We start from the raw sequence: 227,540 nt of genomic DNA, 5'->3' as shown, positions 1-227,540 counted from the left end.
TTGGGTTTAGGAGTTCCCCAGTGTACTCCTTTCAACATCAGGCCATACAATCAGTCAAGTTCAGAGATGTACAATATTTGCCAAGCCCCTTGAACAATGCCCCCCCCCCTTTTCCCCCGAACTGTCGAAATGTTTTCCAGAATCTCTTTGAAACTGCACACAAGTCATCTTTCATGGCCTCTCCAAACTCCTCCCACACTCTGGGTTTTGCTTATGCCACTGCCACAGCTGACTCACAAAACTCCAGATTATTTTTTTCATTCATTCATTCATTCATTCATTGTCTGTAACCGCTTATCCAGTTCTGGGTCAAGGTGTGTCTGGGGCCTACCCGGGAACACATCTTGGAGGGGGCACCCCTCCTTCACAGGGCAACACACACACACACATTCACTCACACCTAAGGGCACTTTTTAAAGTCACCAATCCACCTAACAACGCATGTTTTTGGACTGTGGAAGGAAACCAGAGCACCTGGTGGGTACAAACTCCAGGTCTGTGTGACTGTGACATTACCTGATTCAGCAGATGAAAATAACAATAATAAAAATAAAAAATAAATAAAAATTCCAAATATTTGAATGAAGAAGCCAATCAGAACAGAATACATTTTTGTAAAAATCTTGAAGATTTTAGATTATTAGTAACGGTCATTTAAAAACAACATAAATGTTTTTAAAAAAACAACAAATCACACAAATTTTATAACTGGATGTCACTCAATCAAGCAGACCAATTCATAACAAATTAGGACAGTGTCAAAATAAAAGTTTTTGAATGGTCAAAATTTATTTGATTGTTTTGAACAGATTAAAGGTTACAGTTACATTCTCTGTGATTTTTATATTGTCAGAAACAGAGAAATATTTGTACCACTGTGATATAATTTTCAGTAACATCATTCATCAGTAACTGAAAGTTTTTTTTTTTTACTATTTTACTTTATGCTGAACAAAACCAGGACTGAAAAATATGGGAATAAATTCCACAATGTACCAACAATACAATATGTTGTTATATTAAACATATATGTGTTAAATGGTATTATTTCCATTACGCTGCTTAAAAAAATGTGCTTGGTCACTGATTTGCATATTAAAGCCAATATTAGTATCAGCCAGTCAGTAATTTGATCATTAGCATTCAGTATATCATGCAGACACACTCTGAAGATAATAAACATTTAAAACAACCAATCTAACCTAACATATGCCAAATATGTCCAGTTTCAGTCTTTGTAAATTTGGATGTTGATTTCACCAATCTATTTCTCCAGGTCTTTTTAAATTTGTAATGAATTGTATTAACAATAGTAAAAACTTAATTAAAAAGCTGAACTCATCAGCAAGAATATCTCTGCTTCTTCCAAAACATTATGCCAGCCACTACTTGTTTTCAAAATGCTGCTAAAATATTGGCAATGCACAGTTCACAGTTGTCCTACTCACCCAGAAATGGTGAGGCCTGTTGTGCTCTCTCACAGCCTCAAATAGATGAGGCATAATTGGCAATTGAACCATTTGAATCTCCAAATGACAGGGTCAACCTTTGTGCCACTCAGGAGCCCTCTGTATATTTGAATGCAAAATTACTGTTGAGTAATTAAAAAAGTGGCACGTGTATCTAGCTTTACTTAATATGTTAAACAGAAACTGCTAAAACAGTCTATGTATTTAGAATATTCCATAACGTATATTAACAAAAGTAATTTGAAAATTAACAATTTTTTGACAGTTTGTAAAATGTAAAAAAAAAAAAAAAAAAAACACCCCACAGTGTGTTAATAAAAGGATTTTAGTGTTCATAATAGTACCAAACTGATTAATATAAAGTTAAAATAAGAAGCCCAGGCTTTATTTACACATCCAAATGAATTAACCCTACAACATTACGGTGTTTTTTGTCCAGTTATGAGTGGATTGTGGATTATAAGTGCAGTCACTCCAGCAGAAGTTAAAAAAGTTTTTTTTTTCCTTTTCATTTATTCCTCTATATTCTGTTGATTCAAAAGCTCATTTAACACTGTTTATATACTGCCACTGGAGTACTGGGCTGGGACGGCTGTGCAGGATGCTCAGTTTTGCCAAAGACCAGCTTTGGCATTAAATAATAAAATTAATGTTAATAAAAATTTGAACTTGTTTCACCTTCAAAGCCAACACTGTGGTGCAGAATGAACAGAAGAAATCTGATAAAAAGTAAAAAAGGCACTAAATTACAAATGGCACTTCAAAATTAAGAGATTTAAAAAACGTTATTGTGCAAATGTTCCTAAGAAAAAACCTTGGTCTTGTTTGTAAAAACAAAAATCTACATGAAATGATTACTGTAATAGTCAATATACTCTGTGTTACCAGTTTATTAGGTGCATTCATATTTTCAAACTATGTACTATACGTATAAAGACGTCTAGTAGATGTGTGAAATCAGTTAATGCAAGCTGCACCCATTGTACTCATAATGTGTAAACTATATACAGAAAAATATTAAATGAAATGGGACACTCTGGATCCACTGCACAAAAGCCTAATGTCAAATGCAATAAGTGTGACCTAGAAGAGTATAAAGCCCACCAGCGTTAGCCTGTGGAGCAGTGTTCTCTGGAGTGATGGAACTCTGTTTGGGATGAGTTCAGAGTTGTTTTCTGGGATCATTCATCACCCAGAATTGTTTCAAAACTTGGCATAAAGTTTTCCCCAGGAGAGTACCCTTCATTTTGGGAATGTTGGAAAAACAGCTTTGGCCATATGGTGTATTATTTGGCTGTTGTAGTATTCTCTGAACAGCAGAGACACTGATACAGTGAATGAATCTGATAAACTGGCAATTTTGTGTATACTAATGCACATAAAATAAAATGGTTATAATGACGAACCTCAGTCTTCAGCTCCATTGGAAAAAATAAAATAAAATAAAATAAAATAAAAGATCTCACACTTTCTGTCTTTTGGAGAGATCGTCTCTGTCCCAGAGTAAAATAAAGGCAAAGAGGTGGAGCACCTATGTGTAAAAAGTTCAGAAAATAACTTGAAGCACCTCCACAAGGACATTTTGGAAATCCATTACAAAAAGATCTTTTAATCGATCTGATCTGAATAAAAGGACCATGATCCTGAAAAGGACTAAGCGAGAAAGATTAATGAATGAATGAAAAGAGCACTGGGCACTGATGTACATTAAGTGACAGGGTGTTTTTGTGTGAAATCACTGACGGCAAAAAATGTTTTCTCCATTTCTACAAATCAAGATTTTCTTGGAATAATGATTATTGTAAAGTATGGAAGTATATTTTTGACAAAATTGCATTTGATTTCCGTGGCCAAAATAAGTAACAAATTTTCTACAGAGTACATTTTAATACACAATATCTATTAATATTTGCTGAGTTTAACATATTAGGGAAGGGGCATAACTTTGGCACATTAATATGTTAAATTCAGCAAAATAAACATTAAAATGTGAAGAATGGTGTTTACTGTTAGAAAAATATGTTTACCCATTTTGTATTAGAAATTTAACCACAGATGCCCAAAGCAGCTGTATCCTGAGTGATTCTCATGGCACTAATGAGAACTCTTCTAAAGACACCTGTAAAAGTAATAGTCTAGTGTTAAAAATGAATTCAAAATAATAAAAGGATGAGACTGATAGTAGGAATCCTGCTTCTAAAGAGACCTGAAGACACCTGACACCTGCTCTTTAAGCTGTATTCAATTTAACTGTTTTTTTTTTAAAGCAGATGGAGACCAAAATGTCCCTGTGAAAGTTTCCTAATGTCAGTCCTCTCTGAGTCTCACTGACTCTGAAGCCACTCCACTCTGAGCTCAGCAACTTCTTTGCCATAGCAGTGGTGCAGTTTGAGAAAGCAGCTGGTCCTGGGGGTTTCAGAGGCTTCAAGGGTCTCAAGGCTGGGTAGAGACCCTGTTGGGGGTTTTCTTCTTGGGGGCACAGGGGGAGGTCTCACAGAATCCCCCCGTCCCTCAGCCTCCCAGGAAATGCCAGGCACACACCCCTCACTCAGGCCATTACACACTCCAGCTGGTTTATTCCAAGAAACTCCGCTCTCCCTTCCAGGAACAAGGGACAGAAACCCCTCTTCTGAAGACCCCCCTGGCTCAGGTCCCGGAGCTCCAGAAGATCCCAAGGATCCTGAAACACCAGCTTTGGAACGTCCACCACTCCCTCCCTGCAGTAAAGATACATTATGTTACTCTTTAACTTCTTTTGTACACAAGCGTCAAACTGATGCAGTAGATTTGACCAATGTAAACATGTCTAACCTGTGCTTTTCTGGTCTTGATTTTGTTCTGCTGTGAGAGCCGGGCATCCTCCAGTTGCCTCTCAAGCTCGCAGACAAGGAGCCTCATATAGTCAAAGGTGGCGCGCGATAGGGCCTTCACCCAGGACTCCATGGCGGCGTGGCTATCAGCTGCAAGCTTGTAGACACGAGCACGAGAGCAGTCAAAGCGCAATGCAAAGGCAAACTCCTCTGACTCGCAGTCACACAACTCCACGGTGCAGCCCTCCAGCACTACAGCACCCAGGGGCTCGCGGCTCTCGCGCTCCTCAAAGTAGAACAGCAGGTTCCCTTTCAGAACACACCAGCGCCGCTGATAGGCCGGGTTCCTCTCACCCTTCTTCCACAGGAACCCTGTCTTATCCGGAGGAGAGCTGCATGTGGCGTAGTGAGCCACACTGCGCTCGTTTAGCTTCATTGTTCACTGAGCAATGAAGAGACCAGCTGAGGAAATCAAGAGGGACTGCTGAAAAGAGAGATAATTCACTCATTAAACTTCTGTGAACGAGAGCCAAACAGACAAATAAAGGCTTTAGTCAAAAACTTTAGTTTTCATTAACTTAATACTAATTAAATTATTGAGTATTAATACTACGTTTTCATTACTTGTGTAAAAATATATAAGCAAACTTCAGACACAGAATATCTCTCAGCTGATTGGCTACAGTTGGTGTGAAACGTGGTGATTATGTTAATCATGTATATTTTGCCAAACAATTGCTTTCACAGTGAATAATCTAAGGTTTTACTGTTTTATAGAAAACATTCACAACACCTTTACTTAAAAGGGGGCTTTAAATGAACAAAGTTCCTGTGGGGGTTAATAAAATATATGTGACATGCTTTGAAATACCACAGGTATCAAACACAGCACACTTCTCCAGCACCTGTTCTTTTAAAGGGGAATAAACCATAGCTCAGATCAGCGCGAGAGCCCAGGAGTAATGAATGAGGAGCAGAAGCTCTAAAGTTCTGGCCATTGTGTTCTAGCAATTTTTGCTTTCACTATATTTCATCAATACTCTTATTTCTCTGCACTCATTGTTGGTTCCACCCAAATACATGGGGCCAGCACTGTGATTTAAAAAACACAGTGTTATTATCATTCATTGTTAATTTACTGTTTTTAAAAAACAAAATTTATAACCAAAAATTTGACAAGAAACATTTGGGAGAATGTTAGGGTAATGTGTTGTACTGTACCTAGTCTCAGCCACAAACGCTCTGCACACAACATGTTGAAGGAGAGTCTGACAGTTTTAGTGTTATAAGTCGACATTCTGATTGGTTTTCGGCCTCATTCTACACATCATGCCAATATAGCAGACTGTGATATTCAAATTCCTTTTTCTGTAACAGTAGGTGGTTCTTGGCCACATTAAGTGGTAAAAGGTACTAGAGTGTCTGTCAATGTGAGACTATACGGTACCCAGCTCACACCTACAGGAGTCTGTCAGGTCCTTTGACATGATACATGATTAACTGTGCTCTGTGACTTACAGAGCTCTGATCTGTTATGAGAAGTGTGTGTGTGTGTGTGTTTGTGTGTGTGCTTTCTTGCAGTTTGGTGTTGATTCCTGCATTACCTTGTGCAGCACTTTCTTTTCACATCACCTGCTCACAGACAGCCTCGCCATCACAGATCCCTCCTGAGGTTATCACTAAAGAACACACAGACACATACACAGAAAATAAGGCACATACAAATATCTTCTCTGTACCGATATATGACTGAAGATACATGTGATGAATTTATAATGAGATTATAATGTGATTTTTATATTTTTAATGAAAGTTAACTGAATAAACAAATGTGATTCAGATAAAAGGCTGGGTAATATATCAAAAATATCACAATGCTTTATACAATAAATAAAAATGTTACTGTAAAATTATTCTTGGCCTCTTCCCCATTCTTTGAGACTATGAGTAAAAACCACAATGGACAAACTTAGAAGGGAAAAAAAGAGAGGGGTACAGAAGCTAAAGATTAATCTTTTCCAAAGACTTAAGTTTTCCCAAACATCACATGGCCCACACTGTACAGATTAGACTAAAAGAGGAAATGAACTGAGTACAGATATGAACAAAGTAGTTGAGAACAGGGTTTGGTTTTGTATGAAACGCTCTGTTCTAGACAAACTTGTGAAGTCAGAACTGATGACAGTGTTAGTGAATGAAATCAGACTTCCTTCTCTTAAAATTACTCACAGAAATCTATTACATGAAATGCCTGTGATCACACTGGTGATATCTAAGACTATATTTGGGCCTTAAGATATATTTTTAACGAGTTGCCCAAATATATTTTTCCCATTATATTAATTTTCATCATCACTCAATATAAAACTCAAGAAGGGTGGGGTTCATTATTGGATGTGTAGAGCAAAAAAAAATGCTGGCTTTTAATTCAATATTACTGTTAAGAAATCTATGCCTACATGATTCATAATGAAACATTAAAGCAAATAATCTATAAAAGATAACAAACAATTACCATTTTTCCCACCCTAACCCTCTAAACCAATTTGTTTACATCCCAAGCACACAATTATGAAGGATTTTAAAAATACTTTGTAATTCCCTTCCAAGTCGTTGGACCATATGACAACAGTAGAGAACTGGGCAAGGCAGTGATAAGTGTTATGATCCTTTTAAAGCTGTTTATCAGACAAGTTATCACATTATACAATTAGTGGACGTTAATCTGTGACAAATGACCTAGAATAAACATTTCTAGCAATTTTTTGTATAAATAACCGTTAAACCTCCCTACGCTGAAATCAGAGAAATGAACACATTGAGACATAACTCCAGTCTTGGCGTTTTAATCAAGTAACGTTAAATATGTTTATGAAACACTTATGAAACGATAAATTTTTAAAGTTTGCTCCAGATTAAGTTGATCGAGTTGTCTTGTTTAAAAACAGCCAAACGTTTCAAAACTAGTTGCAGAAAAATTCGAAAAAAAAGTCGCTTATTTTTGGAATTATCCGTTCCACCTTAATGAGCACCGCGCTTACACTGCAGTCTGAAGCTACTGCGGCAACTTCTACACCATTTAAGGAGGAACGGACAGTTACCAAAATAATGTGCCATAAACCATATCTGAAAACAAAGATACAATGATTCCTTGTAACATAATAAGAAATTATGAAATAAAATGAGCCATTTTTAAACAAAACAACACAAAGATTAAAAACAGACACATGAAAAGCTATTCTCGAAAAACGATGCAACAAGATGGGCATTAAAATGTTTAACGCGTACTTAACGTGAATATGAACAGCAGCTATTATCCAATATGTGTTCAAAGTACAACTTTTAAATCTTAAATGTGTATTTTTGTCTCACCGTCAGTAAATGGTCCCCAATCCTCCTCCACCGTTTGTGGGGCTTTTGCTTTGCTTTGTCTCGTCACGTGACGCCGACGACATCGTCAACGGTCTGCACTGTTGATCGCCTTTGCTCGGATTAATCGTGATCGTCTCGATTAAACGGTTAAAATGGTAGTGTAAACGTTCGAGACATCAGTGTCAGAAAAGTCTGTTATTTATTCCCCAAATGTCCTTTTTCACTTCATTAAATCAGTATGTTATTAATTGTGACTTCACCGTGGATCCAGCTCATGGAATTTATTATATGAAATATGTCGTAAAAATGTATTTCACCTAGTGAAATATAAATGCTAAGAAATACATTTATTCAGGTGTGACCGACTCAACATCACTGGCATGAAATTTATTCTGCACTTTTTATTCTATTTCATTAACTTTTTTTTGAAAAGTTTTTAACTATTTTATAATTCATTCACATTTTTCCTCACATTAATTACGTTATTTTTTAATGAGTTTTATGGTAAAATGACTTCTGTGACATTAAGGTGTTTATATAAATATAAATAAATAAATAAATAAATATATATATATATATATATGTGTGTGTGTGTGTGTGTGTTTTAGAAAGCAGGGATTCTTTACCACAGTTCAATTTGATTGCATTTAATGTGAGAAAATTCAAAAGCTGTGAAAAAAGCGCTATGATGGAAGAAGTCATTCATCTCCAATATATTACACACATCAACTCTGCACTTGCTATGTACACAACCACAGCCAAATACACACTGCAATTCGAAAAGCATATTAATAGAAATGAGATTACAAATAATAATTTCATTTAGTCCACCTGAACTATCCATAGAAAACACATACAGGCATTCTATATACTCACACACTTCCTTCTGTTTCATGACTTTAAGCTAATAGTTTGAAGCATAAAGTCCATTTTCCACACATTTCCCCTCAAGCCAAGCATAGCTGATCAGCCAAAACATATGTTTATTCATACATGTACAAAGTCTTTTATCTAGCCAAAACAATAAATCTCAACCCTAATTTATAGAAAATCAAATTTTAAATGACACACAAGATCTGAAATTTATTAAATGCTATATTTCTTCAAACTTTTCTACATTAGACTCTATAGTTTCAGAACATGTCTAGGCTAATCGACTACATTTGGAGCAAAGGAGGTATTTTTTTTTTTTTGGCCAAACTCCTAAATAACCCAAAATGAACAGATTCTTACTTAGTGGTAAGAAAAAAATACCACAGGCTCACTGAAGCAAATACTTTTGGGAGGCAGAGTTAAGGCAAATGGGATTTAACAAATGTCTGAAACTTGTGGTTTTCCTGCCTTTCTCTCAGTCTGGATGCCAGTGCTAAACAGAGACACACCTTAAAATCACCCTCCCCCTACAAAATAATTTCTGAGAGTTCCTGCAGCCAGACAGTAAAAGAAAAGGGTTATTGTCAATCAAGGAAAAACAGAAAATCTAGAAAAACAACTAGTAGAGTGAAAATGACCTCAAGTAGCTTCTTCCATTAACTGTTAGGTACATCGGCATGTTTACTAATCGCAGCTAACATGAATTTTAGCTACATATTGTCACCCATATTAGCATGTTTGGTAATTCAATTAAAACCATCATACTGAGAATACTGAGAAAAAGCTAATACGGCTGCACAATTCATAACCATTATTACAATATTGGACATTGGACAATGTAGAGATTACAGATTATTAATATCACATGTAAATGATCTAAATAACCAAATCACAGTTCCAGATTTGTTAGTGTTAGGGAGAAGGAAGAAAAATAATTCACAAATGTAAACAGTTTTCATCAAAATATTGTAGTCAAATTCTTACCTATACTGATATTTATTTATTAGTCATGCGCCCTTCTGAAGAGATCAGCACTTGGTTATTACACATGACTAGATTCCTAAAGAGAAACCTCACTGGGCCACTAGTCCTAATTTATGTGTTTCCCTAGTTTTCCAAATGTTGCTAATGAAAAAGTCATGGTTTTCACAATGGTTCACTCACACTGAATCTCCTGAAGGGCCCTGGGACTTTCAACTACTAGTTTTGCAGAATATACAATAGCATCACTTCAATGTTGTTCTCGATATGTTCACACAGGAATCTGTGTAATCACATCTAGTTTACCCAAATAATCATACATTTCTCTATAATCAATCTTAACTCTAAAATTCTGAGCCCTTGAAATGTGTGGCAATTGAGATGAAGGGATGTTCAAATGAATCCAAAAACACTGAAACTATGAAGCTAATATAGCTAATAAAGGTTATTATTATTTTAACAATTAGGAACAATTGGAGAGAATATCACTAAGCTGCACTATATTATCCTCGTAGCATCAGTGCTGAACCTAATTAAACCGAAACGTTTGATGAAATGGGGGAAAACATTCTATGCTTTCATTTATGTGACTAAGTGAAAAATTCTGCACTGTGAAACATCACCCAGGGCAGCAAGCCTTCAGGAGCCAGTCTCAAGGTAATTTTCCTACTGGCTCAGTAAAGGGGCTAGGGACTGCATATGTATGTTCTGCTGCAGTAGAAAGAAGGTCTGGTTTTAAAACCTGGGAGAAAATAAAACAGATACAGTGCACTCAGCTCTATGTGTCAGTCCATTTGTGGCTTTACAGAATCTCTTGGGGAAAAGCTCAATGCACTTAAAGGAATATACCACCATTTTTCCAAACAAAACTCCATCTGTTGCATCTGTAACATGAGACCGATTACCACAGAGAAAACATGTGCCAACTTTCCCTTAATTTAGAAATTTAGAAAACAACATAATATTTGACTCTAAATTCCTTTATAATAGAAGTCAATGGGATAATTTGCAGAATTATCTGGCATTGGTTTCATTTGGTTTATTTAGCATTTGTACATTGGAAACATTTATTATGATGTGGTAACCAAAATATAGCCCACCTGTGCCACATGAAAAAATACTGGCAAATAGTAAATCAAAATTAATGTGAACGTTTCCCATAATTTCAAATGTCTCATAATAAATAGTATTCCTTTATTTTGGGTGATCACGAGTCATAATGATCAGTTGCAGTCATAATTATATGATCTTTTAATCACGAGAAATCTTTCTCATAATTTGAATGTACAGAATGTGGCAGAAACATGTATCTATTTGCTGCAGATGCAACACATAGAAATGACTAAAATATTCCTTTAAAATATGACAGTAGTTCTGCTTTTAGGCCTCTCCACTCTGACCTCATCCCAATGAACATGTAGAACATTCATATTCAGAAAACTGAAAAATAATAATAATAATAATAATTAAAAATAACAAAAACGACAATTAAAATCTAACTATCCACATTATACTCAGGAAAATAAAAGTCTTAATATCTCCAGTGTGGGGTGGGGAGTAAATAAGGAACAACAAACACATAAAAAAGACAAAAAAATAACAGAACATTAAAGAGACAGTAGTGCTGTAGGACCACAGGACTTGGGGAAGAACACACTCCTCCGACTAGTTCTTTAAAGCCTTGAGCAAACTCAGGCTAAAAACAATAAAATAAAATAAAATAAATCACAGGAAAAAAAATCCATGTAAAGAAAGTAAAAAGAAATGTCAAAGAACAGGTTCTCAAACAAACAGACAAAAAATAATATATATATAAAAAAAAAATAATAAAATTTTAAAAATATATTAAAAAACCTCAAGTGTCGTTGGAATGGAGCAACGTCTCTGTACAGTCTCTCTATATACCAGAGAGAACCTTCCAGACTGCACAGTGTAGTTTTAATGCTGCTCTAAGACACCTGGAGTCTCAAAAATACTAATTATTTATTAAAAAAATTAACGAATTGTTGCTGAATAGTGTCTCCCTGTGTCCACATGGATTTCCTCCGTGTGCTACGGTTTCTTCCCACGGTCCAAATACACACGTTTGTATGTGGATTGGAGACTCAAAAGTGTCCGTAGGTGTGTGTAGGTGTGAATGTGTGAGTGCGTTGCCCTTTGAAAGACTGGCGCCCCCTCCAGGGTGTGTTCCTGCCTTGCACCCAATGATTCCAGGTAGGGTTCGGACCCACCGCAACCCTGAACTGGATAAGCGGATACAGATAGTGAATGAATGAATGAATGAATGAATAGTTTGGAATGTCCACTGGAAACATTTTTACATAAAATTCACATTTTATAAATCTCTCAACATTATCACTGTTGAACCTTTTATGGTCAAATCTGCATTGGAAAAAATTAAAACTAGAAATTTAGTAAAATAATATATATTATTTTACCAAGGAACTTGGTAAATTCAGCCAACGAACTTTGGTGTCACATCTTTGTGTCTTTTGTTTTGTTTAGACAGAAGGTTTTAAAGTAGCTCCTAAAGTGTTTACCATGATCTATTTTCAAAGCCACAAACAAATCAGTCTGAGATCACTTTACAAAAACCTTGCAATAATTTTAAATTTCACCATTTTTAATGGAGACACCTTTGGGGTTTAATCTAATAAATCTTCCTCCCCACTCACTCCAGGAATCTGTGCTATCTGTTATTTTGATAGTAAATATAGTAAGTATACTGATAATCTCTTTTATTTTTCCTAGTATCATTTTCACCATTAGTTTGTAGCTCCAGTGTAAAACCCAAGAAGCAAACTTCTGATATCAAGCATTATGGTTTTGGTGAAAACTGGTGTAATTCAATTTTCTGGCAATCCATTTACTTACGTGTTGGGCTTTGTGTGTTGAAGCAGTGAAAACACTAAACTGTGCAGTTGTTGGGGTTTTCTAGAGCTGTAACTTAAAACGAACTGTCTGGAGATGAAAATCTGAGACGTGTTAGGCTCCTTATTCCTCTCTTGTCCATTGCTACTTCACAGCCATCAGGTTCCTCCCTACTCTGTAAAGAAAGAGCAAGACCACAAACAACCTCTACAATTGTCCTCAGAGCTGGCTGGCTGCACTGAGCTCATGTTTTGAGCTGATTGGTTTTAGAGAGAGTCAGTCACGAGTGGTGGGCATGGAGTCTCAAGGCCTGGTGCAGACGATTGAAGGATGGCCTGTCTCTGATATCACGACTCCAGCATCGCATCATCAGCTCAAACAGAGACGGAGGGCAAAGTGGAGGGGGGGAGAGGTAGATCTGAGAGAGAGAGAGAGAGAGAGAGAGAGAGAGAATGAAAATGAAAAGGAAAAATACACAAATCTTTCTGTATAAAGTTTTAGACAGTCAAAATTTTACGATACCACGTTAGAATAAGACTACACTCATAAAGATTTCTAAACTGTTTAAAATGAATGATTATTAGTGTATTGTTAATGCTGTTTGCCAAATAGTGAACCCACATCCATCTACAATAATAAACCTCAGATCTTGCCATATATTGACCTTATTTTGTTTCTCTTGTCAGTTGACATTAAGCCAGTCAGTTTTATCACATATTTGTTAATAAGTCTAACAATTTAACAACCAGGTTCAATAAATTAACCATCAGTAGTTAATGATAATGTGGTGTGTACATTAACATGCCATCCACACAGGTCCCTGGAGCTGTGTGACTGCGACACTACCTGCTGCACCACCGTGCCGCCACATTAACATGTGAAATGACTGCATTAACATGTGAAATTAATACTTTCAGTATTAGACAAAAAAAAAAAAGAGTTCACTGTTGCCTTTTCTATCTCTGTGTTACAAATGATAATTAATGATTTTAAATGTGTTACCAACTTTATCAATGACCATGTAATAAACAGGTTTTTAAAGCCCTTTATAAATGTCGTCATTTTACTTAAATCTTCATGCTAAAGATGACCCAGAGCTCAGTGAAAATATGTCTGTGAGGTGCTTTACTTCTAAAAACACAAAAAGATATTTTTGTCATATCTACGTAATTAAAATGAAAATCCAAAAGGGATAGCAGGAAATAACATCACTTTAAAATATACCTATCTGTTGATGCACAAAGCAAGATGGGTGTGTGTGTGAGTGTGTGTGTGTGTGTGTGTGTTGGTGTGTGTGTACCTGTCTCCCCTGGTTCCTGAAGAACTCTCCACTGTTCTCAATGACTTGCTCATCTGTCAGTAGACTGTAAGGCTGCTCTGTACATAGAGTGAAAATCTCCCACAGAGTCACACCAAATGCCCACACATCACTGGCCGTGGTGAACTTTCCCTGAAAATAAGTTTTTCATAATGTCTTTGTAAATCTAAAAGAGGAAAGTCACACCTAAATAGCTGAGAAATATCATAAACACAAATGGTGAATTCAATCAGGTTTTTTCAGTTTAACCATGTCACAACATAAAACATTGCAACATTGTTTGACAAAATTGAAATGTAGCATAATTTTAAAAAATATATCATAAATCACTTTGTTTAACATCCCTAAAAAATGGGTAAACAATGTTAAAAATGGGCTAATCTTTACTATGTCCAATTATCTATGGCTCTGACCCTTGAGTAACCATAGAAGATTAGTTTAAACAAACTGGTTAAAATTAAATGAGAACTGACTCATTTAAGAAAAAAGTTGGTGTACTGCATCACTAGTTCATGGAAATGTGCATTAAATAAAACAGCTTTATTGGATGTTAAATTATGTTTTACCATTACTGTTACTGAGGTAACACAGGCTTAAGGCAGAGGGAGAAAAAATGCAAATACACACCACACACACACACGTGCGCGCACGCACACGCACACACACACACAATATTCTCACCAGCAGAATACTCTCCCAGGCCATCCAGCGAATAGGCAGCACAGCACGGCCCTGTATGCGGTAGTAGTCGCTGCTGTACAGATTCCTGCTCATCCCAAAGTCTGAGATCTTTATTGTAAGCTGTCTGTCCAAGAGGCAATTCCTCGTTGCAAGGTCACGATGGACAAAGTTCAGAGATGCTAAGTACTTCATCCCTGATGCAATCTGAACCGCCATGTGCAGCAGATCAGCCATACTACAGAAAGAAAGAGCAAGTGAGCAAGACAGAAGAGGGTCCAATAAGAAAGTACTTTATTCCTCTTTTACTCTATATTACTCTTCGTTTTTCTGTACATCTTCTGTATATCTTATTATCATCTTCTCCTACATTTCTCTTTAGATAAACACAAAGGTGAGGTTCCCCCGGCTTAAATTAGATACACCTATGGGGTGGATTCCTGGACAGGGTTTAAGCCTAGTCCTGGACTATATCCTTCTTTCAATGGAAAATTCCAAATCAAAATGCTGTGCAGTCCAGGACAAGGCTTAATTTTAAAGGCTTATTTTTATTTATTTAATTTATTTTTATTTATTATATTGGTATACCTTCACTTTCTGTACTCCAATATTTTAATCTATTAATAATAATACAAAAAAATCAAAGCCATAGACACTTACAGCCTTAAATTTAATATTGATACTCAAAAATATATTAGGTTCATTGTTGTTTCACTGAAGTAAATATTGCTTTAGACTTAAAATGATATTAATTAGCATAAATGGTTCATAATATTTGATAAAATAATGAAAGCTTAAAATATTAATAATTGCTGTGTCATTGTGTGCATTTGATTTTATAAAGGCTTGGATAAGTTTAGCTGTTCACTCACATCAAACAGCAGCATTTATGAGAGTTAGTAAACATAATATATGCATAAATCACACTCACACTGAGCTCAGATCTAGTCTTTTTCAAGGCCAACAAGAGATAACAACCCAAAATAATACATCATTCATTCATTGTCTGTAACCACTTTTCCAATTGCGGAGCCTACCAAGAATCAATGGGCACAAGGCAGGAACACACCCTGGAGGGGGTGCCACTCCTTCACAGGGCGACACACACTCTCACATTCACTCACACACTCACACCTACGGACACATTTGAGTCACCAATCCACCTAACAATGTGTATTTTTAGACCTCCTCACAGACAGGCACCTGGAGCGGGACTTGAACCCACAACCTCCAGGTCCCTGGATCTGTGTGACTTCGACACTACCTGCTGCACCACCGTGCCGCCCCACAACCCAAAATAATACGTAAAAAGTTTTTTAAATTAAAGTTAATTTTCTGGTCAGACAAGAAGGAGATAAATTAAAGGGGGGATGATGAACAAAGGAGAATGGGAAGGAGCTGAATTATAGGATGATGATGAACACAGGACAAACCTGACAGATGGAATGTTGTTGGCATGTGTGAGGGTGCTCTCTATCTCTCTTTGAGAGAGGAACATGTTTAAGTCTCCGTTCTCCATGTACTCTGTCACCATACACAGGGGGTCAGACTGCACACATACACACAGCAGCTGGATGATGTTCGGGTCATTCAGACGAGACATGATCTTTATCTCCTTCAGGAAGTCATTCCTAAGCAGAGAACCAGGCACAAAAATGGCCATGTTAGCAATGTTTACAGAAATGATTTCAAGATCTGTGCTTGTTTAAATTGCTCAAATGTAAGATGATCAAACAGAGAAATGAAGCTTGGTTTAGTTTACATGTGTATCCCATTGTGAGAAGAGATGTTTAGTAACAAAATAGTGTTACATACTTATTCATGAGACTTGATCTAATTAAAACAGATATATGCTTCTCAGTTTTATATCCTCAAAATAAATATGATTTTGCAGCTATTAATTTAATTTCTCTCATTATAAGTTATTTTTGTTTACACTGTCCATGTTAAAATCAAGAATCATAACGATAGTAACAGCATCCAACATTATGAGGAGAACAAAGAGAAAATAAATCCAATTCATAAAATTCATCAAGACCAGATCATCCTGAACATTAATCAAATGTCCAGTAAAGGATATAAAACTTTAGGAAATAATGATGCCATTAAATTGAACTTCGAAAATACAGTCAGTACTTGATGCTGTGTCTGGCGAACAATGTCTGGACATGGATAAACATATTTTATAATAAAAGTTATTTTATTTTTTATGTGCATTGTATACACGTATTTTATGTAGAATCTCACTCTACAGTGCTTTATACTTACAAGTAGGAGAGTATAAAGCACCACAGGGAGAATTCAACAACAATTCCAGGCTCCTCCTTACCACTTGAACACAAAGAGCACGTTCACAGAAAAACATATCCCCAAAAAATGGCAGAATTACTTTAGATTACTATACAGTTACTACACAACCCTATTATTACAAGAGCAATTAAAGTGTTGTAACCCAGAGATCAGATAAAGAACACAGTGCTATTTTTGAACTTTAAAATGTTGTATGCAAAGCTTATAATATCATAGTGTAGAAGTGTGGGGAACCAAGGCCTAATGGGCTTAGGGGGAAGAGTACTTAGGACAGAAATGTCGTTGGTTAGATTCCCACGACCAGCAGGAATATTGGGAGTGATGGGAGTGAAGGGACAGCACTGTCCTTCTCCCTCAATCCATGCCTTATGTGCCCTGGAGCAAGGCACCAAACTCACAACTGCTCCCCGGGCACCAGGGATGGCTGCCTGCTGCTCTGGGTGTGTTCACAACCCCTAGTGCACTAGTGTGTGTGTGTGTGTTCACTGCTACAGATTGATTAAATAAGGAAGACACACTTTGGTGTATGTTGTACACTGACAAATAATTGCACATTACATTACAAGTAGTTTAAAGCCGCAGTTTAGAGCTTCAGTTTAGAGCAACAGAACAGCTGACATGAATCTGTACTATTCCAAATAGCTGAAGAGAATAATATACTGATAAAAAGCTGCTGTGTAAAAACCAGAGAGTTTTTAAGTAATGTTCAAGTTTGTGTCACAGTACAATAGTGTAGTACAGAGCTATAGCACAGAACTGACACACAAATCTGTACAAAATCCTACACTGCTGTAGTGGGATACTGCTGTACTAGTCATCTATAAAAGATGCAGGTTGACCATTTGTAGTCAAGTGGTCATATTTTTATATAGATCTGCAGTGTAAAACAGTACTTCTGACCTGGCATTACTGGTGGCGTCTGCTCTCAGTTGTTTTACAGCAACCAGCACCGCCCTCCCGTCCTGTTCCGGTAATGGGGTGCCCTCTCCCAAAAACTCTGCCAAACCTTCAGCCTCACACAGGTGAACCTACACAAAGCACATGCCTGTTCAACTTTTTCCAAAGGGCTAAGCACAATAAGTAGAAATAAGCAGTTTCCTATTCTCAAAACAAAATAAAAATAATAATATTTTCTATATATTTATTTTGACATCAACAAATTACATAATGTCACCAAGGGTGTGAAAATATTTGCAATATACTGTATACAACACTGGCAAGGACACACACATTCATCATTTGCAACCCAAACCCTGGGCTGCATTTCTTGTATGTAAAATCACAGAAAGAGCTGTCAAGGTATGAATACAGCTGAGAAATGCTGAGGAGCTGAGGTTGCTCCTGAAATATCCCTTACCTTGAACACAAAATATATTTTCTTACAAAATATTTTACATGCATAATATATACTTACTGAAGTATCCAGAGGCTACAGAGAAATGCACTACTGAGGATCTTTCCATCAAAGGCTGCAGTTGATGCCCTGCAAGTGTGCTGACCATTTCCAATGTGTTGTCCCCTGCCAGTTTTGACCTTGAGTGTTTCTGATTACAAAATAATGCTCCTCTCTACATGTATCTGGACACCTGACTCCTGCATTCCATTTCATTCTCACCTCACCAAACTGGCCCTCGCCGAGTTTCTCCCGGAAGACAAGACGATGACGTGGAAACTCAGCGGCAGAGATGTCCTTTCGGGTGAGTGAGTCAACAGTTAATGCTGGAACGGAGTACATGTTGCTCCCGGTGACACCTTGCAGGTTCACAATGTCTGTCTCTGCATAGTGTGGCACACTGCTCTGGAAACCCTGGTGAGGGGTACACTGGGTAATATCTGGCTCAGCATAACCTCCACCACATTCTAAAAAGAGAGGAAGTAAGAGAGTTTAAGTTGAAATATCTATTGTTGCATGACTAATTAATTACTCATAAATACACAACTTCTGTTTCCACCAGTTGGGAAGACGTGGACACATGAAGCTTATAGTTGAATATACATTGTTTTATAATATGACATAAAACACTATGTGAGTTTAGAACCCATGACCTACATGTATTTATGATCTACAGTGTTCTGATTTTGAATCATCAAATTCAGAATATCATAAGTTTTTTAAAATACTATGTTTTCAAAACACAAAAAGAAGCTTTGTTAAAAATCACATTCTTTAACTATGCCATTAAATATGAATGTATATATAATTCAAAATTCAAAATTCTGATTCAAACACTAGGCTTTCTTTAGACTGTATGATGAAAATGCTAATATGGCTTTTCCTGCTTATGATAAATAGCTTTTTTAAATTCTTTAAAACTCTCTTCATCACAGAGATAGGAGCTGTGTAAGAGATGAACATATTATTTTTTCACATCACTTTACTTTCGTGATGCACTGTGAAAAAGATCTCTCTGTCCTCATAATGATGGCTGCAGCAAAATAAATCATGTGACTGAAACGTAAAGATAACTTGCTACTTCCAAACATTTGCATATATAGTTGCATAATCTGTATATACATAGGAATATTTTCAATTTCTTCTAAAATTCCAGTGTGATAATTGTGCAACTTTTAATATGCAATCTGTTTTAAAGCTTAACTGTTTTTCCCAAATTCTAAATAATTTTCTAATATTTGCTGAGTAACTTTTTCAACAAAAACCACTGCATTATTATTTTCATTGATTAAGATTATTAATTAAATTATTGGTTCTATATAATTTTTTCATTCAAATCAAACTAAAAAGACAGTGTGTTTAAGTAAGTGATGATTATTCAAAGATTTTAAGTATAAACCCTAAATTTCAAATCTTACCCTCCCAGGATTCACCACCATGGTAACCAGAAATCAGGCGTAGTTCAAATACACGAAAGACGAGTGCAAAAGTTAAAGGGCAGAAGAAGTAGGAATAATACTGAAAGAAAAAAGCAAAAGAGAGAAAGAGAGAGCGAGAGAAAAACTGAAAATCATGCTAAGAGGTTTTCCAAGCAGTTCAGATAAGTGAAGAGGCAAGTTAAACAAAACATATTTTTAAAAATCAGCTCATCAAATGTTTACCTCTTCCTTGGATTCAGGAACAGTTTTTGCCTAAATAATAATTCGATTATTGGGTAGTGGGGTGTAGATATATATGCTATATATATATAACATGCTTTGATATATATACTTTTAGGTTTTAACTCAGAAATCTCAATTTCTTAGATTTGCATTGAGACAGTAAAAAGCAAATTGTATTATGACTGAGAATTTCACCATATAATAATGATAAATGCAGAAATCTTCACTTTCTATGTACTGAGAGTGTTCTATTAATTACAACATATTGTACTTTTGATTCAGTATGAATTCAACAATTGGTACAAAACCCATTTCCAAAAATGTTGCAACATGTTTTTAAAAAGTTGGGATGGGGAAACAAAAGACTGGCAAAGTTGTGTAATGACCTGGAAACAAGTCAATTACATGACTGGGTTTAAAAGAGAATCTCAAAGTCCTCAAAGCCCAAAACCAATATTGGATGGCTGTGATCTTTAAGCCCTCAGATTACAATGTAGTAAAAACCGGCATGATTCTATAGTGGAAATTACTGCACAGGCTCAGAAATACGTCCAAAACCCCTACCTGTAAACACAGTTTGTCACTACATTCAAGCTAAGCTTTTCATGCAAAGAAATAAGCAGGATCCATCTTCTCTGGGCTTGAGATACTTTAAAATGGACTGTTTCTAAATGAATACTTTAGAATGGACTGTTTTTACTAAAGTAATGTAATACAGGGTGTATTCCCACCTTGCGCCCAATGATTCCATTGCATGATTCTGGATCCACCATGACCCTGAACTGGATAAGCGGTTACAGATAATGAATGAATGAATGAATGCTGCCAACCAAATCTTGTTTTCTGAGGGTAGGTCTTGCTTATATTTTGCAAAAAAAAAGCCAACTTACATTCTGCTTAGACAGCAGCAAATTCACTGCCAGAGATTTCCTCAGACAGGGTTAGGACGTCACAAATAAAAAGTTTAACAAAGGAAAAATATGTCCAATTTAAAAAAAAATGGTGTGTTCTCTCTGTGTCTTCGTCATTTTCCTCTGGGTGCTCCAGTTTCCTCCCACAGTTATTCACAATGAATGAATGGAATGAAATGAAAAATACTTCAGTAGAGACACAAAGTGGTGAGTAGCTAAAATCCTAGCTGCTCAACAAACAAGCATGTGAAAACATAACACTGGTCTCCTCAGTTCCAAAACATAAACTGAGTATTGTTACAATAGAGGACATGCCACACAGGCAAATGTGCACCTGTTCTATTTTTTTTTTAAATGAGTTGCTAGCATCAAATTAAAATGGGCATATATATAGTATTAAAAAATAAACAATAAAATTGTCATTGACATATATTGTAATATTTTGAATAAATATCAACTATTTTATTCATCATTGCGTTTGGTTTTTTTACATTTTGCACAGTGTCCCAACATTTCTGGGAACAGGGATTGTACTCTGGAGTTGGTGTACATACTAAAGAGAAATGTAAAGATTTTAATACTGGTATATTATGTACTGTGTTGCTGAAGTGAGTCCTTCAGTAAGTCTAATACTGAGTATTACTGAGCAGCTTGTCAGTACTTTAGCGGTCTGCTCTTCAGCCTAGACCAAAATGAATGACAAATGCCCCCAGGGCAACACCAGGCATTTTTTCACCTACATGGCCATGCAAGGATGCTGTTTTAGCCCAAATCAACTCTTCACCTGCTTTAACTCTCCTACAGAAGCACTGACCACTGCTTTTTCATATATCTTCATAATTAATATTTTACCTTCACATTACACATAATTATCTCAGTTCACTTTTACTTTTTCCTTGCTACTATTGCCCTTTTCTTGCTCATAGGAGGCTTGGACTGCTTTGTGACAGAATTCTGTTGTTAAAGCCGCTATATACATAAAATGTGATTGACTTATTGATCAGTAGTTTTTGGACATTTTCTTAGGTGTGGATGAGACATGAGATAGGTTGATGGAGTTAGAATGCAAGGCGTACTCCACTCTCTCTCCTTGCTAATTATCAGTCACACTACTGTATCCTTATGTGTGTTATCGACAGCCTGTGCTTACCTGAGGCCTCTGCACTCTGACTGAGCTCTGGGAGTTTAACTCTGAGAGCTGCAGGGTCCTGGTACTGAGGATCGAGCAGAAACACTCGCTCATAAGGAGCATCCAGAGACATACGAGGGGGCACTGGTGGGGTCTGCAGTACTACAGTGTCACTGCAAGATGACAGACGCACAGTTACCTCCTCCTCCAGGATGCGTCTTGGAGCCTAGAGAAAAAGAGCAAGACAGTTTAAAAGAATAAGCTCAGCTTTAAAGAATCTATCAATTATTTTTACCTCCAAAAAGTAACATATAATGTTATTGTTTTTTAAATTATTTATTGAATTTTACATTTTGCTGTAAGGCACAACTCCCTAAAGTTCACTAGGTGTCAGAATAACTGCCAACTGTCCCACTGATGTTGTATGTGGACATTTAGCCCTTGTCTCCCATCTAAAAACTAAAGAACAGAGTACCATCTAGTGTAGAGAAGTAGGAACTGTTCAAAGTTCTACTGATCAAAAGAAGCCTTTAGTCTTACTGTAAATATTTTAATACAAAATACCATAAGTATGATAAATTATGACACAAGGTATTCATTAATTTATAACGAACTTACCCATTTGACATTACAAATACAATACAAAACAGAGAGGACAACATAGACTTATAAGTGTCTCTTACAAACACAAATACACACCTTCTCTAGCACTTTGCACACATACTGGCACCAGAGAATGAGGAAGATGATCACCACCAACAGAAGAATAATGGTGACAAGACAACCAATCAAAACAGAGGTACCACCTTCTTCAGGGAGTGAGGTTTTGGACAGAACTGTAGTGAGGTCTGCAGAACACAAAGAGAAGCAACAACATTTACTCCCAGTCCAGTTTTCAGCTTTCATTCACACAGGGACCTCCACACTTTATCACAGAAAACATCTTCTTTCTCTTATTGTGACTGTCTGGAAAATGTGTTAAAGCTCCAAACTTTACAAGATGGGGAAAACATTTATTAACTTACAATTAAAGGTAATGGACAACTACTTTTTGCTAGTAACTTTGAACTATTTGTGTTAGTGAGTTGGTCATGAGATTTAATCACAATGCAATGAGCAGCTGGTGTTTCAAAAAAAGAAAAAAAACGGAAAAAACAACAAAAACACAGATGCAAAGTTTTATCCCAAAAGCATTTTTATGCTTGGTGAGACAGGGTTGTAATTCTGCACAGATAAAATTTCCTTATTATTTCTGTCATATCTGTTTATTTTCTGATTATTATTTATTATTCTTTACCGAGCTCATACCTGTTTTTACTGAGGTCAGTGACTGACTCTCAGTTTCAGATGTTGCTGATGTCATAACTGGGGTATGTGGAGTGGGCACAGGATTTGTCACTGTGAAACAGAATAAAACCCAGATCAAAAGAAGGCAGGCTATTAAATTCTTTTGAACCAGTGATGGAAATAAATAGCTGCTCTGATAAAAATTTCTCATCGAATGAAATAATTTAAAATCTAGTCAATTTATGGAAAATCTCAGAATCTCTGATAAGGCCAGGGTAAGAACATTACTTCCTTTTTTTGCTTGTTTTAAGTGACTTATATAAACAGAAATTATCACAATATACTGGGAGACAATATATTGGTTCATGAGTGTTGTGATTCTGTACCAGACTGGAAAGAGATCTCGCTGAACATCATCCATGTGTCTGCGAAGAAGAACCGGCAGCGAATCGCTGTTCCAGAGTGCCGTCCTAACGGTACTGTGACATAGCGAGCGCTAGGGTTCCGGTCATCTAGTACCGTGGAGAACTCCACTGCATGAGACTCCCACTCCGAGATCAAGTGAGGCTTAAAGACACAGGACACGGACGAAAAAACCTTCACACCGCGAGAGAACATGTTGTTACAGTGCACCTGCAGGAGAAATAATAAAATCCAGTGTTCTTTTTTATATCAGACTGGAACGTAAATGAAAAATAAGTACATTTCCCCAAAAAATTACCTTCATATTATGACTCAACCGTTTTATTAAAACTTATATTAAATTATGGCCACTTCCATGCACTCTACTCCATTCAGATACTTCAATGTGATTCGTTGTGAGTTCAAATTTACACAATAAAAGTAAAAATGATCATTTCTATAAATATGATTTACTTTTAACTTTTTGTAAAAACACCTGATGCCTCTTGTAAAATTTACTCAAATGCAATTTAGGACTCCTAGGAAAGATGTCCATAAATAGATCTGTGCTTCTCATGTTTCTACATTAAATACAATTCAATAAAGAGAATCGAATGGAACTGACCAGACTTCAGCACACTAAGAAATGCTTACAAAGAATAAATTATAAACTAGACACAAAGTGATCACACACTGTATTACATGTCTGAAAACCTCACTCCTGAGCACATATTTCAAACACATATTCTAACCACCACTAAAGATTTATCGTTTACACATAGCTTATAACAATCAGCTAGTTTCAGCAGGATAAACATAGGACTGGGCAATACAACAGTAATGCTAATCACCAAAATCCATGCATTCTTTTTTTTTAATATAATTTTTTGTTTATAAATGGGAGTATTCTTTCCCTTCAGAGATAGAGATAAACTGAACCATTCCTAGCAAAAGCAGGCATTATCAGTAATGTCGTAATTTTACCTAGTTATTTATATTCATATTACTATTTTGTAGTGTGGTATGCATGACAAACTTGTTAGAGGAAACAAGCCTTTTCACTTTATTACATTATTTCATTAGTTTTCAATAGTTTTTATGATATTTTAATTAGAACCTCTCAATTTGTTGAGTAAATGTTTCAGGGAGATAGTTAACATCAGACACAATGAAGGCTGCACAGAAGCTTTAAGCTCAGACAATAAACATCTTCATTTCTCCAGGAAAAAAACCCTGTCACTAGGGTTAAAATGAGTGAATGAAAAAAGGAAGTTGTGACTAAATTTAGTAAAATAATTCATTAGCATTAAAAAAATAAATAAATATAATAAAAAACCCCTGTGTGGTAATGTTTGCAGTGGTAGCTGGTGTGCTAGTTTCTAACCATTGCACATAGTTGGTGGAGATTTTATGACTGTTAGGTGTAGATATTTTACTTACTTACGAGAATTCACCACTGCGTTTATATTCCACCTGGAGCTAATACTAAGTAGGTGCCCTATGAACTGTATGGGGTGATTAGTGAACTGCAAAACACACACCCTGGCAGACTTTTTTCTCGGGAGATTTCTTTCCCTAAATTTCACCAAAATGTGAAATTTGCAATAAGAGGGGCCAAACCGCTGGACCATGTTTACACAAATATTTCTAGCACATACCAGAGAGTGACACTCCTCCACCTTGAATACTCAGATCACATCTCTGTTGTGCTATTACCAGCACACACACTTTATGTCAGAATTCTCAAACCAGGGAGTAATGCACCTGCTCACCATGTCCTAGCTTGTCCCTCTGTAGAAAGTGGTCAAGAAGGAAGGTGGGAAATGTGACTTCCCCAGCCTTTGCAGAAAGAAGACATGTTGCTCAGCTTTCTTGGTCATGTTGTGTTAAGGGACTAGGTGAAATTCTCAGGCAGGTGGACACTACACACATTGTTCAGCGGAGAGGGATCATGGCTTGTTCTTATAAAGTGAATAAACATATCTTTAATTTTGTCCCTGTTAAGAGACAGGTTGTTGATTCTAACCGGCATGTTAGCCATTGTACATATTTTTTTGTATGTTTACTATCTGCATGTATGTCATTTTAGTTGATGAGCCCCACCACGGTTGTAACATCTGCGAACATGACGATTTGATTTGAACTCTCAACTGCTGCAGAGTCGTGTGTCAGCAGAGTTATCAGCACTGGACTTAACACACTGTCCTGGAGGGCCCAGTACTCAGCGGTGTGATGCTGGAGATTTTACTCTGAAAGCAGACTTCGATAGCAACCCCTACACTTACCGGATTTTGAGTCAGTCAAACTGTTTTTGTGTGCAAAATCAGTTTTAATAGCTATTTTCCCCTCACATTTTATAAAAATGCTGAAATACAGTACTTTCCCCACACTCCTGAGCTCTGTACCTTCATGGAGGTGAAGTTCCTCTGTCTGTCAAATTGAAACTCCATCTCCATGAATCCAGGGCCAAGACTATCGTTCTTCCAGCCGAGGTAATCATATCCCGGCCATAGCTGATACTGCCGAGTCTGAAAAAAATCATCCTGACCAATCACTCCATCTGTCAGCTGACCAAGACCTCCCAACAGCCTCCTTCAGAGAGAAAACCAGAGGGACATGTGGAGAAAGAGAGAATTGATTAGTTGAATAGAATTGAAGCATTGGCTGCATGGCAGAAACACACATTCAACAAGGTGCCAGTCCATTTCCGGGCACCACATACTCACATATTCACTCACACATAAAGACAACATTGAGTAGCCAATCCACCTATCAAGATGTGTTTTTTGGACTGTGAGAGGAAACCACAGCATCCAGAGAAGGCTCAAAACCTGAACTCCTTGAGCTGTGTGATAGCGACACTACCTGTTGTATCATTTGTTACTGTGCCACTAAAAAGAGAGAGAGTGTGTGAAAAAAGAGAGAGGGTTTATTCCATAGCAAGGAAGGTACAGAAAATGTGAGGCATAAATGAGGAGATGGAAGAAGCAAAAAAAAAAAAAAAAAAAAAAAAACAATGAGAAAGGCATGGAGAGGAAAGGCTTGAGAGGTGGAAAAGAAAGAGAAAGGAAACACTTAGCTACAGGGCTGAAAGATTAGCATCTTGAACCCCACTAAAAAAACCCACTAAATTGTTTTACAGAAGAATAACCTTTAAAGGTCATCTTCAGCTCAGGAAATGTGCTTTATAGGTGCTTTGTTTCTTGCTTTACTAATATTCATCAAAACTCCTAGCATATACCAACTGTGCATTGGTCAATACATATGTTGTAGAAACCCTGGCAGTGTTCTTTGACAGCAGACAGTCTAGCATTGTTTTGTGACATTCAACAAAAAAAAGTGGCCACATAAGACCTAGCTGTGTTTGACAGCTTTAAAAAATCATACAGGGTGTTGAGGGTCCAGCATCCCCCCACACCCCCAAACACACACACACACACACACATAGGAACAGCGTTCTTGCCTTCGCTCCAAAAGACCATCGTATATGGAGTCATTGAGGGGAGTGACAGGATATCCTGGAGCCATCATGGTCTGTCCCTCTGGGGCAGTGTAAGCAGTCAATCCATCTATGAGATGACCAAGGAAAAAAGAGAGAAAATGAAAGACTATTCAGTTTGCTTTGCTTAGTTTATTTTGGCATCCAGTCTTAAAAAAAACATGGGATTTTTGAGGCCAGATTAGATTTGTGGGGTGTTATCAGAACTCTAGCTTTAAAAACTGTGTAAAACATTTTTATAACACTGTAAAAGTGTAAAAGAATTTTATACCTCTGTAAACATTTGAATTGTTTCCACAAAAACCCACTGATGCAAAACACAACAAAATCCCCTTTTGAAGCATTCCCTAAATGTGCATATGTGTGTGAGAATGAATGATTGATTTACAGAGCTAATTCCACAGGGTGCTTCACATCTAAAAATGAAACTGTACAGAAGTTGAGGCACAGAAAACAACAAGCATTCTTCCTTTATGATCCTATGAAACAATAGAAGTCATATCACCCCTACACCGGTAGGGTATTACAATTAGTCAGAATCATAGTGTAGATCAGATGATGTGTTAGATATTATAATCGTACAGCATATGGGTACTTTTACAGTTTTTCTCATTTGCTTTGGAACATTTCTGGAATCATCATTTATATTTGCACAACATTATGTGCATTTCACAAAAAATTTCGTACAAACAGCACGGCACAGTGGATTACTGAATATATTGATGAAGGTGAAAATGCAGGGGCCCGCAGTTTTATTGTGAGGTGTATGTAAAAAGTACAAAGTTAGATATTATATTAGATTAGATTGATTGAAAAAGACTGGACAAGATTCATATTCATGCTGTGTACTGTTTGTACTGTAGATCAATGTCAGACCATGTCATTATGATACAGAAATGAAAGACAAACTGTTTAGCACAAAGGGATAAAATCTGACAAATAAGGAATATAAATATGAGAAACACCCTTCAGACAGAGGTGTATATATAGGGCTACCTGGGGAATTACACTGAAGTCTTTCTAGACCTCCTATGCTATTTTCTGGTGGCAAAATTACTTTAGGTAGGTAGATCTTGTACAATTCACAGCAGGTGTGCATGCTGAAATTTGTGTGTGTGTGTGTACCCTGCCAAGGGCAGCCGAACACTTCCACACGCATACACACTGTCTGCACAACATCAGTGACTGGGATGAGGCGTAGGAAGCGTGTGATTATAGGAGGATGAAGATCTTTCACCACTGATGCATAGGTGTTCACATTCCCCATGATAACCTGCAGGAAACAAAATACAGAAAACACATAAACACACACATATTACCAATGTGACCTATATAAAACACAAGCTGAATTTACAAACTTTTACAAATAATTGTGAAAGCAAATCATGGTAAGGAGCTTAGGCAACACAAAGTAACAGCCACAATGTAAGGTAGAATGCAAAATTCTAATAAGAGTCTCAGGCACCAGAATGTAATTGCTGTACCATATGAGGTAGAAAAGAAGGTTCTATTAAGCAGTTCATTTCAGCATAATTATTATATGGAGTTTATTGCCTTTGAGGACCTTCGTCACGTTTATTTATAGTGGGTTTTTTTTTCGTTTTTTAGTCAAACTCTGTCCTGAAACATCCCTTGAAGCAATAAAATAGAAAGATAATAAAAGTAATAGAAGCAAATTTTAAAAAAGCTTGATATAGATATCCTCAGTGGGAGAATCTCTCAATTTCATTCCTTTTCTTGTCCATACCTCGTTACCCAAGCGGTTTCTCCAGGAGATCCAGCGGTGGCCGTCGCGGCTGTAGTCCAATCGATATTTTCTGGCAAATTCATTTCCAGAGCTCCGAGCGTATCGGCCCTGTGTTGCCACAACCGTGACAAAGGTCAGCTGCCTGAGGTCCAGCTGCAGAAACTGAACATCAGACGGCTGCAACTGACCAGCAGGACACCAGGCTCCATCTCCCTCCTCTCTGTTCAACCTGTGTGTGTGTGTGTTGAGAGAGAGAGAGAAAGAGAGAGAGAGAGACAGAGAGAGAGACTTGCATATATAAATATTTTGGATATTTTAAATACATAACACTTCATAATGTCACTTATGTCATGAACAAATATATTTATATTACTTATTGTATTTAATTTTACATTATTTGATTCTTTTTCTTTCTCTCTTGTTAGTCATTTCCTATATTGCTGCAGCAGTAGTTAATTGCGATTCACGTCAGAAAAGCCATTGGACATTTTTACATTTGAGAGAGAGATAGAGAGTAAAATCAAAGTTTAATTTAAAATTTAAATAAGGATAATGTGGATTGTGCTTCTGAATAAAAGAAATATGGTATTTTAATATTGCTGTAAAAATGTCATAAACTTTTTGTTTACCTTCCATATTGTGGACCGGTGGTATCATACCATTGACTGGAGGCTGTAATGTCATCATTTTTGATCCTGCCATCCTCCATGCCAAGAGGGTAGCGGCAGAGCCCTGGAAACATGACATAGTTTAAGATAATTAAATTACATCACAAAAAGTGTCAATCACGTAACATAAACATTTTACACTGAATCTCGTTTTTAACCTAATTCCTACTCTTCACACACATCCTTGAAAGCAGGTATAATTTAGCTGATCACTCAGTGCTGCAGTGACACTGAGGTGGTATTACTATGTGTTGTGATGGTACAAGTGGATCAGACACAGCAGTACTGCTGAAGATTGTAAAGCCCTCAGTGTCTGTGCTGGACTGAGAACCAAAAACATCCAGCCAACAGCATCCTGTGTCCACTGATAAAGGACTAGAAGACGACCAACACAAATTGTGCAGCAACAGATTTGTATAAAGTCAGAGAGACCCTATCTCTGACTTTATACATCTATAAGGTAGATGAACGAGGTAGGTGTGTCTAACAGAGTGGACAGTGAGTGGACACAATGACTGAAAACTCCAGCAGCAGTACCTAATTCACTGGTATCAAGGCAACACACATACACAGGACCACCACATCAGCATCACTGCAGAGCTGAGAACGAACCACCATTCAAATTATTCCTGCTCTGTGGTGCTCTTGACCATTATAAAGTTGGCCAAACAAAGTATGCAGAGCAACAGTTGGACAACAATCTGTAATTGTGTGGTCAGTGGAGCTGAAAGAATGCACAGTGAGTGTAGAAAGATTGAGGTGGTCATATAATTCTGATATGACTGTATTACTGCTGTCACACTAAATGATCTCCATTTCTGTCAGTTATTTACATCAACTGAATAGTGCAGTTGCCCTTTGAATAGTGATTTTTCAAATATATATGGAAGAATATAAAAAATCCAGAACAGACAATAAATCCAGTTACATTAACTTTCTTTTAATTTATTATGTTTTTGATCTTTCTCTGTTTAGTTGATCTTTAAGAAGCTCATGTGTTCCCATGCGTGTGTGTGTGTTTGTGTGTACCTGGGTCTATCTGAGCATTGGTTTTTGAGTGCAGGACCAGCAGCAGGAAGATAAACATGGTGAGGCATCAGATTCATTCACTTCATGACACACACTACATCTCTACACAAAACACACAGACAGGGAGAGAGAGAGAGAGAGAGAGCCTGTTTAAATAAAATCAGGTGAATAATACAGCCTAACTGACCTGATTCTTAAATAACAGCCTCTTTTTACAAAATAATTATTTATTCCCTTCTTTGCTGTAATGTGTGTAAGGTATTTGTTTCCATTTTTTAGCTCCCAAAAGTCAAATGAATGCAGAAATATTTTTTCCAGAATGTCTTTTTGTCAAAATATTACATCAATTATTACTGTTTATTACAGTCTAAATTCTCCAAGTGCAGCACAGAAGGTCAGCCTCATCACCCCAAAGAGATCACTCTGGAATTATTTCATCACACATTGTGCAACACACATACACACACAACACATTTGTAAAATATTAATGTGTCAGGTTAATCTGTTTATATTCGTCAGATTAAACAGACTCAGCTCTGAAACACAGGACAAAACAAGGACAATGAACCTCAGATTAAACACAACAAGAATATATGTGCAAGTTTTATATCTGTTTTCCATTTAAACACATCATGAACAAAAAAAGAAAATAGAAAAAATCTTTAAACCTTTTAAATTGTCATTTAATCTAAATGCAACACTGGAATGTATTTCAACAGCATCATCAGGATATTAAATCATTTGTAGATTGTATTAATTAAATTAATACATAAAAGGGTTATAATGCCAAAATCCTAGAAGGAAATGGAAGTAGACACTGGATATGAACAATGAATTCATCACATTAGAACAAATATGAGAATCCTATCGGCCATCAATCGAACTTGAAGTCAAAGTAGGTCATAGCCAATGTAGAAATTGTGTGACAAAGTGAGCAAACGATAGGACAGAATGACAGGAAAGAGCGAGAGAAAGAGGAGGGATTGATGCAGCAGTTTATGTAATGTTTGGCTCCAGTTGAGGCCTGTGTTAGGATTCCAGCTTCATTGCTCATGTTTCTGAAGGTCCCACATGGCTAACCAGCTAACACAGTGCAGAAACAAAAGCCACATTAACAACCCCACAAACAATACTGATGCTAACAATCTTCCACATAACAATACCCAATGCTACCTAGAGGCCAATAAATTATGATGCTAACAATCTCTCAAACAATGCTGATACTAACAACCTTACAAAAGATATTACCCAATGCTAACAATACTATTATTGTTTCATAATAACGTAGAACAGCACAGAAATTAACGTTTAAAAATTTTCACATATTGGAATGTTCAGATAATTTGAATATTAGTTTATTTATTCATTATCTGTAACCGCTTATCCAAACAAACACAAAAACCAAATACACTGGTAACTTTGCTGATAATGCATTCTGTGATATATTCCAAGTACACATGTCACACTGGATCGAGGAATGTTAAATGCCTGCACAAATTCGGACATGCATGTCTCATCCATCTTGCATGCACTGTCTCGCCTTGTTCCAAATCACGATAATTCACGTCACCTTGCCATGAGCACATTGCAGTGTTTAAACTCACTCAAACCTCACAACGACAGCTGTGGGCATTCCCAAGCCATACCCTAAGGTAACACCAATATACATACTGCTATCCAATTATGGTGTCAAATCAATCAATGTCAAAAATGGGAAGCATAAAAACATCACGTAGAAAATATTAACCTGCAAGTTTTAACATTTTGCGAGTGTAAATATCCCTTTTGCGAGTGCACATGTGAAACTCATGAGCACCAAGAGAGGAACTGCAGCAACACTGATCATAATCTCATTCTTAAACTGTCGTTATTCCATTCTCAAATGTTTTTAACCATCTCAATTTTAAAGTTTGCCTTGCACGCCATGCTATTTTTTTCTAGGGCTATTTTTGTGATTGAGAGGATTTTCCGTGCTCTGAACAGTCTTTTGACAGTTTGGGGGCAAGGTTAGGGCCGTTTCTCCCAGTGAATGCTATTGGCTGATGTTTCCTGGTTCTGCCCGACTCAAACACTACGTATGGCCCACCTACTGGGAGAAGCCATCTACAGTACAACAACATGGAGGCCAAGTATCATGGTCATTTGAGTTTTATTTTGAAATGGAGAAACATGGAAAGTAAGAAACAATAATATTGAGGGTGGGGCAGCCCGGTGGTGCAGCAAGTAGTGTCACAGCCACACAGCTCCAGGGACCTGGAGGTTGTGGGTTTTGTGTCCTGCTCCGGGTGACTGTGTGAGGAGTGTTCTCCCCGTGTCCGTGTGGGTTTCCTCCGGGTGCTCCGGTTTCCTCCCACGGTCCAAAAACACACACGTTGGTAGGTGAATTGGTGACTCAAAAATTTCTGTAGGTGTGAGTGTTTGAGTGAATGTGTAAGTGTGTGTGTTGCCCTGTGAAGGACTGGCGCCCCCTCCAGGGTGTGTTCCTGCCTTGCGTCCAGTGATTCCGGATAGGCTCCGGACCCACCATGACCCTGAATTGGATAAGTGGTTTCAGACAATGAATGAATGAATGAATGAATGAATATTGAGAGTATGGTCCATGCAGCATCTCTGTTCAGTGACAGCAGGCAGAATACAAAGTAAAGCTAGTGAAAAAGAGTTGACTCCTGAACGAAACGATTGAGCATCTGGAAGTACGGATCAACTCTTAGCAAATGATTCAGAGTCAAACCTCAGAGTCAACTCAGTATCAGTATTTTGCAGCTAACATTATTTCCACACGTATATCACATATGATTATCTGAACCTGTGTAAACAGTGGATTATTACCCTATGCCGACTCTGTTTATCCATAACTGGGGAACAGCAACTCTGTGAACCCCAAAGGCTTCTCCTAGTAGGCAGGCCATATACAGTCTTTGAGGTGGGCAGTCACAGTACAAGAAGACATCAGACAATAGCATTTACTGAAAGAAACGGCCCTGATCCCACCCCCAAACTGTCAAAAACCCTATGCCAACGCAGAACTTTAAAATTGAGAGGGTAAAAAACATTCGAGAATAAAATAAAGACAGTTTCAGAGCAAGATTATTATCAGTGTGTGCACAATTCCTCTCTCTGTGTTTGTGAGTTTCACATTTACACTTGTGTGAGATATTTACACACATGAAACTTGTGTGCTGATTAATATTTTCCACATGATGTTTTTGACTTTGGTGTGAAGCCATATCCCATGACTTTTGGCATGTCATGGTTTTTATTTAAACCAGCAGTAAATGTGTTTTACTGCATATGGGGCAGTCATTGTGGTGATACAGTTAACCATAACGGAGCAGAGGCCTATAATACTGTCTAAATGCGATTCCTTTTTCATATTAATAACTGTATCCATTTAACCCAACAAATACAGCACAGAAAACTAACACCCTCCAGCAGAATGCTTCCTTGGAGCAAAGCACGAAAGAGCCAAATTCCAGCCAGCAGGGAATCTTATAACATGCAAGAACTTGTCACACACACACACACACACACACACAGAAATGTAACCAGAACAAATGTAAGCAGAGCCCAGAGGAGTGTTACTACAAAACAGATTGTTATTATGCAACACAGTCAACAAACACTAATTCACTGAGAAAGAGATAAAGAGACACTGAAAAAGAGCAGAAGACAGAGGTAGTGAGATATAAAGCATGAGACAGTGAGAGACACTGAGAAAGAGACAGAAAGAGAGACACTGAGAATTTAGAGAATACACACTGAGATCAAGTGAAAGACAATAAGGAAAGAGCAGAGAGCATGAGGCTGAGAGACACCAAACAAGTAGAAGAGACACTAAGAAAGAGCATGAAAGTGACACATTTGAAATTCAAATTCATTCTGAAATACATGCAAATACTTTCAGTTTTCATATTAGTTATTAACAATGACCACAAATTGGACCCAAACAAACTTCCCAGAAGAGCTACAACTGTTATATCTAATGTATATATTAAAATATTGAAAACAAACACATTTTCAACTTAATCGTCAAAATTCTAGATTGTCACTTTTAGCACACATTTTCAAGTTATGCAGATTGGATACTATGGAAATTAGGATTTGGCCAAGTTTTAACAGCATCAGTTTTAATTCAGTAACATCAGGTTAATGTCAACAGCATCAGTTTAAATTCAACATCACATTTAACTCAAAAGTTAAACAGTTGTTCCTCTCTTGTTTTTTGAGCACCGTTTGTATTTGGTGTGATTGTGCTTTGGTCACTGAAACTGTTTTGTCTCATCGTTTACTTATTTTTGTTTGGTGTCGTCTTAGTAGCTTGGTTGTCCTTTGCATTTGGGTTGCTTCCATGTGGCAGAATCACGTGACTAAAGCTTGGTAGCCTGGTTTTAAAGGGGCAGTACATGAATAAACTTTGGGGACATAACAGAATAAAAATAATAGATATAATCAATATAGACAAGACTATGTCAATTATAAGTTTTGAACGTCAGTTTAGATTAATTTTTGATTAACTGCCCGGCCCTAGGCATACTGATTTTGGGAATTTTTGGGAAGAAAACAGAATGGAGAAGAAAAGGAATAAAGCAAAAAAATGACTAAAAGCTAGGGTTTTCTTCTCCTTGCGCTTGTATGTACTCCTGGGCTCCTTGTATGTAAAAATAAACAGAGGCTTGTCGTCTACTTGTTGGTTTAGGTTTGTTGCCCTAAACTGGTCATCCAGAAATGGCTTTTTAGAAAAAGTAAGAAATGTGTTGATTTTAAGTTAAGATTTCAAGTGACAACACGACTCAGTGAGCAGAGCCATGTGGAGCAGCAGGGCAGCCTTAATTTTAAAGCGGGCGCTGAGCGTGAATTTTCTGAAGAATAGGGCTATCCCCAAGTATTCGGGTATTCAGATTTTTGTTTGATGAATAGAGTCATATAAAACAGCCTAACGTGCTAAAACAACACATCTACAATGAAACGAGGTGATGCCACAGTTCATTTTGTAAGCTTTGTGTCTGAAATTAGAGCACATCCACTCAAACTGGTTATACTCTATGCCCTTAGTTAGCGAGCTAGTTAGCAGGTTAGCGAGACACAGTGCAGCCTGGAGAGAGGGATATTAAAGCAGGGGTCAGAAGCCGTTTTTGTTAATGACAACAATACACACCACCCCACTCCCCAAATATCCCGACCGAAGCTCCAAAGCCCTAAAAATGGCATTCGGGACAGCCCTACTTTATTGTAACAGCAATATTTTTAACTTCTCAAGAAAATACAGCATGAGTTGTTAATCAACAACAGCACTTCTAACTAGCCAAGAGCTAGAATGTAACTGATGAAGCATATAAGATAAACAGGAAGTATAGGTGCCAGAAAATAACTACTGCACAAGAGAAGGTGAACCTTCTAATAATTAGTGGTAGGTTTTTTGTGTTGTTTGGCCAGATTTTGCCTTGCATTCCATTCTGTTTTGGCCATTTATATTTACTCCATTGCAACGGTGATGATTAAATACATTTTACACCATTTAAAAAATAGAATAATATAGCATTCTAGTTAAGACTGAATAATGTAAATATACTTAAAATTGTATCCTCATCACAACAATTAGCAAAAGAATGCAGAGAAAAGCAATGGCGTGAAAATACAGCTTCTGCAACAGATTAAAGGATGGTTCTTACTGTGAAAATAATCACCTTCAGCAGTTCTCCTCAACACCTGCACACATGCTTTTGAGCTGAGAACATTTCAAACAGTTTTGCATGACCGCTGACCCAGTTTTGACCCAGGTCAAAGAAGACATACATTACTGACCAAAACATCTGCTCAGAAAACAATCTTGACCAAGCTTAAATCTCTATGTGTTTATGTAATAAACCTATGAGCATGTATCAACCAATAGTATAAATTAGGTCATGATATTACCTTATATATATTTGTGTGTGTGTGTATGTGTTTATACACTCTAAAATGCATTACCTTTCATTTTATTTCAATGTATTTCAATAATACTATATATTTAGTATTTGTGTAGTATATGCAGTGCTCTACAGAGTATTTCCTGAGTTATTACAAAGCTTTCACAATGTAACTAATACACTGAAGTGTAACAGTAACACAATGTACTAATACATTGTGTAACAAAGATACTACACATTATTTTTGTGTTTAATTTAAAGGTATGTTGTTGCAGTGCTGATTTGTGATTGGGCTGCACCATTGACTTTTAGATTTAGATTTTTATGCAATACAAAATGCATCCAAATAGAGAAGAATAATTTGGTGCAATCCTCAGCTCCTTTGTTGAGAGACAGATGGAGGATGTTCTGAATCGTCTGACCCAAAATACAAACATTCAGGACTTGAAGAGGTTAAAAAGTTATACTTCTAAACTGAACTCAATTGTTTTTGGGTGGAGTTATTAATATATCACGTTTTTGTTTAGAGTACGGATTTTACACTACATAAATATAACAATAATCACGGTTTGCAGTTTCTTTTTGGATCAGGTTTTATTTTATCTCTCTCTGTTTTAAAGCACAACCTCAATACGTGTTGAATTGTGGACTGATTATAAACTTTATTCTGTGTTTTGGCTATCTAACACGACGCTTTTTCTGTTCTTTATCTGATACATCACTAATGAACGGGCAACCCTATGGAACAGTCTTGTCCCATGTGTTATTAGCTAGAACTATCTGTGAATTTTTACATTTAAAAGCAAATAAATGCAATAAGGAATGCTGGTTCAGACTATAACATTTCTGAACATTGTCATACGCTCCTGAAAAAAATAATAAGCGGTGTAAACTCTCTAGTAATTTCAAGATGATAATCATGCACGGCTATCGCGATAACGGTAGCGCTAATTAATTTCGACCGTTAGGCCACACTGCCCTCAATAACGTTCACAAAGAGGTTGAAAACTGTAAAACTTCAGCACCGCTGCACAACAAACGAAAACGATTAGCTTAGCCATGTTCTGCCTCTTTTGTTCCCGTATATACAAACACTATGAAAAAAAGACCGTTTTATTAATCGTTTGTCTTTTTTAACTTTAACTTAAATTAAATCGGGCGAAAACTTTTAAATATATCATTCGACAAAGCGATCAGGCGCGGCACAATATTTTCTCATATACTAGCTTCAACAAAACGGCCCAAAAACTGCTACTTTTGTCTCTTCAAAAAAATCTTTGTCTTATTTGCGCGGTGTTTACCTGCTTTCACAGTCTTTTCTCTGATGCAGAGCCCTTTATCTTCACTTTACCTTAAAAACAAACAGATTTGTTTCGCTTATTGATCCACAGGCATTGTCTTGAAAAGTTTAAACTCTCCTCTCCGTGTTACAACATCGTTAAGAGCTGGAAATCAGGAGGAAAAAAGAGAAAAGTTCAATGTGATTTTTACATCACATCCCTCTTCCTGCCGCGGGAGGAGGGAACTCAATCCTCAAGAAAACTCCACTGGAAAACTCCAGCCTTCAGAATGGGTGCGCCTCAAACAGACACAGTGCTCCCTAGTGAACTAGGCCACAATTAGGGTACTTCACTCCCACATGAAATAAACACACAATGTCAGTTGCTCTTTTAATTTATTCTTCTCCCACCAGTTATTTAATGTAATATATAACAGCTCTCAGACTGATGGCACCTCAGATAAAAATCCTTGCAGCTTCCTGCCAACTGACATTTCCTCTTTTTTGAAATAACCCTTCCATCAGTTTACTCATTTACTCATGGTACTTAGTGTAGTTATGGGTAAAGTAAATTCATTCATTCATTCGGCCTGTAAATATCTCAAAATACTTAACAAATGCGTAAATGTTAATCCACAAATAAAACACAAGTCACAAATATGCTTCACTGTTCACAAATGAATGAATCCCAATCGGTGTCTCACGGTCTGCAATTTGTACAAATACAGTTACATTTATAAATAAATACGTATTTTTGGTTTGATTTTCATATATTACAATTTTATGCGAATAAAACACGTTTGTTTAAATTTACATTGCAAATATTTGTAAAGTTGAAGTCTCGAATTTAAAATGTAATTTGCGTTTGTGGATCAAGGCACTCACGTGTTTTCTGTGACGTGCATTTGTTCATTTCCTCTCGCGGGTTTTTGAATTTTGAGACTTTCCTCTCGCATTTCATTCATTCATTCATTCATTATCTGTAACCGGTGGGTCCAGAGCCTACCTGGAATCACTGGGTGCAAGGCGGGAATACACCCTGGATGGGGCACCAGTCCTTCACAGGGCAACACACACACACACACACCGCCGCCTCTCGCATTTCACCCGATCCAAATACAAATGCAGCCTGATCCACAAACGTGGCCAGCAGGCGAACAAGCCACCGCTAGGTGGCTCTGTTGTTTCCCCCAGTGTCTTAGGACTGACCTGTTGCTCTCAGGTCCGCAGCTAAAGAACCCCCTGTAGGCGAGACTATGACTCCATTGGCTGCCGCAGTAAATGATAGACAGCTAACTCTGGCTGCTGATTGGCTAAATTAAAGTGATGACCAATGAGAAGCGCATATTCTGTATCGGAGCCGTGGGGTATCTGCCCCTCCCTGCGGCTGAGGGAGAGAATCTGTCTGAAACAAATCACCCGTTTTAACAATCCAATCTCAAAATTACGAAACATATCAGTCCAATAAGCAAATACGGGATGATTTTAACGTATTTTATTTGACAATCCTAGTCTGCAGCGAAATTAGGGAAGTTCCGCTGGATTATAACGTCGTTAAAATTAGGGCACCTTTAAAAGCATTCCACAGTGATCCCCCTCCTAACTGTCTGTGATATGAAGCTGAATTCAGCGGCTTGATTTTTTGTTCGAACTTCCACATTAAATGTTTCGCAAATGCGTGTCCATGTAAGTTGGCCCCCACGTCCTAAAACAACAGTGCCACCTAGCGGCATAAAATTATGATATATCTATGAAAACCAAAAACATGAATTTATAAATTTAACTGTATTTGTACAAATTGCAGACCGTGAGACACAGGGATGTATTCATTTGTGAATAGTGAAGCATATTTGTGACTTGTGTTTAATTTGTGGATTAAAATTTACGCATTTAAAAAAGTATTTTGAGACTAATCTCTCTTCGTAGAGGAAACCCACGTGGACACGGGGAGAACACCCCAAACTCCTCACACACTGTCACCAAGAGCAGGACTTGAGCCAACACCCTCCAGGTCCCTGGAGCTGTCTGACTGTGACACTACCTGATTAGTATATATTATATCATGTTGTTGATCCTTTTGTAGTGAAAATTCAATTCATTTTAAGTTATATTTTCAGTAAAAATGACTATATTTACTAAACTATATATATTTATTTCTCTTGCTTAATACATACAACACAACATAGAACATCAACACAACATCAAATAGAGTATTATTTTTCAGTTTGTTTTATTCTTGAACATATTTTGTAAATGTTACATGAGTGTTTAGCTTTACAGCCATCAAAATGGCCAAATTTCATGCACATTGCCTTCCCTGTAGTAAACAAGTGCACACTTATTTCACAGACTTCTGCTAGCAGTCCTATATTTTTAACAGGCCTCATGTCCAAAAGGGTACCTGTGTCCCCTACGTAGTGAATTATGGCACACTCCTGATTACTTAATTTCCACATCAGAAAAGTATTATTCTTTTCTCTATATTATTAGTAATATTAGATTGCATTTTCTCTTTGTTATTTGTAATATTATAAATGTAGAAACTTGTATTTATGACTCAATTCAAATAAGTTCTTCAGAAGATTGCGTCACAGTCAAATCCCAGTTATCGTATTTAGTGAGATAAGGTACATGATTCATTACCATTACCATATCAACACATTTTTTGTTCAGGTTTCTCAGTTCCTGGAGTAGTTGTGTGTATATGCTTTATTTACTTAATTCATTAATAAAATTATTTATATTTAGTGCAACATGGGTGGCTAGGTGGCACAACAGGTAGTTTCACTGTCACACTTCTCCAGGGCCCTGGGGTTGTGGGTTCCATGTGAGGAGTGTGTTCTCTCATGTCTGCCTGGGTTTCCTCCCACAGTCCAAAACACAGGTTAGAAGATTGATTGGCTATTCAATATTGTCCATATATGTAAAAGTGTGAGTGAATATGCAAGTGTGTGGTGCCCTGTAATGGTCTGATGCCCCATCCTGGATGTGCTCCTGCCTTATGCCCAGTGATTCCATGTAGACTCCAGACCCACTAAAACCCTTAACTGGTTAATGACTTATAGATAATGAATTAATTTATGAATCTGTTAGTTAATGGTTAAATACTGAATGTTATAGTCCTCAAATGGGTGTGTCTCAAACATCCAATTTTGCTCTATGTAGTGAAAAAGGGCGAAATGCTAGGTCATTTATTTCAGCATTAACAAAATCTCACATTTAATTGTATTCACTTTCTGCAGTAACTTGAACATATAAAATAATCTATTAAAGAATTAATACATTATTTAGATTAAGTAAAAAATAGTGCCCCCAATAATCTTTGTTTTTTAGTACCTCAACCCCCACACTTTTCATCATTCCCACTCCATTTTATTCCTCAGAGGACATGTGTAGGTTTACTAGTGTGGATAGTTAGTAAAATGACCATATGTGTTGTAGACACTGTGCATTCAGGATTTTTTTTTTAATATATTGGATTTAACATTCTTCCCTTTCCTCAATTATTCTTCTCTTGAAAGTATCAGATATTGTACCAAGCCTGGATCTTTCAAAGAATAGAATTAATTTAATCTTGTGGAATGAATTTTATAAAAACAAAGTTTAAATAACTTTAATCTCCTTCTTAAACCGTTGTTTACCCCTTTTTGGCTACATTATATACTACAGTGGAACCTCTACCTACAAACTTGATCCGTTCCGTGACCCGGTTCGTAAGTGGGAAAGTTCATTTCTTGAGTTAATTTTCCCCATTTAAAATAATGGAAAAGCAATTAATGCGTTCCAGCCCCCACCCCGAAAGTCACCCTTTTTGCACTGATATATGTTTACAACACTCTCAAATAAGTAAAAAAAAAACACATGTAGCATTACTACAAATAAAAAAAGAAATACAGTGGTAACAGTAATAAACGACTGTCTGGAGGAGTAACACAGGCACTGGCTGTATGACGGGAGGTGGGTGGAATAACAGAGAGTAGGTGGGTGAATGTGGGGAGATGAAACGTAGATACGGCTTAACTTAGCACGAATTTCGATGTCTGCTACTAAAGCTAAATTGCTAAAACTACAATTTGCTAAATTTAAAAGCTCACTCAAGTCTGGGTGCGCTGAGAGACTCGCCTATTGGGGTCAGTGGCCATTTCCAACCGTCGGTTCGGCGGAGGCTTGGGTTCGTTTGTAGAATCATGGTTCGTTGGTGGAGGCAAAAACCCATTTCACCCATTTCAAATTGTAAAGAAAACACTGGGAGCCACAAAACCCTTTTGAAATTTTACATGAAATAACAATGCGCATAACAGGGTTTTTTGCCTTTGTGCTGTGTATAAACAAACAATACTGTGTTACATTTATGAAATCAATGAACGACCGCAGAGAAAATGGAATAACATTTCTGCATTCAACAAAACATTTTTAACTCCGAAAAAAAGACGTCGGGTTGAAGGTTAAGTAAAATACTCAATGTCTATTTGAGTCCTTGTAGTAATGGAAAAAAACGTCGAATTTAAATTATCCACCGGCAGCAAACAAAAATGCTGTCCTCTCTCTGCGTGCCGTCATCATTTTACTGGCACTGTGCAGTCAGCTGTCAAAAAGTTCAAGAGACTACACATTGGCAGGTGTTGCACATTGGAAGAGCGACAAAAATATTTTAAATATTAAATATTAAAATATTTTAGATGTTACAAGTCCCCCATAATCTTCATAGAATTTTGAAAATGAACGAACCAAAAATAAAACAACATTTTAATTAAATACTCATTAATTATTTTCAAAAGCTGAGCCGCATCAGAGGGATCAAAGAACCGCATGCGGCTCTGGAGCCGCGGGTTGCCAACCCCTGGTATAGGCGTTCGTAAGTAGAGGTTCCCCTGTACATAAAACTCTATGTTCACATGCAGTGTCCAAAGTTGGCCAGCAGAGGCCAGCAAACTCTAAAAATACGGCATTTCACACAGATTTTCTATAAATTGTCTTAAATGCTTTGATGCCACCAGGAGGCTGGAGATTATTGGGTAAGACAAGGTCAGTGACGCAATACTCAACTTTCTTCCTTTTGTCACAACAAGGCCCAGGGCTCTGAAACTCAGGAAAGAGGAAGAGGATGGAGTGGGAAAATACCAAGATAAAAGCAACTCAGTGCAATATCCGGCTGACTTCACAGAGTTTATTATTGTTCTGTATACTGGTGAAGTACAGACATTAGGTTTTAAGTCTCAGAAGGTTGCAAAACATTACATGGAATCCAGTTTTCAAGGAAGAGATGTAGTTAATGACTGAACTTCCTTTTGCTAATTTTCAGCAATTTATAATATTACATTTCTCTTCTTGTCCACTATTGTTAATTTAAAGAAAGCCTTAGTAAAGTTTGTTTCTTTATTTTGAGCCAAGGTTATTTTTTTATTGAATTAACATGGTATAATTCTTGATAGATGCAATATGCATGACACAAGGAATGCCATTCTTTAAGCTGTTAAAGGTGATGTTCATTATTTTAATGAAAGACACTTCTATAAAATTCTGAGTATGTTTCCTTACCATTTGCTAGCTCTCCAGTCTATTTACATGCTCGAAACTGGTCTTAATGGTTTTAAGAACTCCAAATGTTGAAAAGCACAAAACAAGACATTGCTCTATTCCTCCATCATAAGTGCATATTCACTTGTTTTTGCTTCTACAGATTACTTAAGGTGGAAATTTCTCCAAATACATGAGACAGCTCATACAGAATACAATATTAAACAACACAAGTTGCAGATGAGCTTCTGTGGTAATTCAAACAGACAAGTTAATCTTCAGCTACATAGAAACAACAGAGTTTTTTCTCAAACACACCGGTCCACCTTAAAATATGTGGAGCTTCTGAACGTAAATAAACTAGAGGGTACAACAATGTCCCCTTTAAGCTATTAAGTCATTACATTTTTTCCAGTAATTGCGTAGTTACAGTAAATATTATTAATGAATTAAGTAAATTCTTAAAATATAAAAAATACTTTTGACATAAGAAATAAGATGGATGTGCCTCAACAAACAATCTGTTCCCCGTGTAATGAACTAGGGCACACTTCTGTATGTTATTCTAGGGCTCGACCATAATTCAATATCAATATATATCACAACATAAAATGTTTCAATAACAATGATATGATTTTTAAACACATTTTCAGTAATTCAGTCAACATTATTTATAACATCTGCTGCTGACTGACGTTCATTACGGATCACCGTCATCCAGTTCATTGCACTCAATTTAAAATTAAGTTTAAAAATATTAATACTGACAAAGCCAATAGGTTTATGTTTGATGGTGATGTCATGTTTCTTGTTTGTTCAGTCAATTTAAGTGGATTTTATACTATTCATATCGATATCGGAATTATGTCGTATCAACCAAAAATGAAGAAATATATCGTGATATAAATTTTGTCCATATCATCCAGCTCTATGTTATTCCTTTATCAACACCACACTGTAATGAGATATTGCATTTTAAAGAAATAGTACTCATACCCTAATACCAGGTGTATAAAATAACTTTTGCGTTGCCTGGCTAGCTCATTGACACACCAAGGTCCACCTTAGGTTTGAGCTTAGGGCAAAGGCATTTCTCTTTAATACTCAAAGAATTTTGAAGGTGTGAGACATTTTTCGAGTGGTGAGTCAAGGTTGGCAAGGGCATGTTAAAAAAGAATTGAGACATGACATTGCGACCTAGGGTAATATCATCGGATGAGAAAGTGGAAAGGCGAAAGAAGGAGTGTAGTGTTTAGTCTGTGAGAGATAAGCCATATCTGAAATCCTCAAATCCACGTCAAACATCAAACCTGATCATAACGATGGCGAATATCAGTGGAAATGCTTTTTTTATTTTCTTCCACAAACAATAAAGAAACCATCAGGACCCTGTTAAGAAAACTGTGGTATTTTTGATAATAACAAGTGGAAAGATCAATGGAAAAGATGTATTTCAGTTTTTATAAAGATTGGACATGTCCTGGTTTAACAGACTCATACTATCTTAGTTAATCAAGACAAGTTTTTTTTCTTCAAATGGATTAATCTGAAAAAAAAAAAGATGAGGATGAGAGAACAGGAATAATTTGCTCGGTTTCACCCTTAGCCTATATATGTCTTAAATCAGCAAAATCATCTCATTCAACTGTTCCTTTCATAACCAAACAGCTAAGCAGAGGAACTCTAACAGAATTATCAATTAGTTTTGCCCTCCATGCGTGTTGATCTGATGTAATAGAATTAGCAATTGGCATTCCTCTCCAAGTGTGTTCAACTGAAACAAACAGCTAAATCTGTCTCTAATCTTCAACCAAAAATGTCTCAATATACTCAGTGTTTTCTCCACTAATCAGTGGTTAGTGGATTGGTTCATTTCAGAATCACAGAGCTGACTCCACTCCTTCAGAGCAAGAGGAAATTACTAGACACTTTCTGAGCTGTGCACTGTGTGGATGATAAAATTCCACACTTTACACAGACATGCAAGCTTTTGAGTAAGTGAAGGTCAATAATTCAGCATGAATCAGCACTCTCTCTCTCTCTCTCTCTCTCTCTCTCTCTCTGTGAGTAGGTGTGGAGTATGTAGTGAACTGCTGGATGGAAGGCTATTCTGTGGTGAAAAAAAGTCCACTACAGAGCAAAAGCTGTAATTTCACTGAGGCACTACCTGAATAAAAATATGTGTTCTTTTGTGTAGTATACTTTTGTGTAGTTATTTTATTTATACATCGAATGTACCTGAATTAACATTCTTGACCTAAGCTCTGTTCTAAGAACTGCTGAGGGACTCATAGGCAGTGTCGGAAACGGAAAACAGCAATATGTCAAAACATTAGCAAGATGCTAATAGCCTGAAATAATTACATTTTACGAAGTCTACATCTAAAACACACCTCAAAATAAACTAAGAATGAGTCTTTATAATATCAACAGGAATTTTAATGGGTTTAAACTGAGCTTTTCTAAACTGAGAAATTCTATCGATCGATGGCCATAATGCTGATTTGCATTAGTTACAATGTTAAATATCAGCATATCCACACTCTCGCTTTGGGAGGCTAGAATGGTCCTTCCTTTCTTGCATCAATCAAAAAGGTGGTAGCCCATGGCAGTGTTTTCTTTCAATGGGGTTGAGCTGATTTAGGGATATGTCCTCCAAGCTTGCTAAAGAGATATAACAGTATTAACAGATGTTTTTCTCCCCCTAGTATGTTGCATTTCAGTGGTGCTGAGTTACCTGAATCAAATCAAATCAAATCAAATCAAATCAAATCAAATGTATTTGTATAGCGCTTTTTTATAGTGCTTTTTTACCACTGATGTTGTCACAAAGCAGCTTCACAGAATTCTGGTAAGACAAGTTTTGACATGAAATGTAAAAATTTAAAAATCCCCAGGTGAGCAAGCCTGGGATTGACCCATCTTCCTCTGGTCAATCTACTGGTAATAATAGTGAAGTTATTGGCAATATTAAAATTGGGGATATTAGGTAAGAACCCCAAAATTTAATAATAATATTAATTAATATTAATTAATAATTCAGTCAGCAAGTGGAAACACATGAAATGGGGGAGAATGTAGTCTGTTTTTGCTATCAGTTTGATTCACAACTAACCTAAATTCACAAAAACATCAGGAAAGAAAAAGATTACCTTAGTCATTCAGTTGAGGAAATTAATTTATGGGTTTCATATAACACCAATCAGCAATGAAAATGGGGTCGGTTTTCAGCTGTCTCTAACAAGTGTAAATTGCTGTGTAATATAAGCTTCTTGCCTTTTTTCTGCTTTCTCATCTTTGGTTCCTTGTTGCCTGATTTTCATTTTTTGCTCAGCATAATAGTATGAAATGGGAAAACGCCTCATGAACATATTTGGCTTGTTTAAATGTTTAACTCCCTCTCATGGGTTAGGTAAACATGACCAGTTTTTCACATCCCATTCAGTCGTAAAATTTCCCACACAAGACATTAATTACATTTTATAGGGCTCACTTCTGCGTGGCTTTGTAAACTAGTCGGTCACAGCATTCCTCAGGTTTTGTGACTAATTTATTTATTTATGTATGTGTTTATATGAGGGGCCACAGGGTGACAGCAGGTAGTGTCGTAGTCACACAGCTCCAAGGACCTGGAGGTTGTGGGTCCACGTCCTGCTCCGGGTGCCTGTCTGTGAAAAGTTTGGTGTGTTCTCCCTCTGTTTGCGTGGGTTTCCTCCGGGTGCTCTGGTTTCCTCCCACAGTCCAAAAACACACGTTGGTAGGTGGATCAACGACTCAGAAATACCCATAGATGTGAGTGTGTGTCACCCTGTGAAGGACTGGCGCCCTCTCCAGGGTGTGTTCCCACCTTGTGCCCAGTGATTCCAGGTAACCCACTGCGAACCTGAATTGGATAAGTAGTTTCAGACAATGAACGAATGAATAGATGAATGAATGTGTTTATATGACTGCAGCTTGTATAATTTCTATATAAAAGCTAAAACCAAAATGGGATGCTCTGGAGCAGCTGTACAATAGAATACGTTCATCAAGCCCAATGCCACAATTTTGTCAGAGGAGTTTAAATTTCCTGGATGTGGGGCAATAGAACTGTGTTCTCTGGGGCGAAAACTCCAGCCAATACTTCTAGGAACAAGTTGAATTGGTGTTTATGATACTGTACTAATCATCTAACAATGCATTCCTGAACTGATTAGTGTGTATGTGGATTGCATTGAAATAGTGACTGTAATACTTCTGTGGAAATGAGCTGTTCTGTGGAAAAAAATTTCCCACTTCCCATCCTTATTACCTTCTACAGAGGGACCAATGAGAGCATCCTGAGCAGCTGCGTCACTGCCTGGTTTGGGAAAGGTACTGCATCAAACTCACAAGTCCCTGCAGAGGAAAGATTGGAAAGCTGAGAACATCATTAGCGTCTCTCTCCCCTCCATCAATGACTTTTACACAACACACGACATCTGCAAAGTAACCAGCATTGTGGATGATCTCACTCATTCTTCACAATCCTTCAGTCTGGGAAAAGGTATCAATATCAAGTATACAGGCATCCAGACTTTGCAACAGCTTCTTCCAACAATCCCAACAATACAACAGACATCTCAATAACCAGGGATTGAAATTAACAAAACGCACGCACACACGCACACACACACACACACACACACACACACACTCCTGTGGGACATTGGTTATGCACGTGACATAACAGCTAGGGGGAGTCACTGATGTTATGCACACTTCATGAATGTAATACATTTTAAAAGTCAAATTCTGATATTCCATGAATGAATAACCTCTTTTCAAAACTTTAAAATTAAGCTCAATCTGGAAGTCAGAACGTTCAAAAAACAGACAAAAATAATTCTAAGACTATTCTAACATTGGGTCCTAAGATTATTGGGCCTTGGCCACTGTCTCTTGTCCACACCTCTGGGTAACTTTCCACACCTGAGATGGTACTGTTCATGTGTACCTGTGTATGTGTGTGAAAGTATACTTTATGAAGGCACCCTGGGAATGGCCTATTCATTCATACAATCCCACACCTGTGTTAAGAGATAAAATGGGTTCAGTAGCTTGCGACACACACCCGAAACTCAGGGTGTGTCTGTGGGTTGGGAGAGGGGGAGGGGATTGCAATATCTGTGGTTTAGAATAGACAAAAAGAATGGCATTAGATGAAAGAGCTTTGAAACAACCCCCTAACCTGCACAAGAACACAGACGATGACTGAGTTCTTAAAACTCTTTCTAGACTTTCTCAGGAATTAAAGAAAGTATGTGTTCCTTCAAACACGTATTTCTAGAAATAAATCATCATCTCACTCTCAGGGAAAACTGTGCAATGGCATTACAGCTTACTTTCAGCTTGCGACACTATCATTACATTACATTACAGTACAGTGCATTAATCTTCAGTACAGTGCACTATATTACACTACAGTACAATCCATTACTTTACAACACAGTACCTTACCATGGAGTATATTACACTACATCACAGGCAATATCAGAACAAGGTAAAGACTGTATAAGTTCCATTCTCTTTATTTTAGCTTATGAAAATTAACAAGTTTAAAGTTTAAATTTTAAAATAAATAAAAATCAGCTGAACAGGAAATAGTAAATAAAAAAATAATAATTTCAATAAACTCCCAGTCAATGTGTACAGTGCAGAAATGCCACTGTTCTGTGCTGTTATTGAGTAAACAAACAAAACCTTTGGTCATCAGACTTAACTTTAAAACAACATTGTCCTTGCTAGCAGCAAAGTTAAACCGGTATGAGTTGGTTGCAGTCATATAACTCTGTGAATCCCCAGCCTTCACTACTACCTATATAAACCCCTTTAAAGACTCAGTTAAAGTCTCAGAGTTGAAGCTTTTCTGAATATTTCACGCTCGTATTTTTTATTTTCTATAACGTGAAGTGGATATGTACCTGGAGGCAAAAACAGCATTTTACTTCACTACGATACTGGTTTATCGACGCTGTTCATCCAGGAGCTGTTTTGATGGCCCAGCTCTGAATACCGTAAGATTTTGGACTGAAACAGGGTCTTGCAGAGGAATTCATCAGGAATCACCTTCTTCTGAAATTTTATTGTATAATAATCTTTATTATTATTATTATTATTAATATATGAATTACTATTAATATAAGAATTACTCTTGATCAATAGTTTGGGTATTGATTTAATATTAATCTTATTACCCAGTTATAGTGTAGTTCTGTTGCGTACAGTTATCATAGAGACTACAAACTAACAAAATATAAAAACAAACTGGTGTGTGTCCTCTGTGCAGCATGCCTTTATGATCATGCCACAGCAAGCCTAACACACCTTGACTATACACATTCTTTCTCTCTCTCTCTCTTTCTCTCTCTCTCTCGCTCTCTCACACACACACACACACACACACTCACTCTTTGTATCTGTTGATGACAGAGGCATGTTAAAAAGTTTGTATGTGTGTGTATGTGTGTGTGTTTGTAAGCTCATATCTTTTGTCTTGTGTTTTCCTTTGTTTTTATTCTTTTCCTTTTTTTTTTGCTTTGATTTGTTAAATGAAGGAAGTGCTCTAACATGATATTACATGAAATAAACGGGGTGTAAATATCAAACCCTCTCTCTCTCATTCCAGCCTTCTCTCTGGTACAATTTCCTTAAAGGACTACCCTCTCCCTCCCTCCTCCCACTCTCCTTTCTCAAGCTGTGTTGAGCTTATCCAGTCAAATCAGGAGCACACTGGAGTTGATTAGTCATTACTCAGGAATGAGAGAGAAAGAGAGAGAGAGAGAGAGAGAGAGAGAGAGAGAGAGAGACAGAGGGCTTTTTCCATGCACAGTAGAATGGAATAGAAAGTGTGTGTGCGTGTGTGTGTATGTATTAGCGTGAGTGAGTGAGTGATAGTGTGGTCTGGGAGATTCCAGTTTAAGTGTGATTTTTTTGCGCAGGACATGGATCACAACTTCCGACCAGACACACTTACAAAACATTCAGTAGGCGCACACACACACAAACACATGAAAAAAAGTTCACACTCATGGTAATTACACAGAGAAGGAAACATCCTGGAGGAAGTACTTAGGCAATACCCACATACAAACACATACGCATACACACACATACACACACACACACTCACACACACAGTAGTTTCACACTGCTTTAATCAGTGAATGCCACATCAAATGTAAGATCTACAAACTTAGGCAATAGACTACTACAATTTTTGAATACCACCTAAAATGGATGACTTAATCTAGGCTACCTTAAACTGCATCCATTGTGGACTTTATACAGCTGTATATTTTCCATTGTGGAGCTGTATACACACACACAAATTGGAGAGCCAAAGCTAAAGCTAATCCTCTAACATCAATACCTAAACTCAGTAAGGTTTATGAGGTTGAATGCCATGAAAAATGTATTTCTTTGCAGAAATGTTCTAAGAAGAGGGAATTCTGTTACTGCAGCAGTACTCTTCATTTTAAAACATTATCTTTGAAATCCATATTCATTGATTTTTAATGTAAACAGCATGAAAGGAAGGACAATACAAACATGATACACTGATAAACAAATGTCCCAGTGACAGGGTAGACTGTGAATTGTAGGGGAAGAGATACCTATAAGATTACAATCAGGCAGTGAATATATTAACATGCTGTCAGATATAATAACATTATACATTACTTTTTTCATCATGAGGTCCTTCAGTCCTTCACAGGGCAACACAGACACACACACATTCACTCACACCTATGGACACTTTTGAGTCGCCAATCCACCTACCAACGTCTGTTTTTGGACTGTGGGAGGAAACCGGAGCACCCGGCGGAAACCCACGTGGACACAGGGAGAACACACCAACTCCTCACAGACAGTCACCCGGAGCAGGAATCGAACCCACAACCTCCAGGCCCCTGGAGCTGTGTGACTGCGACACTACCTGCTGCGCCAACGTGCCGCCCACTTATTTATTTATTTATTTTTAATTGACTAGATTTGATTGTGTAAGATTTCGGTAAGTTCTGCCATGTGTTTATTTATATATTGCTTTGTTTTGTACCAAAAATGAAGTCATAATACACTATCAACATATAGCATATCAAGCCCAGATTTCTGGTACACCAATAGAAATGCCATGAAATTGGATTTTTATTGTGCTCTAGAATGCAGCACAATTAAAATCCTTAAATCCCATAAAAACGTATAAAACATTTCAACTGCCACTATCTCTATATAAACATTCACGCAGATGCATGGCCTCATTTTTTCCGTTTGGAAATGACCAAATATGAGACCATTTTATATTGTTTTATTCAAAAAACATACTTATAACATACCATGATTTTGACATTTTTAAACTGAGACTAAGTACATCCCTTTATACATTGTACAATTTGATAGGACATTTTAATATCATTTAGTGACAATGTTTGGTAGTTATATACTCATAACATAGAATTGTATGCACTTGCCGCACAGCTCAGAGCTAGAATAGAGTTCACATAGGAAGCTAAATTGCTTATGGTAGATTTCATCATCCAAAGTAATCTCTGCTGAACGTGTCCAGACATCCTAAGTGGAAGAAGCTCTAAATTTTTCAGTGTAAACATGAAGAGATTGATATCCAGAAGTGTTTAAGAGCTGAGCTCTCAGACCTGTTTTGGTCAGGTGTCTGTACAGGATCACAGACCTTTACATACAGTTATGTGTCTGAATACCAGCTCCATAATTGGCTGCGTTGAAGTGTTTCTAAAAAACAAAACATGAACCATCAGTTAGTGTCTAGCCAACGGAACTATACACAGTGTTTTAGTTCCACATGAGCCCAGTAATCCACTCCATAGAGCAAACTTTAGTTATATACACCACCATAACTGCGATCCACATTCATAGTCGATAAGCAGCAATGAGGGATGCTTCGGCTGCTTTTATAGTTTAATCTTTTTATATGTAAATGTTTTTCAAGATATCTTTTGAGTGCTTTTGGAATGATTATGGTGAAACAAAGTTTTGGGATGGTTAAATAAGAATTCTAAATATTTGTCAGTCATGCATGATCACTTTAATTTCATATTTAAAAATATTAAACCAATATTTGAAAGAAAATCAATAGTTGTATATAAATGTAGTGAGTTATACTTAATATTATTAATATGGATAATTTATATCCATAACATATTCTAGTTGATAATATAGTATTTGATCAAAAAACTTAAAACTTCTCTTCCAAGAATCCTTTGAGGTGAATAAACCTTCTAGCTATCATATAAATAGTTTGTAAAGAATAAATCAACACCAGGATATAACATGGCAAGTTATTCTCATGTTTGTGCTTGTCATTACTGACAATCAAGCTGAAGAAAAGCGCAAAAAGGAGCAGATTTATTTCAAATATTTATTTCAAATAAATAAGACACATTCACATTAACATATTAAATAAATAGCATTAAATAAATAGCTAAAATACACAATGTACAACTACACTTCTTGGCTCAACTTAAAGAGCAAAATTAGTGTAAAGTGTATAAAGTTCAAGTAGTGTTCAGTGAATCAGGTTCCTCAAGATGGCTGCCATCCAGCAGGATTTTGTTGTTTCAAATTGTGACAGGATTAGTGTAGTGAATTTAAAAAAATAAAAACAATAACAACACAACATTTAACTTCAAGTTAACTACAAGACCCATCCAAGGCTCATCCCAGAGTTTGTTTCAAGTTTTTAAGTCCTTCAGAAATGTAAGAAGACTGAAGCTAGCGAAGCTAACTTCATCAGAAAGTTCCTGTCAGATTTGGGCGCCATCTCGTCATCGTTTCACATCAAAACACAGGTCAGAGAAACGTTGCTTTTTTCTCTTTTCTCTGACTCTCGTGTGTTTTCATTCTCTCTCTGTCAGGCGGGCACCAGTTCCCCTAACCGTCATGTCAGTGCAGAGAAATCACTCGTTTTCTCTCCGTTTTTCTCTTTCGCTTTTCCGCAGAGAAGCAGGAGTTTCCCCCACATTTCTCTCGTTCAGTGTCCCACAGTTTCTCTGTCTTTCTCTTGTTTTCACGCTTGGGTGCATAAGTGCGGGAGTTCTTTCCCTTTCCAGGTCTCCATCCCCGCTCACTGCTCGCTGCCCAGTTTGTGGTAGACCGGGTACAGCAGAGCCACCACATACCCTCCGTTCGGCGCGCTCTGCTCGCGGATGGCTCGCACCTCTAGCAAACTCGCGCTCTGGCTTGAGCTCGTCTTCGTCAGCCTGGCTCTGGTTGGGCATGTCTTGTTCAGCCACCACGAGCTCCAGACACTGGGGCGCATGCTGCTCTTCTCTTCGTCTTGCTGCTCGTGCCGGTCTGTCAAGCGCCGCGCTTGCTCCTCGGCCGAAGCGAAGGGCAGCACGTTGTAGCCCACGTCGAATGCGCCTTCGTCAGCGGTGCTAACGTCACCGACAGCCTCTGCGCTGACGTCGTCCTCGGAGTAGATTTGCAGCAGCACCACGACGCAGAGCGCGAGAAGCCACCTCTTGGCGGGGCTGCGCTCGGCGCGCGGCAAGTACCGTCGGCTGCTGCTGGGGTACAGCACGCGCGCCGGGCGTCGACGGCGAGGTCGCGTGCACTGCATTATATGTGGCGCAGGCACGGCGGGAATCAGGTCGAACGTGAAGACCTCGGGTTCCGTGTTTCTGCGCGTGGGCAGAGATACGCTGTAGATGTCTGATCTGCACATGCTGACTGGCTGATTTAGACTCTGTCTTGTTTCCTCTTCCTTTCTTAAAGTTGGACCCGAGTTCAGAATGTCCTACAGTGGTGAAATTGTGGGTTTATATACAGTCAGTTTTACAGTGACACGCCCACTGTCTAAAAGACACGCCCACTAGTTACTCAACACCTAAAACTCCCAGAATTGTACACTAAACAGATCTGATGATTTAATGTCGAAGCCGCTAAGAATAAAGTCAGATTCTAAACTTATTAACAATACCAATAACAATAATAATAATGAGAAAAACATGGAACAAAGTAAATTTGACTTTGCAGCATGATCAATACTTATTTATCTTACAATATATTCACTTATAAAGTGAAAATAACTCTATTTTATTATTAAATAGTTTTATTATTTTGTTTATTAACTACTAATGATATTAATATATCTTTAATAATAATACATTTATAAAGTAAAAATATGCATAGTACATACATTATTAATGTTATTTTATGTCCAACAAAGAATTAGGAAAAATATAATTGTCATTATTAGCAACAAATGCCAATTAAAGAAGTATTTATTTATTTATTCATTTATTTATTTTTTAGACAGCTACTATATGTCAATCTTACTTTTTAATAATTAGATCACTGTAGCAATCTGAAATGTAACTGGGCTGAAAGAAAAGGCTCAGTGACCCAAAAAGGAGAGAGGCCCAATGCTGTTGGCATTTACTCTTTATTTCTGTACTGTATATGAATCAGAGCCACATTAGTTCCTGTGTCCACTCAGACTGACAGAATGACCTCATGTCATGCTACAGTAAACCGTAAAAGGCCAGGAAACAATGATGAGTCAAGACCTCCATTCTTGACTGCTTCAAAGCTTTTTTTACATTGCTTTCTCTGTAGGCACTACGTAATTAGGCCCAAGGATGCAATAAGCCTGGGACTTTAAAGGGCTACTTGAAAAGGCTCAGCAGTCTGAGGTTCTTGTTGTCTTCTTCTCATCTTCATGCTGCTGCATAGGAGACAGATCTGGACTGCAGGCAGCTCAAGAATACACACTCTTTGTCTAAAATGCCACACTGTTGTAGCATACATAGAATGAAACCATTGGTTTGCTGAATTAACTATGGACTTCCCAAAGACAGAGGTCAACTTGATGACAGCATATTTCATTGTAAAGCCCCGGCAGTGGACAGTGTCACATGAAAACAGTGGACTGGGGTTTCTCCAGGTTCCCTTGAATTTTTCATAGTGTTATGTGCAATAAAACGTTATTGCAATACTGTGCTGAGATATGTTCTTTTTGAGCTGTTTGGCAATTCACTCATGTTTGACACAGAATAGTGGTTGATACTTGATTTTATATCTTGTATATCTTCCTACTTATTGTGGAATGTTTTGATACAGGGATAATTAATTATTCTAAAATGTCAGAAAAACTTTCACTGCGGTGGTACCCTCAAGTGTACACACTTTTTACATTTAATTAGGGAACATAAGTGTAACATATTCTATTACAATTGTAGATTTTAACATTGTGTTGATTTGATACGCTCCATTTCATCTCCAGGACTTCAATTATGTTTTTCATTTTTCACCTTTAGGGAACACAATAGGACTCTAAAACCACTGTTGTACCTTTAAAGGTGCAAATACACTATGTGTACATTTAGTGACCAATTATGTACCACTACAGTACCTTTTTTTCAGAGAGTATATAGTCATTTAATTGCTATTTTTCCTATGCAAACATATTGTTTGTTTTAATGTTTTGCAGAGCCATCAGTTTATAAATGTGTTTATATCAGGGAAATCCAGGAAAAATGTGAGATCTTTTTATTGTGCTTCTTCCAGTTATATTAAAGTTTTAGAAAATTAACAAATCACAGATTCTTTCTGTCTTTCACAACAAAAACTCATCTTTTCGGAAACAGTGTGTGCAAATGAGTTTAGAACTCTACTGCAGTGCACTGTATCCACTGCTTGTGCTTATTTATATTTTCTTTGGCCTGTAGTTCTGACTGAACAGCGTCTATGTGAACGTGCACTACAGAACGTGCACTAGAAACCATCTAAAACACTTTTTCAACAATACTTTTCCTGGAACGTCTGGTGCAAAACATTGTCAGAGAAACATTGTTACTATCTGGTTACAATGTGATTGTCTTCTTCATGGTTAATTCTTGTCCTGGGGCATGACTGACTAGACTCTGCCTCAGGTGAGGTCCTTATAAGGAGGTAAGACTGAGTGATAAAGGATGATGAAGTGTTTGCTCATCTTTTCTAAAGGTGTTCATGTACTTGAGTTTGAATGAATTTTAATTATAAGTTGACAGAATAAAAGATACAGTTTTTTGTTCTATTCTTATTATGAAAAGTTTAATAAACACAAATTTATTGAGACATATTGTTGGCAGTGCAGGTTGTCTTATTCCAGGACAGCATTGATTTATATAACGTAGGGAAAAAGATGTGTCTTGTGTGTATATTTTTAGTAGAGATTTATACTGTACAAAATGTTTTCATCTAGGACTAGGGTGTGGCTTACGATGCAGAGCCTGTCTCAAAGTCTGGTACCTGGCAGGTGTAAATTTTAAGTTGCAGAAACATGATTTGTGTGCTGTTTTTTTTTTTAAACTTAATATTATTATTATTTATGTTTATACAATTCTAACAATTATTTCCCCAATTTCAACACTGTTATTTACTTCTCACCTAATCACATAATACTACAAAACTGTGTTTTCTTTTTTCAAACTGCTGCCCTCTCAACATCATTGAAGCTCAACACAATTGGAGGACAATAATAAATGCCTTGTTTTGCTATGTGAACTTACAGACTTTGGATTTAAGAATAAATTGTGAATTATGCATATCAGGTAATATATTATTATTGGCTTTATGAAGTTTTGTGAAGTTGTATAAAGTGGCTTGGTGATCTCAAATTCCTAATATAGCTTAAATATTTTACTTAAAATATCTCTCACAGTTCTTGTGCCATCCCATGCCCTTCCTGATGATTACAGAGGACGGAATGCCACTGATGCCTAACGAAACTTCATGCCACAGAGGCCTGGCATATTTAGTTTGGCAATGGTTCAGATTTTTAAGGTGTGTGTCACCTTTTTAAGATTAACTCATAAAGTGTTTAAAGTGGTTTGTAGCTGACACACTGCTAGGTGTGTACTGTGTGCTGAGTGGCTCAGGATTACCTCAGCAACTGTCGCTGTAATCGTGTGGGATCTTCTTTTTTTTTTTTTTCTGAGCCTAATGTTACAAACTGTTTCTATGATTTCTACCAGTGCTTTCAAATATGTTATACCCTTATTGTGGATTTCAGTTTCAGAGTTACAGGTTTCACAGAGTTACAGGTTTCACACAGGTCTCACGGCACATACTGGCCTTACATGAGTGGAACTAATTGACTCTATGAGGATGTTCACATATTTATACCTTTATTGTATTCTTTCAGTAAGAAAACATGAAAAATAAACAGGAAACCATGCAATGTGAATGACTGACTGCAGGAATGTTGTGGGAATGCAGCCTATAGATCTTCCATGACGAAAATATTTAGGCGGCACATGCCGAGCCAGACTCATGCACATTGTCATTCGTCAGTCTATGGCAGTCTTCTCATTGTGTTCATACCCTCAAGCAATAATCCATTGCTGTAATGGAGCAGATGTACAGACTTTGAAGAATGCAAGCGATGCTTGATACAGTTAAACTGGCCCCCAACGTTTCAAGGCCTCTGGCACTGGTCCAGAAATCTAGACCTATCTTTGAGCTTGAACATGGCCACCACATTTAGGGAAACAAAGTAATTAATTATAGTTTGAATGCAAATACAATAAATACTCATATTCATTAATATTATTTGCTCTTTTTTGGAAATAAAACGAATGGTTCTTTGAGTTGCCCACCTCTGCTTCTCATGGCATTGACTCAGCTAATGTGGTTGTGGCAGCAAACAGATACAGTTTGACAGGCAGAAGAGTTAGAAGAGTGAGTACAGCATAGTTAGAGAGATGTGGGTCATTGTTGGAAGACAGAAGCATCTCTTTGTCTTATGCTCTGGCATGATGCCATCAGAGAGAGTACGTGCAAATGATCATGACAGAGAAATAACGTAATCAATGTGCAGTACCTCAGTCTGCAGAAAGAGGGCAATGTGGAAAAAAAATCACTCTTAGTTACAATATATTGTATTTTCTCTCAGCACAGGGAGCCATTTTTGGGAAAGTAAAGATAAACTGAAATCTCAGGCCAGGCTTGACTTTGGTTATGGCACGTGTTCTGTGGGCCAGGCGTGGGCCAAATTTCAACATCTTTCAACAATCATGGAGTTTTGGCTGAGTTGAGGTAGCCCGGCTCACCCTGAGACAACACAATCACTCCAGGGCAAATGTGGGCCATAAAACAACTGCAGATATGCAACATTGGGCCACATTTAGGCCAAATATATGGTCTGGTTTTCTATATGGTATATGGTTCTGAAATGACATGGATCTGTCAAGAGGACTAAATAAAGAGACAGAAAAGAAGATACACTAGAAAATAACTTGACATCTAAAATTATTCAGATTATAAGCTGTTGAGCCTAAATTTGTGATTGACGGGCTGTAGTCTGAGGAGCACGGTGGTGCAGCAGGTAGTGTCGCAGTCACACAGCTCCAGGAGGTTGTGGGTTTGATTTCTGCTCTGGGTGACAGTGAGCAGTTTGGTGTGTTCTCCCCATGTCCGTGTGGGTTTCCTCCGGGTGCTCCTGTTTCCTCCCACAGTCCCACGTTGGTAGGTGGATTGGCGATTCAAAAGTGTCCGTATGTTTGAGTGTGTTTGTTACTCTGTGAAGGAGTGGCGCCCCCTCCAGGGTTTATTCCTGCCTTGTATCCAATGATTCCAGGTAGGCTCTGGACCCACCGTGACTACTGGGCTGTAGTCTGTAGTACCATACATGCTGTCTCTATTGTAAGCAAACATTAAATGAGTGCTGGAACTATAAATACATTCTGCAGACAGTAAGTTACTGTAAATATACAGCTTATTCTTTTACGTCTTTAAATCTAAAGTTTAGAATATTTTAAACTGGAGTAAAGTTGATGAATGTGGAAAGTGCTTAGTGTGTCGCACTGTACAGACAACTGACATGCCGCTGTACCCTGCAAGAGCTCTATAGGGCTTTCTATTTAAAGTCCAGCGGTGTTAATAAAGGTGGATTATCTAAAATGTCTTTTGTAAGTACAACAAAGCCTGACCTTTTGCAAAGTGATAAAATTGTTAGGATGGGTGTAACGAGAGGATGATGAGTGACAGCTCCAACGTCACGGTAGATAAATGCTAATACGTTTGTTATTGTCCATTCTGAAGAGCCTCAAGACTCATATTTCCTTTGTTTAATGTGTTTGTTAAGGTTAGAGCATTAGTATGTCCTCCTACACGTAAACACACACGTGTACAAACACACCCACATAAAACACTAATGCCTGATTATCATCTCCTTGGTGAGCCACAAAGCCAGATGTCTCCACAGTGCTAAAAATAGAATATTAACAATAGCAGAATCTTCCAGAAACGACATCGAACGCATGTATTTATGTATTTATGTCCTAAACATTTTAAATATATCCACTCAGATTTTCTGCAAGGTTTTGAAGAATCCATATAGCATTAAGTATGTTAAATGAGGTTTATTAAAATGCATTGGATTTTAAGATATATAAAGGATTTATGAGAATCCAGAGGAATTTTTAGGATAGGCACTGGGGTTTTAAAGATATCAATTTAAGCTTTAAAGATATCCTAGAGGATTTTCAAAATATCAGTTTGGTGTTTACAGATATCTAATAGTATTACAAAGATGCTGAATGGAGCTTTGTAGCTGTCCAGGAGCTTAGATTTTGTGCACGTTGACCACAGTGTTTATTACTGGTTCTTAAGGTAGAGTCATTCTCGCTTCAGTTCTGCATTGTGTAGGGCGGCTGTCATCAGACTGGTTCTCATTGACCCCCAGATTCTCACATATTTACTTTATTCCTGTGGTGAAAATAATATTGGGGCATGTGGATTGTCATTTGACAGCTACTGGTTTTGGCGACTCCTTTATGCTGCATCTGTGTCTACGGTTGAGTGACACCTGCAAACCAGACACACGGCATCACCTTCATAGCTTTTCAAAACTGAAGGCAGCCACCTGTTGCTAACACATGAGTAAACTATAAAAATACTCATCAGAGGTGTTAATCATCGTGTTAACGTAAGCTGTTTAGCAAAATTTAAGTTTCGCTGACACACTTTTTAAGACTCAACAATAATATTCTCCTTAAGCCTTCCACATCAGCAGTGTTAAAATCCAGACATTGTTTTCACTCATTCATTGTCTCTAACCGCTTGTCCAGTTCAGGGTCGTGGTGGGTCCGGACCCTACCCAGAATCAATGGACGCAAGGCAGGTCGCCAATCCACCTACCAACGTGTGTTTTTGGACCGTGGGAGGAAACCCACTTAGACACGAAGAGAACCCACCAAACTCCTCACAGATAGTCACCCAGAGCAGGACTTGAACCCACAACCTACAAGTTCCTGGAGCTGTGTGACTGTGACACTACCTGCTGCACCACCGTGTCGCCCCAGGTATTGTTTAGATTTTTCTTAATGTTTGGCAAAGTAATTCACTGCAAAGAAACAAAAAATGTGTGTATTACTTTGCTGTAATTACTCCATTTACTAGAAATTTGACTAGATCATGAGTTCTGTCCGCAGTAATGCCACAGCCATCCATTACCCAGGGGTCCCAGAGCACTCAACTAGGCACTGCCACCTAAAAATGTTTCAAACATTTCATTATTATAAGTTGTTTCCAGTTTCGACTCTAGAGATGGTGACAGAAGAGGATACATTTATATCAGCATTCCAGCTAGCCTGCCAACATGTATTTGAGCCGGTTCTTATAATACACAGAATAATGATATTGTTCTAGTTCTGGCACATTACAATGTCTTCCCACCTACATACTCCCCTATAGCTACCATGTTACCTGCATACCAATACGCATGGATCCAGAATATTATTGTGTAATAACAATCATTTCACAACTATGGTCCTGGGGTTGGGGGTTACTATAAGGTTGCTATGAGAGATGGCAAACAAACATCCAGAATGAATGTAATAAACATGATGATGATGTTAAAGCATGTCCTTGTTCCCACAATGACAACAAACAGACGAGAGAGGGTGTGTGTGTGTGTGTGTGTGTGTGAGAGAGAGAGAGAGAGAGAGAGAGAGAGAGAGAGAGAGAGATAGAGAGACACTCAGACAGACACCTGTTCTCCCATCTGTCATTAACTACCAGGAGGTTTTCTGAAGTTGACTGAGGTGCCATAAGTCACACAGGTGTTCCCCACCCAGCATATGTGTGTGTTTGATTGTTTTGATTATGATGTAAGGCTGATTTCAGGCAGTGTGTCAGAGTGCGTCAGCTATAGAAGCTTATCTCATGGATCATTTCCACATAAACTCACATTAGAAGTCTGTAATAACCATATGTCTAAAATGTGTAGGTCTATTCCCAGTATTGCCATAGCAATCCCCTTTCTCTGGGTGGGACAGATGCCCACTTACACCAAACAGCACAATGTTAGTAAATTAGGTAAACTGAACTGGATAGTTGGTGTTCTTCCCTAAGAGTGGTGAAATCTGGAGCTCTTGTTTTCCAGCTCTTGTTTACGTAGATTTGGCACTTCTGCATTTTTCTTCTGCAAATAAGGTCCTATAAGGTCTGTCTGTGCGAGTGGTTCTCAAACTGGGGGTGTGTAACCTAAAATATAATTATTGTAATATACACATATGTCTGGATCTGCAATATTTTATAGGAACTGTCCACTCATTTAAACTTAACTTATAAAACACTTATGCAATATTTGTAATCATGTGGATTATACAGAACCTACACAATCAGCTACACACATTTTAGAGAACAATGGACATTTACTCTTTAAATAACAACATTACAGAGTGGTTAAAAGGAAAACATGGTTACAGACTAATGCAGGTGGCTAAATGTTAGGAATTGTGCTAATAGTGTAAGTATTTTATAACCGTAATAAACTGAGCTGGAGATCAGTAAAAATGATGTCATCATTAACCCTAAGACTATATATTGATGTGGCATTTTTATAACCATAAATGTCACAACAAAAAATGACAGGAGATGAGCCGGATGGATATTGAATAGCAAATTTATTTCACAATAGCTGATATAATGAAAACCTACAGTACTGTGCAAAGGTTTTAGGCACCAGACGTTATTAGATTTAAAAAGCTTTTTATTGAGCAAAAAACAAACAATCAAACAACAAATAATGTCCAACATTAGAATAAAACCAAGTAACATTATTCCAGTGAGTGTGATATTATCTCTGTGTGAATGTGTTGGTTTAACCTTTTCCAAATCTCTCCTCGTGGAAGTCCGTATTATTTAAAGTTATCATCCAATACCTAGATTTACTGGTTAATAAATAATGATTTTATATAGTGTGTGCTGTTGATTTAACAAATTCATGCAGTCAAGGAGAATCTAAACAAAACATTGTTCTTCAAACTCACTCACGCCCACTACTTTATAGAAAATATAATCTTATCTTATATTTCTTATGTTCACTGTGATTTTATATATATATACAACTTTATACAAGCACCACAATTACTGAGAAGACATTAATTTAAATATATAATTATCTTAGGTGCCTAAGACTTCTGCACAGTACTGTATATACAGGTAATATTACAGTTATATACAGAGTATATACTCATAATTATTCTCATAGAGAAAAGTGATTAATGAAGCTGTGTCCAGACACGTTTACAGTAGTGATTCACTTAGAGAGAGAGAGAGAGAGAGAGAGATCCCCAACACACACTGACTAAATCTTCTAAAGGAGTCCTATCACACTTTCCCTTTTTGCCCTAAACAGAGACACACACGAAATGAAGACGTGTTCATACGCACGCATTCTCAGACGCATAGATATACACACACAGGCTGAGACACCAGCTCTGAGGGGTTGGAGAGTGTGAGTTTGAGGAGGAGTGTGATTCACGGAAGCACTTTCTCTCTTTGTGTGACGTCGGTGTGAGTGTGTGTGTGGAGTGTGTATTTTGTATGAGTGTGTATGGGGCATGTATCAGGTTACACTCACTCTCAAGCTCTCTTTTTTTTCTGCTGCTGTGTGTCGGGAATTCCAGCTCAGCGCTGGACTTTCTCAACCATCTCCGTGTTGTTTTGGGTCGCTGGCTTTTCCGTGTGTGTGCGCACGCGAGTGTGTGTCTGGGAAAGTTGCCTCAGCAAATTGACCCTTACACATTTATGCGCAAAGCAGGGAAGCCCGAAAAAATGTGTTTTATGAAACACAGTCATCCATGACATGTCAGTCCCCACACACTCTTAAAGACAATGGATGAATTAAAGGTATAAACAGTTTTTTAAATGATGCTCATTAAGGCTGTGGGTCCTGACTGATATATCATCTGTCGATATATCAATCAATATTACAAGGGATCATGGTTAAATCAAGGTATAAAGTTTGCAAAGTATAAATAATGCAAATATAAATATTTAAATAAACAGTAAATATATTAAATGTTCATGATGGGAAATAGTGCTGATAAAGTTTACTTTCGGCCCATTCTGAAGAAGACGCTGTTCAGAAGCATAATGCTCCAATTTATTGCTCTAGGTGGAGCTAATGTCTCATTGTGTGAAAACATGGCCTTGACTAACCATCACATGAATGTATAGAGCAGCTCTGTTTTGTTTAAAGAAACACATTTCAAACATTTCATTCAAACAATAAACAGCAAACAATTCAGTTAAAACTAAATTCAAACAATAAACAGCAAAATTCTGTTTAGTATCATGAAATGATATCACCCTTGAATATTGCTAAGTAGGCTTCTTTAAAACTGACATAGATGACAGAATATTCATAATGGAGGTTATATTTTAGCAAAGGAATTTTTTTTAAGTTTCAGAACCTTTGCACTAGGGTTTCCATAGTTTAACCAAGAATTAAATTGCATTCATTCGAAGAATTGTTGTGCACAGTTCTATATAGAGCCACTGGCTTTACTAATGAAAATTTTCTTTAGGCTGCAGCAATAAAACAATGTGTGGTGAGAATGTGTCATTCTTGAGAGGGTACCATGCTCTCTGTTGCTCTGAGAATGAGTTTTCTAAATTGTCCAGAAATGCACAAAACCATCAGCCAGTCCTCTCTCACCTCACAATACACTGTGCCTGTGCAGCTGGATATTTGTTCAGTCCTAAACACACCACCCTATTTGCTGTCTCTGTGGACACCCAAGGTTTTTCACGGACACTCTCCGTTAGCTGAGCTGCTCCTTCTTGGGCTTCCCAGTGTCCATCCTCTGCATAGATCTGGAGGAACAGCACAGTGGACAAAAAGATGAGCCAGCGCCTCACTGGGTCTGCATCTTCTCTTGGCCGGATCTTCCTCACCCTTGGAGGGTAAAGGACCCTCCGGGGACGTGGTCTCAAGACCTTTAAGGGGCAGGATGCTGAAGAAAGGGATTCAGAGGAAGAGGAACACATTCTGGATGGGAAAAATAAAAATACCATTACTATTATTATTATTAGTAGTAGTAGTATTAATATTACTGTTTATAAAGGTTAGATCCTTCTGATATTTTTAAACCATATCACTGAAATTAATAAACTCTGGAGTTAAGTTAACATAACTCCAGTGTGTATAAATTTCAGTGATATGGTTTAAAAATATGTGTTTTAATGTGTCATATTTTATTTAACAAAAATACATATAAACATTTAATAAAAATGCAGATATGCAAGTATGTATATCAGATATAAGTTCAATTTATCACTCACCTGTTCAGTGTCACTGCAGGCTAGCAATTATCTGATGTAGCAAAGAAATCAGCAGACACTTTTGTTTCTTTCTGGTTCTTTTTCTCTCTTTCTGAACAATCAATGCAATTTTATTGTTGATTTCACATTTGGAGGAAACTTAAATTTTTCTCTATTTGTTCCCTCATTTCACTGATGGTTATGCAAAGTTTCTCCTGAATGGATTCCCCTTGTTGGACTCTCCTCCTCCTTTAAATACACCTGAAGTGGGCTTGGCCTGCACACCTGAGGGTCCAGGCCATGCCCAATTTGCGGTTGTTTGGTTGTTAAATGTATTTTTAGCAGTGAGGTTTTGCTTTCGTAGCCTGGAGGGTTACCTGGCTTTCACCTTTTCAGGCCATTCATTCCAAACATACTGCAAACACATTTCTCAGCGTTTATGTCACAGAACACTGCGAAAAACAACTCACTGCTCTGTAACCTCAACTGAAGCTGGTTTTATTCAATGGAAAAAAATAATCTTTTTAAAAATAAAATCATCTTAAATCTAGCCAATATAACTACTAATTGTTATTATATAATTAATTTGCTAAATTAATAAATTCAATCTTTATTTAACTGACAAATGTACATATAAATGATGGTAAAATTTTCTAACATCTGGTATTATCAAGCAAAGTCATGGCAACTGCTGAATATACCTGAACGTCAGACAATATTCCATGTAATGACCGCACTGCATGTAATTCTATGTAATGCTGCTTTGATTAAAAATATATATATATATATATATATAATAAAAAAACTATATATAAACTATATTGGCTCGGGAGTACTTCAGTAATATATTGTTGGTTCAACAAAATTTGCATCCTGAAACTCTATTACACAATGCATCAGTTCAGTTCTCTTATGACAAAGGCCATCCAGACTTTTATCAGCACCTGTGAAAAAGCCACCATTTGTTTCCAGGCAGGGGAGACTTCTGTGTATATCTGTGAAGGTTCCATTGATATGTTTGTGTGTTTGGATTTTACAGAGATATTCTGAGTAACTGACCTGCTGGTATCTCAGGGTTTAAAATGTAAAACTCCTGTTTAAACAAGTACAAGAAAAAAAAAACCTGGCAAGCCTAATTTTGCCGGACTGCCATTAACCATATAGCCATTGTCACAGAGGTCTTTCTGGCATCAAAACAGGAAACCCCAAACTATATACCCTTTTCATTGGAAAGTCTGGAGAAACTTAGGTGCTTCATATGAATGTCTTTGTTTACATTTGGTTTTTATTATGTGATTATGTTGTACAGAAAATATGGAGGGGAGGACTAATAAATGCAGAAAAAAGGAGCACACAGTTTTGTTCATAATATATAACACTGGCATCAGTGTTTTTCTTGTTCATTTTATTTAAAAATAAATACTGGCCAATGGGCAGATCATCCTCTAGATCTTCATTGGGGAATTAAGGCATTCCCAACTGAGCCAGGAGATATAATCTCTCCAATGAACCCTGGATGTACCCCAGGCCTCCTCTCCCAGTTGACTTTACCTGGTATAATTCCATTGGGACGTGTTCAGCGAGCATTCTTATCATCTTTAACTGGCTCCTCTTATTGCAAAAGTGCAGCGGTTCTACTCTGAGCTCCTCCTGGTTTGCAAAGCTCCTCTCCCAATAATGGCAAAATTTTTCAGCCATTTGAAAACTGTTCATTTGCAAATCCAATTACATCCTACTGCTTGGGTTAATCTTAAGCAGGCCATTCTCCCAAAACACCCATTTGAACAATTCTCTCCAGCTTTCGTAGTCTTTGACAACAAGGAGCCAACAAATCCCCTAATGGAGTCCCTGCATGAAACTATCACTCACTATCACCAAGAAGGCTGAATATTTGGAACTGTTGTTAGGTGCATAGGCGCAACCAGAGTTTTCTTGTCTGCCATCTGAAGCTGCATCAAGACCACCCTTTGTTTTACCGGGACAAACTGAGCAGCTGCCAGCTGGAGACTTGGAGCCAGTGGAATATCCCCACCCTTTCACCCTGTTAGCCCTTTTCCACCAAACAAACTCTGTTTCTTGAACCGATTCCGTTCCGTTCAAACCTTGCTGCTATCCAGTGATCCGGCTTATGAACAGTGAGAACAGCAGAGAAAATTTGCTAACGCACCTCGTGACACTGACCACAGGACTTTTGGTTCCAACTGAGAACAACATTTTTTGGTTTGGGAAACTATTTATGTTGGTGGAAATACACCTTATTGTTCACATGCAAAAAGTGAACTGGATCCACAATGGTGGAACAGAGCTATGTGCAACTCCCACAGCCATATGATGTATTGATCTAAGTCCAAATATATCTAGCTGGTAACTCTCAACGTTCTGCACCAGCTCCAGCTTCTTCCCCCAATAAAAATATACTGCATGCAGCAAGAGCCAGTTTCCACTGCCTAGATCCATGCCGCTAAGGGTTTATTAATATATTTACCCCAATACCATAGTGAGAAATATTATAGTTTTTGACCAGTTTTCAAATGATTTTACACAACAATATATTTTTTTCCCAATATAAAAAAAATAAAAATTGGGTTGCTTTGTGTTTAAACTAAGCCCAATCAAATCATATATTTCTCTTAGGTTCCTGTCTCTTAATAAATATGTGAGAGAACAAAGATATGTAGGAATATTTTGTGAAATGAAGAAAAGTTTGAATAGGCAAATTTCAAGTGGTTTTTGTGGCCTGAGTTTCAGCAATTTCTCAGAAACTGTTGGAGAAACAAAGACACTATTGTTGGCATTCACATGTCAGACTGGTCCCCCCAGTATAGCCATACGGAAAGGATGTCAAGCATTTCAGTACAAAAAGTTTATTCTTCTACAACAAGTGGCTTCAAATTAGTAAATTTCTGCTGTTTTGCTAATCATAGAACCAGAGATGAGTCATGAATTTTCAAAAGGATGCAATAATAAGTTGAGCCAATGCTATGTTTGCTGGGTTTTGGTAACTGAGTGTCCAAACCTTTTCATAAAATATGTGCAGAACAGCTAAGAAGGAGCATTTGTCTTCGTGTGAGTCCAGAATTTTACAATGGCTGACTGGGTGGACATTGGTGCAGTTTGGGTGTGCCTAGGCCCACACAGTCCCACCCGTGACTACACCCCTGCATCAGTTTTGCACAGTACAGAGTACACCTTTGCACATATGTAGAGTCTCAAAAAATTATACAAACAATCAGTTTTCATTGAATATAAAGGGTAAACACCATTTAGAGAATTTATAATGTTTGGTTTACTTATTGTATTTAGTTTGAGTCTGTCTGATTGTATTTGAATAGGTTTGATTCAGTAGTTTTCTCTCCTGCCTAGCAACAGCCACAGCCAGTGTGGCTGGGCTGAAAGGAAAATGAGGTGAACTCACGCATCAAACACAGCTATTACCCTTAATAACTCTTTCATTAGACATTACTTCTCCCTGTAGAGGAGTCTCAACCTGAACACAGGGAAAAAGAGCCGAGGGCAGAACGTGATTCACCTCAAAAAAATTCTGCTCTTTCACTCTGTCTGAAAAATTTATTTGGGTGTAGATCTAAGATTAGTTTACACACTTTGTCCAATTTGATCTATTGTCAAATTCCTTCAAAGCAAATGATCTTGCTGATTGAGCCAGGCCTATGCCAAAATACAGCTGAAATATTTAAATATTAAATATATATTTTGTATTAAACATTCATATTATACCTTAGAAAACATTTGTTTTTATCTAAAGTAGTTCATAGACTATACCTCACTCTCTCACATTTAGCAGCCTGATGATTATCCACAAGGGGGATCTGTTAAGACAATTGTGTGAGCATGTTTTGTCCTTTGATGCTTTAATTTGGTCTCAGTCTTGTTATGCTGCTAAACACGTATCCCTAACTGATAAAATGCCAATTTCCTTATGGGTAAAGATTCCAAAAATATTAGTACATTCAAGAAAGTACACAGAAATGTCTTGTATCTTAATTTGTAACTTATTTTGTAGCAATGTTTTCAGAAAGTTAACTTTCTGAAGGGTCAAGATGTTTACAACATAAGACTTTGCTGTGCTTTTAATTTTGTTCTATACAATTTGAGTGGCGTTAGTCATCTGAACAATGATGACTGGAAAGTCACATATGCTCAGCAGATGTTTGAAGTTTACTTTGCCACTTCCTGAATGGCCACTTGTTTTGGTTAGTCTCATGCTGATAGGTGGGCGAGAGGTTGTGACCCATGTGTGGTGTTATGGAGGGGTCAACTTATTCATTCATAGTGTTTCCTTGTGGATGGATTATGGTGGTGAGTCAGTCAGCTTATAGTAAGTGTGGAAGAATGTTTAACTGTTAACTGTTCAGTGTTCATCTGAATTCATATGTTTCTCTTGAGAAACACGTCCACTATAGCACACACTGAAAATAACAAAGATTTTATCAAGTGCACTATTCCTTATTATGATTATTATAATTCATTCATTATCTGTAACCGCTTATCCAGTTCAGTGTCTCGGTGGGTTCAGAGCCTACCCGGAATCACTGGGCGCAAGGTGGGAACACACCCTGGAGGGTGCGCCAGTCAATCAATCAATCAAAAAGTTTTATATAGCGCTTTAATGTTGTCACAAAGCAGCTTTAAAGAATTAGTTTCAAAGCAGGTAGCAATGCAAATCAGAAAGCTCCATGTGAGCAAGCCAAAGGTGACAGTAGCAAGGAAAAACTCCCTCAAGGCTGGAGGAAGAAACCTCAGGAGGAACCAAGACTCACAAGGGGGGCCCATCCTCCTGGGAGCAAACTACTGATAGAAATGAACAGTATCACTAATCAAGTCTGTCACTATACTATAGTGTTTAGTGGGACTTTGTAGGAGAATGCTTTTCCCTCCACTGTAGTCTTATCAATCCTTGGAACTAGTAAGAGGCTAGTGTCCTGTGATCTTGGTGGTTCGTATTGCGTGATGATGTCTCGCAGATATTCAGGAGCAAGGCCATGCAGTGTTTTATACATTAGTAAAAGAATTATGTAATCAATACCGAATTTAAATGGAAGCGCTATGAAGGGCTGATTAGACTGGGCCTGATATTTTCAAATTTTCTGGTTTTAGTGAAGACCCTGGCTGCAGCATTTTGAATTAGCTGTACTTATGTTTCAGCTGATTTCTGTTGCTAATATATTATTTTTTTGGTGTGTACATATAGAAGCCATTAAAATATCCTGCTGTTCCTGTTCCAGTCCAATAGTGTTATAGAATTTTGTGTTTTCCTGAGAATAAAAATGGTAATGGGCTTAACACACCTGTGACTAATGAACCATTTGATGATTTTCATGCTCTAATGCTCCACTTTACCGCTTATGTACTTTTTACTAATAATGATCATTAACACAATTCTCTTTAGGAAGCAGAAACAACAGATTTTAATCTAATCAGTTGGGACTGAATAAGATCATCATTCTGATAAGATCACCATTTCCAATGCTAAGGGTCAGCTACACAAGTATAAATCCCACAGTATTGGGCCAGGGAGCAGTGGCTCTGTGTTCTCTGGAGTGATGGATCACCAACTGATACCTTTGGGATGATTCCGAGTGGTGTTTGTGATCCAGAACCAATCATCCAATATCTGTACCTGCTACCTACTAATGTTTAAGCGGTAGAATGCCATCAAGTCCTCACTGCAATGTTCCAACATCTAGTGTAAACATTTCCAGAACAATAGGGACTGTTATTGCATCAAAGAGGAACAAACTCCTGATTAATACCTCTTTTTTTTTTAAGAAGAACTGTTGAATGGGCAGTAAATCATGTACATAGTCTTGTAGGTTCAGTGTAAAATGATAGAATTTGGAAACTTAACAGATTATTCCAAAGATTAATCTTGGCTTTCAAAGGTGTGTCTTTGTTAAAAGGGAAGCAGGTGTAACAGGCTTCTGTACAGTACGTTCAGATGCAGTGGTGCAGATAATGTTCCAGAATTAGTTTGTGTACCATTTGCTGTTATTTTAATGCTATAATTATTATAGTGCTTTACTGGAACATTCTGTGATTGAACATGACATTAGTGTCTCTATGATCAAACATTTTCCAGAGCCCTCATTTCACTTAAAAATAATCACTTTCACCCACACCTTGTGTATAGCCTGTAAACAATAAACAACAAAAAGCATCAAGTCCTGGTTGACTCTGAACCATACAGATCATCTGGATCATCATTTTTGCTTTTGAGAAATGCAGTCTACTGAATAAAATACAATGTCTGTGACACAGAACTGAACCCTTAGTAGCCTGCAGCCATCACACCACTTATGATCTGCTAGTTCAGCTGAAAGTAATGAGTCTGCTAGCAAAGTATTTCAGATGTGTGAATGACAGCAAGCTGTTATATGTTGTGTTTTGACATTTTTATGAACATGCAAAGGTGAATTTATGTAATTTTACAATGTACAACAAAATTTGTCCGCATTAAACTTCCGTATTAAACCCATCTGTGACTGTGAACACAGGCGTTCACACACACACACACACACACACACACACACACACACAAATACAAACACACACACTAGCACACTGGGGCAGTGAACACACACTCAGGGGGACAGAAAGCCATTCCCAGCACCTGGGAGCAGTTGTGGGTTTAGATCACCTCAGTCATGGGTTAAGAACAGCGATAGTTCCTCACTCCCCCCCCAACCCCAATCTTCCTGACGGATATTGTAATCAAACCTGCTGCCTCTGTTCAGCAGGGAATATAATTAACTTCAGAGACAAGTCTTGGTTGACTGATTACATTTATATCAGAGAACACACTGCAGTATGAAGTGGAATAAAAGGCTGAAAAGCTGTGATTAACATGGCAATCTGGTGGGAACATATAAATCTGCTGATGCAGAAAATAATCAAATACAAACCCCATACATTTAATATGGTTCTATTCATTAAACTACTTGGGTGGTTTAGCCATAATGTTTTCCCTCACTAAGAGAACAAAAGCATATTTCTGTGAGCCTTTTCTGTGTCGATGAATAACATAGTCCTCTCTAATTAAAGCAAGTTTCAAAAAGCCAGTATTTGACATTGGGGTCATGGAGTTCAAGTTCATTATTGACACGTGAAGGTAACTAAGTGTGTGTCTGTGTGTGATGGAGAGAGAGTATTTAAAAAACTTTTTATTTGTCAATATTAGTGTGTATATGTATGTACAGGTGCTCGTCATAAAATTAGAATATCATTAAAAAGTTGATTTATTTCAGTGAAACTTGTATATTATACTCATTCATTACACATAGACTGATACATTTTTAAAGTGTTTATTTCTTTTAATTTGATGATTATAACTGACAACTAACGAAAACCTCAAATTCAGTATCTCAGAAAATTAGAGTATTACCTAAGATCAATACAAAAAAATGATTTTTAGAAACGCTGGCCCACTGAAAAGTATGAACATGAAAAGTATGAACATGTACAGCACTCATTACTTAGTTGGGGTTCCTTTTGCCTGAATTACTGCAGCAATGCGGCATGGCATGGAGTCGATCAGTCTGCGGCACTGCTCAGGTGTTATGAGAGCCCAGGTTGCTCTGATAGTGGCCCTCAGCTCTTCTGCATTGTTGGGTCTGGCGTATTGCATCTTCCTCTTCACAGTACCCCAAAGATTTTCTATGGAGTTAAGGTCAGGCGAGTTTGCTGGCCAATTAAGAACAGGGATACCATGGTCCTTAAACCAGGTACTGGTAGCTTTGGCATTGTGTGCAGGTGCCAAGTCCTGATGGAAAATGAAATCTGCATCTCCATAAAGTTGGTCAGCAGCAGGAAGCATGAAGTGCTCTAAATCTTCCTCGTAGACGGCTGCGTTGATCTTGGACCTAAGAAAACACAGTGGACCAACACCAGCAGACGACATGGCACCCCAAACCATCACAGACTGTGGAAACTTTACACTGGACCTCAAGCAATTTGGATTCTGTGCCTCTCCTCTCTTCCTCAAGACTCTGGGACCTTGATTTCCAAAGAAAATGCAACATTTACTTTCATCAGAGAACATAACCTTGGACCACTCAGCAGCAGTCCAGTCCTTTTTGTCTTTAGCCAGACGAGGCCCTTCTGACGCTGTCTCTTGTTCAAGAGTAGATTGACACAAGGAATGCGATGCTGAAACCCATGTCTTGCATACGTCTGTACGTGGTGGTTCTTGAAGCACTGACTCCAGCTCTAGTCCAGTCTTTGTGAATCTCCCCCACATTTTTGAATGGGTTTTTGTTTCACAATCCTCTCCAGCGTGTTGTTATCCCTATTGCTTGTACACGTTTTTCTACCAAATCTTTTCTTTCCCTTTGCCTCTCTATTAATGTGCTTGGACACAGAGCTCTGTGAACAGCCAGCCATTTTACCAATGATCTTTTGGGTCTTGCCATGCTTGTCTATAGTGTCAATGTTTGTCTATTGGACAAATGTCAAGTCAGCAGTCTTCCCCATGATTGTGTATCCTACAGAACTAGACTGAGAGACCATTTAAAGACCTTCGCAGGTGTTTTGAGTTAATTAGCTGATTTGAGTGTGGCACAAGGTGTCTTCGATATTGAACCTTTTCACAATATTCTAATTTTCTGAGATACTGAATTTGAGGTTTTCATTAGTTGACAGTTATAATCATCAAATTAAGAGAAAAAAACACTTGAAATATATCAATCTGTTTGTAATGAATGAGTATAATATACACGTTTCACTTTTTTAATGGAATTACTCAAATAAATCACCTTTTTCATTTCATGACCAGCACCTGTATATATGCAAATATTCTCTCTGTGTGTGTATTGCCATATTTCTGCTGTTGGTCTGTCTCTAAGGTTTTAAGATTGTTATTATATTTTCTAGAATGTGTGAGTGGAGGCCTGTGGCTCGGGTGGAGCGGGTTTTTTTGAACATTGTTCTCCACATCAGTTACTAGGATTCAGTGCATACACACACACACACCCACACCCACACACACACACACACACACACACACACACACACACACACACACAGAGTGAGGTGAACTGGAAAACACTGTGTCAAAAAAAGAACAGCTGAAAAAGACAAACAAGTGAATGAGCGGCTACAATTTCCCTACATTTACAATGCTTTAGTGTCCAAATTCACATTAAATATTTCAAGGCTTACTTATCGATTTTCCCTTCCACAATAAATGTCATTTAAGAGGCAGAACTTTGCTTCTTATTCACAACTTTCGTAGTCAAACATTTTGTTCCACCTTTTATGTGTGTTATATAGTGAGGCATTATTGCCAGCTTCTTGAATTCTCTGCTCCACCTTAAGAGCTGAAGCTAGCACTGTAGTGTGAAATTGTTAAAAATGTTATTCTAGTTTTTTAGTTTAAGTCACATAAACCAAATATATGTAATGTAACTAAACATTTACCTAAGTGAAAAGCAAAAATGGAAAGAGCCCCCTGCCATTTGTCCTGCAAGAACGTACTGTATAAACCACCTTAAAACTTTAGGCTAGACAAGGCTGGTGTAATTTTCCCTTCAACAATAAATGTCATTTTAGGAGGCAGATCCTTGTTTCTTATTCACAAGTTTCATATTCAAGCATTTATTTCCACCTTATATGAGTCTGTTTGAAAGTCTTATTTACGTTATTCTCCAGCTTCTTTTTGAATACTCCACTTTTTGAATTTCCACCTTAAACAGCTATGTGACGCTAAAGCTAGTGTTAGGTTTCAACAAAACTCATTCTGAAATACTTCTTATTTCCCATTTTTTTTCTTTTAAAACATCTACCTACGAGTGAAACACATATTTGCAGTGTACTACCAAGCTTGATTTCTCCATTCCACTTTAAATAGGTGATATATGAGAGGCTTTTCAAACACAATTCTTACTCCTTAATTTGTTTAAAACACACACCACAGAGAAACACATTTGAATTTGCCTCAATTTCTTTAAAACATACAAACAATGCTATTTACCTTCATATAAAACACACAACCTATGGCATTTACTCCTTTTAATCTATATATAGGCATCTGTACTTCTGTATTTTTTTTTTCAGAAATGATTAGCTGTTGCCTGTTCAGGAGAAAATTAGCCAGCTCTGGCTCTGTTCTGTAGTGTTGCTGCTTCTAAACTGCCTCCACCTTTCCCTTTCAAGCATTAGGCCAAAATTTTCTCTCATTTCACTGTCTCTGGTCTAGAGATTTTTAGAAGGGCAATGGGGCTTTTGGGGTCCGGTAAAATATAACATTAACCCTGTTCACTTGGTCACTTCATGACTTAAAAACACTATTTAGTTGACCTAGCAACGGTGGGTTTGGACTATAAAATAATTGGACAGATGGTGGGGATCACAGGCAGAACCTTGGCGGGCAGGATCACAGGAGCTCCGCTTAGGACTTGGCACTTCTCCAAGAGAATATACTGCTTCAGCAGTGGACATTTTATGACTAGGAATAGTAAATAACTTACTATTGCTCTTTTAAGTTACATTATCCTCCAATCAAATACAACAAATGAAATGAAATATAACTAAATGTACAGTACCAAATGAGAAATGTTTATTGCATACTTATTCCTTCCAAAGTTATTTCTGGCAGTCAGAGCAGGCAAACCACAGGGGCCTAGGAAGAGCTCTGCAGGTTTATGTCACGTTCCCCTTCATCCGCACCTGATGAATGGTAACCAATTACATTCTTTTTTCCTTGAAGGCACTGCCTTCATAACTATATAACCAGGCTCAGTTCCAGTTCACAAACCTAATTTTGAACAGTTTGCTGCATTTTTACCAACTAAAATAGAACTCAATAATAGAATAACTCAATAGAATAAACTAGAACTTGTGTTGAAAGTCTGTTCGCAGTGGAAACCAAAGAATAGTAGGAATAGTGCCACTGTTCAACAAAATCTGCTGGTGACGTATTCTGTGATGTATACTCTGTTCCATTGAAACTTTTGTAAACGTTGACTAGTTAGCTGAAAATCACAGGTTCTTGTAAGCCTGAACTGAACCAGTTTTGTTCGAAAAGCACACTAGTGAACTATTCAGAACTAGTAGTGATGCACGATGAATTTACTTCCAGAATGCCAAAAACTGCATGTGTAATTATATTCTACACATCTTTCTGCAGGATCAACACTCCATATCAACTTAACAAAAGTGAGTGGGGTTAAATTATTTAGGCTGAATGACTTGACTTAACCTACTCTATACTGTGTTGCTGGTAATCTGTAATTATGTTCATGGCTGTGACTTCAAAATGAATTTTTTTTTTGCTGATTAGACTGCTTTAATGAGGACTGAACGGTATGTATTTAGACCTCTACAATCTTTACATTACATATCAAACTCTTTTATTTATTAACAAAAAATGATTTGGTTTAGCTTTTCATTGTATAGGCCTTTTCATTTCATGAGATGCTTAGCAACATACATATAAATTTTAATAAAGAGACTTAATGGTCTCTTACACGTATTTTCAATCTCTTTATCTCTCTTCTTTTGGCTTTGTGTCTTTGTTGGTTTGATTCCTTCTATTTGCCATTATCAGACTTACATTTTCCTTCATCATTGTTTAATTCTCTCTCGTTCGCTCTCTCTCTCTCTCTCTCTCTCTCTCTCTATAGTAGGTTAACCTTGGTCACCACCTGTTTACAGCCACTCTTTGCAAACTCTTTCCCTGCCACCATGTAGTAGGCCAGTTCTCCCGCCAGTCTCTCCACGTGGGCAAGGTCAGGGTAAAATCCTTCATCCGTCATTTCCTCCAAGAAACACTGTACCACATGTTTCCTCTGTAGCAGAGCAAGTGGGATAATCTCCACCTCTGGCTCTGCCCACAGTGGGTGGAGTTTAGTCAGGGTTTGCCTCAGCATCCATTCGACCCCAGAGATAGAAGCGTTCTGTAAAACGTAAGCCGTGATTTCTTCTTCTCCCAGAGAGCTTAGGAAAACATAAACAACATTCAGAAATTCATTGGTCTGTTCAGGCCGAGTTAATTTCCGTAAAACATCCAGAACAGATGGATGCATCAGTTCCACTTCATCCAGAACAAAAACCGGGATTTGCTCATTCTCCTCAGCCCTGTTCACGACTTCTGTAACACGACGGACAAATTCTGAGGCACAGTTCTTTGGATTCTCCTTTAGGGGGCAGTGGTGCTTTGAGAAATACTGCACCACCAGGTGGTCACCCACCACTGAGCGAAAGTGTCGCACTAGCAGGCGTCCCAGGTGGCTCTTCCCAACACCTGGTGCGCCATGCAGGGACAGCGTTAGGGGGTGCTGGTGGGCATATGTGGACAGGTAGTCATTCAGGTGGTACATCAATGTCTCCAGTGCCTCTTGTTGTCCAAATACTTCTCTCTGCAATGTCCGCTCCAAACTGTCGAGGTCATACTTCTCCACGTGGTCATCCAGGTTCTCAATAGCGTTGTACACCTGGAGACAGAAGGGGATGCATGAGGAAAAGTAAAGAAAGAAGAAAGAAAGCCAGGGCATAACCAGTTATTTGTTATCTTTCATAATGATCCTTCTATGAGTTTCCATGAGTGTGATTGCATTAATTTTTTTTACAAAATTAACATAACCTGAACTAAAATAAACATTACTCAGCACTACCCTCTAGACATGCTATTATGAATTAATAATTAATAAAAGTGCTTTCTGATCTCTCTCATTATTCATACGTGGACTGTAAAATGGCATCGAATTTCACCACTGACCTGAAGGAAGACAACAACGACGAAAAGAAAGAGGAATGGCTTGGCTCGGCTACGCTCCTTATTTTTGGGCAAGTATTTCTTGCTGTCGCAGGGGAAAAGAACCCGGGATGCTCTCCTGCGTCCTTTACGACGATGGGGGCTGGCAGTCCGCTCTGGACGGGGTGAGGTAAGCTTTTCTGGGACTGAGATAGTCACACCATGTTCAGATCTCATTCGCTTTAAATATTTACTCCTTATCCTCACCATAGCCTTCAGCTGAAGAGGGAGAGCAGAGGGGGTACAGCTAGATGTGCTCGTCATCATTCCCTCTTGCCCCACTCTCTCTGCTTTCAAAATATCATTGTTCTTTCTGTCCATCTGTTCAGAACAAACAGAAAGAGAGAAAGACAGAGAGTGTTAGAAACAAATAATTGGCATTAGATTCATATCCTAGTATTAAAGGAGGAATCAGTCATCAGTTATGAAACCATTATCCTGATACACAGTGGCTTGGATACAGTGGTACTGTATTAAATCTTTTTTAGACATAACCAAATTTCATGCAATTTTATTTGTTTATGTAAAAATACAATTAATAGTTCATTCATTATCTGTAAGCACTTATCCAGTTTAGGGTCACGGTGGGTCCAGAGCCCACCTGGAATCATTGGGCACAAGACGGGAATACACCCTGGAGGGGGCACCAGTCCGTCACAGGGCAACACACACACTCACACCCACGGACAATTTCGAGTCGCCAATCCACATACCAACGTGTGTTTTTGGACTATATGAGGAAACCGGAGCACCCGGAGGAAACCCACGAGGACACGGGGAGAACACACCAACTACTCAGTCACCCAGAGCGGGAATCGAACCTACAACCTCCAGGTCCTTGGAACTGTGTGACTGCGATACTATCTGCTGCGCCATCGTGCCGCCCAAATTAATAATGACCATCAGTTTTACGTATTATACTATTGTATATAGGTTGTTAATTTTTAGTGGCATTTCCCCGACATGTTTATTGCCCTTACTATGGGTAAGACCATTTCTAATGCCCCTTACACACTTGCAAGGTAATGTTCCTTATTTAACCTGGAGAACCTTTATATGTAAATGCAAATACCTGCAAAATTCGTCCCAGACATTATGCAGAATTTATCCCGCAAACGTTCTAGTAAACACTTCGGGTAAAGTCAAAGTCAGCACATGTATGAACACAGCCGCTAATATTCAGGAATATTTCCTGCATGCGCTGCACAGGTGTGGCCCCACACCTAAATTATGTGGCATATTCCCGCTGTGAGTATGCATCTGACACATAAAATCTCCCACTATGTGCTGCATGTGTGAAAGGAACATCTCTGTGATACTCTGGAGTATCTCTAGACCAGAGGCGATTGCTCTAAGACTGCAAGGGAAGCTCATCTTCCCCTAAAATGTCAAAAAATAAGTGATCAAATATATACTGTTGTGTGTACATATCATTGAATAAATATGCACTACAACGCACTCAACTTTTGTTCAGAATCAGCTTTTTATCACTGGTAAAAATGCGGCTTTCCTCTCAATCATTCCCGCAGCTTCACAGTGTTTTAAACAGTGAGGACGCCGAGTGCCCAGAGTTCAATAGGGAAGCAGCGAAGTGCAGCAAAATGAGACGAGTCATTGGATAAATGCTGGGCTTTGTCCCGCCCATCGGATCCTCAGCGTCTCTGGGGGTCTATGGGGCAGTGGGCTGGCCCGAATGCTCAGCTTCTGCATGATGATTGGATGATTTGTCTGAGGCTGAATCCCTTTTTGATTGACAGCGAAATGAGCCAATCAGTGATCCTTTGTTGTAGCGATCCGTGGGAGCATTACATTTTCATTCTGTTCTGAGTTGAACCTGAGACTTTCTTAATCCTCTTAGCAGCATTTTCTTTGTTAAAAACGACTAGCGACAAATCGAGCTTCTATTTCTGGTGGGGTTTTTTTTTTGTAGCTGCTTATGTTTGGAGACTGACTTCTATCACTTTTTCTGACTTCTATCGCAGTTTCTGTCCAGCGGGTGCTGCTGAGCCCTTCCACCGTCACAAAGCACTCACAGGCGGACACACTTCACATGGGCCAAGGCCGTTTAAGCAGCCTAGCTCTGCTGGCCATTGAGAGGACACTAGTTAAGTCCCTGGAATAGACGCCTTGTTGGTACGACAGAGTCACAGATCATTTTCTTGAAAAGGAACTGAGGGTAGAATTTACGTATAAATAAACCGACACATTTTATGATGTAGGCCGAAACTGAGCTTCCCCTCCTTGAAAGACCAGCATCCGCCACTCCTCTAGAGATTCTCTGAAGTAAATGTGTGCAAAAGGCTTATTACAAATCTTAAATATTTCTATATTATATAATTCCGAAACATGGGGAAACAGTGACATTAATGGAGTGTTTTTGTATATGTGCCTGAGTGTTTTCTCATTTCATAGACAGCAAACAGAAGCTTAGCGTGACTGAGGTCCAAATATGACTTTAAGCATTGGCAAACATGAGATTAATTAGAGACTGTTATTGATTTTGGCAGCAACTTAGTGTCTGAGGGTTTTTTGGTATGCGTATATGTATTTGATGTTAACACGTGTGTATGCAGTAATTGCAAATTTACACCCTAGGCAAGACAAGTGGTTACTTATTTTTTTTAGTGACTTGACCCTAAAATTACCTATCTTTGTGTGAATATAATAAACCTTATTATAGGTTATTAACCACATTGTTGAAGTAAATGCTCCAGCCTTTCTAGATCTACAATTAAAATTTTCAAGAAACTGTTCTTTTTTATCTGTCTATAAAGGAAATGGTAAGTCTAAATCTAGCCACAACCCAGCAAACAAGCAACATACTGTTTGCTGGATATTTCCATGGGTTCAGCTGACATCACAGTGTAGACCAGATGCCATATTGACAACCATTACTCAAACATGAGAATAATATTTTATCTCTCTCTGCCCAAATAAATTCTCTCGTTTGGCTAATAGTTTAATAAAGAAGATCCCATTGTCTGAAAGGACATGAGGGATGATTGTGAGTTTTTTCCATGTCATAGCAAAGCCTAGGCCAAATTTCTCCCTAAAAATAACGGTTTGTGGACATACGTAGTTCATTCATTCATTCATTCATTCATTATCTGTAACCGCTTATCCAGTTCAGGGTCGCGGTGGGTCCAGAGCCTTCCTGGAATCATTGGGCGCACGGCAGGAATACACCCTGGAGGGGGCGCCAGTCCTTCACAGGGCAACACAGACACACACACACACACATTCACTCACACACTCACACCTACGGACAATTTTGAGTCACCAATCCACCTACCAACGTGTGTTTTTGGACTGTGGGAGGAAACCGGAGAACCAGGAGGAAACCCACGCGGACACGGGGAGAACACACCAACTCCTCACAGACAGTCACCCGGAGCGGGAATCGAACCCACAACCTCCAGGCCCCTGGAGCTGTGTGACTGCGACACTACCTGCTGCGTCACCGTGCTGCCCACATACGTAGTTGTATGTTGAAAAATAATATTTATTGAGCTATTTATTTCATGTGTCCCTGTCGTTAGTGGAAATTAGCGCCTGATAATTATCTGGGTGCAGTATTAGTTTTATGATGTTCACTATGTAGTGATGTACACTATTTTTGGACATGGCCCTACCCAATAAACAATTAGCTGTTGATTCAACGTTGAAATAACGTAATGACTGTCGTCTAATCAACGTTCTCTTAAGGTTGAAAATGAAAGTTGAAAAAAGACGTCCAAACACAGACATTGAAAAGACAAATATTAGACGTATTTTGGACGTCCATTGACGTTATTAATTGGTCCCGAAAAAAAATTACTTGTATACAAAGCGTTTTGGACGTCCACAGACGTTATCGATTGATCACAACTTAACTAACTTATTAAGATGGATTTTGGACGTCCATTGACGTTTAAAATATGTCCTTGACGAACAGACTACTTTTAGACCTATTTTGAACGTCCAGGGACGTTCCTTGTTTACTGGGTAGGTCCTCTACTGACGGACACAGACAAACAGAGCTTCATAGTTTTGTTTCTTTCATTTTAACATCTAAATGATTACCAAAAGTTTTGACAGAAACAATAAACAATAATTTAAATATCACAGTTTATTAGGAGCTATAACACTGTAACACAGTTATAATGAGTAGGTCCCCAATATGATGGCTTCTCTATACTGTTATGTCAACTGTAACCCATAGGTGTATACACACACACACACACACACACACAGTAGTGATCAGTGATAGAAAATGTTAAAATGTTTTTGTCAAATCAAGATAGCTGTTATGACACTTTACAAAATGTGCCATCTTGTTCAAAAATGGCATTCATGTGTATTTTCTTATTCATGAAAACAAATTTTTTATAACTTTTTATATGGTTGTGTATGGAATCAAAGGATGCTTTGTGCTGCTTGTTTTGTGTAATAAAACCTTCCCCCAACATTCCATTCAACCCGCACATCTCTGACCCTATCAAAAACACAGATAACTGTGTGTATATCAGCCCTGGAATCTTAAAGTGCTATGGGATATTGTTGTTTTGATGCTGGACTGTGGCATTTTGTCTGTACATTGACTGTTTTTTTTTTTGTTTGTTTTTTTATATTTACATTCTGTGTGGGTGGCTTACAGAAAACAAATTAGTTTCTGACATTTACTTTCAGTGTTTCATTATGCTCCATTACAACTTATCTTTCTCTATTTATAACATAAATAAATAGAGAAAGATAAGTCGTAATACATACCACTTGGCCACATTATCAGGAAACCCTTTCTTGCTGGTGTAAAGTTAGCAACTGTAGGTCATACTGTAGGTGAAAGTTGGTGTTCTCCATACTCGAGATTTTACTCCTTCATCACCTGTCAGTTTCTGAGTAACAGTGCTACAGTGGTATGATGGATCCCAATAATGTCTGGACAACAGCACTGATGTACAAACCCCATTTCCAAAAAAAAAAACACTTGGAAAAACATAATGCAATTATGTGCAAATAATTTAAAGCCTATATTTCATTGAGAATAGTACAAAAAAACATTTTAAATATTGAAACTGATAAAGCTGGTAAGGTTATTTGAAAAAAAAAAATGAATACAGCACGCGAATACAACACTGCTCTCAGATGAAATACAATCCCTGTTTTGCATTTTGCATTTGCAAACAAATTTTAGTTCGTTAGTAAATGTTAGTTTGGAAAAGCAATGACGTATGAATTGTATTTCACATTGTCCTATTGCGGTGATTGCTTTTCAATTTGGCACTAATTCCTCTACATACCACTGGGGCTGGCTGACGGGTGGCAGTTTGCTGACACTGGTGCTAGTAGTTGCTGTTTCGGCCAGGAAGCGCAGCCTTATGCTGGTGCAGTGGAACATTTGTCTGATGCTGCTACGGTTACTGTTTCAAATCATTTTTTGGTAGCATTATACGCGTCTTTTGTAGCTCTGCCCTTTTGAGATGTGTTGTTGGCAAAAAAATAACAATATCATTTCTCAGCTTCAACATTAAAAAATGTTGTCTTTGTACAATTTTTATTTAAATATAGGGTTTAAATGAGATGCGCGCAATTACATTCTGATCTGGCGAAGCATCCAAAAAGAAAAAGGGAGAGAGCAACAGAGAGACAAGACAGTCACAGAGAGAGAGAGAGGTGTTTGTGTTTTTTTTTTAACTCAAAGTTTGCATAGCTATCTTTTCCTCCGGCAGACCCATTCAACAGGAAGTCCGGTCGAACATCTCTCTCTCTCTCTCTCTTTCTCTCTCTCCCTCTTCTTTCTCTCTCTCTCGCTCACACACACACACACACACACCTGCTCTTTTTCTCTCTCTTTCTCACCTGCTATCTCTCTCTCACACTCTCATCCACTCTGGGCCTATGCAAAGCTCAAGGATGCAAATGCCTCTGCAGAAGATAAGCAGATAAAAATGAGGATGAAGAGAGGTAATTAATTTGGTATATATTATGTGATATAGATAGTGTCTTGGAAACCTGTATTTATTTATTTATTTTTGTTTTGTTTTGGGTTTTTTTTTGTGTGTGTAGAAACAACTGAAGACCTTGAACACACTTCTGAAATGAAGCTTTAGTTCAACTTTAAAACTGTTAAGAGTCTTTACAATTCTGAGATGATTTTACACTAGATATTAGAACATTCACTGCTCAACAGCCCAGAATGTTTATACCACTTTGGCAGACTCTTGGCAACGAACATGATGACCTGAGGCTGAGGTCCAGTTGCTCTAGAATGGCCCGTTTGATTCAGTGTCCACAATGGGTGCAGCTTACAGGCATTAAAAGGTTTGTTTTCAAACTTTCAGACATACAGTCTATCTTTTGGATGTGGTATATTGGTAAGCAGACATCAGCAGCGTGTTCAGATCCATGTATTAATGATTTTTAGAGACAAACTCACTTTCAATCACATTGTTTACATCTTAACACTTTTAATTGTGCAGAGAATGAGAAGAAATCAAATGATCTTAGAAAATGTAGGTGTTCAATATTTAAATTGCTCGCTCTTGAGAATGATCATGAGGGAATAGATCTATATGGGGATAGATTTAATTTCTAAGGCCTAAACAACCCTAGGAAAAGACAAAGCAAATGCAAGGAAATGTAAGAGGGAAAAAAAAGATCTACTACCTTTAAAAGTCTCCTCCCTCTTTCCTTCTCTCTCTCTCCTCCTCCAGATCCTTCCATTCAGTCACTGAGTACTATGATGATGATGATGGTGAAGACATTCATACACACTCAACTAATGTCATTTCACTCAAACTGTACACTGTCTCTCTATTTATCTCTCTCCCGTTTTCTACTCTTTGTCCACATGAGCTCCACCTCCCTGTATTTCTCTCTCTCTCTCTCTCTCGCTCTCTCTCTCTGTATTTCTTATTTGATTTCCTTGATGATGCAGTTACCACTTGTCAAAACTGCACTTTCAAACCATTGCTGTAAGTTTAAAGGTACATTTACACCTTTAGTAATGTACATGTGCCACACACATTTGTCTGATGGTGTATTGTCTATATAGTGTAAATGTGGAAAATCATGTTTGTTTGTTGGTTTGTTTCAAATTGTGCCCACAATTTTCAATGGACTAAAGCTATTTTGGCTGAAACCCATCATCAAGAACTCACCTCCATGTGCACTTCTAAGAATCTCCCTCCTCTTGTTCCTGATGCTCTATTGAGTAGTTATACGTGGGCATGTGTTTACATAATGCTAAGTGGTGGGTGGACACACACATGGGTCTGTGTGTCTGGGTTTTTCCTGTGTTTGTCGCGGTCTACTTCACTAATCTCTTCATTAAAGGGCTTTTATTCTGGAGGAACAAATACCAGAGCGGTGACCGCCATTCCTCAAGGGGAAAAAAAAACAATTAAAATTTGGACAGAAGGACAGGGGCTGGGTGTGGACGATAACTAATCAATAACTAATTTCTACTTGTCCCTTCGTTAGGATTAATTAGCATTGTCCCCATCCAAACGTGAGGTCAGCCTTTCACGTCCATGTGGATGCCACAAAGAGTTGACTGCAATTGGTCAGTGTGTGTTAACATTTGGTGCTAAAGGAGATGCTATATTAAACTGATAATGTACCCAAAAGGGTATCCACATTATTTTCAGCACTCTTAGGGTAGAGATGTACTTGCTGTTAACTACAATTATGCTTGCTCATCATGGCTGCCTCGCATATCCTACTTCTGTTTGGTGCATCAGTTGTGCACATCCTCAGAAAATAAACACTGCATGTAAGCAAGGTGCCGCACACATGTAAATGGTACGGGGCAAAGCAGGTGATCAACAGCATTACAATGGCAGAAAGTTTAGGAGAAGAGCCAAGTCCGCGAATATCAGTGTCTTGCTCTGGTCTGCCCACTAGTGGAAGCCTCCAGTTACAAGCTTAGCAAATAGGGTAGATATATATTTGCTGTTTGGCCATGCGTTTGTGTAGGCAACCATCTGTGTCGAGAAAATACCTGTTCACATACATGTCTATGTGCTACAGTTACAGGTGCAGACGTTTGTCAACACAAACGCTTGGCCAAACATCAAGTATATCTCTCCCCTTAGATACCTCTTAGATAGAGGTGAATTCAACTGCTAATTTGCAGCAGCATGTGTGTTACACTTTTCACAATTAATTTGCAGTTACTGGATTAAATATCCTGGAGCTCCCCTGTGTTTTATTTTCATCCAGAACAGCAGTGTCTTTCTCACTCCTTTAAGGAAAATCATGGTCTGAATTATCTATATATGCAAGTTTTATATTATAAATATATATATTGCTTACATTTTTTAAGTAAACTCACCTATGATAATGAATACTAATATGCACAGAAGCTGGAAATATGTAGCTTGACAAAATTGGCATAATGCTGAGTTATAAATTAGTACGCATATTTGAACATTCATTCATTAATTCATCCGTTGTCTATAACTGCTCATTCTGTTCAGGGTCGCAGTGGGTACCCAGAATCACCAGGCGCAAAGTGGGAGCACACCCTGGAGAGAGTGCCAGTCCTACATTCATTCATTCATTCATTGTCTGTAAGCGTTTATCCAGTTCAGGGTCGTGGTAGGTCTGGAGCCTACCCGGAATCACTGGGTGTAAGGTAGGAACACACCCTGGAAGGGGCACATGGACACTTTTGAGTCGCCAATCCATCTACCAATGTGTGTTTTTGGACCGTGGGAGGAAACAGGAGCACCCGGAGGAAACCCATGTGGACACGGGGAGAAAAAACAAAACTCCTCACAGTCACCCGGAGTGGGTCCCTGGAGCTGTGTGACTGCAACACTATCTGCTGCACCACCGTGCCGCCCCAAGTCCTTCATATTTGAGCAAAATTTTAAAATAAAGTTACTATACTGAGGTAGCTAATGACTCGGCATTTGCATAATGCTACAACCACAATTCCAATGAAGTTGGGACGTTGTGTAAACAACTTCATTGGAATTGGGGTTGTAATTCATTTGCAGTCATAATTTAATTTGGACAAACTAACTTCATAGCTTATTTAGAAAAATATAACTTTAGTAACCAGCATTCATAATTAATAAAATTAGGAAATAATCATTATTTACAATTCTTGTGCAAATTAGCATTCGCAGTACACATGTAAAAAAGCTGATGCTAGCTCATGCTGAAAGGAATTGAGACTGTATTGTATATTTAAGTAATGTTTTTAAATAATGTTGTGTTCTAAGTTCTATAAAGCTTTACACATTTTTATCCCAACTACAGGAGTGTGGACAAGTAGCGCCCATATCTAGGGGTCGCTCAAGGACTGGAATCGAATAAAGCTAACTCTTATATGTTACAGAAACAAATGCCAGAACACGTCCAATTTAGTGGGGTCCTGAAGGACTGGGTCTGGGAACCAACGTCAGTTAGAAACTTTTTAATTACAGCAGGAAAATAAACACAGAGCAGCTCTAAACATTCATTCATACAGTAAATGTTCTTCAACTCTCCTGCCAAAGCCTCCTGCTGTGAGAACCAGATAATTTCCCCAACAATGGAGCAGAGGCCACTGTCCTGACCGCTCAACTGTACACACACACACACACACAGAGTTTTATAAACATACAAATCGCAAACCTTAGTGAGATTTTAGTTCATCAGTATTCAAATGGTCAATTTCCAAACATTCTGGTATTTTGTAGATTGTTTTAACTGATGAAAACTTAATAACTGCATGCACAAAAGACCTTTCATTGCTGTGCAGTAGCCAACTATTTTGCAATATTTGAGTGAAAAATTACAAAGTATTTAATTTAAAATGAATGTTGATCAAACCTCTGAACCTTGTATGAGTGTTAATTCTAGCACTGGCGCTGAACCAACTCTGAGGAGAACACTAACAGCTAATTCTATTACTTTGGCTACCTACATGTTTGGAGGAGAACACTAATATTCTGTCATCCAACAAGAATGGAGGAAAACAATAACTGCTAATTATGTCCAATCAGCTCAAAAAATTTGAAGAGGAACACAAAATGCTTGTTGTGCCACTCTGAGTCTCAGAACTGCTCTTGGAACTTTAATGTCAAATTCTATTTTCAGGACTAAAGGTCTCTCCTTTAAAAAAAAAAAAAAAAAAAAAGTCAGGGGTCAGGGGTCGTGTATAAATGGAAATGACCAGTAAGACGTTATGTAAAGACTTTGGAGTCCTTCTAGTGCCTAAAGTTGTTCTGTAATTTCTATGTGTGTGTGTGTGTGTGTGTGTTTGTGTGTATGTGTGTGTGTGTGTGTGCGTGTGTTTGTGAATCGGTCTGTGTTGAGATGTGTGTGTTTTGGGTCTGGATGTGTATATGTCACTCCTCACTCACCATAGCAACCCCCATTTGTATTAAGGAAGCTACAGACAAATTAATCATGCCTAGAGAGCCACCAGTACACACACACACACACACACAAACACACACTCACTCACTGTATGGGGCGGAAGTGAGTAAGAGGGCATGCTGTTTGTTGTTAGTAATAAGTGTACAGGTGTGTGTGTGTGGGATGTGATGAGAGGTCACTTTTACTGAACTGTTACACACACGCACGCACGCACACACACACACACACACACACACGGGGAACTTCACTACTTAATTTTTTTTTACAAATATTCACTTCAAAATAATAGTAGAGACAAATGTATTTACTTTATCAATTTTTCAATATTTCAAACGTTTTTGTCTCGGACTTCAAATACAATTTTTCACCCATTTGTCACAAATTTGGAGGAATATTTACAATCATTGTACTGCTGATTGACTTACTCCTGACATAGTTTCAGATTTCTGGCTGGTGCCCTGAGCTTTTGTATCAGCATATCTAAATAATAACCCTTTTTCATCATGCCTTCTATCTTCTTTAGTATATCAGTCCCTCTCTCTGCAAAACATCATGCTTCCACCCCCATGTTTCACAATTGCGATGGAGATCCCGGGATTAAAGATCTCACCCTTTTTCTTTTTGCCCTCAAACAGCAGCAAACATGGGGGACGAGGGAGTGAAAAAGAGTGTTGTTCTTTTTTTAGATTTATTTGAACCTTTAGGTACATTTTGTACAGCCTTGGGAATCAATTTACACCTAGTGTCAACCCAAGTTTCTTATGTTTGCATACAATTTTAGGTACAGTTGCTTGTAGTACTTTTAGTTGTTTGAAAAATATTTCTAAGACAGAGCTATACTTGCACTGGCTGAGTTACCTGGATCCTCTCATTGTATCAAGAGTGAAAAAAGACACTGGCTGTAAAGACAGACCCTTAAATACAGTCACAGATGCCCTAATTTAATGCTTAATTTAGCAGTAGGCCGATCAGCAGATTCTACAAGTCATTATAAGAATTTCGAAAATTCCTCAGACTCTTTGAGTCTCTCAGCTTGTAAATAAATCAGTAGGTTTAGACCTCAACAAAGCAGTGAACAAAGCAGTGCCCTGATTGACTTGCCAAAATAAAGATATTGTGATAGGAAATGTGTTATGAGTTGTGGAATTCTTTCGCTTGCGTCTATGTAAAATTTGATGTCAGCTATAGATTCAAGCTCTTCTCCCATTGGTTAGGACCTCACGTGCTACATTTCATATATGATTCTGCCTCTTTGTAAAATGTAAATGAGGATACTTATAGTGAGCATTACTATGTAACTTTTTTTATTTACTTACCCTTAATGGATTTTTATTGCTTCTGATTATACTGTAGCACTTTGAGATTTCCTTCAAATGTAAAGTTAATTACAAAAATAAAATGTATTACTAACTAACCACTAATATCACATAAGGGCACTAGCAGAAATATTAGAGATATATCTTAAGCCATAAGTCATATATTTATATAAGTGTCATTTTACGTTTTAATAGTAGGTTTGTTTTTCTTCCTTCATGACCTTACTCTACAGTCCTTCATGACCTTACTCCACATGGCCTAGCTCTACAGTTCTTCACTATTACTACACAATCTCTCTCTCTCTCCTTCCCAAAACAAAGATGTCTATCAAGAAAAAAGAAGAAAGAGAACATTGAAAGGACAAATTCGCACCAGTTCCCAGAGCCAAAACAAACACACACGGCCAGCCCACGCACGTACACACACACACACACAAATTTGTTCTACAATGGACACTACTTGCTGCCACTGTCTGTATTCAGCCTTCTTGTGCTGTACTCATCTCTGACCTCTGATACACACACATGGACCTCTAATGGGTAGACTGATGCGCAATGACCTCACCAGTCACTGCCAGAAGAACACCGGATGTGGAGATGAGAGATTTTACCCGCAATTTCAAAAAGTACATTAAAAATACTAATTTGAGCAAAGTTAGCACCATTTTTTGTTGATGTTCTACGTTATTTTTATGCTATAACATGGTATATGTTATAATGTATATCTTAACATATAAAGACATACACAGTCTCTGTCAGAGCTTCACCCAGTACTGTTAAGTCAAGTTGCTGATCCAACATGAGTACCTAAACTCACTTATCCTGTCTTTGCAGCCCTCAGAGCAATATATACTATAACAACATATACTATAAAGACTTTGAAGAAAGCATGAGACTGTACCTCAACAAAGGATTTACAAACCCCTTCATTTCAGAAGAAATTCTTTTACATTTCACATACTTCATCATCCCATCATCCCATCTATCAGTTTTGCCCCCTTACCATCAGCTCACAGCAAACCCACATTCCAGTGAATCAAGATTGAGCAATACATATTCAGACCCTTGAGGAGTTTAATCTGTGGATCAGACAGATATCTGATGCCTTGCTCTTTGTGTGTGGGTAGCAGGAACAACAGATCTGGACAGGTAGCATTTTTCTTCGAAACTTATGGCATTGGGTTAGCATTGGTTGAAAGGAGTGAGCATCACATATTTCAGAAGAAGCATGTGTTTCTCAAAATGTCTATGCACTGATTAATGATTATAGTATTTCATTATTCATTCATTATTTGTTACACTTATCCAGTTCAGGGTCACGGTGGGTCCAGAGCATACCTCAGAGAATACACCCTGGAAGGGGCTTATTATTAAATAGAAAATATGATGCACACACTTCTTCCAAGACGTACACTGCAAACTGCTACAAACAATGGTACCAGACAGCTCAAAAATGTTTTGGAGGTCATCTCCGCAAGTATAGTAGTAGCAGTTGTAAGCTTCTATTTCTGTTTAGCTACGTTAACATAAGCTATAATTTATAAAATTCAAAGTTTAAAACCAAGATCTTCACCAGTAGATGGGTTTGATTGTTAAAATAATGCTCATTGTTCATGATTTTTCACTTTCTTTGACAGATGCATGGCCTTTGATGCTGACATTGATTTCAGAAGTTTAAAATTTCCTTCCAACAGTCAGCTCCTCATGAAGAATCATGCCCCTCTTTACAGTAATGTTAAGTCATTTCCACGTCATAGGAATAGACTTCCCCTCAGCCTGCCCTTATTTTCCCTGACTTTTGGGTTCCTCGTGGTGAAAGCAGGCCTAAGCTAGTGAACTCCTGGCTCTAGTACAGCATCAACTTTCTGCTCAGTATATTTCCATTGCGTAACTCGGTCATTATTGTAGAAATAAGGCATATTTCTAATAAAAACGCGCCACCTAGTGAACAAGCGACATATACCCATTTTCACAAACAGAAATAATATATTGTTTATATAATAATAATAATAATATAACCAAATTATTAGCACACTGGTTATTACTGCTAGATTTCAGTTAGCAATAACTATTTCATGCTAACAAATACACCTTGTAGGATTTTTGTTTGTAAAAAGGCGGCAAGCCAAAGAACTAGGAAATTGTACAAAACCAGTTTAATGGCCCTAATGGTTGGTTTTGTGGAATAAAAATGTAGTGTAAATGTAGCAATAATGCAATATTTTATGCAGAATGGAAACTTTGGAAATGGAAATGAGCCACCACGGTTTGAACATTCCACCATGGAATGAACAAAGTATTCAGAATCAACCTCTTAAATCGAAGCTTAGCTCAGACCTCTAGTCTTCACATTCATGGTGAGGAAAAAAAAACCACACACAGCATGATCACATGACTCATTCAGACACCCATAACTCTAACATCTACTCCAGGCCAGAGGGCGACCTCTGGTGGCTATCTGGATTATGTGTCTTAAATAGAACCACAGAGCTCTATTCTTTTCATACATAGTGACTAAAACAAACAAACAAACAAAGAAAAAAAATACCTCAGCAGTGTCACATGACTCATTCAGACACACCCATAATTCGGAACTTCGAAACTAACTAATTATTCAACACTATTACAGGTCTTAAAATGATGAAATACCTCCCCCCAGTGGCTGATACACTCATGCACTCATACAGAAATGCTCTCCTCTTCCACCCAACAACAGAGTGAAAAAGATCAAACATTCTCCTGCAACAAACTCAATCAAACGCGATATTTATGTAACATTTTTTTTTTTATTTGACAACTTCAGATGCTAGACTTTGATGTTCAATTAGAAAATGCTTCCCAATGTTCAACAGAAAATCAGAAACAAACTACAGAATTTTTGGACTACCAACATGCCAGAGAACAAAATCAGATTAGATAAAGAGATGGGACGTGTGTTAACATTAGGAATCCGTCTAAGGCTCGCAAACAGCAGAAAAAGTACACCATGGAGGCTAGGACTAACAAGAGCTCAGTCAGTAGCTTCAGTTAGAGGTGGGCGATACCGGAAATGCAGGGCCAGTATCGCCGATATCTATACCGATATTTTTAATTTTTAAGCTTCATAGATCCAAAGGATCCAAAAAGGATGCCAAACATTGTACATGACAACAAAATACTTTATTATCACAATCAACATTTTTGTTTAGAAACAATGAAACAGTAACGAAACAAATTATGTCTTAAGATTAGGAAAATAAATATTTTTTGAGGTAGAAAAGGAGAAACCACAATACAAAAATAAAATAAAAATTCTCCCCACACTAGACATCTTTTCTAGTTTTTCTTTCTTTGTTTTTTTTTCAAATAGAAACAGTAAAAAAAGGAATTTTCTTCCTTTCAGTACAATTCTGTTTTTTCATAAATAAACAGAGCGTAAAAAATATCACTTAACACAACTTAAATTAAAATCTCTTGAGGTAGAGGGCTGACAAACCACAATACAAAAAAAAAAATAACACACCACAATAAATACTGTAAACAGTTTCAAACTTATTCTGTTTTTCAAGTCGAACAATACAATAAATAATACAAAAAATAAGGAATTTGTTCCCTTCAGTGCCTTTCAGGTGGAACTACCCGATTCCACCTTAACTCGGTCACATATAAGCCCAGTCAAGAGGCTGTTGGCTGGTAACCCCACAAGAGCATCCGTTTGGAAACAGTGAACATTCAGACAGAGCGACGGAACACAAAGTTGTAGGAAGCCGGAATCGAATATGCAGTTCAGCCCAGCATCACGAGCGGCATACTTTGTCCAGGTGACCACAGACCCTACAGTCAAGGAGTTCCGACCAAATAGGTTGACCATTGACTCAGAGCTTGTATGTCAGAGTGCATTCCCAGGTCTGGGAAAGGTCAGGAAGGTCGGAGAGTCACCAAAATAGCCTCACACAACAGTCTTAAACCTCAATGAACAACTTATTAAACTTATTAAACTCATGAACAACATATTAAAATTTAGTGATCCTAGGCCAAGAGGTCAAGGAGATAAGGTCAAAGAGCAATTTGGAAATATAGTGCCATAGTTGTATAGTTGTATGTGGCGACCCCCTGACCTCGATCCTAAAATTTGGTCACCCTAGGCCCAAAGGTCAAGGAGACGGCGGACCACTGTTGGCTCACTGAGGGCAAAGTTGGAGGTCCACTAGTGTTTTGCACAGCGTTTTCTCGGCGGTGATGATTAAACAGTCCAATTTACATTTTTTTCTCCTTAATTAGGTTCTGTAGTTATTCTTTATGAATAAGATTAGTAAATAATTTTAATCCAGCACAGTGTCAACATTTTTAGAGTAATCATTTTATGTCAAGCTTATACTCATTATTATTTCTGTGAATTTAACATTTGTTTGAGGATATTAAAAGTGAGTTATATCCTGTACAGGACATTAATCTGAGTGGTCCAATGGTGGACCAGCAGTGGTCTACAGTCAGTGGTGTGCCAGCCTTTTTATACCAGTGGACTGATATATGCTCACTGTCTGGGATCTTATTGAATACTCATTTCCAATATAAACAGCTATGTGACGCTAAAGCTAGCTCTAGGTTTCATAAACAAAACTCATTTTAAAAACACTTTTATTTCCCATTTAAAACACATGAACAAGTGAACTAATGTCACTAAAACATCTGCCTACAAGTGAAACACTTATATTTGCTGTGTACTACCAAGCTTGAGTTCTCCGTTCCGCTTTAAATAGGTGATATATGTGAGGCTTTTCAAACACGATTCTTACTCCTTAATGTGTTTAAAACACAGACCACAGAGAAACACACATGAATCTGCCTCGATTTCTTTAAAACAAACAAACAATGCTTTTTACACCTTTCAAACGTGTTGCTATTTACCTTCATATAAAACGTCACTATGCTTCACTTTCTTTAGATAAGACACACAACCTATGGAGTTTACTCATTTTAATCTATACATTGGCATGTGTACTTCTACATATATATATATATTTTTTTTAGAAATGATTAGCTGTTGCCTGTTCAGGAGAAAATTAGCCAGCTCTGGCTCTGTTCTGTAGTGTTGCTGCTTCTAAATTGCCTCCACATTTCAAACACAAGGCCAAAATTTCCTCTCATTGTACTTCATCTCTGGCCATGGAGATTTTTTAAAAAAGCAATAGGGCTTTTTGGGTCTGGTAAATTATAACATATATAAAATATAACTCTGTTCACTTCATATAACTCTGTCATATCATGGCTGCAAGACACTATATTTGTAGACCTGGCAACAGTCGGTTTGGACTATAGTGTAACTGGACAGAGGACGGGAGATCTGAGGCTGAAATTCCATGGACTAGGCACTTCTCAAAGAGAATATACTGCTCCGACATTGCTCTCTGAGATGCTAGTGCTTCAATATAGCCTTTTTACTTTATCCATGACCACACAACCCTGGACATTTTATGACCAAGTAGAGTAAATATATCAGATTGCTCCTTTAAAATGGTGACTGGGAATATAAAGTATTGTAGTAACAAAGCAAAATTCCTCAAAAATTAAAATTATAAATATGGCCATATTATGGTAAAACTTAATAAATATGAAATGCTGGTTTTGAGCTAAATTAAATATTGGAGCTAAAAAACATCTGAAAAAAATTATTCTGTAATTGTTTCTATAACAACCTCCTATTGTCCCAAACACAGTGTAATAATTCTGCTGAAATTATATTGTATTGGTGCAGCAAAATACTCATTTACTTTTTCTCTATTTAATGTCTGATCTATTCTATCTTTAATAGAGGCTGCAAATTTACCCAAGTAAGAATAAGAACAACTCTAATTCTATGTACTTTTACAGCCTCTAACTGTGTGTGTCATACTGTACCAGACCAGGTCAGACACAAAGTAAAAACTAAAAATGATTATTTTATAGCACCAATACCATAAAATCTGAGTGCAGCTACTGTACTGTTTTTGGAGTAACAGCCTTAGTATTACTTATTTTTTTACAAGATGCAGTTACTGAATAACCATTTATTAACAAGTAGGAAACTGCCATTTATTTTATGGCTAAATACAACATGTTACTATTTTGGTATCATATTTTGAATCACTGTTTATCTATAAATAAAATGCTTTCACGATCACTGAGATCAGGTGGAGAGATGGCAGAGACTTTACCTAAAGACTCCTACTGCTCAGTGATTTCTCCTGAGAAAAAAGGCCCAGGAATATTTCAAAATGCAACACTTGAGCAATAAAGTTAGATATTGTTTCTGGTCACTGCAGGCCTCTGTGGGTTTGCTTTCTTCTGGAAACTCAAGCTCTCTCAAACTGTGAAAAATAACTGTGCATTTGCATGGAGGCAGGGAAAGACATGATTTGCATAAAATGAAAAGTGCACAGATGCAGCAGCTTCTCATTGTGGCAAGTGGAGGTTGGGGATAGGGGTTATGGAGGAAGTAATATTGGGGTAGGAGATAGCTTCCACTTTCACAAACAAAACTGGCAGCCAGCTTGAAGGATGAATGTTGTCAGCACTTTAATCAATATTTATATATAACAGTGACAGAAATTACACATTTATTACAATAACAAATTATTAGTGGTAGCACAGATAAACTACAAGTAGCATCGCTGCCACACCTCAAGCATCCCAGGGTTCCATGTTCAGTAATCCACCTTGGGCCAATGTCTGTGAGGAGTATGGTGTGTTCTCCTTCTGTCTTCATGGGTTTAGCCTCCTCTTACAAATCAAAGATTGAAATGGCTCATATGGTTAACGCAGTACAATTAACTGCTGTAGAAACAAGGCATTCTGTTGATTCCAACAGTTTTCTGATTAATAAATCAGTCATGTAAACAGCATACTTACATTCCTTAGAACAGGACAATGGGCTTGGGACTGGAAGGTTGCCAGTTCAATCCTCACAACAGGTTGGGAATTGAGGGAGGTGGGAGTGAAGGATAAATGCTGTCTCCTTCCTAATGTTCACAGCTGAACTATCCTTGAGCAAGACACCCAACCCCCCAGTGCTCCCTGTGCTCTGGGGATGGCTGCCTTCCGCCCCAGGTATGTGTGTCTGTGTGCTCACTGCCCCTAGTGTTCATTGCCATGGATGGGTTAAATGCAGAGGAAAAACTTTTTGTTTTGTGCATTGTACAATGATTAAAACAGCACGCTTATCACATTTTATCATGTGCAATTCCATAAGAGAACTGGGTTTTATTTCAGTGAAGGGGATTTAACTGGGAAATGGTGGAAAGTTATCAGGTTATTAAATGCGTGTAAGCATGCATCCTCTGAAAAGATGATGATAATTGGGTATGAAATGAAAAGATTATGCCCATTGCACAGCAACAGCACCATTATTTTAAACCAGTTCTACTTATTACTCATACAGTTATTCTTTTGTACCCTGCTTCTAGCGCTGCTTATACAGATTGCACGCTATTTATACAGTAACCCAACACTCACTGGTTAAGGAAAACTGTAACATAATATATGGTGTAATTTTGTATCACTACCCACTCTGCCACTTATGTAAAACTGTTGGTATTGTATTGCAGTATCCACTTCAAAGACTGTTATATACTGTATTGATATCTATTTTGCTGTACATGTAAATCTGTATATATATATATGTTTGGCTGTGTGTAAAGGCTGTCAGTTACATTTTATTATACTTATGTATAATGACAGTAAAGACTTATGACAATAGTGAGAAATAAGATCATTAACAATCCCCATGAGTTATGAGTGAATAAATTGTTAAATTACAGATTTCACTTCACTGAAAACATCCTGACAGTACAAAAGAATGGATCCAATAAACCTGGTATTTATAAAGCGGAAATAGGAATTATATGAGATAAATGGGTTCAAAAATAATATTAGTGAAGTGTCTAGTTCCATTAAAATCACTTCATCTGAGTAAAGAAGATGATGATGCCAGTTGTGAAATGGTGGACCTTCTGGTTGAATCAGACATTTGGCTTAGAATATATTTCCCACTGTGGATCTTTGACACAATGTTCTTTAATAACGTCTTCTCAGTGAGGATGACATTGTTAATGTGAACTGCTTTGTTAAAGTCAAGAAAATTTTTCACTTCGAGTCCTTCAGCAAAGTGACATGATGTTCATCTGATCCAGTGATGTCACTTCCTCTTAGCCAGAGCAATGACAATACATAAATTATTACTGGCCTCCTTCTAGAATAAGACATTTGTCTCAAAATTAGGATTTGGTATTTCCCATGAGAGGTCCATCAACAGTGTGGCCCGCTCTTCCCCTGACCCCCCTGACCATTGCTCCTATGACTTTTTCTGAGAAAGGATGATGACGATGCCAATGGTAAGTGAGACCATTATAAGTACCCCAAAAGCCATGAAGAATGCTCTGCAGAGAGGCATGCGTAGGAGTCTGCTGCAGATCGAACCCCTGCTGCTTCTCTGGGTGGTATCCTCAGTATCAGCAGGGACCCCGAGGTCCAAGCTCTGGCGGGAGTCACTGGATAATGTTGGCACTGTGCTGGGGACACGCTTTACCTGTAGCTTCCCTCGTTCGCGACTGAAGCGGATGCTGTATACCCTCTGCATGGCCTCAGGCAGGTAGGAAATCACTTTGGGGTCAGTGGCCAGTTTTGGCAACCCCAGCGAGGGCAAGGGGGTGAACGCCCGGCACAAAGGGCACTGCAGTGAGTCTGGCTGTTGGGATTTAACATTCATCCGGGCCAGGCACTCCAGGCAGAATGTGTGTTTGCATTCCAGCATTTTTGGAGTGTTGAAAACATTGTTGAACTGGCTGAAGCACACTGCACATTCCAGGTCTGGAAAACTATCTCCCACTGGGGATTCTGGAGCATATGGGTCTTTGAGGCTAAGATCCATGGGCAGTCCTTCTGGGCAATGACAGCGTCACAGGTTCAATAGATGTTATCTGTTATGGAATGGACACCAGTCCTAGTCTAAAAAAAACAGTACAAATATATTAGTGGCATTTAAAACAATCACATTAAAGTCAAAGCAGCCATTTTCTCCAATGATTCTTCATGTTATAGTATATTTATTACACTGACACCTAGTGGTCTGGCTGTGTATTTTGTAATGTAAGAATGAGAATGGGCTTGTAACTGGAAGGTTGCCGGTTCAATCCCCAAAGCTGGCAGGTTATGACTGAATTGCCTAACTGCCAACTGCTCCCTGAGCGCCATGGCTAGGGCTGCCCACTACTCCAGGCATGTGCCCCCTAGTATTCACTAGTGTGTGTGTGTGTAAATGTGTGTTTCACTGCACGGACCGGGTTAAATGCAAAGAACAAATTCCTGTGTGTGCAAGGACAGTGGCCAATAAAGTGATTCTAGGGTGACTGGCAACACACCACAAAAAGGGAAAGGGAGTAAATTTTATCACATTCTACCACACTGTTCTAAGAACTTATAACTTTGTGTATAATGAGCGCAAGCCCTAACATTTTATTAGACGTAACTTGGTATACAGTATGTAGATGTACAGAAAGCTTATGTTGCCATCTCATTACTGGTTACTGGTGGTATTGCTAGAGGAGATGAACGGAAAAATACAGTACATCTGTTATAGAACAGTTTGAAGTTAGTTTCCTATTAAACTGTACACTTTTAATTCCAAATCTGCTGGAATGTGGCTGGAACTGGCTGCAAATACTATTTTACAGTTTAAAGAAAATTTCAAATATAGCGCAGTTTTTTATAGCAATAAACAAACTGTACATCATGGTCATATGAACATATATTTTAGTTAGGAGCAGAGTGCGTATGCAGTGTATGCTGTCACATGCAAATGACATACTGCTACGTGCATGTGTGCCATGCTTAGTCGACAGTAGTTTGTAATGTGTATGCATCTCATAAATATGGAAAGGCAAAGGTTGCACGTTGTCAGCTTTTGTCACTGTCCCTTATTCACATGTAGATATATTGTGTACACACACATTGTTAATGTTTGGACATGTCTGGTGTGCAGACATTTAATTTAAGATGATTTTGGCCTTATTTGCATGCCATGGCACTGCTATGTGCTTAACTTGAGCAGGGAATCAAATCATTTCTCACTTTATACTGATCTGCAATAACCAATACAAGGATGTGAGACATAGTAAATAAGAGTTACTTATGGTTTAATACAAATTACAATACCGAAATGTCACCATGTTATTAGCCACTTGTTAAAAATCTGTAAAGAATAATGCAATTAAAAATGCTGCTTGTTATTTCATGTTAGTAACACCCCTGTTAACAAGGAAACGGCGGACTATGGTTGGTCCACTGAGGGCAAAGCTGGCAGTCCTCTGACATTTTACACAGAGTTTTCTATGTGGAGCACTGGTGATTAAATAGAATTTTTTGATAAAAAGCCAAATTTTAGCACTTCTCCATTTACAGTCCAATTTACTATTTTTACCATCATTAAGTTCTTTTGTCGTTCTTTATAAATAAGATTAGTAAATAATTTTAATCCAGCACAGTATTAACATTTTCATCCTAATCATTTTATATAAGGCTTATACTCATTATTATATCTCTCATAGTTGTTGGTAATATTTGTATTAGTTTGTTTTCCAGAATAAAAGTCTCTGTGAATTTAAAATCTGTTTGAGGAGATTATAAATGAGTTATATCCTGTAAAGGACAGTAATCTGAGTGGTCCGATGGTGGACCAGCAGTGGTCTACAGTCAGTGGTGGGTCAACCTTTTTACGCCAATGGACCTAATATATGCTCGCTGTCTGGGACTTTACAGAGAAACAGGTAAAGATAACAGATAATCACCTGATGCATAATGTGTAGTTTTTTTTGGAAAATTGATTGTTAAATTGATTTATTGCTCCTTAAGTTAAAATGTAGGTCATTTATTTACCTTGCTTTGCCCAAATACATTCAAACAGCTGAGACATTTTGGATGTTGATTTACTCTGGAGCTATGGGGATAATCTAGTCAAAACGTCGTTACATCAAACCACACCTAGTATCTCAATAATCTCTTATATAGATTTCATAATGTAGTTTCTGACACCGTAGGATATAGTGTTATTTATAAACAGCAATTAGCTTTAAAGTAAAATGAGTGGTGGTTTTTATTTCCATAAAAGTTCCCTAACTGGATTAGAACTGTGAAAATACAAATTTGCTATTTTCAGCACTTAGTCTAAATGTAGTGTTTGTCTCAATATTTCTTTATTAGGTCTTCAAGGCTAACAAGTGGAGATTTATTCTATCCTATTGATTAGCATTGTGCCAAGTGTATTGTTTATTCGTCTTTAGTTGTTCGTCAATCTTGCGCCCAATGATTCCAGGTAGGCTCTGGACCCACCGTGACCCTGACCTGGATAAGAGGTTACAAATAATGAATGGATGGATGTATAGTTGTTCATCAACCTTAAATAGACTTAATAACAGGCTTTTTGACACTACATTTATGTTCACTTTGATTTCTACTCCTTGTTATTTACGTTAGCCTCATAACTCCAGTGCAAAGGTAAAGTTTGGGGACCAAACACGCTTTGAGTAAAGAGAAATTTGAGTAGAATTTTCCATCACAATATTCCTTTAACACTGCAACTGTGTGAGATTATAGAGCTGTTATTGTTGTATTGAAACAGATTCCTGTGATAGGTTCTTGTTGTGAACAACACATTTGCGTTGTAAATACAAAGGATGACTCATTGATACGTTAGTATAAGTTCATGCAAAGTGGCAGAAAAGGTCTCATCCCTCTGACATCTTGACTAGCATGGATGGACGGGGCCAATATTAATAATAATAATAATAATAATATAAAATAGTTGGATTAAATTAGCTATCTAAGACGTCAAGGACACAGGTACAGACTGCACATTTAATAGAAAAGAAAACATACACAACAAGCAGCTGTGTCATTTTTAAAACTACTTTTAACAATTTTAATTTGCTAAAACTCAAGTGTTGACCTGTAACAGCTGGTGCCTACAAATATCAGCAGAAGTGTTTTGTCGATCTCTTTATCTGTTTTTCACAGTGTCACATGTAGACATGATGGTCAGAAATGACAGAACACACGTTGTCTTAGTGATGTTCACACATGGTAAATATCTCCTGGACTCATAGAGGGCCCTGTATTTAATTAGCATTAAATTCTCACTTAAAGATGAGATGTGTGAATGAGAAAGCACCCACTGGGGACACACATTCTCATTTGTTTGCCTAATCTTTGAAGAAAAGCATGAAATAAAATGAGACAATCTGGAGGGGCTGCATGTGAGCTTAAAGCCATTATGCTCAAAGCCAAGTGTCTTCAAGAGGGTTATAACCCCTCCCATACCAGGAGGTGGCGTAGTGGAACTGTGCTCTCTAGAGTGAAGGAGCACTGTCCAATACCTTCTGTTTGTAATCCAGAATTAATCATGCTGTATTTGATGCCTGAATGCCATTTAATGCTTACAGAAATGTACCACAGTATTAACAAATTCTTGATTAATACCCTTCATTTCAGGAGATATTTTAGACAAGCAGGTGCCCTCAAACATTTGGCCACACAGTGTAACAGTTAAAGATGCAGATATCTCATATCTTGCATGTATATACCTAGAAATGCTGATGCATACATTCTTATACAATGTAGAAGTTGAGACTATGCCAAGATTAACATTACATAGAAATATACTGTATTATTTTTTCAACTATTTAACAATTATTTAGTTATTTACTTTTGTTTCACTATATATAATTTCTGTTTAATGTGTATGTAACACATTAGCCCAGCATACAGTTAATAGCATCAAACAGTGATTTAAAATTGCAGACAAAATATAAATACTAAAAGCCATTTATTATTATTTTTTAATCATTGATATGATAACTCTAATAATTCCAATATCCTGGCCTGTAAAAAGACTCATACAGAAACACTATAATGAATCTATTACATTTACGGACTTCTTTCCTAAAACTGAAGAAGGTTGGTATATTACCACTGCTACAAACATTGCAGAGTGAGCTTCGACTCACTTTGCTACCCCAATAAAAGAGGTTTTTGGATCTTTCATATTTACATTTGCCTACATCTGTAATATAATTAAAATGATATCAGTGTATGAAATGCCATATATGTAAATATAAGCAAAATAAAGACATAGATCATGCTTCAGCAGATAAGTTACCTTTGGAATAAGAACATATTTCAAAATTTCAACAACCTATCACCTACAAGTCCTTAGACAGTGTTGATTTATATAAACTATATTAGAAAATAACACATCATCCTGTCAATTCTCATCCAAAAACTTTAGTACTCACCAGCCTCTCCTGTTTTCACTGCCAGAGGAAACGCTCCATCAAATACACCTACAGCTCCAGCTCTGTGGACGTGTGTGACTGGGGGAACTAAGGTAATTATCTCTTTGAAACTTTCTGGACTGTCTCATTCCCTTGATGTCTTTAAATAAACTATGTTTTTTTTGTTGTTGCCCTATCTCTCTTTTTCCCCTCTCTCTTTCTCCTCTACTTCATGAAGTCTAGTTGGATTTGCATACTGGAATAACATGCACCAGGAAACACACAACGAGTAGTCAAATGTATGTGTGTATGTGTGTGTGTGTGTGTGTGTGTGTGGGCTCCACACATCCCCCTGAGAGTTTGAATAAAAAACATTACATATCTATCCAGAGATGTGTATCCAGCTTCCAGTAAAAGGTCTTTATGAAAAATAATGATTGCCGTCAACTTGAGTACTTGGATACAAAAGTATGATGCTTCAAACACTTTAAGTCCTGAGCGAGTGTACTGTGATCAGTGAAAAATCTAAGAACATTGAGAATCTGAAATGTGCACTACCCTATTCTATCACTGGCCTAAAACTGAAAATGAAAACTTTTAATTCAAGCCAGTCACAAATCAGCACATCATCAACACACCTACAAAATTAAACACTGAAAACTAAATATCATCATCATCATCATTTTCTTCTCCGCTTCTCCATTTCAGGGTCGCGGTGAAAACTAAATATGAACAAAGGAAATGGAACTGAGGAGATGGAATGGAACTGAAGGAAAATGGAACTGAAGTAAAAGTAGATGTCCTGACTTAGATACACAGGAAAATACAAATTCAGAATAAATACCTCTAGAAATTTTCATAAATATTACAATAGAAACAGTAGAAGCAGCCCACATCTGCAACAGCATAGTCTTGCAAAAATTGTGTAGTATTTGCTTTTAAATTCCAAGATTATTATCTTTTATTTTAAACTGAAATTAGAATTCAGTAGCACAGTGATGCAACAAGTCACTGTCACTGTTACACATCTCCAGGTTCCTGGGGTTGTTTGGTGTGCTCGCTGTATGGATTTCCTCCAGGTGCTCTTGTTTCCTCTCATAAAAACACGTTAATAGATGGATTGGCATTGCAAAAGTGTCCATATGTGTAAGTGAATGTGTAAGTGTGTGATGCCCTGTGATGGACTGGCATCCCATCCAGGTTGTGTTCCTGCCTCACACCCAGTGATACTGAGTACACTCGAGACCAACCAAGGACCAAAAAACAGGATGAAATCATTACAGAAAATGAATAAATGAATGAATGGAAGAACGAATGAATGATTGAATGAATAAAAAAGATTCTATACAAAAAGTAATTTAGTCTTTATTTATGTTTTTAAAAACAAAACAAAAATGAACAAATTTGTTTGTTTTTACCAGTATGTGCCTTTCAGAATGCAAAACAGTATAAAAGTCTTTTGAAACTTTTTATTAACCAAACCTATTAGGTTCTGTAAATAATAAACCAATTTCACAATTTCAACCCGAAAAAGAGAGAACAGGGTTAAGGTCAAAATTTTAAAATGCTTTTATCATATGTTAAAATCAAATGATATTTGCCTCCCTAAAGATTCTTATCTTGTCATGGTACTTGTCCTTTGTAATGGATCTATGGCTGAAGTTAGCAAAGAATTAATGGAATATATATATATATATATATATATATATATATATATATATATATATATATATATATATTAGAATTTGTGTAAATGTGAGCATTTGGTCAGACAGCTACAGATACACACAAATCTTCAAAGTACATATATAATATCGGTGAAAGTATTTTAACAAATGCAATCCAGAATCTGTCCAAACAATATGTAGGTCAGCTATTATTTCATAGAGGTTCTCCAATTAACAGAAACTTTGTGTTTCTGTGTGTGTTAAAAGAGTAAGAAAGTTAGCAAGTGTGTCTTAACGTTATACTGTGTTTGTTAATTTTCCAACATAGAGGTCTTCTGCAGTGTTGGGGTAGGATAAAGATGAAATATTTCATAAAAGAATTACTGAAAGACATTAATTGCACACAAGTGTGATATTGATGTTGTGTAACAGATTTACAGCACCAGGGCGGTTAATAAGTTAATATTACCCCTGCTGCATTACTGTTGTTTACAAGCATGGGTTAAATTACGTTCACTAATCTGCGTATCTTACGTACATGTGGTCACTCATGTGCATGAAATGTCTGTATGCAAAAAAGCCAAAGGAAGATGCAAAGACTGATCTAAAGATAATGTTACCACAAAACCCAAATAAAGACAAACTGTACTATTTGCACTGAATCATGCTGTTAATATCTTTAAAAGTGTAATCAGATATTTTTACGACTTAAAAAGTAGAAAATTACTTTTAAATATTTGTATAATTTTCTACAAATTATAAATGACATCAGATAAATAACAAAACTGCTCTGAAGTCCAAAAATGAAGAAATTTTTGCTCCATAGAGCAGGCTCCCCACATGAGGGTGGCCAAGTTTAGTTTTACTCTAATACATCCATGTCTCTAGGCTGTTACAGGAACATGTAGAAGAATCATAATAATAAAAATTTAAATACTTCTGCTTGCTAACAGTTTTGGAATTTTTTGGTTCAAGCTGATCTTCTTCAAGTTTCACAAAAGATGTACATTCTTTTTGCTGTAGAAAATATAGAAAGGTCTCCTTTCATAATGTCATCTCTATGTAAAAATTTAGCATGTTAAATAAGCATCCAAAAGAACTTGGTAAGAACTAGGCTGGATGGAAATATATTCTACGTCATAGAACAGAATTAACATTGTGTCATAAATAATTGCATATACATTTTAAAGTGTTAAACAAAAAACACAACAATGGAACCTCAAAATTTAATCAAAAGCAAAAACGTAGGCCTTATTTTTCAAGTCTCCTTTCACTTGTTCATTGCATGCTTTGCTTCTTGTGTGCCTCGCATATAAGCTATGTGCTTTACAAGTTTGCTTGATTCATATCACTCCATATTCAGCGTTAACCCTCATCTTACATTCACTCAAATTCAGCCCTACACACTGGCACTCTGTGTCACAACCCCATTATTAAATGTTACTCAGGTAAGCAGCCCATCGAGGCAGACATTATTTTTGAGGCTGTGCATGAGCTCCTGCCTGTTGAATGAATACTTCAGGCTTTACAAATGACTTTCAGCAGCAGTACACATATATTAGCAGATATTATTCTTCTTGACACAGTAATGCAATTTTTTTCAATTTAAACCAACAATCTTACATAGTGCAGCTTTACAAATGTCAAGGTTTTCTCTGAAAGTCAACTAAAAGCTTGTTCCAGTTAAGGGTCTATATTCTGATCACAAATAGGAATAAGCATTGACACTTCTCAGCAGGATCCTTCAAAATATCTTAACAAAACCTCATATCTCCAATGTTTTTTTTTTTTTTTTTCGTTTTTGTCACTTATTTTGAATAATTCAGTTGCCCTCTACACTTTGTCTAAAAATAATGACAATTAATTAAAAGAAATATTGACAAACAACTTAATTTATATGAAAAGCTATGTTGGATCAAAAAAAAAAGTATCTCCTGGCTGTGCCCATTTGTGTGTTTGTTTGTTTAGTGCCCTCCAAGTTTTAATATAAACCTATAAGCTAGAGATCACATTTGTGAGATCTATGAATTCTGTAGTTGGCACTATGCAGAATTCCATGACTTTTCTCTATGGAAAGAAAGAATAGTATCAGATAAAATTGCTGTGATTTTAAATGCGGTACACATGATATCATTTTACATGATGTGTAAAATTTGATGTTTTGCCCTGTCTACATATTATGAATTAATATAAGGTATTTAATGGTTAAAGATATATATCGCTGCTGTCCAAAGAAATGTATCTCTATATTTTCTTTGTTAAAATGCCATCTCTTAATTTGGTTGCTACTGAAAGTGAGACATCCTAAAATTATACAACAGGATAAACTTTCTGGAACACTGAAACCAACCATTTAACTCTGCATGTGTAGATCTGAAGATATTCCTCTCATTGCGTAATTCTATATGAATATATTTACATAATGGCATGCATAATTAATTAATGATCAAATTGGTAAGGATTTAAATCCTTTATGGACAGGTTGATTCAGAACCTCGTTTTCCTGTTTGGTTCAATGTGAAAAAAAAATTGTTTTTGAGCGGGACACAGATTTTCATCTAATTAATATTATTATTTTAATATCTTATTTTAGAAATAATATAATTAATATAAACTATTCATATTTAAATAAAATTACAGAAGAGTTATGCTACTTTTGAGGGTTAAATGAGAATTTAATCACAGAGACTGGCTGAATGCCATGTGAACATCTAGCTTATAGCTGTATGAAAATGACTCACAGTGTGTGTGTTTGATGAGGAGAAGGAGAGAAAGATAGTAAGAGGGGGAGAGGATGAGAGAGAGAGAGAGAGAGAGAGAGATAATGTCCTGAGTAATTATCTCCACATTTCCCAACACCATGTGCAAATCTCTTCAGGCAGTGATTTAGCTTTAGCCATTAGCGTTGCTGGTTAGCTATGGTTAATGGGAAGCTTTTTTTTTTGTTTATTTTAATCAGTGAGTTTCTATTTGTGCGTGTGCTTATGTTTTTCACAACTGAAGTTTCTGTACTCTGCAGCATGCCCATGCATGTAATTCCATATCCAAGCTGTTGTTTTTTTCAACTTTTTCAATTTGTAACTCTTGGATCTAAGGACTTTTTCTCGTTTACATTTTCCTACGTATATCACTAGCTCCATTACAGGGTCATTAAGGAGTGGAAATATAAACTATGCTACATACATGCTACGTGCTGACTAACACTCCTGTGCACTAAAATGACATCACACTAAAGGCAATTTGGACACTTTAAAAAAAGAAATAATTCTGTGTGTTGAAACATATTTTTGAATATTTTTGTTTGGAGCAATTTTTTAAAATCCAATGCATTTCTCTAATAGAGAAATACAGCTTAGACCTGGAATATCTTATACGGGCATGACACCCACTGCAGAATAGAGACAGTACCTCAGAGGTTCAGAGGTCTCTGTGTGTGTGTGTGTGTGTGTTTGTGTTTAGAATCGAGCAATCTCCCTCAGAATAGGTGTGGCTCCACGAGAGAGGTTAAGCTGGTGAAGTCCAGTGTTAAAACTGGCGCAAAGGAGACTACTGGAGTCACATGGAGCCAAAGACACCAAAGGACCAGAACCGTCCAGTGACAGAGTACACAAACATGCTAGAGAGAGAGAGAGAGAGAGAGAGAGAGAGAGAGAGAGAGAAAATGAAGACAATTATTTTACTGAACTACTGGCATCATTTCACTTTATTTTATAGGCTTTATACAGCACTTATCCAGAGCAACTTATAAAAAGTGCTTTGTCATCTACTCAAAAAAGAAATGGATCTCAGCCAATACAAATTTGTTAAATCCAAATACCACTAAACCAAAGAACAGCTAAATACATGTCTATGCTGACACCTAAAATATTTAACTGTCTTAAAACTGTATTTTAACTGACAGAAATAAATAACTTAAACAGAGTTGAACTTATCTAAATTTGGCTGAATTGCGCTGACTGAAATCACTGAAACTAAACAGGATTAAATTAAACAGAACACATTTTCCTTAAATTAAACTGAATTATTTAGTCGATGTTGCCTCTATTAGAATTAAATGACATAGCTTTAACTTACATGACATTCCTAGGATGTTTGGGTGTGTGTGTGTGTGTTACCTGCGGTGTTCTGGTCCCAGATTTTAACAGAGCTGTCGAACGATGCTGAGGCGACAAGGGCAGGCGAGCCAATGCTTGGCGGCAGAAAGACACAGCAGGCAGTGGTCTGGATGTGACCTCGATATTCCACCACCTTACAGCCTGGCTGTCTCAGGTCCCACAGCTTTACAATCACATACACACACACACAAGCATACATTGCACATGAACAAATATTTTCACTATCCTGTATTCAATACCTACCCACTAATAGTGCAAAATCATCCGAACATCTCCTTAAACATTTTATTAGATATATTTCTGTACTATACAATAATGCGCTGACATAAGGGTCTGTTTTTGTATCAATCGTAGCAATCCCATTCATATCTGTCAAAAATCCAGTATTCCTTACATGGGCAAGACACCCATTGCAGAATAACATTATGATTTCAATGGTGTATAAGGCCATACATAAACACACACACTCACCGTGGCCTCGCAGCCCTGCCCCTGGAAGCCATTGCTGCTGGACAGTAGATGGTTGCAGTTTGTGCTGATATCACAGTGAGTCTGAATGTACTGTTTAGCAGGAAATGTGTTTGTCACCTGCCAACTACGACTGTCCCACACTCTGTAAAACACACACACACACACACACACGGGTGGAGTATAGCAACAATTCCAAGCAGTGCCTTCCATCACAGTCCTACATCCTGTGACTAAACACCTGCTGTAAAATCTCACCTGATTGTTTTGTCTTCTGAAGTCTGGACAATTGATGGCCCCCCAGGAACCCAACACACATGTGTTACCTGAGAAAATGAGTAAGAGAGAGTGAATAGAGAGTGAAGAGAGAGAGAGAGAGAGAGAGAGAGAGAGAGAGAGAGAGAGAGAGCATGACCTTTAAATGAGAGCCGAGGTATTGTGGATAACGTAGTTTATTATGAAAAGTATATTCTTCTCACAAGGTTGCGTGAGATGGTGCTTTTTTGTAAACATTCTCCGGTCTCGATGTCCCACAAACACATAGAGTTATCACGAGATCCAGTGCATAGCCTGGAGCCATCTGAAATCCACACGATACATCACAAATCAATGCATTCACTGCTATTTCCTAACGTTTTGAAGAGTTTGCTGTAATACATTTAAATATGTAGCATTCTTTCACCAGTCCAAGCAGTTTAAAACTGAGCAAACAATTTTTGTCTTTATCTTGTCTGTGAAGTAATAAACAATGAACTGATTTACAAAGAACAGCCTGTTCGTTGGTAGCAGTTTTTTTTCAGCTCATCAAAGTTGAACTCATATGAAAGAAGAACAAAGAATGTGGGCCCTTAATGAATAAATGTGGGTTCATTATTGTTAATAACGAACTTATGCATCAGAGATACTCATGAGCAACAAACTAAATGCCATTTAGTGATAGGAAATGCTGTGCATCCAAAAATCTTAGAAGTCTCATTCAGGTTTAACTGTGCATCTAACAGTAAAGGAAACTATGTGCATGGTTTTCACAGTGATGGGAAACGCTTTTACATTTTGGGCCCTCAGGCTAATAGGTTTAAAATGGTAAATGGCTGACCTGGACTGATGGCAACTCCATTGATGACAAGCTCATGTCCGCGAAATGTCTGAATGGGGTCTGAGCCACCGGCAAAGTCCCACATTAAAACTGTCTTGTCCCGTGATGCACTAAAGATCCACGTACTGCCTGCAAAACAGGCCAGCTGAACACGAAAACAGACACACACACACACACACACAGTTAATTAGTTTAGGGTTACAAAGCTAGATTATATAGGCGTAAATCTTATCTAAATATCTTATTCACCTTTTTTATGTCATACAAGAATATATAAGCTGCTACACAGTTATAGGAATCTAATTATTGAGATAAATTTCAGTTAAACTGTGTTATGTAGTGAACACTGTAAAGCCGGTGTAACACTAGAGAAATCTTAGTCCGATTTTAACCCCGGGTTCCAGTTGAACTGGGTCTGTGTAATGCTAGACTCACACTACAGAATAAATGGGTCAATATTTGGGCCTGTTTGCTCCTCCCAACAATTGCCAGATGTCTCCAGATTTCAGGGTAATCATAAACAATTATCTTCCCAGATTATACTGTAGTGTGAGGAGTTCATAATCTAATATTTACTCCACCGATCCTCTCCCAGTGCACTCAGGGCCACCTTGATTCTAAACCCTAAGTATGAAACATGTTTAATATTTACCACTCAGTATCCTGTAGTGTTGTGGCGGAGGCTGATTCTCTAATGTAAATCTACCACCAGATATCGTGATGTAGCAGTTTGCTAGTATTGAGTGCACAACCTGAAAGCGTGTGGTGATTCATTCATATCCAATGTTCAATATTCAACATGGATTATGGCCACTGTTCTCCCTGTGTCTGCATGGGTTTCCTCCAAGGTCCAAATGCACATGTTGTTAGGTGGACTGGCTGCTCTAAAGGGTCCATATGTGTGAGTGTGTGAGCGAATGTATGAGTGTGTGGTGCCCTGTGAAAGACTGGCGCCCCCTATAGGGGGTGTCCCACCTTGGGTCTAGTGACCCTGAATTGGATAAGCAGATACTGAAAATGAATTAATGAATGAATGAATAAAAGAACGAATGAACGAATGAATGAATGTATTTTAGTGTGTTTGTTTATATCTGTGTCTACTGGATAACTCGGCTCGTGTTGGATGGTGTGTTTGTTTCGCTTGAGCTGAACCAAAGGCTGGAATCCTGGAGTCATGTATTCTATAATCCCAGTCATTTAGATTGTGACTGAAATTTTTCCAGTCTCCATAAAAATGGGCAAAAAACAATCATGTAATGTGAGTCTGTTTATAATCTTCTCTGATTTTTCAAGGCCTGTAGTGTACCCAATGCTCAAAGAAATTGGAAAACAACAGTTCAGAACAGAAATAACATGTTAAAAAGCCTGTTTAGAGATGTTAACATTGGCTGTTACTCTGGCAAGTTACCTTGGTGACTTCCTTCCCATGGCCATGAAAAGATCGACAGGGCTTCCCAGCTCTCCAGTCATAAACCACAACTGCCTGTGAAAACACACACACATACATACAAACTTAACTCATAACCTAATGATTTAAAAATGTCTAATTTATAGCTTATAAATAAAACAAAACACAGACTTATACTCCAAAACACTTTTAACTCCGTCCACATCTCTCCCATACATTTCAACCCACAATCTCTACAACACATTTAAACCCCACCCACTCAGTTTTCTTTCTAACTCACCTGGTCAATCCCACCTGACACACAGAGGTCAGAGGTCAGACAGGTCACACAGTTAATAGCATCAGAGTGAGCAGGTTCATACTGAACCACCTGGGAAACAGGTACAGCCTCCCCCGCCTCCTTGGCCCTACAATCAACCAGTTAATCAACTGATCACTTCATTCAATCAACCCATACATCAAACAGTTATCAATGATGAATTAGGTATAATAAACAAAATGTTTAAATAAAATGAACAGAAACATGAACAAATAATTAAAAACTCATAATTAGTAACCTCTAATAGTAGTAGGCCTAAGAATATAAAAATAAGAGAATAAGCCTAATATGTGTCCATGCGTGTGCGCATGTGGAATATCTCACTTGTAGATGTCAGAACGGCGGCGGATTTTGCTCTGGAGTTTCCCCATGCCTCACACACACACACACACACACACCAGAGTTGTCCAGAAGAGAGGACACACACTCCACATTCATCAACAAATTACTGTCATTTCAACTCTGCTCACCTGGAACATAAGACATTAAAACACAAACATAAAAACATATGTTAATCTAGAGTTCTTTGTTTCTCTCAATCATCGTTCTGTTTTACTGCAGTAACAGATTCTACTCTTCTGGGAAAGCTTTAAATTAGATGTTGGAACGAAGATCTGATGGCAGCCCCATAAACATTAGTGAATTCAAATACTGATGTTAGATTACTTGTTCTAAATGCCAGCTCATCTCAAAGGAATTGGATGAAGCCCCATGACTCAAGAGAACACAACTGCTCTGCAGCCTTGTGCCGAAGGTCTTTAAGCCCCTGTAGCCAACGTTTCACTTTGAGGATTCATGTACAGCTTCTCCAGAGTGTCCCAGATTATTCCATGCCTGTCTATGGAGATTATTTACACAGTGTGTGTACTACTGAACGCCTACAGTGTGTCTACAATGGACGTAGCTTAAGTGGGGTCCACAAACTGGACGCAGATGAACTGCAGTGTGAAAGATCTGTGTGGTGTGCACCACTTTGCTACAGGGCGGAAAGGCTCTGAATCCTATTACTGCATTAGTGTCTCATCTGATTACAGCACGCGCTCACTGCAGCGCTCTCATACAGTAGCATTACTCACCGGCGCTCGAGGCCAACGGTTATTGTGCGTGTTTACCGCTGGTTAACATAGCTTTCGGCTTAAGTTCGTCTCTATATTCGAGTTTTCGTTTCCGCCTTAATTGGGGCACTAGTTCTTGTCGGGGCGCCCATGTCTCCCGGAGCGGTTCGCCTTTCGCGCGCCGACTGTGTTGCAGAGCTTTAAAGGGCTCGCACACACTTACCGAATCACTGCAGCGCGCGTACCATGCTGGCGTCGCTCCTCTCGAGCGGACACCGTCCCAGTGTTTCTAAAACACCGACAGCTCCGGACTCATCGCCGCCGCGGCTCGGGCGCGCGCTCGGGCTCGGTTCCGCCGTCTCCTTAGCGACGCTTCAGACGGTAACCAGGCTGGTCGAGCGGTCACGTGCTCTCTCTCCTTAGCGACGCTTACGACGTGTTGCCAAGCGAGTTTGAGGTCACGTGCCCCCAAACGCGGGCCAAAAGGTACCGACTCGCAAATGACTCTTTTATTTGAATCGGCTCTTTAGTCCTGTTCCAAGTATATCCTTCTTTTCTCAAGTCCCCTTACACTAAACAAAATAAAAAAAATACTTATTTTACTTACTTAACACCTTAACCGAAATTCGGTTCACAGAGTTAATGTTTAGTTTATATCGTTCTCATAATTTAAAAGTTAACATTTTTATCAATATTGTTGCATATATTTATTAATGGTATTTATTAATGGTACACTGGTATTAAGAGCCGTTGATTGACAGCTCTACTACCCATACTTAGACTAAATATTTTATACTAATAATATTAGATTTCTACCTATTCTACTTCCTTACCAAACCCTTTACAAAGTAATTATAAAAAATAGCATTATATTGAATTAATGAATTTAATGAATTAATCACTATACCACTCTTATTCACACTGTGGCACTTTGTTCATGGAATAGCTCCGTAACCACTTCATTGTCCGTAACCACTTATCCAGTTCAGGGTCGCGGTGGGTCCAGAGCCTGCCTGGAATCACTGGGCGCAAGGCCTTCACCGGGTGACTCTCACACTGTCATGGAATAGAGCTCACTGTATATATATATATATATATATATATATATATATATATATCACTCAAGAAGCACATTTTATTACCAAAGCAGTTTTAATAAAATACATAAAGGTTATATTATACATAATACATTATTATTTAACATATTTATAAATATACAACTCAGGACAGACAAAAAAATCATCTGTATTTGAGTATCTTTTGCTGTTACTTGTTTTTGGAAAACCTAGTGAACTTTACTTTTTTAGATGCAAAACACCTCAAGCAAATTTCTTACAACTCACAGTTATGAACTGCAGCCCAAGGGGTGTTAATTCCTCGCACACTAACTCATGCTAGGGACTGTTCAACAAAAGGGTGCTGCTGTGTTTTGCATCAGTGACACATTGTGTCCTTGTTTCTGTCAAGTGCAACTCACAGAAAAAAAATTGCTTTGTACTCCATGAATGAAACCGTTTATGCCCCACAGAGCAGGCATATTTAAAATATGTGCAGAAGTGCACAGTACAGACTCTGACATACCCAGAAATGTAAGCATCAGTATAAAAGCTGTTACATATTTTAAAGAAGAATCACAGGAGGAAATTATTGCTTGCTCTCTAAGGGGCATACACATGTATAGCAACTATATTTTTACTCAGATTGTGTCTCAACTGGGTTTGAAATATTTAAGAAGGTTGTTGTTCTGAGAGCCTTTAGGTGTGGTTCGGCGATCTCGAGCTGTCATATTTTTGGATGAGGGTTTCATTGCCTGTTTAGAGGAGATTTTCAGTGCAGGTTTCTGTTGTTTCCACTCAGTGAGCAGCTCTCTCTGCATTTCTGAGGGAAGCTGTGAAAAGACCAATGGGTCTACATTACAAGGGACCTTGGAGCTTGTGTAGGCATTAAAAGGTTGACTAATAGCACCTTCTTTGGCTCTGGAGTCTTGTAAACTTTGTTCGCCCAGGCTTTCCAAAGCATTCTTGGTACCAGATTCATTGTTATTGACTCCATGTTTGCTTCCATTTTCTGATGTTTTTTGTTGATTCATATGAAAATCTACCTGCCCTCCAGAGTGTGTACATTGAATAAACTTTGATCTTTCCATAGATTCATCTGGAACAGAGGCTCCAGTCTTGAAGCTATTCATTAGCTCCCTCTGGATGTGCTCTGGAAGAGCCTGGAAAACATCAGGATCAACGCCATGAGGCAGTGTAAAACTTTTCACCTCTTCTTGAATTTTGGCGTTTGTGGAATCTCCTCTATCCAATACTCTTGCTAAATTTTGAGTCTGTTGCCCTGGAGATGTGGAAGACTTGGCATTGTTTGGCTGGGTTGTTAATGATGATGAGGGTGATGCTGATGATGATGGTGTTATGTGCTTGAAAAACCTGTTATTGTTCAGAGACTTATCAATCTGAGTGAAACTGGATGAATCCTCACACACACCAAAATCTGTTTCCTGAAAGAAAATGTATACGAAATAAATATCTACTTAAAATATGATAAACATAATGAGGCAAATATGACCATTCATTCCACTAATTATTGACATTAAGTTATCAATATATTACCCAAGTCTGACACTTCACAACCCATTCAAAGTAGTTCCAGGCTGAAGCACAGTCACAAACATTCAGGAGATGTTTGTGTGTCTGTGTCTGTGTGTATCTCACCTGTGTGTGTGTAGCAGCTGGAGTGGTTTGTGTAAAGAAGGAGCTTATGGGGTTTTTGATAGAGGTTTTGTTCTGTAAGTTACTGAAGCATACGTTCAGTAGCGTGAGATGGAATGGGGTGCTGACATCCACCAGTCTGTGGAACAGCTTCATCGCAATGAAAACTAGATGAGGAACCACATCTCTGCAATCTCAAATAGAAATATGAAACCAAATTAATGATCATAATTAAGCAATAAAAATTCTGACATATTCGTATGTGTGTGTTTAACTGCAACCATCTACTGTTCTGCAGCAACGGCTTCCAATAGCAGGACTACGAAGCCACATATAATGTGTGTGTGTGTGTGTGTACCTGTTAAAATCCTGTGTGCCGTGTGTCTGGGTACTGGACACTGTCGGCTCTCTCGGCTGAACCAGCGGTTTAGAGGGTCTGCAGAAGCTCGTCTGAGGGTCAGTCTCAAAGTCTGAGGTAACCGGCCATCTTTACTCATCCTAAACAGACAAACATTTGTTTTGATTTTAGTTTTATGTGGAATTTTAGAGAAAATCATGTCACCACTTAAACACAATCGCAGATCATTATTATTATATTATTATTATTATCATCCTGTGATAGACTGACGCCCTGTCCAGGATGTGTTCCTGTTTCCATGTAGGCTGTGGACCCACCGCAACTCTGAACTGGATAAGCAGTTACAGACAATAAATTAATTATTATTATCATATTATTATTTTTACTTTATTTGTAAGGAAACACACCTCTCACATAGGCTGCTCAGCAAGACCTTCACTTTACTCTCCACTTCACTCACTGTGGAGATTCTCCTAAATGAGTCCTCATCACTCAGAGACTGAAACAGAACCATGCAAACCAATAATTAAAAAAAAAACAAAAAAAAAAAACACACACATATAATATAATATATATATATGTGTGTATATGTGTGTGTCAAGTTAAAAAATAACTTTGAAGTTACAAAATCTTCATCTGGTAGTTAGCTTCTGTTACCTGTGGGGGTCCTGCGGGGGTCACAGGTGAGAGGTCAATTCCACATGCAAGGTTCTGAATGCGTTTGGCATTGGCTTCTCCAAACTCTCTGATCAAATCTCTGAGTGGAAACAGCTGCAGATCTCTGACACTGTCAACACCCAGGGCCTTCAGCTTCTCCCCTGTCTTGTAACCAATCCCTGCCACAATCACACAGAGAGACATATTGTAGCTTTAATAATAACAGCATAAATGTACAGACTGATATATTTCAAGTGCTTATTTCTTTTAATCTGATGATTATAACTGACAACTAATGAAAACCCCAAATTCAGTATCTCAGAAAATTAGAATATTGTGAAAAGGTTCAATATTGAAGACACCTGGTGCCACACACTAATCAGCTAATTAACTCAAAACACCTGCAAATGTCTTTAAATGGTCTCTCAGTCTAGTTCTATAGGCTATACATTCATGGGGAAGACTGCTGACTTGACAGTTGTCCAAAAGACAACTATTGACACCTTACACAAGCAGGGCAAGATGCTAAAGAGGCTGGCTGTTTACAAAGCTCTGTGTCCAAGCACATTAATAGAGAGGCAAAGGTAAGGAAAAGATGCGGTAGAAAAAAAAGTGTACAAGCAATAGGATGACTGCACCCTGGAGAGGATTGTGAAACAAAACCCATTCAAAAATGTGGGGGAGATTCACAAAGATTGGACTACAGCTGGAGTCAGTTCTTCAAGAACCACCACGCCCAGACGTATGCAAGACATGGGTTTCAGCTGTCGCATTCCTTGTGTCAAGCCACTCTTGAACAAGAGACAGTGTCAGAAGGGTCTTGTCTGGCTAAAGACAAAAAGAACTGACTGCTGCTGAGTGGTCCAAAGTTATGTTCTCTGATGAAAGTAAATTTTGCATTTCTTTTGGAAATCAAGGCCCCCCAGAGTGTGGAGGAAGATAGGAGAGGCACAAAATCCATGTTGCTAGAGGTCCAGTGTAAAGTTTCCACAGTCAGTGATGGTTTGGAGTGCCATGTCATCTGCTGGTGTTGGTCCACTGTGTTTTCTGAGGTCCAAGGTCAAAGCAGCTGACCAACTTTATGGAGATGCAGATTTCATTTTCCAACAGGACTTGGCACCTGAACACAATGCCAAAGCTACCAGTACCTGGTTTAAGAACCATGGTATCCCTGTTCTTAATTGGCAAGCAAACTCGCCTGACCTTAACCCAATAGAAAATCTATGGGGTATTGTGAAGAGGACAATGCAGAAGAGCTACTATCAGAGCAACCTGGTCTCTCATAACCCCTGAGCAGTCCCACAGACTGATCAACTCCATGCCATGCCGCATTGCTGCAGTAATTCAGGCAAAAGGAGCCCCACCTAAGTGTTGAGTGCTGTACATGCGTTTGTATTGATCTTAAATAATATTCTAATTTTCTGAGATACTGAATTTGGGGTTTTCATTAGTTGTCAGTTATAATCATCAAGTTAAAATAAACAAACACTTGAAATATATCAGTCTGTGTGTAATAAATGAGTATAATACACAAGTTTCACTTTTTGAATGGAATTACTGAAATAAATCAACTTTTTCATGATATTCTAATTTTATGAAAACTAGAAATACTTTAATATGATATAAGCTATTTGTATTGTAAAAGTATGTTTACCGGGCACTTTTCGGAGTCCACTGAGACTGTCCATCAGTGCTCCTCTGCTTTCAGGCAGGAGGGTGGTCTGCTGATTTGGTTTAAATGTTCCAGACACCAGTTTGGCGAGGAGTTTGCTGTTAGCCACACCAGCACAGCTAGTTAATCCCAGTCTGCTCTGCACTGCCTCCCTAAATTCAGCTGCTATTACTGACCCCACAGCCAGTCTACAGTGGTCCTGGACACACACTGCTGAAGTGGTGAGAACACAACAACATAGCATGTTATAGAACCTGTATATTTATCTACTGTTTTTACATTGGTTTAAGACTATATATTGTTGCTGTCCAATGAAAAACATGCATTTCCAAAATAATAAAACTTAACCTACAATGGAACTCAATGTAAATGATTGTGTTTCAATACATTAATTTATTCATTCATTATTTGTAACCGCTTATCCAGTTCAGGGTCACGGTGGATTCAGAGCCTACCTGCAATCATTGGGCATAAGGCGAGAACACACCCTGGAGGGGGGGTGGGGGGGCAGTCCTTCACAGGGCAACACACACACTCACCTACAGTCTCTTTTTGAGTCACCAATCCACCTACCAACGTGTGTGTTTTGGACTGTGGGAGAAAACCGGAGCACCCGGAGGAAACTCACGCAGACACGGGGAGAACACACCAAACTCCTCACAGAGAGTCACGCAGCGCAGGACTCAAACCCACAACCTCCAGGTCCCTGGAGCTGTGTTACTGCGACACTACCTGCTGCTCCACTGTGCCGCCCTGTTTCAATATATTTGGAGCATTTCTATTGGGGTCCATTCTTCATGAAATTTTCAAATAATGTGGACAGATGCTATGTTCAAATGATGAAGTAAACTAAAAATATTGTTTTGTTATATAACAGAGATGATATAACACCCTGAAATAATATCAGAAACCACAGGATGAGTTTGGAGGAGATTACCGTACAATTATATGGTTTGATTCAAGTATAAGATGATTTAGATGTTCACTGACAGCTACATAAGCATCATAGCTCAAGTGTAAAACCGCCATGATCACCATGCAAGGTCTACAGCTCTACACACTTGAAGGAGAACAGATGTGTTACGCAAACCAGCACTGTGCTCTTTGTGATGGGAAATGAAGGGCAAATCTACCCATTCTAACCGGTGACCTCCCAATAAGAAAGACAAATCTTAGACCACTGAACACTCTGGATCCTAGATGGATTTTTAAAAGTCAGTGTGAATGGGAGATAATTCATTTATGTTTATGTTATTAAATATATTACTGGTTTATAGTAATACTACCTATAGTAGTCACTACATTTTTATGGAAAACAGATTATTTAGAGAATTATGTCTTTTTAAATTATACATTTTCACAGCTTGATACATTTGGAGAGACAACGATTTGTCTCTATGACAAACCATGCTCACCAGGTTGTAGTGACTGAAGGCAGACACTGTGTTATAATGTTTAGTGTAACGTATTAATGGCTCACCCTCATGTTCAAAGATGTGACCTACAAAGGACAGATTTGAGAGGCTTGTTTCTTTCATCCGTTTTTCCACCAAATCCGTAACATCAACAAAGTTTTCATCAAAACCCAGTCGCTCCACCAGGGGGCAGTATGACATCAGCAGCTCTGAGTAGCAATAGAGCAAATACAAGATTGAAGACTTTTATTGTCATTCTCTCTCTCTCTCTCTCTCTCTCTCTCTCTCACACACACACACACACACACACACACACACACACACACACACACACACCAGATCATTAGGATACTCCTTGTTTCTACACTTACTGTCCATTCTCTGAATTCATCTGTTGCTGTGCATAAATTGTTAGCTCCCTTTTCACCCAAATCATATCTGTTCTGTGGTGGTTCTGTGGGAGTCCTGACCAATGAAAAATAGGGTGAAAGGTGTCTAAAGATCTATACAGAACAACAGACTATAGTCTGTAACTGTAAATAATCAATACTGAGTAGGAACAAGGAGATGGTAATATTATGGATGATTGGTGTATGTTTTCCTTAATAAATCATAATGCCAATATATTATAGCTTTCATTTTTAAAGTGCTGTCCTTTTTTGTCATGTTAGAATGATGCACCAGTGATGCACTGTATCCGAGAAAAGGCAGAGTGCTGATAATGAAGAACCTGTGACTCTATAAGAGATTTCTCTGTAGTGAGTGAGGTCCTCTCCATTCACCAGAACCAGATCAGGACACTTGTCCAGAGCTTCCTTTAGCCCCATCAGCTTCTTCACCCCACGCTCCCTTGCCACATAGTTACATGTCACAACGATGTACTTCTGTTGGACTCCTGAAGGAACACAAATGAATATCCACTCTAATCTTTCAGTTACAAACACTAACATCTAAAAAAAATTATAATTGGTTAATCCTTATCTCAAACACAGTAAATGTGTGTATATTACACTTGTTGTCTATTCAGTATGTTTTGTGTATATTATCTGTTTATAGTTTGTATTGTGAGATGGTATGTATTTGCATAACGTTGTAGTGTACTGCATAAACTACAAACAATATTTTGTATATGTACCAGTGTTTGGTGTAAATAATGTTATAACAGTCTTGGAACTTGATATTTTTCTGAAATATTTAGTGCATGGTTTCTATTTGGATTTTGGAATATCTTTTGCCCAATACTATATTTGCAAATAAACAGTAACAGTCTGTTACAAGGTGAGGAGGTGGGCTTTTCTGTAGAGGATATGTTCACTTATTTGCAGCAGATCCGTCCAAATATTTGCATACAGTGGTACATTTTCCAGAGTATGCTTTACTCACCTAAAGGTTTAGTGCGTAGGGCTGGATTCCGGATCATTTCAACCTGAGCATAGAAACAGTCCAGATCAAAGTGAAGGATCACTCTCTCGCTGAGATCCACAGCTTGATTCCCCACTTCAGAAACTACAACACAAAATAAATTTGATCCTTTTCGCTGTAGCGTAACACTGTGTGTTTAAGAGAATTCATTAGGAATTGGTCCCATTTTACTAAACTAACAGTGAAATGTTCTGGAAATGCTTTACACTAAAAATTGGAACCCTGCTGTGAGGATGTGATGGTGTTCAACTTCACTCCACTTCAATTAGTCCCAAAGCTACTGGAAGTGGCTAAATGGGAACACAGTTCCACTGCTCTACAGACCAGTGCCTGGGAGCTTACCCCACTAGCAGACTTCTGGCACTGGGCAAGGTGTCTTTAGTCCCATGTGCAGTTGTCCTAAACGTTTTTGGACTTGACACGTTTTAAATGGACCTGCCCTGATGTTTTAATATTTATTTTTTTCTTCTACTTGAGTATTTCAGTGCAACTTTAAATCTGACTGCATTTATTAAAAACAGAGAATAATTTAAACAATAATATAGCTACCTGGGTCCACATCCCAGCCTGTCTCCTCTTCCTCTCCCGAGTCCATAATGTGGAAAAAGTGATTTAAAACAGACACTACACAAAACAACAAAATAATAACAGAAATATATCTGATTTATTCTTTCCTTTTCTCAGTTTACCTACAGATTTGGCGCTACATTACCGCCTCCTAGTGCCCTGGAGAGAGAGAGAGAGAGAGAGAGAGAGAGAGAGAGAGAGAGAGAGAGAGAGAGAGAGAGAGAGAGAAAGAGTTTTGTTAAGTATTGTAATTAAAAAAAATACATTTGTAAAAATTGAAAATCTGCCCTAAGTGTACATAACTATTTAAATACATTTGTTTAATCTAGAAAATACACATAGAAACAATGTAATTAACTTACTAAGTGTGCTTTTAGAAATGTTTTTGGTGCTATTCTTTCATTTTTTTTAATGTATAATTTTTTTTTTAATTTAGAAGCTAATTTTAAATTACCCGTTATTTTCCCCTGGCTACAGAAAAAAAATATTAATAGAATTACTTATTTAATTTCTCAAAATGCTTATATTTTTAAGACAAATTAAATAAAATATACAGTTTTTTCCATAACATGCCATAATTTCCAGGTACGTACTCAAAATATTTAGAAAACTATTACAATATTTCGTCCTCGAAATGGATTCAATATTAATAAATATCTAGTAGAGACTTTTATTTTGTTTACCTGGCGGACATTTGGATGATCCGCTGGTTAGTCGTAGCCTACTCGTATTGTTCAATAATAAACCAATATATTTTGAACAGTGTCAGAGAGGTATTGTATGCACTATTCAAGAGTCTTGGTTTTAAAAAAGTGGCAGCGAGAAGTGGTATGACTGTATACTGAGGGTTCTGGGTATTCTCTTTTGTTTCTGAGCGTGTTATACTGGTTCTCTAAGCTCCGGTCTGTGTGCTCTACGAGCGGAAGAATGACACTGGGCCGAGCCGCTGGGCTGCTGTGCGCCATGGCCGGCGGCTCCGCGCTTTTGCTCGCTGCTGATTGGAAGACTTCACCTGGGGAAAACCGCGGAGAAACCCGGCGGAATATAGCCTCGCTCACAGCCGCGCTCACTTCTCTAAACGCCGCACAGCCGGCTCCGGGTCTCCCACTTTACACACCGGGATCTGCCTGGGACAACAACTGGGACAAGTATGTTAACCCTAAAATTGATACCACATAAAGATTTATACATCAAATTTATATTTATACCTCACACAAAGGTATACACTATACCTACAATACACTGCTTTGACGGCTTTATACGGCACAGAATTTTATGACATACATAACATACAATGATGTATAACATACCAATATTCATTGTCTGTAACCGCTCCGTGCTGTTCAGGGTGGCGGTGGTTGGGTGCCTGGAATCACTGGTCACAAGGAAGGAACACACCCTGTACACGGGGACAGTCCATAACTGGGCATCACACACTCACCTATTCACTCACACCTGTAGACACTCATGAATAGCTAATCCACATACGAACAAGTGAACACCCCAAACTCATAACAGACAATCACTCAAGGCTTGGTTGCACACCATTTGTCTAATCTTAATATAAAAATGTGAAATGGAATTCTCTGGAGCAGCTGAATGCCAAGAATCCAGGGAGTTCCCAGCATTAGACTGTGGAACTGGGTTCTTTGCAGTTATTTGGGCCCCATACCATATATTTAGGACCAGTAGTAGTGTAAGAATTAATCATCAATCAATGTTTCCATAGAACAATTCTATTAAATCCTCATAGCATTGTCCCAAAATGTACTGCAAAATCTTCTCAACAGGTGAGATGCTGTTACTGCAGTAAAGCTGATACTATTATGTTTGGCTGCAGTGTAAGTGTTCAGTTTTTTTCACTTTTTCTCTCTGCAGGAGGGACCCATCATTGATGCCTTACACTAAGAAGAAAGAAAGCAGTGGAGAGGAAAACTCTGAAACAGAGAATAACAAACCGAAAGCCACTCGCCATATCTTCCTCATCAGACATGCTCAGTACAACCTGAATGGAAATGGAGACAGGGAGCGGAAACTGACATCCTTGGGTAATATTACTGTTATGTAGCTACTTTTTCTCATTAACCATTTTATCAGAATTATCCCACTTATATTTTCATTCACTTTATTGTAAACTCTCATTATGTACATACTCTCTCTGTCCACTTCATTAGAAACCCATACCATCCATCCATTATCTGTAACCGCTTATCCAATTTAGGGTCGCGGTGGGTCCAGAGCCTACCTGGAATCATCGGGCGCAAGGCGGGAATACACCCTGGAGGGGGCGCCAGTCCTTCACAGGGCAACACAGACACACACACATTCACTCACACCTACGGACATTTTCGAGTCGCCAATCCACCTGCAACGTGTGTTTTTGGACTGTGGGAGGAAACCGGAGCACCCGGAGGAAACCCACGCGGACACGGGGAGAACACACCAACTCCTCACAGACAGTCACCCGGAGCTGGAATCGAACCCACAACCTCCAGGCCCCTGGAGCTGTGTGACTGCGACACTACCTGCTGCGCCATCGTGCCGCCCAGAAACCCATACCATGTACTTCAATTAACTGACAAAAAAAGTCATACTTAAACTCACTGTAAACTTCATTAGAGACACCTCCATTCTATTACTAGTTACTAATAATGTTTTTTTTTAGAAACACCAACCTCTGTATAAGTGTAGAATTACAGACTGTTGCTTCTGTTGACATACTTTATCAGACTTCTGTAACCTGTTAATCGTTGGTCAGTTTCTGACCAAATGGCAGCTGTTGTCCAAATATTTTTTGTGTGTTTGTGCTTCAGGCCGAGAGCAGGCTGAGCTGGTTGGACACAGGCTAGCATCTCTTGGGCTGAAATATGATGTGATGATCCACTCGTCCATGGCCAGAGCCACAGAGACTGCAAACATAATCAGCAAATACCTGCCAGGTGAGATCTGATCAGTTGTACTTTCTTAATACTTCTATAAATTAACAAGTGGTGAGAGTTTCTCTGCAGTGATTGGTTACAAACTCTATAGCTAACCTTAAAAACTAGTAGTGAACAACATGGGATGTGAAATGAAATGTACATTTTTGTCATTGCTTAGCATTAAAACAACGTTATTGTTAATGCAATGTCTGCATTAACTGATCTGTGGAAGGAAAGCGCACACTTACACACACAGCGTCAGGAAGCCATCCCAGCGCACGAGAAGCAGTTGGTGTAAGGTGACTTATTCAAGGGCATCTCAGCCATGAATGTTGAGGGAGGAGACAGTGACCTTCCTTCACACACCTAACCTTTGATTTCTTTCAGTGGAGTGGATCAAACCAGAAACCTCTCAGTCCCCAGCCCACTTCTCTAACTTTAAAGCAACAGCGTAAAATATCATCCTACCCTTTTTCTTCATACACGGTATAAAGCATTTTATTTTTCTGAGGTTTTAGCAGAGAAGTGCCACATTAAATATGTGAGTAATTATTGCTAAATCAAGTGTATCATTTACATTTACATTTATGCATTTGGCAGACGCTTTTATCCAAAGCGACTTACAAAAGAGGATCTAACATTCAAACTACAGCACAATTTATACAAAATTACCTTACATTGAGTGCAGGAATGTAATAAGTGCAATAAAGAAGGACTTTCAGTGCAAGAGATACTCTCGGAAGAGCTGGGTCTTCAAGGATTTCTTGAATGCAGAGAGGGTTCCTGTTGCTCTGATAGTGCTTGGAAGCTCGTTCCACCAGCGTGGTACCAGAGATGAGAATAGCCTCGACTGACCTGTACGGGGGGTTGGCCGTGTTAGTTGGCGCTCCTTTGAGGAACGGAGAGGGTGGGCGCTAACATATGGTTTTAAGAGTCTATTGAAGTAGATGGGAGCAGAACCAGTGAATACTCTGAAGGTCATCATTAGTGATTTATATTTGATGCGAGCAGCTAAGGGTAGCTAATGCAGCTCAACTAATAGGGGTGTGACATGTGCTCTTTTAGGCTGGTTGAAGACCAGGCGTGCTGCAGCATTCTGGATCAGGCCAGAAGACCTGTCAGTATCACACATTATGCTGGGCCTATTTAAACAGCACTAAATCTGTTTTCTTTGTCATGAAACATCAGTTTGTTGCAATGAGAAAGGTACTCAAGTACTGCAGCAAGAGTAGTTTTTATTTATTACATTCTATAAAATGTGTGTTTTAGGAGTGGATTTGGTGAGCTGTGATTTGCTGAGAGAGGGGGCACCCATAGAACCCATCCCTCCAGTCAGCCACTGGAAACCAGAAGCTGTGGTCAGTGCTCTTACACACATGCAACACACCAACATCACACCTCTATTAGACCTTAATATTAAACATTTCCAACATCATCTCTTTAAAAAATGCTCTGTATTCATTAAGGTAAATTAAATCAGTCAATGAATCTGTAAACACTGCTGTTTTAATTGGAATCAAATAAGTGTTATGTTACCTTACCTTAACTAACTTGATCATTCCTCCTCAGATTACCTCATAGTGTTCCTCCTCCCACAGACACAAAGTGATGACATCATCTGAAAACTTAGTCTATGTGCTGATTTTCCACTTCAGAGTTTGAATTGCTGTTGTCATTAGTAGCTTCTTCTAGGCTGGGTTATATGACACTGACGGCAAAAATAACATTTTTATTTCAGGTTTATTCTCATTTGCTCTTTTAATGGCTAGCAGTCAGCAGTGTGTGTGTATGTTGTTTGCAATGTCATATGTGAACATGTGTGTGCTGCTTTTAGCAGTACCACGAGGACGGCGCTCGGATTGAGGCAGCATTCCGCCGCTATATTCACAGAGCTGATCCCAAACAGAAGGAGGACAGCTACGAGATCATCGTCTGTCATGCTAATGTCATCCGCTACTTTGTCTGCAGGTGTGTGTGTGTGTGTCATTGCTATTCAACTGTGTTCATAACGTCACTGCTGTGTTTGTATTGCTTTAAAACAGATTACAAATTGGTGGTATATAAGAAAAAGTATTTACCACAATTTGCAACTGTCAAATTTTATTGTTTATATTTAAAATGGCATGTTTTAAATATAAATCGTAAAATATAAACATTTAAAAAATCAAATATTCCAAAATGATTTAAGTGTTTAATTTTTTTATATTTTAAAAGCATGATAGTATAGTTTTTTTAGTTTTGTTTCTTGTTAATGTTAAACTTTTGGAAATTTGTAGACTATATAAATATGCTAGGGCATGGTTCTTCCTGGGAGCCTACCTTACATGAAGCTCACAATCTGTAGGCTTAAATGCTCTGTGCGTGTGTGTGTTTGTATGTATGTATGTGTGTTTTTTTCTCCTCAGAGCTCTGCAGTTCCCCCCTGAGGGCTGGCTAAGGATGGGATTAAATAATGGTAGCATCACGTGGCTGACAGTGCGTCCAAGTGGCCGAGTGGCTCTCAGAACTCTGGGAGACTCTGGCTTCATGCCTCCAGACAAACTCACACGTAGCTGACACACACACACACGTTAGGATCACAATGATAAGTTCAGAGCAGTCACGTTTGCAGTATTTTCCCCTTTATGAATACTGGGGAGAATACTGTGTAAATTTAATATGTTTGGTTCTGAACAACTGTTTTAAGTCAAAACTGAGCAGCAGGCAGTGGGGCAAACTTAACGGAAGCATTTTGGAATGTGTCAGTGATTTCAACATAAATTATATGTGCATAAATGTAGACGTTACATGGATGTTTGGAATGTAGAATCCTGTCCTGCATGGCTCAACTATGACTGCATTTACTAGTTTCTAGTTATCTGCGGAATTTACATAAGATTTAAAGAATAAGTGACTCCGCTGCCTGCCGCTCTTCAAGCAACTCCTTAAGTGTCTTGAAAGAAAAAAAATTGCTGTATTCCTTATTTGTGTGTTTCTTATTTAAGTTTCTTTGGTGGCGTTAGTCCTTCAGGCTCTGTATTCACGAAGCAGGTTAAAGTATGAGAAACATTGTGTTCATGCAATGTAAACTCACCGTAGAATATGGACATTCTGTTAATGTCTGGTGTCGTTAAGAATGATCATTCTTTTTTTTTTTTTTTTTTTCTTTGGTTTGAAATAACAAGGTTTCAAAATCATGAAACCAGCATCGTGAATTGAATCAAACAGTAAATGTAAAAAATATCTCTTAAGAAGAATAATCTTAAATCTTGTTGATGTATCTGATAATGGTCATTATGAGGTTTTTTGTAAGAATTTTGAGAATAATAACCCTATTTCTAAACATTTTTAATTGTTTCAAATAAACTTATCTGATTTGGCAGATAATTCTTACATCTTTTTTTTTCTTAAAACAATTTTAAAAAGCACAATAATTTTTATTGTAATATTTTTCTCAGTGGAATAAGGCAATCGCTTAATGAGCAAAAAATTGCCAGCTTTCCTCATAATGAGAAATATTATAGATATTGACTACATTTCCAATGATTTCACTTGCTAGGCTATCATTTCTGTTGTTCTTGTTTATTTATTTTTTCTATGTATCAGAATTAGTTTGAATGTGATTCTGAGCTTCATGAACACAGTTCTTGCGCCTTGCTTTGTCACTAGAACCCAGTCAGAACCAGCAAGTCGTTTTAATTTTTTGGCTTTAAATCCACAGTCAGGATACAACAGAATAGAGATTCAGCTTCAGAACTGATTCTGAGTTTATTCCTAGCATGCTTGGAGAGAGAGCTTGATCAAATGCAGTCAAAGAGCAGACATGCTTGGTGTCTGAAGTTTAAGTAATGAAGCTAAAAGGCTAATTGTCCAATGTGCTAGTGCTATTGGGGTAGTTTATAACTAGGGCTGGACAATAATTCTATATCAGTGTATATATATATATTACAATATAAAATATTTCAATAACAATGATATTTTTAAATACATTTTCAATATTTCAATATATGATGTATTCTGTCACTGACTGACATTAATTACAACGAATTTGCTGTCTTCAGTTCAGCACACTGTATTTATTTTAGTATAAAAATATTAATATTTAAAAGCATATTTATTAATATCGGAATTATATCATATCGAGAAAAAATTAAGAAATATATCGCAATATAAATTTTATATAATTTTATATATAAAAATAAAATTAATATAAATTGCCCAGCCTTATTTATAACAATTAGCTACGTTTTAGCTGTCCTGTGCTGTACTAATGTCCTATTCATTATTAATAGCATGTCCTACAGTTTTAAGTTGCAAGTCTGTTAGTATGATCAAATAAATGTACATAATCTTCCATTACTTAACAGCAGTATTAGCCTGACAGCTCTGTAGTGTTAAACTAAAGAAGCAAAGACTTCAGACACCGAACACGTCTTGGCTGATGGCTGACGTTTAGGTTCTTCGCAATTCCTCCATTATTCAATGTTTGAGATGTAAACAAATTGATGAGGAGTCTCTTGGAGTTACTTGGTTTATTATAGAGAGACCTGTGGAATCAAGGTTTCCTTACAGTGATGGTTAATGGAACTAGACATCTAAGCAGTTTCCTTTCCATAATCCACAACCATCAGTTAATGTCGCCAGTCTAGAGGTTTATATGACGTAATGATAGTAAAAATAGTGGAAATTACAAATAAATGTCATCACAATATTCTGCATGTCCCTTTCCACCAGGAACAAAACCTCCAGATATCAGACTTCAGCAGGGTTTTCAGAAGCATTGCATGTAGTAATGTTTTATGCTTTACAAGCTTTTCAGCTTTTCCAGGTTCCAAAGAAATGTCTCAAGAACTGCATTTAAAAGCAAGCCTTTTAACATCTCAACCATTTAATCATGCAGTGAATTTTGCATAAATTGTGTATATTAGGTTTTTCAGCAGATCATCTCTTTAACATGACTCTTTAGATGTTAATGGCAGTGTTTCCTGACTGGGGTTGTTTTTGGATGCGAGGTGTTTTTCAGGGTTTTAAAACACCCACCAGAGGCCTTGATGTGGAGATGGTGTCAGTGTAAAGTAGTGTTTACTTGAATGATGCGTGAACGTTTCCAAAAGAAGCTTCACAACCTACAACCAAATGTCCTTGTTTCTGAAAGCCAGCACTGGGGCGGAGGTGTTTGTATTGATAGTTTTTAATTAGGTGGCTGATCATTTAGGCAGATGTGTAGTCTGGCAGTACAAGTCAAAAATTATTTCACTTAAGCCCTTTCACACATGCACAGAAACCTTACCCTGAGGAGCTGAACATATGAACGCAAATGACCATAACATTTGTTCTGGACATTAACTGTACAAAGTACTGCATCCAGGTAATGCCGTAGTTAGCTGGCAGTGTTCTGGAGTTGTATTCCTTGCGCACACTGAACAGGTGCCACCCATGAACCACATTGAACATTTCCAGCTGTAAGAACGCCTGACATGGAAAATCTCTGGCTGTACATTACATGTGTGGAAGGGCAATCCCAGAAAATGTCCAGACCTAATTCTCCGGACTTTTCCCGGAGTTTATACATGAAAACAGCTTTAGTAAGGTGTGTGCAATTTATGTTGAGTTTGGTCTTAATAATGAGGTTGTTAATAAAAATGAGTACAAAACTGTGTTCAACAACAACTTGTCCATTTTCATTTGACTCACTTAGCATTTACAGGAACAGTCAGCTTTTACCACTAAGAAGTAGCATTTTTGAAAGTGATCATTATTTTTCATGCTTTTTTTCCTCTGAACTTCAACTCCCCTGAGATAAAGAATCTGATTATTTTGTGGTCCCTGAAATACATTTAGTGGGTTCCCCCACGGACAGCTGTATTTAAAATGTTTTGTGTACAGAATCCGTTGGCACATCCAGGCCAAAAGCTGTCAGTGTGGGACTACGTTCTCTGGAGAGTTCTGTCCAGTACCTTCGGGGCTGGCATTTTTAAATAAGGAATAATCATCCAACATCAGTACCTGAACTCACTAATCTTTATGTGGCTGAATGCCATCAAATTCTCAAAGCAAAATTTCAAAACAACTGCTGTAAAGCCTTCTGAGAAAAATTCAGAAGAAATTTTGAATGAGAAGGTGTCCACAAATTTTTGGACTGATAATGTTTTAACACTAAACAGGCTTTGGAAGGTTTGAAATGCTAATAATCTTTCTGTTGCTCTGAATTGAAGACTGAAAACAGGTTACAAGATAATGTGCACTTTATTTTTTTTTGTTCCTCAGTAGTACATCAAATACTTTCTCCTGTCACAGGATAAAATAGGACTAGAATCGCATGCATTGGGGCTGGCACAGACAAAACAAAAACAACCAAACAAACTAAAACTGAGCATCATGGCAACTGCAGCTGTACTCTGCTGTAGTGTTGGCACCTCTAAGTACAGTCTTTATTCTTACAGGCATTAAAGCAATAGTTTAAAGGAAAATAAAATCTATGATTCAGCCAAGACTTGTTTGGTGTCTGCTTCTTAATTTGACACTGGAGTTAAAAATATAACAGGGTTATAATGTCAATAATTAGAGTACTATAGATTTACTACTAATATAATTATATTATAAAAGTAATAGAATCCTCCTTGTGTTATTTTTTGAATCTTAATTTTTAAGATCTAAATGCTAACATCAGACAGCAAACAGGTCATTGACCAAACTACTGCTTTAATCCCCTGCATTTATCTCAGTGCTCCTGCACTGCACTGCCGTTTTTATTATTTTCTGGAGAAAGATGGCTCTTCTCTTCACACCGAAAGGCACAAAAGTAGCTCGACAAAGCATGGTGCTATAAAGGATAAAAGCTCAGATGTGAGCGACAAACAATTTTTAAAAAATTCTTGAGACATGAGAATCAGTGAGAACCGACCGGTGTGCTTTTATTGCGAATCTTGACTAGAGAGAGTTTGGCGAAAAATCAAATTTCTGGCATGAATTGTATCCTGGAAGTTCGACTTCATTTGGGACAATTTGAGTATATTTAGTCAATTTCAATACCTGATCTCCTGTGAGCTGGGACTTCCACAATCACACAGTGCTAAACCTCAGAGCTCAACACTCTGTGCTTGTTAGCAGGTACCGTTATGGGGGAGAGGGAGGAAAACCCTATGGCAGGCTATGGCACCACCAGGGATTGTAAATTTGAATTTCAGCCAAACTATCACTAACGACAGAAGATTTGTAAAGTCTGCTGTGGCAAATACCTGCAGTATCCCTGAATCCAACAGGCTACATGTACACACTCCAGTTCAGGAAAAATGGGATCTTTTGTAAAATGCTCTAAAAAATAAGAATCTGTGATTTGTTCATTCTCTTGAACTTTTAACTGACAAAAGTACGCATTTCTGACATCTTGACTGACCAGCTTGATTGTATGTTGTAACTATAAATATATTTTCTTGCCTGTAAAACACTCAAAGTTCAGATAGGTGCAAAGTAAGAATGAAAATACAGAATTCTTACAGAACAGTCAAGTTACAAGGTGTTCAGAGTTCCCTGTAAGAAATTGAATACAAAAGCCATAAAAGTAGCATCCACTAAAGGCTACATCTTTGCAAGGAAAGACGGGAGGAGGATCACCTCTTTGTTGCAAAAACAAAGCAAGTTCAAAACAAGTCAAGCAGTTCAAAACAAACAAATCTCAACACAATTTTGCAATGCATGTAAATATTTTTCCTTCTACTCTACAAAAAAAACTGAAAACTTTAAGATATCCAAAGAAATCTCAGTTTGGGTAGGGCAAGGCCAGACATCACTGTTAAATGAGTATGACATTCAAGCCCTTAGACAGCACTGCATGAGAACTGCAACCTGAAACTCTTTTATGCAAAGAGGAAGCCATACATCAAGTCAGTGCAGAGTCACTGCAGAGTTCTCTGGGACCGTGCTCATCTCGGATGATTGGAAATACAATGGAAACTTGTGCTTTAATCAGATGAACCCACATTTAATTTATTTTTGAGGTTAAACTAATATTGAGTCCTATGTTTGAGAAAGAATCATTGATGCAGAGGCATATATTAGGATTTTACAGGGACATATGTTCCCCATCGAGACAATTTATTTCCTGGTTGGTCCTGGTTAGTCCTACAGATGCTTGAATTCAGACATGACGCAAATGTGCTTGACTCGCCAGCTCGCAGTCTGATCTGTCTCCTATGGTGTATCATTAAAAAGAGAATCAGACAAATACGACCTTGGACTGCTGTTGTATCAAGCAAGAATGGAAACAATTCCTCTTGTAAAACCGCAAAAAAATTGTTCACATTATTTTCCTAAATGCAATTAAGCTGGTCTGTGAAAACACTCAAAATCACAAAGTTTTGTATTTCTGTCAGTTATATAAAGGTTCAAGAAACTGTCCCAACTTTTCCAGAAATGGGGTATTTGGTTTACAACAACACTGAGAGAGAAAGGGGGAACATTTATTTATTTTTTTTATGCAGTACCTGCTTCAAAGTGAGTTGTGTTTGCATACTGCCCCGGAGTCCTGTAGAATCTTGCCCACAAAACAAAACAGAAGTTTTTAAAAGTGCAAAATAAATGGTCACTTACAAATAAGCAACATATTTATTATCACATACTTTATAATGAAGATTCTTCTCCCCCAGACTTACAGCCCTGGGTGAAATATTTTGTGAATAAAACATCACCAATGCCACTAGGGGGCGCAATGGTCTCAGAGGATACTAGTTCCACTGCAGTAAATTAAGGCAGTTCCCCCAGATGCATGTTTTGTGCTACTTACACTAAAAAAAAAAGAAGAAAAAAAATAAAGAAAGCAAGAATAAACAGTTATAAAATTAAATTTATGCTCTAATAAAGAGTATTTTTTGCCAAGAGAGAATCACTATGTTAATACGAAAATGGCGAGATTGGAATTAGGCGACTGATATTTTTTCGTTTTACCCATAAATTATTATGGACAAGATTCACACACGCACACACGCACACATATATAATAAAAGACAACTATTTAAAAATATACACTACCATTCACAATGCATATCCCACACTAAAGTACCACGTATGGTTTATAATTTATAGTTTGTTTTTCCAAAAGTTTGAGATACATCTTGAAAATTCCTGTTTTTCTGAGACTGAAGTTATCGTTCTGAGTTCCAGAGCAAAACACTATTTCCTGGACATAGTCCAGAAGGGACAAAGCTGGATGTTCTGATCACTTTTTGGGTGGGCAGGGGTGCTGCTGGATGATGGGTTTCATTCATTAAATGGGCGAATCACCAAAGTGCTTGAGGCGAATGCGCTGGATATAGCTAGCAGGGCTGTAGCTTGTGTGGGCAGGGCTATAGCTGGCATGGGCGGGGCTATAGCGTCCAGAGCTGCAGTAATCAGGTGAATGTGTGTGTCTAGCTGGACTGTAACGTCCAGCTGGAGAAACCAAGCTGCTCACAGGAGAACCAGGCGTCACATTCTTCATCCTATGGCTTTTCAACCCCGCTGGGGTCGGCCAGCTGAAACAGACACGCAGACAAAAAAAAAAAGACAAACATACATGCATACGCAACACACAGTGAATGAAATGCTGAAATTAAAATAACTTGCCCTACACCAGAACTCTCCACCTCCGTTTTACCTACATTTAACTTTAGGCAGTCAATCAAAACATGATGGTAAAATCAAGGAGTAGAATTTTAAAAAGTCCAGGTTTTAATACCTATACATGTGGAACAAATATTCTGGAAAATGTTTGCTCTGCACAATAAAAAGAAAAGCTGGACAAAAAGTTAATTAATGAATTTGCTGTGAGGTAAATGATGATTCATGCATCATTTAAAAAGATCTATAGAATTTGTACATTCCACAGTCATTTGACAGATTCATTCATCATCTGTAACCGCTTATCCAGTTCAGGGTCGAGGTGGGTCCAGAGCCTACCTGGAATCATTGGGCACAAGGCGGGAATACATCCTGGAGGGGGCGCCAGTCCTTCACAGGGCAACACAGACACACACACACACACACTCACACCTACGGACACTTTTGAGTTGCCAATCCACCTACCAACATGTGTTTTTGAACTGTGGGAGGAAACCGGAGCACCCGGAGGAAACCCACGCGGACACAGGGAGAACACACCAACTCCTCACAGACAGTCACCTGGAGCGGGAATCGAACCCACAACCTCCAGGTCCCTGGAGCTGTGTGACTGCGATACTACCTATTCGACAGAATGTAGATTGTAAAAAAAATATACAGGAAGAAGAGAGGGCAGTATTGTTTCAATACAGCAACAAAGTAAGTAACTGAGGAAGGCAGAATAATTCATTAACTGCACCACTAGTAAAATGTTTAATGCCTATAGAGTTTACATACCTTTGTCTAACAGCGCAGGAGTAGGACAGAATGGTGTTCTTCCACTTGTGTATACTTGGATATTTCACAGGGTCGATCTCAACACCTTCCACAGCAGAAAGCACCTCTTTGTCCAGTTTAGTGGGGGAGTCTCTGCCAGTGAACACACACACAAAAAATAAATAAATAAATAAATAAATAAAAATAAAATGTTGTTTTCTGTGTTCAGAACCATTAGCAAACACAGCACACTAACCCTACATCTCAACATCTTTAATATACCACAAGTATGAGTATTGGAACTAGGGGTGGGCGATATGTCAAAATATGATCAAAACATTGTAGGCATTTTTCTAAATTTCATTTGGAATCTTCTTTGAAATCTTGTTTTGAAATCTGCAAAGGCCCCAACCTATCCATTAGGAAAATGATTTATTTTACTGCAGAAAAAAAATCGAATTATCTAAGCTTAATGACAACATTTTACCTTCCTTCACAAACTAATGTCACGCACCTCTCCAAATGGCTTTTTACCCTCACCAAAGAGGAAAAAAGTTCTGACTCACCTAGATTTATTCTGATATTTAGTCTTGTTTCTATGGAGTCAAAAAAGGGTCAAAAAGATTTTGAGTTTGTAAAACAATACTCACAAATGTAACGGACTTTGTAACTGGGTTTCAGCAACTACATACACGTAAAACTAAAATCCACAAATGTATTGGAATGAACAAATTTAAAACAACAACAACAATAATAATAACTTTAAATCACAAATACGAAAGAAAGATTTGCATTTGTAAATCAAATATTGTGAATGTATGAATCAGTACCTTCTCAAACGGCTTAAAATGTGCAAGAGCAAACCTTTTTAAGGTTCCAAATGTGACCGTGGGTGTTTTTGAATGAGGTGGAAAAAAATCCACACATTCGCCTTCTCTGCTGCGTGCGCAAATCTCTTTTTGCAGTTGTGGATTTAAGACCCTGTTTTGACGGCCAATTGATGGACCAATAGGAAAGCTTTAGCTGGACCAATCATGTCGCGAGGTTTGTTTAACTAATCAAAACACTGATTTGTTGCTGTCAGCCATAGCACTTTTCAACCAAAAGAACTCCGGTTCTTGAACCGGTTCTGTTCCTGATTCTTGGAACCTTGGTTCTTTCCAGTGAAACGCTGCGTTTCTACACGTTTAGATCAGGAATAGGTCATGAGCGGGGGACGCTGTGGCCGAGTTCAGAGCCGCCCTGCTGACCTTGAAGCGAATGTGTGGATTTTTTCCACCTCATTCAAAAACTCCCACGGTCACATTTGGAACCTTAAAAAGGTTTGCTCTTGCACATTTTAAGTCATTTGAGAAGGTATTGATTCACACATTCATGACATTTAATTTACAAATGGATTTTTTTTGTCATATTTGTGAATTTAAATTATTATTATTGTTGTTGTTTTTTTTTATACATTTGTGCATTCCAATACATTTGTGGATTTTAGTTTTACGTGTATGTAGTTGCTCAAACGCAGTTACAAAGTCCGTTACATTTGTGAGTATTGTTTTACAAACTCAAAATCTTTTTGACCCTTTTTTGACTCCATATGTTTCTAACTCAGTACTCTTCCCCTTTAAGGCCGGAAGCGTTGGAAGGAGAGAGCTTTCCCCAATTGGCTGTAGAGTGAGGCTGCCACCCTCAAGCCCCTCTAAATGGTCTCAGTAGGGAAAGGACAGACAGTGAAAGGGATCTAAACTTTGAAAACATATTTATTGTTTTGATTGTTGTTTATTTTGATTGCTGCTGCCATATAAAACTGTCTGCATCGTCTCTCGCGATGCATGTCTGCTGAAGCAGGGTTGCTTCCCCGCCTCCTTGGTTGAGCCCCCCTCATTGGCCTATTTTTAATTTATTGTTCTTTATTTTGAGTGGTTGTTTTTCTTTCTTTTTGCAAGTCATCTTTACAGAAACATGAGGATTACTAACAAGTGGATTGACGGAAAGACTCATATTTGGTCTTGTTTTGAAAGTAACAACCTGCATAAGCGCTGGTATGCTTTGTGTGTGTGTGTGTGAAACACTTGTGGGCTCTTCGAGCTTCGTGGCACCGCAGTTTTGTTTTTTTTCGAGGAAAAGATCTCATGTATGGAATATAAATTCTTTTGGTTTTAATTCAGTAGTCATACATTTTAGAGTAGTGACTTACATTATCAGTGTCCCGAGAGTCTGCCCATTTGACTGATGTGTAATATGTACGCAGTATGTAAACAACTTATAAGAACTGCAGCGGACTGTATGTGCATTAGCATAATCCAATGATCTCCCTGTGATGGTGTATCATAGACATATTCTTATCCTTCATGAGCTGATATTGTCATATCGCAAACCCCTCATTGGGACTGAGCTCATTTGTTGTTTATTAGAGTGTATTAGCAGCCCCTTGTGGGGGACTTACCCATCAATGAATAGGAACCTCTTTGCTCGTGGAGGCGTGGTCAGGATGAGCTCGTTGGAGTGCTCAAGTGATTTGTATGAGGCAGAGGAGACAGAGCTACATTGATCCCACGACCTGGAGCGGGAGCAAGTCCGCCCTCCCTCCAAACTCTCCTCCGCCAGGAAATATTCCTCCGAGCTCTCGCTGGAGAGCTCGGTCCTCCCCACCCTCTCTGCCACACCCCTTTCTCCTTCGATAAACACTCCTCCTTCATCCCTAGGGCCTGGGCTGAGGCGCAATATCGGAACAATATCAGAAACATCTCTTGAGCGTCTCCCTCCGCTCCTGCGACGCTCCCTTGTGCCTCTGTTCTCATCCTCGTCCCTCAGGGACATCCGCTCAAACTCCTCCATCAAGTTGGAGATGGGAGACGGCAGGCTGGAAGCAGAGCTTCGCTTTGATTCCTCGCAGCCGTCACAGGTCTGCGCTCCACCCATCTGACCATTCAGCGTCCTGTCGGACATCAGCAGCTCATGCTCAATGAGGGTGGCACCGTGGGACACTGGCAAGATGTGGAACTCAGGACCCACCGCTGCCCCACGCTGGACGTCCATGGAGCAGCTGGTGAGTGCTGCGTTCTGGCGGTTCTTTATCTCCTCTAGAGAGATATCCCCACCCTCATCAAGGAATGCCCCCACGGACACAGAGTTGCTGAACTTCTTCGGCTTCCCTAGGAAAGTTTCACAAAGTAATTTAGCCCAGAATTTAGTACCTATGCTATTAGAATTATATATAATGAGTAAGTTCATCTGTTTCAAAAGACACAGATGTTCAAATATGCAGACACTCTGAAAATACATATTATAAAGTTGGAGAGACTCGACCAGATGTACATGAGCGTAAACTCATGTCTAATGCCAATCTCCCACCAGAGCGGTCAAAAGCCCACCTAGATTATACATTAAACCAGAACTATACACAACTGTGTTTTGCCACAAACAAAAGCCTGAAAACATAACCAACCTTAAGTACACTAAGCTTATTTGAGCTGTTACCTGGAGATGGAGTTCGGAACTTGTTGCTGGTTTCGTTCTCTCCGGCCTCATCATGAGCACGATCAGTGTTTTTCTTACTCAAAAACTCCTCCAATCTGCCGAGTCCCTCTGCTGATGCTAGGTCCACAAAACTGTCCAGAAAATCCCAGTACTCCGCCCAGGGGTGACCCAGCTCTCGAGCCAGGTCTCTGAAACAAACACAAAGACACACCAAAAATATGTTTTTTCAAAAATAATTTGAGGAGTATATGAGAAGAAACTGTTGTTTTTAGCCATTTTGTTGTTTTTAGCTTGGTTCTCTTTCGCCACTTTTCCAGTTTTCGCTCAGTACTATTATTGCCCCATGCTCATTGTGTTTCTTTCATCCACATTTGCACTTTATTGGGGTCCAGTGCCGTGACTGGAGATAATCTGATGAGGGGCTTGTCAATTCTAAAGTCAGAATGGCAAATTTTATCCCATTTTTTGACTTTGCCAACCCACAAAAAACAGACTGGGTTGTTTTATTTCCAAGTGTGGTAGTTGGTAGGCAACAGTCATGTGCAGATGCATTAAAATGTGTTATTTTCATATTTAACATTTCTTTCATACAAAATAATCCAAAAAGGAGAAGAACAGAATGGTACACATGACAGTTCCTGTGCTGATAGAGGCTGGAGGTTTTAATACTTACTAGATAGATGATCTATGTGCTGATAGATGTTCAACTCCCTCAGGACTTCAGGAGTTTAAAGAGGACATATTTTTGGCTGAATATCACCAAGGGTCTCAGTATATGAATGCTATCAACATAAACTATGTTTACCTCCCAACTCTCTCCGCTCCGCGGTCCGGATCTGATTTTAAAATGTGGTGGAAGTGTCCTGCTCGTTCTCTAGGGGGTGTTTTCCACACTCGACGAAACTCATCCGCCTTTCAGAACACAAAAATATCAATAATTAAGATGAGAGGATCCCCCCAAAACCAATATAACATCTGTAGTCAGATTTCAACCCTTGCAAAAACATTCAAAACAAGAATGTGTGGTAAGAGATGATACTAAAATTGCAATCCAAGCTATTTTTATGCTTTGGGGATATTTTATTATCATGAAAATTGTATATATTTCATATTATGCATTTCTATATTATTGAATAAATTTAAATGTACTTAACTGTGTACATTTTTTTAATAATATAGTTTTTAACAGTATAGTAACAACATGTCTAATGCTTAGTCGGCATAGTTTGTGATGTCGACTTAACAGAACTGTATATATATCATTTATGTTCCCTGGCTAAACTCACTTTAGAAGGACTTAAAGGGCCGGCAAAGGCCCTTACAGTCATTACAGGGTCCCTGGGGCTTCGGGGTAACTGTGGTGACCGATTTTCCATCAGCTCAGGTGACCAGGGAGCAGCAATCACAGGCTGTGAGGAGTTATCACAGGCTCGAAGGAGGGGCACATAAAAACGGTCTACAAACATTCAGAAATGGCTCATGAAACATTTTCATTCATTCAATTCTCAATACTGTTAATGACCAGGAAATGACTGTTCAATAACCTTCTAAATACTCGCTGATCTTCTGCTTCACCTCCTGGATTTTACTTTTGTCCTTCATTCTTTCACAAATAACCTGGAGCCAGAAAAGCATGATGGGTAAAACAAAGGAAGCATTTAAAGATGCAGCTATTCACCAGCAGTAAGTCGTGTACAATTTAAATATAAAAATATGTATACAATTTGTAACTCTTCTGCATTATTTTCCATTAAAAGTAAATGTGGTCATGCCCTCTATACACTAGTTGTAATAACACCTATAGAACAAGGACAAATGTTTGTGGGTAACTTACATCAGCAGGCCTCTGGTCGTATTTGTTCTTGCTGTTTTTGTCAATATCTGGATGTGAGCACAGAACATTCACCACCATAGCACAACCAAATTTACAGGCAAAGTGGAGAGGAGTCTCAAAGCTCTGAAAACACCAGTAAACAAAAACAATAATAACTACTCTAGAAATGTTTATTGTATATAAGTATAAATGCCCAAAACATGAACACTGTGGTTTTTTGTTTGTGTATATATATATATATATATATATATATATATATATATATATATATATATATATATATATATATATTAGCGTAAATCTCAAAGCATTAATAAACTATATTTTAAAATAGGATAAAACTGTTTATAAGGCTTTGTTTTTGCAGCTGCATGTTTCCATCAAAGAGGGCCACAAATCTCTAAATGCATACACACCTGCTTTAAGCCACAACGTCTGTGTGTGTGTGTGTGTGTGTGTGTGTGTGTGTGTGTGTGTGTTAGGGCTGTGCCATATCTTATCGTTCCCAATAATATTGCCATAATTTTAAAATGATTTTAAAATGTCAATATCACAATATTCAAACGTTTACCTAACCATGTCATGCAGTTAGCCATAATATGGCATATGTTCTTCACATGAGTCGTTAAGGCACAGTGAAATATGTTGGAAAGTGGTTGTGAAGGATTGAAATTACATTTGTAATAAAATAAAACTTTTTAATAAATAAAACCATTTAATAATTTTAATATATATTACATATATTTAATATAATTAATATAACTTTTTTGTTGGAATAGTGTGTTCTTCAAATTAATACAAATATTTTTCATTGTTTTGTCATATCACAAGGATATCATTATTGTGAAAATAACCTAAAATATTGTGATATTATTTTAGGGCCATATCGCCCACCCCTAGTGTGTGTGTGTGTGTGTGTGTGTGTGTGTGTGTGTGTGTAACTCACAGCTTTATCCGGAGTGTTGAGGTACAGGTCAGTGATGTATTGAATGCGTTTGTGCAACATGCTGTCTTGGTCATCTGGATACATTAGACGCATGAACTCCGGGTTCTCCAGAATGTCTAACAGTAACTGAGCAATTCCAGCCTGATTCTCCTTCGCTGCGACATGCATCACATTATACCGACAGCCCTCCTACAACATACACGATAAAATAACAAGTGAATTCAACTACTTCGAGCTTCATTCATTTTGGACACATAATTGTAGATATTCCTTGTAGAACCATGTTCTCTTGACAGACAGACTTCAGTTTAATATTGATTAATGCCAGAACCAGTCAACCAATATCAGCACCTGACCTCAGTAATCCTCTCATGTTAGAATGCAAATGCAAATGTTCACTGCAATATACCAATATCTATTGTAAAGCCTTTCCAGAAAAACTAAACAAAATGTACTGCAGCAAAGTGGAACAAACTCCTGATTAATACCCTTCATTTCAGAAGAAACCTTGTGCGAGCAAGTGATGTGTACAAACATTTGGCCATATCTCAGATTGCATTATAAGAAAAAGCAACATTCACAGTTGTGAAGCCATACCCCATATGACACAAATAACCATACCACACCACCCTGTACACCCTACAGTACTAAACATAGTGCACCACCTTTGAAAGTGCATACATTAATACAGTATGCATGGTATGGCAGTGTTAATGTTTTAATTAACAAACAGAATGCTGTGAAACCTAAACATGGACCAGCTGTAATCTGACCAGAGAACAACAAGTAAGAGGAAGTAGTGGAAACTGAAGAAGAACCAGGTCCACGATAATGGAATAAATCATGAAAGTACAAAAGTAAGGCTCAGCTAAAACAGCACAAACTTACTTCATGAGGCCAGAAACGCTGAGCCTCTGAATGTTACACTCTGGTGTTCTGTATTTACCTGCACCACGGTGGGATTGTCCCCAGAGCCAATAAGGTAGCGAGGGTTACTCCACACCAGTTCACTAAAGGCAGTCTCGTCCCCCTTTTCCACAGCTCGCCGCAGCTTCGCAGTCAGGTCTTGGGTCCTTGGGCTTTTAAAACTGTTTGCTTTCTCTCTGTTTATACTGTCTGCCTCCATAGAGCCCTCTGCTGAGATATGAACCAGAATGTAAACAATTATAGACTGGTTTTATGGAGAAGTATAATAAAATTTAACTTAAAAATTGTGATTATTCTTGGCACAAATCAAACATGTGTAAAGTGAATTTTATTACATCGCTGTTGAACAGTTACTAATAAACTAATATCTCCAAAAAGGTCACTTTTCAGCAAAAATGAAAAACCTTTCTGAGTTTCAATTTAAGTTAATACAAAAAAGAAAACCTTTCCAAGCAGTATTTAATAATTTATATTTCTTGATTCTACATGAACTCACAATTCAAACTGTGTAAATGGAAGGGGAAAAAAGAAAAACATCAATAATGAAGATAAACAGAAACATTCCAATACTGATGTACAATTTTTTTATATTGATGTATAAAAAGTATCATGCAAAACATAAACAGAGGTTTTTGCAACAGCTAAGGTAGTTTATATACTTCTTCCAATATGTCAGAAATTGTACACTGAAATGTGTGTAAGAATATCAAGTTTGGTCTCTGTAAACAACTTATTTTTATGACGAAAGATAGATAGATAGATAAATAAACAAACCAACATCACTTGAGTAGTAATATATTTCCATATATAACTGTCTGTATGTTAAATAAAACAATTTGCACATTCATTCCTGAGTTTTCAAGTGCTGGAGTTAGTTGTGTCCCACAGTAAAAGTGCTTTACCTTTAGAAAAGCCCAGGCCGGTTTTAACAGGAGAAACACAGGGCACACTCTTGCTTGGAGAAGGGTAATAATCACATAATCCTTTAGCGAACTTCTCGGCATCCTCCCTGATGGAAAAGGCCTTAAACCGAGCACCTTTCATCAACTTGACTGCCTGCAGAGCCTCCTTCTTATCAGTATACACGTGAGCTCTTTCTGGAGAAATAACCGCAAAATAAACATGCTCATGAGAAAAAGTCACAATTCATTTGAGGTGTCCAGTGAGTTCTTATAGACTTGGAGAGTTCCTGACAATATATCACACACTTATCTGTAAGCATCAACTACTAATTGCTGCAACTGTACGACATGGGTACAAGCATAAACTGTCTAATTGCACCAGAACTCAAACTAATATTGGAAACTTTTTTTTCACCTCGTTTGTTAAGGCTCTTGCATATTAAGAACAATTAATCTTAGTAGACCATTTTAATTTTTTTTCATAATCTTATATCAAAATACGAGGATCTTAGTAAAGGTATCACTATACTTAAAATGTTCTCAGATCAAGACAGTACCAAAATTACAATTACTTTTTTTTTAATCTGCACACTCCACACTAAATGGAGTTAAAGAAGACACTTGACACTTTGTTTTTAATGGCTTCTGTGCGTACTCATTTATTGTTTATGTACAAACCGTACCCAGTATGCTCAGAAAATCCAACATTATTTATATTAAATTATTATACAATAAGGTTGTATTTTATACCTAATAAATGCTTAGAGATACACAATATTTTACAATAAAAATCTCACAACGTTTCAGAAATATATAAAAAAAATTGTGTCTCACCATTTCGGGCGAGTGTGTCCTCCCACAGTGGACACACTCCAAAGAAGAGGGTCGGCGATATCTGAGGAGTTTTTGGTGGTGTGTGTGTGTCCGGCTGAGTGGAGAATGGTGTGATTTTCTTACTCAGCGGCTCCTCCTCTGGAGGATTTAAACCCAGGTCATATCCCACATCTCCCTCCTCACTAGCTGCCATGCTCTGAGCTCCATCCATCTCCATGGTGACACCTGAGGAGGCGACATGGTAAAACATAACATTAAAATATTCAAGGAGCTAGTAAAAACATGATGCTATTCCATCTTTTGGAATAATAAAATCTGATAAAACATTTCTGCTTATATTAAAAGCTATGTCTTAAAAAAAAGATGACAAAAATAAATATTATATAATATAAAAAAACCCAGAAAATAGACTCTCAGGGCTTTACCCAACTCCATGGCAAAATCTAGAAATGTGTGATATAACAGATATAATTATACCTGAACCTTATTAATATTATTACATTACATTCATTTTCCTGTGGACAACCTTGCAATTCCAGTGTAATTGAATATTCTCTTCCAAGTGTGATGAGCACCAGTGAGGATGTAATAGCAACACAAGTCCATGCAGAAGTCTTTACCCTCCACACTTCAGCATTGTGTGATTGAGGAAGTCAAACGGAGGCAAATGGAGAGATTTACAATGACCAAAACAACTGGCTAAACAAAACTGAGTAAAAATAGTTCAAGACATTTTAAACTGAGTTTGGGACTGTGAACATTGAGTATGAATGCCTGACGATTTCAGGAAAAAGTTCATGTTTCACCTGAATAAATTATACAATAACATTTTTTGGTATTTCATGCCTAATTTTCACCTTTTAAAATGATAACATACCATCTGACTGAGCCACGCTGGCAAGGTCTCCATCTGTCTGGGCGACCGCAGTGGTCTCCAGCAGCACTCGAGCAAGTTTTCTCTCAAAAATAGCCCGAGTTGTGGCTGTGATGGGGCCCCAGTTCAGATTTGCTTTAATTATCTCTTCCCTCAGTTCATCGGCACTGAGAGCCCTCAGCCGGCTCAGTGCTGCGTCCATATTGCACCTGTACACAGAAACACAGAAGTTGCTTAGAATGGGCAAAAGTTTGTGTACCCCAGGTCAAAATTTTATTACTAAGTGAAAATTTGTGATATCCTCTACATAAAAAAAGAAGAAATTCTCATATTTTAACACACAAACTAAAGTTAACATACTGGGGAAGAAACATACAAGGATTGAGAGGTGATCTAAAGAAAAAACACAAACGGAGCATCAGAAAGAATCGGCAGTTCACTGAATCGAGTCATTTCACTGTGCATTGCATTAACCGAAAGTTTCGAATCAATCGATTCACTGATTCACAAATTAGGTCAACTTTATCCCCTTTTCGTCTATATTAGAATATTTCAAAAATATAGTCATGAACCAAGTTTTTACCAATATTGGATGACAAGTAAAATAAGGAGTATTTTTTGTTTAGGCCTACAGCACTATTTTTTAAAATATATTATTCTCCAAAAGTAAATGTTAGATTACGCTGTAATCACACTGATGGTAATCCTAATTTCTACACTTGTGCATGCAACAGGATGTATGGAAAAAAAAGAAATACTGGGTATTGGTACTGGTTTATCCTTCCTTCTCCATACACACTATGTGTTCTATTCAGTGAATGACTTATTCTTCTTCTCGGCAGTTATGCATCATTTGTAGTTGGGATCATGCTCATATTAGGAATTCCAGAAAGCAACAAATGCTCTAAAGGCAGTTGTCAATAATTTTTCTCTTGAAACAATTCAACTTAGACATGACAGCTACAATACAATGAGGACACAACATGTATTACTATAAATATACACAGGTCCAAAAGAAATAACGGTTCAAATAAACCAATTCGTTAAAGAATCGACTCTGGGCGGCGCGCTTGCGCAGTGGAACAGGAGGGGTTTTCATGCTGATGGTGAGCCGGGTGCAGGGAGACACAGTTTAAATGCACAACGGCCACAATACAATCCAAATATTAATACAACATTGACCACAGGGCACCTTGTCTTCTCTAATAGACCTGAATCACGACTATGAAAAAGTGGAATGTGAGAAACGGAGCGTGGAAACGTCTCAGCTAATCTTAACAAAAGGACAGACGAGACAATAGAAGCCAAAAAAGTCAAAATACTAGAGATTATTTACCTTTAACTCTCCACAGACGAATGGACTGCTCCTTTACTCTCACATATAAACACATAAATTCACAAAGACTCATATAGATACATCAGCTCCTGTCAGAACTGCAGCACCATCTCAACCGTCATTCTCTCTGTTGTTGTTCCTGTTGTTTTTGTGTATTTGTTCAGCTCCAGAAAAGCAGACAGTTCTCAGAAGATACTCACTACTTTGTGTGTCCCCCTCAGGCACGAATAGACACCTTAATGCCAATAAAACCTACAAAATATCCCTCTTTCTGTCTTATATTAGCCGCCTGCCATGCTACAGTTCCACTGTTCCTTCAAGAGGCTTCTTCTTCCCTCTGAGCTTTCTCCCTCAGAAACCCACAGCGCCCCCTTATCATTTACTCAACGGCGAAACATCACATTTCTCATTCCACCGCCAAGATTTTTCCCCACACATAAATGTCCACTCTATTAAAAACATGTATGTACAATGAAATATATGTGCTTGTTAAAAAAATGTAGCTACACGTATTAAAGGGTTAAAAAGTGTGCATTTCTAATTAATAGGTGTATTAATGTGGTAACCTTTTAGACATAAACTTATTAAATGGAGAGAGAAAACCTGAAAGGTAATGTTAGTGTAGTTAGGTCTTTCTGGCTTACAGTAGGGAAGAAAAAAAAAACTATTGGAAGTCCATGGTGTGCTGAATAAAGAAACACTGTTCTTTTATCATTTTGAATGGTAACTGGGAACACAGGGAATCTGAAGAACTATTTAAAATTACTTTTCATTCAAGTAATGAAAACTACATAATTGTGCATTCTCCACTATACAACAGTAGTTCTGCCCCCAAAGATTGGCTGGCTGAGACACATTTTAGGAGTGCCAATAATGCACGATAATGGCACCCTGACCAAAAGTCTTTACTGTATCATAAAACCTAACAAAAAACATCAGTAAGGGAACTGTGTTATAATCATGCTCAAGATTTGTACTATAAGGTGAGATACTGGCACTCAGCCACCTTAAACCCGTGCCGATATCTCAGGTTATAGCATTCCCTCTCATAAATTTATTAAATAAAATTTTTAGAATGGAATATTTTAATGCTTAAATTCGTGATAATTTTTTACTTTGTTATAGATCAATTCTACCATTATTCACAATGCTGAATATCAAAACCAATTATATTATACAATTATATATTGTTTTATTTCCATTGGAAGTGTGTGAAAGAATTGAATGAGGCTTCATTTGATGGATTTCCAAATATATTTAGACAAAGTCTTTTTTTGCAGTAATGTTGTTTCATAAAGAGTTATTTTTAATGCAGAAAAAAAGGCTTTAAAGGGCAGCGAAAAATTACAGAACACTTTTTCCATTTAATCTTGCTGGTCAACATATGTGCTAATAGCCGTACAAACAGTAACAGTATTGACAAGATGGTGGATGATTGTTTAGGAACAAAATATAATAAATAAATAAAACAAAAATTTCAGTTTAGTCCCTTTGCTGATATTGGATTTCACACTACAGTCAAAAATGGTTGCACAGTTTGGGCTATTTTATCATAGCTGATACACCTCAGTAAGACCTAAAAATGGCTTAATGGGTTTATCTGGTGGGGTAGAGAAGAAGGTTATGCAGTGCTATGGCCTTTTAGGACTGAATGTGAGTGTCATTATTAATATCATCCCTTTTATATGGAATTACATTTTAGGTTTTAAAGCTCATTTTTCCACATTATACAGCTTTAGACTGATACTGTATACATTGCATTAAAGGAATACTAACTTTTTAATCTCTACAGCATAGAGTTATTGTTGTCTGTTTCCCTGTACTAAGAAAAGAACAGAAAATACTGTAAAAGTTAAATAGATTCCAATGAGCAGTTGGTTAAAGGAGCATGTTCTCTACTGGTTCTTCTTCACATTATACAAACAGCCATTACCTGGATGTATGAGATTCTGTACTAAACATTTTAACATGGCCACCCCTTCACGGTTCATACAAAGTAAACAGATTCTCTGTCTGATGCACGGTGCACTCTATAGTTAAACGAAGACCTATTGCTCCTCTAATTACTCATTAGCTTCTATTACATCACAGTCTGTACTTTTCTAATTACAAGTATGCTGAAAACACTATTCTGCAGAAGACTTAAATGATATTAATAATTGCAGAAGCTTTCCTTTAATTTTATATACAGTATTCCAACCATGCATGCATATGCAACGTATAACCATTATCTTAAATACATGAGCTCAGGCCTGAAATTTAGTAACTTCTTGAGGGAGGCATATTGCTGTTAAAATACACTGAGCTTTTTTCCCCTTCCCAAATGGTTAAGGCTGTGAATGATTAATTCTGAAGGAAGCATTCATCCACATTCAATCTTATCATAACCTTGAAAGAAAGAAAGAAAGAAAAAAAGAAAGCTTTGTCAGGTGGTTCAATAAAAAAAATCAATAATAATTTACATCTTTCTTATTCTCTGTTCATTTTTCTTTTGTCAGTTGTGCAACATCGGTCAATACATTTCATATATATTATAAATATATAACACTCAGCAGTGCACATTCCAAAGCACAGTCAAACTGCAACAATATATTTTATAAACATTTTCCCCCACACACATTTGTTTTACACAACCACTGAAATAGTTCATTCAAACAGTTAAAGCAACCAATCGAACATGCTAATGCTGCCAACAACAAATGGAAGCTAGCCACCTTGCATGATGCTAATTCATGACTATTCACTTTCATTCACTGTTAGCAGCTTTAGCATCACTGAATATATATATGTGTAAATAACAGTATTGAAAGTAGTTCCTATATGGGAATCCATATAGGCTCAGCCCTAAAACAGACAGGAAGTCAGTACTTGACAGATTTTTAACGTCCCTCATCAAATAGGATGTGTGAAAAACAGTTTTAGCCACTGTTAAATGTAACACAAATCGGATGGCTAGTCCACTCCATTCTCCTTCTATTCATATTTTTGTGGTTTTCCAATAACGTTTGCTCCGTTAGTTTTATGCTAAAGCTATGAGGCTATTGTAGCTAACAAACACAAGCTCACAGCCTCTAGGTTAACCCACCTCATGCAATGTTCAAAGCAAACTGCTGTTACTAACTTCCACTGTTAAATAAAATAGCCTCTTAGCTCCAGTGCTAAAAAAGCTAACTTCAGACAAACACATACTGGGTGATAAACTACACAATGGAAGCTGTGTAATTTGATATGTTTTTGCTCAGTTACTCTCTAATAAAATTAAAAAATAGTGTAATTTTGGCAGAACTAACTGAGGTTGATGGAATAGCCGTAACTTCACTGTAGAGCAGTTTAGTGTCTCCCTGCCTTGAGTTAACATCATTATCTTTTAAGAGTAAAGGAGAACCTGATAAAAGAGAAGTTGTCTGGACAGAACTGACAGCTCAAGGCATAATCCATTTCATTCTGCTGAATGGGATATGCTGAATATTTACTAGCATTCTGTAAAGCTTGTCAAACCTCACAATGGTAGCTATGAAAAAAAAATACATTTGTAGGAGAAGCTCAGAGAGAACTTAAACCTCTCAACCAAGACAGAGTAAACTGAAGAGTGAATAAAGCAGCTAAACCACAGGCACTGAGAATAAGAACAGCTTTTCACAATGTAAGAGAACTGTGTATGCATTAAAATGGCAAAGGTGAGAAACCACCTTCCATTTGACTCCCAATATATTTTGATTAAATCCCAATACGAGCGCTAGTTTAAACTCACTTTCATTCCATCCTGAAGAAACAGGATGTCGCCAAAATATTTATAATTATACCCCTCTTACTGTAGATCTGTATGATAATTCAAGATATGTTTGACACAAGAAGGCTGCTTTGTTAGTTTTGAATATGTGTTTGAGGTTAATGTAGCTACAAGACTGACAAAACTAATTTTTAACAGAAAACTTCAAGGTGATTCACCCCATTTGATCTGTGATTTTCATATTTAACAGTGGGTCATACATGTAAAAGAACCAATCAAGTCTATTATAACAACCTGATAATGACCCATTTTAATTACTTGTTGGCTACATTAGCCTCATAGCTCAGAAACAACAAACTTCAGATTCCAAACACATCTGGATTTAAAAATTGACTGCACTGGAATTTAGGGAGGCTCAACAATGTAAATTTGACTTAAGCTGACTAAACCCAGAAAAATTGAAAACACTGACTGTAAAAGCAGTGAAGGTGATGATTTTTGGTGAACTCTGTTGGGAAATAGTTCTAAAATGGTCATGCTTTCTTGATCTTTCCAGCATTTCCTCAGAGCTGTGCTTGAATTGCAAATAAATAAACTACAGATGAAAAAAAGCAACATAGACAACAAAAATATTGCAAACTGAAGAAATTTGTGGAACAAGGAAATGAAGTTGGCAACCCAGTTGGTCTTTCTTCAGATGGGACATGACCCAATGTTATAAGACAAGATAAAGAAAAAAAGCTTTTAAAAAGTGCCTGTTATGATAAAAGCTATTTTCTTCCCCAGAGGCAGACATACAGAGGATGAGGGGATCATTCGCTGCTGTGTGGTTTCTGTTTTAAATGTTTTTTTTAAGAAGCCTCTTGTGGTGTCTCTGGCTCCTCCTCATCTTTGGGCCTTTGTTTGGGACTGTTTTCATGAATTCCAAATTTGTTTAGCTCCTCCTCAGCGCCGGCCCACGATGCCACAGAGAAAGTGTGCTCCTCCATCTGCTTTTGAAGACTGTCCATTTCTTGCCTGAACATGACAAGAAATACAAGACAATATTCACATTCTGTTCTGGATATTATTTACAAGTTTAAGTTCTGGAAAGTAAAGCAGTCACTCTGCACACCATGAACATTACAGATAGTTGAGACAAAATTCTATTTACCAAAAGCTCACTCTCCAAAACGAGCCCTGCCTACTTCTACAGTTTTTTGGGCAATTTGCATACTGTTTTGTTTGTTTGTTGAAATGGCTTAAGTTTTGCAGGCTATAATCAGCAAAAGAAAGGTTTTTTTAAATATGTCTTTACATTTGATCAAATATTTATCTATAATAAAGAAAAATCAAACCAAACACACAAGTCAAAAAAATTTGAGAGACATACTTCAGCTGCCTTAGGCAGTTGTGCAGGTTATTGAGTGGCTCTTTGTTGACAGATGCTGAAGGCTTCAGGAGCTCATCCAATAGGGACGCAGGAACCGGACAGTCAGGAATTTTTACTGGTGTCACTGGGGTAGAGTCACCTTTCGCATCCATTCTCTTGAAAAAAACAAACAAACAAAAAAAAACTCTTTAAAACCCAGTAAAAAACACAAACAAAAAGAAACATGCCAAAGTGACTGAATATGCCAAACTGACTAAATTTCCTTGCAATCACATTTACCTCACTTATGCATAACAAGAACTTTGGACCGCTGCACTATTACTTAATTTTTTTCTAGCCATTTTATGCAGACAAAACTTTTGTATAACACACACAGACCTTCCTGTTACGGGCATGTTTGAATTCCTGTTTGAGTTGTGTGTTTTGCTGCAGTAGTGTCTTCATGCTGTTCCTCAGTTCAGCCACTTTCGCCTGGAGAACAAACTTGTCTTTTCTGGTGCCGTTTAATTCTTCCTGTACCAGCTCAAGCTCCAAACGAACTCGCTGTGCGCACACATACACAAATAATCAGTCAGAAACATTGAAATGGAAATTTAAATTTGCTATGAAATTTGGGGGTTTTATTGAATACTCTTAAAATGTATTTCGCAATGATCAGATTCTCCCACACAGAGAACGGTCAAAGACACAACAAACATTACACAATGTTCTGACCAGAGAGGTCTTCAAATCTACCGTACAGTGTCTTCTCTCATGGCTAACTGCTATTAACATGTGTGTTTGTGTGTATATCTGACCTGCAGTGTGTCCTGTACACTGTCCAGTTCTCTCTGGTTGCTCTGCTCTGAAAGCTCCAGTTGGTGGCGCTGTGCCTCAATTTCACGCTGCTTCTGTTCAACTTCCCACTTCAGATCCTCCACCTTACAAACAGAAAACACACCCACACTTTAACATATGAAAGTGCAGTAAATGTGTAATTATTTTAATATTAATGTGAAACACTCCCTGGACACTTCATTTGCACATGACAGCTTTCTAATAAAGTGGCCAGTGAATGTAAGTAAAAGGAGAGTGTTTGACCACTGTTTGGATAGGTGTACGTTTCTAATAATGTTGCCTGAGTGCGCAAATAGATCGGAGGCTGTTAATGAAGTGAGTGGAAGGATTTTAAAAGAGGATTAAAATCAAACTGGAGATTTTAGATACGGTTAATCCAGTATATAATTTTACTGAAAGAGCTGGAAAACACTGATATAAATTGATTCTATGGCTGATTAGTTAGTGTGCATGTGTGTTTGAGTATGTGTGTACCTCCTGGTTAGTAAGTGGCTGTTTGTTGTGTTCATCGTCCAGCTGTTTCTGTAGAATCTGCAGTTGTGTGTGAGCCTCAGTGAGCTCTGTCTGGAATCGAGATAATTCCTCTGAGCGCTGGGCATCTTGAGCTCTGAAGAAACATCAACAATAAGAGATAAAGCTGAATACAGTATGTAAACACCACTCTTCAAAGAATGCTTTTTTGTTTATGATTCTTTAATAATACTACAGGATGTCTGCCCTGATTATTTTGCTTCCAGTATTTTCAGGTTCTTTGTAACCGAACAGATTTGCAAATATCAAAATTTCATCATTTTCAAGAGGGTATTCAAAAGTTAATGTTTACACTCTGTCTTTTAAATAAGGGTGATGTTGATTCAGAATGGACATACTCCAGTGTTTTGGCCTGGTCCTGCAGAGTTTTCAGCAATTCCTCTTTGGCCTGAAGGTCCTTCCTCAGTTCGCTGAGCTCCAGAACTGCAGCTCGATAATGTCTGCGGTTATGCCCCGCCTCCAACTTCGCTTCTGCCACCTACAACACACATCGGTGTTAAACACTTCAACCCAGCTCTATGGTTATTGTAGGGATGGCTCTATAGCTATTAGTAATCAAAACGTCTGTCTAATTGAGTGACAAATCAATTTACATACTGCCTTATTTCTGCTTTATCCCAAACCACACATTAGCTTGCTATGAAGGGTATTGCAAAATACTGCATAATTATCAGAAGGGCACTCATTAGTATTGAGGGTAAAGTGTAGTCAGGTGTCATGTGATTTATAAGAAATAATCTGCCAGTGCAACAAGTTCAAATATTCAAGGTGGAACAGAGAAGGCAAATAAGAGGCTGGTAAATAAGTAAAGATTGCATATGAAAGCAATGCATGTATTTGTGTCTTGTATAAGATATTTCTTGATCTGAGCCACAAATAAGTAGTAGTAACGAACAGTAAACTATAGAAATAAATCTGATCATTAGTTTCTGGCTACCAGCAGACACAAGGCCTTCTACCAATGTTAAGCATGGAAAGACACAACCCACACAGGTAGTGACGACAGCACGTAGGAAAGCCCTTTAGCCACACCTGCTCTGTGAGATCCTTCACTTTAATCTTCTCCTTCTCCAGTGCACTCTGTAGAGTTTGAACCAGCTGCTTCATCTGCTGATCTTCTTCCTCCTTTCTCTTTAACACAGCCTGGACCTTTATCACAAGCGCACACACAAAATTGACATACAGATCTTAATACAAATTCTCTGCAGACAAGAATATATATAACAAAATGTAAATATAAGCCTATATACAACTACAAATCGTAAAAGTTGGGACAGTAATGAAAATTTCCAAAAAAAATAAAAAATAAATAAATAAAAAAATCAAATACAGTGTTTCTTACAAATATTTTTCTTTTATGGCATAATATGATATTTCATGTTTGCCTGGTCAAATTAATTCCATTTGTCCATCCACTCCTGCATTTCAGGCCCACAACAATTTAAAACAAAAGTTGGGTTTTAGGCAATTTATTTAAAAAAAAAAACATTAACAACTAAATGAAGTGATTTTAAATAGGTGATGTCAACAGCTTGCATGATTGCAATCATGATTTGGTACAAAAGCAGTAACCTCAAAAGGCTGAGTGTTTGAGCAGGTAAGATGTGTAGAGGACCTCCTGTTCAAAAATATCCACAAAGGCATGAGGAAATTATTGAAAAAAAAAGAAAGAAAGACAGGCTACAATGTATTCCTTATTTTTCCCTTCTACAGCGTATAATATCATTAAACTATTTAAAGAATCGGGGAGGAATTTCATTGCCAAAACGGTAAAGGCCCCAGGCCTAAGTTAAATAATCTTGATCTCCAATTACTCAGATGCAACTGCATCAAGAGCAGATATTCATCAACAGCTAATATAATTGCTTCGGGGAGGCATTATTTTGGCAAACCTATGCCAAGCACTGTATTCAATTAAAACTATACTGTGCAAACAGAAGCCTTATATTAATCATGTCCAGAAGCAGCATCATCTCCTCTATGCTCAGAGGCATCTGGGATGAACCATAACACAGTGGTAGCGCGTATTGTATTCAGAATAATCAGTATTTAAGATTTGTTTTAAAATATATGGGCACTGTGTGCTCGAAAAGATGAAAAGAACACCCAGACTGTTACCAGCAGCAAGTCCAAAAGCCAGGGACGGTCACGCATGGTTACGTCAGTGACCCCTACAAAGGTAATTTACACTTAAATACAACATGTTTTCCAGGGTCCTCCATGCATTTTTCAACAAGACAATGCAGGACATTACAAAGACATGGCTGCAGATGAAGATGATCTGGGAACGGGACTGACCTGTCCCCAGCAGAGAATGTGTGTAGACATTTAAAACAAACGAGCAACACCGACAACACCGCATTGATGCACACCTTAAGATATGTTTGCAGGAAGAATGGGACAACATTTCACCTAAATCACTTCATTGCTTGGTATCCTCAGCGCCAAAACACCTTTAAGTGTTGTGAGAAGGAATGGCAACATTACAGTATTGTAAAACTTTACTCTCCCAATGTTTTTTTGGAATGTGTTGTAGGCCTGAGATGTACATTGAAACAATTAAATGAGACTGATAAGACAACATTATTTATTTACATTTTCAATACTGCCCCAATTTATTCTGATTTGGGGTTTTAATATTGGATACACCTCATTGGCTTAAGCTGTATTGAATGATATGATTGTCAGTTCTCAATTACTATAATTCTAACATTGGATGAACCCTAGATTAGTTTTTGATGATGAAATATGATTAAAATAAATGACAAAAGGAATAATAAAAGACTTGTGGAGTTATGAGAGTAAGACTCTACATGAAGCACCGAGGGTTTAAACATACATCAGAAAAAGTATATTATTTAGAAAATATTCAGGGAAGTACAAATCAATACTTTAGTATCATATTGAAGTAGATTTTGATTTTATGGATAGTCTCTGACCTGCAGGTTGAGTTGGACTAAGTCTGCCTCCCTCTTTGCGAGAGCGGTCTCCAGGATGTTAGCATGCTCTCGCAGTGCATTGTGAGACTGGCCTAGACCAGCTAACTTCCCTTTTTCATGCTCCAGTTCCAGAGCCAGTTTCTTATTGGCCTCCTCTAGACGACGTATCCTCTTCTTAAAACAGCGTGACTCCTGCAGCTGTGGATGTGGAGACAATCATTCTAACTTTATAGTTTTATCAAACAACCCTAAACTATTTTACTCCAATAAAGTCCAAATGGAGACAAAAACGACAACTAACAGGAAAAATAAAGAAATATCAATCACATATATTTAAGCTGAGAGAGATTTATCTACCTCATCCTCAAGCTCCAGCACTTTCTCCTGATACTCCTCTAGTTCAGCGCTTGTCAAACTGATCACTTCCTGCAGCTCCTTCTCCAGCAGAGTTTTACTGTTGAGAACTGCCTTCAGCTCTGCCTGCAAACTGTCCACCTTTACCTGATAATATACATAGACAGATACTTACATACCTAAACATCAACCAGCCTTAACTTTAAAGCCACAACCTTTTTGCTCTGTTCAATGTTCACCTAATTTTGTAGTTTTACAATTACATCTGTTGGTTTGCATACTTTGTTAGCTGCCTATCACCTTGCTCTTTAATGCCCAGGACCTCAAAAGGGCCACCACAGATCAGGTATAACTTGGGTGGTGGATCGTTTTCAGCACTGCAGTGTCGTTAACATGAGTTGGTATGAGTGGATTAGACAAAGCAGAGCTGTTGGAGTTTTAATTCTCTCAATGTCACTGCTGGACTGAGAATACTCCAAAAACATCTAGCCAACAGCATCCTGCGTGTGGCATCCATTGATGAAGGACTAGAGGACAACCAACACTGACAAGTAATTGCATATTTAATTTGTTAATTTACCTGCAGAGCCTGGTTGTTTCCCCCTTCCTGGACCTGGGCTTTGAGCTTGATTAGTTCTGCCTCAGCAGTCTCTTTTTGAGAGAGTGCCTCCTGCAGGCGACGGCTCAGTATTCCAACAGCATTCTCATAAGCTTTGTGTTTAGCCTTCATATCCTTTTGTGCGCTCGTTAAATCTGTCCCCAGCCTCTTCATTCTCATCTTCTGCTCAGAGATTGCCCTGGATGACAGAGAGAGAACACGTATAAAAACATGTATATCCCAAAATAGCAATGAAGGAAAAACCTTAATTTTAAATGTAAGTGAATATAAAAAGATTTAATTCCAATTCATTCTGGAGAATTTCAATCAGTCCATTCATCATGAAATTTTCACACAGTGTGAAGGACAGCTGCTGTGTTCAAATGATGCAGTATATTAAAAATTGACAAAGAATGAGATACATGATTTTGATTGGACAGTTAAGACAGTTAATAACATATATGAACATATATACATATAAAAGTTGTTTTAGACATAACATAATATAGATGGCTGAGAGGATGAGTGTCCTGTGACTAACTTCTTGGCTTCCTGCTGCATCTGCTCGAGTTTCTTCTTTAGCGTCTCATTCTCCTCCGTCACAGCGCTCAGCTGATTCTGGTCAAACTGCAGAGACTGGAGAAAACAGAGAAACCACACAGTCATAATTCATTCACTCATTCATTTTCTGTAACCGCTTATCCAGTTCAGGATCGCGGTGGGTCTGGAGCCTACCTGGAATCACTGGGCGTGAGGCAGGAACACACCCTGGAGGGGGGAGATACACACACTCACATTTACTCACAAACTAACACCTATGGATAATATTGAGTCGCCAATCCACCTACCAACGTGTTTTTGGACCGTGGGAGGAAACCCACGCGGACATGGGGAGAACACACCAAACTGAACCAGTGTGTCACCCACACAGTCAATGTTTTACTTTTAAAAAATAAATAAACAAATAAATGATTGTGCTGATATACATATACAGCCTAAGTTAAACCCAGACATGTTTTAATACCGCAATTGTGTTTTACCATGAGTAAAATCCTTCAACTCAACCTTTGTTTGGAGAACTGGTTTAACGGGTTCATTTATGCCATTTTATTAATAGATTTTTTTTTTTTACATAAAAAGAGATTCGGATGTAAAATGCTATAAAAACAAGTATCTATGAGCTTTGTTAAACTGTCAAAAAAACATGAAGAAATTATGGTTTCAGTGGAAGAAACAATGATTTCAGTGAACAAATTGACTGTATTTTCTACTTGTAAGCACTTAAAAGCATTTACAATTTGATGCCTGTAAGACACTCAAAAAAAAAAAAAAAGCTGGGACAGAGGCACGTTTACCACTGCATTACATCTGCTTTCTTTTTATTTACAATGTTTAATCATTTGGGTACTAAGGGCACTAACTTAAAGTTTTGGATTTCTTAAACAAGGCCATCTGTGTGGCTATGCACATTCAACATCGGGGATGAGCCTTACTCAACATGGACTGCTATTTTTCCACATTTCCCGTGAATTAACAAATCATTGATTGTTGTTTTTACCTCATTTTACAAAATATCCCAATATGTATGTACATGGGGACTGTGTATTACTATTTTAGAACTATAATACAGTGGGCCTAATATACTTACGGCACAAAAAGTAGATATAAGTAGACAAAAGTACATATAAGGAGATAAAAAGGTTTCATTATTGTTAGTTACTTTCTACAGTGAGTGATGCTTCTTGTCATTTGTAATTTTGTATGTTTACCATATTTGTCAGACCGCTGCAAGTACAGACAGAAAACAGGGTTTGTATTTGCTACACATCCAGTGATCTCAGGTAATGTTTAGCTCTTCCCATATTGTCATTGTAATAGCCAAAAACTTTACTATGTCCAATTTGTGAATGTACCTGGAGCTGGGTATCAAGCTGGTCTCTTTCCGTCTGTATATTCTGTAGATGTTGCTCCATGCTGTTCATCTGTTGCTGAACACTTTGTACCTCCTGCAAGAGCCGGTGTTGCTCCTGTTCGGTACTGCTCTTATCTCTCTGAAGCTGCAGTACCTCATCCTTCAACTCCTTCACCTCCGCAGCGAGGCGCTTCTTAGACGCCTTCAGCTCGGAGATCAGCTGCTCCTTAGAACTAGCATCCCGCCTATAGGCCTCCACCATCACCTGCAGGGTATGACATAGCAAGAGACAAAGCAATTTCAATAAACACTCCAAACAATGAACAAGTTACCTACAAAATGCTCCAAATAAGAGCAAAAAGCTCAATAAAGACCCCAAATTAATACAAAGTAACATTTTTATATAAATATTCGATTTAGATGTAACTCCATTGTACCTCCAGAAGAATAAGGACTCATAATGTAGAATTTATGACATTTCAGACCTAGCCGTTTTTTGACCATTTACAGCAGATTCTATTAAAATGGGTGGTTTTTGACAACATGAATAATACCTACACTATATACATTTTATACAAACATATTTACCTTTTGCTGTGTGAACTGCTCCTTCAGTTTCTGTGCTTGCTTCTTCAAGGAGACGTTTTCCTGCTGTAATGACTCGATCTACAAGATACATTTTGGCAAAAAAAAGAGTAAATACTGGGAAGTAATAACAATTACAAACAATGGTATGTTTGAAAATAAAGGATAAATTTCATGAAGAGAAGATCTCGCCCCCTTATACACAAGGGATGACCTCATGCTTTGGGTTCATGTGGCAAGCAGTGGCACACATTAAAAAAAAGGCACAAATGAACATCAGCTCATACTGTGAAACAGAAACTAAAAAGAGTGTGACAAACATGCCTCAAAATGTAATATTAAAATAGTTTTTTAAAAACACAAATTGAAATTGAAGTTTGTTATTTCTGAAAATCTGTAGGTAGATTTTAAGCATGCTGTGCATCCCAGACAGTCTGAGAATATATAATATTGCAATGGATAATTCTGCAAAGTACTAGGGGTGTTAAAAGATACTTTGCCTCTCCAGGCATTATACACTTACCAATACACATTTTACACCAAGAGATAAATTTGAATAGCCAATCCACCTACAAATGCGTGTTTTCAGACTTTGCAAGGAAACAGGAGTATCCAGAGGAAACCCTTGCTGATGCAAAGACATGGTAGAAACAGTGGTGAAACAGAGGGTCTCCCAATGACCTAACCTCCTGAGTCCTATCATCTGTTCTAAGGCTCCTACCTGTGTAGTCTTGACCTGTACGTCCTGTCGGAGCTGTTCGAGGGTATCTGCAGCAGTGAGGACATCCTCCCCAAGTCTCTCAGCCCCCTCGTCCAGCTCACTCTTCTCAGCCCTGGCCGCCTGCAGTGCGACCTCCAGGACAATCTTCTCTCCTCTGAGGAGCTGCAGCTCATCTTGTTGTGCAGATGCATCTGTCTGCAGCTCCTGCAGCTGTTCCTCCAGCTGGGAGTAGCGAGCCTCCAGCAGCTGCAGTGTCTGCTCTCTTTCCTGCAATTGCTCCTGTGCAGATGTCAACTGCATCATCAACTCTACGTGCTCCTTCTGGAATGAGGCCAGTTGAGAGTCCTTCTGAGAGAGAGACACCTTCACCTGTGAGAGAGAGAGAAAGAGGAAGAGAGAGAGAGAAAAAAAAGAAAGAAAGAAACCCAGTGAGCTGCCTAGGTAGGCACTAACTCTGTAGACAGCTGTTTAATTGGGCAGTGTTCTAGCATCATTTGTTCTCATGAGGCAGAATATTGAGATGCTCTAGTTAGAGAGTGATTGTGTCACGGCTTGGTCCCGCCCACTTCAGCGGCTAGCATCACCTCCATGTTTCCGCACAGTGGATACTACTCTTCCTTTTTTTATTGCAATTTGAACTATTTTTGCTCTGTGGGAAGAGACTTGAGTTGTTCTTGCAATGCATCATGGAAATGTCTTTGTGGCTGAGGAATGGTTTAAGGCTGCCAGTTTAAGATATCTTAGTAGACAGCATAATGAGGTATCTAGGAATTGGGACAGCTTATGTGTAGGGAGCATGCACTGTGACATAAAATGCTCTCTAATTAGACAGCTCACAGACCCATATGTTCACTTGTCTACAAATCACTGATCACTGGAAAGATTCACTTGCACTTTGTTCCTTGTTTGTGTCGGTTTGCGTACCTGATCTAACTCTCTCTCCAGTGCTGTAGCCGTGTTTGCCATTTTCAGCAACTGCTCTCTCTCCTCCTCAAACTCCTCCAGTTTGTGCTGAAGATCTTCCTCCACCATCAACTTCGCATCCTGAATGTGCTGGATCGCTGCTTCCTGCGTTAGCATATCTGCCTGTGGGCGGAGTCACAGAGGGGCAGGAGTCAACAAAAAGGTGAAGTTATATCATGGTGGGTTTACAGATCAGGGTGGAGTCAGAAAGAGGATGAAGTCAGTGAGTAATGCAGAAATGGAACGACCCTTAAAATGGCATCAGTGACTCCCCTGGGGGGGATATGGTGAGGCAAACTGGGAAAGGGCATGTTAAAGCCAGAATTGAGACACAGAGATCAAGAAGGTGTGGGGTCAGAAAGAAGATAGAGACAAAGAGGAGACGTTATCAGAAAATGGGTAGACTTATCAGGACAGGTTTATAGGGAAATACTTATATTTAATTAATTAAAAAAACCCTGAGAAAATAAAGAGACAAAGCAAGAGAGAAAGATATGGGCAGCAGACAGACCTCTATGCTCTGCAGCTGGACGGCAATTCTTTCTTTCTCTTTAATAGAGCGGTGTTTAGTCTCTGAGAGCTTATGAGAGAGACTAACGTTCTCCATCTTCAGGTTCTCCATCACTCCAATCTGAGTCATTTGTCCAGCCTGTGAGACGGGGAATAAATCCAAAATACACGGTTTAACAGCTTTCTACACTGATAAGGCATGTGAATATACAAGTGCCAGCAACAGTGGATTGTCAGCACTAAAATAAACACTTCATATATACACACACACTTTAAAAACAACTTCATTGATTTTAATCTGAGAAATAATTGCCTTTAGTCTACCAATCCCATACTAAAAACTACCTAACACCTGGAGGAGTGTGATTAACTTCTCTGACACTCATCTAAAAAGTAAATTGAGCCAAAGCCTTTAAAGAGAAGTGTACTGATTTACTTATGTGCAATCATTTTGTGCTCATACAACACCAGGGTTGTATCACTCTGAATACATGACATACAAGTCTGGTCCTCTAACCATTAGGCCAACACTGCACCTCGCCAGCCTCCATACCTGAATGTTAGCCATCTGAGTCTGCAGACGAACACGAGCCTCCTGTGCAACTGCGAGTTGCTGCTGATACCAACTGCGGAGTTGCTGCAATGACTGCACCTCAGCCTGCGATGTCTGCAGCCGACTTTGGAGGGCGCTGCGTTCCGACTGCACCTGCTGCAGTTGTGTCTGCAGAACACCCAGCTGCTGGCGCAAATCACTCACTAACAATCACACACACACAAATAATTTACTAAATATTTATGCAAACTTTAGAACTTCACAAATGAACAGAAGCACGGTTAAACACCATTTTATCAAAAATGTTCTTCCCATAAATTATTTGTCACTAATTCAACAGAATAATTATTTAGGACTCCCCCAGTCACACCCAATGTCCTTGTGCTAATTGCATTGCTTTTAAAAAACATTTGGTAACAAACTTCTTTATCTGCTTTATTAAGATTCATTACTGAAAGCGAAATTAATTTAAATTCTTTTACACTTCACATCCATTATTGCTACCAATGAATTAAAAGCATGTGGAAAATAACATGTTTCAAAATGACATGTTTTATATGTGTATTAAAAGCAAAATATTAATAGCCATTCAAAATTAATATACATTTTCATGCAGATTTATGACTTGAATTACATAAAACACCTTAGAAAAAGTTAACATGGATGTGGATATATTTTATTTGTTTTTTTTTTATATATATATTGTGGGTTATTCCAGATTACTTTAAATGAAACTAGTGAGCAGATTATTTTGGGGTGAAGTTGATAACCTGTGTTGTCTTTGGAGGTCATGCTTTGTTGCATCTCTTCAACCTTTCCCATAAGCCTCTGGTACTGCTCTTCTGCCACCTGCAAGTCATTGCCTACTGAGGTGAGGCTGGCATTTTTGTCCTCAAGTTGTGTCTGCAGGTCTCCCATGGCTCTTTCCAGTGAGGAGCAGTTGGCTCGAAGAGAGGACAATTCCGAGACCAGAGCGCTTTGACGCTCTGCACTGAGCCGAGACTCATCATTCTGAGCCTGCAGCTGGGCATTGACTGCTGCCAGCTGAGCCTGGAGCTCTGTCTTCTCCTTCAGGGCCTGTGGGGCAGTAAACATACCCCATTAACCAGGACTGTAATGGTCCTCTCTTAATTTCAGCTCACCTAGGCAAATGCTAAAATAGATTTACTGATATGTAACTTGATGCCATTCTTTAAAAAGAAGCAACAAGTTGTTTTACCATCAAAATATAAGAAAAAATATTTCAGTGATTATTATTTTACTGTTACTTGGAATAAGAATAATATAGTGTGATTCTAAATACTATTTAATTAAGGCTCAGTAAAGCCCAGAGAAATTTTCCTCAAGCAAAGTTCCAGAACATCATAATTTCTAACATGCATTGTGATTCAGTACCATAATTAGTATACTAAAGTAGCTTAGTAGCTATATCAACATTTTATATTGTTAGCAAGTGCGTGTCAAATCAAAGTACAACTCAGTAATGTCTCATAGTGGTACTTCACATTACTGCTTTAAATAATTGTCATGAACTCAGAACATATGACACGTTGCTTTATAGCTGCCCATGGGAAGAATAAACAAGTACGACTCTGTCCAATATCTCCCATGTGTGAGGTGCCACACTCATCACAATGCACAGATCTGATTGGCCGAGAAGCATCTTTTGATTTTTATGACGCATGCGACTGTTCTGTGTGTGTCCAAGGCTGCTAAACCAGTACTGTTCATGCTAGAGAAGATACTGGTCTGGACTGGAAATTTTGGTCTGGACCTGGACTGCTGTCCACTTTTTCGTGACTTCTGCCCTAATTGAACCACATTATGCTCCATATAAGCAGGTCCAGGTGGCAGCCATGTTTAAAAAAGAGATGCATCTCAAAAAATTAGAATATCATCAAAATGTTCATTTATTTTAGTAATTCCATTTAAAAAGAGAAAGTCATTATATAGAATCATTACAAACAGATATCTATTTCAAGTGTTACTTTCTACTAATGTTGATTATGGCTTATAGCCAGTGAAAACCCAAAAGTCATTATCTCAGAAAATTTGAATAATGAACACAAAACACCTGCAAAGGTATACTAAGCCTTTAAAGTGGTCCCTTAGTTTGGTTCTGTAGGCTACATAATCATGGGGAAGTCGGCAGACTTGACAGATGTCCAGAAAGCAGTCACTAACACCCTCCTGCTGTATCCAAGCCTATTAATGGAAAGTTGAGGGTAAGGAAATGTGTGGTAGAAAAAGGTGCACAAGCAACAGGGATAACCACAGCCTTGAAAGCATTGTCAAGAAAAGGCCATTCAAAATTTGAGGGAGATTCACAAAGTGTGGACTGCTGCTGGAGTCAGTGCGTCAAGAGACACCACACACAGATGCATCCAGGACATGGGCTACATTTGTCACATTCCTTGTGTCAAACCACGGATGACCCAGAGACAATGCCAGAAGCATCTTACCTGGGCCAAGGAGAAAAAGGACTGCGCTGTTGTCCTGTGTTCCAAAATCTTGTTTTCAGATTAAAGAAAATTTTGCATTTCATTTGGGCGGAGAGATCCCAGAGTCTGGAGGAATAGTGGAGAGACACAAAATCCAAGCCGCTTTAGTCTAGTGTGAAGTTTCCACAGTCAGTGAAGGTTTGAGGAGCCATGTCATCTGCTGAGGTTCGTCCACTGTATTATATCAAGTCCAAAGTCAGCGCAGCCTGACTATTTGCCTGTCCACACTGACAAAAGAACCAATACCTGGTTTAACAACCACGGTATCACTGTGCTTGATTGGCCAGCAAACTCTCCTGAACTAAAGCTCACAGAGAATCTGTGGGGTATTGTCAAGAGGAAGACAATGCAGATGAGCTGAAGGCTACTATCATAGCAGCCTGGGGTTCCATAACACCAGTGGCACAGGCTGATCACATCCATGCCACACAGCATTAACGCAGTAATTCAATCAGGTAAAAAGAGCCCTGACCAAATATTGAGTGCATAGACTGTACATACTTTTCAGTAGGTCAACATTTCTGTTTTAAAAATCATTTTTAAAAATCATCTTATATAATATTTTAAATTCCTGAGATAATGACTTTTGGGTTTTCATTGGCTGTAAGCCATAATCATCAACATTAAAAGAAATAACCATTTGAAATAGATCACTCTGTAATGAATCTATATAATATATGAGTTTCACTTTTTGAACTGAATTACCGAAATAAATTTTTGATGATATTCTAATTTATTCAGATGCACCTGTAGGTTCACTACAGAACCTTTGATATCTCTAGGCCATTAGATGTCAGTAAAGTGGCTGCAGACAATCTTGAGTAAGAATCACTGGAGACATTGTTTGACCAGTTGGATCACCTTATTTGATAACACTACGGTCCTATACATGGAAGACTGGGGTTTGATTCTCAGCTTGGATAGGAATGCCATGATAACATAATTTGAATTATAAATTACTCTAATGAAGAGTGTGTTAAATGCCAAAAACATAATGTGTGGGTAATGTTATTTTTTTGATAATATTTGCTAAATGTTTAGAAATGTAAATAGTGATAAAGGTCTAAAAGATGCTCTAAATATTATAGAGGTTTTGGAAATAAGGCTTAATTCACTTGCTTTCCGAGCTGCCCTCGCAATATTATAAATGTGCCAAACCTTCTTACATTCTTGTATGTTTTTTGAGCAGACAGATATATATCAATCATACTGCAATCACAGAAGACAAAGACTGACCTCTGAAAAAAGTGATTCCTTGAGATGTTTACCTGATTGGCTTCTGAGGAGAGAGACTCCAGCTGCCCCTCCAGCCTCATTTTCTCCTTTAAGACCTGGAGCATCTCATCATGAGTCCCCATTACTGAGCTCCCATACGACACGCTAATCACACAAAACAAGTAAGGGTGTAAGCGTGCACAGATTTAAATGAACTATAAAAGCCAATCCAGTGTAGATTCATCTTTAATAAAAACAGTTATCAGCTCTTCCACCTTCCCAAGTGTAGCCCATCAGACAAGATATGTTTTAAGCCTAAAAGTTGGCTACTTTACTTGGAATGGAACTACAAGGCTAACATAGCTAAACAGGACAGAACGTCTGACTAAATAAGGTAGAGGATAGAGCAGTTTGTAAATATGAAAAGATAGAATGCCCTATTTCTTATGACATAATTTATATTCCAACTTTTAAAAAAGCTCAATGTGTTTCAAAAATTCTTAAGTGTGGCAAAGTGTGCTGAGTTTTAATGTCAGTTATGGAGCACGCAGTTCAATTCACTTATGTATGTGGGTATGTATGTTTGAGAGTGTGAGTGAGTGAGAGACAAGCCTGTTCCACGAGGTGGTTCATACCTAAAACTCCCTTAGGTTGCATTACCTGCTAGAGAAGCTATCTCTTCGGCTGCGAGACTCAGTCATTCCCTCTCTCTCTTCTCTCTCTCTCTCCAGCTCCATCAGCTCTCTTTGCTCCTCACTCGCAGCCTGCAATACATCCCTCAGTGGAGGGAAGTGGCCTAGAGCTTCAGCCCTGTGGCCCTCCCCTGTAAATGCTGCCACCCTGCTGTTCATTACTGAGCCATAGGGAGCCGAGGCGCTGCTGTAGGATGAGCTGTCGCTTTCATTTCCATCCATCTCCGAAACATTATCCCGGACTGCTTTTGTCTCTGGAGGGCCATCAATTTCGGAGCTCACGTTCAGTTCTGAAATTGTGGAGACGGAGCTGATTGAGGACTGAACCGAGCTGAACGAGGTTTCTGCAGACACTGAGGCAGAAAGCCCAGGCTTTCCGTCAGATTCAGGCGTCCTGTAGTCGGCAAGGGAATGGATTCTGTTGTTGCGGGAAGGTCTGGACTTCCTCTCTTTAGGTGGTGGGATTCCCCCAAGGCTGCCCAACTTGGGCCCCCGGGGTACGCTGGTGCGCAAGAAGGAGTATTCTGTTGTCATGGCGACAGCGCTGGCCCTGGGTAGACCGTCAGGGTGAAGCATCAGCTCCGGGTCCAGGGTGCTGGAGGGACGGGATTTTGTAGTTGAACGATGAGACTAGAGTAAGGGGGTGTATGGGAAGAGTGAGAAAGGATAGAAAATCAGAAATTAGAGAAAAAAAATGAATAAGATGGTATTCTCCTGAAATATAAAGGCAACCAAGATTGAGCGCTAAGCTATAACTAGATACATTTACTAAAAATGATAACGAGTAAGTTAAATAACTCCATACCTAGTACCCAACTCAGTACTCTTGTAACTAGATTTTCAGCCACTAGCTTAGAAGATCATTAACTAACTTGTAACTAGGAATTTGGGAAATGACTCTTTATCAGTGTAACTACACATAAGCTGAAAATTTCAGGAAAAACATAATGAATACTTTTGAGCAGTTTGAGCTTCATATCAATCATTTTCACAATCACTTTCTGAACCTTGTTAAATATTTAGAGCTTTTCAGAGCGGAGACAGGACGGGGGAGTACTGTTTCAAAAGCTGTTTCAGGAAAACAAAGGCCATCATGACAAATGCCATTCAGTGACTCACTTAATCCCTCTGTCAGATATTTAAAGAGGTACATTTCTCATAAAAAGCAACAGAAAATGGAAACTTAAAATGTAACGGTGTATAAAAATGGACTTGTAAAAGAATAAAACTGCAGGAACTGTAGTAGAGACGATTAAGAAAAGACCTCATTTAGCTCCATTTTGGTTGTTGTCTCATCTAACTCATTGTTGCAAATATATTATATATATAAAGTAATATAAATATATATATAAAAGATCTAGTTATCCTATTTTATTTTATAGGCATACTACTCTTTTTTTATTATTATTATTACACAAACCCCACAGAATTGCTTTATTGCTTTAGGCTGTTTGCATGGATTTTGATGAGATCCTGGACCTCCAGTGATAAAGGGAAATATCCATCTTCAGACAGCAATCATGTAGCTGACTGAATAAATATTCAGGAGTAAAAAATGTATTTCTTTAAAATATTCCTTTAAACAGAGACTGTTCAACCTTTTACAAGTGAATGGTTTTGTTACAAATCGCATCACAGACCATTTTTAAAAACATTAATTAAACTGAGATTCTCTGCCCAACTATAGTTCCAGTAGCAATGTTTTTATCTGCAGACTCACCCTCTCCTTTTGTCTTTGGACACGGTATTGCTTGAGCTGCTCCTCCAGACGCCTCCGAGCCTCCAAACGAATCTTTTCCTCATTCTCCATCTCAAGAGATGGCTCGTTTGCAGCTAAAAGAAACGAACACACTCTCAGAGCTGAATCCACAGTCTTCTCCATCAACGAAGATTCTACAAACCTCTCGTCAATCAAATTACAAGCTGCTTGCCATCAAAGTCCCAACAGCAACTGGCTTTTTAAAAGTAGCAGTCAGTCATTTTCTCCTACACATTATGAAACAGCCATTATACTGACACCTAGCGGACTTGATGTTTCAGATTCCGTACTAAATCTGTTGTAAATAGGTAAGAATTTGCTCTATGGAAAAAAAATTGTTCCGAGACTATAAAGCAACTGTATTTTTCATCTTATGTGAGACGCACTTTACATAACAAAATGAAAACATTATAAATAACAAACTCAAATATTGTATGTTTTTTGTGATAAAAACAACTGAATGCTCCTTTAAAAGAGTTAAACTGGGGGATCAACTGCCACATGTCTCACAAAATCATAGCTTTGGTTAATGAAAAATCTTCATGCACCAGTCCCACATCATATGATGTAGCCATTCTGAAAGCAGCAGGTTAACAAAGAGTCAAAACCCATTACTTAATTATTCAAACAGGATTAGTGCACAGCTAGTCACTGGTCAAGAAATCTGGAATTATTGTTTGATCACTCAAATTAACTCTTCGCCATTATTCAAAGAACAGTTTGGCAGAACAGGCTTACACAATGGTTCTTTAATGTAGATGCAGTCTATCTGCCCAGACATGTTTGTTTCTTGAGTGTTGCTAACTTAGCAGGAGGATGATCCTACACCCCAAGAGAGAGAAAGAGGTCCTTTATAATCACCTGTACACCTGATTATGAATGGCTGTGGCATCACAGGGCATAGGACCCACAGCCTTCGGTTACAGAAACCCTGATGTGTGTTCCTTAACTCCAGACACATACATTTTTTCTGGCTGATCCAAATTAAATGTGACAAAGGGACAAACGTCTATAATAATGATTTTCTGCCAAACTATTCATTTAAATAAAGCCCCTAGATTCAAGCAAGTGGTAGACAATTTACCAAGTTAATACAAACGGTTCCCCAAAGCAAGAAAAGCAACAAAACACACGCACACACAAACAAACCAAGATCCAGACAGGCATTTATCTAGTTAGTCAGTGAGGTTAACGGTGGAGAAAACTTTTAACAAACAGCAGTGTTTTCTGCTAGAAACTCTTAACCTCAGGAGAGTTGAAATCTCAGTGAGCTTTAGACCAGGAGGAAAAACAGCCAATCATTGAGGAGGCAAACCTGGGGTTAAAGCCATTATTTGGTGGAAAATCAAATTTACTCATTTCTCCCTCAACTTAAATGTAGTCCATCAGCTAAATGTTTGGTGTCTTGAAGTTTATTTCCTTTGTTTTAGAACTGGAGTTAAAAACAAATTATTGCACCTCTTGAATTAGCAGGGTAATAAGACATGCCTAAATAATCACACATTCAGCTCTTAAACGGACATTAGGTAAGATATGGTATTTTTGTTCCTGTCCCCCTCCCCCAGAGCTGCAGAGTGTAATTCGCTTTACAGCACTGTTCGGAAATCAAGGGGGTGGGTGGTGGTTTTCTACCCTCTTCCAAACGTTACATAGTGCAGTTTCTGTAGTCCAGAGTAGTAACAACATGGTCTCTGTTTAACCTGTTACAGGTCAGTGAAGCGTCACAAAGATTAAAAAATATAATCTTAAAGTAAAATATTACCTAGAGTTCCTCTCTAAAAGATTCACTGTATAGTTTTAGACACTATCAGATATTGTGACCTCTATACATGGACAAATGTATCTTAGAACTGCTTGAAACAGGAGCAACCTCCTGAAATATATTAGATGAATGTTTTATAGCCTTTTTGTGTTTAAAAAAAAATCCAAGTTTAAAAAAATCCAAACATTCCCCTACTCTTATCATTTATGGTAACTGATGCATAGTATTAAAGATAACTATTAATTGGTTAATTAGTAACTAGTAATTTTGTATTTGGGGTGGAACGGTGGCGCAGCAGGTAGTGTCGCATTCACACAGCTCCAGGGGCCTGGAGGTGGTGGGTTTGATTCTCGCTCCGGGTGACTGTCTGTGTGGAGTTGTGTTCTCCCCGTGTCCGCGTGGGTTTCCTCCGGGTGCTCCGGTTTCCTCCCACAGTCCAACACGTTGGTAGGTGGATTGGCGACTCAAAAGTGTCCGCAGGTGTGAGTGTGTGAGTGAATGTGTGTGTGTGTGTGTTGCTCTGTGAAGGACTGGCGCCCCCTCCAGGGTGTATTCCTGCCTTGCGCCCAATGATTCCAGGTAGGCTCTGGACCCACCGCGACCCTGAACTGGATAAGCGGTTACAGATAATGAATGAATGAATAATTTTGTATTTAAATAAATAAATAAATGGGTATTAAATATGCTAGAGTCACGATTGCTAGCACCAAAATCACAATGTTTAAATAGTCATATATTTTGGATAAAATATCATCCCACAGAAAAGAACAAATGGCTTTTGCAGCACTTTTTCCTTGGTAGTGAATAACTGATAATGAATGCAGGGAAGAAAAAAAAGTCTTCTCACTTTCTAACAACTATTAGGGTTTTTTGTTTAATAAAATGAAAATGGTCTTTTTATATACTATGCAACAGTTTCCATAAAATGACAAAAGAGCTTTAGAAAGTCTGAAATCATACATTCATTCATTCATTATCTGTAACCGCTTATCCAGTTCAGGGTCGCGGTGGATCCGGAGCCTATCCGAAATCATGGGGCGCAAGGCAGGAATACACCCTGGAGGGGGCGCCAGTCCTTTACTGGGTGACACACACTCACACATTCACTCACACCTGGGGACACTTGAGTCGCCAATCCACCTACCAATGTGTGTTTCTGGACTGTGGGAGGAAACCGGAGCACCCAAAAAAATCCACGCAGACACGGGGAGAACACACCGAATTCTTCACAGACATTCACCCAGAGCGGGGATCAAGACAAAAAAACAGCCAAATTTGTCTATAAACAATGGAATAAAAGCTTGTTTCTTGTTTGTTTAAAGACAAAGCAGGCTTTTGTTAGAACATTTCTATATGAAACTTTTTTGCTGAAAGGTTTATCGCCTGTCTGTTGTGTCTTTTTGAAACCTTACTAAAAATTATATAGTAAAGTAAACAGGAATAAAGTGTGGACATATAGCTACATATAGATAGCCATCACCTTAGGTACTTGCTTTAGTTCTTAACTCCAGTGCAAAGATGCAGACCGCAGACACCAAACGGGTCTCAGCTGATTAAATACACTCACTAAAGGTTGAAACGGTGTAATTTTGATTTTTTTTTTTTTTTGCTGGAGTGTTCTTCATAAACAGGCAAAGAGTAGGTGGGGTTTATTAGGGACGATATAGGCGGAAGGGTGCAGGGGAATTGAGGGAGTCACTCGAGTGTCATGTGCTTACACAATTCAGTCTCCTGCATGGGAATACTTAGTCTGAGTGACTGCAATGCGTCACTCTTGTGAGCAGAGCCGTCTGGCTTCTCTAGGCTGAGAGGGAAAGAGGCCACACCTGGTGGGGGCCGGTCGCTGGTGGGGGTCCGGCCAGAGTCCCCTGCGGCTCCCAGAGCCTCTGACGCCTCTCCGTTCTCCAGTGGCTCCACTTGAACATGACCTACAGGAGATGTGGACCTATTACTACAATATAGACAATGCTGTATCAACTTTGAGGGCTCTAGGGGATACTGCACAGTACCTCACCATCAGGGTGTAGTGGATCTGACTGCAATCAAAACAATAGGAAAAGTGAATGGAAAATATGCTTAAATTGATTCGGTTTTTGAGCTCATACGTAGTTTCTGAGATGCATTCCCAAGCATATCGGAGTTTTCTCTCCTCAGCATTCACTCTTCTCAACTGACAATCACCTCAGTTAATAGCATGGGTTCCAATACGTCATATTATAATACTATACAATAGTGACTACAGAGTTAAACTTATATCCTGTATATCTATTGCATTAAAATTCATCTCCCTGATTCAGTGTTTATCTAACTGCTCTGATATTCTTCCTCAAAGTCCATGTGAAAATAAACTTGTGCAACAGTTTACAGCTGTGAAAACTCAAAATTGGGAATGTAAATGCTATTATCCCTAAAGCTATTACAAGTAAAGTAAAAAGTAAAGTAAAGTAAAGGTTACACTGACAATATATCCATTCATGTGTTATTTGTGTGTCTCTGTTGTTAGAACCCTCTGAAAGCACAGTGGTGTGGAATTTTTAAAATAACTGACTTCTTTTGTGTTTTACGTTGAGGAACAAGTCCAGCAGGATGATCAGGTCTAAAAGAAATAGCTGATGAAGCATGAATATCACTGCTGGGTGACAGAAATTCACTCTGTGCTGGGCAAATGACGCCTTGTCCATTAATATATATTTACCCAGTGAGAAAATACAGTGCATTCATATTAGAAACAATCATTATGTTTACAAATGTGTTCTAAACCCTAACCTTCCATAAGGGGGAAAATGTCTAAACCAGTAATTTAGCTTCGATAAATAAAAATATAAATAATATATCCTGTACTTTTGTAGATACCCCATACGACTGATTTACTCTACTTTAAGGTGCACAGACCTTAAATAGACCTCTCCATAGGAAAGCAATTTCAATAAATGAAACACACTGTAGCAGATGCACATGAGCCCAATTTCAATGTTCAGTGCCAAGTGTAGGATAGAGGTGTATAAATCTCCCATCACTGGGCTATGGAGCAGTGGAGCTGTGTTCTCTGCAGTGACTGTGGTCCATCCGATGCCTTTGGGACAAGCTAGAGTGCCAGAATTAATCCTTCAACTTCAGTTCCTGAAGGCAAACCTCAATAAAGTTCTGCTCACTCACCGTTGGGTATTTTCTCTGCTGTGGGGGGGTTCTGTCTCTCTCCATGTTTGTAGGACTCGGTGGTGCTCAGTGAAGGGTCTTCAGTCAACACAGCTTCTGTTTTTCCATCCTCCATCTCTGAGTGAATTTAAACGACACCACACTGGCATCCATGGACAGAGGAGAGGACTCTCGTGGGTCAATATTAATTACCACATAGTCATCAAAATCAGTCAATGATGTTAATGGTGTGATCAAGCCTGGGAGGAAAAAATATATATTTGTTGGCTTCTTTACACAAAAACAAAAAGAAAAGCTGAATAAAAACTTAAAAGATTAAATTAGACTGAAACATGTTAAAAAGGGTAAGCTCAGAAGAAACTTACTCACAAAGCTTTAACAAAGCAACTGCAAATTACTAAAGTAAACACTAAAATTGTAAATCTCTAACAACCTTCACCTCTAAGCTCGTCAGGGAGAAAATAACATACACCACTCATAAAACATATCTATAAAATCTGTAAATCATATACAAATTCAAAATAACTGAATATTTGCAAAAAGTTTATTTGTTTGAACATTAAATATCTTGTCCTTGTAGTGTATTCAACTAAATATATATTGAAAAGGATTTGCAAATTATTGCATTTGTTTTTTATTTATGTTTTGCACAACGTCCCAACTTAACTGGAACTGGGGTTGTATTTAGAGTATAAAAAATGTAGAACATCTGCTTCACAGTAAAGACACAGAAGAGTGGTAGCAGATAAAGATTAACAAGTTAATTCTACAGATTAACTACAGCAGAGCCTAAAGACCTAAGTACAGAACAGCTGATCTAAAAGACTTTCTGCATTAGAGAATACAGTGAGGAAAAAGTCTTCAATTTTCTGAAAATCCTTCCTACCTGGAATAACAATATCCCTTTAGCAGTTGGAAGAAATATCTTTAACTGGGTAAGAAGTATCTTAATCTGGGGCAAATCACCTGATCTTTTCTAAAGTAAGCAGCACCATTCAACTGGGAAAAGAAGCACCACTATAGCAGCCTATCTAACCTGAAGTAAGAAGCCACTTTTTTTCTAGGAAAGAAAGCCCCTTAAATGTTGGTATAAAATCCTCACACCCAGGTATAAGAAGCCAAATTGTTTGGTGTAGGATGACCATTTGTCAGTGCTATAAAGATCCCTATATTCACGCCTTATCTGGGCTAAACTGTCCCGTAGTGTATATTAAATATATTATATTTTAACATGCAATCAAGGCATCAATCAATGTATGACTTCATAATTAATCTTCATGACCAAAAAACAAATAAATAAGATGAAACACACTAATATATATCCTCTGTGTCATTAATCTTTCTAACGGTAATGTATCCAGAATGAGAAAATATTTAATTTCTCTTTCAACAAAAAAATCTAGATCATAATCAATGCACTTTTTACTATCACCAGTAATGAAATTCGAAAAATATATCTTTGTGAACAACTTGGGGCATATCTGGCCATTTCTCTTCCTCCAAAATCCACAGCTGAAGTGCCCTTGAGTGAGGGAATTCTAACTCTCAACTGCTCCCAGTGTGCCACGGTGACTGCCCGTCGTTCCAGGTGTGTCTGTGCTTATTGCCCCTGTGTGTGTGTGTGTGTGGTCATTGGGTTAAATGTGGATTCCAATTTTTGTTTTACTACTGTATAATATAATCAATCAATCCCAAAATGCAGGGCAACCAACTCCAGAAAATGTGGCGAATATAATCGACTATTATTTCATTACAACAAATAAACACAACAAAGACAATCAATATACTTGATGAGATCAGATGTAGCCCTGTTGTTTGTGCAAATGTTTGTGCACCCTTGTTCTGCAGAGAACACAGTTCTGCACAGTTTAAATAATTATTACTCTTTGTTTGCTGGTTTTAAGAAATAGGAATCTAATCAATATCTAAACGATCAAACATGGATTTTAAAAAACTCTTTTGCATATTTATACTGTATGTTTTCAATACGTCACCCTTTCTTTTTAGTGCCCGACAGAATCATAGCAGCCGCATTTTTGAACAAGCTGCTGAGTGCATTAAAATACCGTGTTTAACTGGGTCCCCCGCTCATTTTAAAGAAACAAAACACGTGTTGATCAGGGATGCGCGACCGTAAATTCAGTAGTAATTTATTAATTTCATATGAAGCTAAAGAGAGATAATGACAGCTTGACCGAAATACAGGAAGAGCGCCTGGCTTCTTGTTCCAATCTTCCGTTCCACCTTAAATGGCGCATCAGCTACATTGCACCCTTTAAGGTGGAACGGAAATTTCGAACCAGAAGCTGGCAAAATCCGTCAATAGAAGACATGCCTCGGTTTTTACAGGTTTGAATTAACAACACTGAAATCGCATTTAAACAACTGCATAAAAACATTATTTGACTTAAAACAGCTAAAGTTTAAAACGCTATTAAATTCTGTTTGTGTTCATCTCCATCTCCTTCAGGTTCAGAGCAAAACAAAAAGGAGCCATCGGCTTCACTGTAACACAAAACTCGAGCTGAACACCCAACAAACACACAACACCTTCAACAAACACAAACAACAATGACATTAAAGCTCTTCGTAAACAAACCTTAACACTGCTCCTCAGCGACGTGGCTGTTTAGATCCCCACTCATCATCCGTCCGACCTCATACAAAGCTTACACAACAAAGGTTCCGGCTACAGGGCGAATCATAATAGAATGACATACATAAATTAAAATAAAACATTTAAATGCTTAAAATAGTAATATTTCAGCAAGAACATAATTATATTACAATAAAATACATACACCGATTAGCTAACATGCCACGCCAACTACACTCCAAGTTTCTACATATCTACACTCCACATTTTGAGCCCAATTTTCCAGTGGTGCACTTTGTAGTTCTAAAATTATAAACTGTAGTCCTGTGTGTGTGTGTGTGTGTGTGTGTGTGTGTGTAAGAGAGAGAGAGAGAGAGAGAGAGAGAGAGAGAGAGAGAGAGAGAGAGAGATTTAGCAGCCTGTAGCAATGAAAACAACACATTAAAAATCACATTATAAGGATATTAAAATATATTTGATATAGTAAAGTAACTGCACTTTGCCTAGACATAAGTACAGTACAATGTAGTACTCAGAAGTACAGAAAACTATGAATGCAATCCAGACCAAGCAACATACAAAATAAAATAAAAAATATAACAAAAACTATATATGCAAGGGCAAAGAATAGTGAAACAATAAACTGTGCTTAAAGACTAATATAGCCATTACATTATAACAATATGATCTTATATAGGGTACAACACCATCAGCAATGGGGTTAAAAAGTGTACATGAATACTGCATTTGCAATAAATGGAAAAACCTATACATTTGCATTTGAGACTCAGACCAGAACTCCATATTGTAGATGCTATGACTATGAAGTGCAAATGGCATGATTATGGTCAATGGGCCTCCTGACTCTCAATAGAGCCACTTTATGACAGCGACCTGCCACTGAACTTGCACATCTTTTCCACGATGACGATGTATAGTGGATGAATATCATCATCCATGATGGAGAGCAGTTAGCACTGTGTCATTCTCGCAGAGTCCAGCTCCACACCAACCACTTACTGCTTGTCTGACCAGCTTGTCCAGTTGCCTTATGTCCCTCATCTTAACGCTGCCTCCCAAGCATAAAAAGGTTGCTGACAACCACAGACATGTAGAACCTTTGCAGGAGCTTCCTACAGATATTAAATGTCCCCAGCCTCTTCAAGAAGAGCCAGCTCTGCACCTTCCTATAAAGGATGTGTGTACTTTGACCAGTACAGCTTTTCAGTGAGCTGCAGCCCAAGTTTCTTTTATATCTTTACCATCTCCACTCAAACCCCCATCCATAGAGACTGGCTGTGGGTGTAGCCCAGTCCTTTGAAATTCCACCACTATCTCTTTAGTCTTAACCATTTTCAAGAGCAAGTTGTTCCAATGACACATATTCCTCCACTGTACGCTCCTGTACTCCTCCTCCTGTCTCCTGTTACACACATCACAGCAGCAGGTTTGTCAGAATACCTCTGCATGTGGCATGACTCGTAGTTGTATTATGGAGAAGGTTGAGGATGGCAGGTGAACTGTAGGCAGACAATGCATGTCATTTTCCTCATGTCTGGTTTCCTCACACAGTCCAAAAACACACGTTGGTAGGTAGATTGGTGACTTAAATGTGTCCATAGGTGTGAGTGAATGGGTGAGTGTTTGTCACCCTTTGAAGCACTGGCACCTTGCGCCCAGTGATTCAGGGCAGGCCACCGCAACCCTGAACTGGATAAGCAGTTTCAGACAATGAATGAATGAATGTTTTGTTTCCTCTCATTTCAGCATGCATTTCGCAAATACATAAGTTACACTGCTCAAAAAGATGAAGGGAAACCTTAATCAGTGCAGTATAATACAAAGTTTGTACATCTTCAGGCGTATCAGTCTGTCCAGTTAGGAATCATAAGCAACCGTGAGTCACTTTCAACCTGCTTTGGTGTGAATAAAAGTGATAAGTGCCCAAAGAGGCAACAGCAGGGCATACTACAAAAAAGGATTGGTTTGCAGGTGATGGCCTTAGACAATTACCCTCACTTTATAATTCCTGACTGATTCTTGTATAATTTTGCATTTGCTACTGTCAATAGCACTACTGGTAGCATGAGACAATAACTCCAGACCACTGAACTGCACGTTGTTCAGCTCCTCCTTGCCATGTCCATACGTTGACGTTGCAAGAAGGTTTGCTGTGTCTCCCAGTCTCAAGAGCACGAAGGAGATACCAGGACACATGCCGTTACACAAGGAGAGTTGGACAGGGCAGTACAAGGGCAGCTTAGCCCAGCAGCAGGACGGGTATCTGCTTCTTTGTGCAAGGAGGGACGTTCCCCAGACCCGAATCTAATTGAGAACTTCTAGGCCACTGTGTCTCCTGCATCGTTAAGTAGTGCTACAGACTGTCCAGGAGCACGTTGATGCCCAGGTGTGAGAGGAGATCCCCAGTAGACAGGCTGCTTTTGATCAGGAGCATATCCAGACGATGTCAGGAGTGCATACAGGTTCATGGGGGTCATTCCCACTACTAAGTAATATTATGAATTGCCCTGATGAAATTCATGCAAATTGTATCAACCTGTGATTTCAGCAATTTTGAATAAGCCCTCAGTGGGTTGATGATTTTGGTTTTTACGGACTGTTACATAATTACGTAAAAAATGTCTATCAGTAGAGCTTTTCCACCTGAATATTTTAATAATTGCGATCCAATATACAAGTGCTCCCTTACATTTTTTTGAGTAGTGTATTTGGATTCCATGTGGTGTTAATTTAGACCATTAACCACTGATCTAGGTCTTAGATTTGTGCAGTGATAGCTAGCATTAGTGACACAACACTGTCAACTAATCAAAGATTTTTCCTTGTTGAAGGAATAAAGTCCATCTGAATTACAAATACTTATATACCATTTGACACTGTCTGCACTGTTATTTCAAGATATAATAACGTGACATATCTTTCAATACCGTTTTATCTATCAATTTTCAGTTTTTTAAAATATTTAAAAAGCCAATAAACTACAGTCAGCCTGAACCAAGTGATATAATAGGACTTCTATAGAGCATCATATAGTGCTTTACAGGTGGGTTCTAACACTTCATTAAAAGTCTTGGGCACCAAAGAATGTTATAATTAAAAATTATTAATACATGTGGTGCATGTATAAAATTATATGAATACAATAAATACTAAAGCATAAAAATAAACAGGTGTTGTGAACGAGTGTGAAAGACTAAGTTTGTTTCCAGATGTCCTTCCTTAATCGTACAGTTTTGTTAAATCAACAGAAAACATGATCTAACAAAGTATTTATTAACCATCTCAGATAATACTGGACTGTCACAAGGACAGATGTGGAAATGGCTTTTACCAATTTACATTTTGAGGCAAACTGACAGTGGTCTGGATTCATCAGAGGCTCTACTAAACATGTTTTTTTAAATGACAGTATAAATGAGTTTTTTCAGGGACTAAAATGCAATTTGAATGATCTCTTAATAGCTGCAGCTCATAGGAAATTTTAAAATATATAAAACAATGTTGTTCCCAATCTGTTTAAAGACAAGCAGCTACATTAAAAAAAAAAAAAAAAAAAATCTTCATTTTGCTTTTTGAAATACACGTCAGTGATGGGACATAGTCAAATGATAAAGCATTGTTTTAATTTTGGATTTTGTTTTTACAACCTACAAATAATGCTGCAAAAACATTTCTAAAACCCTCATATTTCCTATGTCAGAGGAGCAGGGAATGCAAGACTACTTAAAATTTCTAATTTATTAAAAGAAAAAAAAAAAGTTTATTAAAACAGCTTTATTATTCAGTTGACAGTAAATCAAAGCTGTCTTAAAAACAAATTACAGAAACTCAACAGTTAATTTTTCAACCCATTTACACAGTACACCATTTTGTCAAACTTGATTTGGGGTTTAAAAAGAAATAAAACAAAACCCTGCTTAACTGATAACGGGTATCTATACAAAGAAGTGTCCAGTGGAATGATCAGACAAATTTATTGCTGATTAAAGCTGGATTGCTGATATTACCATAAACCTCAGAGAAGCAGGACAAATTTCCTGCATTTTTGTTTTTCATTTCTAAAAAAAAAAAAAAAAAAAGTGTACAGTTAAATGCCAAAGTCAAGTAACTGAGCACTCAACACTCAAAAAGAAGAGTGAATTGTTTATTTTCTTGATTTGTTTATTTATTTTTTTCAAGCAAAACAAGCAGTCAGACCTTGGTTTTTAGTTTTATTCATTTATTTTGAGTTCCATCGACGGCTGATCAATGAGCAGATGCACTTCCACCCTTCCAATGCCACTCTCACTCCACTCATAACTAAGCTTTTCTTTAAAGGAATATTCCAGCAATTTTAAACTTAGTGCCTCTTCTGTAGCCCGCCAGAGAAGCCATGGTCTCAAAAACATTTTTCAGTCCATGGCTTTCTGTCCTATTGGTGAGTGCAGGAAATTGAATACATCAAAACCAACTGTGTGCTACAGAGACAGTCTGTTAATAAAATGCTTCAAATCCCAATAATCTGACTCCACCCCAACTTCTTAAATTCAAAATATTCGCTACAAAACTCACTCTGCTCATTCATTCTTCTTTCTCTTCATTAACAGTGTCCACCCACACTCGAGATCACTCAGCTACTTTAGAGTACAAAAGAAAATCAATATAATCAAAAATAAAATTAAAAAAAAAAAAAAAAAAAAAAAAAAAAAGTTCCCCAATGTGGGAATCGATCAATAGCACAAGCCTCGTCTCACAGCATGGTCAGGATGAAGTGTGGTTTCGGAAAATGGTCAGAAGAGACAGGAGCTGGAAGAGACATGTGTTTATGTGCGTGTGGGGAGGGAATGGGGCCAACAATGCAACATTTCGATGATCGAGAAATGAACACTTTTAAAGAGTGGCGTCAAAGTCCTGATGTCGGGAGGAAAACAAATACAAATTAAAAAGTAACAAAAAACAAAACAAAGACGTGTCCAAATTTCATAGAGTCTATTGTAGAAAAGGGAGAACTGTTGCAGGTCAAAGAGAAAAAGGAAAGAAGAGCCGTATTGACAGGCTCACTTCTCTCCCTCACTGCTCTTCTCCTTCTCCTCTTCTTCTCCTGAGCTCTTTGTCTTCTCATCCTTTACAGAAAGCGCCTCCAGTTTCTCCACCACTTTGTTTGCACAGTCTGTGTTTTCTGTTTAAAAAGGACATGGGGTTAAACACATGGTTGGATCATGGAAAGCTAATGCTTGAAGAGAAATTCCATTCCAGTTTTTAAATCAAAGTAGTTTCTCAAGCAAACGTCACAGGGGGTCACATGACCCTCAGGTCAACACGCCCAATGCCAAACATGGAAGAGGGACAGAATGCCCCAGGGACCAAAAATAGGTCATCAATTACCAGGTTGCTTTGTTCCAGAGTTGCTGTGGATTAATTCAGCGACAGAATTAGAGCTAAACATAAATGGACAGAGCCAAGATAGGGTCATGGTTTATCCACGCTTTACAGTGGGTTCAGAACATAATGCCACATGATTCTGTCAGAGGTATGGCTTGTCTGTCAGAGTATGTTTCCCAAGCCATCCTGAGCTTGTGAACAATGAGAACAGTGGAGAAAAGTAGCCTGCTCTTTAATCTAAAACAAAAAAAGTAGGCAGGGTTGCAATGGCTTTTTTGTGTGCTCTTTCTGGGGCTTCTTTAGCTTGATGCATCCAGATGCTGTCATGGTCCATGCTGAAGAACCTACTATTCATTGGTTATTTTCTGGATGTGGAATCCATTCATGTTTGTGAAAATGTGCCAAATGGTTCCAAATTAAGTTGTCAAAAGGAAGGAAACTGCTTCCAAGTTAATGGAATAAGACCATTTGTGATCCAGAATCAATTGGCTACCAAAAACTGACAGCACAGTTTTTGTCTGAATGCCATTATCTCATTACTTTAATGTTCAGCCTTTCTAGAAAAACAGAACCTTACTGTAAAAGGATCACAAAGAACAAACATTCAGCAAACAGTGCATTTGTCCAAATAGTGTATTTAAATAATACCAGAGATGTAAATTGTAGTAGAACACACCAGAGTCTGTCCAGAGGAAAACAAACTACTGCAGCAAGCTCTACAGGACACTGTCGCAGACGAAAAAAGTTTCAGGGCCAGGGAATATGACCCGAAACAGAGTGAGTCTGCAAAAATCAAGACAAACAAAAATCTTACCTTCCAGTGACTTTCGAACTTCCTCTTTGCATTCATCAAACTTCACCTTAAACTTCTGTGCATCTGCAGAAAGAACATTGAATTATTTTAATTAATTTAAATAAATACAGCTCAACGTTCATATAATGAAAAAGAAGCATTCAATTTCCACTAGACTTGAATAGTTAAAGATAGCTTTAACAATCAGAACAAGTTCACAACCTTAAGTGTTCCACAGACTGGTTCAGACCACAAACAGGAATTGAACAAAAATGACTTAGATGTTTAAAAAATATATACGCTTAACTTAAATAAAATAGTGCTGTAATACTTTTACCAGTGTTTTGGATCTGAGAAAGCTGGACAGTTCTCTCATAAGTTTAAAATATTCTGTATGTTCTAATAATTTTAATATAATTGTGAATTACACAAGCAGAATAAGCAGCTTTTAGGAGAATGTGTGCTCAGCATGTGTGAGAAAGTTTAGGCACACTCACTCTCAGCATTGAGAAAGCGGATGGCCAGGAGCTCCGGTTTGGGTTCTTCGTCAGCAAAGTCTGCATGTGTGTTCCACACCCAGGCTCTATCACTGCCAGCATTTGGCTTCAGCTCCATCAGTGGCATAACTGCACAGAGTCAGTCATAGCTCTTTATTTTATTTTTTTTAACATAGTAAACAAGCTAGTTTAGCGTTATTAATATTAAATCTTGAGACATTATATTCACCCTGTTACAGAATATAATATTACAGAAACTTGGGCTAAATAATTACAATTACAATAATCAAACGGGGAAAAAAAATAATAAAATAAAAAAAGAAGATTACGACCACAAAAAATATATTTAATACCAGAGTATTTCAAAACCAAACAAAGTTATGAAAAGTACAGAAAATGACATGGTTCACATACAATTTCATATCAAAAACATTTACCTAAAATATCTCATTCAGAATTTGAAAATAAAGCTCATAATAATACATAACCTAGTAATATGTTACTCACTGTGGTGGTTGGCACAGATCTTTAGTGTGCGGTCTCTCCTCATTAGGAGCCGGATGGTGCCTTTCTCTTTGTGCCGCAGCAGTTTGACATCCCCTGTGCCGCGCTCCTTCCACTCCGGTGGGTCATTCTCACTTGCAAACCGATACAACTTCGCTCGCCTAAAAAAAAAAAAATTAATAATTAGAAAGTTTATTTGCAAACAATTAAGTCACTGACAACATTATCAGAGGATTCTCAATACTCTAATTACACCAAACAACTAATGCTAAAAAGGCAAAGGTAAGCTTACAGCAACAGAACAGCTCACCACACTTGAAAGAGAACTGCTCAGCATTTTGTTTAGTGAAGGTCAAAGTGGGAGGGCTATCTAGACATCTAACCATCTAGACAGAGGGCAATAATACACTTTTATTAACTTTTAAAGATGGCTGTGGCAACACCAGGGATTGAACTCTTAATCACCTAATGATGGAGCCAACACTTTGTTATTGTATCAGGCAGGAAAAAAGACCATCACTCACGTAATGTGCTGTGATCAACCAAAAATGTAAGATTCCAAAAAGCTGTTGGAGAAGGCCTGACTTGTATTGTATTACATACACAGTCCAAATTTTTGCTGCATCCCTCTAACATTACTGAACCACAAAACGTAATGCTCATTCCCAACAACACCTGTAACTTATACTGCATTTGATGCACAGCCCAATGTAGGTGGATATAATAGGTCAGAATGAGATTGTGGTATTAAGAGTTCTTAATAGATTTAAGAACAACGGATTAGAGGGTTGTTGAAGGATGACTTAACTATTTCAGAATGTAAACAACCAGTATGGGTTTCTAGAGGTTATCAGGCTAAATCCCGCTTTGTCACAGCCCCAAGATGGGTTACAATTGGTGGTCTGATGCAAATATACTCATGTAATCCTAACACTGTAACTGCATGTTAAACCAAGTAAAGCCCTGCTGATTCCCTTGTGCATTAAATATTTTGCCAGCCATGTCTGTTACAAAACATGCAGGAGTATATTCAAAATAATACTATTATTTTGACCATATAGTTTACACAATTTTCAAAGGCAAACATTTCGCAACATTCATCCTATAACAAAAATCTTGAAGTAGGACACATCCATGAAAAACAAATTTGAAGCACATCAGTATGATAAAGTATAAGTTAGCTGTCTATTTTTCAAATTGAGAAAAAAAAAAAAGTGTAATTTTAAAACAGTTGTTACAAAACAACACTCGGAGAGAAGCCTCTGTAGTTTATCCCTAATCTGAGACACACTTGATTTAATTAGTCATACTTAGAAGTCCACGGTTTAATTAGCGTTTCGGGTAGTTTGTGACAAAATTCCACACTCACAGAGCACCATTAAACTCACATCATAATGATATCAGGTAAAACATGACAAACTGTCAAATTTATTTTTAAAAACCATTTTAAAATTTGGCTTAAGGGTACATTGAAAACACTGGTGCACTTGAGATGAATATTGGAGAGAGAAAAATAAAATCAATATTCTATTCCTTCTTTTTTAATTACAGCGAAAGAAACGTATTGATGAACTAAAGTGATTGAAAACAGGCTTGTTTATTGTAAAACAGCTACAGAAACATTCAACTGCATTAAGTGGTTTGTCATTTTAAAAAAATAATAAAGATTTCACAAAAAACCTAAACATTCAGGGACTGGTTATAGAGCTCATCTGTATGCCATAGGTCTGGTACTGCAAAGTCCAGCGTTGCCACAAATATAGCAATAAACTCACATTTTGAACAGCTCTTCCTCATCCTCCTCCAGAGTTTTCACCTCGCGCTCAGGCAGCGACACGATGGGCTCAAAGTGAGGGTCGTGATTTGAATCGTCTACATTTTCTGTTGATGCCTCATGGTCATCTTGTGCATCCTGTGGGTGGGGAGGGACGTACATTTTTAAGTTTTACATATTCAGAGAAGTGTGTATGGGCAGTTACTAGGTATTATTTTAAAAAGATAAACAATCAAAAGTTAATTTAAATAAAGTAAATCAAAACCAATTTGTTTTTAATGGAAGAGAGGACTTGTATAGAAACAAGTCATTCATCGTCATCTCAGCATTCTTCATTTTTCACGCACTAGTTTTTTGGGTTTGTTTTTTCAAAAGGAGGCATCCAGTTGCAGTCAATCAGCACAACGTGAGTGGGAAAGAGGCAGTGCTTAAGCTCTGACTAAAAACATGCTCCAATTACTGCATTTTTAACTTTTATGACAAATTCAAGGGATTGTGACTTTAAAGGAGAGCAGATTACAGAATGACAGCTATACAATTGATACATTTTATATAAAAAAAATATTTATTTTTTTAAGACTCAAAGAAATCATATTGAACCTGAAAATCAATATCATTACACTGCCACAGTTCACAAGAATAAATGGTTCCACTTTCTATGAGCACTGCTGCTACTCTGTGTGGGCACCGGGGGGGACGTGTCTCTCTGGCCATTCAGTAGATCTGCAGAATGAAAGCTAGGGGGGGATTTAAAGGGCTCACTCTCTCTTGCTTTCCTTTTGTCAACGATTTGCTGCAGCAACCAAGCTCACGTTCACTGAGCCATGAGTCTGTTGTCTGTAGCAGAAAAACCCCAGGGGCACAAGTGAAAATCCCTGACTGTTACCACCTTAACATTATACTGCCTAATTATGCTTGCTCACAGTTAATTAGGTGATCAAGCTTCTTAATTATTTTTCTCCAAAACCTTCCCTCAATTTTGCTGATTCATTTTGGAAGAAAGGTAACATGCATTTTTGGTAAAGAACATTTGTACTGCTTTTCCACTCATTTTCATTGTCATCATTTCACATAAACCTCTTTTGACTGATGAAGTTCACTGGTGGCTGTGAAGAAGAAAAATAGATGTGTTTCAGACATGGAGATTCCTGGTAGCATTTACCACCACAGTAAAGAAAACTGAGTGCAGTTTATCTCCAAGACATTATTTTATATGATTAAAATAGTGAGTGCAGTAGAATTCTTTTTAAACACGCACAGCAGATATGCTTCTCTCCAAGTCAAGAGCTCTTTTTTCCACAGATTTCTTTTTAATTAAGACAAACTAGATACATTTTGCTGTCAACGATGACTCACATTAGTAAAATTTCAGCCCAAGGCTAGAATTAAGTGACCATTACAAACTCATGTCCTTGTGTATTAGCTAAACACAGATGTTTGCTTTATGACTCATGTTAACCAAAATGTAGCCCATCTCTGGATCGGGAAGGCCATAGCACAGCAAAGTTTGTATTTACAAAAATACATTATTATTATGTCTACTACAAAAACTACTAACAAACTAGGTATGTCTAATCCTATTGGGGGAGGAAAACAATCTATTTAAAATAAGTTCTTAGAACGTAAAAATTAATGCAACCGTATTTTTTTTTGTCATTTTGGACTGATTATATTGATCTGTTCATGACATTTGTAAATAATATACAGTATGTGAAACTGTGTATACAAAAGTATACATACGTCCTTCTGCACAACAGCAACATTATAGATACCCAGCTTCTTTGTGGAGAAGTTGGAACAGATATGAAACTCGGTAGTGTCACGTAGAAAATAATTTAAAAACTATAAACAACATTTTTATTCAATACTTCACACGCTGAAACCAATTCAACAAGACAGCTCTTTTAAGGAAAATATACAGCCAGTGTTCCTTCAGCATTTTGATAGACGTGACAGCATTAAAGCCGCAATTGCATTAAAAACCGATCATCTAAACGACTCAGGTTTGAATCTATGCGCTGAACCGGCCCTCAGTCATCAGAAGCCCATGTGCTCCCAGAGCAGCCTGCTAATGCTAAAGCCAGCTACAAAGGAAGCGCTAGCAGGTCTTTTACAGCCACAAAATAAAAAGTTGACTTCTTATTGAACTTTAACCCTATTTTTATGTCGACTAAAAAAAAACACTAAGAAATTATAAACAAATGTGTAATTTGTTTACCTTTAATTTATTGTAGTTAGCTGTTAGTCTAACATTTGCGGCTAAATCTATTTTAGCCGCAAATGTTAGACCAACATTGAGACTTAAGCTTCTATAAACGTATTCTCTATTTTTTTCTGTAAAGTTAGTAAGTTTAGTCATTTAAATTTACAAAAGTTTCATAATATGTGCCAGCACTAGTAAAGATGTAAGCTAAGTAGCTAAATGCTATCTACGTAATCGGCTAAACTATCTAGATAGCTATTCTACCTAATGTAGTCTATTCCTAATAAAAAAATAATACTAATAAAGAGCTAAGACACCTTAACCGACACATCAGCGATATTAAATAATAAAAACAGACATTTTATGTGCAGGCCCCATGCCTAGCTAAACTTGTCTTAATATAACAAATCAAATTAAAGTTAAGTTGAAGTTAAATATTTAAAATTGCGTTTCAAAACAGATCAGAACCTGTGACTTACAGAAACATCACATTTAATTAAGCAAGCACTGAAAGATATTAGATTCAGTAAGAAATACAGGAAGCGCGCTGAGCTTCTTTTGCTAATTTTACGTCCCACCTTAAAAATGGTGCTGCATTTACCGCTTAATTTAAGGTGGAAGGGAACAGATGAAAAACCTAGCGTAGTTAAACGAGTTCACTCATTTTTTAAACAAAATCAAAAGAGTTGAAGAGAATCAGCCACTAAATCAATTTGTCTAGAAGGACAGCGTATTTCCACGAATAAAATTTACTGAATATTATATTTTTTGTCCATTTTCTTTACAGGTAAAATAGCGACGGTTGCTAAAGGAGCTAGCCTTGCAGAAACATCGTCAAAGTTTTGAGCAATAAAACAGCTAAATTTAGGATTTAACGAAGAAGCAGAAGTTACAATAAGGCAAATAAAGCCTATTTTTTAAAGCTGAAACTCGCCATTTCATGAAGCCGGCTCTCAGAGATAGGGAGGAGGAGAGAATATACATAAAAGAAAAAAAAAGGCGGATTAAAATCATCCGCTTGATTAAAAGCGACACAAAGAGACTGTAAGAACAAAAACGAACACTAAAATGTATCTCTCACCTTAGGATCGGCCATAGTTTAGTGGATGTTTACGGATTGTGGAGTTTTAACTTGATAATTCTTCCCTCACCATAAAAACTCACACACTCCCGCTTTCGCGCGCACCGGACCGGCGTGTCGTCATCAGCGCCGCCGCATGTGACGTCACCCAGTCGTTTAGCATTTTAGATATTTTGGTTATTATATATTTTGGGGGCTTATGTAAATACGCCAAAGACAAACGTAGTTCTATATATAATTCCGAGATTATTTATAATTTTTTATTTAGTTTCTATGTAGCGGAGTTTCTCAGCGCGGCGCTGCCATGGCAACAGAGTTCAACGGGTACACCACAGAAAAAAGACCCACTTCTTCCCCACGGAGAGGAGGACAGGGCGGAGTCATAGAGCACGGGTGGGTGAACGGGTGGATGGATGAACGGATAGATGTTTTCATTATCTTATGTAAAGAAAGTTGTGTGGGTGAACGCTTTACCAGGTAGAAACGTGGGTGGATTAACTGATGAAATTACGTTTTTCCATATTCCCATCTAATCATCCATCCAATCAATAATGTTTAAAATAGTGGGGGCGCTACCCATTCACACTCTCTTTCCCTCGATCAATTCTGGATAAAACATAATCTATAAAACTGACGTTAATCCGACCTTAATACATTTTGACCTTTATGCTAATTTATTTTAATCTCAAATAATTAATCTCAATATTTGATACAGTGTCAGAAACTAGATACATGACAAAAAATGTCTATCGTACAGAAATTTGTGGACGCATTTTGGAATCATGGCACAGTAGTTCAGCAGGTAGTATCGCTGTCACATAGCCCCAGGGTCCTGGGTTTGTGGGTTCAAGTCCTGCTCCAGTTGACTGTTTGTGAGGAGTTTGTTGTGTTCTTTCCGTGTCAGTGTGGGTTTCCTCCAGGTGCTCGGGTTTCCTCCAGGTGCTCCGGTTTCCTCCCACAGTCCAAAACACGTTAGTCGATTGGCTACTCAAAATGTCCATAGGTGTGTGTGTCACCCTGTGAAGGGCTGGTGCACTCTCCAGGGTGTGTTCCTGCCTTGAGCCGTAGGTGAATGCAGGTAGGCTCCGGACCCACTTACTCTTAACTGGATAAGTGGTTACAGACAATGAATGAATTAATTTTTTTTTTTACAGTGGTGGTGAATGGAAACAGACATCTCCAAGTCTGTTTCCTCCTCATGACCAGCTGTGAACTGCAGCAGGCTAAAGAGTTTATATGGAACAATGATAATGCTGCTGCTGCAGATGCTGACGATAAAGATGGAAATCTCAGCAAAAAATATTCACCTCACAATATCCTCCATTTCCCTCTCCACCCGAAATTGGTTTAAAAACAAAAATATTAAAACTATGGGGAGATCAGTGATGTGTTCACAATCATTTTGTATAGTTACTTTTTGTGAAGAACTTTTAGAGGAGCATGTCTGGTTCCATTCACCACTACTATCGACAATTCACTAAATCACCTACACTCACCATAATTTTGTTAATTTCTGAAACGTTTAATCATTCAAAGAATTTGGGATATCAGTGGAGTTCAGGTTAACAAGTTCACAAGGTGTGTAATGATTTTTGGGAACAATGCTAATAGGTCTACATAGGTTTGCATATGGAAGCAAATCTGTCTCATCAGACTTTGAAATATAATCACCTTTGAATTTGTAGCACTGATTTTTTTTTTAACTGAAATTATGCATCTGAATTGTGTTGCTTTTGAATTTAAGTCTTCAGATTTCCACCTCTGAATATTTTGCTTCACACATATGCATCTGAATATAGTTGCTCTTGAATTGAACTCTTGAATTTTAAAGAACACGTTTTCACTGTTATTGTTTAAGGTTAATAAATTCAGATTAAAAAAAAATTCAAGCTCAAAAAAATTCAATCAATATCAATTTCGAAGTTGCTCAAATTGGATAGACCAAATTTCACTCAAATATGAGTGAAAAAATTCAGGGTACACATCCGGGATGCAAAGGATAAGCAATTGATTCATTAGGATTTTCTGTTTCACCTTAAAGGCTAAGCATCACTTAATGGACCTCCATGAATATTTCACATTATTGTAGTTACTGACATATATAAGTATGAATTAAAATGAAAATAGCAGCTTAATTTGCTTTAAAACTGACAATTTTATTAAATTGACGGAAAAACCTGAGCTTGCTACGGAAATTCTTTAACGCAACCGTGACGTCACTGGTGGACAACAGCTGAACAACGCCGCGGTAAAACACCGTTATGACTGACTGTTATGACAGTATCTAGCTAAATAACAAACATTATTCATGACAACAGCCTAGCAATAAGCTAAACTCAAATTTAGAGGTACCGTTATTCTTGTAAATGTGATCGAAGTCGAACTCGAATTCATCTGACACTATAAACCTCCGTAATGCAGCTACGTAGCCGAGTATAATCTGAGCCACCGAGTTTAGCAAGTCAAGCTAACGTTAACTAACACCAACTAAAACAGGTGAAGTAAGTGTACTTACCCTGTTTACCTCCATTTTACAGAGGTTCTTGAACACCTTTCGTTGGTTTCATTACATGCCCATATTGTTGGAAAAGCACCAGTGAAATGAGCTACAGATAACGGAGTGAGCGGATGGTCCTTTCCAAAGTGCCCGTTTAAAGTTGACAAATTTAGTCCATTTTCTGGATATTTTGGGATCTTTGGGCCATTTGTGCACAGATGTCCCACTGTACATTGAATTATTGCAGCCAAAAACAACACACCTTTTTCATAATTTTGCATTAAATTAAGTGGCAAAATATGAACACAACTTCCATACCGTGGAAAAACGACACGTTTAGTTTCCTCCCACAGATATTATCTGATATTATCAGACAGAAAGAATGCAGGTAATACATAGTCTGTATTTGATTATATCACACACACACACACACACACACACACACACACACACACACACACACACACACACACACACACACACACACACACACACACACACACACACACACACACACACACACACACACACACACACACACACACACACACACACACAGAGAATACAGTCTGTAATTGTAGATCTACAACATGCTCCTGTTTGGTCAATGGAGCTCAGGGAATGAACAGTGAGTGTAGAAACAAGGAGCTAATGATAATTTTACTGTTGATCAGTATATTTTTACTACTGATCACTTCTGGATGGATGCAAACTGCATTTTGTTGCTTTGTACTTGCGACATGTGCAATGACAATAAAGTTGAATTCTATTCTATTCTGTATGCTCAGAATAAGTAAGAATAAGAATGCATTCCTAAACATGTTAAATGTTTGTTTTTATTTTAAATAATTGAAAAAAAGTAAATAACACCACCCAGCATCAGAGTTTACCCTCGCGTCAGAGTTTATTTTATTGTTTAAATATACATTTACATTTTGTCATTTTAAATACCCTCCCCAAATCCCTCTCCTCCCCTTTGCATTTGTACATTATCCCCCCAGAAGAGAAATCACACACCCTATTGTGCAGCATATTGCTTTTTCTCTTTTTCCTTTTTTTTTTTTTTTTTTTAAGACATCTGCAAATAGAAATTAAAAACACTACTACCTGTTTCCTGTTGGAGTGCTAAACAACACAACTGATTGATTAGCAAGCTAACTGCTTGAGCGTAAGTGTTGTCAAATCAATAATACTTTTGGATTTCCCTGTCCTGTTTAGGACAGAGAAACACAAAGTCCAAAGAAAAAAAAATGTCTTGAGGGAACAATTTGCAAATGATGCATATGTTTTCTTAATGAGTTCCAACCATTTACAAACATTTTTTTATTATTATTACATGCATGTATGTGTTATTAATAAAAACAATAAAATCTGAAACAGAAAAAAAAAACATTTGTAAAGGGTGGGAAAGGATTGTGCCCAATGCCCACAAATTAAGAAAACATAAAACATCAGCAAACAAATTGACAAACAGTTGCCTCAAAATAGACCTATATTGGACTCTGTAGACATCAATGACAAAAACACATTCCGAAGTTAGCTTGCTGTATGAAAAAAAGGGAAAATTATAAATTTTGCAATTCTTTCCTCCACCAAGAAATGTAGATATGCGACATTTTTGTGCCTGAAGCTTGTTTATTTACCTTTACACTGGAGCTAATAAGACTAATATAACTGATAAGGAAAGCATTTGCACACTAATTAGTATTGTGACTGCCCATTTTTTTTACATAAGTATATTGGACTACTGAACAATTCAACATGGCTTAAGATAGATGTGTAATTATTAGCACCATACTAATTAGTGGGGTAGTACATTCCATTGCTACATTAGCATCTACATTAGCATCGTTGCTCCAGTGTAAAGCCAAAGAAGGCAGCTTTACACTCCAAACAGGTCTTAGACTTGGATTTTGTGCAACTTTTTCCTTTTTGCTTTAAACCCCTGCCCCAGTCAGAAACAGACCAAATGTTGCCATAGCAACTGCTAATTTTATGATACCCACAGTTTATACTCATGGTTTTGTTCTCACCCTACTTGGTTTTGTCCTGTAGGTGGCTTCACGATTAGGGCTTTAAAAAAAAGGTAGGATGAATCTCAAATAGGTCACTAATCCCTACGTAGTGCACTACGTAGGTCATGAAATAACTGCTTCTACACCAAAGGATATTTAAATGGTCTGAAATGAAGTCAATATAGCTAACATTTCTCGTTGTGATTGTTGTAAGTATAGGCTATTTTAAGATTATTTTTAGAAAAACATATCTAAACATTCGCCCATTTTAAATGATTTTATCAAGAAGGAATGTCGAATTCCAAATAAACTCGATAGGATTTGGCAAAATTTCTTAGGCAGATAATTTTGTTTTGATTTTGCCTAAATCAAGCAAAATGATCTGTCAAAGGCATAAGATATTTATCTGGTTTAAAATTACTTAAACTCATAAGAAAATGTTAGATACAGACTAGATATAAGATAACTGTACCCAATAAAAATATCTTTTTTTTGCAGTGTAGTGCACTCTCTCTCAGTTAAAGGGCAATCCACATTTCTGAGTAATTTATTAGCTGTACAATAACTTAGTTTCAATTTTTTTTGTACAGATATAAGACGTGTTGCACTATGTAGGGAGCATGGAGCAATTTGAAATGCAGCCATAGGTTTGTAGCACTTTCTTGCTTCAAAGTTAAGCTGTTCATAATAATAATTACTCAAAAATAGGCAGTGCCCTTCCTTCTGCTTGCACATGTCAGTATTGTTGTTGGTCAGGCCTTTCATGGCTCTCATCCTGCTGGTAGCTTTCTTTCTAGAACATTCTTGATCCTTCAGTCTTGTTTCTGCTTGCGTTCCTTCTCTATATTGCCCCAAAAATGCCCAGATAAAGTGGCCTGCTTGGTCATTAGACAACAACAAGTCACTCATAGTGAAATCTATATTTATTCTGTGCCAGATTTGGGCAGCTTGTTCGAATTCCACATCTGTAGCTTTCTTGCCCCAATACTCCATCTTCTCTTCTGTTTGCTCTTTCCTCCACTCTTACTGGCCAATCTCAGAGCTTCCAAGCAAGACAAGGTCCTACGACTGCTTCTACTTGGATGCCAGGATGGCTCTGGGCTGTGATTGTTGCAGGCAGACGGAAGGGTAGTGTGTAACGGCACTAGAGGAAAACTCTTTAGTCACAAGGCATGCATGTCACACCCTGATTATCAGAGAGACTCTGTCCATCAGACAGGGTGATATTTGCGTGTTTTCTTTTTCTTTGCTTGAGTTTTTTTTTCTCCATGTGCTGTGTGCGTTAAGTCTTTCAAGTTTGTGTGGTTCTGTCCTAAAATGTCTGGTTTGAATCAGTCTTTTGTGTCCCACCTCTCTTTTTGCATGGTGGGCTTTAATTTTATCTTTAGAATTAGGGTTAGGGATAAGGGGGAGAGTGTCACGCTCTTGGGGAGTATTTGGGGTTTCTTGGCACCTCGGTGAAAGATTTCAGCTCGTAAGGAATCCCTGTGTCCACCTCAATGGATTTTCGGGAAAATAGCAGCCGGATATCATTGTGCAAGTAAATCTTTCCAGATTTGGAGCTCTGGAATCTAAGACATAAAAAAGAGAAAAGAAGATAGAGAACATCAGCATCCAGACAAAAAGTGCATTATTAATGTTTAAGTTTCCTGCTGGTTAAAACAGCATTATTTTTTTTTATCAAAGGGCAAAAAAAATAATTTTTTAAATAAAAAAGTACAACTAACATGAGATGAAGCAAATTGCTCTGTAGTCCTTGAATGAACAAGTTTATGCCACCTAGAATGGGTCCCCCACATGGGGGTGCCAATGTTTATAACAGATTGCTGATTGCCCTTTTAAATACTGCAGGATGGTTTCCATTTATAAATAAGTAAGCAAAATACATGGCTTATTTAAAAAAATATAGATAAATTATTCTTCATAAAATGTTATATGACGAAATGTTCATGCTGTTATATTGTAATACACTACAGAAAGTTTTAGGGGCAATCTGGCTTATTATTTCAAGCCTATAGGGCCATTCCTTTTCATACTGATTATACTTTTTGGTACGCATCCTTTTTAAATCCAGCTATCAGGGTTAAACACAGGGTGGATCTGTCCTAAACCTTAATTAATGTCTCTTCAATCTCTTCTGTCTTCATCCTTGCCTGCTCAGGGAAAGAGATAGCATAACTCTGAAATAATGCAAGAAAAGGAAACTGTGGTAACACCTTAATGAAATTAGCTCACCCATAAAGCAAGTCAGTGGGAAGGGAAAAACAAACAGAAACCCAACAACACACACCTCAGGTGTATCAGGTAGCAAAGAATCTTCTTCCTGTCGGAGGTGGAGCTCTGTGGCCCTTCCCTCGGCCCGTCCCCTTCCTCTACAGGCACCAGGAAGATACGATGGCGCAGGAAGGTCATGTGATTAACAGGCATGTCCCCGAAGTTATAGGTCACCAGGAACATTTTCACCACAGTTTTATTGGGGTTGAATAAGGTCTGCATAAAACACAGTGCTATTAACTTAAAGGTAGTAGAAAAAAATACAAATGGTTTTGTAAACTGTATTGAACAGGACCCATCAGCTTATTTTTTTTGTATTTTTATTTATATCACACATACTTCTATTTCATGAATGTGTTTTTGGGGACGAGCTAAGTCTCTTCCAATAACATACTGCTGAAAACAGTGTAATTTGAGTTTAAAATGCTTGGAGGAGATGAATGTCTGCTAATCAAATTAATCAATTAACAATTTTTTAAAAAATATATTTTTCACACATAAATCATTATTTTAAATTTAAACCTGTAATCTACAGCATAATTCTGGATATAACTTACCCACAGAGTGATATACAGAGAGAAGAAAAGGACAAAGGTGTGAAAGGGATAAAGAGAAGCACTATGACCCACCACTTGTATGGTCCCTGCTTTGGGTACGCTGTAGCCTTTCTTTCCCAGAGGCTCAAGAGAGATCACACCCTGATACACATACACACAAAGTACAGAACACACCATGTTCAGTACCTCACTCAGATACCTGTTATAATCAAATACCTACTATAACCTTTATACTCATGTTTTTAAATGTTTTAAAATAATGCTTTGAGAAAAGCCAGCTATGAGGCTAATAACATCAGCGTGTAATCATGGTCCAAAGTTCATGGCCAGATTATCTCTCAAAGCTCCTGGGAACCCATTTTGAAATTTTGTGTTTTTTTGTATAATTCTAAACTTGAGTGTTACATTCAGCAAAGTTTAAATGAAAAACACAAAACAGAAAAATGATAAATCTCTCCTCAAAAATGACCGGTACTGCTGTCCTCTTGATGTAGAATGAGCAGTCCTAAATGTGGGTAATGCTTATGTCACTATTACCCTGTCCAGTCACAAGGCTACTCATCTCTGAGTAGAAGTAGTAAATGAGCTAACTATCAAGCTATTCACCAAGCTATGGGGACAGAGAGAAAGACATAAACAGAGCAAACAAAACACTGGGCCGGCGTGTACAGTAAAGTAGCTGCGAATATAAAAGTCACACTCAGCTGGCAGTAGAGCAGAGTAGCAGCGGTAGAAAGCACCAATTTGGAAACCAATTAGCAGGTATCCAGTTGATACAATCATGTGTAATGTCAATTCTACCCGCCTGTGCCATTTTATCATGTAATGTTATCTTGTGTAAAATGTCGACTGCAGTTCATAGTAAAAACCCAGCGACTGCTCTTTCTTGAGGCTGTGTTGCCATGGTAACGTAAACAGCATTCTCTTCTCCAGTGATAGAGAGCTCTGAGTCACGTACAGTCATTAGTATTGGGCCACACCCACAGCATTCTCAGAGATTTCTGAGGAGAATGTTTTAGTCATTTTTGAGGAAAGATTGATCATATTTCTGTCTTGTGTTTTTAACACCCAAGTTTAGAACTATCCAAAAAAACAAAACACAATTTCAAAATGGATTCCCATACAATTGATCATTATAAACTGAAGCCCAGCATATTCACAGTTAATTAATGCCATGCCTCCTGCATGCTCTACACTGACGTTGCCCCATGCCTTTTCAGTAGTTAGGACACCCCTGATATTGAAAATATCTAGATGAAAGTGACATTTGCAAAGGCAAACTCTGGAAATGTGTGAAAATGGTTGATATACATCATGGCTGTAAAAAGTGTGAACATGTTAACTGTGTGTGGTGTGTTTTTTTTTTCTTTTTACCAGGAAGGGTGAGGGGGCACTGTGCTCAGAGGTGTGGTAGTAGGTCACTTGGACAGGTAAAGTAGCATGCTGAGGGCAGTATGAACCACTTGCTCCAATCTCAGCCGTGAAGCCCTCTATCCTCCCAGAGGGAGAGAAACGGCCCTTCAGGATCGACTCCTACACACACACACACACACACACACACACACACACACACACACACACACTTTTAAGTTGTTTTATATTGTGAATTTCAAGTTAAATAAATGTTGCCATATTGAAAAACTTTCATAAACTTTTTCCCCCATGCCTTTCCAAGTAGTGAAATCAGAGCCTAAGCATTTAGTGCAAATATTGGGAACAACTTTGTACCTCAAAGTTTCCCAGCAGAGCTCGGCTAATGGAGGCCAGAGAGGAACCGGAACAGGAGCGGCTATCTGTCCTCCTACCGCTACGCAACTGACGACTACACACGCACACACAGATATACACACACAAATGCACGCAGAGTTTAAATGAACCAAAAGAACAGTTAAAATGCAGTTCAAACAGAAAACAGTGTCCAGCATATATTTAATAAAAAAATTAATAAATAAATAAATAAATTGGCTCACGATTTGAGGCGAGATCCGGCCTTCAGTCTCCTGGATGAGCGAGAGCACTCCGAGAGACTCTGAGAGAGAAAAAAAGTACATTTATATTTCTTTTTTTATGCATTTATGTCTTGTTTCTAATTGTTTTCTTTTTAGTCTCTAAATATCTATTTAAATGATATCCTGAAAATGTACTATCAATAAATATAATAAAAAAAAACATGTGGAGGAATCTTCTATTTATGACATTCCAGCTAAAATGCAGTCATTTTTTAAAACTGATCATGTTGTCATTACACAGCCAGGGGCCATTGCACACTCACCAAGGCAACCGCCATCAACCGTCCGTCAGCTATCCACACAAACTGGCATGCGAGCTAACACACACACCACACCGAACATCTCCATCTCTCAGTGCAACGCCTCTCTCACCTATTCCTTTCTCTCCCTCTGCCTATCCTCTAGCTTTCTTTCAGCAGAGTACAAGCTGCCCTGAAGTGTTTCTGGAACTGAATGGAGCCAGACCAACTTGTGTGTGTGTGCATATATTTGTGTGGTCAGGTGAGGTATAGCTCACCTTCTTAACAAAAGCTCTCTCAATGGGTTGCATTCTGGATGCTACAAAACTCATTCTAGTATACAGAACAAATGCTAGGTATTTTCTCTCTCTCTCTCTCCCTCTCTCGTTAGTGTATTATTTACTTTGCCCTGTTGTGTTGTAGGGAGCAGGTGTGTCCAGTAGGGGGCAGCCTTTGAGTCAGTGCTTCGTCCAGCAGCAAGGCCGAGTCCCGGGGTCATCAGTGCAAGGCGACTCCGTTTCGAGGTGGACGGACCTTCATCCTCAGAACATGACTCTCCGGTGTCACTTGAGCACAACAGCTTCTTCTTCACCCCTGGAACCACCCGGGGGAGCTCAGACAGGCCTTTATCTGGCAAGAGAGAAGGGTTGTAAATCCTTACAATTCACGCAAAAACGGAAACAGTTTATTTCGCATTTGGAGTAAAGTTTTATTTCCCCACACTGTTTACCCCTCAAGAGGGCATTTAATGGGGAAGGAAAAGTGCATTGGCACAGTTAGGGTGAGAGGAGTTCCCAAAAATTGAAAATTGCCATATTTTGTTTGCTTCACTGAGAGCTGCTACTGACTGATTGGTTGGTAAGTTTTTGGCCATACCAAATTTAATACACCATCAAATTATTTTTGCAGTATTTGTGATTTTTTTTTTTTTTTTTCAGAATTTGGTCAACATTATTCTGACTACTGTAACACAGTCTAAGCATGCCTTCAATTTTAGAAAATATTATGTATGTTAGTGGAGAACCCAGGATGCACCAATACAATGTAAGTACTGGAAATGTAATATGAAAAATACAGTCCACTGTTGTTATGAATCAAACAACCACTTTTACAAAGAGTGTATTCTAACCACCTTTGTCTGTGGGAGTTGTTCCATTGGAGAGGGAGGGGGGAGATGAGGGGTGGGATTTCCTTTCTGTAGGTGGTGGAGAAGATTCGAGACTCGCACCCCACTCCACAGCCTTGGCTGGAGTCAGAGCAGGCTGTGAGAGTCCCTGGAGACAGACCGAAAACATGGCAAAAAGCACCATAATCAAATATAATAACAACAAATCCTCTTCATTTACCTCTACAGTTACAGCTTATAAAGTAATTTACTGTGCAGACATTAGGGTATATATTTATTTTTTACATTCATTTTATCCCCAGTATGCTAAACTCTGCAAATAAGTACAAACTGTGAAACAAGGTTTGCCAAAAACAATTCATATTTAAATGTGTTATCTGAGGAGGATGTGCTATTTATTTCACATTTTAATTCAGCAAAATATATAGTCAACATGTATTTGCATACAACTATAATCACAATAAAACTGCAGTCAAAATATTGGTCGGAAAAATCAGTCTTGACCAAAATGTATTGACCACCTTTACCTGGAGCTCAAAAGTGCAGTTAGTGCTCTCCACTGGCTGGTCAGTGTTACTGCAGCCCTGGTCTCTGTACCCATTCATAGTCCACAGTGGGTCACATCCAGCTGTGCATGCCTCGGTTTGTGGGGCAATAGGTGGGGGGCTTCTGTCGCTTATGCCCCAAGGGGTGAATGAGTGGGGCAGGGCCTGGGGTTCCTGCATAGGGGGGGATTTAGGGGACAGTGGGGCAAAGGCGTCTGGGGTAGGCTGATCCAGGTTCCTCTGGGCCTGTCTTCGTCCTGGGATGATGGATGTCCGTGTTGGAGAAAGAGGTGGCGAACGGGGAGAACAGGGCATTTCCCGGTCTCTTAAAACATCCACATCACGCTCTTCATCATCCTCTTCATCCTCGTAGTCCTGAATGGGGCGCTGCAGCACCTCCTCCTTGCCACGCCTGCAAAATAAAATATTTTAAATGTTCATTTTTAATAATAATATCATAGCAAAAAATTCAACAAAGGTCTTACGTTAAATGACAAACATCTTTGTCATTTAACAAAAGTCAGTAATTAGCTGGTTTTTTTTTATTGTACTCTTTTATATATTCATTAGATGCTGCTGTATGTGCCTTATTTTGCAATTATGAGGAATTTTAGACCCATTTTTACTCTTTTATACATGATGCATACTACATTTCCCAGAATTCCCATCTCCTTGCACAAGTAGGCTTTTACCAAATAAACAACAAACCTGTGATGAAGGCCGCTGCCCCGTGGGGAGTTGGGGGGTGATTTTGGAGCAAAAACATCAGGTACCGGGCGGTCTAGGTTATGCTGGGCGGGTCTTCGTCCTGGGACAGGGGGAGTACGAGTGTGTGTGTGGGAGGGAGAGAGAGGAGGTGACAGAGAGGTCTCTGAATCTCTTAGAAAGTGGGAATTGGAGCCAGTACTTGACCCACAGAGCACACCACCCTCCAGATCATCATTGTCATCATCTTCCTCACCATCTTTCTTCTGCTCATCCTGTAGGGGGCGCTTTAATCCCCTTCTAAGGGACCCATGGCTCTCCCTAAAACCACCCCTCTGGGAGAAGATTGAGAGCTGATAGACCTTCTGCATATGGAGCTCTTCTTGGCTAAAGGTTCGGGGGCCTGGTCCCTCAGCTCCAGCCTGTGCTGCATCTTTCCGCACCAGCTCCATGTGGATGTGCCGCATGTTGCCCTTGTCCCACACTGATTGTTTTAAAAATGTAAAAAGTTGTGTGGTAATCTACTCCTTAAATTAGTCTTACAAAGTCCTGTGGAGTTCTAGAGACTAAAACCGGGCCTGTGATGGATGACAGGCTTTGGATGCTGATAAATCCCAGAAGATTTGTTCTATGACAGAGGCACTACATTTCCCATAATGCCAGGGACAACATCTGAGGAAAAATAAGAAAACATATGTTTTAAAACCATCATCTTTTTCATACTAGTCATATTCTATTCTACTCATAATTCTGGGCATAATTAATAAAGACTTTTACACATTATATGAACTGCATTTCCCATTACAAAATGTAATGCTTAACACCTAAAAAGCACAGGCAAACAAATTTTATTTAAACATTAATCATCCCTTCTCTAAGACTCTAATTCAGATTTGTGCTGAGGAACTGTTTCATACTTGATGCATACTTTTGATACATGATTTCCTGGAATGCCTTGCACAATGTCTAAATAAAATAGGTAAATTCCAGTATTAATTGTTTTGTGAAACACCATAGTCACAGATGACAGCCTCTGGTGATGAAGTGTTTGTAATTGTCTGAAGCGTCTTAATTAACATTAAATCTAAAATTTACATCTGAGAATGAGGAGGATGAACAGTGAACAGCAGGCCACTGAGTGAACAGACATGGATCTGTGTTTGGGTGCGTCTTACATGCTCTTGCTCTTCCTGAGCTTGTCCACATCCACTCAAGAACTCCACAGTGCTGACCCCTGCCCTTTGACCCCAACCCTAGGTCCAGAGTTTGGCCATCTCCAACACTTCCCCAACAACCCTCCACCAGCATTCCCACACAGCCTAGAGAGAGAGAGAGAAAGATTTGTAATACTGTACTGTAGCACGTTACAGAAGGAGTAGGGGTAATATGCCTGCTATTATTTACTATAAAAGAGAAATTAGTCATGACTTGAGTAATTCATACTACATTAAAACATTAACTTAAACATAAGTTAACACAACATAAACTAGAAAGTAATCTGATTTGTGGAGATAGATTAAAGAATTTTTTTTAAATGACCTAGTGCACCTTTAAGTGCTTTATAATGCTCTATAAAGTTTATTTGAACAATGCACTTACAGAAGTTCAGAAATAATAAATTGAGCGTGTAAAATCTGTAGACTCACCAAGGGGCAGAGTGTCAGTGGAGTGGGGGTCTTGTTGAATGTTCCAATGAACAACTAAAGTCTATCCTCAAGCTCCACCCACAAAAGGCCAGAGGCCAATGACAGCCCTCCTGGGCTCCTGAAGACAATTGTTTACTCAGCGTCTGCATTGTGAGCAAGGCATTCCAGAGCCAGCAGCCTATAGGAGAGCAAAGTTATAATATCAGCCAACCAGAACACTTACAGCAAAGGAACAGCCAATCACAGCATAGAGACTTGTACAGGGCACACTTGCCCCACAGATACGGCAAGGGCTATAAAACTGGTTTAGGCATGGTTATTCAAATAACTGACATGCACAAACTCATTGTACTATTTAGTATTATTATGCTGCAGGTCATCTGGAAGCATGGTAGAGTTCATATGCCTGAAACAAAAGGAGAAGTGGCTCATTTGGGCTAATATACAAATCACAAAATGAGCATAAAACATCTAAAGCTAATATTAATATATTATTAAATTAAAATAATCACAAAATTATCCTAAACAAAGATAAAAACCTTAAACCAACAGATTGTCCATGATTATATCTCTTATGCTAGGCAGCAAGCTGAGTTAATAGTAAAAGATATCTAACATCTATTATTGGCTGCACTCTGAACTGGACTGTTTCTTTAAATCAAAAAGTAAACACTGATATTGTGTTTTTAGACACAGTATGGAGAATTTTATGTTGTTAACTCCTGTGTGTTGTGTGATGTTAGCATGTGGTGCTGCCTGTAGTTTTTGAACTAGACAGTATGCTAGTTTTACTGAAAAATAAATAAGAGGTACTGCAAATTGTGTTGCAAGGGAGAATGAAAGTCATTAAAAAGCTTTTTGGGACATTGATTGGCATACTGAGCTAATTGATCTGATTCACTGAAAAGAACAGGATTTTTTCGAATACACATAAAATGCACAACAGTGTCTTTGTGTAGCATAGCAGAAGAGAGGCTAGCTAATCACACACACACACAAATAAAATAACTCACTCATGAGGGTTACTAAAGGGCAATATTCTCATCAAACTGAACAGCATAGCAAAAAACTCAGTCAAAATGTATTTGTATAGTGCTTTTCTTAAATGGATATTGTCACAATACAGCTATAAATCCAGTAATAAGGCAAAAAATTAAAAACAAAATCCCCTGGGGGAGTAAGTGAAAGATGACACCAGCAAGGACAAAAAAAACACCCTTGAAGCTTTGGAGGAACCAGAAAAAGAAACCCATCCTCCTCTAATCAGAAACACTCTAAAGTTATTGCTAAAAAGTCACAGTAACATCATAGAAGTCTGTTGTTATGCTCAGGAGTACAGACATAATATTTGATGTGACAATATGAATAATAAAAATTAATGTTTTGTGACTATAATAATAATAAAAAAACTAATAATAATAATTCATAAAAAAAAATCTTCTCTAATGAATTATGGTAATTCTATGAGGGAGCTTATGGGCATCACAGAAGTATAAGGAATTTCCAGATCAATGGAACAGGGTTTGAAATAATTTGTTATACATTTATTGCAATGAAAGTTATTTTACTGTTAAAAATGTGGTATATTTACAAGAGGCAATCATGTTCTTAACTTTTAATGCAATATCATGTAAAGAGAAAAGAAATCATAAATATGCAATAAATAATAAAATAATTTTATTGGAAACAATTTTACCTACTATAAATGGGTCTTGATGGCGGGCGAATTTAAGTTTTTCTTTAGGTCTTATCTGCCGAAAGACTACCTCACTCAGGGGAATCTGTGTGTTTTTTAAGGTACCCCCACACCTGTCCCAGTGACAGTGTGAGAATTGTGCTGTCTGGATCTAGTGTTAATGTTTTCTCTAAGGAATTAACCTGTTGCTAACAATCAAAAAACTCACAGCTGCCTGAATCAGACAGAAAACACACATCTCATATGGTGTTATCTACAGTAGTGGTAAATAGAACCAGGAGTCTACATGTCTGCAACATACATATAGCTATTTATTTCCTCTCCACAACCATCAGTGAATTATACCAGTCTAAGTCTGTTTATATGGAATGAATCTGGAAACGAATATTGTTGGGGCTTATCTTGGTTCCATGCACATATCCATAAAAGAGATCATTTTAAAAGTGAATATTTTATTTATAAAAATAAATTTAAAAACTAATGCCACTGTCATCTACAGTGTTGAAAACATTTCCATGTAGGCTAATAACTTTGTGAGGCAGTAGACATCTGGTTCCATTCAACACCACTGTCAACAATTCTAACACGAAGCTTCTCTAGAACCAAAACTGTGCATATAATATAATAGGAAATAATAGATAATACAAAAATTCATTAAATAAATAAAATATGAATAAACATGTTTATGAAGCCATCAAGTAGTGTTCTCATGAGAGAACCCACAAAGTGTTTGTACGTGTAAGCAGATATGTGGGGGAGGGGGAGGGCATATTTATAGGTAACCCTATGAAAAACAGCTAATGGGGAACATCTCACAATAGTCAGGCTGCTGAATACATCAAACACTCTCTCAAGACAGCTTTAAGCACACAGTCCACATACACACTTAGGCTGTCCTTTCTTAGACCACCTTTTCATAAGTACTGACCAGTACATACTAGGAACAGCACACAAGACCAGACATTTTGGAGATGCACTGACCAGGTCATCTAGCCATCACAATTTGGTGCTTGTGAAAGTCACTCAGAGCTTTAAGGTGACAATTATTCCTGCTTCCAACACATCTACTTTAAAGCTGACTGTTCACTTGATGCCTAATATAGCCCACCCCTTGACAGGTGCCATTGTATTGAGAAAATCATTTGTTGTTCACTTCACCTTTCAGTGATTTTAATGTTGGTTTGTTCTGTTTTGTGTGTGAAAGGGCGAGAGAGAGAGAGAGAGAAAGAAAGTGTGAGTGTGTCCGAACTGTGTGACCATGTTAGAGATGACCAAAGCACATCTCTGAACATAAGAAGGGTCAATTACAGCTGACCATACAAACTCAGGCGCTAAAGTCAGCACAGACTAAACGTGTAACACAGAGAATATATAAAACAGTCTGGACCTTTAGATGTTTAATGCGTCTTATTAAGATCTTCCAGAATATCTGATTTGTGCCACAGAAAATATAATTGACCTCAAAATATAGTAGATTATGATTATTAATGTGTCCCAATCACTCCATCCTCTTTCAAGTTACATTTGCCCCAGGCCCCTACCCAATGCAATATAAATATATTTTTAAAAGGCATACAGTTTATGCGTGGAAAAAATGCTGTTTGTTACTGTTTAATTGTTTTATTTTCAAACTATTGATTTAATTCTACACCTTATTTCATATAATCCACTGCTGTCTAGTGGCTGACTAATTAAAAGGTAACATTCATCATTTTAATTAAAAAAGAAAGAAAAAAATACACTATATAAATTTTTGCTGTTTTGTTTGACTTAAGATGGAAATATCTCCAAATTCAGGAAACAGCTACCTTACCTAAAGTGCTACAAAAACTAAATAACTCAAGTTACAAATGAGTTTCTGTGATCATTCTAACAGTGAATAAAAACTTACAGACAAGTCTGCTACGTACAAACAAGTCTTTTTATTACCCTCAAACACACTGTTCCACCTTAAAAGACGCTGAACATAAACAATCCAGAGCTGAATTCAATGCTACCCTGCTCAACTAATACGCTACTCTGCTACATGTTAAAAATAAGCGCAAATTATCATGAAAATTATTGAATCACACTTTACTAAAGAGAATGTTAAAAACCCCAACAATTAAATAATATAGTTGGAGAATATGATTCTTAATCAGTCATTTGGAAGGGGTCAGCATTGAAAGTTAAAAGGTTAAGTGTTCACTTCAAACTGAGAAAGCTAGAGGAACATAAAAGTGTGCATTGAATCAGAAAGTTTGATGCTAGTCACCAAGGAACCATTGTTGTCAAGCTCTTGCGGTACAAAGGCAAAGAGGAAATACTAAAACAGTCCATTTATTAGTCCACATTTATTACTTCTATTTAATATCAGTTCATTAGGAAGAGGAAAATACATTTCTGATTTCATGTGAATTATTTATCAATGTTCATTAGGAACAAAATCAGATATGGCTGGTTGTTACTGTGGGCACTAACATTGTTCACTTTTTATTTATTTATGTAAATTCAAAACTTTGTTGATTTTAAGAATTACAGTTACTTATTTATTCAATGTAATAGGTTACAGTAAAACATGTAAAGTTTAATGTGTCTGCGTGCAGCTATATGGAGTTTTATAAACACACTAGCGCTACAAAATGCCTCCCCACCAAAGACATACACTCACATGAAATAAGACAAATTTAGCGGTCCTCCTCTCTCTGTGAGATATAATACGTGTGTAAATGTTGCCTTCCTGCTGAGCTTGTGAACTAACCAACACTGAGCTGAGACTCTGGTCAACATGACGTTGCGCCAATCACAGCCCTAGAAACACAAAAACGAAACGTGTTCCTGTCTTATTTCTTATTATTCAGCCACGGTTTGTTCTAAAGCATCTACTATTATTTGGTTCTAGTTGGGAGTTATTTTTTCTGGTTCATGAACCACTTCATGTTGGTGGAAACACGCAAAACGATTCCAAATTAAAGTCACAAACTAGAATGTGAAATATGGCTGAACTAACAACAGACGATGTAGTGGCGCCACCTTAAGTTCTCTCTGAAATACGGCTAAACTAACAGTTTCTACTCGCTCATGTACGTTTCAACATTAGGAGTCAGTCAGTAAACGAAAATGCCCCTTCTATCTCGCCCCGGTAGGCGGCCCAACAAAAATCAGTGCACTTCAGACAGAGTCTTTATTTCAAGAAAACAAAAAGAATATGCAGATATTAACAGTGTTTAATAAATATCTATTTAAGTTCAGTCATTTTAAGTTAGTAAAACAAACTCATTAGTTATTATTATTATTATCAATGCCATCATTATTTCAGATGTAAATCATCCTCTAAATATTGCTACCTGCAACTGAAGAAAAATCGACTGACCCAAAACTGCTGTCTAATGCTTAATTATTTACTCCTTTTCTGCTGTGATCAGCCTACCTGTTGTTCTGTAGACACTGAACACTGAATATCTTGAACATAATGGCTGTTTAAGTGGAAATTAAATAAACTGATGGAGTATCACTGTCAAATTTAAGAGGAAATCATTACATCACCACATAATTCTCTCTTTTTTCTCTCTTATCTCAGCTGCTGTGGGTGGGCCCTGGGATGATGCAGCTTTATCTACAGCACCACAGACTGTGATGTCATCATCCTTCTTAACCAATCAGAGATAAACACCGACATCAATAACATGTTCCATGTCTGGTAGTGGTTTTAGCTTTATGCTAATATATTCTTAGTCCATGTTTAAAGATAACAGTCTGTGATACAGAATCCAAATAATAAAAGTTATTAGGGATTACTAACCAATTTATAACTAGCAGAGTTTAGACATTCCATACATTTTTTAAACTATCTTTGTAATTTCTGATAAGAAGCAAACTGTTTGATTATATTTGTGTTAGGAAAGTTAAGTGTATATATCTCATTTGTATGAATATATGAGAGAGAGAGAGAGAAAGAGAGAGAGAGAGAGAGAGAGAGAGAGAGAAAAAAGTTTAGTTCAACACAACTCACTCACCTCTCCGTAACAGTCCTTTTTTTCTTTCTCAGTCCTTTTCTCAAAACTCAAAGCTTTTCTTTTTAAAGCAAAGGCCTAAAGAAACAGTAGAGAGAGAACACCAAATCAGTAAGTAAATGAAGGGAAGAAAAGAGAAAACAGAAATAAGTGAGTTGAAAAAGCTTGTTGCAGGGACACTCTCACAAGGCCTGACAGATCACTCTGTTTATGCATGCTCTCTCTCACTTATTCACATACTCTGTCTCTCTCTGCTATTCTGGTATGCCCAGCTTTGCCTCTCTTCCCCCTCCCTTGTCCCTCTCTCAATAACTTGCACACAAAAACTCTCAGGCTCCCTTTAGCAGGCGCACACACGCACAGCCTAAAGTCTGTTAACCTTTTTTTCCCTCTCCCTCTCTTCTTTCCCCCCCACTCTGTCTTAACTCTCTATATCTCTCGCTTCAAATATCTTGGACACAATGAGTTCGCTTCGCTTGTTTTGCTCTCTCTCTCTCTCCAGCTGGTTGCTCAGTCAGCAAGGGGGTGGGGCTTAGTGAGCCTAAACTCATGATTGGGACATGGGCGTGGTTTGTGGGACAGGAAACAGTCCTGATTGGCTCAAGGGTAAATGGAAACAGATATGGTCCCTCCCACCTGTGCTGGCTGTTTTGCGAAGGCGTGTACAATTGCAGTGTGTGTGTGTGTGTGTGTTTAGCATGCCACAGATCTTAGTTGCTGGTGCCCAGGAGATGCATACGGGCTGTTGGATATATACACAGCCCATGCCCCCCCCCAAAGGAGAAAAAAAAAAAAAAAAAAAGTGTGTGTGTGTGTGTGTATATATATATATATAATCTGAAAAAAACATGAGAACACACACACTTCTTATACAAAAGTACTTCTTAATGAAAAGCTAACGCTCCTGAATTCATATTCTGTTAAGGATCACTTAAGAATCCTTTTGTTTAAATTCTTCTAGTTTCTAGCTCTAACCACATAGCTTCCATTTATTGAAGAGTTGAAAAAACTACTGAGTAGTGTTTCCACATAACATTTAATTTTTGTATTATATTGTATGATTGAATGCAATAATAAGGGGGGTCAAGGGGATAATCCAGTTAAAGTGCAGCAGACATGAGACAACACTGTTAAACTTAAACTATTGGACAATACAAATACATCATTTTTAAAAGTTAACAGAACTATAAATTCTACAAACTGATATCAAACAACTTTAATATCAATTACATCTCACTACAAATAGATACAGGTAAGTCAGGCACACGAAGATAAATACACATTTATAACAGTGTTTAAACAAACAATTCACCATATTTAATTACACAGGAATATAAGAAGTGTATTCGTTCATTCATTCATTGACTGTAACCACTTATCCAGTTCAGGGTCGCGGTGGGTCCAGAGCCTACCCTTAATCACTGGGCACAAACTGTGAACACACACTGGAGGGGGTGCCATTCCTTCACAGGGCAAGACACACTCACACATTCACTCACACCTATGGACATTGCAAGTCGCCAATCCACCTACCAATGTAGATAATGTGTACAATACGTATAATAGAAAATGACCGAAGTGGAATAAGGATACCTACGAGTTTAATTCACCAACTAGATTAGGGTAAGTCTAACTAAGAACAAAAAATGTAAAAAGAGTGATTTTCTTCATGCAAGTGAATAGTTTCAAACTCAAAACAGTGGAACAGGAGGGAAACATATGCTTCAGAAAAGGGAAGTTCACAGCTAAAAAGATAAGTCAGAGCACCAGTTTCTTATCATGTCTTAGTGCAAGACTGCTGCACACAACTATACAAGAGTCTTCATGTATTTCACAGTCACAGCTGTTACAAAATACAAGATAATTAATTTAAATAACTGAAAAAAGAGGTTCCAATGAAACATAGTGCCAACAACAGCCATGAAATATCTTGTTTTGCACAAAAACCTGTCCACATAAGATAAATGACACACTAACCTGTCAACACTATCTTGTTAGCTATATTTCCAACACCATATCTAGCTTTCCAACTAGCCAACATTCTCAAGCTGAGGCAGTGTCAATCCTGTGTAGCTGCAGCTACATTATCACAGTACTAATGCAATTCAGACTTTTAAATAAGGTGTCTCACACACACACACACACACACACCACATGAATTCAGAGACTCTAAACTCAACAGACTGAAAGAAAGAGGCCAAAAGGGGGATGTGTGTCTGTGTGAGGGTTCTTTTATCTCTTTTATGCAAATTTTGACCATGTGCATAAAACACGGTTGGGAAAAAAACAGATTTATATTAATAAAAGAAGATTCAGTGCTTGATGAGGTTAAAATCTGGTTTACTGAAAAAGGAAAAGAGAAAAAGATCTCCGTTTTAGAGTGGAATTTGTAACATTTTCTTGTCCTCTCTCACACACACACACACACACAGAGACAGGTATAAGGTTTACTTCCCCTTTAAGACTCTAAGTCTTTTCCGGGGGTGTGACTGCAGACATCCACCAGACCCCATTAGCCCAATATCAACGCACACAAACAGACAAAGGAAAAGGGGTGAGGGAAAAAAAAATTAAACACCCATCCATTCTGTAATTGCCAAAAATGAATTTCTTCAAATTACTTCAAGCTACAACTTGCTACTCTGTTGAAAAGGCTTTTCAACAGAGGAAACTAGAAGTTTGCTGTTGGAATTTGATGCCATCTACAAAAACATTTGCAATTTCAGGTACTGATGTTAGATGATTTTTCCTGAATTCATACCAAATATATTGAGATACTGGATGGAGATCCATCACTCCAGAGAGCACAGTTCTTCTACTCCACACGTACATGCTGGGGCAGGGGGTTAAATCCTGCAGCAGCCCTGCTGTGTCTGATCCACTCATACCAGCACAACACACACACAAACACACCACCACCAGAGCAACAGAAACCCTCTCCGCATTCAAGAAATCCTTGAAAACCCAACTCTTCCGAGAGTATCTTTTGCACTGCAAGTCTTTCTTTAATGCACTTATTGTAAGGCACTTAATGTAAGGTAATTTATATAATTTGTGCTGTAGTTTGAATGTTAGATCCTCTTTTGTAAGTCGCTTTGAATAAAAGCGTCTGCCAAATGCATAAATGTAAACCACCATGTCAGTGTCACTACAGCGATGAAGATGATCCACCATCCAAATCATACCTGCTCTGTGGTGGTTTTCTCATGGCACTGACCATTAAAGAAGAGGCTGCAATCAAAGTAGAAAGAATTAAAGTATGCAGAGCAACAGGTGGACAATATTTTGTAATGGTAGAACATTAAGGTGCACTTATATAGTAAGTTTAGTGGATAATATGGTTTATAAATAAATAAAACAAAGCACTGCAATAAGGGTGTTCTCAGAGTCTGGAGAGATGTATTTCACTTCAGTATACAAAACGATGAATTTGAAAAACCAAAGAAATATAGAACATGTAACGTCCCCTTCACTGCAACCAAAACAAAACACTGCCTCAAACTCAGAGAGGAGTCGCAATAATTTTAAAGTTATACCCTATAGAAACACAGCTTAAAATGTCTATGTGTGTGTGTGTATTAATCAGCAATTTCATTAGTGTGTGAGAAAAGCTGCTGTTGAAATATGTGAATTCTTTTACATGAAGCCACAGCTTCCTCTGTGTATGTAGGTTTGAAGTGTTTGAAGTGTTGACATAGCCTTGACAAAGTGTATCCTAGGTGATGGTCGACCTTCTATACTACATCAGCTGGAGCAGTTCTAACCCCACTCCCTTCAGCCTGCAAGTTCTTAGCCTGGCCCACTTTTGTCCATCCTCCTTCAAGGGATAAGGACAAATATTATCAAAGATTCAAAATATTACCAGTGTCATACTTCCTCTAAGTTAGTTAGCCATGTCGCAATGTGCAATGTTACTCATTAATGACAACAGAGTATACGGAGAAATCAACAGAGCAAGAGTCAATTCTAATAATGGAGATGTTAACATGGTTACTGTATGTTTGCATACATCAACACAATAACATCTGTGCAAAACCTTGCAATGGTGTCTCATCTCACATATTACTATAAATAGAACACACACTTCCTGAATTAGTTTCTAACTTCTGGTTGGACATATTTTTGTAAATGCATATAGATCTCTGCAATTATCTTTAGTATCTAGGTGTGTGTAAAAGTCTTTTGTGTCAACAATGAGTACAGCTTAAAGCAGCTGAGATCAAACATAAGGGGTTTCTACAAAACTTTGTACATGCATGGTATTTGATCATTTTAATACAATACTGTACTTAGTGTACAGTAGATAGAATACATTTGGGACATGTGCTGTGAAAGTCTAAATATACAGTGAATGGGAAGTATTAGAGATTAAGTTTGGTCATTCCACAGAGATTACCATACAACACTGATGAACAAGCAATCACTTTGCACTGCCCTTCAAATCACACACACTCCAAGGACAGCTTGAAGGCTTATAATATCACTGTGGGGGGGATTTCACTGCTGAGAGAGAGAGAGAGAGAGAGAGAGAGAGAGATTCTAAACCTGAAACAATGATTGCTAATGTTACAACAATATATGCTAATGCCAAATAGCAATCTGAAGCTAAAATATCTAAATGCTAATTTATTCTGAAGCTGAAACACTAACTGCTAAAACCAAGTATGTTCTTTGTGCTTTGAGCTCATAATTTCCAATGTATAAACATCCACACAATATAAACACTTCCTTAACTGGGGATTTTGACTCTAAATTTAGAATGACAAATACTTTAAGCTAATGCAGTTTGTATAATGTTAGAAACAAAATGAACAAAATCACGTCTGACATTACTTAACAATTCTGTTGAAAGTGTGTGATCTAGCTATGCTAACCACGTAATGTTAACATAATAGTTGCTTTCAAGATTTGGTAGCCACATTTGTCTCCTAGATTTAGGATAAATCTAAAGAAGTATTCTGATGACGACTGTCCTGGCTGATGGAATAAATCTAAAGGAACAAGCAGAAGAGATATTTTGTTAAATTATTACTTATAATATCAAGAGATCATCAGTTCCTTGCTGGTCTAAGATGGTCAAAAACTGGTCAGGTGCTCATTTTGCTTGTCAAGTTACATGGTCATGAAGGATGGCAAGCACATATGCATTCAAAACACAACATATGCTGGTTTTGCTGGTTTTTCTAGCAGGGATGCAAGCAACCCTCAATAAGAAGCATAAATCCACACATAAACAAACCAGTAAAAGCTCCATGCCTCTGGTCTGGAAAAACAGGTTGTTTTGTGCTGTGGGGCTAAAGAATGTGAGACAGTAATTATCTCCCAGATTGTTGTAGACCAAGGCTAGGAGTGTCTGAAGACCCGAATCAGCCATGGACAATACAGAGGAATAAGATAAGAGTAGAACAGAAGGCTTTACGGTCATTGCACAGAAGATAAATAAAATTTAAGGTACAGTACTATGCAAGTATAAAAACAATTATATTTAAAAAATATCATTCAATATATATGTATTATAATATATATTAGATGAATTTTTTATGTAAAATATAGTAGCTATACTTTAAATATGTGGTACATATAGTGATGATGGTAAAACTTGATCTGCAATCACTAGTGCTCCACAAAAAAGGGTGGACTGCACTTAAACCCAGATAATAATACACTATACATACTCTACAAATGAATGCATTTCTAATTGAGGGTTACTATTTTAACACACTATTTATTGTGCTATCCATTACCTCTACATTGCAGCAACATATGTAGCACCATTATAGGGATGAGAAGTGGTCCTCTATATATTTTGAACTGTAATTACATACCTCTAGGTTGGTTTAGCCAGGAACTACACTGTAATACAGTATACTTGCAAATGCAAAATAATGCTGTAATAAATAGCCTAGTTAAATATTCATAATATGTAATAAACATTTAGAGGAGGACACCAGGTTCCATCCACCACCACAGTCAATAACTCTGACTAAATTTCTCTAAAATGGAGCATTTTACATTAAAACAAACCCATTCTTAACCATTTAGGTTTTTAAAAATCCAGAAAAAAGGAACTCCAAATCTAACATCTTGTCATTATTTGGTCCATTCATGCTCCAGTACACAATGAACTCAATAACCCTTCCCATCTCTTTCTCCCACTCTCTTGCTCTCCCTCTCGCTCCCTCTGATGTAACTCAGATGCCGATGTCTACAGCACCGCACAGCGATCCTGCACCAGTCACATTACACAAGTCTGCAGGAACTGGGAGGAATAAATGTATTAAACACTGATCTGAGGAAAATTCTTCATACTAGGATTCAGACAATTTTTCAATGACTCACTTATCAATTTCATCCATTCCCCAAACCCTCTGCTTTGTGTCTGCATGTATGTCTGTCTATCTTTGTCTGCCTGTCTCATTGTCTGTCTCTGTGTCTCTCACTCTGTCATCATCATCACCACCACCACCATCATCTGACATAATTAAATATATATTTTTTCTGATATAATTAGAGTCAGTTTAATATGCTTTAGCACCTAAGGCTGCAGATAATTCTTTTAAAAGCTTAAATGGAATTCTGCATACACTGACAATATTTAATTCTGCAGTAAGTTCAGTCCTTGTCTCACAGCATTGTGTATGCCTGTCTCATGCAAAAAAAAAGGGGAAAAGGAGACAATGCTTGATGTAGCTGAAACGGTGTATAATCCCAGGCTCAGTCTCAAATGGCTCACTACTTCCTAGTGCACTAGTATGTAGTGGGTCTTTGATAGAGTCCAAATGATGAACTATAATGTACTTTGGGGATTCAAAAGGTGTCCTTATTGGACATTAGGTGGACGGTTGGATTTTAAGAGCCACACTGATAAAGGGAGTAGGGCGACACTGAGACTGAGCCCCAGACAAAAGCCAAAGCCTAAAAAAAAAGGAAAAACGCCCCCTGCACCCTGAAGCTGTAGAGAGGGTGTCTCTACATGCTTTGTGCACCTGGTTAGTGTGGTCAGTCTTGCAGACAAAACTCCTTCAGCTCAAACAAGTGTCAAAAGCACATTTTACTGTCAGAAAACAAACGCAAACATGAACAGTTTTGCAAGAGGCTGGAAAGATGGGTGTATGAGTGTGAGTAAGATGAGATCTGAATAGACAGCTCGTCCAGAAAGCTCAGGACACTCACAAATGCCCAATACATTCACTTATCAGCCTCATATGGCACTTGCATAAGAAATGGTACAAAAAAGGGCTACCACTGTGAAGTTATGATCCCATTACTCTGAACAGAAAACACATAAAGCAACCCAAAGAAAGACACCATCTCAGATTACTCAGATTACCAAGATTATAAAACTCACCTAAGACAAAGACGATAATGAAAGAGCAGGGGGAATAATATCCAAAGAGCCTGAAGCAAAAATAGTCCAAGGTTTGAGGAGCACAAAGAGTTTTCAGCCTTTTATGTCTGATCAGATCTGATCACAGCAATCGATTCAACACAAACGAGCCCAGAAAAGAACAGAAAAATGACGTATTCTAGTCTTAAGCGATTGATAATCAACCCAAAGTGAAAATCCGGACGATTAAAGTCATGTTTCTGCCATTTTCTCCCTTTTAGCCCCTCCGAGGCCTCCTTCTTCTGCCCCTTTCTCTTCTTTTCTCTGCCACCGAGGGAGAGAGAGAATCTGGCCCTTTAAAAGTCAACACTTCCGCGAGCAGCGGCGCCTTATTTGAATATAAGGCGGGATCTCTACCGTTCCTCGAACGCTATTGGCCAACACCCTGCGCCTTATTTGAGTATCCAGGCGCGGCAGTAATATATTCAGGCGACGCTAACGTGGATTGGATAGAAGCTGGTGACGTGGCCACGCCCAGTACACGTGCTGTTTGTCTCTCGCAGACGGGATGTGACGCGGCGGGATTGTTTATTTATTTATTTACACACTTACTTACATTTATGTATTTAATTTTGCATGCGTTTATATATAGTTGTATTAGGACAGCTGTCAATAAGAAAAACATTAAATGGAGTGTAAAAAAAATATCTAAATTTCACGTTTTAAAAAACATGTAAAAAATAATAAAAAAAAAACCTCAAACAAATGTACACGATCTGTTCTGATTAATATGATTTAGTGCTTTCATTGTACGATTTTGTTTATTGTAAGATCAAGTATAACGGCGCTATAACATAAAACATTTATTGTAAAGGTTGTCGAAATATCTAATGTAATATTTTTAGCTCTACAATAATGGCCCGAACTGTTACCCGAACAGTAACACATGTTGCCACTAGTAGGCAAAATTTCTACTCTGACATGGTGCTATACAACCATAACAGTATAACATCACGTCTTGGTTCTATATTCACTGTCCGTTCTCTCAGATTCACTAATCATACAGTTGTCTGATCCTTTCATAACAGCACTATGCACACTAACACCACCACCACATCAGTGTCACTGCAGTGCTGAGAATGAAACACCACCAAATGATGCCTACATTATGGTGGTCCTGTGGTGGCCCTAATCATTGATACATAGGGATAAAGTGGACAAGCAAAGTACAAAAAACAACAGATGGACTATAGTCTGTAACTGTAGAACTACAATGTGCTCCTGTATGGTCAATGGAGCTGATAAAATGGACAGTAAAGAGTGCAGAAACAAGGACTTTAAAGTCATTACTGTAACAACACAAATGGTCCAAAATCACTTGGAATAAATCCTTATTCCATTTACATCCATAACATGTGAAGATGCCTTATATTTCTCCACCAAAGCGAAGACTTTCATTTTTCAAACATTGTTCCACTTGTTGGCCACATTATTAGAAAATATTTTAATAAAGCAATTAATTGAGTAAGTGACAGGGTGAAATGGTGTGTCTTTCTGTGTTATGGGAGGGGAGCTGTAGTGTTACTAGTGTGGTGTGGTGTAGTGGGCTTAAAACATTGCTTCACCACTGATACCACTGATACAGCACAGTGCCAGCTTCCATTGATGGTTTCATTACTAACAGTGTATTAAGACGACACAATGCATTCCTTAAACTTACATAACATATATAACCTGATTTTTTATAATACTTTACTATCGTTTAATTGTATATATATATAATTCCACACAATTCCAATTCATATTGTTATTTCACACCTGTTTTTTTTAAGTTTTCTAAACGCTAGATGGCGCTACTGTAATGTGAAACCATTTTGAACACAGTGGATGTGCAATGCATGATAATGTGCAAACTAAAAATTCACTTCTAATAGGATGTTCATTTAGTGGGATATAACTTAAACCCAAAGTCAAATGCTCTGGTTTGTTTAAATTGCATAATTATATTCATTGCATTTAATTTATTCACATTATTCCTATTATGATTGTTGTTATATAATTCTTCTTCTTCTTTCTCTTCTTCTTCGTCTTATTATTGGTTGTATCTACTCATATTGTTACAGGTCATCCTCCATCTCTTTTACCTTCAAATTCCAAACAATGCGTTTTGTTCCAGTGAACCAGTTCTTCTCATAATGTGTTCAAAAAAGTTGAAAAAGAGCTGAAGTCCCATCTTTTCACTAAATCTTTCTTTAGAAGGGCCTCCAGGTCTTCCAGATTTTGGTGTCATCAACATTTCAAAGATTATTAATGTTTCTTCCATCAATCTTGATTCATCTGTCATCTCTTTTCAGTCCTGCTCCTCTCATTTTATGTTCAGCAAAGGTTGAAAAGCCATGGTGACACAGCGAAGCCTTGTCACACCCCTCTGATTATGTTTAACCAGTCTGTTTTTTAATTTCCACTCATGACAGTTGACTGATGCAGAGATTCCTCATTAGACTAATGAGATGGACTTGTATTGCCATATTTCATAGGAAGTTCCATAATCTCGTGTGTTCAACACAGTCAAAGGATTTGCTGTAGTCAATGAGGCACATGATGACTTCCTTCATGATTACCTTGGCATTTCTCATAATCCAGCATACATCTGTGATGATATCTCTTGTTACTCTGCTTGGACATCTGGCAACTCTATTTCAATGTAAAGCCCTAGTATTTGTTGAATGATCTTCAACACAACTTCACTGGTGTTCAGCTGCAGGGAAATATGTAGTTTGCACATTCCTTCTTTCTTCTGATTTTGGGATATAAACAGACTTCTAATCCGTCAGCCATTACGTTGGCGAAATTCTGTCAACACTTTAACTGAATGCTCTTTGATTCTTGTGATATTTTGATGTTTGATTGCTACTGAAATGGTCTCAGTTCTCAGTTCATTTTTGGCAGTGAGATCAGGGCCGGTCTGATTTGATCTTCTAGAACCAAAGGTTCTTCTTTGTAACTGATATCAGCAGACATGTACTGGTAATAAACTCTTGTTTGTAGAGGTATTCTGTATGTTCTTTCTATCTTTTTTGATCATTGTTTGGTCAGTCATGACCTGTCCATTCACATTTTTTAGCACATAAACTAGAGTTGGATATTTGATTCTGACATCAAAGATCTTCTGAAAACCAATCTTTGATTTTCCATATTTATTTTCAGCTTCAGTGTCTTTACAGATGTTGCTGTTTATTATTCTGCAATAGAACTGATCCTTTGTTTTATCCAGTTCTAGGGTCTTAGTGGGTTTGTCACCTACCTGAGGTCACTGGGCACAATTGAGGCAGGAACACAACCTGAACAGGGCACTAGTTCACCTCATGGTATCAGACATATGTACAGATTTGCATGTATGGCCAATCAACCTTTTTTTTTTTTTTTTTTCCTCACAGTCACTCGAGGTGGGTCTTGAATCCACAAACATAAGTTTTGCTTCATTCATTATTAAAACATTACATTTTTCAGTTAATATTTGTATTACTTGCAATAGCACTGGATTGTATCTTATATGATTCTTGTCGTCATAAATTATGAATGTGAACTGAAAAAGAGGAAAAATGTGAAATTCCCGTGAAGCTCTTTTTTAAACAACTGAAAAGAAACATCTAAATTGCATTAACGGTTTTAGCAAGCTCTCTGTGATTGGTTGAACCAGCACCATTCCCCGCCCCTTTGTCATGATTTGAGGTGCTGTTTGGCCGTTGGAACTGTCAGTCAGAAGTGCCTGTTAACTCCACTGTTCTCAGCGGAGAGTCGCTTCTCTTCATCATGAATCAGAATTATGGAGGGTTTCCACTCGTATTCTGGATTATTCTTCTCCTTCCAGGAGAGGGATGTCCCTCATGGCGGAACTAGGAACATTTGAAGAGTGAAAGCTGAAAAGTAGAGAGTTATGTCACTGCTCTGTGTCCGAGGTAAGCAGCACTTGCAAACATGATAGAATCCAGTATATAGTTCATTTATGCTTTTTATTAAAGCGTTTTTGTCTTTATTTTATACATAATTTAAAAACTTTTTTTATTATTTGATTTTAACGTTTGTTTGAATATTTTTCAGATTTTAATCTTTTTTATTTTTTTTTTACAATTTCTAGCAGGAAACATAAAAAGGTAAATTGGAAATATTAAAAAAGACAGAAAATAATAGAAGTTCAGCTAAAAAACATTTCAACTAAGTAGTTAGTTTTTAGGTCATTTTTTAGGTCATTGTAAAGATGTACCAAAAACTTTAATTTTGACCAAAGTTTACACGTCTGATGAACGTTCTTAAAGTCACGTGTTTATTATTATTTTTCATTTTCATTTTTCGAAATAATTTTTCCATTCTTTGTCACGTATTTATTTTTGAGACTTTTATTTTATATATTCGATTGCTACCTGTGTGGGTTCAACATCAAATAGAGAATAACTCAGAGGTTGTGTGTTTGTGTTTTATGAATCTAGATTTATAATACTGATTATTTATAAGCCCACTTGTTTCTTTAATGTGTGTGATGTGTATAAAGGTGCTGTAGTGTGTACAGATGTGTAAGATGTGAGTGGGAATTGCGAGTTCTAGGCTCAGTCTTTAGCAGTGCTCAGGTAAGACAGATATTTATAGGAATTAAACAATAAATCAACAAAACAACCCATCAATCAATCAATCAATGAGTTCATCCGCCAATTTGTCAATCAACATCTTATCTGAGAGATTTAATTAATTAATCCAACCAATGATTTAATCAGTCCATCATTCAAGTCAAATATTTAATTATACCCAGACCTTGTGGGCTAGATTTGACAATAGCAAATCAATCCTTTAAAAACAGAGTGATGGTCTTGTCCAAGATTGTCTTCTGGACTGTGACATGTTCTGTCTCTCTGAGTGCAGATGAGCAGAGGCTGGCTTTGACATCTCATCAGAACTAGGAGATATTTAGAGATCAGCAGACAATACCAACAATGAGCCTCTTCATTCTTCATTATCTTCCTAAGAGAGAAATCCTCATTGCATCGCCTCTTCTCCTGTCTCTCAGAGCTTAGGAGCAAGTGACAGCTCATCAACTCTGAACCGCAGCAGAATCTGTGATTATTCTTAGGAACAACATATTACTGATTATTTTTATAGAAGTGATCCAAAGCAGCAACAGGGTACAATTAATATTTGTTTAGCTTATTTAGATTATCATTCATTCAGCTTATATTTTAGATGTAACCATGATCCACAACTAAAGATTTCACTCATATCCAGAGACTCAAGACTTCATTCACACTTATACTTCATGGACTCAAGATTTACTTTACCATCTGGTGTTACCATGTATCCTGGTATGATAAGTACAAGTCTGAAAAACATGTAGTACAACTTTATAGGTGATCTAGATCAGTGGGAGTTATTTAAGAAATCACAGCTTGTAAAAGCTATGCATTTTTAGCAATCATTTGTGATCAGATCATCCAAGATATGTGTTAATGCCAGGTGTGAACAGGGCCTGAGATTTAAAGAGCAGACACTCAGCACTTAGACTCAAGGCTCTGCAATGTTAGACTCAACTCTGACTCAACAAAGAGACCAGAATCTTGACTTGGAATCAAAGCCAAGAGACTGAAAGCTTAACTCAGATTTAAAGCCCAGAGAGTTGAAACACTTTTCAGACTGGTATATAAGACACTCAAGACTGGACTCTTACTCTGATCTCATCAAGCAATCATCCAGATATTGATAGCCCAGCCCAGCTGCCTCCACCAGCACCAAGTAGTGGCGCAGCTTCAAAAGATACAGCTCAGGCCGGTTAGAAGTATAGCACTAGAGTCAGGATAAACTAAGTAGTTTGGGATGGTAATAGATCATATCATAGTGTTGAGTCCCGTTAAATCACTGCACAGTAAATTATTTTACCGTGAAAGTCCTACCAAGACGGTGACCCTGGAGCTGTGTGACAGCAATATTACCTGTTACACCTCTCTAATACTACAGCTTATATTGATTTAATAATTTGCCCAAATATGTGTTTATATAATTATTCATTTGTTACAGACTCAATACAGAAAAATATTATAACTAAATATGTATTTAAAATGGGCGGCACGGTGGCGCAGCAGGTAGTGTCGCAGTCACACAGCTCCAGGGGCCTGGAGGTTGTGGGTTCGTTTCCCGCTCCGGGTGACTGTCTGTGAGGAGTTGGTGTGTTCTCCCCGTGTCCGTGTGGGTTTCCTCCGGGTGCTCCGGTTTCCACCCACAGTCCAAAAAAAACACACGTTGGTAGGTGGATTGGTGACTCCAATGTGTGTTGCCCTGTGAAGGACTGGCGCCCCCTCCAGGGTTGCGCCCAATGATTCCAGGTAGGCTCTGGACCCACCGCGACCCTGAATTGGATAAGCGCTTACAGATAATGAATGAATGAATGAATGTATTTAAAATATTTTTCTAGTGATGGGAAGAATATATCTGTATTTCCTGCATTTATAGTGTCATTATTATTATTATTATTATTATTATTTAGTAGCCGAAATATACCAAATGTTTTAATAGTTTCAGCTGCATATGGAGAGTTCTCCTGCGGTTGACTTTACTGCTCTGAAATGAAGGTAGATACTTTTGAATAATATTAGAGATTAATGTGGTGGAAGGTTTTCTTGTGGTGAGCTGTAAATTCCAAATAGGCAACAAGTGGGGAAACAGACACACACAAACACACACACACATACTCAAATGTACACACACACACACACACACACACAAACACAGACACACACACATAGTAGAAAGTGAGGAGACTGAGTAAGAAAAGACAGGATATAATGGTGGATTCCCGCACTGTTGCTGGGGGAGGGATAGGGGAATCAGTGTAATCCTCTGGCCATCTGGAGCTGCCAGGGAGTGTGTGTTTGTGTGAGTGTGTGAGAACGCACGCTATTCTACAGAGTAACTCACTGTAGCCCCTGTAAGTTCCCACTTATGTAGAATCCACTGGGCATTTCCTTCATCCCTGAAATCAGCCATCTCTCTCTCTCTCTCTCGCTCTCTTTCACACACACACACACACACACACATAAACAGTCCATACTAACACTGGTTTATTTTACCTTCTAGGATCTCCTGTTAATTTACTCTAAAAAACCTACCTTAAAATAGAAAACCCATCACAGTAAAGGTCCTACTTCTAGAAAAGTAAATATATAAATGAAAAGGAATTCACCAAGGTACTTTACCAAGTGGCACGATGTTCCAGCAGGTAGTGTCACTGACACACAACTCCAGGGTTGTGGGGTTCTGGGTTCGAGCCAAGCTCTGAGTGACTGTCTATGAGGTGTTTGGTGTGTTCTCCCTCTGTCTGTGTGGGTTTTATCCAAGTGCTTCAGTTTTGTCCCACAGTTCAAAAACTCGTGGATTAATAGATCAATAGTGTTCATAGGTGTGAGTGTTTGGTGTCCCCTGTGAGGGACAGGTGTCTGTTCCTGCCTTGTGCCCATTGATTCAGGACAGTTCCCAGCCCAACATGACCCTGTACAGGATGAAGTGGTTATAGAAAATAAACAAATTAATGAATAAGTAAATATTTTATGCTTAAAAGTTAATCTCTAAAACCCAAAATATCTACATGACACACCCGTTTGTGCCAGAAATCTCCACTACAATACAAATGAACTGTCCTAATATATCTACACTAAAAACAAGTCTATACTGTAAAATTCACTAAGTATTTTTTCTTCTTTTCTCTTTCAGTAAAGAAGGCCAAGCTCCAGGGAGGACCAGGTAAGATAAACTGAGAATTCCTGTTTCAAGAGATACGCGCCTGAACACTGGCGGCAAAACAGATCATAGAGCGGGCACTATGCATGATGGCTGCAACACTTCATTTGTTTCCTTTTTTAAACGGATGACCCCATCATTATGGAACTGGATAAATCTGGACTCATCAGACTTTACCAAATTTCTTCGGTCACTATCAAATTAAAATCTTTTCCTAGTTAACAGTAAAAAATAACCGGTGGTTTTCCTATGGCTACATGGCCAAATCCAGTGAGTTCTTGTCACATTGTGAGCTTGGAAATGTACTTATTTTTAACATAGCCATGAGTTTGGATGTCAATACAATTCGACATTACCAAGCAAGTGATTAAGTGAGCTCTGATCACACTCATTCAGGATTTTTTCTGACTGTGTTCTTTCATGAATTTGACAGTACTCCATCATTTTTTATTATAATCATGTATAAAATAGGGCGGCACGGTGGCGCAGCAGGTAGTGTCGCTGTCACACAGCTCCAGGGGCCTGGAGGTTGTGGGTTAGATTCCCGCTCCGGGTGACTGTCTGTGAGGAGTGTGGTGTGTTCTCCCCGTGTCTGCGTGGGTTTCCTCCGGGTGCTCCGGTTTCCTCCCACAGTACAAAAACACACGTTGGTAGGTGGATTGGCGACTCGAAATTGTCCGTGGGTGTGGGTGTGTGTGTCTGTGTTGCCTTGTGAAGGGTGTATGTTGCCTTGCCTCCAGGGTGTATTCCTGCCTTGCGCCCAATGATACCAGGTAGGCTCTGGACCCACCGCAACCCTGAATTGGATAAGCGGTTACAGATAATGAATGAATGAATGATAATTGTTAGAGAATAAGTGGAAAGGGTCGAGTGGAGCTGTGTAACACAATCTCAGTCAAGCCTGTTTGTACTCTTTAGAGTAACACACTTGGCTCTGGAATGGACAAACATCTGGACATACACCTGTACACCTTCTTTAGCTGATCAGGATCAGATTAGAGCTCTAAAGACCCAGAAGCATGTCAGCTAACAGACTTTAAACTAAGACTATGTGTGTGTATGTGTGTGTGTGTGTTTTGCCCCAATTTGTCTGTGAACTGGTTTACTGGTTTGCCAGCAGGCACGCATTCCTCTCAGAGGAACAGAACCACTCTCATAACACTTTCAGTCTGTCTATATATCTACCTATCTATCCACTATCTGTCTGTCTGTCTGTCTGTCTATCTATCTATCTATCTATCTATCTATCTATCTATCTATCTATCTATCTATCTATAAATCTGTGATCATTCCTCTGTTGCTGGGCTGGAGAGGTGTCTGGGTATATTGATATGGGGCCAAATGTGTTTTGTTCTCTTTGTCTGCCTCTCTCTCTCTCTCTCTCTCTCTCTCTCTCTCTCTCTCTCTCTCTCTCTCTCACTCACTCACTCACTCACTCTCTGTCTTGTAGAGAGTCTGAGCCTCTGTCACAGGGGACAGAAACCCATCGACCAAGAGTTCAGCTATAGCGGTTTTAATCAGAAATACTCTCAGTTCAATCTATTTTCACTCAAACTCTCTCTCTCTCTCTTTCTCTCTCTCTCTGTCTCTTTCTCTCTCTCTCTCTCTCTCTCTCTCTCTCTCACACACACACACACACACACACAGTTCATATTATATTTGTATATTCATTCAATTCATATATTTATGATATATGATATTATTAACAAAATTATTAAGCACATGTTAATTTTATTGGTTTAGTTATTGTCCTATTATTTGTGTTGCCTGTTGTTTTGTAATTAAAAAGAATCTATGTTTACTGTTATCTATGGGCTATGTTGTAGAAACATTAGTTTATAAACACCACAGAATAGACCATCTCCAATGTAAGTGTCACTAAAAAGTATTATGTAAACATGCATTATTTCTGACAACGTCTACAGTGTACCATTGAAATTAACAGTTTAGTGAACATATGTGATCATATAATGATCAAATTTGACTGCCTTCTTTAGTTTCAGTTTAGTTTTAGTTTTAGTTTCACATGTTTGATCCATCTATTTGATATATATAATAAAATTTACTTATTATATCATATTGCATTATTAAAATGATTTATGTAGGTGTATTTTTAGTCCTTTGGGCACATGTAAATTAAATCCTGGTGTGTGTTAATTAAGAGAAACAGGAGCTCATAGAAATACATAATTCATGATTGTGTAACCAAGCTCACTGATAAATGAGAGAGAGATAAAGGGAAATAAAGGAGAGAGAGACATAGAAAGAGAGACAGAGATTGTTTGTAAGAGAGAGGAAAAATAAAGAATGAAACAGAGAAAAAGACAACAAGAAGGAGAGAGAAAGAGAGAGAGCGAGAGCGCACAGGGCAGCACTGTCTGGGATCAGTGCTACCCGATTATCTGCCCCAGCTCACAGAATCTTGCCGAAATCTCATTTACTCTTAATCACACGTAACTTTCTCTTACTCTCTCTCCCCGAGAATTCGATCCTGCTGTGGCGATCTTAACGAGATTCTAATGGTTCTGGGATTTTCTTGTTGAGAAGTAATTCAGGTTCTGTCTTCCTTTCTCCTTTTACTGACAGATTCGGAATAAAATCATTTTGTACAACACATCTTACATTATGTTAGAGAAAAGGGTGAAACGTAATAAGAAGTTCTAATAGAATCATTGAGCTCAGGTTAGAATCTCTCTATTAGATTTAAAACATTTTTGTACTTCATAGCTTCACTCCTTATTAACATGAACACAGGCTGTTTCTAAGACTATGGCCAGTGATAGCAGGTAAAATGTGTTGTTAATAATGTGGGTGATGAGTAGACACTGATGTATCTGAGCAACTCATACCAGCGCAACACACATTAACACACCTGAGAGTAATCTACATAATAAATGCACCGTGGTGGTCCTTTGGGAGTCCTGACCTTTGAAGATCAAAATGAAAGGGGGGCTAAAAATGAATGCAGAGCAACAGATGGCCTACAGTCTGTAATTGTAGAACAAGAAATGTATAAGTGGTGGTGCTAATAAAATAGAAAACGAGTGTAGATATATTAATGTTTTCTTAAGATTTATTTCGCTGACAAATGCACAACCGTTTCTAATCTTATCACTGAATATATTAGTTAATTAATTCATTATCTGTAACCACTTATCCATCTCAGGGTCGCAGTGGGTCTGGAGCCTACCCGGAATCACTAGGCGCAAGGCAGGAACACTCCCTGGAGGGGGCGCTAGTCCTTCACAGGGCAACACACACTCACACATTCACTTACATTCCTATGGATACTTCTGAGTAGCCAATACACCTACCAACATGTGTGTTTGTACTGTGGGAGGAAACCGGAGCACCCAGAGGAAACCCATGCGGAAACAGGGAGAACACAACAAACTCCTTACAGACAGTCACCTGGAGCGGAACTCAAACTCACAACCTCCAGGTCCCTGGAGCTGTGTGACACTACATGCTGCACCACCGTGCCGCCCCATATGTATATACAGAGGCATGTTTACCACTGCGTTACATGACAAGTACATTTAAAAGACAGTAAGTGTTGATGAATCAAACAAGTTTTAAAACAACAAGGTATCTAGTGGTATCTCTTTAATAGAATAAAATAGGATAATATCAATTAAAATAAGGCAATAAGAATGATTTGTAGGATTAACACTATTGAAGTATTATAACAAACAAAGGGCCAGTTATTTTAATGACGTCACGTTTCCAAAGATAACAGTGTTAGTTTGATCTTGATTTAGAATTCAAAAAATTATCTGACATCCAGCAATTTATGTCTTTCAGACAGTTTGTGAAAGGCTCCAGTGAGGTGTTGGACCCTGGCTTATATGGAAGATATAAATATTACATCACCTTTCCTTTTAATTACACTGTTTAATCATTTGGCGGATGAGGATACTAATTGTTACAATTCTGCAAATCAAAGTCATTCCCATTCAGGCTTGATACAAGTCTTTAGAAGTTCTTGGACACCATTGCCATAGGACACTGATCGGGAATGCAGACAGGCCAGTCAAGCACATGCACTCTGTGTCTATGAAGCCAGGTTTTTGTAACATGTACAGAATGAGGCCTGGCCTGTTTTGCTGGAATAATCATGGACTACACCGGATAAAACTCCATATTTACAGTAGCCCGTGTCTCTCTTAAACCCCAGTGTTTGCCTTCACATCAACAGAATCTTCTCACATGCAAGTCACCCATGGTCACTGACTCACCCCCCATACCATGAGAGATTTTGGGTTTTGCACATATCGCTGATAACAGTCTGGGTGATCCCTTTTCATCAAACACAATGTTCATTTTTTATGAAAACAAGCTGAAACAGCTGGACTCCTCTGACCACAGCACCTGTCTTTGGGACCATTTAAGATGAGCTTGGGCTCAGAGAACTTGTTAGTGGACTATGGACTATTTGTGACAACAGTTTTTTGAAGTATTCTCAAGCCTATGTGACAATAGGTTTGGCAAAAAATGAATGAGAAACAACATAGTATTGCTTGCAAAGATGTTCCTTTTAGAACTTTTATATTCACCTACTTATAGTGTAATGCTTCAGAAAGGTATGACATGCAATTATCATAAACTTTTTTTGTCTTATTTTGCCTATGCCTCAACTTCTTTGGGGTCTGTTGCAGGAAACTATTTCTAAATGTGTTTATATTTACAACATACAATCCGGTTGTCCAGTCAAAAAATGAATTTATTGAATTTTTACAAGCTTTTCTGGAAATGGGGTTTGCATTATTTAATCCATAAAAATATTTATATTTTTATAAATATTTACATAAAATATGTTTTATTTAAACAGTGCTTCTCAATTTCAGTAATGTTTTAATGTTGTGTCCACCCATTGATCATTACTGTGGCAGCTTTAAAACAATGGCAGTGATGCTGTGGCACATGACTTATTTATTTACATAAGTCATAAGCCCTAAATTATACATAGGCCTCGACATCCTGGGAAGCCCTAATACACCTTCAGCCAGAGGGAGAGAGAGAGAGACGTGAGTTAGTGAGGACAAAGAGTGTGCTAAGTCTTTAAATGTAGAATAAAAGTTAGATTTAGTTCAGTCATTTTGTGTTCACTTCATTTAAAGAAAACATAGTATTAAAAAAAAATCTGTTCAGTACATAATCACATTAATTTGGGAGCTGAAACCCAACCCAAAAAGTGAAACAAACCACCCAGTCATGTTTTTTTTGGGATTTTTTTGTAGGCTTTATAAGTCAAAAAAGATGGCATAAAATGAGACATTTTTCTCAGCTTCAACAATTGCTTAGAATTTTACTGCCCACTCATCTGAGTACTTCCAATTAAAGCCCTGGACCCGTGCAGGGGTGCCAGCAGGAATCAATGTCATAGTATGCGCAAGGACTGCCTGCCAGTATGTAATCTGTCTGCAAGGTTCCAATGGGGCTGTGGGGGTGTGTGCACGACAGTGTGTGCATAGCATTCTTTCAGCTGAGAGGCAGGCCATGGGCTTGTATTGTGAGTAGACATGGCACATGCAGCTAAAATCACATCTCATTCTCAAGCAAATTGTTCAGTAAGAAATCCAATTGTTGCTGTCGTTGCAATTTTATGTTGAAAGAAAAAAAAATATATATATATGCGCAGTTCATACAGGAATTTGGTTGCTGGTGCCACTGGAACCATTTTTTTTATCAAAGTGCAAAGATGAGATTAAACTGAGCAGTAAACAAACTGAACAAGTGTGTAATGAGCAAAAACAACAATGGAGAAAATAAGAAAATCAAGTGAAAAAAATGGCTAAACACCAGAGCTACTGCTCCTTGTGCCTCCCTGCTGTGTGCTCATGTTGGGGTGAACAGCAGCTCATTATCATTTCTGGTCTTTCTGAACAGTGCT

At 38.0% G+C, this 227,540-nt stretch overlaps 12 protein-coding genes and 1 non-coding gene across 25 annotated transcripts; 1 reads left to right on the top strand and 12 right to left on the bottom strand.

The window, feature by feature from the left end:
* Positions 1-785: 785 nt before the first annotated feature.
* On the bottom strand, positions 786-7,757 carry pheta1 (PH domain containing endocytic trafficking adaptor 1). Of its 4 annotated transcripts, none has more exons than XM_066655586.1 (4): positions 7,652-7,757; positions 5,884-5,946; positions 4,281-4,763; positions 786-4,186 (listed from the first exon to the last, which is right to left on the bottom strand). In XM_066655586.1, the coding sequence occupies exons 3-4, from the start codon at positions 4,713-4,715 to the stop codon at positions 3,794-3,796; spliced, it is 828 nt and encodes a 275-aa protein (XP_066511683.1). In that variant the 5' UTR covers positions 4,716-4,763; positions 5,884-5,946; positions 7,652-7,757; the 3' UTR covers positions 786-3,793. The 4 variants fall into 4 exon arrangements, with proteins under 4 accessions (XP_066511683.1, XP_066511685.1, XP_066511684.1 ...); XM_066655588.1 differs by having other exon boundaries at positions 4,281-4,760; XM_066655587.1 differs by having other exon boundaries at positions 4,281-4,760; positions 5,884-5,958; positions 7,652-7,723.
* Positions 7,758-8,297: 540 nt separating this feature from the next.
* Positions 8,298-37,754, bottom strand: ddr2l (discoidin domain receptor family, member 2, like). Of its 2 annotated transcripts, none has more exons than XM_066655583.1 (17): positions 37,616-37,754; positions 30,409-30,510; positions 29,341-29,443; positions 28,712-28,940; positions 28,090-28,237; positions 26,929-27,034; positions 25,871-26,057; positions 23,450-23,696; positions 23,085-23,174; positions 22,476-22,624; positions 21,798-22,002; positions 18,298-18,542; positions 17,583-17,710; positions 15,806-16,003; positions 14,376-14,610; positions 13,677-13,826; positions 8,298-12,794 (listed from the first exon to the last, which is right to left on the bottom strand). In XM_066655583.1, exons 2-17 carry the CDS (start codon positions 30,464-30,466, stop codon positions 12,657-12,659), a joined length of 2,616 nt encoding a protein of 871 aa, XP_066511680.1. In that variant the 5' UTR covers positions 30,467-30,510; positions 37,616-37,754; the 3' UTR covers positions 8,298-12,656. The 2 variants fall into 2 exon arrangements, with proteins under 2 accessions (XP_066511680.1, XP_066511681.1); XM_066655584.1 differs by having other exon boundaries at positions 37,666-37,715.
* Positions 37,755-52,545: 14,791 nt separating this feature from the next.
* On the bottom strand, positions 52,546-53,886 carry ier3 (immediate early response 3). Its single transcript, XM_066658172.1, has one exon. It carries the CDS (start codon positions 53,828-53,830, stop codon positions 53,228-53,230), a length of 603 nt encoding a protein of 200 aa, XP_066514269.1. The 5' UTR covers positions 53,831-53,886; the 3' UTR covers positions 52,546-53,227.
* Positions 53,887-75,899: 22,013 nt separating this feature from the next.
* On the bottom strand, positions 75,900-84,239 carry LOC136679663 (torsin-4A-like). Its single transcript, XM_066658312.1, has 3 exons — positions 84,113-84,239; positions 77,432-77,788; positions 75,900-77,147 (listed from the first exon to the last, which is right to left on the bottom strand). Exons 1-3 carry the CDS (start codon positions 84,167-84,169, stop codon positions 76,332-76,334), a joined length of 1,230 nt encoding a protein of 409 aa, XP_066514409.1. The 5' UTR covers positions 84,170-84,239; the 3' UTR covers positions 75,900-76,331.
* Positions 84,240-95,663: 11,424 nt separating this feature from the next.
* On the bottom strand, positions 95,664-102,580 carry LOC136679469 (RING finger protein 225). Its single transcript, XM_066657999.1, has 2 exons — positions 102,438-102,580; positions 95,664-98,097 (listed from the first exon to the last, which is right to left on the bottom strand). Exon 2 carries the CDS (start codon positions 98,018-98,020, stop codon positions 97,445-97,447), a length of 576 nt encoding a protein of 191 aa, XP_066514096.1. The 5' UTR covers positions 98,021-98,097; positions 102,438-102,580; the 3' UTR covers positions 95,664-97,444.
* A 1,589-nt stretch (positions 102,581-104,169) lies between these two features.
* On the bottom strand, positions 104,170-113,529 carry wdr31 (WD repeat domain 31). 3 transcript variants are annotated; one of them, XM_066657069.1, is made up of 10 exons: positions 113,452-113,529; positions 111,814-111,959; positions 111,451-111,577; positions 111,171-111,245; positions 109,763-109,907; positions 109,146-109,246; positions 108,925-108,992; positions 108,670-108,811; positions 108,199-108,361; positions 104,170-107,699 (listed from the first exon to the last, which is right to left on the bottom strand). In XM_066657069.1, exons 2-10 carry the CDS (start codon positions 111,858-111,860, stop codon positions 107,539-107,541), a joined length of 1,029 nt encoding a protein of 342 aa, XP_066513166.1. In that variant the 5' UTR covers positions 111,861-111,959; positions 113,452-113,529; the 3' UTR covers positions 104,170-107,538. The 3 variants fall into 3 exon arrangements, with proteins under 3 accessions (XP_066513166.1, XP_066513164.1, XP_066513165.1); XM_066657067.1 differs by lacking the exon at positions 113,452-113,529 and adding an exon at positions 112,768-112,900; XM_066657068.1 differs by lacking the exon at positions 113,452-113,529 and adding an exon at positions 112,566-112,696.
* Positions 113,530-113,797: 268 nt separating this feature from the next.
* On the bottom strand, positions 113,798-121,456 carry LOC136679054 (DNA polymerase iota-like). 2 transcript variants are annotated; one of them, XM_066657330.1, is made up of 10 exons: positions 121,329-121,456; positions 120,741-120,863; positions 120,088-120,252; positions 119,423-119,566; positions 117,925-118,155; positions 116,271-116,449; positions 116,021-116,112; positions 115,614-115,753; positions 115,259-115,449; positions 113,798-115,044 (listed from the first exon to the last, which is right to left on the bottom strand). In XM_066657330.1, the coding sequence occupies exons 1-10, from the start codon at positions 121,372-121,374 to the stop codon at positions 114,253-114,255; spliced, it is 2,103 nt and encodes a 700-aa protein (XP_066513427.1). In that variant the 5' UTR covers positions 121,375-121,456; the 3' UTR covers positions 113,798-114,252. The 2 variants fall into 2 exon arrangements, with proteins under 2 accessions (XP_066513427.1, XP_066513428.1); XM_066657331.1 differs by having other exon boundaries at positions 117,925-118,152.
* A 581-nt stretch (positions 121,457-122,037) lies between these two features.
* LOC136679652 (serine/threonine-protein phosphatase PGAM5, mitochondrial-like) lies at positions 122,038-129,897 on the top strand. 3 transcript variants are annotated; one of them, XM_066658297.1, is made up of 7 exons: positions 122,038-122,119; positions 122,222-122,494; positions 123,225-123,394; positions 124,160-124,285; positions 125,537-125,625; positions 126,102-126,235; positions 126,673-129,897. In XM_066658297.1, the coding sequence occupies exons 2-7, from the start codon at positions 122,274-122,276 to the stop codon at positions 126,821-126,823; spliced, it is 891 nt and encodes a 296-aa protein (XP_066514394.1). In that variant the 5' UTR covers positions 122,038-122,119; positions 122,222-122,273; the 3' UTR covers positions 126,824-129,897. The 3 variants fall into 3 exon arrangements, with proteins under 3 accessions (XP_066514394.1, XP_066514395.1, XP_066514393.1); XM_066658298.1 differs by having other exon boundaries at positions 122,045-122,494; positions 126,105-126,235; XM_066658296.1 differs by having other exon boundaries at positions 122,045-122,494.
* A 594-nt stretch (positions 129,898-130,491) lies between these two features.
* LOC136679605 (ankyrin repeat and LEM domain-containing protein 2-like) lies at positions 130,492-146,058 on the bottom strand. Of its 3 annotated transcripts, none has more exons than XM_066658232.1 (14): positions 145,924-146,058; positions 144,391-144,596; positions 143,514-143,738; positions 142,680-142,874; positions 141,797-141,987; positions 140,851-141,039; positions 139,905-140,027; positions 139,615-139,687; positions 139,357-139,526; positions 138,876-138,982; positions 138,071-138,258; positions 137,037-137,745; positions 134,618-134,749; positions 130,492-133,755 (listed from the first exon to the last, which is right to left on the bottom strand). In XM_066658232.1, the coding sequence occupies exons 2-14, from the start codon at positions 144,587-144,589 to the stop codon at positions 133,509-133,511; spliced, it is 2,748 nt and encodes a 915-aa protein (XP_066514329.1). In that variant the 5' UTR covers positions 144,590-144,596; positions 145,924-146,058; the 3' UTR covers positions 130,492-133,508. The 3 variants fall into 3 exon arrangements, with proteins under 3 accessions (XP_066514329.1, XP_066514328.1, XP_066514330.1); XM_066658231.1 differs by having other exon boundaries at positions 145,724-146,051; XM_066658233.1 differs by having other exon boundaries at positions 141,797-141,984; positions 145,724-146,051.
* Positions 146,059-148,188: 2,130 nt separating this feature from the next.
* LOC136678713 (golgin subfamily A member 3-like) lies at positions 148,189-175,070 on the bottom strand. Of its 2 annotated transcripts, XM_066656820.1 has the most exons (24): positions 175,013-175,070; positions 172,414-172,652; positions 170,976-171,185; positions 167,457-167,569; positions 165,705-166,366; positions 165,098-165,209; positions 162,099-162,405; positions 161,329-161,531; positions 160,777-160,914; positions 160,227-160,388; positions 159,303-159,671; positions 158,585-158,662; positions 157,998-158,261; positions 156,626-156,720; positions 156,067-156,283; positions 155,490-155,633; positions 155,133-155,330; positions 153,226-153,342; positions 152,532-152,671; positions 152,137-152,269; positions 151,623-151,745; positions 151,204-151,368; positions 150,826-150,980; positions 148,189-150,470 (listed from the first exon to the last, which is right to left on the bottom strand). In XM_066656820.1, exons 2-24 carry the CDS (start codon positions 172,526-172,528, stop codon positions 150,305-150,307), a joined length of 4,386 nt encoding a protein of 1,461 aa, XP_066512917.1. In that variant the 5' UTR covers positions 172,529-172,652; positions 175,013-175,070; the 3' UTR covers positions 148,189-150,304. The 2 variants fall into 2 exon arrangements, with proteins under 2 accessions (XP_066512917.1, XP_066512918.1); XM_066656821.1 differs by lacking the exon at positions 170,976-171,185.
* A 3,648-nt stretch (positions 175,071-178,718) lies between these two features.
* Positions 178,719-187,381, bottom strand: LOC136678351 (ran-specific GTPase-activating protein-like). The gene is made up of 6 exons (XM_066656379.1): positions 187,244-187,381; positions 183,961-184,097; positions 182,189-182,346; positions 181,682-181,810; positions 181,206-181,268; positions 178,719-180,188 (listed from the first exon to the last, which is right to left on the bottom strand). The coding sequence occupies exons 1-6, from the start codon at positions 187,256-187,258 to the stop codon at positions 180,067-180,069; spliced, it is 624 nt and encodes a 207-aa protein (XP_066512476.1). The 5' UTR covers positions 187,259-187,381; the 3' UTR covers positions 178,719-180,066.
* On the bottom strand, positions 181,048-181,178 carry LOC136679853 (small nucleolar RNA SNORA77). The gene has a single exon (XR_010796630.1). It is a non-coding gene; the product is annotated as a small nucleolar RNA SNORA77 (small nucleolar RNA).
* A 3,349-nt stretch (positions 187,382-190,730) lies between the features above and the next one.
* LOC136679520 (atos homolog protein B-like) lies at positions 190,731-214,188 on the bottom strand. The gene is made up of 14 exons (XM_066658103.1): positions 213,893-214,188; positions 206,548-206,622; positions 200,857-201,034; positions 200,386-200,529; positions 199,214-199,882; positions 198,488-198,917; positions 197,967-198,108; positions 197,238-197,464; positions 196,557-196,615; positions 196,315-196,408; positions 195,961-196,119; positions 194,659-194,727; positions 194,046-194,245; positions 190,731-193,326 (listed from the first exon to the last, which is right to left on the bottom strand). Exons 5-14 carry the CDS (start codon positions 199,675-199,677, stop codon positions 193,173-193,175), a joined length of 1,998 nt encoding a protein of 665 aa, XP_066514200.1. The 5' UTR covers positions 199,678-199,882; positions 200,386-200,529; positions 200,857-201,034; positions 206,548-206,622; positions 213,893-214,188; the 3' UTR covers positions 190,731-193,172.
* Positions 214,189-227,540: the final 13,352 nt, after the last annotated feature.

Source organism: Hoplias malabaricus, chromosome Y (assembly GCF_029633855.1).
Source record: "Hoplias malabaricus isolate fHopMal1 chromosome Y, fHopMal1.hap1, whole genome shotgun sequence".
NCBI lineage: Eukaryota > Metazoa > Chordata > Actinopteri > Characiformes > Erythrinidae > Hoplias > Hoplias malabaricus.
This window is presented reverse-complemented; position numbering and strand designations above follow the sequence as displayed.

Coding starts and splice junctions, on each gene's coding strand:
- pheta1 (XM_066655586.1), bottom strand. CDS start 4,715: ATGAAGCTAAACGAGCGCAGTGTGGCTCACTACGCCACATGCAGCTCT. Junction 4,187..4,280: donor TCAAGACCAGAAAAGCACAG/GTTAGACATGTT, acceptor TCTTTACTGCAG/GGAGGGAGTGGTGGACGTTC.
- ddr2l (XM_066655583.1), bottom strand. CDS start 30,466: ATGTTTATCTTCCTGCTGCTGGTCCTGCACTCAAAAACCAATGCTCAG. Junction 28,238..28,711: donor GAAACCGCTTGGGTAACGAG/GTATGGACAAGA, acceptor TGTTTCCTGCAG/GTTATCATGGGGAATGTGAA. Junction 22,625..23,084: donor ACTGACCTCAGTAAAAACAG/GTATGAGCTCGG, acceptor TGTGTTCTGCAG/ACCTCACTACAGTTCTGTCC.
- ier3 (XM_066658172.1), bottom strand. CDS start 53,830: ATGTGCAGATCAGACATCTACAGCGTATCTCTGCCCACGCGCAGAAAC.
- LOC136679663 (XM_066658312.1), bottom strand. CDS start 84,169: ATGGAAGGATCTGGAGGAGGAGAGAGAGAGAAGGAAAGAGGGAGGAGA. Junction 77,789..84,112: donor GAGGGAGGAGACTTTTAAAG/GTAGTAGATCTT, acceptor TGTTCTGAACAG/ATGGACAGAAAGAACAATGA. Junction 77,148..77,431: donor TCGTTGTTGTCTTCCTTCAG/GTCAGTGGTGAA, acceptor TTCTGTCTCCAG/GTGTACAACGCTATTGAGAA.
- LOC136679469 (XM_066657999.1), bottom strand. CDS start 98,020: ATGGATCTTAGCCTCAAAGACCCATATGCTCCAGAATCCCCAGTGGGA.
- wdr31 (XM_066657069.1), bottom strand. CDS start 111,860: ATGGGGAAACTCCAGAGCAAAATCCGCCGCCGTTCTGACATCTACAA. Junction 108,362..108,669: donor GGCAGGGCTGCGAGGCCACG/GTGAGTGTGTGT, acceptor GTGATTGTAAAG/CTGTGGGACCTGAGACAGCC. Junction 107,700..108,198: donor CTGGGACCAGAACACCGCAG/GTAACACACACA, acceptor CTCTCTCTCTAG/CATGTTTGTGTACTCTGTCA.
- LOC136679054 (XM_066657330.1), bottom strand. CDS start 121,374: ATGGACTCGGGAGAGGAAGAGGAGACAGGCTGGGATGTGGACCCAG. Junction 119,567..120,087: donor AATCTCTTATAGAGTCACAG/GTTCTTCATTAT, acceptor ATTGCTACTCAG/AGCTGCTGATGTCATACTGC. Junction 116,113..116,270: donor CCCCCGCAGGACCCCCACAG/GTAACAGAAGCT, acceptor GTTCTGTTTCAG/TCTCTGAGTGATGAGGACTC.
- LOC136679652 (XM_066658297.1), top strand. CDS start 122,274: ATGACACTGGGCCGAGCCGCTGGGCTGCTGTGCGCCATGGCCGGCGGC. Junction 122,495..123,224: donor TGGGACAACAACTGGGACAA/GTATGTTAACCC, acceptor TTCTCTCTGCAG/GAGGGACCCATCATTGATGC. Junction 126,236..126,672: donor ATCCGCTACTTTGTCTGCAG/GTGTGTGTGTGT, acceptor TTTTCTCCTCAG/AGCTCTGCAGTTCCCCCCTG.
- LOC136679605 (XM_066658232.1), bottom strand. CDS start 144,589: ATGGACGCAGCACTGAGCCGGCTGAGGGCTCTCAGTGCCGATGAACTG. Junction 143,739..144,390: donor CAGCGTGGCTCAGTCAGATG/GTATGTTATCAT, acceptor TCGCCTCCTCAG/GTGTCACCATGGAGATGGAT. Junction 138,259..138,875: donor GGAGCGGAGAGAGTTGGGAG/GTAAACATAGTT, acceptor TGTTTGTTTCAG/AGACCTGGCTCGAGAGCTGG.
- LOC136678713 (XM_066656820.1), bottom strand. CDS start 172,528: ATGGAGGATGGAAAAACAGAAGCTGTGTTGACTGAAGACCCTTCACTG. Junction 152,672..153,225: donor TGAAGGATCTCACAGAGCAG/GTGTGGCTAAAG, acceptor TGTGTGTTGTAG/GTGGCAGAAGCGAAGTTGGA. Junction 152,270..152,531: donor GACCAGGCCAAAACACTGGA/GTATGTCCATTC, acceptor ATGTTTCTTCAG/AGCTCAAGATGCCCAGCGCT.
- LOC136678351 (XM_066656379.1), bottom strand. Junction 181,811..182,188: donor GATCTGTGCCAACCACCACA/GTGAGTAACATA, acceptor GACTCTGTGCAG/TTATGCCACTGATGGAGCTG. Junction 180,189..181,205: donor AGTTCGAAAGTCACTGGAAG/GTAAGATTTTTG, acceptor CTTTTTAAACAG/AAAACACAGACTGTGCAAAC.
- LOC136679520 (XM_066658103.1), bottom strand. CDS start 199,677: ATGCGGCACATCCACATGGAGCTGGTGCGGAAAGATGCAGCACAGGCT. Junction 196,616..197,237: donor CTACAACACAACAGGGCAAA/GTAAATAATACA, acceptor TTTCTCTCTCAG/AGTCTCTCGGAGTGCTCTCG. Junction 194,728..195,960: donor GTGCCCCCTCACCCTTCCTG/GTAAAAAGAAAA, acceptor TATGTGTATCAG/GGTGTGATCTCTCTTGAGCC.